The sequence below is a fragment of the Pholis gunnellus genome (assembly GCF_910591455.1).
Source record: "Pholis gunnellus genome assembly, chromosome: 14".
Taxonomy (NCBI): Eukaryota; Metazoa; Chordata; class Actinopteri; order Perciformes; family Pholidae; genus Pholis; species Pholis gunnellus.
The window spans coordinates 5,559,852-5,784,593 of NC_136541.1; the positions used below are offsets into that span (position 1 = coordinate 5,559,852).

Genomic DNA, 224,742 nt, shown 5'->3' on the forward strand with positions numbered 1-224,742 from the left:
GTAGAAAATCAAGCATCCTTATACTGCGCGTTCTCACATATTTCTCAGACATTTCATCACACATTTAATCTGCCCCTGTCTAAGATTTCCTTCTGAACCTGTAGTCAAGGCAGAGAGGAGACAATACCGGATGAGATTATGAAGCATGTCTGTTAAAGCATGTCTGTTTGATCATCATTCTGTTTAGGTGAAGTTCTCTTCTTGGTCTCTTCAGTCCCTGACAGCAGATATATAACCTAATCTCTTTCCATAACCCTTTTCTTAGGCATGAATAGGGTGGAAATGTGATGGCATTAAGTCGATTTACTCCTTGGTTTGCAGTTTCAGCCTTAATGCCTCTTGGCTCTTCTTCAACACACTCGTTCCATTTAGATTTCCAAAATATAAATGTTATGTTAAGGCTTTCCCATTTATTTTTCATTTATCCATCATTTGAAGTTCATGCATATATTTACCCCACAAATAATGCTTGTTTATTTGCAGCTCCGTCTATCTAGTATAGTGACAGAGATATTGGAAAATCAAATACAACTTGTGTATTATCTTCAAATACAGAGGATATCGGGGACAAAGGGCAAGATATGAGACTGTATGACACTCTTTGTGAGTTGTCCCTGACACCGTTTTTTGATATTTCACATTTACTCATCTAAACCTTAATTTAGTGCCTCCAGCATGTGTTGACAAGCGAAGAAAAGCCATTCTAATGTGTCTTTGGATTTCAGCTGATGGCATTTCAAAGCTGCATTCAGATACCTGTCCTTGTACACAATTATTGGAGTGATTTGTGATGATGAATTCATGCTTTTCTTTTTTTTTACATAAGAAAGTTCAGGTTACCTTTGAACTTTTTGCATGATAGTGATAAAAGAGATTCATTTGAATGAACTTGTGTGGGAAGATAAAGTCAGTATGAAGTTGTGTTAAATGTTAGCGGCTGAGAAGTAAAAACCTTTGAGTAAAAGAAACATTTTGTCTTACAGTCCTCAGTACTCTCAACTCTATAGGAGAAGTGCATTTATATAATGTGTAATTCAATACTGTCTTGTCCATTAGAACAGGTTTTAAAACTCTAATATTACGATGCTTCAACTCTTACTTACAGACTTACAAAATCAGTATACTCTATTAAACGCCTATTAAAACACATTTTTATCATTTAAGGCTTATTAAAATGTTATTTCGGTAACATGTTTCCATGTGTGTCTATGTGTATATGTACGAGTTAACCTAATGTAATACATATGTAACATATATTTATAATTATCTGAATTTCTGTGGCTTACTATTTTCAGTTTGTATTTATATTTTTTTTTTTGTATTTACTTGGAAAACACTTTAGGATCTAGCTTTTGGTGCTCCGTTAAAAAAAACAACATTAAACTTAAAACCAAAAATGAACAGAGGTTTTCACTATTTGTACTTTTCCTCTTAAATTAAATCTTAAAATCCTGTTTAAATAAATATCACAATGAGATTCAGACCTCATCGTAAGTTGTCATGCATGCAGTTTAACTACGGCTAGTTTTATGATACTGGAGATATGTAGTCAAGTGTGATAGAAATAAGTTTGTCAGCCAGTCAAAGGCAGTTTTATTGGTGGAGCTAGCGAGAGACTACACATGGCAATGTTAAATCCCATTCAGCCTGATGAGAGTGACTCCCAGCAGCACTGAGCTCAGTGGGGGGTTGTAAACATTTACACTAAGAGCCTGTCCAGTGCACATGGTTGGTGCTTGCCAGCCACCTCGGTATCGAATGTTGTGTTGCATATTTTGTCATTCAGGCCTGTCCCGAAATTGTAGGAATCACACCATCAATTTATGAAGGAGCCATCCAAATGTGACAACAGGCTTATGCTAAATGGAGAAAATAGAGCTAAACATTGTTAAAACACCCCTAGACCCACATGGTAGAGAGTGCTCGGCAGAGAGCTGCTATGCTCCCCGCTGTGAACTGGGAAAGTGATGTTGGTGGGCTTCCTTCTCCATGAGGGCCGCATCGTTCTTGGGCCCCGATTTGAAGCCTTTTTGAAGTCTGTTTCCTGCAGCAGCGTGCCAACATTAATGTTTCCACAAAAGCAAAAACGCTAAATCAAATGAATACACTATACTGTGCTATTCCACATTGACTCCTGAATCCCCCAGAACATTTTAGAAGCATCATTAAAAAGCTTTTTATCATATACGTACTAAAAGTCACAATGTTTATTTTGTTTCCTAATAATAATGTTTAGTAAAATGGTTTCTCATTAATTAATTCAGAAATCTCAGCAGGAGAGTGAATCTTGGTGAAAAATAGCAAATGTCTGCGAGCAGGAAATTAGTTTTTGTCCATGAAACGGGAAAACTTTTCACACCTTAATGATTAATTAACATGTTTTTAGCAATAGATACAATTCTCAAATATGGAACAACAATAATTGGCCAAAGATAAAAGCAGCAGAGTATGTTTGGGATCAATCCTTTATTGTTTCAAAACTCTATCTTTTACAATACAGTAATTTATTGTTACATGTGTGATTTAAATGTATAATGTACAATGTCTTCCAATAATGAAACACAGTCACAAAGTATTCCTTTCTACATATCAATATTCTATGATCGTGAGAAGTTTGTGCTGATATATTTACTTAGTTCTGACAGCTCGATTAACTTCCCTTTTCAAATCAACAAAAGCATTGTTTTTGAAAGTGCATTTCAAGGATTGCAAAGACGACTGGTTCCAGACGTCAGCCATAATGTACATGTCAGTATCGACAGAGGGCCACACTGCTTTGTGAGTAACGAACAGCATTAACTACGTTTCCAACTACAACATTTATCTGGATAAGTAAATCAAAGAAAATATATCAATATGCATGCCATGAACATTCCTCCATAAACATTTATAATAAATGTATATTTGTATTTAATTATGCTGATAATGACACCGTATTTTCCACAAAAGGACAAATGCTGATAATGAGAACTAATATTTAACATCCAAATTTTGTTCAATTTTACACACAGGTCGAATGGCGTAATGCCACAGTGTTTAGAGCTTTGCCCTAATAGAGTTAATAGCATTTGGTCCACTATAACATATCTGGGTTTAAAAGAAAACAAAAAGGTGGTAGCAGGTGGGATATTGAACTGAAACCAGAAATCTCATGATGACTATCGTAAATTCTTTAAATTTTTAAGGTCTTTTGATTTTCAAGTTATGAATTATGATGTGAAGTTTCCTGTTCAGAAATTAAGCAATATAAATATACATTTGTAGCTCATTTCTTGGCTATTATACTTTTCTGTTCCACGGAACAGCTTTCACTCTGTAGAACTTGGTTCCTAAAGGAACCTTGAACCTGTTCTGTGCCTAGTGAAGGAAAGGAGACAAGGAAAGAAGATGGTTCAAGTCGTGCATACAGTAGCTGATTAGAACAGCTATCAAAAGAATAAATCCAAACCATGTGTGGAAATGATTACAAAATAAAAAGACCACACTTCAGTTATGTAAGGATATTGGTTCTAATTCAAAAAAATCACTTCAGAACTTTTGGCAAATTCAGTACCTTTTTTGCCTGGCAATATTCCTTCTCCATCACCTTTCCAAGAACCCACGGCCGTCTTGAGGTCCCTGATGCTAAACAACAAACACAATCGACAAATACTGGTTCAACACTCAGTGTGTGTGTCACATAAAGCGTATGAAGAAAATTGTAGCAAAAATAATGCATTAACCCGTTTTCTGACAACACGTCTACATACAGTTTCTGTTGTAAATCCATTCCTGTCTGACGTATGAAATCAACTTTTACAGAATTATTTCATCAGTCAAATGTCCACACTACTACAGTAGCTGACCTGGTTTGAGGTCCAGTGCAGTGAGAGACTCTGAGTGGAGGAAGTAGAGGGTGGGACCGACTGTGAACAGCACGTAGTTGTCGTGCCTTTCATCCAGGATGATGAGAACCAAATCGCCTACCTGGAAACTGAATAACAAAAAGACACAAAAGAGAAGATTACAAAGACTTCTGCAAACTAATAACGTAAAAAAAAAAAAAAGACAACAAATTAGTGTAATTACACAATAATTTGTGTAATTGCACTTCATGTCAAGGTGGTCGGTTTTATCTAAAACAGAAAACAGCTGAACACAAATACAGCGAGGACATGTGTTGTTTCTTCATCCACTTACTCTCTGATGGCGATTTTGTCTGAATGCCGTGACGACACAGACGACATGCTCTGAGACATCTAAAGGAGAGCATTAGAGAAACGTTACACGTGTTACACTGAAGGGTTACCAACGCTGGACTTTGGTGACTTCTAACATTCGTCTTATTGGGCTTTTACAAGACATAGGCGTAGTAACTAGTATTAGCATTTATAACCTAGTTACTGCATTATACTCTCATATTAATTTGATCCCCTTTGTAAATCATAAATTCAGGCTTGATTAAGATATTTTTTTCAAAAACACAAAAGTATATTTGACACTTTTTTAATAGAATATACGTTTTTGTTTTAATCCCTCTCCTCGTTCTAATGACACTCTTCCTTAAAATGCTGTTCCTTCACTGAGCTCTTTGGCCTCCTGGGTCAGGATTGTACTCTTTGATGCTACTGCCACCCAGTGGAGCCGGCGTTACATAGCCCACAGAGATAATATTAAATAACTGACCAGTCTTTGACTGAGGCGCTTGTTTTCTTCTTCCTTCATGTGTAAAGTCTGAAACATATATCAGATTAAACAGATAAGAGACATCCAGAAACAGCATCTTGTTCTCTCAAATGCAATGTGATGAATACAGTGTTTCTATTTACCCTCTCGAGTAGGAGTATCCGCTGCTTCTCCTCCGACATCAGGATGTTTTCACTACAAGAGACAACATCACATTATTGATTAATATCCTCAGAAGAATGTCACCTGAACTGTATTGGTTCTCATTTTTAGTCTTCAATAGTTCTTGATCTTAATAGTGATAAATGAAACCGTACACCGTCTGATCCTAGCCTGCCTGCCTTCCTTCATTTTTTGGATATTTTACACAATGTCCTTTTAAATTCTTCTTCAATAATGCAAAGTCCCTTTCTGTCTGTGGCTGGCATCCAATTCCATGTCCTCGTAACAAAAGGCTCAATACTGTTGCAAGCTTGCTTTGGGTTTACTGTAAATAAATGAATTATTATAATCAACACAGTATTGTGCTTGAAGATAAAGAACTAGTAATAAGTAAAGTACAGGAATCTTTCTAAACTTGTTGAGGAAATAGTAAAACCCCATAGCTGTATATGTAAACGTATTACTTTGGTCTTAATAAACTCATTTCTTGTAAAAGCAACATTGTTATGATGCAGAACATACATTCTCAACCTCTGAATGGACAAAGTATGAATGGACAAAGTATGTCTGTAGTAATAGTTTCACAGTCGGTAGGTCAAACTAAATGAGCAGGCAGCACGGTGTGAGAAGAAAACTGCACTGAAGAAGAGGACTTGTTGTTGTGTTTCAGTGGCTCTGGTTAGAGCGGATGGGGGTTAAAGCCGTGTGTATTTGCATTGTGTGTATTTAAAACCAAAGTCCAAAGGTGATTCGTAAAAATTCCAACACACAACAAAGAAAGATTGTGCGCTTCTCGTCTACACAGATTTTCCTCTCTGAACTGTCGAAACTCTCTCTCACCAGTGTCACATATTCGTAAACAGATACTCAAGACTGTGCTAACCTTGGTTCAACAATAAGAAGAGTGGAGCAGGGACAAATACACTGGCTGGCAAAAGGCATGTAAATGAGTCCGCTTTCTTCTGTGTGTGTGTGTGTGTACACTTACATCAGGAGAGATCACAAACTATCAACACCATATTCATTGGAGAAAAGATGCTTACTGGACTGTCACCATGCTGGCTTCCACCGCTGAATCAACCAGTTCGTCATCTCCAATGGCCGCCACAGAGGCCAGTCTGTCGGTTTCAGCCATGGGCTCAGAGGAAAAGGGCCCGGCAACGTGCAGAGCTCGAGCTGAAGCTGAAGCTGAGGCTGAAGCGTCTGTGAGCTCCTGAGCTGAGGGGTGAGGAGCGAAGAAGGCAGACGAGACCAGCGCAGAGCTGCGCAGGCGGTTCAGCTCTTCTTCCAAGTGTTTCTTCTCCTGCATGACGATGGCTCGGTCCTCGGAGAGCGTCTCGATCAGAGCTGCAATGAGTCAAGATAAGAAACACAACACGTCGATCTGTAACATAAAACCTCACAGAGTGGCCGTTCTTAAAACATGGCAGTAGGTAGTAGAGCTCATGTTTTAAGCCCACAATCAACAAGATTACATTTTTTTTTTTTTTTAATATGAGCAGCTTGTTAAAAAACACAAATTTGTGTTGACTTTTATAATGTTTTTTGAACAGCCCTCACCTTTGTCCTTCTCCTGTTGCTGGGTAACTTTCCTCCACTTCTCCGTCAGCTCATTGATGATCTGTTCTTTCTTCAGCTTCTCTCGGGTTAGAACGGTGTTGAAATTCGTCTAGAGAAACCAAAAGAACAGCGAGGTTAACAACCATTTCGGTCACAACGGGGACTTCATACCAGAGCACAAATGATTGGGGAGGATGCCTTTTAATTTAATTAAAGTTCTAACAATGAAGATCAGCTTGCAGCCATGGTAGTTTAAATTGCTTTGTTGATTTTTAATGTTCCGTTTGATTTTTATGTCTGATCTCTTCATCATTTTAATACCCAGTAACAACAACATCAGTGACAGTTGAATGAATGAAAGATTGATCCTCATGTGTGAGGCTTAACTTGAAATGGAATGGAAGTTGCAGAGAGTGACGGTGTCAATATCCATTAAACATTTAAGGTTCCACAAAGCAAGTACTCACTTAGGTAAGCATCCACACGACGCGACATGATCTTATGTTCAAGCAGTCAACTGTTTCCCATTATTAGGAGTGATACATGGCGATCTTTAGTAAATAGACTTGCAGGGAAAGGTTTAGTTACCACCCTACTTTACAGCCCAAAAAACACAAACCTGCTGCTCTGCGATCAGTGACGTCTTGAGGTTCTGCATCTCCTCGTTCTTCCTTTTCTCCAGGAGGTCCATCTGGTTCTGCAGGCTGGCCCTCTCCTGCTGCAGGGCCGAGTCCAGAGACAGAGGTGCTCCGGCATCTGCTCGCTCCTCAGCATGCAGCGGCAACCCTTCATCACTGGGAGGCACACAATCGAGTTCAATTGTGACAAAAGAAATGCATTATGTGGACACACAAGCACACACAAAAACAAAATAGTTCTGCAATGGTGTCATTTAAATGTAAATGTGAGCAGATTCATTCAGGATCAGGCTCCAAAACACAAAACACAGATTTCTACATGTAATGCGTCTGCCAGTGTGATCAAACATTTACCTTTTGGAGGATTGTCTCCCATGAAGCTCGTCCTCAAGCTGCCTAATTTTGTCGAACAGTCTCTTCTCCATGTCCTCCTTCTGCTGCTCCAACTCTTTAAAAGCATCTGGGGATGCAACCTCCGAGGCCACTTCTTTTTCTAAATCTCTCTCGGTCGCTTGCCTGTCCTGCTCTATTTTTGTGGAGAGCAGGTCATTGTCTGCCTGCAAATTGCTGATAACAGTCCTCAATTCCTGCTCCACTTCCTGGAAACTCCTCAACTGCTTTTCCTTTTCCTTTCCTTCCTTTAGAGCAGCCGCTTGCTGCTCAAAAGCCTGCTCGAGTTTCTGCCGCTGCTCGCCGTGGTTCTTCTCGGCGTCCTGGGCTTGCCGCTGCAGGGAGGCGAGCTCGTTGCGCAACACAATAGCCTCCTCCTCGTGCGTGTCCACCAGCTCTGAGATGCAGTGGTCCTTCTCAATCCTCATGAGACTCCTCAGCTCTGCCAGGTCCACTTCGTACTCCTCGTTTTTCACATGAAGCCGTTTTTGTATATCTGCCAGCTCGTCGCTGAGGACTTTGGTCGCGGCCTCTACCTGGGTCTCCACCGCCTCGGCCTGCTGCATCTTCGCCTCCTCGAACAAGAGCCTCATCTCTTCTGCCTCCGACTCTTTGAGGGCTAACTCCACCTCTACTTTGCAGCGGAGTTCTGCGAGCTCAGCAATACGAGCCTCCGCGTCCTTCATTTGGTTTTCCTTCTCTTTGAGTGCAGCGGCGTGGTGTTCGGCTGCCTCACTTAACTTTGCACTATTTTCGGCAGCCAGATGTTCCAGAGCCTCCTGGTTGTCCTTGGTGTGGGTCTCCAGTTGTGCTGCATGTTCCTGCTTCATTTTCTCCTCCATCTCTTTTAAGTGAGACTGCTCAACAACTTCCAACTCCTGCCGGATCTTCTGCTCTCCACGTTCAATCTCAAAGTGCAGATTCTCCAGCTGGCTGGTCAGAGAGTCTCTTGAGGCCGAGAGCGTCTTGATCTCTTCGGTCTGATCGCTCATCATCTGCTCCATCTTTTGGATCCTTTCCGTCAGGTGACTCTCCGTTTGGGCCCATCGCTCTTTCTCGTTCTCCAGCTGAGAGAGTTCTTTCTCTTTGCGCCCCGTTCGCCCCTCCAGCTCCAGCATCGCGTGCTGGACGTCTCTGACAATACTCTGGTTTACTTGGTTTTCCTCCGTTAGTGTCTGAACCTGCTTCTCAAGCTCTTGCCGAAGGGAGAGGAGCTCACCTTGATGCTCCTCCTTTAGTTCCAGTTTCTGGGTTTGGCAAATGTTGTCCACAATGTTGCTCACCTCTGTGGTCAAATTTCTCAAAACAAAGCCAAAGTCATGTTGCTCTTTTAAAACCATCCCTCTCAAGTGATGGAGATCATCCTTCACACTCTTGAAGTTTGAATGGGACTCCTCTGCAGCAGTTCGGTACTTGTCAATCACTTGTTTTAGCACAGTGATCCTCGAGTTCTCCCTCTCTAGTATGGTGGTATCCTGCATGCGCTTGTTGTCAATAGCGTTAATGACTGAAGAGTACAGCGACTCCACCATCATTTCAGGGCTAATGGGGTCACTGATGGGGTTCGGAGAGGTCAAGTTCTCTTCAATCACAAACTCGTTGACAGCAGACATGAAGTCAGACTCGGGGCTCTCTGCTAGAGAGTCCAAGTCGAGGGAGCCCTGCTGCAGGACCGGATCCATGTTCGGGTGGCCAATGGTTTCAAAGTCAAATGTTTGTGCGTCTATGCTGTCTGGGGATAGGTCCTCCAGCGGGGCTGGGATGGGAACGTGGAGTGGCTGGCAGCTGGGGCTCTGCAGGTTGAGAGAGGACGGGGTTTTGGAGGACATCGGCGTCGTGGACCCGGGTACGCTTCCAGACTGTGGGGTGAACACGGTGGATCTCTGACTAAAGGATATCTGCAAAGACAGCACAGATGAAGGGAGAGAAGGGGAATACTTAGTACATAAACAAATGAGAAAAGAAAAATCATCTATAACCAGTAACCAGCGTATCTGCATTTGTACCGACTTAATAACACAAATGAAGGTTGTCAATCAAGCGGTCATTACCCTTTGTTCATTTAGCAGGTCAGTAATAGTTTGAGACATCTCATCCACACTCTGTGCAGCTTGGACCAGCCGGTGAAGCGTCTCTACGTGTCGATTTAAAGGCTCGAAGTCACACATTGTGGGAACCCTGCAGAAACAAAATAGAAACATTAGGAACAACGTTAAGGACAGAATTCAAAACTGCGTTGGGATCAAAACTACGTCAAGATCTATGGCAGAGGTCTGCAAGAGTCAGATCAATTTCCCCACCACAGGATCCAAAACAATCAATAACATTTCATAAATAATGACTTAATTTAGAGCTGTAACAACAACTTTAAAAAAAAGCAGCCTCCATATCCCCTGCATCTTGTAAGATGTAAGGTTTCCTCATCCAGCCAACCCAGTGCGATTGGTTACTTGTGAGACAAGTGATAACACAATCAAAAGTCTTACAAATTGCCGTCTGTTCTGTTAATTGTCTGTTAAATGTATGTTTTGATCAGATCATATAGGAGGATAGTTCCGGTCGCATTACATAAACTGAAGAGATTATCTCTGAAACATTTCAATAACTGAGGACAGTGACTTACATCAGGAAAGGCTGCACCTCTAAAGGACAACAGGATTTCAAGTACTGCAGGTCATCAAGTGAGATGTCTGGAAGTTCGTCGTCAAACCTTCTGGGCTTTCGTGTCTATTAACAATAAGAAAGAAAGCAAAAGAAGAGACCCTTTAAAATACAGTGGAAATAATATACACGTGAATACCAACTCGGTCAAAATGTTGTTAAATTGTAACTTACACAAAATGATGTTGGAGGCCATGAATCGAGTCCTCTAAACAAACGATTCCTGAGGAAAGACTTCCCTGGAAGGAAATAAGCAAATAGATCAAACCTGTGATCTTGGTTGTTATTTCAAAAGCACATTGTGCTCCACAGTGACAACTCCAATCAGCTGAGCTTTCAACAGACACTCACTGAAGAGTTTACCAAAGGATTCCCTTTTGAACTTCTCCGCCTCGTACAGTCGCTTCCCGTCCTTCACAAGTGCATAAGCCCACTGAAAAGAAAGATATTAAAAGATTTTACAACAAAGTAATAATCAATGTCCACTTTCGACGCAACAGGAGTGGCTTCCTGTTGCACCTCTTTGAATCCCTGTGTCTGACAGAATGAGCACTGACCTCTCTGTAGTGGCGCATAAACATTTTTCGCCGGACGACTTCGACCACGGCCAAGCAGTACATCTGGGGCACTGTGCTGAGGGCCTCCACCACCCTCACTCGTTCTATCAGCTCCATCAGGAGTCTGAGCAGAGCCTGAAGCTTCTCCCCATCCTGGTCTGCATGAAGCATCACGTAGCAGCACCATCTGATGCAAAAGCATTAGCACCGTTAGGAGTTGCAGACAGGATTCTCTTGACAGTAAGCCTAAATTCAATAGAACAAGCCAACAGCAGCACTGTGTGCAGAAAGCTGTGAGCTACAAAGAAATTGGGGAAGAAGTGGTTTTCAGTTTTTACTTAAGTCTGACTTGAAGGTTGTTTGCAAGTTCTTGTTTGGCAGTGGTGCACTTCTTCTTGATGTCTAGCAGCTTCCTGTGGTTGTTCAGCATGATCATCAGCTGGTTGGTGTGACTCAGACACAAATCAGGCAGAACAGATGTATCTTTCAGGTTTTCAGCCCGCTTCTGATTGGCCAGAAATCCCTGCAAGAGATAATACGTGAGCACATAACTAAATATAGAGACGGTCATTTTATAGTGTTCATCTCTTACGTTACGTACCTGAGCGAGTTCCTTCTGTTCATTCACCAACTTGTTACAGCTTGCAATCATTTGGTCGAGAGCATACAACCGGTCCTCAAGCCCCTTGATGGCTTTCATGTTTTGATTATCTAGCTTGGCAATTGTGTCGCGACAATCTGTCAGGAAGGGTTGAATAATCCGAGGGTCGAGCTGAAAGAAACAAGACTTCAGTAAAGACTTGTGATGCTTTGACATCGTCTATTCATACATCGTCCGTGACTCACCCTATTGATGGAGTCAAAGCATTTCCTCACAACCGATTCCACATCATTGGGTCGGTCTTGCACATTGATCCAGTCTAACAGTGTGACATTGAAGCAGGACGGGTTGGTGAACTCTGGACCATCATCATCGTCGTCATCATCATCATCGTCGTCATCGTCATCGTCGTCATCATCATCATCTAGCAGTGCAGCTCTCAGCCCGCCCCTGTCGGTCATTTCATTTGTTCCCTGGTTGCCGGGTGGCTCACACGTGGCCGTCCCCGAAGCAGGGCAGGACGCTGATGACTTGGAGGGCCTCTGTGCATCAGCGCAGAGCACAGAGTCAGTGGACTTTTCTCCTTCCGTCTCATCGGAATCCTTTCCTGGGGTTGAGCTGGACTTCTCCATGCTCTCTCTGTAACTGTGCCTTGTCAAACATTCCAGCAGAGGTATCCTCGCCATTACGGAAACCGATGTCCCTAACCTGTAATCATAAGACAATGGTCATTAAGACATCAAGTACATCGGGCTTGTTTCCTTTTAGCAAGAAATGCATTAGAACTAGGATTTATTTACTGTTATTTCAGTTTTTTAATTGACTGTGATTAAATAAGTCTGAATAGTTACGATGTCAACAAAGGCAATATGTAGTAATTACTTCAAAACTATTGGATAAGATTAGGAAAGTATGAAATAGCATGTTCTCTGTGCCAACACTTACTTTGAGAGTTTGACCTTAATTTCCTCCAAGTCGCGTTGATAGGTTGTGTATGAAGTGTCAAATTTCATGAGCAACTTTTGATAAGACAGAGTGCAGTCGTCCAGATTGGCCATAATGGCAGCCCAGCCTTGGTGTTGCAGGTGTTCATCATGAACCAATCGTTCACAGAAAGAGCAAAGTTTCTTGGCAACTTCAAACATTTCCTGCAGAGGAAAGAAATACAGTCACGACAAGTTAGGAGCTCTCCATAGTCAATGGATTGGATACAATGATTGTATGAGTTCATCTCATAAAGGTTGGTGCATATGACAGGCACACCTTTCAAAGCAATGAAAAGCAGCTTTAAAAACAAAATAATAAATAGATAACTACCAGAGCAAGTTGTGTTCGAGAGGCAACAGTGTGAAAGACAGCTGGCATCAGTAGAGACTCCTCTACTTTAACCTGAATCTCACTCTCAATCGAGAAGGTGGTTTTGGGGATCGTTGGATCCCGGTCACACAAGATCATCTCTTTGTTGAACAGGAATATGGGGTTGGTTTCCTAGAGATCAACAGGAAAACATTAGTAGTGTTTGTCACAAATGCAACCCTTAATACTATTAAGCCACTAAAACGCACAGTAATGGATTAGAACTTACAGTGCCAGCACTGTAGCTGCAGACACGCCTCTCTGCAGCCATACATTCCCCGCCATTGACAACAAGGACTTGATGTTGAATTGCAATCTTATATTTGGCTTGGATGGCATGTTTAAGCTCCAGTACACTGAAACAAAAGGAAGAATTTATTTAGACCACAACAACCAAGCTATTCTGTCCACTATCTCTCACTAATATTGGTATATAAGGCCAGTTTCTTACGTTTGGACAGCAAGATCAGTGTCAAATGTCAATGTGCTGCCATTGTTGACCTGGAACACATACAACTTCATGTTGAATCTCCCAGAGGTCTTCACGTTTGCCTATCTTCAAGGCCACCCTGTGAACAAACAAACAAACAAACATGAACATGAGATAGTTTATCATCTTTACATTTGTTTTATTACTATGATTAAATAAGTTCTGGTGAGAGGGGATGCTGCCATTTACTAAAACCACAACGCCACTTGATGAATACCTATGTTGTATTTATGTATATTCATATGTAATCGGTATTATTATGATAGTCTGTATCTTTAGATCATGAATATGATACACTTTCATAAAAGGTTTCATCCTCTTCCACTCCATCATGTGGGGCACTTGCAATGTCCTGTCTACTGTATAACTATCTTATTAGCTGAGTCACCTTGTATGTTGGTATGATGTAAGACAAAGGAAAACTTTCAAAAAGAACTGAAGAAATGGACAGTTCACCTTTGTGGACGTTTATCTGGAGAACGTCACACCAGAAGGCTACTCTGATAAAATACCAAGTTAAAGATGTAATAATCAAACAGAGTAGCGCTAATAAAACACTAATAACTGTTGATGTTTACCATCTAAGTGTCCATCACAGACTATGAGGATGCCGGTGGCTAGCTGATTGCCGTTAATAACGGTTTGTGGGCCTCGAATCCTAACGGGTTACCCGAGTAATCAAATTATGTTCAACGAACTGAGAACACTGGCATCCGACCGTTGCCATTAATCTCGAGGCCTCCCGTTAGTCATGGTTACAGTGGCTGTTGTTAACTGTTCAATAACAACCCCCTGACTGCGCTAACTGGCTATTAGCTAACACAGCTGTCTGGCTAGCGCAGGACAGCTATTTCTGAACGTCGATGAATTTGACAAACGTAATTAGATTATCAAAAAAAAGCCTACAGCAACTGTTTAGAGTTATATTGGGACAAGGACGAGATAACATATTGAATTAATTAAATAAACGATTTGATTGGCCTTACCTCACTTTGCTCGCATCTCCCTGTTCTTGGTCTCCACCTCGACTATAGGCGAGTTGGCTAGCTAACAAGCTAGCAACCAAGCTAGCTAGCTAACCAGTTTTAGCTTGGCATACATAGAGCTTAGCTTAGCAAAGCTACTTAGCTAACGTTAGCGAGACTATAATAACTGAGAACCGTGGCTGGTTACACAGATCAACCATATTGCTGTACAAAAAAGAAATGTCTAATTTGGCAAAACTCCAGCCGTGAAGGTGTAACACACGGACAAAAAACACCAGTTGTTTATCTCAGGTAACGTTAGCTAGCTACGCTAACACCCTCTCAGTCTGTTTTGTTGTTGTCATCTGCTGGTGGGCAGTTCGTAAACGATCCGTTCAACTGAGAGCCAACTGAAAGCTAATTTAGCAGTTGTTTTGCAAGCTAGGCTAACAGAGGCTACTGCTTTTATTAATTTATTTAAAGTTAAATACTGTACCTTTTAAACTGGACTCATATGCTAATGGTGAGTTAAATATTTCATTATTTTAGTAGGTTACATAAAAGATAAAAACTGTAGGTAACTCACTTAACTAAATGGTCTTGTCAACTAGCTAACGCTACATGTGTCTAATTTCTTCATTTTTAGATTTTAATGTAACATTAGCCATCATAAATAAATTGTTCATTTTAACTGTTCTGCTTCATTCAATGCCTTCGTTGAGGTTACGTGGAAACATTAGTCGATGTAGATTTTTAAGATATTCCTTTATTTATTCACTTATTCTTTTGGTTACAACATCCAGTCTTAAATCAAGTCCTTACTAACAGTCTCTCAATAGCATAACATTCAGAGATAGTATCAGATATAATCTATATTATGTTCCATGTTTTTATTTATTAAAATATATATATATATATTTTTTTTAATTTGTTGTTGCATGCATGCTCTATAAACCTACTGGGATCAATAAAGTAGATCAACAAATAAAAAAGTCCATCCCAGTGAATAGGTTCAAAAGATTCTGCTCCTAAAAAAGTATCGGATTTCCCATCAGTATATTCGTTCGTCACTGTACTTTTCCAGGTGTATTCTGGGAAAATAACAGAAAAAAACGACGTCGGGTGTTTTGCTGCAACATGAGAAGGGGTGTGGTTAATGTAAGTCTGCAGTGTGTGGAGGATCGTATTTTGCTGCAGAGAGGAGGTAGTTTAGGGGTTGTCGCTCGCTCTAGAGGTATTTTAGTAAACTAAAACATTTCATTGTCTCATATATTCTTTACCAGGCATTATGTTTGTGGGTTAAGACACAAAAGCTGAAGAAAGGGAATATTTTCTTAACTCTCAAAAAATACATATTTAAAAAAAAACACCCTTTCAAAGTTACAGCAACTAATTTTCATTTGCTTTTTTTAATCTAAAGAAAAAAAGAAAACACAGAGGAAGAGACATTAATGCAACCAGACATCTTTGACATCAAGCCAAACAAACAATCAATACAAACTATTATTTTTGATCTACAGGCTGCAATCCACAGACTGCTGTCATTCATCACAATGTTTACATCACAACATGAATGCTTTTAAGAAAGCCTAAATACCAATTAGATAAATAAGTCTCCAAATGTCTTGAAGTCATAAATTAATGAATCATTTATGTCATTACTCCCCGATGTCTTTGGTGCTGAATTTAATATGTACTTGTAGGGAATCTAATCTCTGTACATTATAAATATGTACATCATGTATTAAAATAAACAAATCTATTCCACACGAGTCGGATGAATAAAATGATGCCTAGCTCCGCGACCTGTACGTTATGTACAGTGTGAAGACTAACCTTTTATTGAGAGGGTAGGGTTCATGTTTGGCAAACTCTAAAATCCCAAATCTAACTGCACGATCATTTCTGTCACAATGTTGTCTATTTATTAATTGTTATTTAGATGAATTACCCTTTAATCATTGTAATATTCTGTAATACAAACTCCCCCTAGATGTCAGTGAAGCACAATCATCTAATAACCCAAACACATCAAATGGAATCAAATGGGTGTTTCCTTTTTCTTTCTCTTCTCATTACCTCTCACACAATCATCTTGCAACATAAAATCTCGTATTTGCTACCTACAGTGAACTCTTGTACAGTACACAAAGTCACCGTACAAGAGGTCACTAAAACCACCTAGAAAATAACCTGATGATGTAACATGAGCGGCAGTCCAACAGTGTAAATAGGAAACAGCTCTCTACGAGGATCAGGGTTCAAATCCCTGCCGTTGTGCTCTTCTCAAACACTCCTATTGAGAGGTGCAAATAAATAAATAACTTCCATAAAGGGTTGATTTAACCCTCACAAACTGAGCTTGCACATTTGCTGGAGGTGACTAAACACCAAATAAAGACACATTTAATATATCACATGGTAAATGGGCTTTGCAAATATGTATTCCTTCGGTTGCCAAAAAAAAGTCATTCTCAGACAAAGAAATGAACAGTTCGTTATCCTACATAATGATTTGTCAGTGCGATGCCATTAACGTCTGACCCTCTTTTAAACCTCTTTTAACTCTTATAAAAATCCAACAACAGAAATCAAAACCCCAAACCGAAGTAAGGCCTCCTATTCTGAAACAATGAGGCTTAAATTTACATTCTGGTTAAGTTCTCAGGATCTTCAAAGGTGACACCTTCAACACAGCTTTGCAACAAGCAATATGTCCAATAGTCCGTAGAATTTCCTCTCAGCTCATTGCTGATGTTTTAGATCCGGCTGTGAGCTGTGTTGAGTTTCATAACTTCTGTGTGAGCTTCTAGGGCGCGTTGACCAAACTTGTTCTTCCTACAAACAAAAGCGTGACGTTGTTGAGTCAGTATTCATTAGTTACTCGTTCCCAGGTTCGGCTATAATCAAACGCTGAATGGCCTGTACATCTTGGAATAATCCTGTAGACAAACACAGATGCAATCTGCAACCGGTTCTGAAAAGACTTATTTTCCTCGCTAAAAATAAACTCCATAAAAAGTAAGTGGTCAAGAGGGTGACCCTGTTTCATTTGTCCAGTGCGTTTGAAATGGTTTAATAGCTTGAACCTGAACAGTGGAAAAAGAGAGAGGAGCTCTTTAAAAACCAGCCAGCGAGGCCACTGGTCTGATCCAGACACAGCTATGTGAAACCTCAGAGGACGCCTGTGGCTTTCTGTTCTGCACCAGTGACATCCTTAGATGGTGGTTAAAGCGGAGGTGTCTGGATGGCACGCTGGAGGGCCTCAATATAAAAGAGAATGAATAGGGACTCATCTCTCTCTTCTGCAGTTACTTCAGTTTGCTCATGAGATGATGTCCCTTATGCAAGTTTGCTCTGAGAAATCAACACATTTTTGTCCTTTATTAAGCAGCCAAGGCCATCTTTGCTCTCATGAATGAATGTTTGACAGGGTTATGATGTTTGATATATGTCTATATGTCTGTAATTATGTATTTTAAACCCTGTGTGAAAGACCTACAGGAAGTAAGAGACACAGTGCATATTCAGGGTTTTGTTCATTCGGACTTTAATGACCACATTAAACAGAAGAAGAAACAGAACTTCCGTCTGTAAAACTGAGGTTTAATGAAAAGAAATTGAGCCACGGCTGTAATACACTGTATATACAAGTGCAAAAGTAAGTGGGGTGACAGTTTAGTTTGTTAATCCTGTGTTTTAAACTGGTCGTTTTGTATACAACGAGACATTCGTACAAGAAACGACACATACAGTGTAAAAGCAAAACCAATTCAAACACACAATTACAAAACACAACAGTCATTATTTTCACTTTAAAGAAAACCACAAGTGGCAACCAGAGAGTTTTAAAAACATCAAATGAGAGACGAGTGTCATCAGGAAAGATGGAAACTAACGCAGGCAGGAAATGAATGATGAGAAAGTCAGTCTGTGGTGTTTCCAACAGGGAGCATTGTTTGACTTATAATAATCAATAATAATAATCTATTGTCATTATGCAACAAATTCAGCTGCGTCATCCTCCAGCGGTGCATTGCATTAAAAGACTTCCCACATCTTTATAAGGAAAGAATAAGGCACAGACGAGAGGACAGATAATAGACGTATGATTACTGGGAGTGTTGGCATCACTTCATGACAATATAGAGGTCAAGTGACGGGATGAGAGGCACAGCTGCATATTTATTGTGATTCATTTGTGTTTTCTGGTCAGCTGGCAGGATATCACTGCCTCTTTTGTTCTAACTCATCACAAATACTTGAATTATTAGAATGACTAAGCTCCAGTTGGGAGGACGAAAAGTTTTAATGTCATTAGAGCTCTTCCTTTGATTCCATCGCTGCATTTTATGCAACTTTATTTTCTGATCAATAGCAACGCACCGTGACTTCCTTCAGCGTGTGCGGTACATAATGCCAGAGTATTGCTTCTCTGGGGTCATCTGTGGTTGATTGCACATTTACAATAATGACACTGGCTCCATCTTGTCTTCAGTAAAGCCGTGTGACCGGGCGTGTTGAACAGTGGGGCCTTTGTAAAGACTCACATGTGGGTTTTGGCCACAAGGGTTTGTAAAATGAGGGGAAAAAAACCAGCTAATAATTCAGGTTGAGTCCTCTGCAAGCTAAAATGAGAATCAATAATTCAGACAGGTTTCATAAATGTTGGCTCTCCCTCATTTTGTCTTGCTGGGTGTCAATGAAACTCGACTGCTTTGGTATTCATGGAGAATTCCAGTGTCCTGGGGCGGCTCTCACAAGCTCTCGCAGATCATTTGGAGAAAGGTACTTAAACGAGTCAGTTGGGAGATATAAAGCTCAAATAACTAAGGTCATTTTGGAGTTCAGTGAAACAGACTCAAACCTAAATGTAAGTCATTTCAGATAAAAAAAGATGAGATGGAGTGTTTGTCATTTCACACAGTCTTCACTCTCTTTTCTGTTCGTGTTTATTTGCCTCATTCAAACTCCACTCTCTTTGAATAAATGTTGGATATCCTACATTGTCTGATATGTGGGAGAAACGGCTTAGGTTGCATGTTGTTCTACGGTCTAGTTACTGTTATAACGTGCAAGGTCGGCCATTCGCCAAAAAAAGGGAGAGCCCTGCAGGCGCATCTTGTTTCACATCCCTCATTACATAATACGTAACGGCAGTGCCAGCATTATCATGTGCCAATAAATACTGAGAATTAACTGCATAATCCATGTAACTGCACAGAGCATGAAGCTCAGAGTAAAGACCAACAAGCTGCCAGATAATCCGATATGTCGAGTTATTTGCAAGTTATTTTGAGATCCACCAAATTCAACTTGTGGCTTCCTGCTGCTTTTTATTCATCAGCAGAGATCACCTACAGGCCATGATGGAGCTCAACAGGATGAGCGTGGTAATGTGTTTGCAAGGGGGGGGGGGAGTTCCAAATTTGGTCAACAGATGGAGGCAGAAGGCTGGAGATAATACACACAGCACGAGGTGTGCAGCATGTTGCGGAAGTGCTTCATTGTTACATAAAGAGAGGCATGTATGTCAGCTGTCTTCAGATGCTGACCATATTGTCGACAGTGACTTTTTTTTAAATAAAAAGATTTGTAACTGTGACCTCTGGAGATTGGAGTAGATCTCCCTCATCACACGCAGAAGCACATACAACATGAGTCGTTAAATTGTGGGGGAAAAACCCCACAAGTAATGATCATAATCCTCAAAACAGCAGGTTGTTCTTGCTGCTGAATGTATCATTTCTCAGACACGATGCCGCTGCACCCAAGAAAAAAATGTTAGGCGTCATATTGCAGCTGTTCAGAGATGTGCATTCTCATCTCCGCTGTCACAACAGGTTTGGTTACATAAGGAATTAGATAAAAGAAGGTAGATAGACACACAAAAGGAAAAAAAAAACTGACTTCCACAAGCATTTGAATTAAGTTAAAACCATGGTAACCATTCAAACTGCATTAGAAACCGTTGGCACTTTATAACGCCGTTTGAAAATACAGCACAGAAATGCTAAGATGAGTGTTTATTTAATTATCTACAAGTATGTGTCTTGGAAATCACACTTTAAAAAAAACACAACTACAACGTTAACCTCCAGATTAAAGCTGTGTTTCCAAATACTGAGAAGAAGAAGAAGAAGAAGAAGAAGAAGAAGAAGAAGAAGAAGAAGACAAAGAAAGAAGAAGAAGAAGAAGAAGAAGAAGAAGAAGACATGGTTATTGCACTCTGTATTATTAATGTGGGAGAACAGAGCTTCTGAGCCTCAGGCTGCCTGAAGGGTTCAGGAACTATAATACTTTTTCTCCCCTGAATTTGATTTCAGACACTTTTATTATATAAAAGTTTTTCATCTTGGCACAGTTTCTTTTTTTCTTTTTTTTTACTGCATCAAAGAGTCGAGACACTTTACCTGAGAGTATGCCGTCTTACAGACACACAATGATATGCTTTTTGTCTCCAGCTCCGTTTGGTCATGATCTGCATCAACACGCTGCTGCTCCAACAGCACAGCTCTGACTGATTGGGACAGTCTTCTGGCCTTAAAACAGCTGTTGTTGTAATGCGCATTCAAACCAGCAGGTGGCTCTGTGTCTTCCTTTTTTTATTGAAGGAATATCTATTATGATCCATATCACACCACTTACGAGATTCCTTAATGTAAGGCCTTTTTAAACATGCAGTGATATTTAATGATGCGCGTCGTGGAGAAAGGTGGTCTAATGTGACATCCAGGTATGTGGACGGTATCACTGCCTCCATGGTTTGCTGAATAGATAATGGTACTTATCATGACCGTTATTGAATAATACACACGTGTGTGTGTGTTTAAATAGATGGAACCACAGAAGCTCTCGCAAAAATATAAAGAGAATTGTTGTGCCAGCTGTGGTTTCAAATCTGACATCCACCCATGATAGTATACAGTTGCACATAAACACGGAGTATTTCAGAGTTTTAAGAGGACAAACATTCGTCATTATTGACACTGGTGCAAAGAAATCCCTCACAAGACAATATTCTGCGTCCACGTGCGCGCGCATGCACACGTGAAAGGGCCCAATTGTGGTAGAATTGCATGTGGCTTTTGTTTTAACTCGAGACAACAACAACTGCTGATACTTCAAATCAAATCGCTGTATCTACTTGTGTATCTTGCAGTAGCCAGTCTTTTTGTCTTTTTTTTTTAGCGGTTGCATAACTGTCAGGTAGGTTATTATAATGATGTGCACGTTGCGATCTCCCCCCCATTCCACCAAATCCAATCACACCCTCCCCCATCTCAAGTACATTTACGTGTTGGGTGACGTTTCAGCATGCGGAGGAGGGCGCTGGGCAGGGACCACTTGGACCAAAGAGGACTAAACGCGATTTCATTTCAGCAGCGCAGAAACAACGCATTGAAGGCAGCGGACCAGGGCGCCGTGCTGAAGCCCATTGTCTCCTGCAACACAGAGCGACGGAGGAAAACGGGTTAGACCGACAGCAGCGGGGCAGCCCATAAAGGAGTGTCCGAGTGGTAGGCATTGCGGGTTTGTAAGCCACAGAGAGAGAGAGCGAGAGAACAAGAAAGAAGGGCCCTGGACAGATCTGGCCAAATAACGGAAAATGAATCACAGTCAAGTTTTAATAATATGAACAAGAGCCGCGTTTCGTTGCATTTGGCGATCAACTATTGATGCTTCTGCGCCGATCGTTTTTCCACACCATCAGTTCGCGCGGACTTCTTTTGTTCGCATCGCTTCAATCCCAAATTGTAGTCTGCACATTTGTGTTGCAGTTGTAAAAAAAAAAAGAGTTAGTCGCTCCCCCCCCAAAAACCAAAAAAAAAAACCAAGATGAATTTCCAGTCGAGCGTCCCAGGGTCCGGTATCTCGCAGCAGTCTCAGCCAGCCATGCCCACTCCAGGCACGGTCCCGACGCCGGTTCCCGTCCCAGTGCCCCAGTCCATCCCGTCCCAGTTCGGATCCGGATCGTCCGCGAGCTCAGGGGCCGGCCAGTTCGGTTCGGGGACTGTTTCGGGCCAGGCTGCCCAACCCGGCTCGGCGGGCTCGCAGTTTGTTTTGTCCAACTCGGCGGCCATCCGGGCAGAGATCCACCGGTTCGAGTCTGTCCACCCGAACATTTACGCCATCTACGACCTGATCGAGCGCATCGACGACCTGGCCCTGCAGAACCAGATCCGAGAGCATGTAATCTCCATCGAAGGTGAGTAGGTCGGGGAATCATGCTGGAAGGGGGGGGGGGGGGTTCTCTGGCGTTTTGTGGCCGCTCATTCATTGAGGGTTGGGGGATGGATGTGTGTCTGTTTTGAAGAGGGGGGGTACTATTCCCTTCCTTTTATGTACACATTGTTATGGGCGCACAGCAGTGTCAACAATCACACTGTGAGGTCGAAGGTTGGGGGCGTAGCCCAGCTCATAGTCCTGCTCCTGGAGTGGATTGCCCCCCCAGACACTGCAGTGTTAATAAAAGGCACTCACAAGAGGCAGCACCCTGCGATTGTAATGAGCTCTAAAAACACATTTCTGCTGTTTTAATGCCGTTTCCTAAAGGGACCACTTGTTTTCACTCCCCATGCACACCAGTGTGACCTTATTTTCCTTCTGAACCTCAGTGTAGCAGAGCCACAAGTCACATGTTGCATGAAACTAGTGGTTGCTCTCTGGACAATGCAGAGGCACACATGCACAGCGTGCCACTATAGGAGACGGCATGATGGACATCACTGGGTGTGTTATGAGGCCACTCTGCGAGTTTATTCGTCACGCACGCAGGAAATCAAGTCCAAATGGTGTGAGCTGACCGGAGGAGGATGACAGTGGCTGTAAACCAGCTACCCACAGCTTGTCAAAATCTAAGTGCGGGCGATGCACATGTCAGATTTGAACGTCTTAAATGATGGTTTGCGGTTTCTTAAGTGTTTCTCTCTGCCTCTCACCCGCCCATGTATCCAGTCAGTGGCTGTGTGACACAGCAGTCAGCATACTGTCCATCAAAGTCAGCAGGGGGGGGGGGAGTGTTACAGCAACTGTCTGCATGTACACGCTTGCACCACAGCTTCCAAGACTGTCTTTGGTAGCGTTGCCCTCATTTAAAGGGTCAAAGAACAGGAATCAAGTGGCACTTTATGTTGAAAGCAGAAATCCTTCAGAATACACCAGCAGTTGTTTAATATTTCTAGAATCTGAGGAATTGTATTGGAGTTTAGGTGAAACCAGCGTTTTTGTGCAGAATATATGAGTTGGCAGTGAAAGAGTGAGATTCAAAATGTGGGGAAATCTTTTTAACAGTGTTATCGTTTAGTATTTCTGCACTGGGCAGTACTACTAGAGCATCTCTTTTGTAATTTCACACAAACATTTTAGTGCTATTTATCAATCTAGATGGTTTCGGTGTGAGTTGCTCAGTGTTGGAGGTCTGTCTTCTCTCCTGTATAATGGGACTAGATGGCACTCTATTATCTGTCTTACGCGAAACTATCACAACAAGGTCTGTGAATTATCTCAACTAACCGGGTCGTTATTTCTAGAAAGAGACATTGCTGTTTTTCAAAAGTATTTTTTCGGCACTTTTAGCAACATTATATTCGAGAGAAGGCCGACATCTCGACGTCCAATATCTCCAAAACAAGGCCACTCACACCAAAACAATGTGGACTGATAGATAGCACTACTGTCCCTTTGATGCAACTTTGACGATATTGACATGTTGTTTTTTTATGTAGATTGGTGACCTACCGACATTTCCAGCTTATCAACAGATTACTAGAGGTGATCTTTACAATATCTACCTGGGAAAAATCTAAATATGCAGTCAACACTGATGTATTAGGATAGTCCAGGATGCTATCTGTCAATGACACAGCAGACAGGGACATATTTTGTACTTTTTGTTTTGCATATTGATAAGTTATATTTTTCTACCTTGATTTAAATGTGTCTGGCGGTGTCCATAGATTTGGGACAGGTCAGATCAATGAAAAAGAAAGTCATCCCCGTGAAAATAAGCAATCAACTGGTCTTGGCCTGTGCTGTCTCAGTTTTTTTCTGACGCCTTTAGGATTCTTGCATAATCTTCAGGATGAAGGCACGTCTTTATTCTGTATCTCGATGAGGCAACACTGGAGCCTTTTATGAGTTATCTCTTAGATGCACTTAAAAACATAACGTTAATGGCTTGCACTATTCACAAGTCATTTTTAATACAAATATGTTTTAGGGTTAGAGTTAGGGGAAACACATTTAGTAAGCATTCTTGGATAAATGTTGTGGTGTTATAAACGTCTTTATTATTGTGGATTCATTCTCCTTCTAGCTTTTGTAGCGACTTCAGCTGCAGAATTTTCTTTTCCCAGCATGCCCTTCCACAAACTTCAGGAAAGATAGTTCGTATTTAGCTAGCTAGCTAGTTAGCTAGGGTCATGTCTGAAAGCTGCTGCACCTTTTTTTATTGTTCTCAAAACACGACATATGGTCTGCATTAATGTCGACTGCAGCTCCTGCTGGTGCAGAAACTGGTCCCTGTGGGACATTCCCCTCACAGTTCCCCCTCGTGTCATTGTGGAACGCCAACACAGAGATTAGAAACGAGCCCATGCTCTCTGATTCTGAAGCGCCGCATGCTAAACCTGATGTTTGAGATAATAAATCTCTCAATAGGATGTCACATTATCTGTATTTGGCCAGGTATCCTTGGGAATAAAAACTAAAACTGTTGCTGCTGTGGCACCGTGTACACACCTGCAGGCTTATACAAAATGTTGCATTGGGAAATGTTTAACCCCAAAAGCAAAGAATCCACCGCTGAACAACAAAACAGGAGCAGAGATGCCAAACACACTCCCTGTAGCTGTTTATTTATGAATCCGTAAAGCACATTGTTAACCTGTTTGGGGTAAAACTTCGACGATAAGGGTATGACGAATGGTGTTGAATTAATATTTCTAAGCATACACGGAGTGTCAGCGGCCTCAGCAGATTTTGGTGTCCTCACAGAAAAACCCATTAGCTTTGATGTACGTTCTGGTGCCTTTTTTTTCATGCTGTTAAATGAGATGCAGTTTCCTTAATAACTGTAACTCCAAGAGGCTTTGAAGAGCGGCAACAGGAGACGTTGGCCGACTTGTCTTCACCTGCACTCTGGAGCTGCAAGAGCTGTTCCTCTTCAATCTTGCATCATTGCAGAGTCTGTTGCTAAGGAACCAGTGGCTCATGCATTTAGCTGAAAATGCTGAAGAAAGAGTGAATGTAAATCACGGCCCTCACAAAATGAATTCCCATTATTACTAAGGTTTCCCTGTTGTTTTGTTGATTAATAAGACCTTGTGTATGATGATGACAAGCCATTCAGGCTCTTGTGTGCGTTTGTTTGGCCTCACATTCTTTGCTTTTGCACTGACTGGCATTCAAGGTGCTGCTTGGTTTCCGTGCCAATTCATATTGCACCTCCAAATAACATTTATTCTCTTGTCTTTTTTTAAAAACAGTGGTTTGTGAATACAGAACTGAAGCTGATCTAAATTAGACAGGCGTGTAGTTGACGATAACCTGTGAGTATGACAGGAAATGCAAATAATATAAAGAGGTGCAAAGTGGTTCTCAAGTGGATTTGCTGTTAAACTCTTGAAGACGATTCGTTAATAATCCCAGAGGCTTGGATAAGCTGCATCTGTTTCTGGGCCCCAGATGCTGTTTTTCCCCCATTGCCTTCAATTTCCCACCAGGTGCAGTTCACACAGCACACGAAAAGATGGCAGCTTCAGTATTTTTTGCACAGAGGCCCAGAAAGCAACCAGCTACTAGAATACTAAGTGGCCCCAAGTTGTCTTGTCGGCTTGTGATAATTTGATGGAACATTTCCCAAACAAAGTATTCAAATGACCGAAAAGGAACTGACACACGAGGAACCGGTGACTTTTAGAGGCCCAGGGCCAGTCGCCCACTTGGCCTCGCTGATAATCACAGATCACAAAACGTCTGTGATCTGTGACCTGAATGACTGAGGACCGTCATTGACATAATGCTAAAATTACTCTAAAATCCCCAGGATTAGATGGTGGGGTTGCCAGAGTGGTAAACCGTTGCTTCATCAATATCAGGCTGGACAACGATTTGGCCTAATCCATAAAATGCTTTTAATGGCCGTGTCAGTTAAACCTTTAGTCTGGGAATGATTCTAGGTCTGGGCTTCTTCTCCATGTGAGCAACCGGCTCTTAGACTCCGCTAGTAACTGCGTCCCGTGGTGAATCATATTCTGTCGTTTTTTTGGAACTTGTCGGACACACTGACCAACAGATCGACTTACACTAACGGCAGGATGCTGAAAAAATGTATAGTGTATAACAAATAGTATTATAGTCTATATGGAAACACGTCTAATGAGGAGTAGCTCCGCCAAATCTGATCATTCTCTTGATATTCCCGTGTCAATCATCTCCTTGCTGGTGGCCATCTTTAAGCCTCACCGTGAAGTGACATTGATGACGCTGCAGAAAGGTTGTTTCAGACCAAACTTTTTTTTTTTAGCTGTTAGCCAAGAATATATAAGAATTGAGGATTGCACCACAGCAGTGATCACCCGATATCAGGCTAACCTTCAACCAGTGTGCTGTTGAGTCACACGTTGTCATCGGGAGGAAAAAAAGGATATAAATAAGAAAAGCTGTTCGTGCACATTAGTGTTGCACAACCTGTACTGTGCATGACTGGACAAAAGCTGACCTCTAGTTAGTACAGATAGACGGGCTAATGAATACCCAGCAGTCATCTGGCAAGGCATTGGATATCATGTCCTTGCTGCATAATTAATTGTTAGAAATATCAGATATATTCAGATTTATTCAGAGGAACAAACTCATTTTTATTTATAAATGTGTTTTTTTACTGACTCTAATCCGTTGGAGGCAGGATTTGGTCAGGGATTTTATTTGAGGTGAATAAATACCCGAGCGTATGTAAATAGAAGAAAATCCAGATCACTGAGATATGGACACAGCTGCAGAGATGTTCTGTGATTCCAGTTATATTTTTAGCTGTTCGTGTCAATGTGGAGTGTTTCATTAACAAGACTATCTCCTGGGAATAGTTTTCTTTGGAGTGTATTTGCAATGGGAGTTCTGATTGCGTCCATCATTCACGTTCTTATCAAACTTGCGTAATGTTCTTTAGATGTACAAGGAAGCTGTGTAGGTAATTGAAAAGATATGTGGATGATTGCAGTTGTATAAAGTACGAAAGCACCTACAGTCTGTGATTATAGCAGAGGACAAGAACTACGCAGGTCGGTGATGGACAGGATGACGTAAATGTTTGACTCCTTCCTGCCTTTTTTTAGCCACTTTCTCAACAGCCGGTTGTGATTTCTGACCTGTGTGTATTCTCGAGGAGATTTCCTTTTTCGCCTGTTGTGAGTGTTATGATGTTACTCCGTAATGTAATCTTGCATCTTGAGCAATGACCCTGTTTCGGAAAACTGCAAAAAGCCCACGCTGCCTTCCATATTTCCAACAGAGAGTCCAATGTCAGAGCAAGGGCAGTCACCCAAATCCACTGCTACTCAAGAGGGGTGCTTGGGATTTGGAGAAAGCACAAATACGCCCGCACAATAGGACATTGTGCGCTCAGATAGCAATAGGGACGACACAGAGAGATACAAAAAGGGCACAGACTGAACCCTCGTATAGCTCTCTGTAGGCATTGTGTGGCACCACGCATCTCTCATGCAGCCAATTGCCAATGAGAGTGAAGCAGAGTGCTCGTCTGCTGATCACAAGCAGAGAGTGACGATAATGCATCTTTCCATCGCTGCTGAAGCGGGATTTATTTCCTCATGACCGCCGAGATGTAAAACCCTGAACTATCTCAATTAACATTTTCATTGACCGCATGTTGTCACGATGTAGCAGAAGTAAAATCCGCTTTTTTTTAGATTCATTCAAGACTCAAGATGGGAAATGTCGTCCTGATTAATAATCATCCATTAAACATTAAACACAGGCCGGGTTTACAGAGGTTTGTTAATGAGTTGTAACAGTTTAGAGGTGAGATGTGTGTGTGTGTGTGTGTGGTTTGAATTTGATTCGAGGAACTGGCCTTACAGTTGTCACTGTGGGCCATCTGTGTCGGGGAAATGCCGCCGCTACTTCTGGCGAGTGCCGTCTCTACAATGTGCTCATTATATTTCAGAACCGTATCTGTGAATATGGATTAGAAACTGTTGTAGAGTTAGAAATGTCAGTCAATACCACCAGCTGTGTCGCTTACACGGTGTGTCAATATAAATTGCTGTTAATGTGGAATGCTGGTGTTTATAGAGTAGCTCAGTAAGTATTTACTAGTTGTAGATCTTGTGCCTAAATAAAGCCTTGCATAAATACATCTGTGAGGCGTGGAAGAGGTCCATCTATGGCCTGTTCTTTTTTCTTCATACTGAGTTACAAAGAAAACATAGGTTCAACACTCAAATTGCCATCTTTAGAAATGTGTAGGCGCTAATCATTTTCCTATTATTCTGGAGATTGGTCTGCAAAACCTCACATTTCTTAAGGGATAATTAAACATCTTTATTCGCTTCCTTGCGCCCGGGCCACGCGGCCTGCGCGACAGCTGCCTCGCTGGACTGCTGAGTCGTGGTGTCCACACAGACGGCCCTTCATTCTAAAACGTTTCATTTTCATTATCAATGTCATTTGTATTTGTTTCAGACAGAAAGAAGGTAAAGATGTGTGTGCTCATTTGTAAATGACAATCCACACTGTCCCGCAAATATTTCAGAACAAAAGCCTTGTGTAAACACAGAAAGATGCTAGAGGGCTTTTATTTTGAAAGTGTGAGGGTTGCAACGGATTATAAAACTGACGGTTCTGATCGTATTACTGTTTTGCGTCTCGGATCGGATCAGCACAAAAGAAAAAAAAAGGAAGCAAATATAACTTTGAGAGATTCGTTAGATGAGGAGATCGATACCACGTACCAACATTGTTTAACTGTTCCTTTTAAATCAACTGTAGAAATGTAATTATGGTATATATTTCTTTTGCCTTTTCAAGATGGAATCAAGTGTTAGACGTACACAAGTGGAAGTGAACTTGGGATGTCTGTAAGTAAATGGGATGCATCTTAGACGGATGGACCTCTAGGATCTGTCATTTTGCTGCCGGTGAATATTTGTGAAAATGAAGACAAACACAGATTACCCAGAAGAAACGCGTTTCACTTCAGTTCCATCAATGTTGGAAGAAGAGAATAAACTTGTATCTGTCGGGGGAAGAAGCTCCTTGCTGTATCTAATGTCTTCGAGGTCTACAACAGCCCCGTCAAGCTCTCAGTTGAGCCTCTTTGACGTGATGCACCGTGGATTAATGTGAACACCTGAAATGTGCACGCAGCTCCCTTGTCAACTTGCTCAAGCGGCCATTGATAAAAGCATAAGCTTCTTTTTGATTTCCCATTCGCTTGTAGACCATCTGTAGCAAATGAAGCACCTCTGTGTTGAGCATGCCAAGTATCAGGCCCCAGTTTAATCTTTGAGAGTCAGCGTTGGAAAAAACCCCCACTTGACATCACGTTTTACGTCACAGGTTTATTCTTGGGAGCGCAGTAGTAGCAGACGTTTACCCCCGAACAGATGCTCACCAGATAACAGGGTCTGCACATGCCTCAGCGCTCAAAAGACTCCCCTGCTTTGTGATTAGCCCATAACATTTCTGTCATCTTGAGAACACTCATCCCGTCCCCATTGAAATGCATTTTAACACGGCGCCCCGACTTTTGACCGTGGGTCAGCGGAGATGAGCTGAAAATGAGAGCTGTAAACGGCCTCGGTCTGGGAGGTCCGCGGGGTCAGAGTGCCATTTCTGCCTGGGCCCTGCTGTCCTCTCTCTGCTGCAGCACCACAGCACTGGCTTATTGAATGTGACGCTATCCTCAACAGCAGAATGTCCTCCATTGTGCTGTTGAACAAAGGCTTGCTCTCTCCTATTGATGGACAACACATTTTTTTTCTTCTGTTCTGAATGTGGAGGGACGGGGTTGAGCTGGTTTGGTTTTTTATTTTAGAGTACCATAATCTCTTCTGTACAGAAAGTAGAGGGTTGTTATTCTGACATTGTTAATGGGTGGCGTGGAGTAGTTCTGATCTAATGTTTTATTAAAGGTAAGAGCCACTGAGTTTCTAAGCTCAGTTCATTTTGAATCACTGGGTTTTCAATTCAGAAAAAGAGATAAGTGCTTGTCCCAACCATACATGGATATGTGGTTGTTCATCCTTAAGAAGCTTTGTTAGCTTTAGATGAAAGAAAGAAGAAGAAAATCTGGGTTTTTGGGGTTACGTGGTGATGTAATATGGTCTATATTCTCTTTCTCACATTGTGAATTTAGCTATAACTAGAAGGCCAATTGAGAGGATGTGACATTTATAATTTAGATTGCTGTCTTAATGTACAATATGCAGTATGAATTCACCATAGTATGGACACCACCACTGTAGTCTTTTGATACAATCTAAGTACGACATTATTTAAACCCAAATTGAGCATAACAAGAGCCGCTGATTGTAAAAAACGTGGTAGTGTTGTTCGCCTCACTCAAAGGCCATCCATACCATAATAACACTATTCTAGGAGCAACAGAAGCCAGACGGCGGCTGACGGTACCACGGCGTTGCACTCTGCGCCTCACGTTACCGCAGTTTCACAAGCGTGCCGAGAAGGACGGTGGCCGCCAGGTAGCGTAAAAAAACCGCATTGATTGGTGATTGGTTTGTCCCTTCTGGGCTACTGTAGAAACATGAAGAGGACCCATCATGGATATATAAAGAGAACTGGATACAGCATTGGAGCTGGCGAATGAAATTTGCTCAGCGGCGCATGAAGCCACTTTGTAAAATTTGCTTTAAATCCCGGCGCTGGGACCATCTCCCTAAATGTAAGGCTCATTCTAAGCTCACTAAAACATGTTTTTAGTTCCAGGTGATTGTACTCTTAAAAACATAACGATGAATATTATGTTCCACGTCTGCTGATAGATCCCCCAAAGTGCGACACACTGTACCTTTTTAAAAAAAATGACTAGAATGATTATTCGGTTGCAGCCCTACATCTACGGTTGTATTGTTTTGTTATATTTATTATTCCCTATGTTAACGTTTAGCTTTTTACGACTGAGACAGCGGTCAATAAATTTGCCTTAGGCTCTTGTTTATTTTTTGCGTGCATCATCCATATCCTATGCTGGAAGTGCTCATGTTTCCTGCCAGTGGGGTAGGGCTGGAAGCAGATGGCTGCTGACAGAGGAAGGGGTTTGGAAAGCAGTGAGTGAGCAACAGATGGAAAGGCGCATATGCCTCCAAGTCCCCTCAGCCTGCCAGCAGTCCCGTGACTAACTGTGGGAAGATTCTGGCCTCATCCAGGTTGGGGATGGATAGAGGATCATGGTGAAGAATGAAGTGTCCTTCGAATGAAAATGGCTATCCGAGAGCAGTTTGTCTCTGGAATTTCAACTGGGGGAGGATTCAGATCTCTTCTAATTAGGGATGAATAGAGGCAACCTGGAGTGTTTTTTTTTTTTTTAATAAAACACAGTTTAGAAGAGCAAGCGGTGATCTTGAATTAGTTATCCAGTTATTTAGAAAAAGAAGCTCAGTTGCCTTTGAAAAGAAAGGGGCTTTTCTGGCCCTCAGGGAGCACATTTTCTCCGCTGAAGAGGAAAATGCCGGATACAGGAAGTGTGGCCTACAATATGCGAGGCCATAAGGCTGCCGAATATGGCAGCACACACGATGCAAGCGAGACAGTTACTCCTGCTCCTGGAGAGAAATAAAATTGAGAACACGGCGCCTATTTAAAGGGCTGCGGAAATTAAATGTAATTCCCTTAACAGCTCAGGGACATGTCACAGTTTTTCTGCGTCAGTCGGTCTTCAAGGACGTGCCTCGAGTTTGTTTGTTTTCCACGTGAGGGTTGCTGGAGTTATTCAAAGAAAAGTTGGTGTTCTACTGCGTGAATGAATCATGTCGAGCAAAAAGGTTGGAGGGCCGCGTTGTTCTTTATCTGATCGTATCGCTGCCACTTCACATCTATTTAAAAATGGCACACAAACCGGTTTGTGAGGACAAATGAGCTCCATTGTCTCTCGCTTAAGCGTGTAGTTAGATGTGTGTATGTGGCAATTTGACATTTGCTCTCACACTAGACTATCCTTACTGTATATATATATTTATATCTGTCACCAGAATAGTGTCAGCGTCGGTGCTACTTGGCTTCTTTTCTTTTACGCTAGCCCCGTTGTCAGTGCAGCTTGTTCAACATGTGCCAGCTGAGCGTTATCACCCAGGTCCTACATTCCTTTAGTAGATGTCATTGTTTTGATGGTGTTGTGGCATGTCCTCTGGCCTTGTGCTCGCTGCCTTCAAAGGACTCACTCAGGCAACATGCCAGGTGCTTGTTCTTTCCTGTTTTTTTTTTTTTTTTTTTTTGTCGCTGCTGTTGCTGATTGTGGGAAAGTAGATGTCATAGTTGGGACAATATTAAAACCAACTGTCGACTGCAATGTCGGTCTGTTGCTTTGTGAATCGGGACTAAACTCTAAGGAGGGTTTGTTGTGGAGCTTTCTGTGGGAATCACTTGAGAGGAAGAGTAATGTGACCCCTATTTACTGTTTACACCCCCGTTTCCTGCTCTCCCCTCCCGCCAACTGGAATAACCTAAAGTTGTTCCACTGCTGAATCCCCCCTGGCCATGACCCAGGAACATGTCATGTGGTGGGGTATGTGAACTGCATGTACAACAACCCCCTCGAGGAACACAATCGCGGTTCCCATTTTGGACCCGACATCTGAGCGCAGGACATCGGCTCCAAGCTGTAAAGACTTACTTCCTGTGGCACTGAATGTCGCCCAGTCTTTTCATGTCTGAGTTTGTATTCGTTTCCCCGATGTGATTCAGAGAGCTCCAACGCTCTAAATCAGACCAATTAATAATGTCCGTATTGTTCTGATAATTGTCTACTTCATGAAAGGCTAGTGCACATTCTGTTTGTTTTACCGACGAGAGGAAATGAAAAGAAAGAGATAGCCTGTCACCTCTGCCTTAATGCATTCATGTGGTCTCGTTTATAAAGTATTTACCATGTGGATATGTTGTATGTTTCACACATGCATAAAACGGAGTTTATCAAGTAGATATCTCTTCTTAATGGCTGTTTTAACTAGATAATGGTGGTGCATTGACCAGATGCTGCCCGTAACTGATAACTGTATTATTTACGAGATAATACTATACAACCGTGGAACATTTTAAAGTCTGAAGACATTTTGTTTTCCAGTTTGCAAGCTAGTAATGACCTGTGGTGAGCAAGAGATCATAACCCTATAATGCATTATGCTCTTGTGGTTTCAGGGGTCTGAGTTTATCATTGCACACAAAGCAATCATTTTCCTACTTCTCCAGAAGCAAAATGGTTAATATGTCTGTGTGTAGGGAGTTTAATGACTACATTGCTGCAGTAGTTGTATACATATGTATTAATCATGAATAAGAGAGCTAGGAGAGTTGCCCTATGTTTGGGGAAAAAAAGAAAGAAAAGTGGAGCCCTTGGCAACAAGACGGCACATTTAACTGAAGGTTCAGCCAAAAATAATAGCAGGCCACGAATTGCCAGGACACAAAAGGCCGAGCACACGGAAGGCAAAAGTGACTCAAATCTGAAGAAGTCATTCACACGACTTGTATTCTTAATACCCTGCCAGTTAGGAGCGATGTTACTATGGAGATTTGGAAGAAAAAAGGCGACCAGAATGCTGCATCGTTCGCCAAGCACCATTTGGTCCTTTTTTAATTTTTTTTCAAAGCAGTTTCTGATAAGAGACGGTGCTGTATCATCCTCTGTGTGGACGGACGCTCTGTACTGCCCGTTTTGATACGAGTCGCTATAAGTCTTGCTCAAGGCTGTGTCAGTGCAGCTTCTCTGCCGCTCTGGTTTGGATGATGAGATTTTCCTCATTGAGGAGTCTGGCGCGTAAAAAGTGCACCGTTCAGCAGCCCGACGCTGTTCTCCGAAGATGAGCTCTCCCTCGGTTTTGTGTTAGCGTACTGGAACGGACTGCTGGCCTGGAATGAAATACTGTACAGCTAAAAAGGAGGAATTATGACACTTGTGTTGCCACACAGTACATCTCAGGCCCCTGTTGTGCTCTTGGGCCCATTCTGTTGTAAAATTGGACCAACTGGTGTCTAGAGATGCACCCTGCTGCTGTGTTAAAACACAGTCAGCCATTTGTATCCATTCTTGCAAGTCATTTGCAGGACATTTATTACATCGGCAAATGGGTTTTTTCGCTGCACCGTGCTGATGACTTGCAGGGCTCTGTCCAGTTACAAGTACATCTGTTTTAAAGCGAGGGACAACTCACAATGCGAGTGTTTGTGTTGGGCCTCTCTGAGAATACTCACACTACTAAATTGTGGCTTTTCACGCATTTGGCTTCAAGAGACCCTCCGCTCCAAAAAAGATGTCTTTGGTTGTGTCCGAATCTGGCACGAAGTTTTAGCTTTTGCCTCAGAAAAAGAAAATTGGCAGCTAATGTGGGCCCTAGCTTATTCAAAGCTACATTTTGTCTGTTTACACAATAAAACAAACCTTCATCTGGTCTTTTCATGCCAATAGGGCTTTTAGTAAATAGGACCCTACGTTTAGTTGTGCTGGCGAAGCGAAAGCTTGGGCACGATTAGTGGTCCACTTTCAAAACGAATCCTTTGGCCACACTCTCAACCCTCACGGATCGTCAGATGTCACGTTCGGGGGAAAAGTCCATCCGACTGAAATCTCGGTTTTACACCGTGAAGACAAACACGGGTCATTCAGCACCAGCACCTGTCCTCGCGTCTGACACGAGTCTTCCCAGGCAGAGAAGTGCACCCTGATACTTTTGCAGCGTAAGAGCTCTTGGTGATGCATCTCCGTCGGTGGCTGAGCGTAGTGCAGATCTGGCGGTGGATGGGTAGGCAGCGCCATGTGTTATGTAACACAAGTAGGTGGCTGGAGTAGCTCTGTGTGCGTGTGTGTGTGTGTGTGTGTGTGTGTGTGTGTGTGTGTGTGTTTAATACTCTGGATGGGTGTCTGTTGGGTGCAGAACCCTGAGGAGGTGGATGTAATGAGAGTTTGGGTTTGTGGGGGCGGTTAGGGACATGGTATTAGAGCTGTGTCATGTTGTGACAAAGGGTCAGGAATTGGGGTTGTTGGCGGTGAGTTTGCAGTCCAGGAAGCCTCTTAACACCACTTGTATGGCAGGATCAATCTATGCCATTGTCTAGGATTGTAACCTACATTTTTTTTATTTTTTTTTTACTCTGTTCTCTCAATATCTCTATAGCCTCTGTGCAGATAATTGCCCCTGTATGGCACAGACTGCTGGCCCCGACCTCTTTGTTTGCAGCTGGTCTAGCACTACACATCCTTATTTCTGACAAAGAGGGGATCAGATAGAGTCCCCCGAGGCCAGGTTGACCTCAGGTTATCTGAGCCTGAGCTACTGGTCTGGTATTTTTTCCACAGATGGGATAATCCAGCCCAGTATTTGTTCTCTCAATCATCTACACAGGTCCGTTTACAGCAGTGCACTCTGTGAAATCAAATGTGAGAGCAATTTTTACCTTTCAGTCACACTTAAATTCATTCACTTACTATATCCGTTTTAGTTAGTGGAGCACATCCCAGCATGCACAGGGGGACAAACACACTCACACTGACTACAGGTAAATTCCACTCAACCTGACCTGCATGTTCTCTGACTTGGGAACAATAGAGCTCAAACAATTGGTCAATTAATTGATTAAAACAGCAACTATTTAATCACTTTTTCATGCAAAAATGCAAATGTATGCCTTTCAAAGGTGAACATTTGCTGCTTTTCTTTGTCCTATATAATAGTTAATTGAATATCTTCAGGATAATTCGGATATTCGGATAAAATTATGAATTTTCATTTGACATTTTTCATTTCAGTAATTGAGAAAGTAGTCGGCAGACCACCTCGTGTTTATTAGTTTTACTATACTACACGGCCTGTTGCTTTTAATTTTCTGGTACATGCGTCTTTGTTGGTCACAATGTCTCACAACTCGTCTTGACTGCAGGAAGAACTGAGCAAGCTATTATGTGATGCACGCTGGGATTTAACTGGTATGCTGATGAGTCATTGTAAATTCTTCTGGATGCATACGACCCGCGCTGAGCAATACAGCACCTCGGCCCCTGACTCAAGGACGGGGATAGCTACAGCACAGCCAAACATGGAGTGGCTCTCGATGACTATGAGTTATTGGACATCAGAGTCCCACCATGAAGAAGCACTACGCAGGTTAAAGATACAATATGTTACATTTTGTCACCACCGCACACTTCTAGTGGGTTATAAGTGATGATTAAGAGGGATTGTTTTTGTATGAGTCCATGCATTGTTTTTTTGTTTTAGTTCCTGCATATTCTACTTTTAATCCCTCTTCAACATGGAAGCAGTGAGGCTTATTTGGTTGTTTTCTACGGAGCCTTACTCGAATATCCTGGATAATTTGTCCTCTTGTGTCCATCTGGAGATAAAATAACACCCACTCTAACCAACTTTTTTGTGTGATCCCTCGCTTATGAAGATCTCTATGGAGGAGATTTCAAATGTTCTATGTTCAGAATGTTGTGACATGTTAAAAAAAACGTTTTTTATGATGTTACGCAATATGAATCGTGTTTGGCAAATTCATGCAGTTAGAGAAGCAAAGTTTACTTTTTAATGGGAAGCCGAGCTTGTGGCGCGATTGTTGTTTGCTTTTGAACTTGTGCTGGGTTTCAGTCCGTCACTGTACTATGCAGCGCAGTGGCAACAAATCAGGTCAGGTCAGATAGAAGCAGACAGGAGAAGGGGCTCGGAGAGATGGGGGTAGATGGAGAAGCAACTAACTCAATTAAGCATCTGGTCGTCAGCAGATTTTGTCGACTGGATATCGAACAGCTCTCGCCAAGATTATCTAAACTCAATAAGGAACATCTCTGATCAAATTGATGCAATGCCACCGAACAGGAATGTCATCAACGATGCTCTTCAAATCTGACACATAACCACCCAAAACCTTCTCTTCTGTCTGCAACAAAAAGGTTGAATCTATCGCTAAGCTTTGACGTCTGACGTCTTTGGCTTATCTTTGTTGTCTTACAAAAATGTGAAAATGCCAACCGCCCTATCACAACCTCCTCACGACTTGTGTTTCTTTGAGATGATCCCATGAATTATTCATGTCATATTTTATATTATTCAACTCCTTTTATTGAGTTAACCTGAGACAGCTTGCAGTGTTGCAAGCAGGTGTCAACAAACTGCCAACACACCAATCCGTCAACTGAACACAGTGATTATTATACTAACGAAGCAAAACTTATCCGGTGGTTGGTGGAGAATTCTTCCTGAAAGGTGTCAAACTTGGGACGGTAGTGGCTTGAATACAAAGAACACACCGGAATAATCAACGGCAAGCAAATTGATATTTGCTGACAGCACACCCTGAAGAAGTAACTCTCCAAGTTTGGCAGATTGTCGGCTCTGTCTACGGATGTTGTTTTTTTATCGTGACATGTTCACTGATGATTATACTGCAATGTAGTGCAAGAATTCTGTCGCACGTCTCCGTGTAACGAGGGGTCTTTCCCGTCCTTCTCTTGACTATCTGCGGTTCGTGACGACTCCGGTGAAACTCTTTAACGCGCTGATAGTAGTGACAGAAAACCGACTGTGCGTTGTGTGATGGTGGTGACAGTTAGTCTACACTCCAATGGAAGAAACGCAGACAACTCCGATGGCGATTCAAAGATGGTTTGATTGCTTAGAAGCACTTTAGGATGTAGTGGATACGAGTCAGATCCCAGTAAAACGATACACTATACAATTATAATCAAAGGAAACGATACCAATCAATGATTTCTTTAGCCAAACTCAATAACAGTTAATAGACAATTTACAGACCAACGGTCAAACTCTGACCCGGATCTAATCATTCATTACAAATTGCTCAAAGATATTATTGATACAGATGAATACGTACATATAGATCAACACTACGGATATCGTATTGGTTACTTTCTCTCTTAGATCAACTATACATTGATGTTCTTAGTCACAATCACCTGGGGATACAAGTCCGGTCTGACTTGTTATGTATCTAATGTAAAATGCAAGTTTGTACGTTTTAATTTGGATGTGATGGGTATTGTCCGTAAGTAGGCTCTGGGGTACTACTAGATTAGTGTATGCAATTTAGGTAAAGCAGTACGACAATGGAAGACACCGCCTTATCGAGTAACCCCTCAACTGATTTATTTTCAGCTTAACATCTATCGGACTTCTCATTGATTTTCTTTGTTTCCTCTCCCTCATGCTCTCGCTGCCTTCGGCCCACCTTGATGGACTCCCAACACCATGCGACTCTGCAGGTGAGCCTCAAAAGAAACAAGCCAATAGGAACTCGCACTCAAAACATATTTGTTAGATATCAGGGTGTCCAGTTGTAATGTGTGTTTCATGAGACACACCTGGATGGATGCGTACATAATTTGAGGGGTTAGCTAGCCTGCCATCCATACAGCGATATGTCTACGGATACAAAGCCGTGACTCCTTGCCCTCTCGCTCTCTAGTAGTTTTAAAAGCCAACGTGTAGGCAGCCAAACCAACCATAAGCCTCCTAATGTGTTGACTTGACTGATTTGGCTTTCTAATCTGCTGAAGAAGCGAGTGCAAAAGGGGGGGGGGGGGGTGACACATTACCCTTTGGTTTCTGTACGGCATAGATTTCTATGAAAGGAGAGGAGCATATAGCCCAGGGCAGGTTATAAGCAGGGCAGCTCTGATGATGTATTAAGAGGTCTTTTCTGGCTCTTCTTCTGGAGCATGCTGATTGCTCATGGTGATAACCTCCTGAGAGGATCCCAGATGGGGATGCCATCCTCTCAGCTGGCCCACTTCCACGTCACTCGTAACACGTAGCAATTTGTCCAATCCGCCTGCGCCTCTTCTCTTGCTAAGCCAGCCATGTAATTATTGGGTACATTTTTTTTTTTTCCCCGGCCCCGCTGCCGTGGAAGATACTCATCTTGTGCAGAGTTTCCCGTACGGTGAGCAATTGGGGTCAGAGCCTGGCACCGCAAAAAGTGACGGGGGGGATGGCTCGGTAAAATGTGATGCTGACAGTGATGATGTGGGATAAAAGTAAGGACGGGAGTCTACTTTACACTGGAGCAACAAAATGAACCGCGATAGATAAAGGTCTGTCTCAGTCACCTGCATGACGGCACGTGTTGGGACAATCGATTTAGCTCGATAGACTGTCACACGTATAGGATCACAACGTTGCAGGTCATCCTCCTGGTATCTCCTGCTGGGAGGATGCAGATGCAATGCATGTGATCGAAAGTGGCTTGGCGTGCGGTACGCAGTGAAAGTGAGGCAGCAGTCAGTAGTCGTCCCTTCACACATAATGTGACGCTAACTTGTGAGGGCTTCAGTCATCTGTCATACCGGATAACTTTAAACTCACCAGCACAAAGTCCATTCATGTTTCTCGGTCCATCCTTACTTCAAGAAATGATAATCGTAAAAGCTGAAGAAGGAATCCAAAGGGAATAAACTTTTCAATTTAATTGTGTTATTTTATGCTAACAGGGTTGTCATGTGTAATTATGTTGAGCGTTACAGAGTCCACACTTTGCTATTTATCATTCATTATTTGGACCCATCTCAGTGTTTTGTCATTTGACCTGTTCACTGACTCATGCGGTGTGTCAGTCAAAAAAAAAACAACAACACCGACCTCCATTTAAGCTTTGATTGTTGCCGACTGATGGAGATCCCTGTGGTCGCGCTGCAGTCGTGGGGGAGAGCCTGTGGTTTGGAGCTTGTTTGAAGCTCTGCTTGGCACCTGCAGAATGATTTGCGCTTTGTTTACATCTCTTGATTACTCGCTGTCATCGTATTGACACGGGCAGTGTGGACAATAGGTAGCCACACAAACAACCTGTAAAATGGTGTGTGCGATAAGAATCAAACGACATGACGCATGACGGACACAACATGTTACGTGATAGACAACGTATCATGGAAGTAGATTTGTGAATAATGACCAATGTGGTTTTTATTTTAAAATAAATCACAATAAAAGCGGGATTTTACAACCCAATTATAGCATTTGATAGATGTGTTTTTATTGGTATCTAACGCTACGTTTCTATGAATGTGGGATGAACGAAACAGGGTTTTTAATTATGATACTAACAATACAATTCAGAATTCATGAAACACCAGTCAAGCAATTAATGTGCTGTCGGAAATGATGATTATTAGTTTGTATTCTTATATTTCTGTGACGCTGACCCATAACAGTAAATGTGCATCATAGTAACGTTACGCCAAAATATGTTGCGTGTCTAAATTTGCTAAACTATTCATGCGAAACTAATGTTAACGTTCAAAATATTATCCAAAATGTTTATAAAAGAAAATTGGCAGCCATGCTAGCGGCTGCGTGAGGCGGCTAAACTTGCTTTGAGCTAAACGCTAATGTCGGAAAACGGAGACAACATATGGTCACTTCAGAAATGATGATATAGCAACAAGACCACAACTAAGGATCCGTACGTCCATAAATCTTCTCACAGACATTCGGTCTTGTCCTTGTGACGCGACTAAGCGTATTTTTGCTCCTTTTGATTCTAGGTTTGACAGAAACTTGTTTACGGTCACACCTCCACACCACAGTATAATCACATGCCATTTATAATTCTGTTTTAGCTCTTCAAGCAGTATTTGTGAAAATTGGCTCACTTATTTAAATACACATCACAATACAGTGCTTTGGCAGATCAAAGTAGAAAATGACTTTATAAGTATGCTTTTATGTGTGATGTCCTGAAAAACATCAGATGCTGTATGTGTTGTAATTGGCTTGAAGACCCGAGAGTCGACAAAAGCGTCTGCTGATGGGAGGCTTTTGTGATCCAGGTGGCTCCGGCGTTTTGTCTTTGCTCTTCCAGTCCCGACCATACTGTGAAATCATTGGGATGTAACAAAGGAACATGGGCACAGGTGGCGCAGGTATCTTTCATTGCCGTCCTGTGGATTGGCTCAGGGTTTCTTCGGTTGAATGGAGTTACGTAAGATCTGCAGCCTCGTACTTAAAACAGGACGGTCATAAATCAACCAGTGCCGCCACAACAGCACAGCAACTTTTGCCCGAGTTGTTGTGAGCGTTCCTCGTCTCCTCTTCCTCTTTGTTCACCCCTTTCCTCTCTTCTTACTCGTTCCTTTATGTAATCTGGAGAGGATAGAAAATGACCGGCATTTTGGATGATTCATAACCGTCCTGTTGTCGGGGCTCTCAGAGTGCACATATTGGTAATGATAGCAATTTGGCCGAAATTGACAAAAAGACATGTACGTCCTTTCCTTTGCCATGACACAATCCATCCTCTCATTTCTTCACTGCAGTGCGCTTTGAGGCCAGAAAATTGAAACGCTCATATTTTTTTGCCAGAGTTGCCACATTTCCTCGTCTCATCAACTTTTCCGAGCAAAGGGGGAAGTCTCCGATTCTTTCTCTGCTGCTTTTCTTTTTGCATTCTTCCAGCATCACATAGCAGCATTTCGGGCAGGAGCATCTCATGAAAGTCTTTTCCAAAAGTTTGAGAAAATAGAAGCTGATGCAACTCTTTCCACGCTCGCTGAAGAGGATCCGCTTTGCCAGTCTTGGGAGTGTGAAATTTGCTGTGACACGCGCTCTCTTCCTCTCTCTTATACTCTCTCCGTCTTTAAGCCGTGTCGCACTCATTCTGCTGCACATTCATATCCTCGTCCTCTCTGTCTCGTTCTCTCGCTCTCACACAAAGATTCGCTCGTGCTCAAGGCCTTAATTATTACAAACTTTTTGTCTCACAACACTTATCTACAATGAAGCTTAAGTCAAATTAGAATTTCAGCTTGTATGCTGTTTATGTAATGATGTGCATGCAGCCAGAGCAGTTAATCTGTTGCTTTTAATAGAATTTAATTTTAATTACAATCGTCTTTTCCTGTCTGGTTTTTTCACTTCAGTATTTGTCATTTATAAAAACCAAACAATGGCAGTGGAGAGCAGCTGCCTGCCCTGGACAAATCAATACGTGTACTTTTAATGGCTTTGTATTTCCCCTGTCGGTGTTTGCGTTGCATCAACAATACGGCTCTGCCACAGCATCTTGTCCTCTTACTAATAAGCAGCTTAAAAACCCCGCTGAAGCACAAAGACAGGGGAGCATCCGGCCTCCGCGGCCTCCATGCCTGGCACATGACGGGAAGGAGGAGAATGGGACTCAGCCACCGGATGTGTAGTCAGGAACCAGTCATCGCTCTCTCCCTAATCTGCCTCTTCGCCCCGCTGTTTCGCCACCATCTGGAAAGGATGCCAGGGACTGGCCTGGTGGCAGAATTATACTCGCGGGCTCGGAGCGCCGCCAGGCTCGTGAGGAAAATCCTGGAGGGAAGGGGCCTTTTTTTCTTTCTTTTTTTTGCAGCTCCCGCTTGTCTGTCCTGTGCCCTCGCTCCGCGGGGCTGGACAGCAGCCTGCAGTGCTGACGTAGGCCGCCCTGCCTCTCAACAAGACAGCATCTCGCTCATCTGGCAGCCAAAACATGCCCGTAAGAGCAAATCCCTGGACCGCGGATTAGTTAAAAGGCTGCAGAGAAGCATTACTTTCGGCCGTATTGCTATCAAGCTGCTCCCCCAGCAGTTATTCTGTAGTCTTTATATTCTTTGCTGTGAAGGTTTAATTTCAAAGTATTAAGAAAAAGGCTTTTCTTTCCCTCCTCCCTCTTTTGCGGGCAACCGCCTGAATAGAGCAGTTAAGGTCAAAATCGAGGCATCGGTGCCTCGTCTCTTTCTGTGCTCTATTCCCCCGGAGGCCACTGAACTGCAGAAAGCTATCTTTCTCCGAGTAATGAGTCTGCTTGCTGCCTAATACCTGCCTGCAAAAATAACGAGCCCAAATGGAAGATGCACCGAGCGTGTGTTCACACTGTATGCTGTACTTCTATATTGGCTGCCGTGTGCTGCACTCCTTATTAATAATGCTATTCCTGCAGCGGCTAATGGAGAGTGTATCAGATAGTGTCAGTCTGGACCCTCTTGTCATTTCATTCAATACAAGGTTGGCTAATTGGTGATGTTAGCAGAGAGGGAGAGTGCAGTAATCCCCTCTCTACCCAGGTTTAATGCTTTGTAGCGAGCTACAGGAAGGAACATTTTGTCTCTGACAGTGTGGTCGGTAAGCCAGATGGAATTCAGGCTGCATGGTGAAATGATTTTAGTTTGCTCAGCGGACCTCTGCTGCCAAAACCTGATTATCTCCGCTGCCGCTCCTGTCTTCCGCCATAACTACCAGTCAAACTAGTTCTGGTGGCCACCTTTCATTTCCTGTCAGCTCAGTGGCCTGCGGGGGAGAGGAGACGAGGACAGGAAGTCATAAAGGGCCGTGTTTGGGTGCCAGTGTTTGCTGTTTGCTCCCGAGCGAGCGGCCTTGAATATGAGCCACGAGTCTCGTCCCAGGAGATGAGCTCATCCTCACTGATGAACTGCCTCTGATAAATCCCCCCTCCTCCCCAGCAATATGGGTCATGGTCATGAGGGATCTTATAGTAACGTAGATCAGTCAAGTCCCTACATGATTCCCATTGGTTTGTTATTTTATTCTGCATTTCTTTTTGCGAATTTCTCTTCCTGGGAACTTAATTTCCCCAAATATGAAGGTCCACAGGGCACTTTAAAGCTCTCTCCACACTTAGTCCTTATTTATTTATTATTCTGTTGGTCAATAAGTAGTTAAATGTAAACGTATGTCTTCAAAAAGTAGTAATCAGCTTATAGAAGGCTTCTCTCAAGTTGCTAACACGATGGAGAGGACATGACCCCAGTGGTGTGGACTGGTAGCTGCAGTCCTCCACCTCTGCCATTTTAAGATCTTACAGGTTTTTCGGATGGAAATTTGTTGGTCTTACATAACATGACTGCTTTCTTTTTTTTTTCTGCTCCCTAATTATGAAAGCTGTGTTTCAGAAACGCAGCTTCCATAATGATGCTGCAGTATTCAGGATTTGAATCTTGTCTAGACAGAAAAGTCTTGTATTATCGGTGTGTTAGAGAAACGTAGAAGCACGAGTTTTTCTTTTACCACATAAAAATCAATGTTGCTCTGACCTGAGGGATAAACAGTAGACCCGGATCTTCAGAATCGGCGTCTCAAATACAAGGATTCTTTTTCTTCTTTTCATTAAGAATTAATTTGTCAGGAAATTGCTGAAGTTTAGGGAGGGTAAACATGTTTATATTGAGAACATAAACACGCGTAGATTTAGATTGCACTTCCTTTCGGCTCTATTCAGCCGTGCAACCAGGACTGCAGTAATCAAGGCCTGGCATGCCGCCTCGGATTTCTACAATATGTGCGCGTGTATTGTTTTGTCATGTAGTGGTTTGTAAGAATAAAACAGCATGGAGCAATATGGTTTGTCCTTCCATAATGTATCGCTGGTCTCTCACTTTGAAAGCAAGGTTTTCTCTTCTACCTCCCTCCCACTCTCTCTCTCTCTCTCTCTCCCCCCCTCTCTCTTTCCTTTCTCTCACACTCTGCGAGGGTGAACGTGGGCGGCTGTACAGAGCATGACAGCAGCGCTCTGTTGAATGTAGACTAGAAATGAGGAATTAAGAGATGCAACACCCATGGAAACACTGAGCCAGTCTTGATAATGGAGCTTGTTTGTTTGTGAGTCTGCGGATGTGCAACTCTTCAGCTTATAGTTCAGTTGCGCCACCATTTTGCGGTGTTTGTGTGTGTGTGTGTGTGAGACTCCCACTTTTGGAAAAAGCATCAATGGAAGTCTCGCAATCAACCTGATTCTGTGTGCTTATCTCCAGTTTTTGTTTTTACTGATTTCTCCTCTATCTTTAGTGTTTGTCTGTTTTCATGCCAGGGGTTGTTTGTTTGCATCCCGCAAGTCCTTTGTTCGTCTTTATGTAAGCATCCTCTTCCTTCCATCGCGTGCACCCCTGCTGTGATTTGTGCAGTGAGGGGCTCGGCGACAGTGACACTGATGAGCACAGCGTCGGCCTCCAGCCGTGTGTGTGTGTGTGTGTGTGTGCGTGTGTGCGTGTGTGCGTGTGCTTCATAGTGAGTTTGCCTGTGTGTGTCACGCCCCCCTTTGACAAAGCGTTGGCATTGATGAATGCAACAGCAGCTGAGTTGAACTGAATGTTGCTTGTTATTCTGTCTCTCTCTCTCTTTCTTCTTCTTCTCTCTGACACAAAGCCAGACAGCAGATAGACATTTTTTCCAATTTCCTAACTCATGTTGTTTTCTGATAGAGACAGGAAATGGTGTCGGTTCGTCGGATATCTGTGCATCAGTCAAAGGCGTGGAGTCGATGCTCGGGTGACAAAAATCACTCTGGACTGGACATTAGTGTGTGAATAGTTTCATGAAATACTAGAAATTGAATAAAGATAATGCAGCTCATTTCAGAATTGTGTCTGCAGGTCATATTTAAAAAGAAAACAACAACAAGCAGCGCTGTGACTTTGGATCGTGGTCGCCATGTAGCCTCACTTATCAAACCTGTAGGTCTGTGCAAACGTGTTAAACGCCAGCATGAGCTCGTGATTTCACTGTATTCATCACTGTTACTTAACAGGTAAGTTGCACCCGCTCCTGTTATGTAACTGAGACTCTTGCCATTTGCTAATATAATGTTTGTTTAGTTGCTTTTATTTGATCATTTATTTGTTTTATGGCTTTGGCTCCGTTTCATCCCGGCTTCATTTCTACATTGCTTTGGTGGAAACGACGCACAGTAATTGGGATTCAAATTACGCTCATCTATCGTAGCTATTTGAAGATGATCTCTATCCGGTTATTCTCTGCTCATCGTGGCCTACTTTGTGAAGCTGCGGCGGTTTCATATAGTTCTGTAAGACACAGACATTGATGGAGAACAGCGTCTGAGTGTATGTTTGCCAGATTTTTCGACGCCGCATTGCAATTTACATTTGGAGAGAGTCAGAGTTCAGATTTGAGCTCCAGAAACAGAGACGGGGCCAGATGTGGAAATAAGATTCATGAATGAAAACTGAACTGTTTGTGCAAGTATAAAATGTGAAATTTGTCTTGACACTTAAACAGGCGCGAGGGCTTTTGGGGTTGCCACGGCAACTGGTTGCCTGTTCAGCGGAGTGGCAAGTGGGCGTGGAGTCAGCGCGGGTTTGTGGGCCGGTGAGAGCGGAGGCAGGCGATTGGCACACAGCCTGCAGCACACGGGGGCTTGATTTGCCGCCTGTTTGACGGCGGTGGTGACCGTCGCGTCTCTCTGCTGGGAGATGAGGTGGGTGACGACAGCGTGACACGTTGGGGAGCGTTGGCGCGTTGGGAACCTCTGCCTCTGCGGCGTGCCTGCTGCTGGAGGCCCGACAGCGGGTTTGTGAAAACGTCACAATCGGCGACCACCTGGTGGAAGAGGACCTGTCCTTCCTCTGGCTGCTGTTTTAGACGGATCGAACGTGAAGGCCTCGCACCACGTGTTGTAGCTGCCGCACAGGTAGTGCTTAAAGGATTAGTTGATGAATTAATGACCGGGCCGACAGAAAAGGAGTCTGAAACTAGTTTCATAGTTGCCAAAATGCCAATTCTTTTGTATTTTTGACTATCTATTCATCTGCCTTTATATCCCGATTAATCGTTTGTCTAATAAAACAAACAAAATACCAAAGTAACCTCTTAAACTTGCTTTTTTGTCTGACCAACAGTCCAAATATTGAAGATTCCCCAAATGTAGGGCTGCAACTACCGATTATTCTCACGATTGATTAATCTGCCCAATATTTTCTCTGTTAATCATTTCAGCCCATAAAAATCCCAGTAGACCAACCTGAAGTATTGAAATTGCTCCAAAAACCCTCAAATATTCCGATCCGACAAAGAAAAGCATCAAAGCATCACATTTGAGAAGCTGTCAGCAGCTAACGTGTGGCATCTTTGCTTGAAAAACTGACTCAAATAATGAATTAATCATCAATTAACTGCTTAAATTACTCTTGAAATAATGTCTCCATGCTAATGCAGTCCGGTTCACTCCTCTCGTTGACACTCGGTAGGTGCAATGAGCTCAAACTCCTACAGAAACTGCTGCATAGAATAAAACCCGCAGCCTGGTATTAAAGGTCAAGGATTGTGTGGTTTTTACATTAGTACTCACTCTAACCGCGGTGAAGACCCCACTGACCACGCTCTGCTCTCTGCTGACAAAAGGAAGTGGATCCACATTGGAAACAACAGCAATCTCCATATTGCCATGCATAAATAATGTTTGTTATGCATTAATGGGCTAATTAGCATTCCCTTCCCTGAAGCATTTGATCATTTCTAACGCTGCCTTTTCTCCTGAATCATATGGGCGCCCGGTTCATTTGCACCGAGTAGCATCTCTTTAATGGCTAATTATTCACATCAATTTACAGCCTCTCTGCTGCATTCCCCCCCCCCCCCCCCCCAGCCTAGTCACCTCAGCCATTTTGTTCTTACTTTGAGTGAGAGGCCGATCAACAGCGAGAGATTCCACTGAGGATGCGGAGTGCGTGGGCCACTACCCCACTGATGAGCTTCTTATGTAATATCCATCTTCCAACCTCTCCGTGCATGCTGGTGCTGGATTGTCCACAGTGAGCACAAGCTGGCAGATTTGTACTCCTGTGTTGCTGTGGCTAACATTCAAGATCCATGGTTTTTGTATGCTGTAAGATTTAAATATCTGTGCTTAAAAGATATCTTAGATATCTGTTTAACAGGATTTTAGAAAATATGACAAATGGTTACCCTGCAAACATGCATGTAGTCTGTACTATCTGTTCCTCTTTGAGATTCCCTACGTTTCCTCGTGAAGTAGTAAAAAATCTGCTCTAGCTCCAGATGATTTTATGCTTTACTCCCTAAATATATTGAGTATTTTCCTACAGCAACAGCGACCCCCTGTGGTAACGCTCTGCCACCGCATACACGCCGGGAGAGTTTTTTCTTTTTGACCTCTGATGTGAAACTCTTTGTTTATACCTTTGCAGCTGACAGAGGTGCAAACTAGGTTTGCCACGTCAAATTGAAGCGGGACTACGGCAGCAGCCGCTGCAACACAAATGGCATTACCCATAAGCGCCGGGGGTTGCGGGAGAGTGTCTGTTGTGCTGTGCCCGTCTCTGCGCAGTAGCGTGGGCAGAGCTTATGTTGGGATTTAAATGAATCTCCTCCGTTTATTGTGTCAAAGCAGTGCTCGGTTGTTGGCTAAAGTCAGATAAGCTATTTGTTTACTGTCTGCAGCTGTCCCTTCTCCAGGGGCTGTGCACAGATGCTGTTGTGTTTTGGTTATTATCCGCAGATCTGGAAGTCTGTTTGGAGTATCTGAAAAAAGGCCCGTGTGCCATCGTTATGCTCCGTCCTTATCACTTGACTGACTGTATTTCTCATTTATTTTCTGGTCTCGGTTGAGCGGACAAGGACGGTCAAGGCACTTTCCCCAAGTGACCTGTATATTTAATTGCAGACGTCCTTTTCCCCCTCACATTTCGAGTCATTTCTGTCACAATTATCTGGAAAGGCAAGTTTATAATCTCAAGAGAAGTCTGAGCTTTAAAGGGCTGCAGTGTGACTTTTGCTTAAAGCTGCATATTCGATGGCACACACACCGTATCACGATAGCAGAGGACGGCGATCAAGTTGCTCCTCTGATGGTCTTTAAATCAGCCATATCAGCTTTTAAGAGATGCGATGGTTTCCTCCGCTCACAAGCCATAAAATAAGTAGCAATGTCTGTCTTCATGATGCTGAAATACATCAAGGCGAACGCGTGACATTACCCGTGAGTGAGTAAGCTTTAATACCATGATAGATGGATACAAGTTTCTCTGGGCCTTAAGATCTGTTGCAGAATGAGTCATTGCTGGACAATTAGGAGATATAGATGGAGACGCGTACAGGATTACAGCAGAACGCGGGCAGCTATTTACACGTGAAGAGGATAATTAGCAGTCCCCGCTCCCACATGTCTGTATTATTAGAATGAGCTTTAGAATAGTCGAGAGAGTTTATTCGCGGTCGGGGCCCCGCAGGATCCTGGCAAAGTATACGGCCTCGGTGTAAGTTATGCATTCTCCGCGGTGTTTGTTTCCTACCGAATGTGCATGTGTCATGACTTTTCCCAGTGTGTGTGCTTTCAAAGCAAAGTCAACGAAAGTGAAAGCCAGCGCAAATGAGACTGAATCCCGGAGAGCAGCTGCTTATCTGTAGAAGTAGTTCGCAGGCAAACATGCATTTACCTCCTTACACGGTTTACACAGGAAGTTAATTTGAACCGCTTTGAGGAGACTTGACGCTGCAAGTATATACACTCAAGTCACCTGTTTCCCCTAAATATTTGCTTCTTTTGCGCACTTGAAACTGCCGGGTGTTCATTTAAATCATCGCAGCAATGTAGTTTTGTACCCGACGCCCATAAAAATCCTTGAATCGAATAACTTTTATTCGCAAAACCCGCGGTGGACTGTGAACGAACATTCCCATTACTGACAGACTCTCCGGCTCCAGCGAGCCCAATAAGGAGCTTATATTCACATCAGCCTGTTTGGGAGCGCCGAGCCCACAGGATCATCACTCCTTTAATTTATGCATTAGAGTAAAAATCAATTTTTTATTTTTTTATCTGATCACCTCTCAACATGGCGTTCCTTAAAACAGTCACTCAACGTGACAGCAGGCTAATTTCCACAGGCTTCGTCTCCCAGCTCTCATTAGGTGAGAGATTATAACTCGACGTCGGTACACGATTAAAGCAGAGCAGTGATGTCACTGGAATATGTTCAGGTTGTGGTGTGATGATAATGAAGTAAGCCTCGTCTAATGGGAAGGCGGTGTCGTTCTTCTCCTTCTCTTGCAAGCAGTTGTTTAGAAACAGACCCCGTTTCAGCTGGTTTTCAATTTAAACTTGGGCAGTTTCATTTATTTTTTTAGCTTTCTGGGACATTAATCATCCGTTTGATCCTGTTTTTAATGGCACCTGGTACATTAAGGTAGACTAGTGCTTCTGACTGCGTACCAATACAGATGCATAACATCAAACAACATGGATGTGTTCATTACACAGTCCTTTGGAAAACCTTGTCTTTTGTTTATAATAAATTCAGTGGAGCCCGGTCAGTTTTCATTATTTCTATTTCCTGTTGCATGATTAATTTCCTAAAAAGCCCAAAACTGCATGCTTTTTATCTTGACCGTGCCTTGAACTGGGATTTAACAAAAAGGCGTATCTATTTAGAAATCTGAGATTATTTAACTGATGAATTTGAGTTTCTTGGCACAGGAAGTCATGCCCTAAAACAGTGGTTCCCATCCTGAGGATCAGAGTTTTCTACGAGCATTAGCTTTATTTCTTCTTGTTAATTATTGGATGGGCTCCCAGACCTCTAATAGCAAACCACTGCTTCTCTTAAGGGGCCATTTGCCAAAAATGTTGGCAACCACTGCCCTAAAACACAACATAACATCATTGTACTGTGTGTCAAATTCAGTTTCCTGCTTGACAAGCTACACACTTATTGAGTGCAGGACTTATGTGGCATTCGGAGAGCGAATAGCTGAGATACTGGACATGTTTCTTTGTCCAGCCAGATACACTAAAAGATGACTTTTGGTGTACATTATCACAAGACGTCTACTGAGACGCTGTCTCCGCCATCTGGCCTTTTTGCTATTGTCAGTCATAGAGTTCTTTATCAGCCCTTCTGAATGCACCAGTCCTGTTTCTTCACTAGATGGACATGGGCAAAGGGAGTCTTGATGTCGACATAATGCCGACCGTCCTGCAGCTGTCACTGTGATGAGGCGTAAAACTGACACTGCTGCTGTGCTGATCTCATTGGCATGCAGCAGCAGCAGCAGCAGCAGCAGCAGCAGCAGCAGCGGTGGCGGCGGCGGCCATGCAACCGGTTCCCGACTCAATCCAGACGATCTGTCAGAAACAACAGCAACCTACGCCAGCTTTTACCTTTCTGATCCCCAAACTCTGACCGTGTCTTGATTAAACTGCCTCCGTCACGCTAGAGGTAAAACATGGGGAGGGGGGGGGGGGGGGGGGGGGGGGGGGGGGGTTGGCGTACCAGTTATTTATTTTTGCACCATGCGGTATCTTTCCACCATCAGTCCTGAAGCAGCGGATTGCTGTAGCACCTTTCAGCAGGTTTCTACCCCCCCCCCCCCACAAGCGCTCACACCTGCCTCTTCCTGGAGCCCAGAAATAGTGCACTGCAGCAGTGTGCTTCTCCGAGGGGGGGGGGGGGGGGGGGGGGGGGGGGCAGCCATGTGACCTCAGAAACCACAGTACCAATGGAGATGCCAGAGTAAAAAATAGCAGAACTGGCATCTCCTAGTATTGTAGATCAGGCAGGGTTGGGGTGGGGGGGCTTCCCCTGGATTTCATAAATCTTGGAGAGTCTGCGGTTATTCATCACGCCGGGTTACGTAACGGAGAATCGCATTATAGAAGCGCATCTTCCCAGAAGGTGTGGGAACAGATAGAGCCGGGGCATCTTGGCGGCTTATTTGTAAGGGTCTAGTTAAAGAGCAGGTCTCCCTTCTCCTGGGGAGGCTGCTGATGCATTGTTCAGCAAGCGCAGGGGGGGGGGGGGGGGGTTGTGGGCGGATTATGATCGAGTTAAAGATGAAGAGACGGAGGAGGAGGAGGAGGAGGAGGAGGAGGAGAAGGAGGAGGAGAACCTGGAGGTGATCACGTTCATTTCACGTCATTTCTGCTGCTACGGTTTGTGTTTCACAGTCTCACGAACCAAAATCCTCAGCTCATTAGGCTGCAGACTTCACTTTGGATTACACAGGGAAAGATATGGGATGCCTGTGGAGAGTGTGTGTGTCTGTGTGCTTTTGTGCATCATATTCAAACACAATCAACCTCAGTGGCATGGGGGAAGAGTCAATTGCTGAAAAGTTTGCACGGATTGAAGGTGTAGGAGGTTATGACACTTCAAATCTCAACGAGTCAGTAATGCTGAATAATAATGCAGCCTGTACATGCTCTGCATTGAAGATACTTTCTATTAAGTGCATTCAAGAGTCCTCTGGTAGATGAAATATATAAACCGGGGGCACATCAGCATCTCAAGTGCAGCATATTTCGCTCATGCTCATTAAATGCCTGTTAATGGCAATTTAAATGTAATTTTCTTTGCTGCCAGTGATTGGTTTGAGGTGGAAATGTGCATATTGCGATGCTTAATAAAATGAGAAATATCAGAAATTGGACATTTCATCACTTTAAAGTGCAGATTTGACTGCTGCATCATGGGTGTTTGCCTAAAGTTCTTCACTGTGTGGCAGCTGCCTGCTCGGACACTCTCCACAGAGCTGCAGAAGTTATTAGATATATCTCTTTGGTGCAGATATGTGCCTCCATTAAACTGACTAGATTCTGACACTTCCCAAAGCGAGAACTCCCCCTCGTCTAATAAAGATGGCTTGTCAGCTTCTGGAAGAGTTCGATCTCCAGGCTGGATGCAAGTCGAGTTGATTTCTCGTGGTGTTTCGATGAATATCAGTTAATAGGATTTCAAAGCACATTTTATTTTTTCCCTGTTTGCTCTGCAGGTTGAATACGCAGCACTTATCTCAAACAGGCTTTTGACCCCCCCCTCCATGTTTTCCTCAATCCTACAAAATTGCCTTTTACAGTTTTTTCTACCTTTTCGTTTTTTTCTGATTTTGAGTGATTATGAAGGTGCTTTTTTCTTCTTCTTTTTTGGGGGGAAGGATTCGATGGCCAATAGTTCTTTGTAATGTTTCTAAATCTTTCACTTGTCAGTGTCAAAACCTGACAAAGACTCTGCAGTAAAGTTATCAGATGGAGTCACAGAAACTGTGGACTCAGCACGCTGTGGTGTCCCGCGGAGAATCAAATCTTCTGATCAGCACTTTTGATATCCTCACATTTAACGTTAAAGATGCCGAAAAAGAACAAAAAAAGAGACTAAAACAAGCTCTTGTTTCTGTGTTACTGTGACGTTTGTGAGTATGTGAGTATGTTTTTTTGTTTCTTAATATCCCAGCTAGTCCATCTCATTGCTGCCATTTCCAGACTTAGTTGACATTTTAACAAAAAGGCTTCAGGCGGACCTCATTTCTCGAAAGCCAAATTGCAGGAAATACTGGTCGGAGACCCATCACTCAGTGTCCCCACGTCTAATTCAATCACATTCTGCTTATTAAAGGTTTCCTCCTCCAGGACAGGACGCCGCGTCATTGTGTTAAGGGCGCCTAAATAAATGTAACCGCTCCATACTGACTTTGACAAATTGAGCCGTCGTGAAACTTCACCAATTAGGATGGAGATGTTTTTCGCGGCGACCTCTCCAGCCTCGCCGTCTGTGTCATTCAGACGGTGCGGGTCAGCGACTGAGCTGGAACTAAGCCGCCGTGTCTGGCTGTCGGACTTTTTTTGATGGAGCTTCACAACGTGGAGTATAAATGATTTCAAAGTTATTCAATTTCACGCCGAAGTCCCACTTTTGGAAGCCTCGGTAAGATTTCAGGTCAGTGCGAGCCACAGGGGGGGGAAAGAAATCAATTTGGTGTTTTTTGATATTGAGATATTATAAGTGAATAGATTTTTGTATGTTTACCTCTTCCATTTTGTGCCCATCAATCTCCCAGGTTACCACGGCGGCCGTCACACCGCGCGCCATTTAACTTGAACTGGCGGAGCGTGGCTTAATTGTTAATTGTCAGTCACCTGTGGAACTAAATCTCCCAGAGCTATTTCACAGGCCGAGCGTTTGAGATTTTCATCAGTCACAGATATGCTAGTTAAATGAACACAACAATTAATCCCACATTGAATACACAAACCCGGTGCCATTATCTGTATCTGCAAACTCATTACATAACTTTTTGCAGTACGCAAATGGCCTCAACAGAGGGACACTGGGTCTTTTATTTTGTAAACCTGAGGTTCATGGACTGCAGCAGCTTGATAGAAACCAATAGAGACTCCTGTGTTCGATCAGTCAGCAGCTGCTGCATAGGTTTGCGTGTTATTAGCGCGGGTGGTGGTGGTGGTGGTGGTGGTGGGGGGGGGGGGGGTCAGTAGGAACACCGGTCTTCCTCCTGACTTCTTCTTTGTAAAACGGTGTTGTCAGCTTCATAACGAAGCTCCCAGCTTATTGTCTCAGCATGCATGGGCGGCGCAGGAACGGAGACAAAAGGCGTGGGAAATTACATGGGAGCTTGTGCCCAAATGTGTCGCTATTCTTGGCCCGCTTCTTTGCAACGGCACGGAAAGAAAAGCCTTGAAAGGAGCGAAAAGGAGGAGACCGAACAGAATTGCATTATATGCTGTAGATGTTCTGCTTCTTCTAGAGCCACGCAATAGAAAGATATATGGCAGGATTGTGGCTTTTGCATGAAAACCGCAGAAAGAACCAATGATATTGTCTCATGTTATGATTTAGAATCTCAGCATCTTATGAAGAATGGCAACAAATGAAAATCGGAATTAAAGCAAAGTCGGTTTAATAGTTAAAGTGACTTTACAGCGTCATAGCAGGATGACGTCAGCTTGTGGCCGAGTAACGCTGTGATTGGCAGTTCCATCTGTTTGAACAACTGCAGTATTGTAACAGGATGGCGGCGAGGTACAAGAAGGCAGCAGAAGGCCAGGTGGTGCGTGACAACATGACACGTTGCTGTTGCAAGAAGGAAATTAGAGAAAGATGAGGATCCATGTAGCATGATCGTTTTGAAGGGTATGGATATTGATGAGCAAGCGGGTGACGTGTGAGAAGCTGCAACGCGACCTTTCACTACTCGAACGCTCTCTTCCTAAATGATGGCGGAGCCTGGTTGAAGGGATTTCTTTCACCTTAAAATGGCCTCCATCTCAACCTCCCTTAGTATTCTGGCGCTTCACGGATATGCCAACAAATTACTGCACATTATAGCTGTCATTAGTCATGGTTTCCAGTGAATTGATTCACTAAAATCGAGCATATCTCATCCCCTGCTCCCCGATGATCGTCTCTCTGTGTCGCTGTGCAATAATACCCAAACTAACACCGAAACTAACACCGATATTACTACTCCTACATTGTAATAAAGATTACAGAATGCATCAGAAGCTATTGCATAAAAGCCGAGTTTTACAAGGCGATTTTGAAAAGACGACACCAGAAGCGAGCGGGGGTTTGCAAACTAATGTGTAGAGGCGGAGGAGGACTGGGAGCCACCAGCCCACACAAACCTGCCAGTAGAATCGTTGCATCTCTCCGCAGCTTCCTCCTACGTTCTCTCACTGGTCATTTTGTCATCTCCTACAAACCGCTATATGCCTCCGTGTTTCCCCCTCAACCACACTGACCTTTTTTTTTTTCCGTGTTAAGTTGTTCCATTCTCTCCGGCCAAGTCTGCAAACCTCACCCACTGTTTTCTGCACCTCGAATTTCTTCATCTGACACTTCAAACGAATAGTAACATATTGGCTGCGGGCTGGTAGTGATGGTTGCGAGAAGCAATAGTCATGAAGTCAAGACTACCGCCTATTCATCCACCCATGCATGTTCAGTACATTTGCAGGGGCAAACGCACACACACACACACACACACACACACACACACACACACACACACACACACACACACACACACACACACGCACACAGCAAACAAACAAACACTGATCCTTGGCACTTCATGATTGGTGTGTTCTGTCAGTGGAAACGGGATAATTAGTGGAGAGCATCAATGTTGCTTTTACAGCTCAGGTTATGCAACGAATACACACTCTGTCACAGTCTCTCTCCCATTCAATCTAATACATTCTCCGTTTCTCTCTCGCACACCACACAAACGCTCAGGCTGTCTCTCTCTCTCTCTTAAAACCTGAATTTTTAGAGACAGAAGCGTCTGGAATTTTTTCTTTCACCACCTCCCACAGACGTCCTCGAACCTATCATTTTCTCTGCAGTGGAGCAATGGTGACGTATGCTCGTCGCTAGTGCAGCTGAATTTTAAAAAGCTCTACACCCACGCTCAATACCACTACTGCAAGCGTAATTATCATAAACTTTCCTTGCTGTCTGTAGCCCTTCAGTCTCCGTGTACGGTGCTTCCTGACTTATTCATTTGCAGATATTAATTCAGTGGCGATGCAGAAAGGGGGGAGGGTGAGAGGGGTCTGGTAAATGTCTTTCTTTTGAACATTGGTAGGTTATTGTGTAATCTCTGGTGCTGCACGTATTTTCACTGTATGTGTGTGTGTGTGTGTGTGTGTGTGTGTGTGTGTGTGTGTGTGTCCTGCATGCAGAGATGCACAGATTGGCTTACGTCACACCAAAACTGCAGTTTGTTTACATTACGTCTCCAAGCAGTTCTCATCGTGCCATTTGAAGATAACTAATGTACATTATTTTGGGGGAGAGAGGCTTGATTGCAGTGTTGGGCTTTTACATGCATTCCTGTGTGTGTGTGTGATTCTTTTTTTAAACTATGAAGCAGATCTATCAAGGGAATTTACAGTTTGACTGATGTGTTTGTGATTTTTTCGGGGGAGTCACGTCAAGTGTTAATTTGTGCCACAGAGGGCTGAATAGTCACACCCAGGAAAACATCAGTGCTCCAGAGGAACTCCCTTGTGACTGCCCACACTTCTAATTAACCGTGATAATTTATCCCCCCCCCCCCGCCTCCTTCTTTTTTTCTTTCCCTTAAAGATGTAGTGACAGATTTAGAATCTGAGTTATGTGCCACACAGCGGCTTGATCAGTCAGAGAACACATGGCTTATGAAACGTAAAAGTATGTAATAACAATAGCACCTGCACTATAATTAGAAATGACTATTTTTGCTATTGATTTGTCTGTCAATTATTTTACAGATGAATCGTTTGGTCTATGAAATGGCAGAAAACGGTGAAAGATGAATTCCCTGAGGTGAAGTCATCATTGCTTGTTTTCTTCTACCAACAGTCCCGCGCTTCAGTTTATCATCACAGAAAGAAAGGAAGCAGATTATAGTCGTAACAAATGAGGTGGAGCCAGACAATATTTGTCACTTTTGCTTAAAAATGTAGTTATTGTTACACAACACAACTGTATACGTAGTGCACTATATCGTAAATAGGCAGCGATTTTGGACACGCACTACTGGGCTTACTTCGATGTGCATCATCTTCTTAAGTCTCTGTGTTGAACGGTCACTTATTAGCAATGTAGCTAAACATGGCTGTATCGCTGTATCTGAGTATCTGCAAGCAGAGAAGTAATTAGGGAGGTAAGGACCTTAAATTGCATTACAAAAAAAAAAGAAGACTAATGGGGACATTCATGGAGACATGGACCAACCTAATTTCTCTCATCCTGGTATGTTTGGTTAAAGCTCTCTCTAAATGCTTTAATGAACTAGGAAACATAAACACAGGGAGCTCTGGTTGTAGTTTTTTTTTTTGCCTTTTGAGATGTAAAACTAACATGATATTGATTTTTGGATCAATGTCTAGTATTTAAAGAAATGCTCTGAGAATTGTTCTTTTCTTCTTCCTTGTATAGACTTGAACTAAGTCTCAACATTATCCCGTCTTTTGCACCCAAATGGAGCACAGCTATACTTGCATTTCTTTGCTCGCAACCAGCTAGAATTCATAATCCAGGCGATGGTATCGGGAGTCATTTGGTATGATTGAAGCCTCGGGCAGCAATGGCGTACAGGGCTGATTAGAAATCCAGAGCGCATGTGTTTGGCCTGTGATGACGCCCATCACTGTCTCTCAGGTCGGACGTCTCTCCAATCAAGGGCGCTTTCTGATAACTGAATAATTCCCACCTCGTGCGGTGCATTCACATGCTCACATTTGGCTATATTTAAAGTCATGACATCAATACCTGAAAAAAAAAGTTCTCACTAAACCATGTGAGTCACTTGCCGCGAGCTTTGGCACTGATTTTGTCATGCAGAGCTCTCACTGAACACCTCCGAATACCGCGGATGACACGTATGTTTGTGCTTTCAGAAAGTCACGCTTACGGATGCTGGAGGCTTGTCAGGTGTGAGTCGTGCTGCTGTTGAGTATGTGTGAATGAGATCACCAACACCTTATTGACAAAAAAAAAAAAGAAAGTATGCAGCGTAGGACTACAACCACCTACTAGCCTTATGCTGATCATCCTAAGTCAGGTCGCCGCCTTCATCGACTGTTCCTGTGGCCCCCCCTTTGCCAGACGAAAGCAAACTGTCTCCTTGAACGAGTGTACATATGTGCACAGCCGTCTTCCTCACGCTGACTCATGCTCCGATGCTGACGAGGGGTTAGTAAGCTTTACTCGTGGCTTGGATGCATCACGCAATATGCTAGACAACACCGGCGCGGCGTCTGTGTCCGTATATATATATATAAACACGCCAGAGCTGCCCGTCTGTCACGTCTGCTGTTGGAACGTATCTGTCCCGAGCTTCCTGCTAACAGGTATTCAGAAGGCATCACAGGCCCCTGGAATTGCCTAAGCCCTGAAGGTAATTGATGACACTGTGAAAACCTCTCCGCGTTATCTCCAGGCTTACGGTGGTCGGCGACTGCAGCGTGGGGACATCCGAAGTGAGGTCGTGTAATTTCAAAAGTTGAAGTTAGCTCAGAGTTTAAATCGAATTTTCAGTCCAGATGCCAACATCTGGGCTTTTGATCCAGTATTATTGTTTGATTAATGGGTCGTATTCCTCACTGTGTGGAAGAGACTTTAACAGTGCACTCCTAACTTTGTAAATCTAAATGTAACAAATAAATACATGGATACATATTTAGTTAATTGTTTCTTTTTTGTATAAAAATAATAAATGCGAAACCAGCAACTTGAGAATAAATCTTCAAAATGACCAGAAAATTACAATTTAGGTCCCGCGAGTTTTGTTTTTGAAAATATTGTAGAATGCAATCTTCAAATCAGTATGCATCACCTTAGTGATGTGATTATCTCCACTGAAAATGCAAATACTATTGATAAGCATAAGCCCTTATTGAATTAAATCAAGAAGAGGTGTTTTTCTATGAGGATACCTGCTTTTGTGTTATTTCCCATTAGATTAAATAAAAAGAAAATGGCCCCTGTTGTTTTCTGATTTACTTTATAAAAAAATGTACAATAACAACGTAATGTATTTGTAAAATGCCAGTAGAAAGCGGAAAAGGTCGTTTGGGATATTCAACAAAAAACATCTTTGTATCGTTCTGTTTATGACATTTACCGACAGCCTTGCTGATAGAGGTGACTCTTTTGTGTTGGTGGGGATTTTGAATGTAGTCAGATCAGAGACATGTTGTCAAAACAACAACAGCACACTCATGTTTGTAACAATGACACAAACACACACAGATAAATAGATAAATGGCCGACACACACACAGCACGACATCTGCTCACAGCGAGACTGATGTGTACACGGTGACACGGAGGCGGAGGGTAATTCAGGAACCTCAAAACACGCTAATCCAGTTTTTCTGAAAAACCCTCCCAGCTGCCATCAAGATACGGTTTCAAGAAGGAGAAACATTGAACTGTGGGACAGAGGAGGCGAGAGGGGCGCACAAGAGAAGCTCTGTTTCTGTCAGTACTTTGAAATCTCATGATTTACCACAGCCCGGGTTTCCTCTGGACCGAGAGACAACAGGATAGCGGATTAACTTTAATCCTATCAGTGTTTCTCATGTAGGACGTTGTTAGCCAACACCTGCATTAAGACTTACCAGTAGGAACCGGCTCCAAGAAAAGCCATGACACATGGGCCACTTCCTCAGACTGTCCGGTAAGCGGTCGGGCTTCTGCTGGTAACCACATTATCGGGTCTGCATGGAGGGCAAATCATGGCCACAACATGATGCAGCTGACACAAGAAGACTCTTTTTTTTTTTTGTGCTGGACAAAAGCGACAGAGGGCCTGGAGATTTTCACAGCAATGCCTGATGGAAGCAAAAGAAAAGACGCGTGAGGAGAGGGGAAGTAGAAGGATGACCAACGATTCTAACTGACACAGGATATTTCAGGCACCTGGATGTCTTCGTTTTGAGTCGTAGAGAAGTTCCTTTTGATGTAAACTATGTTGCTGTGCTTCGGGGGCCGTAGACGAACCCGACACCACCAGATCCAGTGGAGCGAAAAGGACTGTTTGCTCGTCGATGAGCCTCATATCGTTCCAAACCCCTGCTTCAAAGACTCAGGTAAAGGCCGCCACAGTGAGCTTTGACTGCTTAACGTGGGACCTAACTTCACTGTCGAGGCGTCTTGACATTTTACTGGTATTACTTAATAGTCTCTCATAAGTCAATGTCAACATATCCCTGATTATGTATGTGTGTCTACAGTGTGTGGTTTTAAGTAAAGCAACTGGGTGTCCTGGAACAATACCTTAAATAGTTTCAATTGTTTTCATTGTACTGCCACTCAGTCTGCTGATAGGAACACAGAAGGAAAGTAATGCAACAAGAAACACTTCAAATATTTGTACACGCACGTACTGTAAATAGTGTGAAATGGCACAGGCCTTGATGCAGATGAGCTTAAAGTAATGTCATTTTGACATTTTTCTGCCATTCAAGGGCTTTAAGAGTTCTTTTTTAATGAAAGAAATAAGTTTTTTAATCAAATGCTGCTGTGACGCTTGGCCTGCAGCTTCCAGCTTCATAGTTGGACTGGATTTCCCACAGTGACGCAGTCATGATTTCCCACAGTGACGCACTCTGAGAATTGGCAGTCATTTTGTTCTAGGTTTTCTCCCTCATAAGCAATACATGCTAAATCATCATGCACCTGTGTTATACTTAATATAGCAAATGCTCTAATGAGAGGTTTCAATATTATATCCCAATTGTAGAGAGTTGTAGTTCTGTTGTTGTGTCATAAAAAACAAATTGATATCAATGTAACCTCAGGCGAACATTTCCTCGCTTTCTGTGTCCTACATGTTTCTCTCTCTGACCACAAAGGGGCAGTGTTCCAGCCCAAACCTCGCCGTAACGAGAGTGCTGCACAGTCGAGCAAGCTGAAATCTGGCTTGATTCAGATGAAGCTCTTTATATAGTCCATGGCCCCGTATTTGATGTCCCCATTTCAGTTCACCAAAGCGTCAAAGAGCTCCACACCTGTGGGGAAAAAAAGAGGAAATGGGACAAGGGGAAAATTGTAACGGCTGTTTGGTCCATTAAACTTGAGCTCTCCCACTGTGTGTGGGCTGTGTAGTGGGAGCCACTGGAAGCGTGGTGTGTAGCAGTGTGGATACTTCATGTTACGAACACAGGTTAGGTTTGCACTTTTGTTTTTTTTTAGGCCCTGTAGTGAGAGGCAGGCATTTGTTCATGTTGTGTAAGTTTTCCTCTCTCAGAGATTTGACCAAACTGTGTACAAGTAGTGCAGCGATACTCGACCCCTTTTTATTTTAGTACGACGTGGCTGTCTCCAAAATGTGGATAAATTACCAAAGAACTTGGTTAGCTCTATTCTCTCTTCTTCCCCCTTCTCTGTGTTTTCAGAAGACACACACAGTGTCCATTCATGGTAGGTAGTCTTTGTTGATTACAGCGGCGTGTAGTCAGCTCTGTCTTCTCTCAATCTCGTGTTCACTTTTGTCTGTGTGTGTGTGTGTGTGTGTGTGTGTGTGTGTGTGTCTCCGGGGGCCCACTGGCAGCTGTGGAGAAATCAGGAGGGCGTGTTTAAAGCCTGTGGGATCCGTTCCTTGTTTTCCATGTGTCCCGGGGGTTGGAAGGCAGCTGAGAGTTCAAACAGAGACACACTCCCTCATGCTCTGCATGGCAAGAGCTCAGAGATTAAGGGGTTTGTCTGCACCGCCAACAACAAGGATTGCTCTCAGTTCGTAACTTGCCAAAGAGGAAGGGTGATTCATTTTCCCTAAGTTGCAACTTTTGCAACTATCACAGATTTCACTTTGTTGCAAAACAAGCGGTGGATAACCAGTTTTTCTTTTGTTCATCTGCCTGTGCAAGAAAAGTAGAACAAAGTGTGGGGAGAGAGCCGCTACCATCTAAATGCCTGTGTGAGTAAAGGAGCCAGAGGATGCAGGTGGCAGCGAGGCTTTGCTCGAACTTTGAAGTTTTTTTCCCCCGTGTCAAAGGTGAAGGATTATGCCTGGCACAGGAATTTGGTCTTCAAATGAAGGACTTTATGAGCTGAATCTCAGCAGCTCAGAATGTGAGCGCTGGCTACTGCGACACGCTTGTGAATGAGGATGTGTGAGTGAATCAGTTTTGAGTGAAGTGCCATGCTCTTCCTTAGCAGTGGGACTGTGGATGTGACCCCGAGGAGTACAGCTATTGGCCAACAGGGGAAAACCGTTTACCACATCTCTGTAATCCTGAACGAAACACAGGAATATGCGGCGGTGTCGGAGCTGGGAATGGGCCATGTCGCCCACAACCTGGTTGAGAATTGCCAGCCGGGAGGAGAGATAATTAGCATGGTGCCAATGGAGAACAGCCCCAGGCCGGGCAGGGCACGGCACGAGCTTGACAGGTGGCCCTCCCTGAGCTGCTCAGGTAGAGCTGGGAGTCAAAGAGAGGAGGTAGTTGTGGAGGAGAATGAGGAGGAGTTGGAGGAGGTGGAGGGAAAAATGAAGACGGACAGGTTTTTGAAACAGCCTTACAGGTACTCAGGTAACTCCTCGCAGCAAGGCAGAGACGTGGCAGAGTCAGCCAAGGAGCAACACATTCAGAGCTCAACACTACGACCTGTCACCGTCCACGCTAAAGGGCTCGTCTCGGGGGAACATGGCGCTGTTGTGGGACATAGCTCTCTGCCCCGGGCCGTGTTGCGAAGGTCGCGACAGGGTGAAGCCCCGCTGGGTAGGAGAACGGTGAGCATGTATGGCGACTCGGTCAAGCAGCAAAGAGATTGTCAACTTGAACAAGAAAGGCGTCTGCGGAGGCCCAGGAGCGTGTGCATGCTGGCAGGCCCAGGCCCAGTAGTGTCGGAGACCCGGACCCAGCAGCCCTTCCAGAGGGCAGGCATATTGGAAAACAACCAGCAGAACAGGACCAGGAAGGCTGAGTTGAGGGCTGTGGATGGCCTCAATACCGTTGTGGCTCAGCGAACTTCGGCCCCCGGAGAGGTGATCCCCAGGATCCGCCAGAGGAACAGGAAGCCCAGGCCCGTCAGTATGACGGTACTGGAGCTCAGAAAGAGGGGCTCTGATGATGAGATAGACAGCCAGAGGAGCTTCAGTCGCACAGGCAGCGAGGGAGGCTTTCTCAAAGGGGGCTTCCGTTGGAGGTTTTTTGGCAAAGCATCTCAAGAGAAGAGCAAGGAGTACGATAGTGACATAGATGAAAAATCGTCTCCCAAATCCAGTAAATCTGAAGCTCCAAAAAGTACACTGAGCTCCTTAAGAAGGAGCCTCAGCCTGCGAATCAGGAGGACTCGGCCCCGGGACAAAGTTGCTTTAGGACCTGAAAGGGAATTAAAGGAGAACTCTAGGACTAGTACTGCCGAGGAGACAACAATGCCTCAGCGGCCTTTCTCGTACCTCACGGGAAGAACGCTTCCAACTTCCAGTGAGCAGACTGAGGACGGGGCCGTGCAGTACATTCATTACCACAGCATGGGAAAGGTCAAGGTAATGGAGGTACCCCTCTGTCCAACAAAACTCTCCTCCAAACCGGTTCAAGAAGAACCAACCCTGTGGCAGCTCATAGCCAACCGTTTCAGGAGGAAAGAGCAGCCGTGCAGTGGCAAATGTGAAACCCAGCAGTCCCCGAGCAAAGAAACCGGCCAACATCCCCTGGAAGAGAATAATAAGTCACAGCCAGTCTCCATAGAGACTCCGGCAGGCATTGACTCCCACAAAGGTCAAGGTAAGACCTGCAAGATTGCTGAATTTCTTTCTCAGCTCAGTTCTCAATTTGCAGCCCCTCCTCCACTTTACAGAAAGTTTCAGCTCAAAAGAGAGAAGGAAGTGCACTTTTTTTTTTTAGAGGGGCAGGCAAATGAAAAACACATGGGGAATTCTGAGTTTGGATGGCATTCAAAAAAACGTCTGGTTGCAGAGAGAGTCCTTTTGGAATTTCTATTTCGGGTGCTTTATTTCTCCAGTGTTTTTCATTTGTGAACTGCCTCTGTGTGTGTGTGTGTGTGTGTGTGTGTGTGTGTGAGCACTTACGCAGCAACTAATTGGCCTCACATAAGATTGTTGAAGTTCAGTAAATGAGTAGGTAAGTACAGTAAACTCAAATCACCAGTGACTGATGAGAACACAGTGTAATGGCGTGTTTTGCAGCGGTGCAACTGTGGTGTAGCACAGCCCCAGTTCTGTCTCTGTGTAAGCCACACACAGGACATAATGCTGTCTCTTGGCCTCCCAGAGACGCAGCTTAAAACGGTAGCATTAAAGCAGTTAGTGGCTGTAATGGGGATTTGTTTGGCGGCCTAGCAGGGCTAAATTAAGAGGGCTTACATGCTATAATGATGGGGGGGGGGGGGGGGGAAGCGGCCCGTAAGCACTGTTCTAAAAGACAACTCTGAAAGTGGAGTACGTTTGTCCAGTTGACTGGAAGATCAGGCAGAGAGAGGGGCAACTATTTGCAACTACCTGCATTAATAGCTGTGATTTGCTACGTTTTGCGGGTCAAGATCCAATTTAACACCTTCACTCAAAGACCTAATTATTTCCTGACAACTTAATGACTTCTAATGCTGGGTTGCGCACATCCTGGATTTATTCTCATTAAGCCAACCTTTGAACCAGCAAAGCAGATATTTTTCGTTCTCATGCTAGCATAACACCCGTAATGTGTCCTGAGGTCAACCTTGTTGATCTCCCAGTGTGTTTGTATTCTCACATGACATGTTACCAAGAATACCTGTTCCCGTGGTGCAGCGTCAAGTGGTATTTGTCCGTTTTCCCCACAGCAGAGTAGCTGAAGTCAGGCATTAGGAATGTAGGTGTGCCGATCAGACTGAGTGAAGTTAGGTGCTCTGGGCGGGCCTCGCCGCCTGTTGCTACCTGCCTAAGTGTTTGCTCCTAAATTAAATCCAGAAAGCCGAAGCCCAGCACTCACAAAAACACACATGCGCGCACACACACGCTCCGTTCAAGTGCTTCCTGATGATGACTTCTCAATCTTGTGAGGTTTTGGGGGGGGAAGGGTGATTCAGGGTGATGGGTGTTGAGGTGTGCGCGCTGCGTCCCCACCCCCCACCTGTGGATGAACAAAGCCACTCTGTCGAGGCCGTGGAGGCATGAGTGATCAGTGAACCGTGTGCTGGGATGGGGGGGCTATCTGGGGGTCTTTGGGTTGGAGGAGGGGTGGCTGGCAATGCGGCGTAGGTGGTCAGCAATGCACCCATCTTGTTGGAGGTTGAAATACTGAAACTGTAGATGGAACTCTGTAATAAGTCTCTGCAGAAAAATGTGCTCACTGATGCATATTTATTTTGACTTGCCTTGACTTGCCATCACCTTATTGACAATTTCAAGAAAATCCCTCCGTGTTTGTCATCCATTCTTCTTTTATCTTGAATCAGACATGAAATGTATTAATGAGGATGGAATTCCCTTCGCGTCTCTGCCTCGCTCCGTCTCATTTACGTCCTGTGAATTCCTGCCAACAATGTTTCCTGTTACATCTTAACTTTGCGGTTGGAATTTGTCGACCTGCTTTTAAAATCTGCATATTGACAATTGATTTAAAAGATGCATCTGCTTTATACCGGCAGGGGTGGGTGAGCCAGACTCCCAGCAGGTGATTATGTTCGAGACAAATAGACACTTTCAAGGAAACTGGGACAAACGGTACCACTGGGACAATGCCCCCTCACCTGCTGCAGGAGAAATATGGAGAAAGCGAGATATTGAAAAAGCATGAGCGGAGGGAAATCTGTTAATAACTGAATATGGCTCGTATTTGAGCATCTGCCACCGCCAATCTCAGCCAGGGTACATTTTGTTCGTCGGGACCGTGGTTGAGTAGGTGAGCAGCATCCTGCTGTTCTAGAAACAGTTTTGCTTTTTCACCAACAAGTCTGCAAAAAGTTTGCTTGAGTTTGAGTTGCAATTTGTAGATCCTCCTTCACTTTGTGTGCAGTTTTTGTCTTTTAGTTCAGGGCCGACCAGTTTGTTCTGGGTAGCAGAAAAAGATAAATCTGACACATCCTTCTCTTAGTCGAGTCAGTCAACCCGGGCATTGTGCTGCAAGATGTCTCCAAACCCAATTTGCAAATCTCATGTTAAATGAGAATCCTGTTTGAACCAGGAGGTCCAATTTATTTTCAGGAAAGTGATCAATGCCTGTCGGCAGACAGCGCTCGGCTTAAAGAGCTTTAAGTAGGGCAGGCCATCCAGACTGACACGGCATAAAGATCTTTACCTTGTTCTCTGCTGATTGTGTTTGTCACTTACTTCCATTTGATACACTGAAGAGATTGGTGTTTGGGGAGCTCAGGAGGACCGAGATAAGAATTTCTGACCGGGGTTGTTTGCTGTGTAAACGGCCCCACAGGGCAGCACACAACAGGAAGACGATACAGGACAAATTCGTCAAGAGAGGTACGATGAAAAGTAGTCAGACGGGGAATGTCGGTTGGCCATGAGGTTGGCACATCAGCAAAGTAGAAAAGCTAATTGCTAGCTAAATTCTCACTCTGTAATTTATGATAGTGGGAAAGCGTGGTTGGAAAGTCGGTCAGAGTGGAAGTTTCGACCTCAAGGTTGTCCTCTCATTCCAAAAACCGCTTCGGATTCCCTGCACGTAGAAATGCCCGCGCGCATGCACACGCACACGCACACACACACTCACACAACCATACGCATGTGGTTTTTTTTGCTCGCGTTGCATTTTCTTTTCTCATGAAATGGGAGTAAGTGGGAGGGGTGGCGATTGTGCTTCGCTACACTCGGACAGAATGGTCATTTTTATCTGAGTAGACATGAGCGGTGAAGTGAAAAAAAACAAACAAGCTGGCAACGCAGTTTCCCCCCTCGCAGAGACAAAGACACCGGTGTCCTCTCTACGCATCACAAACGCAGGGGTTCTCTGTTTCCATAGGCATTCTGGGACACGGTAATGCAGGGATGCTCATTTTTGAATAATGACGTAACACCAGCACATGGATTCAATTAGGCCTTTTTTTCTTTCTTTTTTTTCTTAGCATGGGACCAAACTAGTTGTACTCTATCTGCTCCAAGGATGGAAAAAGTTGTGCGTTTTCTCCGTGTTACAGTTTATAAAGGGTGTGTTCTCCAGAGGGGGGGTTGTACCAGATGATTTCTTTTAAAAGAGTAATGCACAAGTGTCGGGTCCTGTGCAATTTTGTGTAAAAGCTCCTCATTTCCTCCTCCTTTCTTCTCGTTTTGTGCTTTTACGTCCCTGAGAGCATAAGTGGTGTTGTCACGATCGATAATAAGGTAGTGTGCTGCTTCAGAAACGCAGCGGCTTGTCAGTGGCCACCAACTCCATTTCTGCGTTGGCCTTTGATGACACTTAATTTCCCTACATGGTTATCAAAGGAATGGTCTTTATCTGAATGTGTCGCTCTGTGAAAGTTTTAGTACGTGAACCGGGCAAATGTAAGAAAAACCTCTGTGCATCCGGAGGCCTTTTTTTCCGTTTATTTTTTATTGTACTCTCTTTAGTGTCTATTTAATTCTCTATTCATTGACTGTTTGTCAATGTTGTGTTTTTCTTCAGTAAGTGCCAAAGACTGTAACTTTGATGCGTTTGTTAAATTGCTAGTTGTGACCTAAATTACGTGAAAAAAAACATGACATAAGTAAAAAAAAAAAACATCATAGTCAGTACAGTGAATACAGCTGGAAATAATTGGTCCCTACAGAATGAAAGGAAATACAGGAAAAATTAGCAACCTTATCTGATACAGTCGCAGACCTGAAACTGGATCCGATGGGTGTCTTCACTCGTGTTCAGACACGTCAAACCCACACTGAGAGAGAGGGCTTAGCAGGAGGCGTGCTGTCTAAAGACACACAATGCTCGGTGAAAGGCCCTTCTGTTGGAGAGGAACTTCTCTCCTCTCCCACAACAAGAGCAGCGTGACGCTCTTTGTAAGTGGATCATAGAAATAAGTAAACATTTGAGCAGGGGGGGGGTTTACACTAATTGTAGTAGGTAAAGGCATGTTTGGCTCAGGTCATTCGGGCTTTTAGCATCAATTATGGAGAGGAACTACAAAAATGCGTCTTATAGCGACAGTGGTTACCTTACTGTTTATGCTGTCATTCTTTTATCGCCCCGGGCATAGATGGAAACCATCATTTCTGCAACAAACAGGCTTGCTTTTGTGGTGGCTCCCCCATTTAGTGTGTGAACACTTTTAATTGTTATGGTTTCGACATGAGGAAGGGAGTGTGTGGGGTTCACCTGGTATTACACACCTTGTTGTCTGGAGACAGGGAGTCTACTCTCCCGTATCGGAGATGGCATGTTCTTCTTGGGGGGGGTTCAGATGGTGAGAAAGCCTTGATCCAAAACAGGAAGGTGGTCTTTGTTCTAATAGTTGTTATGACACACAGTTGTGTACTCCATCTCTGTGGGAAACAGGCACCGCTTGTGGAGCTGTCGTTTGTGTTTTCGGCTCTGAGGGTTTGCATTGTTCTTCACAGGGCTCTTTCCCACTGCTCGTGCGATTATCCAGTCGAAGTCGCCAAATGTCACTGGAACACCAAACAAGTTGACTCACGCCTGATAATGGCTGTCTTTTGAGATGGATTAGCTAAATCCCGTTCAGTGATCGCACTGTGTTGAAAGCTTTTATTGAACTGCATACATTGTACTTACTGGATTTTAGGCGTTTCACAATTCCTTCCTGGCAGTTGTGTGTTTTGATAGGTTGTAAGTACATAAAAAAGATCTCCAATTAGTTTTGTTCATGATTAATCTGCTCATTACTTTCTTGATTTATCATTGTATTGCTACAAAAAAAGAGAATGATGAAAGATGTTCAATATACTACCATAGAAAAAAGAAACAGTCAATACCCATTTGGTGAAACCAGTAAAAATATCTGTTGATCATTTGCTGCAGCTCTGTGTTAAATAATGTGTTGAATCTGATCCTATTGTTTGAATCCCTTTAGGAATAAAGTGCAGTAAAAAATATGAAGAGACAATTTGCTTGGCCTGGAGTGTATGACTCAAATAAAAGGTTGAAAGTTTGCCAGTTTGAAAAGCTATATCTTCATCTCACCATTTGACCCTTTTAACTTCGCTTAGCTTGGTGCGGCATGGCTCGATAGATCTTCAGTGAACTCCATGAAGGTTTGACACGATCCCACTGGTGAACTGTGGAGTTTCTGTGTGCAGGAAATAAAAGATGATGAGGAAAAGAATTAGTGAACAGGTCATTCGAAAAATCGCACAAAAATCGATCCCCCAGTACGTCAAAGTGTCCTAAATACCTGAGCAGACTGTAGATCGGATTATTTATATCCATACGACAGCTGAATCCATCATAAAAGTCGTTGCACACACTACAGACTATAAACTTTTAGCTGTAAAGCACTTCACCATCGCCCAATGGGAAATACTGGTAAAACCACATTATCTGTGGTTGGATTGCCTTTTCAATGCTGCTTGACTTCATTTCTTTTTCCTCTTATTTTTCCTTTTTTAGACTCTTTCGTCAACAGCCAGGAATGGACATTGAGTCGGTCAGTGCCGGAGCTGAAAGTGGTGAGTTAACTTTTTAATATTTCTAACAGCCCCCTCTGTCTGTTCGTCCTCCGGGGTTTCATCCTGCTGATCGTTTTTTAAATGTCAATGGGAAAGCATGTTCTGCCCATGTATTACTGGTTTAGCATTTCACACGAGCTGGAACAGATGAGAAGTTGGCTGGACTTTTTCCCTGGCACGTACTGGGTGATTTTTTTTTTTTAATGAGATGCGTTGGCATGGAGACGCCGGGTGGCTTGCAGCAGGACGCGAAATGAGTGACAGTTTTGGGCTAGACTGGTGACACATCCTGGGTCTGATCCCACCCGCCAGTGAAGCACACACACAGCCACTGCCAAATGAACAACTAACATCCTCACATGATTTAGTGCTTTCCACTCATGAAGACTAGCAGCCGTTAGAAACTGCACTCCACCGTTCTGACAGTTGATATAATATTTCCGTGGTCGGGGAATTCATTGTTTGCCCCTTTGCAAAAAGAGAAAACTTCAATGGAATGAAAGGAGGAGGGGGGGGGGGGGGGTTCACAAGCTCAAAGACGTACTGGCTCCTTTTTTGGGCTTCAAACGCTTCAAATGCGTCCCTGTTCCTTTAAGGTTTCTCGGGTGTTAATCAGGAGCTTCAGCACATTGGTTTTTGTTCAATAGACTTGGAAAGAGTGAATGAAGTGACTCAAAAAAAGTCATTCTGTTCAAAGAAATGCTGTTTAGCGACAAGGTCGTAATGAAAAGAAGTTGGTAATGAAAAGAAGTTGGGCTCAGGAGCTTTTTAATATGGTGGCGTGATCTGTTTCTTCTTTTTTGGTGCCATAATAATAATGATGGGAAGTGTCAAATGATGATAGGCTGAGATGAGCTCGAGAACATCTGCTCCAGCTGTGAGCCGGCATTGTAGTTTTTACGATGGCAACTTAAACTGTGGTCAAACCTTATTTTATTGCCCTCTTTTGATCATTAAATCCACACTCCACACAAATATTCCCAGATCAAACCCAACCGTTTCCAAAGAAGTTTTGTACTTGAATAGTGCTTTTATTTATTTTTTTAGAAAGGCTACATATCAGCAGGTCACAAAGCCGAACAGTTAAAACAGCAGGAACACTGGTTCGGTGGTACATTCAACGTCGATTGTTGTTGACTCATTGCTTTCACTGCACACAGCCTACAACTTTTGCTTAAAGCTTATTCATAGTTTATTCTGCTGGGGTACCACATGGTATATTTATACTTCAATTATACGGGGGGGGGGAAGGCTGGGAAAGGCCTTAAACCGATCTTTTCTCTTGAGCCTCAAACTTCCCTATAATTAGAACCATACCTGAGTAACACCCACTAATGATCTAAAGAAGAAGAGGGCGATGGTGGGTAGAGGAGGTAGAGGAGGTAGAGGAGGAGGAGGAGGAGGAGGAGGATGGAATGATGATGAGGCATGTTGCAGCCTTTGTTCTTCCTAGACACGCTGGCATCATCAGCCCACCCTCCGCCATGCATCACCCTGAAGGCGTTGTAGCTAGGTCTGGTCTAGACACCAGGGAGAGGAAGTAGGGGAAAGATTGCAACCACACCGTCGTATGTTAGAGGGCTATCCTAAAAATGTTTCAACCGCTTACAGCCCGCACGAAGAACCAAATGGTGGTTTTCAAGGTTTTGTTCCTTGACTGCAAAACCAAATGTACTTTCTGTTACTTCCCATTGTTTTCTTAGCCTACCATATAAACACGTTTTGTTTAAATCAGTTCATACCAGTATGGAATTAAAATCTACTTATAGAGAAGCGGTCCGTCCCGGTGGACATTGATTCACCTTTGGGTTTAGTGTTTGGTAATTATAGTCCAACCAATACTACATTTCTGAGGCCTCTGGACTCTGACATAAACTTCAACATAAATCTATTGGATACAAACCAATACAGGGCTGCGCAAAATATACGTTTTATATTGACATTGTGACATGAGACTAGATGTCGTATTGAATATTTGTTATTGTAAAATGGCATTAAGTGCGTTCTTTTCCTGGTTTTGAAGCCGGCATTACAGTAAACTTGTATCATTTTCTGAACTTGCTGATATTTGCCTTTATCCACTTAGTCTTCAAATCCACATTACTGAGAATTATTGATCAAAAATCTTATTGTCTCACAATATTATTGCAACATTGATATCGATGTATTTGGTCAAAAACATTGAGCTATTTCATTTTTCACTGAGCACTGAACTAATATGTCGACTTTACCAGTTGGGCCCTTATGGTGATGCTTCTGTTAACAGGAACTGTTGTAAAACACTCTTCTCACACACATGGTCCACTAACCTCGTATTTCCGGAGCTTTTAACAACATTTCATGGCCTTACTCAGCGGATAGAGTCGCTGAGCAAGGATGAAAGCTACGGAAACAACAAAGTGAGACGACCTTGTGCTGAGACTTTTTTTTTCTTTCTTTTTGCCAGGTCACCAAGTCTACATATGCTTCTGGTTTGTACCTGTCATGTTATGCCTGTCAGCGATAATCACAGTATTTTGCTCTTGGCCTTGCAGGGCATTGTGGGAAATCTGTCCAGTGGGAAGTCTGCTTTGGTCCACCGGTACTTGACGGGCACATATGTGCAGGAGGAGTCTCCCGAAGGTAAGAGTCTGCTGTTGGAGGTGCAGGTCAGGAGGTGATTGTGAACGTGTCAGGAAACCACAAAGATTCTGATTAATGCGCCGTGTTTACTGCGGCTTTCATGTTCTAATTTATCTTGTCCTATAAAATACGTGGTCGCTGACGAGTGAACACCTTTTTGTTTGCCTCTCATAAATTAAGAGAAGCCTTGTTATTAGATTGATGACAGTCTGATGTCTTCTAAAATCATTTGATTAATGAAATTATACAGAAACCCGCCAGCTGGTAAATTAGTTTTCTTTTGTTTTACACGGGAAGAAAGTGGAGCATGTTGGCACTGATTGCTACTCGGTGCAGACGGATAACCATATTAGGATGTGTGTATTAGGATATGTACATGGAGCACGGTGCCTTGTGAGAGTGTTTTTTCTAATTAGTTTGTATTCAAATGCTGTGCGTTGGATGAAATGAAGCTTCCGGATGCCAAAACTGATAGTTGGCTGGGTTCATTTTTATAAATTAGCTTTCTCCTCCTCCACCGAGATTGGTGAGATAATGACAAAGCATAACATCTCCAGTAAATTAGGGCTGTGAAGATTACTCATTGTTAAAACTCAACAGGTAAAACTAAACCCCATCATTTAGTCTGGGACTGTAAATCAAAGTTTTTGTATCAATCATCAACCGTTTGTGCTGATGGAGAATGGGTCAGTTTAGTTCAGGGAGGTCTGTTTTCAGAAAGGCGACCCTCTCCCTTTTAACTCCAAAAAATCAAATATTCTTCCAATTTATCAGCAGAATCATAATGAGAATGCCCCCTTCTGGCCTGAAAGGTAAGTCCTGCTCTCAGAAACCCTCAGAGATGTTGGTAAACCCGGAGTTAGCTGCTGATCTTTGAGGGGTTTTGCAGTGTTTCATTTTTGTGTAATTATAGTGAGGATGAGACGTGAAGTGCATAATTAGTTTCTGGCATTTTGCTGCACCAAGGGAGAAAAAAAAACAAAATCCTCATGGCTTAATTAGTCCTTGAGAAATCAATGGTGGTGAATGCAGCAGGAAAACCCAGAACGAGCGTTGCTGCGGTACTCGCGGGCTCAGATGTGTCTGTCCCTTTACGTTGCTGTGATACAACATACCTATCCCATAATTAGCTGCTGCTCAACCTCTCTTTGCGTTAACACTGGCTCAGCGGCGGCCGTTTCTTCAGTGTTTTGTTCCTGGGCTTTTGCTGTGATGATCAGAGAGAGAGAGAGAGAGAGAGAGAGGAAAAAAAAGAAAAGAGAAAGGTACTGGGGTGTGTTGCCATGGCAACACCGGATGGAGCTCCGTTGGATTGTGGCTCTGTGTCAAGGTCTAAGCCTCCGTGTAAAGCGGAGTATGCTTACTGCGTGCTAACCGTGCCTATACCAGCTCCTCACCGGCCCGCTGTAGGCTGGCTGCAAGGTTATTAGTCGCCTCTTTGTTTCTGTGTGAGATGGAGACACATTTGAAACCGCGCTGGAGAGAAGTGCGATGGTGAAAGAGGTCTGCTGCCTCAATTATTATTATTATTATTATTGTTATTATTGTTCACAGCACAGGCTTTCTGTATTGGCTCAGCTCTAAATAAAGACAACAGCACCCCGGAACGATTACACAACTGAAATGTTTACTTCAATCTCCGCCCGTGTTTCCACCTCAGCCGCATGCTTTCCGTACAGATACTGATTTCAGAGAGACTTTCCATAATCTGTTCTGGCGTATGCATGTGCGCCGCCAAGCTCCGTATTCTGATCCATCTTTTGGTTTGCTGTGTCGTTCTGATCCAGTCTTTCCCACTGTGTAATTAGATCCTCCTCATCTTTTTTTTTTTTTTTTTTTAAACGGGATTCAGAAGACACACAGACACGTAGTTTCTCAGTCCTTTGTCTGAATCTCCAAAGCTCTGTGACTTGAGTTTGAAAAAAAAGAGAAAGAGAAGAGCTGGCTGGTGGTACGTGACTCTCTCTCTCTCTCTCTCTCTCTGTTACACAACCAGCATCCAGCAGGGCTCGAGAGCCGGTGCAAAAGGCTGGGAGAATTCCCTGTTTGCCAAGCGGGCTAAAGTGGACTTAACAGGGTGGAAGTGTGGCTCAAGTGGATATGTATTGCTTGCTGAGATAGGAATACTCTCCGCCTATTAAAACATTACAGGGCCTGGCTACCGTGTGGCCCTCGCCGCTGCTCTGTGATGTAAGACCTGGAGTTCTTGATATGGAGGCTGCACAGCGTGAACTCCCGACACTCTTATTACCCATGAATATCTTAGCTCACGGGGCCGCTTATGAAACTCCGCGACAACGTGTAACAGGTGTACTTTTAGTCCGCACATCTGCTGTCTTCAGCACAATTTGTTCGATCTGTTTCATGATCATTCCTAGAACCTTTTTTTTTTAATTTGTGCAAATACATCTTCGTATTCATAAGGCACCGTGTTCCCACCCAGGGACATCTATAGCCTCACGGCTTTCTCATTTGAATGTTTTTTAATCTCTCTGCAGCATCGCAGACCATTTTAAATGATATGCGAAATCTAATTTAGTGCATAGTTCTCCCGTTGATCTCTTCTTTATCTGCAGCCGGCTTCGCTAGCAGCGAGGAATATGCATTTTTATTAGAGACGGAGACGAGGAGAGAGATAGTCAAGGCTACACGGGGGCGAAGTGTAAGCTCGCCGCCACTCTCCTGTGGACGTGGCGTGACCTGAGGCAAACCGGTTCATAATGTTTTCGCCTCTGTTTTTTTTTTTTATCTCCCATCACTTCCGTTCCTTCCTCTTTTAGTCTCTTTGCAATACGAGATTATTTCAAGCAAAGTGTAATGAGTTATGTTAATGCCGTGAAAACCAATCTTCTAAACCTCCTGTAGCTCACGCAGTGAAGTGACGGCCTGAACGCGCAGTCTGATAACGAAGTGGAGCGAAAAGTTGGGCTTTTCCGGGGACTTGTGGCTGTGCGGTGACGGTGACTGAACCTGTTCACTCAGCAGCTGTGCATTAGATGTGCTAAATGGCAATTTCTCGCCCACGTAATTGGCTCCAGACAGACCTGGCTTCCTGTCGGCATGTGATCCTCGCGGCAACACATCCAGGGGGTCTAAATTGAGAACTGCACTTCGACTCGCACACCATCTCGCCAAACTTTTATGGGCCATGTCACGCTGTGTTTTGATATTAACTTTGGTATCTGGAACATCCTCATTGTTTTTATGATTTATGAGATGTGTCTGCACGTCTTTTTTTTCTCTCCTCGGGGAAACCCTGGTGGTCAGTTATTACATCCTTTCCAGTGTTTTTCCAGTATCATCTCGTACCAGACTTACCCGCGTTACCAGAATCCTCTTGGAACAATAACACATATTTGATGAATGTCTCTTCCTCAGGTGGACGCTTCAAGAAAGAAATAGTGGTGGATGGACAGAGCTACCTGCTTCTGATCAGAGATGAAGGAGGGCCTCCAGAATTGCAGGTAAGAGTGTTGATTCTTGAGAAGAAGAGAAATCTCTTTATTCTAAAGCTGCAAGATGTGTCCGACAGGAACGGTCTGCAAACCTCGTAGTAGTTTAATCAACTAATCTGTGGTTTTTGGTCTTGGATTAAGATTAAGTACGATTTATTGTTGTTTATTATGCTTTTTTAATTCGTTTTTTACAAGAAATCGTATGAGTTTAAGTCGACTGAGAATGTCTTTGGTCTAAAACGGCCTTAATGAGTAGTGTTTTGAATTTAAGACTTTGACTTGAGAGAGTTTTTTACATCGTTGTATTGTCACTTGAGAAAAGGATCGGCGTACTTCTTCCACCGTCATTACGAGAAAGTTGTCGAAGGTGTTTATTTGACCTGAGAACGTCTTTGGTGGAGTACAGCGCTACTGCAAACTGTCATGCAGGCAGGAAGTGTTCAGAGACGGACCATTACTTCTCTGCTGGACTGTTTGGAGCAGCGGGGCAGCACAACAGATCAATGAGCAAGCCAAGCCCAAAATAATGTTTGTGGTCGAAGGGGCAGCGCAGCGTCTAATACATTATTATGTGCAATATGAAGAGTAATGGAGCTACAATTTCATCCACAGTGGGCCTCACTAAGTCTCAAAGCCATAAGAGATCATGCAATTGATATTTTCATACTGACGCTATTTCATTCTTTTCCAATGGAAATAAATTGCTTCCCGCTCAGCATTGTGTGGTGTCAGAGCAGGCGTCGGACTCTTATCCTCGTTTCACCAGAAAGTGTTGGGTTTCACCTCCCGTTTACAGATCTTACAGGACTTAAATGTACTTAACATAGGACGTCTATGTTTACTTCATCCATTCTAGGTTATCCTTTTTATTTAAGTTTTTGAAAAAATCGTATGTATTACATATACAAAGGAATGGTTCAAATTTAGAACAATGGATCATATTGTATTTTATTTAATCCCATGTTTTGCATCTTAAGTCTTAATCTGCAAGTAACTAGCATCTAAAGCTGTCTGAAAAGATTGTCAAATGAGTTACAAGTGCAATATTTTACTGTTTTGGTTCACTCGGCCTTCAGCTGCGTTTCCAGATGCAGCAGACAGCTGCTTGTCACCAAAAAGCTCTGATAAACCGACTACACGCCACCGATCCAGCGCCAAACGGCAGACAGACAAAGCTGCAGCTTCCTGATGAACACAGTGGAGCATTTAGCTGCTAAAGAGCCAGATTTCTCCCTCAGGATCTGGCAGAAAGCGCAAACAGAACTAAGAGAAAGTTGGACATTTGTCTGATGGTCAGAAACACGACTCCAAATGAATGCTAACGTGGCTCCGTGTCTACTGGAAGTGTAGATAGGCAGCTATCTGCTAACACTCACACGATGATGACATATTATTGGTGTGTTCTCAGCTTGACCGTAGTAAACCACATCGTTACTTATCACCTCTAGCAAAAACGAAACAGCTGTCTGTCTTTTTTTATTAACAAAGAGTCATACACAACACATTCATGTGGCAAAGTATTAGAATGTATTGAGTGCTTTTTGAATACCACTCTTGGAGTTTTAGTTCTTAAATACTAAGTCTTTTGGAACTTTTGTTGCTTGAAATGCTTGACAATCGAAAGATTTTGATTCGAAAGAAGATTTAATAAGCAGATTCAATGCTAAAATGCTAACAAACCCCCCCCAGAAATACAAAAACGACTTGCTTGTGGCTTCTCTCCCAAGATTCAATGTTTCTCGCCACACTCGCCGGTGTGCGTTTCCATCAGTATTGTCACCTGGCCTGGCAAAGCTTCGACTTTACGCTCGCATTGCGCTCCGTGAGATTAGGGAATAGAAATGAGTTTGGTTTAGTTGTCAGCTGCCTGTATAATTAGTGGCATAATTAAAGGCCTCCATTATGATCACAGGAAGCTGAGCGGAGTTGTGGCTCGGAGGCTTGATTTTTCCATTCATTCCCTATCGGGGGGTCTGAGTGAGGTGTGAAAGCTGAGGGCAGTACGGGGGGAATAGCTACCACTTGATTGTCACTGCTAGCACTACTCTGAGCTCTGCTTGGCCTCTTCCCCACAATGAATGGTGATTAGGATTGATTTCCTCCGCTCGAGGGAAACCTCTCTGCCCCGTCTGATCATAAACTACGCTGAGATTGTCGGCGTGTATGACGCAGATACAAAGATTCCTAAATGATGACAGCAGTGGGAATACAGATATGATGCGGTAGTAGTGTTAAATCATTCGCTTTCGTATCACCTAGTGACGGTCCTGGTGTTGCGGCTGCTGCTGCACTGCCCCCTTCTGTCTGCATGTGTGAACGTCAGTCAAAAGAAGGCCTGCGACACTGAACAGTAAAAATGTCTGTATTTAAGATACATCGCCTATTTCAGGCGCCCATTATAAGAACAAATTGTATTCATTAAAAAGAAGTTTAATAACCATAATAAAAAATCTTTAATGTTCATCTATTACTTCATAGTTCATGTTCATGCAACTTTTATATTTCTAAAGTTTAGTAACTACTTTGTTCCGTCACAGTAAATGCTGGAGCTTTCAAATGTCCACGTCACACTCGTGGCATATTTTATCACGATTGGCCTCCATACTAGTTGTGATGTCAAGTAGTTCACCTTTCTAAGTAGATGAATGTGAAAACAGCCTTCTAGTGTCAAACTGTGCACACGCATCAACTGCACAGTGAAGCTCAAACATCCAACAAGTGACAATAAGCAGTTCTGAGGCAAAAAAAACAAACAAACGTTATGTAAAAGTTCTAGTGCAACAATGTGGCCTCTTAGATTTCACCGTGCGTCAACATGTCACCTCTGCTCTGTCCTCAGTTTGCTGCCTGGGTGGATGCGGTGGTGTTCGTCTTCAGCCTGGAGGATGAGATCAGCTTCCAGACGGTCTACAATTACTTCTTGCGCCTCTCCAGCTACAGGAACACAGCCGAGGTCCCCATGGTCCTCGTTGGAACACAAGGTGCTTTTCCTACGTCTGATATACACGTTTTCTCTACTCCGTGTCCTTGCCCTCATCACAGTGAACATGGGCTCTGCAGTTTATATTTAGTCAATCCTACACACAGCATCCTGCTGCTGGAAATACTCACATGCACAGCAAATGTGTATTAATCCGCAGCTGAAAACAGTCCCCAACAAATGCACTATTTATACCTCTTGCCCAGTTGTTTTTTGTGAAATTAATTGACTTCAGAATATCACCAGCCTCATCGTTTAAGTAAAATGTTTGTGTCATATATTTTCTTACTCTCTTCTCTCAGACGCAATCAGTGCTGCCAACCCCAGAGTGATCGATGACTCGCGGGCCAGAAAGCTGTCGAATGACCTGAAGCGCTGCACGTACTACGAGACCTGCTCCACCTATGGCCTGAACGTGGAGAGAGTCTTCCAGGACGGTGAGAGGGGGGCCGAAAAAATGGAAACGTGTTAGACAGGAAGTAGAAGGTGTAAGCTTGTGACTAATTAGTGAATAATTAGTTGGTTGAAGCCCTAGTTTTACCTTATTGTCTTATTCACATGCTTCACTCAAAGCAAACACAAAGGCTTTGTTCATGCATTGAGATCCGAGTGATTCTAAACCATCACGGCCATCACTATTTCTTGAATCAACAACATAGCAGCGTTTTGTATGAACGATGTGAACGCCACTTGGATACCGGATGTTTTCACCGTATTCCCATTTCAAGGACAGTTAATTCAAATTATGTCCAACTCGTGCTGATAAATGATGAGTTAGTTTCTGTGGCAAAACATTATATCAACTGCTATAATCTTGGATCAACATTTTTCTTCCCGTGTGTCACGCTGTTGAACGTGACTAGAATTTGCTTTAAAATTCACAAATTATCACATGTTTATTTTTTCTCCACTACACTTGCTAATTGAAAGGGACGTCATGCTGTTGAGCATGTACGAGCATAACTGCCTGTGTGACTTGTGCAGAGCGGCGCTCCCACACATTGATATTCTTTATGCTGTGTGGTCAGCGGCTATGATTAGCAGTATACTTTGTGAACAGTAGAGGAGCAGGCTCATCTTAATTAATAACACAGCAGGCATTTTAAGTTGTCAAGCGCTTCAAGCTGAAATCGTGATGCAGGATTGCATACAAATGTGGAGCTGGAAGCTCAAAAACACCGGTTAACATTCAGCCGTGTATGACTGGTGCAATGCCCTCTTAATATCTCTTAAAAGAATCGGGGGAACTCTGCGCTTCTCTCTGAATCCGTAATTGAAGTCATGAAACCGTCGTGTGGAAACTCGGCGGCTTCAACTCCGGCACATTATCCCCTCAGGCTGCAGCTCCTCTGAAAGGCTGTCATCCCTCCACAAAACATCTGAATATGCAACACAACGTTCGCTTTGCATGCCGACGACTTGATGCACAGGCACGTTGTCTGCCGTAATTGCTTCCTGAAGCCCAATTTGAAATCATTAAAAGAGGAGAAGGAGTGCTGGCTGTTTTTTGGACATGTCGCTCCGTCTCACTCTTCTCTCCGTATTTGCCACGCTGCAGCAGGCAGCCGGGGCGTCGTGGTCCCAGCTGTCAGCGCAACTTCAAATCATCTCTCTTTTTTTTTCCCCTCGGTGCTAATTCACGTCACGCAGCCGCGAACATCCACCGCTCTCGCTCCACCCGGCCCCTTGCGCGAGTGTGCTGCGAATTAGATGACGGGGGTTGCACAAACTGGACGGCAAAATCAGGTTGTTCAGGTGGTGACGGCAGTCTCATTTGGCCATGTTCACTCTGGAGAGCTCCGTTGAATGACACAAAAAAAATTGCAAGCATCATTTTGTATGATTATTTGGCTTGGAAATAGAGGTACTTCCCCCCCCCCCCCCCCCCCTTTCCCCGCAGGAGATATGCATGAGACTCTTTGCAGCATGTTGCTTATTACCTGACTGGAAAACAAATGGCCCAAGGTGTTTTGTGATAATGTGCTCATATGCCTCTTCGTCTGGCTGGAATTAGCTTTGCTTACTTTGCTGAGCTTTATTTGATTATTATGCTGTTAGTGTTCTGTTTATGAGGAAACAAGAGGAAAATAGTGTGAAGGAAGAGGTCTGGTTACACGTTTCCACGTCATGCATCCTGCAGCAGCACAGCAGTAGAACAAACATGTCAGCTGTTTGGAATTGGACTCTTGAACTGCAATACTTGTTCATTTGAAGATCTTTTCACCAAGTCAACTTATTTAGTAAACGCCGGTAGCGGTTCTCGTTAAAGCCAAAGTATTGCTGTCTCAGGAGTGAAAAGGTTTGATCGATGCAGCTCTAATAAGGAGAGGTTTCAGATGTTCTCAGCATACTGACCTTATTAAAGAACATTTCAAAGCCGAAAGCATCTTTTGACTCTGATGTAGACGTTTGCCTCTCTGTTTATATGCAGACTTAATTGACATGTCCTAACACTAGTGGAACTGCTTTAACAAAGGATTTAATCATCTGTGTGTTCCAGACTCCGAACAAAATATTAAAGGGCCAGTTCACCTAATGCACTGTATCTGTAACTTCATAACCGTTGCAAAGAAAACAACTGAAAATATCTATCTGCACAGCTACTTACTAAAATTAAGGAAGAAAATATGTCTTTTGGGGGGAGGAACTGACTCTTTAAGTGAAGACAGGTGAGGAGATTGACCTTTTAATAAGACGTGCTGTTTCTTAACTTAAAATACAGAGATATCTTATAAAGACTCAATCTAAAACATGTTGGGACTGTTTCTCCAAGGTGCTTTGTACAGATTAGTTGGACTACCACCTGTTTCTCTATTGTGTTGTGATCTCTGGCTGCACGTTCACCAAATTCTTTTGTCACGAAAACAAAAGTCATGATCCAAATCATTAGGAAACCGAGAGACGGTACTGTACTTTTAAAGGTTTCTGCTGGTTAAAGATATTTTTATTTGATCAGTTTATGTTGAATAAATGTAGCCGATCTCTGATCCATGACTAACAGATGCTTTTTGTGTCTTACCATTATATGTATAATTATGTATCAAGTCACTCACTTCTATTAGTGGTGTAGTAGTCCCAGAAAGGAGCAATGTAGCGTAACTATCTACAGAGGCGCATGTATGGTTTCTATGTTCACTAAGCAGCCCCCCCCCACAAAGCTCTCTGAGTTCCTGTACTGACAAGTCATTTATGTGAGGAAGACGGGGTTAACGAACAATGTGTTGCTGTGTCTTTGCCACGCTCTTCTCCAGTTGCCCAGAAGGTTGTGGCCATGAGGAAAAAGCAGCAGCTCTCCATCGGCCCGTGCAAATCTCTCCCCAACTCTCCCAGCCACTCGTCAGTCCCCGCCGCATCCATCCCGTCTGTTCACATTAACCAGGTAAGATCGGAGACGGCACACTGTTTCACTCACTGATCACGCCGTGCAATTATTGCGTAGAAGAGCTTCACGCTGTTATTTAAGGAATATTCTCTGTTCATGTAATTCTTCTCATAATCGTGACTTCTTTTATCAGCGTGGGAAAATAGATAGAATGTCACTCAATATGAAGACTTTCAATCCCTCCATCTTTCTCTCTCTCTCTCTCTCTCTCTCTTCCCTCCTCCCTTCTTCTGATTCCGTCGGTTCCTCTTAATCTCTCTCGCTCCCCAGGCGGCCAATGGTGGGGGTGCATTCAGCGACTACTCCTCCTCCGTTCCCTCCACCCCCAGCATAAGTCAGCGGGAGATGCGCATTGAGACCATCGCTTCCTCCAACACGCCCACGCCCATCCGCAAGCAGTCGAAGCGCCGCTCCAACATTTTCACAGTAAGTATGCGACAGCTGATGCAAAGCAACACCCACTCACACTACTAGGAGGCATGTTGCCAAAAAAGCACACTTTGTCCACCAGAGGGAGACAGGTCGCTCGAAATGCATCTCAGCCACCTCTCCTGCCTCCTATGCAGGCAAAGAAAAAAAGCGTCTTGTTCACACAGCACAAAGGGCAAAGGAGAAAAAGACGAAGTAGAAATTAGATTAGATCCCCGACAATGCTCCAAAAGAATTAACCCTTCTTTCAAAGCAAATATCAAAGATAAGCACTGTGGAAAATAAAAACTCTTTTCATGTCCTTTTTCTTTTCTAATTGGATGTAGTAAGTGCACATGGAGTACGTTTCTCATCTCACCCATAACAAACTAGGCCCTCTGCACTGTCTAAATCTTTGACCTCCCTCCCCCCTCCCCCTCCCCCTCTTATTTTTACTAGATCCTTTCTTTGCAGTGACTTCCCTTTTGGGCAGAAACGGCAGCAACAAACCGCCACCTCTCCTGCCCGACCGAGCTTAAACTAAAAGTCCGAGCCAGCCAAATGCCCTGTTAACGCGCTGCTAGTAACGCATGCCCTTCACCCTCCGACGCCCCAGCTCCAGATAGAAATCCTCACCCGGCCCACGAACCGTCTCGCTGAGTCTAAACAACTCCCCCCCAAACCTCACCCCGCTTACTTCTACTCTGGCCCAAATCCGATCTCGACCAGCAGGAATTACCACACCAGTGTCCCGACCCCTGTCTGCCTGCTCTTTACCCCATGTCCTGTCGTATTCGCCCTTTGCTCTAACCAATAGCATATGTGTGCACTAACCACTCTAATTTCCTTAGCTGTCCTAAGCTTGTCTTTTACTTGTAGCCTCTGCCCTTCTTCTTCTATCCCAGCCTGCTCCCCTCTTTCCTCCTCTCTCTTCCCTCCTACACCAGCCTTCTTCTCTGCTGCTAAGCCTTTCCTAATCTCACGTAGTCCGCCTCTTTCGAGCTCAGGGGAGGTCTGCAGATTTTTTATTTTTTATTTTGTGGTTCCAGAAATAGCGTTGTTGTCCTTCAAATCAATGAAATAATTCTTCAGAGAGCCCATTTGTGCCTCCAAAAAAAAAAAAAGCCAACGAGTGTTTTCACAATGCCTGAGTCAGCTTTTCCAAAGGTTTGCTTATCGTAGTGTGTTTTTATTTCCTCCAGAACTCTGTGAGCTTTGTGAGACAGAGAGCAGGCTATGTGAGATGACTTCTTTCCTAACTCCTCCCTGGTACATCCACCCTTCCCCACCTTTAAAATAACTCTCCTCCTCCACCTGTCTTTCCTGTCCCTCAGCGCTTTCTTCTGTCGCCCTTCTGACCCCTGTCTCCTATCTCCTACCTCCTTCTCCCCCTGTCTCTAGCTCCCTCTCCAACCTCCCTATCTATCCCCCGACTCCTCTCTTTCCCCTACTGCCTTCACCCTGTTACCCCAGCTGCTGTGGGAGCCGCAGGCTTTTTTGTGGCCTCCGAGCAGTACAGGCTGTGTGCTAGCTCCCCTTGTTGTCTCCCTTCCCCCCCTGCTAGGTAGTGACTAACCATGTCCACCAGAGAAATGAGCCTCTCCCCATCCGCGTCATGGAGATACCGAAGCACGCCACCTACCCAGTGTGGGTGCCGGAGTGGCAAGCCGAGCGGGAGTTTCAGCTCATGACCTTCTGAGGAGCAGCGAGCCGAGGGTGGGAGAGGGGAGGGTGAGGGAGGAAAGAAGGAGGCGGAGGAGGAGAAGGAGGAGGAGGAGGAGGAGGAGGGGACGGAAAGTTTACGGGGCGATGTCGACATTTCTTCAGTGACACTTGAGGAGTGCAGTGGGCTAAGGAGAGGAAGACTTGCAGTGCCAACCTTTTTGCCATTACAAGAAACGTCAGAAAGAGAAAATATTCCATCAACACAACAATATCGAGGACGTCCCTTTCCTAGCTTTGTCCGTTCTAAAAAAAAAAAAAAAAAAAAAGTTGACATCTGTGTTAGAAAGTTCTCTAAAACGTCCTGCTGCTCGCTGATAGACGGCAGGCTGCCATTCATGTTTTCTAGCCACACTCTTGTAAGTAGTTCACTTTATGTTAGTTTGGGGAGTTTAAAGAGAAAGTGTTCAATGAATGAAAATATGCCTTAATCTCATCAGTAGACAAGCTTTGACAGATCAATATCAGACTCACTTTAGTCATTACATACAATGGTTTTGTTCTAATATAGCAGAGGAGAACATTGCTGCAAGTAATCAATCTTCACTTGTAATCAGATATAAAAGTAATAATTGTCACATTTGTGGCACTGGCATTGGGACTCTTGAAATTTAAAAAAAACATCCTTTTGCTATGTGCAGTGTATTGAGTGTTGGAGAGAATATAAGTATTACTTTTGGGTTCAGATTCTTTTTGGCCCAAGTTGAATCCGACAACAAAAACATCAGATGTGGTTTATTAGAAAAGCCCTTTTAATTAAAGTAGGTGAATCTTTTTATATTACACTCTGGCCGTTTTTTTTTAATTTAAGGAAACAAATGAAACTTAAAGCTTTACTACAGAAGATCTTATCACTCCGTCGTTTCACCGCCCTCACGATCAATTTCACCAACCACAATCATTTCAAGCCAGTCTTTGCCATAACTGTCCTCGGCCACTAGGTGTCAGCACAGTACACATTATTCTTTCCTAGCGCTTCCATGGTCAATAAGTCGAAACAATCGGTTTTGTAATCTGTCTGTGGTTTTCCTGACGTCTTCAGGCTGTCTGTCCCTTTTTGTGTTTGAAAAGCACACTGTTTAAGGAATTTAGATGAATACTACGGCATTTTTTATACTTAATTCTATCCCACTCATTCATCCATCTTCATTTAATCCATGTATTCATGTCTGCCATTGGACGTGTCCCATTTCATGTTTTTACTCCCTTGACCTTTTACCAGATCTCCACGTATGAAACAAAACATAACCAAAACAAACAAAGAACAAAAAAAACACACAAAAAAAAAACATGACACTGTTTTTCAATATTTGCAGATTTGTGCTTCTATTTCCAACCTTTCTTCAACAAAAAGGGCTTTCCAACTCCTTCCGAATTAGAAGAGCATGATGGTTAAAAAAAAAAAAAGAAAAAGAAAAGAGTCCCCCTGCTTTGCCAGACAGGATAGAGAGGAGATTATTTATTGAGGACTTACAGCTTGTCGCTGCTTTACCCTCGGTGCTTTATGGCATTTAGGGTAATGCATAGAACTTGCACTATACGGAAACCATGTGACTTTGCGTCGAACGCGGCCTAAAGTCGAGTCCATTTGGGTGTTTGAGCGCACTCGAAGTAGACTTTTCAGAGACTGACTCTAGGGACTCTTCTGGAAAAATGCCCCGTCCACTCCCCCCATCCCCCACCCCCCTCCCCCAAACTCCCATTCAGACATCCCATACAAACACACGCTGTACAGTCAAGTCACTCTTGGAACTGTTATCCAGCCACCCAAAGGACACAACCTTTCCTCACATGACATCACACTGCCTTTCGCCATAAACGAGGACTCAAGGACTAGACGTGCCACGTTGTTTTTTCTTTTGTTCTTCCTTCTCGACTTTTTCCGACATTCGTTTGGTCCGTTTTTATTTGATTCCTTCTTATTTTCCAGGGAGTATTGAATGGAATTGAAAAATGTGGTATAAATGTATTATCATGGAGGTGTTTGAGATCAGAGTAGTTTGGGGTTATTTTATGAAGGCCTTCATAAACAGCAGGGTAGAGTGTTGAGGTGTTACAGAGAGAGATCTTATTGGATGACACTGGGTTGCACCGACTTGTATGAATGTAGTTAAACTTAACATTTGTTTTCCCTTTTATTTATTTTAAGTTATTTATTTTCGCACATTCAATTGTCTTTTGATTCCTTTATTTATTTTCATTTGATCTCAGTTTAGGTTTGGTACAAAGATTATGAACTCTTGCATAATCGCTTTTCTATCATGAACGGATTGACGAAAATATAGACTGCTGTATATCTTGTATTGTATTTTATTTACGATGGTACTCTATAAAAAGTACATACATATAAGGAGTATATGAAATAATGCCTTTATTGTTCATCCTATATTTTGTGGGAACTGCAATGTTTGGCTCAATCTGTTGAATATTTTGAAGTGAATTTGTGACTTGCTTTGTATGGTGTCTGTATAGAAGCTAAACAAGTCATCATTAAAAAAAAATAAAATGTTGGAAAAAATATAAGCACCAGAGTTGGTTTACTTGAACTCAGACTCTACCTCTTCTCCATTGGTGACTGGACATTTCTCATGTTCTGAGTGAGCCCATACACACTCATGTCTGTCCCTACCTGTGTCACATCTCGTTGTTTTGGGGTGGGAAAGTTATTTTCTTTTTAATGATTTATTTTAATGTAAAGTTCTATTTACTGTCTAACCAACTAACCTTTTTCTCCCCCCCCCCCCCCCCCACACAGGCACGACCTGAAACTTGAAATGTTCATGTATTTCTAACTTGACATTTGAATTGTTTTGATATTTGCAAAGATCATTTTGTGTCCCACCAGGTTTTTGCAGGTTCGGAGGAAGCTACTTAACCTTAAGTTTCCTGTGAAATAACCAATTTTCCCTTCTCTCCCTTTTAACCTGTTGTGAACTGTAATGTAACTATGATGCATCAAAAGCCTGTATCAGTGCCACTGAGCACAGCCGAAGCTGCGCTGCTCTTTGCAGCAGTTGGTCTGCAGGTCCACTCAGGGCCTCACACAGAGGAACGGATCCCCCCCCTCCTCCCCCTAAAAGGGTTTCAGGGCTGAGTCATGACTCAATGTGTGGTCGTCCTTGGTCTCCTCTGTGTTGAGATGTGTCTATCGTGGTCTTGGTTTTTTTTGGTCTCTTTATTATTTTAATTTGAACTTGCACGTCGGTGTTACTGCTGTTTGTTCCGCTGGTCTGCTTGTCTTGTTGATTTCGAGCTTCTTTTTGAGACTTTTATTTTGCAATGTCGAGTTTCTCCACGAATACCGCAAAATGCTCAAAACACAAACCCCTCACCTCCCCTTCTCACCCCCAGTCTCTCTCTCTCTCTCTTTCTCTCTCTCTCTCCCTCACACACACCCACACACACAGACACCAACATACGCCCCCCCCCCCCCAAAACTCACCTCACACCCCACATCTCCCACTCTGCTTTGCCGTCAGTTTGTCGCTTCAGTTGCTGACTGACTTTCTTGTTTTCTTGCAGTCACGGAAAGCCAGTGAACAAGCAAAGAGCGTTGACAGTAAAACAGACAGCATAGGCAGTGGGAGGGCCATACCTATCAAACAGGTAAGCCGCCTTCTCTCATTCCTACCCTACCTTTCTCATAGATACCTCGGTAAGTGGGATCCCTTGTGGTGCTGTTGGATGTTGTTTCCTGTTTAATGTTGATGTGCTGTGTGTTAAGGATTTAATAACAGGAGGATATAGGCCGTGCAGCGGTCATGTGCTGTTGTAACCACTAGATGGACACATAATACAACTTATCAAACTACCTCAATGCCAAGTGTAGCCGAGTACAAGAGAGAAGAAGGCTGAGGGTTTAGATGTAGAGATTATTAGCGAAACATTCTCCCTATGTGTGTAAATCACACGCCTACCGAATAAAAAAGAAAAAGACACAATCAGCTCGTTTCTGACCTCACACATTGCAGGTAGATTGTGATATTGAAGAGTTCTCTTGATAAAAAATAAACATTTTGCGCGTTTCTTATTTAAACGTAACTGAAAATAACACTTTTTGATAGAGCCAGTTTATTGTGTAGCGTTAAGTCGTGTCCATCAGTTGGGGAGAGATGATTCTGTTCTGATAATCTTACATTTGGTGACACATTTTAATACAAAAACGTTTCGCCCGCGTGTAAATGTTATTGTTATTATTGCTCATAATTGTGCGTTGGTAGTAGTTTTGCATACAAGTTCATTCAGGCATATCCATATAATCAACTTCGACAGCTATGATTAGCTTCAAATTAGATATCCCAATAGACGTCATTTTCTTTAGACTGTTTTTTAGGTAGTTTCATAATCGGTTACGTTGTGCTGCATTAAATACAACAGACTCACTGACTGATTTCTATTTAAACATAGTTACAACCTTTCCCCCTTCTTGGAAGAATTGGAAGAAATAATGGCACTTGTGACACTTCCGAGCCCCCTCACTCACTCAACCAAATAAGGCTTTGAGGACATCAGATTCAACATCTACCGGCCTCATCAGTCCGTCACTTATAGTGCATGTTCATGTAATAGATACAAACATCTCATGGTGTTAAATTAAAATAAATAAATTAGTGTTCCATTTCTTTTACATCAAAACCATATTTATTAATGTGACAGATTTGTGCGCACCGCCCTGGATAAATGGCTGAAAATACCTTAAAAAAAAAAAAAAGACAAAGATATTCAAACTTCATGGTGGCCATTGTGCGAACGTGTCATCTCCGTAAAGCTCCTGGTTTTTAACTAGATTAGTGTAATTCTCTGCAGAAGCTGGCAAATCTGATGAGCGCAGGTGAGCAGGAGGTTGTTTTTCACACATAGGAAAGAATCTCTGAGCCATCTTTACTGTAAACTCCCCCCATTCTGATCCACTACATTACGGGGGGAAGTCCAGGGCCTGTTTCTCTGAGTATCATGGCAACTTTTGACAAGAGCCATCCCCCTCTTTATCTACAAAGGACTCTTCTTTTTTTTTTTTTATTCAGAGAGGGGGGGGGGGGGGGGGGGTATACAGATGTGAAGGGAGGGGGTTAGTGGTGTTACTATCTCATCTCCAGGCCAGTCAAATGCACAATCAAGGAGATCAAAGTGTCAATGTGAGCTTAATTACCCACCCCCCCCACCCCCCTCACAAGATCAGGCCAAACTCCCCTCCCCCCCCCCCCCCCCCCACCACCACCACCTCTCCCCTTCTGCTCCCACCCCCCTCCTATCTATAAAAAGAGTGAGTGAGGATAACAATGCCGTTACTGCTGAGGAGCCGCCAACAGCTCCTCGGCAGTGAGTGCATTCTTGCCCCATCACCGACCCCTCCCCTCCCAACCCAACACACATTAACACACACACACACACACACACACACACACACACACTCACACACACCCCTCCCATCACAAAGGGCCGGCCTATCAGTCAGGCACAGTGGCAGGATGCAGCTTTTCTCCTGGTCGTCTGACAAAAGACGGGAAAGACACTATCTCCTCTGTGTAGATATGACAATTGTGTGAGCAGAGAGCACGTCTGACGATCGGCCTGTTTCCTTATGTCGCACACGCTGAACACACTCATCTCTTTGTGTGTGTGTGTGTGTGTGTGTGTGTGTGTGTGTGTCAGTGTTGAAGGGAAGCACACATGTTACCATTTGACGCCAAACTATCCCTTAAAGAGCAGACTGCTCAATCCGAATGTGGCAGACAATTGAACAATTATGATGAATTATGTCAAATCGTTCTTGTCACTGAAACACATACCGCAGCAAAACTGTTCAAATACAACGACCGAAAAATAAGTCTGCACACGCAAAGATTTTCACATTATTGTCTCTGCATCTTTATTGATCTGCTTCCCAGCTCTGGTAAATATATGAAGCTGCGCACTGATTGCATGTATAGATTAATGTATGCTTCAGTAAGGCCATGAGATGAGCAACATATTTGCTTGTAAAACATGCATTATAAAGTCGCCAGAGGCCCTGTGACTGGATCATTTACTTTGTATGATTATAGAGTCATTTAAAAATGTGTTTACAGTTCTTTTATTGACTAAATTGAGAAGAGTCTGGGCAGTCAGCAAGTTATCGATTGAAGGACACAATATTTCTTCCTGAAAAATCACCAGAACCGAGGCTTACTGAAATGTAAAATCATATTTATGTCATTTACATGCACACATTTTACTTTTTTTACTACTTACTTTGAACAATAATTAAAAAGGATAAATGAAATAGTTATTCTTTTCCTTTTTTGAGAATTTTAGGATTTTTTATTTTATTACAAAGCCCAACAAGTTGTTTTGCAAATTGTTCAAAAGAATTTCAGCAACACACGGCCAAAGTTGATACTGGTCTTAAAAAAAATTTTAAATAACGTTTTCCCACCGTAAAATAAGATTTTAGGAGAAGATAGCATCAGAAAATATTCTTCTACACTCTGTAACTTATTTATTTTATTTGCAATATTTTAGCCATATTTGAAGTCCGGCTCCAGTGAGAAGCCGTAAACAGGCAGGTATATTCATGAGGTATTAAGAAGACCAAACTCTCCCAACATGCAGCCAACAGTCAGCACTTGCCCCCCTCAGATGAATCAGGGCTCGGATTAGGATGATTGTCGGCAAACAGCCTGGTGCCCAGGTCACCGAGGGTCAGCTCTCCCTGATGTGTTAATCAGGATTAAAGCCTGCAGGATGGGCCTGGCTAGCAAAATACTGCCCCCTTTAACCCCCCCTGTTCAGCTCTCACACACACACACACACACACAGGCCCTGGCCCTGGCTGTAAAAGCACAAACATCGCCCTGGCTTAATCCCCTAATTAAGCGTGCCCCTCCTCACTATTTAACCCCAGAGAGCCTCCTGGCCCTTGCACTCAGCAGCGTTTGGCCACCTCCAGCAGAGGAACTGCATTGTTTACCAGTGGATTTACTCAGCAGATAAGGAAACCATCTGATGCCCTAAAAGGCCCCAGAAGATAAAGTAAGAATAGAATAAGAGCTGAGTGGGCTTTGAAGAGGGGAGATCACACTCCCTAATCCCAGGATTGAGAGGTCTTCCAGAGTTCAGCATGTTATGTGTATGAATGCAGGGAGGAGGTCTGGCAAATTGGATTGTCTCTCTCTCTGAATGGTCTCTGTGCCAGAGGAACTTGGCCAACTTTGTAAGGTTCAAAAGATCACAATAGAAAAACTAACACGTCACTAAACCTGTCAGCCAGCAAATTATACAAAATAATGAAAGTTTAAGGGGATTTAATTTGTTTTAAATGTATAATCACTTCCATACTGTTTCATAATCGTCACTTATCTGTGTTTGTTTTACGACTTTATGACACAAAGGAAATGTAACTGCCATAACGAATGTGTAATAACAATAATAATGCTGTTTTGTGGTATTTACCATCCATAATGGCTCATATCATCCACCATGCTGCTATTTGAGAAGCGCACATGCTCACCGTGATGCCTTGTCTGTTACAGGGAATCCTTCTGAAGCGGAGTGGCAAATCCCTCAACAAGGAGTGGAAAAAGAAATATGTCACACTGTGTGATAATGGCGTCCTCACTTACCACCCCAGTTTACATGTGAGTCTGACCCCCCCCCCCCGCCCACACACACACACACACACACACGTCCTTCTTCTTTCCTCCCCATTCCTTTTCCAATCGGCTTTATGTGTTTGTTACACTACTGTTTGTACTCGAGGGTGCTGCTGGAGGTTTTAATGTGCGACTCTTTCAACCGCTGAGCGCGATTCCGTTGATGGGATTACATTCACCACCGCTGCCGGAGTGAGCTGGATTACAAGCATATAGGCTCACGGTTTCTACAGAGGCTTATCGCTGTATATTACAGCTGTATTAGCCAACCCTGTGACTTTAAGTGTAGTATTAAGAAACGGGGACTACCCAGTGGTCATCTCTGCCCCCCCCTGTGGTGTCTATCCCCGGTGCCGTCTAATGGAGACATGGCTGTGCCCGCCGCGCCCAGACTCCACGCTGGCTTGTATTTATAATGGTTCCCGCCACATGGCAGCAGAGCCTGACCAGCCTCCCACATCCATCTTTGTCAGAATCCCGCTGGGCCGCTAATACCTCTTAAACACTCGGCTGGCTGGCAGCAGACAGCTCACGAGCCCCGGTGCCACACTCAGAAAAACGCCCGCCCTTCTCGGCAAAAAAAAAAAAAAATCCTCCCGTCGCTCTCTGATCTTCCAGCCCCGCGTTTAAGATGTTCAGACAATTTGGCGAAGGTACAGTGAAAGATGGCCGCAACATCTCGTCTCTAATGAGACAGCGGCAAACTTTGAACACAAGCCCAACAGTTAGACGCGAACCTTGTGTGTGGCCTTGTTGCACTGACAGTGTGTTAGTGGTTTAATTTACAGGCAGTTATTAGCAGAGCAGAGCCGTGCTACAGTGATGTATGTAATTGACTGAACAGGCTATCTCTTGATCATTACAGCTATTACGGGTCATCAGGGCAATCTATGAATCTATGAATCTGTTGACTTACGGAGGGAGGTGAAATAAGGGAGACAGTTACATTAACGCGGTAACAGCTCCGGCTCATTTTGAGCGGCGGAGCGGAGAAGGAGTAAGAAAAGGGGGGAGAGAGATTGAGGGAGGCAGAAAGAGGGAGGGAGGCAGACTGAGAGTGGAAGAGGGGAACCTTTAATTTCGCAGTCAGCCAAGCCATCCACACAATCACCTTCTGTTAATTCTATCTGCTACATCAATTAAATTGTTTGTAGAAACTAATTGAATGTGGCTTAATCACACATCTTAATAGCTTTGCACGCTTCGATCTGGCTGTTAATTCCAGCAATAAAATGAAATGAGAGCGCTCACTGGGTAATTAGCGAGGAGGCTTGGGAAAGAAATGAGTGCTTTATGACACGGTAATAAAGCAGAGGAGCCGGTGGGGGGACGGCAAAGGCCGAGCTCGCCCCTATCTGGGTCTTTTTCTGCTGAGCCCAATGATTTTCACCTTGGCTTCCCACATTTGGGCAGTAGTCGCTTTAAACCAAATCAAATGCCCTAAATTGAAAGAGAATGAGACTTGTTTCCATTCATTAAGCCAACCATCTCGCTATCGGGAGAGACGGCGTGGGCACAGGTGATGTGTAATGGCTTTACAATCATTTTTTCCCGCTATCACACACCTTTTAGTGGAAGGTCTAAGATGGATTGTGACTAATGGGGATGGAAATTGAATAGTCTTTTAATTTGTTTTTCTTCCGTAATTCCTGGATCCTTGTTGGTCCGCTGTGTGTAATCAGATCCCTGAATTGAGGGACATGAATGGAAATATTGGGACTTTTTTTTTTTTTAGCGAGCAGGCCATTCACAACATTTGTCTTTTTTTTCCCCCACTTTGTGTAGGACTACATGCAGAATGTGCACGGGAAAGAGATAGACCTGCTGAGGACGACAGTCAAGGTTCCCGGGAAGCGACCCCCCAGAGCGGTGGCCACCGTCGCCCCCACTGCTAGTCCCAAAACCAACGGGCTGACCAAGGACCGCAGCGCCTTGCAGCTGGGCATCGGAAACACAGGTACCGCTTCCTGTCCTCATAGCACGGGCCATAGACGTAAATGGTCATAATTAAGAAACAGATGAATGTATAATTCAAGATATTTATTTTATGCATTATGGAAAACAATTAACTGAGTGATGATCAGTACATTTTTATGCTGTTTTAGCTTCAACCTCAGTCTAGCTCAACAAGTGTGACGTCACATGACATACTGTATATATAAGGATGTTCAAACTCTGATAAGAGAAACGTGATTGGCTCAGTGCCTCATCAGGCTCATGACAACATGCAATGGGCCAAAGACTTCAATATGTGAACAGTTTGACTTCAGGCTTTCAATCAGTGTCGTCAAAAACGATAAACAAATACCTTTCCGTGAGCCTCTCATCAGTGTTAATATAATATCATGGATTGTATATTTTTAAGGGCCAACACTTTTTTGACTAATTGTTCATCTTTAAAATTGTAGCACCTCCAGTTCAGAAGTACTCAAAGCTCTTATTTCTCTTTTTCCCTATTTGTTGTGGTATGGTAATTAATACGACATAATAATATTCACTTATTTTGGTAAATATGAAAGGATTGACATGGTAGGTAGAGAGTAATGTATCATAATTCACGTGCCACGCAAAAGGAAAAACAAATCACAGTTATAACGTGTAATGGTTTATCAAATGAGTCTTTTATTACTGTACTTATTTCCTACGTCCTCACGTTTGCGATTAATCATAAAAATGAGTCCCAACAGGTTAATTATCTGCTTTCCGTATGTTTCATTCATGCAAATTAGCTGCCTCGTAGTATGCACAATGATTACTTAACGAGCGCCTACGAGAAATCTATTAATTCTCAGAAATTATTAAACAGGGAATTGAAAATTGTGTTTAAACATAATGGCTGTGTTTAATGAAAAAATGGAGAGTTGTTTATTTAGGACTGCTACGCCACCATGACACTGACCTAGTTGTATTTCATCCTCTATGGTAGTAGTGGGGGTCACCGTAACAAAAACCCGCTTGGTCCTGAGCATCGTGCCAGGGTTCCCACCTTTCAAGTTTAAAAATAGAGCTCCTCTCCCAGCGAGCGGTGCCACCGGAGGCTGCGGAGAGAGTCTGGCAGGTTTACAGAGGGGAAGCCAGTGATTGGATTTAGGGGTTAGGATTAAGAGTAATTAATACTAATTAGCAAAGTGAGCCCCGAAGGGAGGCGGGGTCCTTCATCGGCTGTGAAATGGGCACAGTGTTTCCATCTCTCAGGCTAAAGCTAACTGGCTCAGAGTGGGTACGGTGCCAAAAGACGGGTCGGCAGGGACCATTAGCACTGTCCAGGCAGGTTACCGTTAAACCTGCAGTACGGGTTTATCAGTCAAAAAGCAGGAAGATGTAAGAGTTTACAGAGCGGAGGACGCTGGATCTGTTAACCTTGAGCGCTGGGTTGAGGGGAGTCGTTGGGGGCACACAAAGGGCCTTGATAAACAGGCCGGAGGAGCCGGGTTTTCTGGGAAAACGGCACCAACCGGTCTGTTTTCTTTGTTGTTCATTTCTTGGATCTCAATGACAAATTCCCAAGATTGTCAGTTGCCATCCATTTGTGCATCAGGGAACAATGTGTGGGAGATTTGCCTTAATCTCCACTTAGGAAAAGAAAGGTTACAAATCACATCAGGTCTCTCTCTGGGTGGAGGACCATCTTCTGATTATGCGATCGGGATTTTGATTTCATTAGACGTGCAATTGATGAAGGGAACAAAGGGGTAATTTTTCATTCACGGCGCCCAAATCACAAGCCTTGTCTGTGCCTTTGGTAATTCATTCATTCCTTAGATCTAAAGACCTTTATAATCACTGGGAGAAGAGGGATAGCGACGGAGAGAAGGAGGGGCGGAGTGGATGGGGGAGATGGGAAGATGAAGAGGAGAGGCTGAGAAGACAGAGAGTAAATGAGAGAACGCATGCGCCCACGAGTTTGCCAAGCGGCCAGGTTTAATTCCTTTGCTGGGTGCTGAGCGGAACCATTTTAAATATGATCCTCCCTGTTAACACGCATCCTGCCGTGTCACCGGCGACAGATACATTGTATCAAAGTATTAATGGGCCCAGTCACTTTGAATCAATCCTGCGGTGGAGAGAGATGCTTGTGGAAAAGGTGGAGATTTTTTAGGAAAGTGTTGAGCTCATCCACAGTTTGTCTCCAGCTCTAATCTTTAGCCCAGTAGAACCAGTGGCCACATACTCACCGAGCAGCAGACCCTGCACACACGAGACACTGCTGCAATCTGGCCTCTTGCAGGAGTCATCCAGCACTTTTATTTGTCCAATTTCTAATATTTAAATGTGTTTAAATCAGTTGAGCTTCTCCCCAGTCTTCACATGTAGCCCACGACGGCTGTGGAAGTACACCTGGCTGGGAAATCGCAGCAATAGTAATAGTTTGTATCAAGATCTTTTTTGTCTTCAATTACCTTTAAGGCAGATGCTCATAGCACCCAGGTGTAGCCAACACGTAGCCAACACTGCTATTCCGGGCACACAACATACTGTAAATGTATATATAGCCTCCTGTACACTCAACTAAGTGTATACAAAGGCTTCTCACAGGACTCAAACCCCAGTCTCCTGGGTAAAAGTCAACCTACTCGCTGCACTTTGTCGCTGTTTATACTACTACTACTATAACCATAACTACGACTACTATATCTAAATAATATATCTATGAAGTAGCATATTCAACTTGGCCGGGTGTAAATAATCCGAATAGCTGCTGTGTGACAGACACTCTCTTTTTATTTTATTTACTTACGTCAAAGTATCATCAAATTCATAGTAACAGTGCTGGAAATGTCTACAAGCATCCTCTTGACGATAAGAAACCATATCGTGAGGCCTGAATGATGAAAAAATACAATTTTAGATTTAAAAAGAGAGATATCTAAACAAGTAAAGAAAATGGGATGGTATTGTCGTACACAAGGGTTAAAGTAGAATCTTGAAGTTGGTTTAATGCATGCCGTTTTTGTATAAAGACAATATATGATGCACAGATATGAGTGACTCGTGTGGGGACTGGCAGCAGCAGTGTCGGGGTGGGGTGGGGTGGGGGTGGGTGGAGCGTCTGAGCGCTGGTCAGGATGATGGTGGTGGTGGATTACACACAGCCGCAGATGATGTGCTGCCCGGCCCACATTAGCATGAATGCTTCATTATCCCACTACTTGTACATAATGGCAACAACTCCACGGAGGGGTCAGGCCTCGTCACGGCTCATCAACCCACTGACGGCCCGGCCTAAAGAGAAATGAGAAGCAAGGCAGCGCTGCTCCCCGCTAATCCATCGCCTCTACTTAACACCGCGGCCCTGGATCGCCTGCAGAACACACTACATGGCTTCTGTATTACACGTGACGATACAGTCGGCAAGAAATATTCACAACGCTTTGTATTTAAGGAGTCGTTGTTTTTAACAAGAATTGTGCAGAAGTTAACTGTGAAATCTTATAGAAGAATCTGTGTCTTAACGTCTTTTGATTAGAAAAGGAAGATTTATTCAAACAGGAGACTTTCCTCTTTGCTGATGTTGTTTTTAATTACAATATCTAGATGCAGTGGTTGAAGGAGCATTCAGATACTAAAACATTAAAATACAAATTTTCATTAAAAGTTAAAGTCCGTCATCAAAATGTCGAGAAGTATAGAAGAAAGTACTTATGCAGCAGAATGGCGTCTGTCAGTGTTATATTATTAAATATGAGATTATTATTACTGATGCATAAACTTGTTTGAGCATTTTAATGTTGCAGTGAGCTGAGGCGGAGCAATGTTTTTCTACTTTATGTTGTTGGGTAGTTTAATCCATCAAATTGGATGTTATTAAAAAATATGCAAAATATGAATTCACAACGGACCTAAAGCTGTAAAATAAAGGTAAAGAACAAGTCTCTCAAGTAGAATGGAGTCAAAGTATTGAGTAAAAACTCAATGTACCCTTATATTTAAATTTACGTACATTAATTGTGTAAATGTACTTTATTTTCTGCCACTGTCTACGTGTGATGCAATTTCACACTAAATGTCTCGATCGCTGCTGAATTTTATTGCAAAAATAAATGCTGATACGTTTCATCAATAGAGACAAAACTAATGTTTTCAGTCTAAAAAACAGTCTTTACTTTTCTACCCCTCAAATGTTCTCTTGCTTCATAGTCTTTTTTTAAATTATTCGTTCGTATATTATGCTATTAGCTAGCAACCTTCAGAATGAAATTAATCCTTTTAGATGTTGGTTAGCAGTAGTCCGGTCCATCATCGCTGTCCGTCCACCAGCGAGCCTCCACTGGAGCTGCAGGTCTGGAGTCAGGCCTGGCTGGAGCTCAGAGTACAGTGCTCTTTTAATGCCACAAGCTGATTATTTCTCCACTGTAATTACATTATCCTCCCCTTTATGCAGGAGTGGTCTCTGGGGACTAATGGATACACCCATGTATAATTCATTAATCATTAGCATCCAATTTGACAATTAGACGTGATTGTTGAATTTTAAATATCAATGTAACTTGCCTTGTAGTTATCTAACAGGTTTTTTTAAATTATTATATTTTTTTACCTGTTTTCCGTTTTAAGGGGTCAAAGAGTCAAACGTCACGCTTTGGAAATAAAGAAATGTTGCTCTTTTAGTTGCAGGAAAACGAATTACGTCTAAACAATGATTAAACATTTATCTGTATAAACGAGGTTTTTGCTATAAATAACAGTACTGATGTGTTTTTTATGAATTTCTTTTTTTATTCAGTAATGATAAAAGCATCCAAAAGCCTGTTTTTCTAGAAGATATCAGCTGATTTAATGTGTCATTCATCCGTCACTTTTTAAAAAACAAAGTTTCACATTTTCTTTTCAGTACCCCTACTCCTCAGCTCTCTCTCCCTCCTCCCCCCCCCCCCCCCCCCCCTCCTCCTCCTCTCCCTCCCCCCTCCTCCTCCTCCTCCTCTGCTCTGATTTCAGCATGCTAATTTAGTCAGTGCTCCTCAGCATGATTCCCTCGCTCTCTCTCCCATTCTCGCTGCGATTCTGCTCCCTCCCCTCTGGGACCTGAAGATTAATATTCCTGGGCCCAACAAGATAATTACTGATACTAATTAGACATGATTATGTGAATTTGATACACTTATTACTCTAGATAATGAGTAGGACATATTATCCTAACAAGCACCCGTGCCGCTTAGTTTACTTTACACGCGACTTACACACTATATATTTTCTGTTATTGTCACCTCAATCAGAAACTGATATTTTCTAGTAATTATTTAATAAAAGGTCCCGATGTGTGATACCTGCAAGATGAGAACGCATCGTTGAGAAAATCAGAGATATGGCTTGTTTTCCAAAACAACACATTTGAACCTTTCAATGCCTATTTAATTGTATTTGTGACAACTTTCAGGGTACGATTACTTTGAAAATGTACACATTTTATTGATAAACAACCCACCAACCTTTTTCTTGTAGGCCATACAAAATATGTAATTAATTTCACAGAATAAAATCACGCTTTTTTTTGTAACAAATGATCGTATCACATGACGCAGTACTGCTCCGTTTGATGCATTGTAAATCTGAAGCAGTTAATCTGATTCCCCGCTCATGACTGGAAGTGTATCGATGACTTCTTCAGAGTAGTTAGGAGGTGTCGTAGCGACTGCTCGCGAACAGGAGGGAAGGACCCCACATGGCGCAGCCTAGCCCATGAATTAGTAAAGAGAGCCAGGCGTCCGTGGCTCGCCTGATTGGAAGTTAGGGAGAGAACGCCTGCTGACGCCAGTGGAGATCGATGTGGCAGTCAGAGGGATGAGGCGAGATAATTAGCGTTCAGAGTGTATCTTGTTAATTAAGGGCTAATTAGAGGCAGAGGCGGAGGGAGACGGGTTTCATGTGTGTGTGTGTGTGTGTGTGTGTGTGTGTGTGTGTGTGAGCGGGGTAGTTGACAGAGAGATGTGCACAAATATGGCGGCAGCAGCTTTGCATCGCTGTAGAAACTACCAAAAACTGTGAACTCGGTTGCATCATTATAACTTCTTTACAGACTTTTATTGGTTTAAAGAAGAAAACAAATTCATTTTTCTTCTCGTCTTATTTTCCAGGTGCTCCTCACTCCAACAGCAGCTCGTCCCTCCAGACGGGCGCGTCGTTGTTTAGCGGCAGTAAAGACGGCATGCACCAACGCTCCTTCTCCGTGTCCAGCGCCGACCAGTGGAATGAAGCCATCAACACCAGTACGAGCAGCGGAGCCCGTAAGACATCCACCTTCTACATTCACCCCCCCCCCCCCCCCGAATCTCCTCCAAAAGTCTTGCCATGCATTGTGCAACCGGAGTGTTCATATAACCCCCCCCCAATAAAAAATGAATGGATCTGGTCTCGAGGTGCGGTGTGACGTGGAGACGCCATTTTCCCCGAGCGTGTTAACACAGGTGGAGCGATCCTGTTTTTTTGTAATTAGGTGATCAGGGCTGTGATCGCTGTGACCTTTTTGTCTGCTGCTCTCTGATGGAGGCGGCGCGTTCAGAGGAGAGGAACAGTGAAGGTTAACTTCAATGCGTCTCCACTCGCTGCCTCTGCGTCACATTGCACCTTGTCACTGTACTTGAGTGAAGTGAGATAATATATTCACCATGCATGTCTACACCCACTCCCCCCCCATCCTGTCTTTACCTTCCATCTTACTCTTATGCCCCCCCCCACCCCCCCCCCACCCCCTTCTTCCTCTGTTTTCCTCTCTTTTCTTCCGAAGAGGAAAATGAATGCTTTTTGGGGGTACCATTCATCACCAGTTATTTCCCTCTCTTTGTGGTTGGCAGTAAAAAAGCACTTAAATGCACATCAACAGAATAACAGTCATTTCCATGCATGTTTGCACTCTGGTAGTTCTCATTAGCGCGGCGGCGGCTCCCCCCCTCCCCATGGGCTCCCAGGGGCCCCGGCAGTTTAAAGAGCGCACTTTACGAGCGCTGCTGGAGTCCAACTGCACGGCCCTCGTGGTTCCGCAGACAAGCCTGTCTCTCATTTGGAGCTGCCAAACGATCAATTCTGCCTGGACGCAGGCACTTCCATCACCCCCTACCCCCGTCTCCCATCAGCAGCATGCCCAAAGCAGAATTACTTAGATTCGTGGGGTCCTCAAATAAATGAGTGTGTGTTGTGTATGTGCGTGCGTGCGTTCTCGCTGATTTTTTTTATTTTTCTTGTGTGTGTGTGGGTTGCTGTTTGCATGTGAGATTTATTTCCACGGAGTGTGTGTGTGGGAGGAGAGAAAAAAAAAAGGCTTCATACTGGATGTTTGTGAATGTGCGTTCGGCGTTTGACGCTTCTGCAGAGGACAAATAATTCCTAAACGTTGTGTCGAGAAAATAAGGAGGCCTGGAATTTTCCCATTTTCACGTTTGGTAAACTGAGAAGCCCTCGATATTAACATAGCTCATTAACCAGCATCCAGTCTTCAACTAAATCAGATCCACACTTTGCTCCTTTATTCTGTTTTCTTCAATTATTTTCATGCTACTCTTAAGGTAACCACAAATGAGCTCGAATGAGGCAAATGAGCTGAAAATAATAGCAGAAACATTGCGTCAAATGATAGATATGTTGCTCGTCCTTGGGAAGGAGTGCCTCTGTAATCAGTGCATAGTCAGTGCAGACAGTTTAAGGCTCGTAATGTACTCCAGAAGCAACATCTCTGTGGCTGAAAAACTTTCTCGGAAAATATCTTGTTTTTGTGTCACAACTTGAGAATCCGAATTACGGCAGCAGGATGCGTCTGTAGTGTAAAGTGTGACTGGACTATCAGAAAACAAAAAACTTGATTGAAATGCGGCCCTCTTATCTTTCATCCTAATGTGCCTTCAATAATCAATAGAGGGTTGTTCCACAGTGAAGCGTGCTCATGTTTTGCCATTTGAATTGACTTGAACCTGGCCCAATCACTCCATTATCCTTGGTGAAGGTTGCAGGTTAACATAAAATGTGATTCTGAGATGCAAAAACAGCAGATTGATGATTCACTGGAGAATGAATGCGTCTTAGCCAGGTAACCATTTCCATATTATTTAAAGAATGTCCTCATTTGTAAACCTATTGAGCAAAGGCAGAAGCAGAGGCAGTAGCGTCTCTTGAATATTGAGCGCAGATTTTTGATTAAATCCCGGCCCAATTTTTTTCTATTGCTTGCATTCATAAAGACACCCATTCTTAATGCGCCGGGTGCTTGTTTAGATCCCGCTCTCCTTCGTACGCCTCAATCTTTGAGCCTGAATTAAAAGCAAGAGGCTCCAACAGTCGTCTGAGCGACGTGATGGGCTCGCTGATGACAACAACTTAAGTCATGGTCAAAGTGTGAGTAATGTCACGTCTCCAAAGGCAAGAGATTACCGTAGATCAGTGCTCGCCACGGGTTCAATAATTAATTCAATATGATCCTGTTGGTAGAAGAGAGATGTATTGGTTCACTGATCTCATGGCCAAAAAAATATAACAAGTGAAATTATGCTACAAATCTGTCCAAAATGGAATTCAAAATAAAGGAATATATTCAATTAAAACACAAACAATTGACTGAGTGGGGAGTTGACATTGATTTAAAAGATCAACGAAAAATAAATCAGTTACAATTTTGAAAATCGATGAATTCATTCAGTTTTCAGCTTCTCAAACATGAGGATTTTGTTGCGTTTCTTTGTCATATATGATCGTAAATTGAAAATCTTGTGTGTTTTAGATTGTCTGCCTGACAAAATCAGCAATTGGAAAAAAAAAATGCCATTTTAGGAACTAGGAAACCATAATTCTTTACTTTTTTACTGCGTTTTATAGAAAAATCACATTAATTGAGAAAATAATCAGGAGATTTGTCCTTGAAAATAATTGTTGGTCGCAGCCCAAATGAGAAGAGCAACATTTTAACTTTTCACCTCGTGAGCTTTAATACTAAGTTGCATGTTGATAATTCTGCACTAAGTATCTCATCGTCCATATTGCACAGCCCTCCATGAAAAGTTTTCACCGCTGCTTTTTTTTTTTTCTTCTTTCTTTTCGTCCTCCAAGACTTTAATGCTGCGATTACCTGCTCTGCTATGTGGTAATTTATATGTAAGTGCTATTTCTCCTCCAACTTTGCATATCAGGACACAGGTAGTTAATGCACGGATAGCCTTTTCCTGTGGCACTGTGTTTTATACCTTGGCCTCCCGATGTGAGGGTGATAGCATGTGGGGCGTTTGATTTCTACGCTAGGCCGTAATGAAGTTTGACATTTAGTTTGGAGAGAGCAGCAGAGCGCGATCAGGCCTTGATTAGTACGCTCTAATTGAGGATAATAAGGGGGAGGCGGTGATTGTTTCTAATTTTTGCCATTAATTGCAGCCGTTGGCTTTGATTGAGGACAGGCAGGGCTGCCATGTCAAGGGGCCTGGCGGAATCATAGTGCTCCTCACCCGGAGCCTCTTGAATAACAATGAAATGACTCCCCCCCCCCCCCCTCTCTCCTCTACATCCCCCTTCTCTGCCTCTCTCTCTCACCCTTTTTTCATTCTCATTCATTCTCAGTGTGGCATTGGTAAAGGCAGGAAGCTGTTAGCGGCCCCCTCTTTGTCTCACCCATAGTCTTCAACCTGGAGCGCGTTTAAACTGTCATCTCCATAGTGGGAGTGTAATACGCTGTAATCACAGGTTAGACTGATACCTATTCGGCTGCCCAGGTGATATTGGCTGAGTGGGAAAGAGACTCCTGATCCCCAGTGTGCTTCATTACCCAGCTTGGTCCTGATGGCCCTCATACACACTAACAGCTAGCTAATAATGCCACCGTGAATACTCTGCTTGTGGAATCAGTCCGGTTCTAACTTCATAATTCTCAATTTAAGAACTATAATCTACCAGTCATGCACAGTTTAGAGCTGAGAACCGCTTAAAGCCAGGAGCCTTTACATTATATAAAACCATTAGGTTTCAGGTGCTTTGATATTGTTGCTCAGTGAAGTGTACTGCGGTTTGATCCATTCTCTGCTCCTATACCTTTCTTGGTGCAGACTTCTTAAAGCCTTATTGGTGCAAACAAAGGGAGGTGCGTTACCCCGTGTATGTTTCAGGTGCAGGGGTTGCCGGATGAGCAGGGCCAGGGTCATTTTCCACAACATTAGGGGCAGAAATTGATAATTAGAGGTGTTTATGACACGGTTGGGGCCCCCGAGGGGCAGCCCTCCCCTTTAACCTCAAGCGACATTAAACAAATGCTGGCTGTCACGTCGGAGGCAGGTCGGAGCTCGAGTCTTCCACCCGCCATACGGAGCTGTGCTGGCGGGACAGACGCTGGGATGGAGAGGGAGGAGGAAGCAGAGGGTGGGAGGAGGAGGAGGAGGGGGGATGGGGGGGGGGGGGGGGGGGGGGGGGCACATGGAGGACCCCTGTGCCCCCAGCTGTCTGAGCCAGCTAATGACTCGTCTCAGGGGGGCTGTTGTAAGAGAGCAGGGAAATTGAAACAGACGCCTCGACGAGGAGCTGCTACATGTGTGGCTGCGTGCTGCCATTCAAAACACCAGAGAGCTTACTTAATGTATGTAGTCCAGCACAAGCACCAATGTTATGTTTATTAATGTGATGGCGCAAGAGACAATATTGTTATTTTCCAAGTAGCACTTCACTATTTATGCTTATTACTACTTCTAAGGATGGTCACTTATTTTATATCAAATTAAAGATACCAGTAGTTATGAACGTCCCCCCCCCCCCCCCCCCCCCCCCCCCTTGTAATGACATGGTTGTTTGTATACATCAGCTCTCATCTAGATGAATCTCTAAGTGGAGTGCAGACATAACATTGTGTGTCTCAGGTGCCTCCTATGTTTCGCCCGTGCTCAAACAATGCATCCCCCGGCCGAGAGCTCCCCCCCCCCCCCCCCCCCCCCCCCCACGTTAGCATCTTCAATCCCCCGCTGAGCCCATCTTACTCCTCCAAGACAGCCCCATCTCCCCAAAGGTAATGACCGAATTAGGCCTAATGTTGTACACTGGCTAATGGCACAGTGCCGCACATTATAGCATGTGCAACTGGCAACGACAACAGCAATAATCCCTGAGCCCCTTGTCCTCCTGCACTCCACCCCTGGGGCTGGGACGGTGCACAGGGAAATGAATGGAGTTTGCCACACTACAATGAGCTTTTGATGGGAGACAATGGAGGAGGCTGCCAGCACCACACAGGGTGGTAAAGGGGAGAGCAATATGGGGCCCATCTACCGGCCCTCCCTCCCTGCTTCCCCAAGGGCCCTGGCCCCCGCTCCCAGATTCATAATGGCATCCGGAGGGGGAAAGAAGGGAAAGTGATGTCAAATGTCAGGAAATCAGAAAGATGGCAAGCTGACAACCCCCTCCTCTCGGCCCATCCCTCCTATCCCTTTGCCCAACGGTAGCACAGGTTAATATCACATTTATAAAATCACTTACAAGAAACAAAGCCGGCTCTTAGCCCCCTGTCACTCTCAGACGGTCGTATAGAGAGCTTTGCCGCGGGCTAACTTAGGTAACCATTTGTTCACGGATAGCCCCTTACCTGTCCTTCACTCTATCTAAAGCCGGAGCCACCGCGGTTACTTTTGGAGCGATCACAGGCGCCTCTTAACTCTCACCGCTCGTGGACACATTTTGAGGATGTGACGAGCCTCTGCTTTGCATGATGCATTTCAATAAAGCTCCTAATGTCATTCATTATTCATAGCTCGGTGTCATTTCACAATGATTCATGCGTTCAAACATTCGATACATAATCGTACATTTTATGACTTGAATAAGTTAAATTGAAGCTGCCAGCTTAGTTTATTTTGAAAGGCATGGTTTCCCATTTTTCAAATCTGTCTCCATTTTATACTTGGTGTTGTTTTTTGTCTTACGTTTCCGTCTTCATACTGGTCTTTGCAGCTTCAGCTGAGAGCAATGAATACAATTAATAGTGGACTAATCAACGGTCCTCATTAAGCACAGAAAAGAGCCAGCGTGATGCTACAGCACTCTGCCAGAGCAATTTCGAGTTGATATTTCATCAAATCATTTTTATTTTTAAATTGGACTCTCTTGGATGCTCTTCATCCATCTTCTGCAGTTCATTATCTTTATATTATGGTTCATCATGGCAATAAATATTAATATTAATTTTCTTCATTTCATTGTTTCCCTTAATTTTAAGTTAGACAAAAGCTTTTGTCTACTGTATTTGTCAAATTCCATATAGTTTCTTAACTAGTTTCATAAACTCTGAGAAGTATAATAGTTGAATCCAAGATGTCATGTTTGTGACTGCTCGTTACGTCCATTATAAAATCTTCTTAAAGGTTTTTTTTAGCGTAGTTTTCTACATGCTGGTAAATCAGCCTTAATAAAGTGTTGAAAACTTCAAAAATGATTTGTCACGATGACCCAACAATGGAGCAGGTGCATTGAAAGAGTTTTCTATAACTACTTGACTTCATGAGAGAATCCTGCTGGATCACAGTTTGTTTGGTGTGTTTTGTGGAGTTAGTGTGGAACTGTATATAAGCTGAAGCTGTGACAGTGAAACTCAAACTTACCTACATGGGCAGTGATTATTAAACTGAAAGACAAAAATTTTAACATACAGAATAATAATTGTTTTTCCACCTCCTGTGTTTTTTTCAGCCAATGGGATGAGTGATCCTGCGAGTTCCTTTGTGGGCAGCGCCACGAGTCCTAAACTTGAGCCGCCTCCTTCGCCACACGCCAACCGCAAGAAACACAGACGGAAAAAGAGCACGGGCATCACAAAGCCAGACGGCTTATCTGCAGGCAATGAAGGTACGGCACGATCACAATGCTGCAGAGACTGAAAATATAAAAATGTCATCTTTCCATCACATTTTCTGTATTGTTTTCCACCGTTTGAGGTTTGACCACCGCTCTTTCATCTGGCTACGCGCTCTTCTTCTGCAATGGTTTAGTGGCACCTGAGTGAGAAATGAGAGCCACCAACTATTTATCTTGAAGAACCAACTCCTAATGCCCGCATAGCCGAGGTGGATGTAAACGTGCACTTCATTTGCATTTTCTGTTGCTGATTTTCTGGAAATTCAGTAAAAATTTGCACTAAATTTGGATGGAAACCTGCAGAGACCCGAGTTCACTTACCAGATAATTAATAATATAATAACTATAATTAATTTCGTTTCTATGTGCAGCACAAAGGAGTAAAACCCACAGATGTTTCAGCCACTTTGTCAGTGTGCAAAATTGGTGGTGCTTACCAACCAACACAATCGGCTCTTTTTTTGCTGTTGGGAAGCCAGAGAGGGATCACATCCTAAGAGACGCACGAGGGACTCCTATTGGTGGGACTGTGTGCTTACACAGAGGTGGGTGGGATTTGGTTGGGAAAAGCTCAAACCTGAGTGTTAACGTCCTCCCAGGGAAGCTCCTAACTGGCAGGTTAAAGGAAGTGGTAGACTGTCATAAGCAGGCAGAGAGTGTGTGTTTTCACTCTTCGGTGATAGTTTGATTGACAGACAGTTCATCCAATCACTTGCCAAGTTTTCTTCTTTTTTTTTTTTTAAAGTGCCTGCCCTTTTCCTAACAGTTTCCAATGGCAGCTTCTCAGATGGTTCTGTGTAACGAACCATCTGGCAGGTCAAGTTAATACAAAATTAGTACATATATGGAATTTAACCGAAACTTTGTTTGTTATTGATTTTAAAAGAGCTTCTATATTGTGATTGACTAGGCATATGAGGCACATAAAGGTGTGTAGTTTGGTATCTCTGTGTGCCCCCCCCTCCCCCCCCGCACGGTGCACACTCTCGGCCCCCATTTTTATTTTAGCGTAGTCTGAGCGGCCTGATCTCCAGAAGCCGTGGCCCTCCTCAGCAGGGGAGTGGCAGTCGGCTCTCCACCCAATTAATAATGATTCTCCGGACCAATGATGAATGGAGTACCCTAATTGGATGGCATTGTGAAAACACTGGGACGCATTTCAGAGGCCATAAAACCGATGTCACCGGAGCGGGATGATCAATCAACAAGATTGATACGCTGGATAACAACAACAATGGCATTGACGCCTCCTAAATGGGGCTTGGCATTTATAATCATTATACTTTTTTATCATGGTCTCTGACAGCTTCTCTTGAAACTCTGAATGGGTCTCTTGACCACATTGTTGTTCAGAGGGAACATCATCAGCATCTCGCAGATAAGTGCTGTGCGATAAGTGGTGCTGTTTTTGTTGTTGGAGTGCTATGTGGTCACGTGAATGATCAGAAGTGAAACTCGGATCTGATCATTTTTCTTTCATTTGGCAGTTGTATGCACAGAAGCATACAGCAGTTTCCAAGTGTAGAGTCCATTGCTTCTGTTTTATTTGACATTACTTGGCTCTTAATGGGACCTAGCTCCTTAATGGCTGGCATTATCAAACATCATCAAAATCTCCCCGATGAGCGCCCCACACAGGAATAGATGATGTCGGATGACTCCTGGACTTCCCGAGGAGGAAATCTAAGAGTAATCAGACAGGAGGAGGCAGATTCTGAATGTTTCTCACGTCATCAAACACGCACATTGTTTTCTATCTCATTCATTGTTCTCTGCGAGGTTTTCCATTAGCATCACCTTGTCTGTTCTGCTGAATGCTCTGGAATACAGACGTATCATCTTAAATATTGGATTCACCCAAGTCTGGGATGTGAGTTGTGTCTCCTGTTGAAAGAACAGAGGAGAGAGGAGAGGAGAGGAAAAGCAGAGGAGAGGTGGGATCCTTGAATAAATTGCTATCAGTTTATCTCATTTACGGGGCAATCAGAAGCGTGCAATGCAGGCTGAAATTGAATTTTAGTAGCTGTGAAGCGTCATAAATCAAAACAGCGCGCACGTCTTAAGGTGAGAAATCATTTTGGTCAACATTGGACGTGTAGGATGTAGGAGGGAGCCTGGAGAAACTGTTGCTGCACCATCATTTCCAAATATTGTACCACGGTACTCTTCTCCATGGCCGCTGAAGTGGGAGACAATCTTATACATCTTTTATAAACTCAAATAAATGACTGACAGTAATTGCACAGACATATATTTTCTGCAAACGTTCAAAGAGGCGTTAGGCGAGCCAAGAGCTTAAAAATCACATTTGAACCCTGTGCATTAGATTTAAAAATGCATTTATTTCAAATCAATGTAAAGCTGTTTTTTCTTTTTTTTTTCCTAATCAATTTAAAACCGTATTTGGTTTATGTTTGAATCCCCTGTTATGTCTACGGTGCTACACTTCCACCAAAGATATGCACAATGGACACAGTCTCTAATATCCTATGCACTGTCAGAGCTGTGTGGTGTAATGAACTTCTCATGTGCTTAAAGAATGATGCAGGATGCATGGCGAGACAACTGACAGCCCCGTAATGTGTTTCCCAGCAGCCGCCCAGCGACGAGCTCTCTCGGTGTGTCGCTCGCCATAAACCCACTGGAAAATCGATGGCCGATAAAGAGTTGTGTTCAGGGGGAGCCCCCTCTGATTAATGCAGACTGTCAGGGAGCATCATTAATGTATTTCTCTTTTAAAGAAAGTGTATCAAATGCTCATTGTTTTGGGGTTTTTTAGTTTGTCCAATGTGAGCAGAAAGGGAGGTGCAGGGATGGAGGGGAGTTGTGACGAGAGGCTCCCGATTCTTCCAGGTTTGCGGACGACGATATTTACTTTCGCTAAGGTCACAGAAATCAACGAGAGCTACGTGTTTTGCCTGAATGCTTTTAATGTAAAGAAGGCGTTAAAGTGCTTCTTTACATCCACGTCAAGCAATTTTCTAGACGGACAACGAATCAAACCAAACCGGTTCAAACTTTACTTTTAGCCTACAGTCCTAAAAGAGGATAACGGACTGAAGGAAGCATTACTGGCACTGCATGATGTGTCACTCTTAAGCTGTAATGTGCTGCAGAGCATTGTGTTTGCAACAGAGGGACTGGGGGCAATTTATTTTGGACAAACTACAATCTTAAATTGGTTAATAACCTCTTATTTAATGAAAGATTCAACAATGGATTTTAATTAAGTAGTTTTATTTTGCATTTTAAATTGATAGAATCTAAATTGATTGAAAGGACTCTTCCACTGGATGGTATTAGCGATTAGCACAGGATAGGAAGTTTATTTTTTTCACGTGTCAAGAAAGTGGACTCCTAAATTTCCAACAGAATCCTAAAGGGATGGATGCAACCTGCCCTCTGGAAATCAGTGGAAATGAAAAAGTAGAACTCTAGACTCTCTATTTGCTCAATCGGAACAAAATCTTGACTCAAATGCATTCGTGTAGTAAAGTGAACACTGGTGGAATGTTTGCTGACTATAGATTCATGCATATATTACATGTTTTAACTTAATAATGTGGGTAAACTGGGATCAATGGCATGGTCACTAGTAATTGGACAGTGAAGAATTAGCTGCAATAATCCCAACTGGCCATTCTGTGTTCTTTAAAGTAATAAGACTTCTTTCCAAAAACCAGTTTGCATTGACGTTGAACCGTCTGAACTAACAAGACTACAGGCTTAAAGGTGTAGAGATCATTTAGCTCCTCAAGGGTTCTCTTTGCCACATTCAGTGTTATTAATAAAGCATCAAACAGCTTATTAGCTATGTAAAGATAGCTATGTATATAGTAGAGTAATGTCTACCTGAGCAGAGAATGAAGCTCTCCCTCTGTGGGCCTTAATCACAGCTTCTCTTTGCTTCGTTGACATAGCCGGGCTGGATGAAAGTAGATTGGGTTATGTTTGTATGATGTATTTAAGAAATACTTCCAATATTTGCTTAGATTATGACCGATTCTTTTACTCCACAGTCAGTGTTCACGTTCACGTCTCCCATTTGAGCTAATAGACTCAGGACCCTAAGGGGGCGGGGCAGTGGTATGACCCATGTGACACATCTCATGTCTCTCTCTTCCCCCCCCAAGGTAAACACTGTCGGTACTGTTGACGTTGTTTGCACTGTTAGCACTGTTAGCACTGTTAGCTTCCAGCTGCCAGCTGAGCCGCCATGAGAGCCGTGTAGAGGCAATCGATATGCTCTGAAAATGAATCTAGCACCTTTAACAATGATGCTAATGTAACCAGTTATCAGGTTTCCTTTCATCTTTAATTTGTTATTAATGACTTTTATTAATCTTTTCCTGCTCTTGGTTTTCTTTATTGACTGTTGGCTGTCTTACACTCCATAAATACTGCAGGTTTAGAGAAGACAAGTCTTGTTGTTCTGGGCTCATCTAACAGATTGACTGGAACAAGCGGTCGTGGTCTTTCTGCGGCCAAACTACAAATTAAAACGCATCGATAGTTGATCAAAAAAACTGCGTTAAGTAATATATTGTCAGTCCAACTTAATCCACTCTGCTATTGTCCTGCACCTTGGGAAACTAAGGGTTAATATCCTCTGGAGTCCAGCTGAGGATTAGGAAATGGAGGTTTAACTGCCTGTGCTAATGGTGGGTGTTTATCTCAATACTTTGTTTTGTCACTCCCCGACTCGCTCTCATTTCCGAAAGCTGTCCCTGGAGCCTCCACTCTTGTAATGGCTTAGCTTTCTGAGCGCCACAGTATGGAGGGAAAGGAATAACAAGATTCTCATTTGGGCTCCGTACACACTGCCCACAGATACATGTATAATTGGCCCTGTTTTCATTCTGCTCTGTTGTTAAATGCACTAGCTATTAGCGTGGTAGTGGTATTGGTGCTGATTTCATGTGTTTGTTTATTGTTGGAAGGTGTGCTCCTTGTTTGTTTGAGAGTGTGCACGTAGAAGTATGTGTGTACACACGAGCGTGAGTGCATGTGTGTGTGTGTGTCAGATAGATAAAGCGTGTGCTCTATCTCTCTCGCTCCCTCCCCGTCCTCCTCTTTCTGAGTTTGGTCGTGGTTCCCCTGGGGCCCCTGTCGCAGTAATGGCCTGCTCCTGATTGCTCTGATACAGGTTAGGAATATTGGCTTTAATGATGTGTAAAATGAGCAAGCAGTGCCTGTGACATTTACAGATGGCACCGCCTTGGCCTGTTCTTCCCAACTGCTCGTTAATTCACGGGAACGGCAAGCACTTCTTTAAGTGACTGCCTGGTGCACGCATACGACACAACGCGTCCCGCACACCAAAACAATAGCTCACCTTGTGCACCTCGTCGTCATTTCAGCCAAAGTGTTCACACAAATGGATGGAGAGGGGGGAAAAAAAGGGAGTCCTCAAGGCTGAGGAGTGTTGGCTAAGTCCTCTCTAAGGGTTCGTCACACCGGTCTCCAGAGGTCTTAGAGAGGCTTAGACAGAATAGATGCCGCGTTGCTCTGTGCCGCACAGAAAGCACAGCTGGGCTCAGAGCACCAAAACCCCCCGAGGTGCTAATCTGGTCCACAGGTTCCTCGGCGGTGCATCTGCTGCACGTACACACAGCAGTAGAGGAATCATCGTCCTCGGGTCACTCCCTTTTCTTTCAGGTCCCACTTTTGATTTTCAGGTCAGACGAACACCTTTTTAGAGGTTTTTAAATTTGATGAACAACTTTTGCTTTCAATGGCAGCCAGTCAGTGGTGGAAGAAGTAAGCCGATCCCTTACTCAAGTATGAATAAAACAATTTAAAAATACTCCATCGCGTAAAAGACCGAAAATCAAAACCCTACTTATTAAGGCCATTCTCAACAAAATAAATTCTTAGTTGAACAACGATTTTGTCGACAGATCTGTAAAACTGAGTTTCAAACAAAAGCACCACTTTTAATCTTGTGTTTGCCAGAGATGTGCTAAAACATTTCTTGAAAATGCGTCATTCAGCATGAAAAAGCATTAAAAAATCACTAAAGAGATCTTAGTCAACTAAGACCAAAGCAACTGATTAGTCGACTAATCGACTAAGAGGGTGCAGCCCCACCACTTACTTAACTGCACAGAAGTATCATCAAATCAATATCTTAAATCAATATTTCTAGATATATATATATATATATATAACATTATGTAATTTTATTGTTGAGGTGGTACTTAATACATTTAGTCCTGAGGGTAGGGCCCCCTCCAGTGTGTCACATGACACATCTGATAGTATTTTGATAAGTTGACCTCTTTGAGTCCTTATTTTTAACAGTTTATATTTCAATTAAACCATCTGAGAAGTTTTAGGATGAAATCACTCTTGAAACAGCTCATAGCTCATAGACATCTGTAAAGTGATGACCTCAATCAGACACAGCTGTTGTTGGGAATCATTAACAATTAATGTTTTTTTTCTATTAGCTTATTGTACATGTTTTGTTTATTGAAAAATCTTAATCTGAAAAGTAATTATAGCTGTCAGGTAATTATAGTGGTGTAAAAAGAGCAATATTTTCTTCTGCAGTATAGCTGAAGTACAAAGTAGCATGAAATGTACATCAGAACTGTACTTAAGTTCAGTACTTGAGTACATTTCTGTATCTTGAAGCAATAATGTATTTTTAGTATCTGATGAACAACATCTGAGGCTCCTGAACAGTTTTTATGATCCACGTAAAAGGTGGACGGAGATGTGCATCTTTTTATCTGTTCCTTCCTCTTTGCAGCTCTATGGCCATTACGCTCTTAATTTCCTTTTTATTATGCCACGTTAATTAAGGAAAGTCATATTTCGCTCATTCTTCACAGTTGGCTCCTCCGTTGGCTTTAAATTGTGTTCCTCCTCGTCCGCCCACTGGCAGAGCTGCGTTCATTTATTTCTAATTGGCGAGAACTTGTTGATTGTGGGCTCACAGATAGATCTGGTCAGGAGGTTAATGCTCACGCTAATGTGACAAGGTGAACGCTCCTCTGCTAGCCATGTGCTAACTGCACCCATTGAGTGATAACAGAAAGCGCTAATGGCCCTTTTACAAGCTCATCATGTCAGGTTGCCTGCAAGACGGCAGTGATACCTTTGACACGTTGTACATGCTCAGATTTACCGTCTCTGAGAAAGACCACTTTGACCTCGGCATCGTGCTTACATGGAGCAGAATCACTTTGGCTTATGGTGCTGAATTGCCACACTGTTGGACGGCATTAAAAAGTAATATCGGTGTGCTGGAGCCGCACGTAATGACAATACCGGTGTCAAACATAAAGCCTCCTGCTGCACATTGTCCTCTGTCTCTTTAGTGGCTACAGTATGTCTCGCGTGTGCATTACTATGCATGGAGAGTTGGATTTGTTTTCCCTTGTATACTCATCAGTTTAAGAAACCAGCCATCCGTTGCTTTTTTAATCTCCATAATGAAAGTGTTTTAATGCCTCCAATTTATTGCCTGGGCAGCCAACAGAATAATTAGCTTTGTTCAGGTTGTTGTTTTTTTTAAAGATGAAAACACAAGTATAACAACATTTGAGTCTGGGAGCCACAAATTATAATCAAATGCATTAGTTATTGTACCTCAAGTTATATTGGACAAGAAAATTGATTTTTACTGTATGTATTCCAATTAATCACGCTGGTTTTTTAATTTAACATTCCTTCCTTGTTTTGTTTTTTTGCTTTTATTCTCTGTCACTTTAAGGCTCCTTTTTAAGTTGACCATTTTGGTTTCATCAAATGGACATTTTTCTTTTTTAATCCCCACCAGTGCTTTGAAATGTCACACCCACATAAACACTTTGTCACTGTGAGTCTAAATAAAGAGACTTCCAGGGCTTTATTGATTCTTCGTGACCCGTAGTCGATTCCACAAACTAAATCAGATAATTGAAGTCGGTGTCGAGCTAATTGGATTATTGCTTTCCCCCTGAAGAGATGGCCCTCCGCCGCAGCTCAGGGATTGCTACATCAGTGGCGTCCGTCAGACATCTGTCATTTAACGGCACCGGGCTGCGTCTCGCACCAAGGAGGCTGAATTGATTATAAATACAAAGTGTTGTAATTTCTTTGATTAGATGATTTGTCTGACGATCTTATCATCATCATCAGATTGCCATCATTTCATAACTACAGACATGCAGTTAAGAATTAAACACATTAATGCACAATGCATTAGTACATCAGAAGTATAAATATATTTTGTTCATTTAACACATTTGAATGTAACCTCTATTAATGATTAATGATAAAGCTGCACAGGAGAAAAAAAGAATCCCCTCGTGTCTACTTGCCTCCAGTCCTCCAAACATGGTTTATGCAAATGAGATGACTATTTGCATAGACATAATTAGGTAATTACAAATCATTTGGCTATGAGCTGAAGCATGTGCACAGACCAGAGATGTTACACGAGTCACATTGTACAGTACGGAGTTAATGAATTGCCGCTGAACAGCAGAGGCATTACAGCATGTGTTGGAACATATGTCGTGTCAGACCTCTTGTTTGAAAACGACAGGTGACATTTTCATAAATCTTAGTTAAACACAAAGAGGGAAAAAAAAAAGACAATGCCGATTCACAATTTTCAAAGCCAGTTTGAAGCAAAATGAGGTTTCATTATATCAACAAACAACAAATGCATTTAAGAAAAAGACATTATAAAACATGATTGGACTCATTGTAACAGACACTAATGTACTATACTTTGCATTTAACTAAGATGTTAGAAGAAGTTCCTGTCAATACTCAAACTTTTTCTTTCAAAATCTAGTTTGGGACGATAACCTTTGGATCTAAGCTGGAATGACCAGATTGTATGAAAATAAAAATAGGTGGTTCTTTGATAATAAGTCAAAAGTATCAGCCTGTGTACATAAAAACTGTTGGGTAGAAGTTAACTACGACTCCCAAGGTGCATTTCTACAAAAAACGTCCAAATACCAAGCTTCAAATTCTGTCACGTTCATCAATAACAGCTGGTGAAGGATAAAGAAGACAGTATTGTATTGTAATTTTCTTTCGCTCTGATTCCCTTCTTCTCTATGGCAATGATGACCAAGTCTCTTGGGCATTGTAGCATTTACTGGCGTCCTTCATGCCAAAACATTGCGGACAAAACATAATTTCTCAGAAAATAAGTTGAAATAATGAACTAAACTTTCAGTAATTTAAAAAAAAAAACCTTTCCTATCGATTCTGGACATTTATATATTAGGTAGAGTTATATAATTTTGGGAGAACTGCAAATGAAATGCTTAAAAGCCCAGTCTGCTCTGATTGGTCAGCGTTTTCGGTCTTTTCGCATTTGCGTCCTTGCAGTTTCATTTCAGCTGAGGGACCAGCTGTGTGTCAACTCCACAGAGTTTAGCAGCACTTCTACTCGTGACTGTACACAGTAGTGGACATCACAACATTACCGAAGTCCCTACGGCTCGTTTAAAGGCGCAGTGTCTGAATATAGGCCGTGTGCACTTCTCCGTGGATTGAGAGTTTTGAATTTATACTTTCACAGTATTTTTATAGCACCTAGAGCTACTTTATGAGAAAAATACAAGACACTTTCTACAATATTGGACCTTTTAAGAAAAGATAATATTGTGTGTTGCTGCTGATTGGTCTTAAAAGTGATTACAAATGTATCCTAGTCTTTTTTGTTTGAGATTTTGAAGCTTTGTCGAACAAAGCAGCAGTGCACGGGAGAACGGGACGTGCCGAGAAATCCTCTGAACGTTGCCGAGCTCAACAGAAGCCCATTTCATCGTGCAGCCGTGCATGGATGGGCCTCGACCGCCGAGCTGTGTCGCTGCCTTGCACAGTCGGATTGCACAACCGGCAAGCGTGTTGCTCAAGTACTAATTCTTTATTTATTTGTGTTTTCCAGAGCAAGAGGATTCCTTTGAGTTCATCATTGTGTCGTTGACGGGTCAGACGTGGAACTTCGAAGCCTCTACATACGAGGAGAGGGAACTGTGGGTCCAAGCAATTGAGAGCCAGATCTTCGCCAGCCTGCAGTCTTGTGAGAGCATAAAGAACAAGGTACGTACGAGAGAGGAAACGCATCATGTAGACAATCATCTAATCACAGCATCGTCGTCATCCTACGATTCTGTTGCTTCATTTACACTTCCTCTTTTCTCCTTCTTTCCAACCGTTATTGCGCCCTCACCCCCCCCCCGCCCCTCCTCACCCGCTTCAAGCTGTCACATGTGGGAGGTTGTCAGACAGGTGCACCGCAGTGTGGGGGATCTCTTATTAGAACTGACAGACATCAGAGAGAGAACACGGCTTGTGTCAGCATGCTGGGGAGACACAGCCTAATTTTCATATTCATATTTTCCCTTTGAGAAACCTCGTCCCTCCCTCTCCTCGCTGGTTGTCTGATGATTTGAGTCCAGCTATAATTGTTTGCCTTCTCCTTCTCGTGCCATCATTAGTTCCTCCTGACTTGTTGTCTCCCTCGTGTCTTACAGTCTCGGTTAGGCAGCCAAAGTGATGCAATGGCCATTCAGTCCACGCGAAACGTGAGGGGGAACAGCTTCTGTGTGGACTGTGATGCACCCAGTGAGTATGACTCTTCATCGCAACAGCTCATTTCTCCTCGATGAAGGCCTTCTAGAGCAGGAAACAAAGAGTTTCTGTATTTGATCAACGATTTCATATAAAAACATTCATAAATATTTGATTTTGAGTGGTTTTATAGAGTCATTGCAGGAAAGATCAGTTATAGACTCTCTAGCCAACACAACACAACTTGATTGCTTGCTCTCACAAATAAATACTGATTCAATTCTTCTTTGACCTACAGTTACATAAGCACATTTATTTGCTAAATAGGAATACAAAAGTGTATTGGGTTTGGATTTACCATTAGCTCGCTCACTGCAATTGCAAGATTGGGAGATTGGATGGTTGCATCTCTTACTCTAGTGTTGAAATGATTGCTTGTCCTTTTGTCACGCAGACCCAGACTGGGCCAGTCTGAACCTGGGCGCCTTGATGTGCATCGAGTGCTCCGGGATCCACAGAAACCTGGGCACCCACCTGTCTCGCGTCCGCTCCCTGGACCTGGACGACTGGCCGGTGGAGCTCAGCATGGTGATGACGGCCATCGGCAACTCCATGGCCAACAGTGTGTGGGAGGGCGCGTTGGAGGGCTACACCAAGCCAGGGAACGACAGCACCAGGTTAGCATGCGTCTGCAAATAAAGGTGCTGCTTAATGAAGCGTGCGGAGATTATAGAACGTTGGAGGCAGCGCCGTCTTCCCTACATTACCTGCCGTTTATTAGCCACCCACATTTCAGCACAGGCAGTTCACGCCGCAAAATGCTCCATAAGAAGCACCAGGGGTCCATAAATGTCAGTCTGCTGAGCCAAGAACACAGTATTTTATGTTTCAGTCCACCGTGTTCGCATTTATCACAATGCCTCTGAGTCAGTACCTTGTTCGCGTCTCTATCCCTCTATCGCTGCATTTAAGGATGTAATATGTTTTGTTTCCACCAGAGTGTCTGTTGTCTTGTACGTCCGTCCTTGCACTTACCTTATAAAAGCCCTGATTAGCTCCAAATCCACGAGCACTAATCAGGAAAAGATCTTTAAATCTTAAACCACATCTGAATCCAGCCTTAGTCCTTTGTTCGTGCCTGTTATCAGTGCGAGTTTAAAGAGTATAAATGTGGAATCTTTCCAAACTTCTACAACTTACGTAACCAAAGCTTTTACTTTTGGAACCAAACATGTAGCTCTTCGCTCTTCCCCCGCACTGCCCTGCCCTGACTTACCCCAATGACTATCTGATCCCGCTCCTGTGAGGTACCCAGATCCGGTAGGAGGATTGTTTATCTCTCGGTGACAGGTGAGACCTAACGTCCCAGTCTGACTAATGACCTGCTGTGTGGCTGTGCAGGTAATTAAGCACACCATTATGGCTAAACTCCACCCCGAGAGCCAGACCCTCGGGGCCCAAGTTGCCGTGTCACATATCCATCACACAGGGCCGGGTCATCACTCAGTCTGTCACAGCAAAGACTGTCTGTAGGGTCTCCCTGATGGCATTAGAGGGTTTTAACATCACAGCTTTGTAACTTTGTTACTAAAAGTGACATATCAACAGAGAGACATCGCTGCTTTCTTTTTATTTTGTACTGCTTCTGTCCTGCTGCTCTAGCTGTATATGGCTATAAAAACATACAAATGTAATATAATAATATTGTTATTTCTGTCCACCATGTACAACATGTAAAGTAACATTTATGTATTACTGATAAACTTGTAGTATCAGTTGATACAAGTGCCCCAAAAAAACGATGATTCAATAGTCATTTAAGTTAAACTAAAAAGCAAATTGAATGCTGGTTATAGCATTTAAATTGTGATTATTTAATGTTTTCCCTTATTAATTGAATTGCATTGTATTTAGTTGTAAGTCATAACATAATTAGTTATAGGAGGATGTCACTTTGGGCTCTAGGACCTAGAGATGGGTGTTTATTCTGTAACAATTTCTGAATAAACATTTAATCGTTTAAAAAAATTCAATAAGAAGAAACTGATGAATTAATAAGAAACTATCATCAATGTCGGGGCTAATTTCAGCCTTTACAGAGGTATTGCACTGAAGCAGCTAATATTTTCATCAGTTATTCGTTTCCTTGCAAAAATAAATTGCAAGTTTACAATTATTCTTATTAGATTAAAAAAATAAATAATAATACAACAACTGTAAAACAATAAGACAATGATGTGACAGGAGAACTGCCCCTTGAATGTCATACTAATGAAATTTAATAGGGTTTGTATCTCTTTAAGGCAGGACCTCTGCTGCTTACACACCATAACGATCAGCTGGCAGAGACAGATTACTGAAGTCAATGTGTTGTAATTTCATGAAGAAAATAAAATGGCAGGTTTATATTGCATCTATATGGTCAGAGAAGAGCATCATGTCAGCCTAACATTTGTTCAAACATAACCCCAATAATGACACCAATTCATATCCCATAATTAGTTTTACTCACATCACCTACAACCAGAAACATGAGGGACGAGTTCAACCTTTACCCAAATCTGTGTTTAGATCACACTAATGCATTTCTCATGTCGTGACAGTATTTTCTTAAGAAATGAGTTCAGTTTTGACCTTCTGGCTTTACGATACATAAGGATCACTTCACTGAGGAAAAGTTAAAGTAGCGTAAGTGAGTACTTTAAATTACACTTCCCTATTTATTTTTTTGTCGATGGAGCAGTTTCAGGATGCACTTCAGCACATAATCACGACATACAGAACTAACACTTCCACACTACATACTGGGACCATATGAAAAGTTTTCTAATGAACAGTTTTTCATAGTTTTTTTGTTTTGTTTTTTTTCCACTCTTACCGGTCGTCTCAGGCCTTTTTCCTCTCGAATCCATCCTGCGCTCTCCGGCCAGTTCAGAACTGAATGATGGCCTACAGTTATTTATTGAATGGTATCTGTGCCAAAGTGCTCCACTGTGGACTTGATGAAAGATTATTGATGTTGATTCCTCTCCCTACCACTGTCAGTCCCACGTCGCCTCGAGCGGGAAGGTTCTTCATTGTCTAAAAAATCCGATCCCTATCCCGCAGCAGCATCTCCATTAGTTTTCCCTGTCAAACAATAAATCTCATTTGCAGCATAACTAATCTCCAGACAAAACACAGCAGTTGTAAATATCATATATGGCCACTGGTCATTGAGATGCTGATGATTTTGTTGCTGATAGAACAATGTACCCTTGTGGGGGAAACTTTGGTATCAAATTATTTAGCTCACAGATGATGAATTGTAACCAACTTAATGGGATGGAGATTTTTTCTGTCTTTTAACACCATAAATCCTGACTCTCTTTCTGCGTATGCTCCTCTTAACCTGAACACATATGAGAGGATTTTAATTGTGTCACATGGGTGACATGCAGCAGCTTTGTGATGGCACCCAGGCAGGCAGTGTGTGGCTCCCGAGTCCCACTAAACATTAGTGACACCTAATCTAAACGATTCAGTAACTACCTGAATATCAACTCGGTGTCTGATTGAATGTCTCCTGCAAGACTAGTTTTACCCCCTTGCATTTTTTAGATTTAACTTAAAAGCATTCATCCACAAGATTGGTTTAGCTTATGATATTCTGGATCGGAAGAACACAATATATAGATTTGTCGTACACAGATCCGCACAGCAGCATCAGACTGATTACAGGCATCGTAATGGGCGCAGATGTGCATGTATATATGTGGCACCTGTTTTTAGACGTTGTAGAAGAATGCATTCTGCAGCTTTCTAATAAGGCAGCCTTCATAAAGTTGAAACTAATGGCTTTTTAAATCAGTTATAAGCCATTAATAGGAGAACATTTTGGATTGCCAGGTATAAAATCCCTTTGGCTGGTGTCAATCCTTTCTATTTTTTGCGGGGTTGTTAATCCGTCAATAAATCCTCGAGTGTTTATCACTTTCTAATAAGTTTTTTTTAAAGTAATTAATAAAGTCTGCAGTTGTAAGTGCTAATATTTTCCACAAAAAATTTTCCTTACCCAGAAGGTAAGGAGTCAGACGTGTGACACAGCCAAAGTAATTTTTCCCAAAAAGTTGTTCTTATTCATGGATTATAACTGATCTATAAGAAATACATTATATACCAACCATTAATAACGCCATTAGCTACAATTATGACCCATATATAAAGGATGCCTCGTTAAAAAGCATTACCTGGCTGTTTTACAGTTGAATCCGTGATGATGAATTTGTGTGAGCGCCTACATTGAGGCTGATCTCTGCAGTCAGCATGTTGGAGGGGAGTACTTCTTTTAATTAGCACCTTGGAGTCGCTGTGTTTTGCACGTCACCTCTAATTGCTTGGCGTGTTCGCGATAGAAAACACCACAGACTATTTTGACAGATACTGTGGGGGAGGTCCAACAGCTAACTTTACCCTTATCGTCTACTGGCACACACACACTCGCACAAACACACTCACACACATACACAGACGCCGGTTCTCATTTGGGGGAGATGTCCCGGAGCGTGGACGGATGTGGACGGCTATCCCTCACCGGCGCGGGCCTCTCACTGTCACCCTCTGTGGGCTCCGCGCCGCCCTCGGCCACAGGCAGGTAATAGCTCTGATGAGAGCCCTCCACTTTGTTTCAGAAATAATTTGCCACTCCTGCCGCCTGCAGGGGCTGCGTGGTAATAAAAATGAATCACACCGCTAACCTCTCCAAACCTGGCCCCGCTGCCTCTTTTAACCCCTTCCGCTCCGGCGGTGGCACCTTTTTTTGCTCGTCCTCCCAAAGCTGTCTGACCGCGTTTACAACAACATTCGGCGCTGTGGCCAATAGATTTCTAGTTTCTAGGATTTAGTCCACAGTGGACTCCGTCCTCTAAGTTATTCCAACTAAATAAGCGGGGAAAGCTTCGGGGCTACTCACAGGTCAGGAGAGCTGGAACGCCAACTCTCAGAAGAGCTTTTAGAATAGCCGGCCTTGCCAGGAGCCCTGGTGGAGGAAGAGTAATTAATTAGGACAAATGAATGGCCGGGTCTTCCCATGTCCTCCCGCTCTCCCTCTTTCCCCCTCTCTAAATGAAACCCACAGGTCAGTAATTAGCCCTGTGTGGGAGAAACGGGAACCACAGTCACTAATTGCCCACATGCCACCGGGTTTCAGACCCAGGTAGACGTGGAGGAAGGTCTGAGTCATCCTGGCGAAGTCTGCTTAACCCGTAAATGTAGTTTTGATATTGTTAGCATTATAAAACCATAACAGAAGTTCTTCTCTGATGATGTGAAGAAAGAGGAAAAAAAAGAGACGGTCCCTTTATGTGACCGAGAATTTGCAATGTGTTCGTGCAGCAGGCCGCATGCATAAGCAGGGCATGTGTTATCGTCCCCTCTGCTTTGTATGTGAGGCGAGGGTTCAGCAGGGGTTAACAGCATGAGCATTTAAGGGTGTTAGTCTTGCCGGCACAAAAACACAGCCACTCCATCACGAGGAGTCTGACAACCTCATTAATGTCACAATATATTCAACTCATCCCTCTGCCTGCCTACGGCACCCAGATGCTCTCCTGTTGGCCCCTCTATAGAGCTCAGCACAACAACCTTTTGAATTCTGGTCATCTGTTTCGGGGCCGCGCCGTGGAAGCGAGAAAAGCGGCTAGCGATTCCACTTGTGAAAATATTTGTCTTAATTCTTTCGCAGCTGTTGTTCTCGGAGCGTAGCGTGTCTACACTGTACCCACTGGCCCACGGGAGGCCTTATTTAGCACTTTTGCGGCGGCGTTTACTGTGCTGCTCCTTCATTTCTGGCCCTTAGCAACCTTTGATGCTTTGGGGCCCAGCTTTCTGTCCCTGTTGTGTGTGTTTTTCTTTTTTTTTCATCTCAGTCGTTTTCCCTCCGAGCCCCCTCTCTGTCTTTCTGCTGCTGTCCCTCTTCCTCACTCTTCTGTCTCTTCCCTCCCCTCTGCTTGTGGAAGTGAAGCCGCTGGCTGCATGGGAATCGGTCCCATACAAGTTGCCCACCCCCACTGTGAGGTCTGTTCAGGCTGGTCAAACCCCAAGTCCCCCCCCCCCCCCTCTCCAACCAACCACCACCACCATTTCTCCCCTTCACTGCGTCTATTTGATGTGTCCGCAGTGAATTCGGATCCTCGGGGAAGAGTAGGAGGAGCTCCAGAGGCTTTGATTGTTTAGGAGGACTCGGTATGTGTTTGAAAGATGGGCGAGTGGTGGGACGGACATCCTCCTCTTCCTATGGACCAATGCACCTTTATTGCAGGCAGTCAGATTGGTCATTCGGTGGCTCCACCCCCACCGTCTCAGTTTCCCTTCCCGTTCGCCTTTTGTCTTTCAGGCTTGACTAATTATCCTTGTTTGTCCCTCTTTATTTGAATTCAGTCATGTGTTCTTGACTCCGTGGGCTGGGTTTAGGAGAATCATTCCGCCATTTGCCACTTAATTAAGTCAGGGTCAGGATCCATTGCTCAACGGAGAGCTGAAAGGACAGAGCTCTAATAGAATTATAAAAGAGGCCTTTCTCTACTGTTAAGGCTGCCTTTATCGAGGTGGCTTCTACGTAGTCAAATGAAAGGGGACACCAGCTCTGGACAGGAGCCCATTTCCACTTTAAACCCTGCGAGCATTTTGATGTTTGTCCCAAGATTTCTTTCACATGATGTAAAAGTGAAAACGATCATTATCGGCTTCGCGATAACTCTGAATGACGGGAGGAAGATTGGGGCGACGCAAACGGCAGCTTGTTTTTACATGAAAGAGACACAGGCATTTTTATTGGGAACTTTAAGCTCCCCTCTGTCCCCTCAGCAACAGAGAGATTTCCAACAAGCATGTGCTCAAACCAGGGCGGTGTCTGTTGGTGCCCATGCCTGTGTGTGTGTGTGTGTGTGTATATAAGAGTAACCATCAGTTCAATTTCCTAAATATCCCCCCATGCTGTGAAAATTCCCTCTCCACCTCCCCTCCTACTCTGTCCTGGCGCTTTGACATGCTAAATCTGCTGATTTTATTTTTCTTCCTCCTGCGGTGAGGAAGTGTCCTTTTCAAGGGTCTCAGTTTTCCCCCTGACCGTCTAAACCCGACCTCTGTTTGGATTGTTTTTTCTATTGCAAACAAAAGACAGAGGCAGGATTACCATTTCACTTCCTTTCACGCTCTGGCTTTCAAGTGGCGGAGGTTTAGGAATTTTCCACCCAAAAAACTAAAAAAAAAGCCACTGTCCGGCTGGTTTCGCTTTTTTGTAAAAGTAGACGACGTAAAAATAACTGTGGTTGAATTGAGAGCTCAGCGTCAGCAGTGAGTGAGGCCTTTTTTTTCCCCTGCAGGTCTTGGGGGCTGATTTTCGTAGCGGAGGCTAACAAAGTGTCCTCAGGGCTCCTTTCTGAGATGTTGACGTCTTCTTAATGGCTCTCCTCAGCCTTTTTGTTTCACATCTCGGTGCTAACTTTCTGCCTCATTTAGCTCATATCAATTCACTGGGCTCTCCAGATTCAGCATCTCATTCGTGGTCCAGCTTTCTGAAACAAACTTTGGACAACAGCTTTAAGTGATTGATTTTAACCATGCTCACGTTTGTGTTAAAGGTTGTAGATTTTTTTTTTTTTATTCCAGTTAGTTAGAGAGTTTTTTAAACATACTTTATCTTCTTTGGCAGTAAAAAAACCCCCACTTGTTTTCAAAGAGTTCACCGGAAATAAGAGGGGAGGGCAGGACGGCCCCTTCCTGTTCTGAGCAGTCCTCTGGTTCTAAGGCCAATTGATTTGCTAACAGGCTTGTCCACACATAATGACTGAGTGGGGATTGATGGAGGTCTTACACCATAAAACTCTGAGCCACTGCAATTGCCTGCCATTAGGGTTGTATTGTTGCTCACATAATACCCCGTATACCCTTAAGAAAAGATTGTCTGATGGGTAAATGGGTAAAGGACTTTCCCCTCCACATTTTCCTCGAGGTCATAATAAAAAAGCACCCGTATGCTTATAAACGCAATAGAGTCAGGACCATTTTAAAGATGTGGGTTAAGTTGCTTTACGAGCTTCCGGTGGCGTTTCGCAGTTAATCAATCCGTGCCGTAGCGCTGATAAAGACCTGCACCTCTTCCATCATATCCTTAACTCCTGCAGTTAGGGCCGGTGCCAGGCTCCTCTGTGCAAGACAGACTGCTCTGTGAAGTGAGCCTGGCAGCTGACATATGAGTCTGAAAATGGTTGCTGTCTGTGGTAAGTTGGCAGCCCTGACACCTAGCTGCTATAAGGTCGTAATAGAGGAGAGTGACTAATGTTGAACCGGCTACTATTGTTAAAGCTGCTGCTGTAATTGTAAATGTGCTATTTGGGGACGTGCTCGCAGGTCAGTTCACACAAATGACGAGATTACCTATTTATCTCCTTTATTTTCTAGTGGTTCTAGTTTTGGGTTTTTACTCAAGCAGGTTTTTGAGATATCACCCTGACATTATCCTAATTGCACTTTTTCAGCAGGCACTATATCATCATTAGAAAGTCTGTCCGGTGAGGTCTGTGGGTTATCTAGAGTAACTATAGGGCATTGTTTCAGGAAGGAGATACTGTTGTTTATTTATTTTTTAAAAGGATACGGCTGGAAATATTCTTGATTTTTCAAATTTTCTACAAATCCTATGAAAAGTTCAGACCTAACAATAAGTTGGTTTTACTAAACAGTATCGTCTGTGTAGCCAAACCCCGATACAGCTTATTACTCAGTGCCATAGACTGTCACTGTTGTTCAACAACTCTTAAGAAACTTCAGTGAGCCTCACTGTTGCACCGTGTGACACGACGAACATGGACACTCTCCTTTATTTTAGGTTGATCCCACATACACCGTCCTGCTGCTGTTAACTCACTAGAGCAACAAATGTGTGTTCATCCACAGCTAAAAATAGTCCCCAACAAATGCACTATTTACTCCTGTTTGAGTAACATTTAGTAAAAACTGCAGTGCTCTGCCGTTTTTAAGAAATTACTGAGCCTTTTAAAAAAGTTAAGCCAAAACTTTGTGGACTGGTTTTAGGACTTATGTTTTCAGTCGATGTGAGCGCGGGGCTGAGAGCCAAAGACAGAGTACAGGGAAGATAAAAAATATTGAGAAAAGGACAAACATATTGTTGCTTCGAGGGTGAAACAGAAATCCCCGAAAATAATATCTCAAGTAAAACCAAATGTGTGTGTGTGTGTGTGGCTAAATAGGGCTTTTGTAAATTGGGGGGAACCAACCCTTTAATATATGATGATAAATATATAATTGAATGTGTAGATGGGATGTTTCGGGTTGATTTTGGTAATTAAGTTGTACCGTTGGAGTTTGTTGTCACTGTGATTATGATGAAACGGAATTGAAGTGAGCTTGATTGTCAGCTTGCACTTGGCTGCAAAGCCTCGGCCCGTTGATAGAGAGTCCCATGAGAGCCTTGTCGCTCTCGCCAGCTTCGCCGCTTCAACTTATCCGTGCAAACCTTCTCCTTTCTGTCACTCACCCACGAATCCAAACAACAGCCTCTTTCTGCTCCCCTTATCACGCCGGCTGACAGGGTCGCGGGGTTAGTGCCACACTGGGCATGCTCAGTCATTCACATATTGATATTGTTTTTTTTTTTTTTTTTTTCCCTCTTTCTGATTTGGACAGTTTGTATGTGGGCAGAGAAAGAAATGGGGGGGGTCAAGATGGAGAGCAATAGATATAATTCTGCCCGGCGATAGAGGACGGAGCCTTCCCTCTGCCTCTATTCTCTGCTGCATGCTGGACTGGAGGAGCCCCGCATCCCGCCGTCCCTCTCTGGCTGCCATTCAGCCCCATCGATCTGACTCAGGGCCCAGCCGCCCCGAGGGAGACCGGGGCTTTGGAGACGCACACTGCCTCTTTTGTGGAGGGGATCCACCGGTTCAGACTGACAGCCGACAGCGCTGATAAAAAAATACGTCCCCCTCCTTCCTGTATTGTCAGCAGCAGACACGCTGTTCGAGATGTGTAACCTTTAGAAAGCCGGCCAGGCTCTAACCGTCTTGCTGTCGACCTTAATCACTAGAAAAGTGGAATATTGCCCAAAGCGTCGCAGCCTTTGGCATTCTCTCATCTCTGCAGCCAATCTCGCTGTATCGTTTCCCGCTTTGATAGAGGAGGCGAATGGCTTTCCTGTGCTCTAATAATTTAGAAACATCACTTAAGTGAGTCTCTAAGACCAATTACTTCAACACTTCCCGTATGTGTCTACATTCTACCTTTTCCACATGGCTTTGTCTTTAGATCACTGCCTCTGGCTTATGAGATGTGTGTTTAAAAGGTCTTTAACTCGTGCTAAGTTGCTCATAGTCGTGCGCATATGTTTCGCCATGATTTACCCTGCCATGACCTGCAGCGTCCCTGTCATTCACTTCTCTCCAGGGAGGAGAAGGAGCGCTGGATCCGAGCCAAGTACGAGCAGAAGCTGTTCCTGGTGGGGCTGCCCCAGTCCGACATGCCCCTGGGGCAGCAGCTGCTTCGGGCGGTGGTGGAGGACGACCTGAGGTTGGTGGTGGTGCTGCTGGCCCACGGCACCAAGGAGGAGGTTAACGAGACCTACGGGGACGGAGACGGACGCACCGCTCTGCACCTCTCCTGCGCAATGGCCAACGTGGTGATCACGCAGCTGCTCATCTGGGTGAGTTGGCCTCTCCGGCTTTGAGGGTGAACGGTCAGAGGTGGATGAACGTTGTTATTGGAGGCATTTAGTGTTTTAGGAGTTTAAGTGTGAAGAGAAAGATTTCCCAACAACCTGCAAACCTCTGTAGCATTACCAGATGTGCCAGTTTCTCATTCCAAGTTTGTCCCCCACACACCAAGTGTCTAAAAATGTTAAATTATTGGGATTTTCATTGTTCATAGTTAGCTGTTCAATTATATTTTCTGCAAGTTTAATTTAAAAGGAGCAGTTCCTTAAAGGAAGCAACTGCCTATAAAACTTAACATAACTAACTAAACACTAACTAAAATAAATGTCTCAGCTACAGTTGGTGTTAGATTGCACACTTCTTTCCAAGAAACACCCGAGGAAAGTGCTGAGAATCTGCAGACTCGTAAAATAAAGCGTTACCTTTTATTTCCCAACCTGACCGTTTCAATGCTGTTTTAAGGCTCGCTCCACACTGTTAGGAATAAATGAGAAATGCTGAATCATCTATTTATTTTGTTGGCTGTGACAGCAGTCCATTTTAAGTCTAAAAATATAGCTTTTTAAATGTTCCGTGTCAATTCCCAGGAGGATGCTAAAACCCAATTTTTTAACAGAAAATACATCTAGCTCAGTGGTAACTTCAGCTGCGAATAACATGTTGTTTGGTTGGTACGAATTGTTCAAAATCGCAAAAATGTTCAATTCAATAGATCCAAGACTTCCCAAGAAGGTTTGAATAATTTAATACATAGTTTTTATTAAGTGAAGTGATGAGCAGACACAAAATATACTATATATTTGATATTGTCAAATAATGTCAAACAACTTTCAAGAAGTTGAAGTTTGCATAAGGCTCATTGCCCCAATGTTGACTTTTTACATGTTAAATTCAGTTCATTCCACATCTCTTTTGTTATGCTTAATTGTTTTCCCTCTATAAGAGCTGTAAACTGACAAAGTTCAGGAGAGCCACATAGTTCTGTTTGAAGTAAAACAGAAACCAAAACCCAGGCATGCTCTGATATTAGATGGAAATAGCCACATACTCATTATGACTCACCCAAATGTTTTTCTGCTACCTGTTCGAGGACGATCACTGCAGGTTGCAGTAAACAAAGGCGTCTTGCGATAGACGCAGCTCTGATTGTAGACAGTGAAGAGAAAAATGGAGGAAGAGAGGGCGGGAACTAAAATGAGCTTCTGATTAGAATCCGAAAGAATAGTTCAACACAGTGCTTGCATTGGATTTTGTATTCAATCAAATAAAGCATATTAAATGGAATTCTCATACTGTTTGTATGACCATTTATTAAATCTTGTCTGTAAATTCCTTGGAATTTCCCCCAAATATATACAAATCTTATATCTGACCTGCCTTTCCTACCCGTCATCTTCTCCCACAGTACGGTGTGGACGTGAAGAGTCGTGACGCTCGTGGCCAGACCACGCTGTCCTGCGCCCGGCGAGCCGGCAGCCAGGAGTGCGCCGACATCTTACTTCAGCACGGCTGCCCCAACGACACGAGCAGCCTGACGCCCAACATGAGCCGCCGCAACCCCAACCCCAACATCAACAACAACAACGCCCAGTGTGAGCTCAACCGCAGCATCAGCATCATGTAGGAGCCGACGAGCAGCCGCGGACAAACGCACGAAAGAACCCGAAACCCGCTCGCCCCTTCCCCAGCATTTCCTCCTCTGTGTGACCCAGAATCAGTACCAACGGAGAGAAATCCGGAGCGACGGACTCATTGTTTATATTCCACTATGCCGAAAGAAGTGGCTGTTCAGACATTGTACATTGTTTGTTTTATATTATTATTTTGTATTCGTTAAATTCGTTCAATCTTGGTCTGAAATGATCACGATCAGCTTTAAGCTCTTTGTTTTTTAAGCGCCAACCAAACAAATGACTTACTTTTGCATTCGTACCTTCCCTACGAAAAGCATTTCCCTAATGCTTGAACATTTCCTCTTTATGTCTTCCCCTTCCGCGACGCAAACTGGTTTTATAATGAGCTTGAAATAAGAAACTTCCTTCAAATTTTCCAAGGCTAAGCATAATAACATAAAACTGTGAGGACTAGTTGTACAAGTGACAAAACACTGATGTGGGAAAGAAACTAAACCTTCCATGATCTCAATGGCTGTTGCAGCTTTAGTAATGATGCATGTCTTCAACACGGCGATCAAACTCGTGACACACTTTTCATATACAAAGGCAAAGCAATTATAATTGAAGAGTCCAAATGATTTAGACACTTAATTCACAGGAAAATGGGTTTGGATCATCATAAAGGAGTTGATTGCAGAATTCCTATCGGGGGAGAAAGTGAGTCATCTCCTTCGCCTCCCTTGTCGTGATCCACCAGTGAAAGTGTCCGTGACTATAACGGAATTAAGGGGCACAATGTTTTATGACCATCGAGCCACGTGGCTCCGTAAAGCGTGCCTCTTCAATCAAAATTCATTCAAACTCCAAACGTTTGATTGAAACAGTGAAAATCGTACCATTAACAACGTCTTTGTTGGAGTAATTTTTCCCCGATTGACTAGATTGTGCTGTTGATTGTTTGACATAGATAGATACTGGAATATCCATTCTCCTCCTGTGGCCAAAAAGGCTGTAGAAGCGGTAATCTCGAGAGCGTTTCATCTTTTGTTGCTGTGAAATACACATATGGTACTGTGTGTGGGTGTGCGTGGGTGTGCGTGGGTGTGCGTGTGTGTGCGTGCGTGTGCGTGCGTGTGTGTGCGTGTGTGTGTGTGTGTGTGTGTGTGTGTGTGTGCGTGCGTCCGTGCGTCCGTTACTGTTACTACTGTTATTACTGTTCGACACGCGCGGGCATTTCTGTTCATAAACCTCGAGGAGACACCTGCAGTGCAAGATGAACATACCTGTGTTTTAATGTCTGTAGAAAAAGTAGTTCTTGTTCATTCACCTTACTCCTTATAAGAAACAGTCTCTGACTTTCCTTTTTTCCTTAAACCTGTGTGTTAGCCTAAGAAGCGGGGAGTTAACAAAAATGCATTTAAGTGACTGAAGTGAGACATTTAGGGATTAAAAATGAGCAAAAGGAGATTCGTAGGGGGACGTTACATTAGTTTGCCTCTCTTTGCGTTAATACAAATGTACAGTATTCCTACTGACACGATAAGCAGAATAATTTATAGTAACGGCAAGAAGTTGCAGTTTCCTTTTCGTTCAACTGCCATTTTTAAGGTTTTTAACCATCTTGATTTTATGGGTTTACAAAGGCAGGATGTGTGTTTACAGAGCAAGTTTTTGTACCTTATGTTCAGGATTCTGTTTCATGTTTTTGAAGATGTGGGCAAAAGAGGATGTTTGTAAATCAATGAGATAACGATATAGTAAAAGAATAGTTTGACATTTTCTGGAAATGTGCTTTCTTGATCAGAAGATCGATGGCACTCTCAGGTCTGTGTGTTTCATTCGGAGCTGGTGCCAAAAGGCGATTAGCTTAGCCCAGCATACAGTTAGCCCAGCTTAGCATAAAGTTGAACCACGTTACTCACTCTAAAACCACAAATTGTAATTTTTACATTTCAGTGTTTGTTCAAATTAAACGAACAAGAAAGAACATGTTTATTTTTAAGCACCAGAGGTGTTTTTAGGCGGATTTTCAAACACATTAACTGTATCTCCCTGCTCACGGTCTTTATGCTAGCTAGGCTAAGCTAACAGCCTCCTGGCGCTAGCTCCAAACTCAACGCGCAGGCAGGCCAGTGGCATTGACCTTCTCATCTAACTCTCAGCAAGAAAGCAAATAAGCACATTTCCCAAAATGTCTATCTATTTCTTTGAGACATCCCAAAACCGACCACACATTCAACCACATAGCTTCAGATGGATGTGTACTGTGCAGAGGTACCGGCCTTATTTCTGATTTCTACTTGACCAACTTATTTCAATGAGTACATTTCCGTGTCCGAGGGGATTACTGAGAGGAGTTTAAAGTGTATAGTGATTACCTGAACCCTTATTTACATAATGTAGATGATGAAGAAAACACTAGAGACCTGCCTGTTTCCCCCCCCCCAGACACATCATGGACGGGTAAATATTAGCTTCATGCTTTTATCTGAAGACGAGCTCCTCCTAGAGAAACAAGCTAAACTGGTTTTAGGTCAACGGTCCCTTTTGACCCACGAACCATATTTTGATATGTTGTTTTTTTTTTCTGTTTCTCCTTAGGCATATTTTTAAGGTACTTCTGTTTGGTCTCGACATGAACCGACCATCTTTGGTACTTGTGTATAATGATGTACATTTGACATATTTATAATGCAGTTTGTAAATATCTTTTTTTTTGTTTTTTGTTTTGTTCAAGTTAATTTTCCTATTGTAATTCCTTTTACGTTGAGAACGTGAAACGAAGCAAAAGCTAAAGAGTAACTTGTTGTACGCTTGGATGCTCGGCTGACTGTTGACCTATTAATAAACACTCAAATAAAAACGATGTAGCCTTCCCTGCATTTAGGGGAAAATCGACACATCTGTCTAGTGTGTGTGTGTTCATCCGTCATCCATCCGTGCATGACTTTTTGATGAGGTGAGACTCTCTTTCAAATTAAAAGCATCACTATCCCTTCATCCAGCACTACCATTTCATGTTCTTCCCCTTTTGCATGTTCCTTCATCAAACTTCCTGGAGAAATCCAACGTCACCGGAAGGAGTTCCCGTGAATGTGTCCGAGGCAAATCATTCGAGCCTGTCTGGAGGTAAGTAAAGCAGCCTCTCTCCGCTTCCTGCTTGCGGGACCCCCAACAGTTCGCTGAAAGAGGATTAAGATAAAGAAGCCGGGCTTAGTGTCAGGCAGCACAACGCCGTGGGGAAAAGTGAAAGGTCTCAGTGTCGAGAGGAGTCGAGCCCTCACTAATCTACTTCTTATTTCCTGCTAATCTGGTCTCAGCATATCTTCATCCCCTTCCTCTCTCTGTTGGCCGGCTTTGTCTGAGCCTCATCACCTGGTTTCTCTTCAGTGTTTCCTCTTCCTTCCTCTGCGCTGGCTCGACATGGAGCCACAATCCTCAGGGTCACGCTTTAAGGCCCCACAAAAAAACTTTTTTTTTTATCAATCAGCTTCCTTTCTAGCACTAATGGGACCCTGCCTAAATAAACATAGTGGATATTTCACATGAAAGATTTCTGTGTTTCTCTGATCTCTTCTCACTGGTTTGAAGTGGGCGTGGCTCATTTAGAAAAAGGGTGACATTAAATATCCCTGCACCAATCAGGATTAAGCAATATTTGAATCAGAATCTGATGAAAGTTGTTTGGTTACTGCACAGACCTATTGCAGCACATTAGCTGTTTTTTTTTTACTGTACAATAAATGATGTATTTATAAACTATAACTTATCTTTATTTAACTTAGATTGTTGTACATTTGGCCTGAATATTCAGTGTTATTGAGAACAACTTTTAACATCCGTCGAGTGATTTCGGGCCACTTTGGAGCAGTAAAGCTGTAAACACAACATTGACGTATCTTCGCCTTTTAAGATATTAGCAAATATTTGTCTATTTACACATCCAGCAGATATGGAGCAACCTCAGGTTTCAGTTTGCTTATGTTCCCCTGACAAATGGAACCTCAATATTATTTTTTGTCTCTACCAACTCATGAGGGAAATATCTGTCTCTTTAGGGGCTAAATTCTCCGCTATGTTCACCAGCTAGTCTCTGCTTGAAAACGCTGAGAGTGAACCAAGAAAAGTAAAGTGAGGGCCAAAAAAAACCAACGAGATAAAAGATGCTAAAACTACTCTCGAAGTTCAGGTCTGACGGGTGATAGTCTCTTTCACATAAACCCATTAAAGTGATCCATTGTTAGTATAAAAAAGATATTTATTATGACTTTTAAAGTCTTCATGGGCTTTGAACGTCAACATGTTAAGGCCTCGCTTAAATGATCCTAATCACATTCCTTCCACATCTCTTGAGAAATGTCACTGAAAGTGCGTGTCCTGTAATTTATTACGCCCTGGCAGACCCGGGCCACTTGTGTTTGTTGTGGTGAGACTGGAGCGCTCGCTTGCACCGCTGTGTGTTTTGATATTTCATCAGGGCCTGCTAAACAGTGAGGAGGGCTCTCTGCCGCCCACCTCTTCTCAGACAAATTGCCTCCAAGATTGCAGAGGTGGGTCTGAGGCTGATGGATGGGTACACAAAGACCTGACGAGACCATATTTGCAAACATTAAATCCATATTTCCATAACATGTAGGGGGCTGCTTGGCCACGGGCCACTTGAACAGCCTGTTTAGCGAGCGGTCGGTCATGGTCGTAACGTAAATGTTGCTTTAAGGTGCCGTTTGTCTCACATGTTTGTGTCAAGCTTGTCTTCATTTGGACATGTCGCTCCCTGTTTTCTCCTCCTTCCCTTCACCCTTTCAACCTCTTTAACCAATAATTATATCCACTCTGCTCCTTCTAGCCGAACCATCTCTGCCCTCCCGAATCCCCCCCAGACCTGAACATCCATTTATCAATTTCAGCTCCATCATGTCTGACCAGTGCGTCCATGTTGCTCCTCTCCATCTGACCCAAAGCTCATGTCTTCATTTCCATATCCTTGAACCCTCTCGCTAATCAGCGGATTTTAGCGCATCCCTGCCTCTCCGCCCCTCTTCTCCTGCTGTTTCATCCGCACCGTCTTCCTCTTCATCCTCCCCTCTTTCTCTCCCTCTCTCCTTTGTCTTACATAAACGCTCCGTTCCCATCCCTCTCTCCCCCTTCTCTCCCCTCTCCTTCCCCGTTGGCTTTTGCCTGCATTTCTCTGTTAATTTGCCTGAGAATGCATTAGCTGTAATGAAGGCTGAGGGCCGAGGGAATCCTCCAGGGTTCCATTAATCATCCCCCCTCAGACAGGCAACCTTGATTACAAGTGGCAAGAAATTCATTAGAGCTGGGCCTCTGACAACTCTTATCTCCGCCACTAGATCTGACTCATTAGGCAGCCAAATTAAAGCTATGATGGCCCTGATGAAACTCATCGCTTGTTTATCTTGTGCGATTTGATGCATCTGCCCATACATCACTGTAGCCACGACCGTCCGGACCCTCCCAAGAAGTCAGGCCTGCAGTCGACGCTGAGCAGCCTGCACTCACACGAGCAGCAAGTAATGAGCTCCCTCGCTTCCCTCTCTCTCTCTCTCTCGCTCTCTCTCTCTCTCGCTCTCTCTCTCTCTCTCTCTCTCTCTCTCTCTCTCTCTCTCTCTCTCTCTCTCTCTCTCTCTCTCTCTCTCTCTCTGTCTCTCTGTCTCCAGGTGGGAACGTGGAAATGGTTTAATGTCTTCGCTGGAGAGAACTTCTGATATTTCAATTTGTGATTCAAGTAGCAGAATGGTAAAAGGATACAGATGCTGTCTTGAGACTGAGGTGTTCACTTACAGAGTAGCTGTAATGGAAGAGGAATTATTAAAACTCCTAAAACGATTAACAATATACCAATATACAGTAACGTGATATTGTTTATCGATTTGAATAAGCAAGTCCTATAAGATGTCAGCTGTTTAGTTCATGATTCTGCTCACTTTGGAGTAATAAAATAGTCCCACTCACAGGATCCTGATGACAACCACCACCATGACCTTTGCCTCTGAGCTGTGTCATGGCTCCTCGTCGTCACCTCACTGGAGCCGAAATAGCCGCTGCACTCTGGCACAATGTCGTGGAATTGACCGTCTGCATTAGTCAGCTCTTGGACCATAATAAAAACTTCCACCGCTCCTTCACATGACCAAACGCTCCTTCAATCCCCATCCAAGTGGCACAGTCTTGACGTATGAGGTGGACGGTGGAATAAACTTTACTACTCATGGGTGCCCTGGTCACAGAGTGTCTGTTTGAGTGCTGAGGTCAAATTGAGATAGAGATCATGTTGAGTGTGTGTGTGTGTGTGTGTGTTCCATGAGAGACTTCAGGGAAATATAATGTTGGATTTTATTTTTTCCACAAACCCTCCATATTTATATTTTATACAAGAATACTACTAAAATATGTGAGGAATCTTGCCCTATCATCATAATTCAACAGGTGCTGCTGCAGTAGCTTTAACATGAGTCTATTTTGGAAACGGGAAACCAATCAGTGTCTCTCATCTGAGCGGAAGTGAAATTATTCCAACATGAGACGTTCCTGGAAACACTTCAGAGAAACCATGTAAACCACAAAAAGAATGCACATGAACGTTTGCATGAAACGTTGAGCCCTGTTTCCCCCTTCCTGTAAATGGATAGCTATGTGGCTAAACACTGTTTTAGTTACAGATGATTTGAATATTGCAGCTCTATGATTTTACATTGCCATGTAAGTTTCCGTATTGGCCTATGTCACCATCTTTGCAGATGAGGTCTGTAAGTGTAAATAGTCATTGGTTCTAATTTTATTTATTAGCTATGGGAGTCTATATAGTTATTTAAAAAACGACATTTTTAAAAGTGTTTCTTTATCTGTAATAATAATAATCTCTTTTTTTTTATTCTGGGGCATTCAAACTTAAATCTACACTTTTATTTTGTAAGAATTATCTACAGGTGTCAGTGTTTTAAGTAAATATAAAACTACATTTTACCAGAAATCTATATCTATAAAGAGGTTTTTAAAATGTATTTTATGCCTCTTAAAGCATTTTAGGATTTACATTTTTGCAGAGTCCATTATTATTATTTCCCCAAAAATAAAGTGTGTAGCTCACAGATTAATAATGGCTGCTGTCGGTTTGGTTCTGTCTGTAGTGACTGATAGATAAGTTCATTATGTGTGTTGAATGTTCTCAGTCTCATGAGGATCCATCAGTCCACTTGAGACAACATGGCCTCCTGAAGAGAAATCACTTTAGGCTGCTGTATTATATATTCAGGAAAAAAACTATTTATAAAATGAAGTGATTAAAACCACCACGAGTGTAAACGAAGCTACGATACTGCATCAAATAACACCTTCAAATGTGTGTGAACTTTTCAGTTGCAACGCTGAATCTTTCATTTTTTTTCAGTAAAAGCCTTCATAAATGTTGAAATTATATGGAAATATTCTCATTATATAATCTTGAATAATTTCTTTAGGATTTTCTTTTATTTAAAATGTATTGATAATATCAAAATAGCCGCCTGACTGCAGTTTGTACTACATTCGTCGCTACATATCTTTTTCATTTTAGCCGGATAAAATAACATTTTTCGCGAACATAAAAACATTTTGACTCTGCCCTCTAAACAATAATAATTCAATCTGGATTCCAACTTTCGTATAAAGCGATTTATTAGGTCAATATACTTTACAGTTGTCCCTTGTTTGGTCATTATTTCCTTCACATCTTTTCTTTTTTTTTGTCCACAAATAGCTGTCAAAGGTGGTTCCTTCAGTTGCCAAACTAAATGTAAAACGTCTTACATGCAAATGTGGTCAACAAATTGTACGAAACACAAAACAAAAATTCAGCTTCACCAAATGAGGACATGCACATAACCAACTGAACAATTTGGCCCAACATATAAATACTTAAAAAAAATCTTTACAGTCTCATCTCATAGTGCCCATTTGTACCAATTTTTATCCATTTATATTTACATATTCACAGCAATAAATAAAAAAATTACAGCATATTGCCAAATAACTGATCTGTCTGCGAGCAAACCTCTGCTCAGCCTCACCTCTCATACAAAAAGAATCTAATCCTCCATGTTTGTGCTTCATGCGTTCAACGAATCAGTGGAAGATAGAGTCATTGTAAGTGTTTTTTTTAATTATTATTAATAATAATATTTTAGATCTTCATCTGAGTTCATGGCCTGCTCCCTTGTTCTATTTGTTGGTGCTGACTCCTCACAGCGAACCTGTTGACGTGCACGGGGATGGGGACCACGATTTTGGGATTCCTCACCGGCTCTCCCGACCGGTTGTTGACGTTGCCGGCTTTGATCCGTTTCCATTTGGCCCTGCGGTTCTGAAACCAGATCTTCACCTGCACCTCGCTCAGTTTGAGCGCGTGTGCGATCTGCGAGCGCTCAGTCAGAGAAAGGTACTTTTTACAGTGAAACTCCTTTTCGAGTTCGAGCAGCTGCTCGCTGGTGAAAGCTGTTCGTCTCCTCCGGCTCTTCCCCGCCGAGCTGCCGGTCGGCAGCGCCTCCTGCGAGCCGGCTTTTAGTTTGCTCTTCTGGGACAGCGAGCCGCAGTTGTTGCCGTCCGAGAAACTTTCGTTCTCACTGTCCACGGAGCTGTCCTCTCGGTCGCTGCACGCGGTGTCCGCGGACGATTTGAGGTCCAGCTTCTCGTCGTCAGAGCTGTACAGTTTGGTCTCACCTTAAAATAAAATAAGAACAAACACATCCACGTTGAGTCACTTGAGTCTGCGAGCCCCCCCCCCCCCCCCCCCAAAAAAAACCGTCTCACAAACGATAGACATCAATCATGGTGTTTTTTTAGTATGCTGGGAGAGTAGCAACATAAACTCAACTCCTTTTGGGCCTATTTGTCTTTACAGCTGTCCTGTGTTTTAACAGTGTTGCTCTGTAAGTTTTCACTGCAACTGTTTCTGGCAACTAAAGAGGTTTCATTTCATTCCCCTGCAAAGAAAATCACTCCACTGAAGTTGCCTAAAAACGTTATTAAACATGCCCTGCAATTTGTTATAATAGTGTGAAGAACAATTCAGAATTCATGTCAATAACAAATAATAAATGTATCTGGAACGACAGATTTTAGGGTTTAACTGTCACCAGGCTGCATCCCCATGAATGTGTGCTCTAATACATGCATCATTACTATTTCTGTCACTCTGCCACGGTGGCAAAACTCATGTAAGATGGCTTTTACTTTTCGTTGTAAATTTTTCCGGCATCTCTTAGACCAAACACTTTCTCCATGGGCCAACAACCTCTGATTTAACGCGTTTTACGCACAACGGGCACTCTTTTACGCGACAGCCTTGAGGCTTTGCGTCTGATAAAAATACCATAAATAAGTAATGAGGCCGAGCTTACCTGATATTGTTTGAAAAGTTTCCGAGAAGTTCAGCAGCTCGGAGCCCTTGTCCCGGCTGCGCAGCTCATCGGCGTGCGGACTCGCCTGCCGTCTCGCTCCGGGGTCCGCGGCGCTTAAACGGGGACCTGGGAGTTCTTGCGGTGGGTAGAAACTGTCCGGAGGATCCGAGAAGCTTGGCATCGTCGTGGTGAGCGCCACCATGGACGGCACCCCCTGTCCCAAACTGGCACAGAACGTGTTGGTGAGCCGTCCCGCAAAAGAAGCCAAAGGCGTGAGTGGAGGTATACCGGACGTTAAAGACGAGTGGGATAAAGCTTGTGGAATAACCAAAGGTCTGTACGGCATGAACATAGGGTAGCCCGTGTAGAGCAGGTGTCCCGGTCTGGGATGTGGAGTCCCTATCAGGGAATCGATTGAAAACGCCGTCCCTTGGCCTGGTCTCTGCATTTTTGCAGGCAAATCACTTTTGTTATATTGTGGAAACTTAAAGGCAGGTGTCCTTTTTCCTCGGCGACGCGCAAAACTTTCAGTGCAAAGACGGAGTGGATGGAAAGTAGATCCTCTGCCGTGCTGTCATCCCCGGTTAGTGGACTGCTGCTCCGGATCTCCGCGCTCTATATGCGTCAGGCGGTCGGGCGCTTTGTTGTGAGCCCCACCGCTACCTTTTCCCTCTTATTTGTCACACACTCAGACATAAACACACGCTCTCTCTATCTATCTATCCAACTTCCCCCCGCCCCTCTACGATGTGTGCGTATGTGCGCGCGCGCGCGGAAGAGCGAGAGAGAGAGAGAGAAAGAGAGGGCGAGAGCGCATTGGTTATCATCTGCAATACAAGAGGAATGAAAAGGGGGTGTTTCCCTGGGGGCTCATCCATCTTCCTCAAATTACGCTTCATTTCCTTATTCAGCCTCTGACTCTTTGGCCGTCCTGAGAGGCGGTAGTTTCCCAGTGGAGACCAAATAGACGGGTCGCACCCCCCAACCACCCCTCTCCAAGCCCTCCTCCCCTTTTGCCAGGTTCACCATTGACTGCAAAACGGTGTGAGAGACTGCTCCAGCCCTTCCCCTTCTATAATCGTTGACCACACCAACCCAATCAGCTATTATTAATTTTGATTGATGATAAGTAATTACTCTGGATTCAAGGGACAGCGTAAAACAACGGTGGCTTTTGTTGCGATATTGGGGCCGATGGGCATCAAGAGTCGGGAGGGAGGAGAGGCAGATGTTTCTCCGCTCTCTGTCCCATTCTCCGCGGCTAAAAACAATGCGTTCGGCTTCAGAGAGAGAAAAAAAGAATAGAGAGAAGTGCCGCAACAATTGTTCCCTGGAGAGAGATGCTCCAGTGCGAAATTAGATTCAGATAAAAGGCGTTTATGCGAGGTCAACTGCAGTGTGGACACGGACACATAGTGGCCAAAGTCAAATTTGAGTGATTCCACGTTGTTTGAACTGGGGGGGGATTTAAAAAGCTGTGAATGATAAACTTTTAACGTCTCTCGCCGATCAGCTGTCAGCTAAATCATCCCTTAACTTTTTATTTTTACATATATAAATTAAATAATGCACACATTTTTTTCTGGGAGTTTTAATGCATTCCTGATCCAAAGAGATAAAAAAAAATATTTTCTTTTCTTTAAGCAGTGGTTTAATCGCAGATCATTTCACCTTTTAAATGGCAATGGGAGCTGATGATGATTAGCCCTATTGAGTCCTGCCTGGGCTCTCCAACTGGTCGCCTGATTGCACGAGGACATAAACATATCACACCGACTCTGATTAGCAGTGGAGGGCCCGGCCAGGCTAATTCTTATAATTGCGAGTGACTCCAGCAGCACCTCTCTCTGATCTATTGAAACCATTTGCTCAGCTCCTCTTCCTTTTCTTCTTTGAGGGGAACTCTGATGTTACTCAGCTCCTCTTTACACTTTTTATTAACCGTTATTTATTTTTTTGTTTTTACGTATTGTATTTACGTTTTTTATGACCAAATACAATTTAGATTCATAGAATATTTATAATTTTAATCTATTTCTGGTCTTAAGTAGGCCTCACAGAAATTGACTGTTATAAAAAAATATATGTTTTTATTGTCATAAATGCTCAAAATCTTTTTTTTTTCATTATAAAATTAATTAAATTAAGTCAGCAGATAATTAACATGTGACCATAATAATTCCTCCAACTTAACGTTTTCTTCGAAGATGTCTGATGTGAGAGACTGACAGACAGGTGCAACTTCCTGAATCATGTCGTTTTTTAATTTCTGAATCATGTGACCAGGTCAATCACTTTATCACAACCTCTTGATAAAAAGCACATTTCAATCGTTATTCCGCACGATTTAATGTTGTTTCAGCTTGTTTTTAAAGTTCAACTTCCAACGTGTCTCTTTATATTTAAAGTTGAGTTTGATAACATACAATCTGGTTTAAAAATAAATTTCTTTCATTAATATAGAAACCTATAGAGTATATAAAAAAACGACAGACAGCAGCAGACGACAGAAACATGACAGAAAAAAAGAGAGAGAAATGTAAGACAACAGGAAATAAAAGAAGAGCAGTGACTAGATTACATGGCCATGGTGGAGTATTTTATTTGACATCAAGACTATTTTTGACAGAAAAAGCCTAATTACAATAATACCTTTGGGAATAATTATTTATGCAAATATTTTAAGGCAATCCTCAATGTACAACGCATGATTATTATGCCCATTAACATCAAACTACTGCAATAATTATTATGTATAAAAACAAATACGTCTGAGCCTCTTTACTATCAAGTGAAGAAGTGAAAAAGAGAAGAAAAGTTATATATATTAAAATTTAAAACACATTGTATACCTGATGTATTTGATCAAGTCTAGTCTATAGCTCCCTCTTGTGGTGCAAAATCAAATGTGTAGCTCGAACTGGAATAAAAGTGATATGAGAACAAGCAGCTGCTTCTCTTTTTGAAATGTGTATTTAAACATATTAATAAGTGTATTGCTGCTACAGTTGGTGCCACTACTTTAATTATGATGTTGACTTATTAGCGCCTTCCTCACATGTGGCAGCACTCGGTCTTCATCGGGACTCACACCAACACTTTCAGTGGACATAGTCTCTGTACTCCAGGAGCAAGTAGTTCTGAATGAAGGTGGGCAGATCCAGTTTAGGGACCACCTTGTGCACCCGGCCCTCCAGGAAGATCCTGATCTTGAAGCGAGCCAAGTGCTGCAGGGAGCGAGGGGTCCGCGACAACGAGAAGACGGACTCATAGAACTCTTTGTGCTCCTGGTGAGACAAAATCACAGATGAGATCAGTTGATATTAATTGTCCACGTAAATACCATAAAGAAATTGAAGAAGAGAGATGAACGACACTATCTAAATATATAACATGATTTTTTTTTTTCAAATCTAAAAAGATGTATCTTGTCTTAAAACACCCACAGGTCTAACTTCATGAATTAATTATTTAACAAACTTGCCTTAAAGGCCTCCGATGACACTGACTCCACCCAGGTGTCTGTGACTTTCAGGTGACTGTAGGCGTTCAGCAGGACCTCGATGGTGCGTGGAGATCCACAGCAGTGCTTCAAAACCTGCCAAGAAACACCACAACACAGAGCACAGATTCATATAATCATCATTTAAGTTCATGAGCGAGCTTGTGACTCCATAGAACTGAAGAAATAAAGTAATTAAACACTTGTGAAATGAACAGATTGGTCTTCCCTCCAGGGGTTTAACTGGAAATTATGCAATTAGTGCTAATTAATCTCCTATTAACACTTGCCTAATTAGGAACCAGGCATTTTGTCTAGTGCACGTGGGTTCACTGATGGTTGTAGTCTGTTTCCCGCAGAGTGCAACACTTCATGTTGTGTCATGAAATGGGAATGATTTGAATGTGAAGTTGTGAAGGCTGGAATATTGCAAGGAACAATTTAGTGTTTCAAGACTCTTTCTCAAGGTGTTACATGTGCAGTATGCTAATTATGCAAAATGAGACACCTTGATGAATAATTGGTGCATGCTCAAAATACAATATACTAGTTCAAACCAGTGTGGAATGCTGTGGCTGATATAGAATGCATCCTTTATTTATTTTTTAGAATAACATGTCACTTTCGATTTCCTACCACGGGCAGAGCTCCAGGCCACACCCGGATAGAACCGTGGTTGAGCAGAGCACGGACGATCCTCTCGGGTTGATGGGAGAGCTTGTAGGACACCACCTTCAGGATGTTGTGCATGGGCGCCTCGCCGCCGTACTCCCTGTCGTTAACGCAGGCTCCGTTGGCCAGCAGCAGGTCCACTATGTCTGGATTTGCATTCTTACAGGCCATGTGCAAAGGCGTGTGTTTGTCCTGGTCCACGGTGTGCACGTCGGCCCCGGCCCCCAGCAGCATCTGGCACACCTTGAAGTACCGTTCGAGCTCCTGCACCTCCTGGGGTTGTGAACATGCAGCGATCAGGGGCGTGAGACCCTCGTTGTTCCGTTTGTCCACGGCGGCTCCGTAGCGGAGGTAGAGCTCGGTAAGGTCTGGGAGGCCGTTGCTGGCTGCCACATGTAATGGAGTGTCACTCTCATCTAGAGTGCGACCGTTGATCGCTGCTCCATATTGCAGGAGATTCTTGGCACATCTGCAGAAAGAATTAGCAAGTTGTATTCCCACATAAACATGAGATCAGTTGTCCCCACCATTCTTACCAGATGAAGTACCCCTTCATCAACACCACACGCCACGTTGCAAATGTTTTCATTTAACTTGGATATGGATACTGTTACAGTTACTTTCTTACAAGGCATTATCCTGAACCACTTTCTTCTCTGTTGGCCTGCTAGCTAGTTTTGATGCATCCTCAACAGGAGCCGGTGGTGTTACAGTGAGACTACGTATCTCTTAGAAAAGTTGAATTGATCTGCAATAAATGCACTCTTGCTCATTTCAATCCACTCGGAGGTTTTGCTGCTACGGCCTGTCTTGGTCTGTTATGACCAGTAACTTAGCTGATAGTGGCTAATGCTAGCAAACTCTGGTTAGATATTGTGTTTCACTGATTATATATAACACAGCCGTCTTCTTATTAAAGTTGAATTGTACTCAATAAATGCACCCTTGCTTGAGTCTGGTATGAGCAGTAGCTTATGACAGCTAATTCATTAGCTAATGTTAGAAAAATGCTCAGTATAACTGACATTACAGAGTAAATTCACTGATTCATTAACTCTCATCTTGTGCTTGTTACTTTTTCTACTTGTGTTCTACTTTACTCACTCAAGGGATTCGGGGATTGTGCAAAAGTGCAGCGGCATGAAGCCTTCTTCGGTGACCGCGTTGGCGTTGGCGCCATGGATCAGCAGCAGCTTGGTGCACTCTGTCTGGCAGCTTTCACAGGACTCGTGCAGGGCGGTGGAGCCCCCCGGTGCCAGGTCTACATCGGCCCCGCGCTGCAGCAGGAGTCTCAGGCAGTCGGTGAAGCCTCGGCTAGCTGTGATGTGAAGCGGCGTGGTCAGCTCCTGCTCATAACTCAGTGACCAAAGTCCTGCCAGCAGCAGAGAGTAAAATATAAAGTCAACTTTGGCCTCAACCCAGCAGCAATTAGCAATTAGAACATACTTTATAACATTTTCAAAGTAGCAATGCTTTAATGACTCTTCCCAACACTCAAAATACTCAACAGAGTGCAGGAATGAGTCAGCATTTTTGCACTTCCTGTTCCCTTGACTCGAAATCAATGGGTTTTTGAATAGGTTTTTGATTGGATGCCAAAAATAAAGTCTGCGGTTAACACAAGCTTAAGAGATTTTAAAGTTTTGTTCTACGACATAAAATACGTCCGTAAATGTCTCACGCCTGAATTTTGAAGCTTTATCGTCTCTTGAAAAGGGCGGTTGCTAACAAGTGGCTAAATGAGACAACAAAATGTCACCACACCGACTAGTCCGCCTTCACAGCCTCATTGTGTTTACTCGTGCTCAATCGGCCGTGGTCTAGTTTATTTAAAGCCCAACGTTTCACATTCACATTCCACTGGCTCTTTGACATCGAGGGAACCAGTGTTGCGCTACCTTCCGGGGTTGGCCTGAAAAAAATACATCATCCCTGCAGCACCCTATAACGCGCAATAAAAAAGAAAGACCACAAACTTTTTTGCATAACTTCAGCCAGTTTGATTTAACAATCAAAGCTCAGATAAACCTACTCAGGCCTCCGTAGTTAAATCTGAAGTTCTTCCATTCCTCGATGTTGCTGGTGTCATAAATGGCATCGACAAGGTACTCGTACTCGTTCACGATGCTGAGAACCGTCAGCTCATCGCCCACATTCAGAGAGTTCCAGAACTGCAGCTCACAACCCGAGGCCTTGGCCGTGGCGATCACGTCGTTGCGGTACTTCTTTGGTTTGTGCCACTTAAACGTCGGAGCTGCGTAAGCCATACTGGCTGCTGACTAGATTGTTGGGTTTTTTTTACGTTTTAGTAGGCTGGTTTATCCTGAAGGTAATAAGCGCTTATGATGGTTGTTTGTGCAGATGGGGCTATTTTAGGGTGGTGTTATTTGATATTTTGCTTGGCCAGTGCAGTGGCCTGGAGGCCAATGACTGGTGTGTTATATGTCACCTGCGCACTGATTCAGCTAATTCACTGAGCTCACCGGACAATGCTCTCTTGCACTCAAGAAGTTCGGGGGAAATACAATGTTTTTCAAATGATTTTTAGCAACATCCAGTTTTGCAAGGGCCCATTATTGTTTAACTTGGAGTCTTGATCATTAATTTCCAGGGACTCAATCAGCCAAAACTGCCTTAAAATGTTAGTCTGTCTTCAGTGATAGGCCTCAACTGAGTCCACCTCTTGAGTTTGTTTATGTGGTGGACACATGGTGGTTTCTTTAAATATTGCCTCGTGTTCTTTTCTATAAATATCACATCACTGTTTCTTTAAATACTGGCTCAGGGTGACACATGGCTTGCAGTTGCTTTTTAAAGTTTTAAAAGCAGTAAATTCACTTTTTTCCACAACAACCTATTAGTAATGTCTCTCACTTTTGTTCATTTTGGATGCTGATCTCCAGGAAATAAAATAAAGCCACATAGCTGTGCAAACCATATAAATTCCTGAATTAATACATCTAATGAATGACAAATGTTGTCTCTTACCGTCCCCTGCGGGGACCCAGCGCATGTCCCCTCCCTGTGGCTCGATGATGAGGTTCACTGTGGACCCTCGAGGAAAGAGGTGCTGCATGGCCTCCAGGTCTCCCGTGTACAGAGCGTTCTGGACGACCGCATCTTGGCAGACAGCTGGTGGCACGAAAGTGCTGGACCTCAGTGGTGCCCTGTCCCTGAGCTCCTTCTTCAGCATATAGCGATTGAAGTGATGGCTGGCCAGCTGCTTCTTGTACTTTTGTCTCTCCAGCATGTTGTCTTTATCAAGTTCGAGAGAGCGCAAGGCCGTGGACGTGAAGACAAAGCTACCTCCCGCCATGCTGAAGGTTTTACCTCTTACAGAGAGAAGAGTTTGTGTGAGATGCGTGTGATTAGATGAGGGAGGCCGTCTTAAAAAGGGCCTGTCTCTCTGCTTCTGTTGTTGTTTCTTTCTCCCTGGCTAATGTCCACTGTGTGCCTGCCGGCTGTTCGCAGGTTTGGTTCACAGAGTTGTTTTGTTATTCGGTATGAGACCCTCCCTGGAGTGTGACAAGTAATGCTATTTTTATGTCTCACATGCAGCCACTTGAGCCTCTCCTATTTGCCTCCAGCAAAGTTACAGCCATGAAGTGTCTCTGTCAGGCTGCAAGTATGAAGTGAGTTGAATAAACTCATGTTTTGTAACTACGCTGTTTTTTAGGGGGCGATAGAACATATATTGATGGTATTACATAGTATCTTATTAAAATAAGCAAACAAATGTGAGACTTGCTTCCTTAAAAAAATATGGTAGCATGGCATTTTAAAGTTCATCCCATACTGCTTATTGTTTCTACCTATTGTACTCTGAATGTTCAGAGCAACAATAGTTTAAAGGGTCAAGACATTGTATTATGAATATTTCCCACTCCCAGCCAGGCTTTAAACTTTACTCAAAAAGTAATATCTGGCTTTTGGACATCTGGGCAACTTTTAAGGTCAAATGTTGTCCTAAAATGTTTCTTGCAAATGGCAATGCCCTTATTGTAAACCCCTGTGAGTATGTGTTAGCAAAATGTATTTTTCTGCCTTTATTTTATTTATTTATTTCAAGAGCCTTAATGGATTTTATGTATCCACATGGCTCCCTGCATTAGAACATTAGGCTGAATGACTGGCAACCGCTGTGTCACTCTGCCCCACGTGTAGCGTTGTGATGGCGGAGGGACGGCGCATAATTAAGCCTCTTAAGCCTACTCGCTTGGCATCTGACAAACATCTCTTTTGACTGATGGACCATCATTTTCAAACGCTGGTAGAAATGATATCCAGTGGCAAAACTGGTCCCCTCCTTTAACTCTCGAGACACCAATGACAGATTTTCCGAGACTGATTAACTTTTCTATTAAAGATTTGCTGTGTTGAACACACAATGTATAAATATCGCTCATATTTTAATGTCTGTTTATCCACCTCTGTGCAGGAGTCCATCAAAATGCATGTAAGCTCTGTGGAAAACAAGGTCGGCACCACAGGTGAAGAAATACGGGATATTTGTGCAGAGGTGTTACCTTCTTTCCCATTTGAAAACGCCGAAGCATCGCTGCATCTCATCTATACCTTAACGACTGTTCTGGTATGGAAATCAAGGTCATTTATTTTATGTTACAGTTTGGTAATAGATGCCACATTAAACTGAAGGCGAGTAAGAGTTTCAACTTTGAAAACACACATTACCAGAGAGAGACTAGGAATATTGTTTTTGCGGCTGGAGTACATCCTTTTAAATGATATACATAATGAGTTTATAATATGCATCTGGGCTACCTCCTCTCTACTTTGATGTCTTCCAAATGGCCCGGGTGTCATCAGCAAAACATGTAGGCACTTTCCCGCCTCATTGACTCCCAAATGTATTTTAAATATCATTCCTGGTAACGCAATTATTTAAAACGCTGAACTAAACACTTACTAATGGGGAAAAAGACAGCGACTTCGATAAATTCATTTCTCAAATGGTAGGCATTCATGTTTCTTTTTTTTTTTTTTCCTTCCTTCCTCTGTGAAGCGGAGGCAACTCTGATGACAACAAAAAAACATCAGCAGTAGTAACACCCCCTGGCCTCGCAGCCCCCCGTGGACATATTAAATCTTTGGTTTCCTCACATTACCCACCAGAAGCCCTCTCTCCGAGGTTTTCTACATTGTGGTCAACCTTCCTCTCCCGAGGCGGTGAGAGGCCGGACATCAGCAACAGGCCTGATGAGAGTGAGGCACTTCATTTATGCAATCATAGGCAATTAGTTCCCTCTGATTATGTGCCTCTTAATGCTGTTTTGAGTACTGTGGCACACAGTAATACAGAAAGAGATTAAACTATAGCCCTCCCTCCACACTGAGCACTCATTTAATATACTGAGAACATAATGAAATGTACACAGTAATTACAGTAATATTAAATGCTAATGGATTTGCAATTGGATCTGAAACAGAGTGCACCCAAAGAATTCTAAGTTTAGAGAGTGCCACCATGACATCAGAGCAATCAATTATCCATCAGGTGTTTCTTTTATTAATGAGCTGTGTGTTACTTATTGTTATTCCTGTCAGAGGAGGCCAGAACCTGTCTGGCATATGTGCAAGTCTGTGCCTGGTAAGAGAGCAATTAAGATGCAATTTACACATTTTATTCACACCGAGGGAGTTAAAGAGGGTCTGAAGTTTGAATTCACTCTGGTGGTCACTATGGAAACATGATGAGAGATGATGAGCATGCTTAATTGGCTAACGACATTATCTGAAGGAAAAGTGGTTGGTGCAGTTCTGCCTTTGTCTGCTGATTCTGATTTACATCTTGGCTTGTTCTAATTTTTCCTAATAACGTATTGACTTTGGTAGTCCATACAGACACATTGAAGTAAACACACACACACACACACTCATACACTTAATGCCATTAAAGCGCCTTTGATAGCCAATCACTGGTTTCCTTCCATATATATGGCTCATCAGAGTCCACAACGGGGCTTTGACAATATGCCCTGTTTGCAAATCTTCCCCAGGTCTCATCACGATGCTTGAGATGTTGTTGGAGAAACCTAAATGAATTTATAGAGCTTTGAATTGAACAGTAGCTCCGAACTATTCCGTGGAAGCGTGATTACTTTTTCTGTACTCTTTCAGCTCTGAGCCCACTACCTATACTGTATTGAATCGGTCTTTGCAGATTGCAATTGTCTCTCAACGCACTGATCACCACGCAAATAGCCCTTTGTTTCATCATGACAATTGAGAGGTTCATATTTCAACCTAATAGTCCTGTATAACTTTAACCATCTATCACAACCTCATTTCATTGCGGTTGCAGTTAATACGCGCTTCCCTGCCAAGTGGAACATTTTCTAATGATGCACTCTCACACGACAACAAGGCAAGCCAGCCCGGGCTCTGCATCACTCACTAATGCATCCATCCATAATGTGTTCATAGCAGTCTGCCTAAAGGAGTCAGCGATGACTACCACCAGGCATGGGCACGAGAGGGGATATGGGGAAGGGTGCAAGATACAAAACCTAAATGGGCATGATAATCATGAACAAAGTTAGTGCCATCAGAGACCGTATCACCCTCATAATAACATGTGTAGATTTTACATCATTACAAAGAATACGGGGAAACATCTAAAATGGTTATCTCAACAATAACAGTCAGCGGTGGGAGTCACATCCAAGTGCATTATCACAGTGAGCCTGGCTTTGTAGGATGTTGGCAAGGGTAGCCTAATAGGTTTATGTAAAGCCTGATGTAAACACCGTCCTAATTAGAAAGACCTTTATCACTTCCTCCATTTTATGCAGATTGGACTGGTGCAAACGCAAGTGCCATTATCCTGTAATCAAGTACTATTCAGTTGACAGTGTCGTCTTTTAAAACGCTGATTAGAATGCATAACAAGGATACAATGTTGCATTATTGTTTATAAATATGTACATTTTTTAAAGCGATCTGAATAATGGATCTTGTCTTGGATTGGAGAAAGACATCGGAGGTGAAAAATATATATGACAGACCATTGCTTTATTTTCAAATAAATATTACCTCATGTATTCATTGTCTTTATTGATGAGGATTACAATTGAGTCAGAGCAATGCAAGTTTTTTTTTTTCTGAAAAACAAAAAGTAAGTTGAAACACGTTACCTATTTTGAAGAGATTTCTAGATCCCTCAAAGACTTCAAATCTAGCTAACGGTAGTACGAAGATATGCTGTGGATGTGATTTTTGTCCAGTTTGTTGTCGCTAGATACTCTCCTTTCTCAGCTTAATATGACATGGTGAACAGTTGCCTATAACACATCAACACATGTTCATGTTTCTGACCACTGGATGAATGTAAACCCAATATTTAGTCTTCCTTTAGGCCTGTTTTTAGTCCCTACCAACTCCTGATGGAAAGTCTGCCTTTTTAGAAGCTAAATGCTCCACAATGTTCACCAGCTAGTTGTCAACTTTGACAGCGTGTTAATCTGAGTCATCAGTTAAGTTGCAGTCTGGGAAACTAAAACGGTGTACACGTCGGACTGAACAAACTATTTTGCAGTATACATTTTATTTTCCCCCTAATATTTATTTCACTTTCTTACCTCCGCCATGTTTGCAATCCTGCAGGGTCACGTCAGGGGTCGCGGCGGTTCCCGGATGTAGAGCCCCGCCCACCTGCAGTATCCAGAGCATAATGCTCCCAAAGCACGGACGATGCAGTTATCATTATGTACGTTATGTAATGTGTAGTGGTTAATGCAACTGTCTCTTCTGGGAATCACTGATTAATGCTCATGATAGTGGGCACACAATTCACTATGTTGCTATGTAGAGAGCCATCGTCTCAGTTTGTTGCAGGATGGATATGTCAAGTGATCCATTAAGCCAAACACTTAGCCAAACCCATGGCTATAAAAACCCTGCAGTTCGGACATAAAAGAGCAATTCTTTCTCTTAAACATTCAATGAGTCAATCAGATCATCACAGTGGCCTAGATTCCCACACAAATCCTGAATGACCAGACTGACATCCGCTGCTAAAAGCCAGATGGTTATCAAAGATAATACACACCTATTGACACGGGTATTACCGTCTTGGGGAAAGTCTGTGACATCACTGGAGACTCCACATAAAAGGGTTTGCCAGGACCACACACTGTATAACATGGTCAGGACAGATGTTTCCTTGAGAACAAACAACATGAGATCCCAACTCCTGCTTGCGATGCTGCTGTGCATGCTGTGTGTAGCGCAGGTTCAGACAGAGGATAACACAAACACACTGAGGCTGTGTGGCCGGGCGTTCCTGCGAGCTGTGGTGTACACCTGCGGAGGATCCAGGTGGAGAAGACTGATGGGAGAAGAGGAGGCTTTGCCAGCCGGTGAGTACACGGACACTTGAAATGGTCTTTGTAGCTTCCGAGGTATAATTTCACAACTGATATATGAATAACCGATGTCTCTACGCAGGTAGCAGGGAGCCAAAACTGAAGACGACAGATGAGCCAGCAATAGAGCGTCATTTGCGGGACCAGAACCAGGCGCTAATATCAGTGTGCTGTCAACTAGGCTGTCGAAGGAGTGACCTCTCCATGCTCTGCTAGAGGAGGACATACCAAGAGGGTCATCATCAATCTGCTATTATTTTGAAATAAAATATTCAGAACATTGTTAGGATAATGTGATTTAATTTTCCATGCTACCAAAAATGAAATAAAACACCATGAATTTTGCTTTAAAAAAAAAAAAAGAATCTTGCTTTATCACTTCTTACGTGGCAAAATATACAACGTAGATACAGAACTCTTCAACAGCGGCAATCTTTTTGTATCGAGAAATGCACAACCAACGTGAGTCTATTCAGTGTCTACTTCGGTCACTCATAGTAAACAGCGTAGAGACAGTTGCCAGACCAAACAGAGAGCTGTTCTTGAAGGAGTAGGAGGCAAAGGTGTCATTAGATGCATCCCACAGACAGCGGCTGCTGACTTGCATGCTCTGCCCGGTGAGCTGGCCGATGTGGACCAGGACGACAATCTTATATCGGGGAATCATGAGGTCCTTCACACGGGATCTTATCACCTGAGGAGGGTAAATCCAAAAGACTGAAACTCATAGAACAGATATTAAAGGTATTCAGAAGGTGTTTTTTAAAGTTGTATTTACCTCAGATATTGTTTTTGTCATTTTTTGAGACCATTCTACTTCATATTTCGCCTCCTGAAGATAATTGGTGAGTACATCCTTCAGTATGTCTGTGACAGCAGCAATGGGCATGTGTTTGTAAGGTCCTGTTCTCCAAAAAAACCCAAAACAACAATAACATGACAAATGAGTTTTACTTGCTGTATGGGAAATGTACATGACATGTTTGCATATTCTGTGTCAATGCAGTGAAAGGAATACAGCCAACAAGTTGTAGAAAAAAGAAACGTACAGAAACCCTCCCATATGAGAGAATGCTCAAAAATAAGGCAAAGAAAATAAACATAAACATCATTTACAGAAACACTGAGAACTGTTGTTCTCAATTGACTGAAATAACCATATTATAATTTATATTTAAAATTCTTCTCAAAACTAAAATAAATATTACACCTAGGCCCAAACTGTGAGTCAACACATTAAAACATTCTATAAAATGTGATGTTCAAACACATATCAACATATGTGACATAAGTCCATGAACTGTTTTATTAATGAAATTTAAAGTGTGTTTCGTGTGCAAGTCAAACACAGGAGAATGTCAAACACCTATATCAGATGCATGGAATGGGAATATCAATGAATACATGCCAAATTTATTGACAATGAGTTTCTGAAGGTGCAACAACAGCAAAACAGAGAGTGGAGGTTTAAGTGAAGGCAAAAAGTCTCCTCCCATAGCACGATTATACAATAACACACGTGTCAGGACCGTATTGAAATGGATGTATTGGTATTGCGTTGATAAGACTGGACTGGACGAATGCAGATCTCATGCGGCACCGTTTGAGGTTATTCTTCAACAGCAACACTTTGTTTGGTACAAGAAACCCACATGTCAAACAATAGATGAAGAGTGGTGGTGTTGTTACACAGGACCTAATTCATCATGAGTGCTGACATCAATAAATCAAGAGACAATCACAGACACATCCATATGCCCAGAGAAATATTTAAAACATACCTTTTTTTTATGTACACTTTTTACACTTAAATATTGCTATTAGAAAACGATAAAACATTTATTATTTAACATGGTGGAAAAGGAAGAAAGGGACATGAATAGCGCTGTCATTTCTTTCTTCTGTGACGTCCCCAATAATCTTTTTCGAGACTTCTATCATAGATCACGGTCAAAGGAATTGGCCAAGTTTTTAAGCAGCATCAGAGGGAACTCCTACAATCGTCAGCCCTCTGTATTCATCCTGAATCTTAAAGCTCGTTCTCACCACCATATGGCACTCACGTCTGGCTCTGTATGCGTCTTACATCTCAAGGCCCTTTCAAACACAACTTCTGTAACATTAACAGAACAAATTAACTGAATCCAGTGAAAGTAGCAGCTTCTGTTATTCACACAAGTATCGCCTTGTTGTTACAAAATTTGACCACTCGCACACCACCGCAAATACGACTAGTCTCGCGTCTAGTCCTTTGACGTGGGAAAGTTTATGTATCTCAGCATTGCACGTGCTCGTAGTGGTAAAGTAATGCTTTTGTTCTTCAGGAGGTCAAACCTCTGGAACTGATTTACTTACAGTTTGAACTCTCTGCTCTCGTGACCCGTTAATGGCAAAAAGCCATTGAAGTAGTGGTAAAAGCTGCATGTGCAAACATATTGCATTACATGTGCTTCTATCCTGATCGCAGGACAGGACAAGATGTGGGTTTTATTTTGCAAGCACATGAATGATATTTTGGGGAGCAATTATCATCACTAAAAAAATGATTTAATCTGAGCAAAAGAAAAATCATAAACACACACCCTAAACCTGCAATTTGATGATTTATTGTCTACTTGTTGGCAGTGAACACAACACATCTTTTAAAAAACACAATATCCTCATTTAATGCATTAGTGCTATTTTACTTATTATAAAAATATATATATATCCTATACTGTTGATATTTTTCATATATTCTATAGTGATGATATTTTTCGAAAAACATTCACTTCCGGTAGCCATCTTTGTTTGGACCGTCGCCGCTTCAGAAACAAGTTTTAATAGCAAAAGGGCCTTTTGGTTTTTGTCGCAGGCGGGATATTTGTTTTGTAGCAGCTGGATAGAAACATGGAGAAGTCTACAGTATTTTAAACATTGGTTAACATCGGCAAACAACACTTATAGGTTTTGTTGTTGTTGAGGTTTGGCCTGTGTTAACGTTAGCCCTTCCTATGACATAACCATTGCTAGCTAGCTAACGTTACATGGGGCAGCTACAACATAACGTTACCCAAACATAAGCTATATTACGGATTCAGTTAACATAGGTAACTGCTCACACGCTAGCTAGCTAACGTTAGCCACTTATTTGTCTCAGAGCTTCTTTCCCATCACATTTAAACAACAGCTTCATAGCTAACGTTAATGGCCTCTCAATCATTGCAAAAGTATGGAAGCCCATTTTCGTCATTTATTTTTTTTGAATTTTTTTAAAGAGAAATTAAGAGATACTTTAATTAACACAACAGTCATAGAAGGAGCTCTTCATAGGTTACCCTACATTTGGCATATACATGTATTGTTTAAAGACGACTTTAAACGTAGCGTTACAACACATGGAATACTTCACATTATGGGATTGTACTGAGCAAACACACCCTTCAAAGGATTTTAAGCAAGAAGCAGCTCTGGCGTAGAAAGAATGAAACCAATGTGTCTGAGGGGGCAACCTTCATTGAACAGCAACTGGAAACATCTGGTTAGTGTCATGGTTACAGATGGATGCAGCAACGTGTTGGTTGCTGTTTGTACTTTTATTATTTTTTTGCTGCAGAAATGGGCTTCCATACAGTCCCACACTGTCTTCTGCTATGCTGACAGTTGTACTTTATTGTAAAACCATTAGTTGAAATTGTTTGTGTCAGATTGTGAAAAATACTTGGAGGGAATATTTTTTATTACCTTTATAATAAATGTAAAATGCTTTCATTTTCAGACTGTCAAAAAGCCCAATTGCTAGATATTATCTATTTAGAGCACTGAGCAGATACATAGGTGTTAATATGAATAGATGCTGTATCATACGGATTCATGTGGGTTATTGTAACATTGCACAGTTGATTTCACCAAATAATAGTTTGTAATGGGAACATTTATAGCTGTAATGTACAGAATGAGGTACGTTAACAAAGACAGTGAGTCAAGATGTGCAATTGCTCCATCTAGTGGTTAAAACGCAGTACTGCTAAACATGTTTTTAAAGAAAACTCCCGGGTTTTTTTGTGCTTATGTTTATTGGAAACAAACCAGGTCACAACATTTGAAACCCTTGTAACAACAACTTCCAGTCGCGTTGAAGTCCTCATTTGGAGCTGGTGTACTTGGTGACCGCTTTGGTTCCCTCGGACACGGCGTGTTTAGCCAGCTCCCCGGGCAGCAGCAGCCTCACTGCGGTCTGCACCTCTCTGCTGGTGATGGTGGAGCGTTTATTGTACTGGGCCAGCCGGGACGCCTCTGTGGCGATCCTCTCAAACAGGTCATTCACGAAGGAGTTCATGATGCTCATGGCTCGGCTCGAAATCCCCGTGTCCGGATGAACCTTTTTGGAAGGGCAGAGATTTTAAGGTAAGAAAACCGAAACATAAAAAGCACGGTGCCTTTTTTTTTTTTGTGTTGGTCCACCCACCTGTTTCAAAACTTTATAGATGTACATCGCGTACGTTTCTCTTCTTTTGGCCTTTCTCTTGCCCTTTTTCTCACCTGTACTCTTCCCCTTCTTTTTAGATATATCATTAGTCATTCTTTAGTTGGCGTCAAATACTAACTTAGACAATATTAAAGTACGTCAAACCGCTGTGTCGAGTACTTTAGGAATAATTATCCCAGTTTTGTGATTAATGGGCAGCTGTGTATGTAGCGTGCGTTAATTGGTGACTGATTTAGCTCACCTGGTGTGCTTTTTTTGTAACGGGATACGGTCGCGCGCCATATAGCCATACAAATTAACGACTACGAGAAGGAATAAATCTGTAGCTAAGAGGCCTTTCAAGCATGTTAGTTTTTATTTAGGCAGGAAAAGTTTTCGTACAGCAGCGTTGCACAGTAGTCATAAGAAAAATTGAGTGTTTTCATTGCACATACTAGTCGTGTCCACTGGGTGGCGCACTTACACCATTCTTTAAGGCTGCTTGAATCTGTCATTGGAGTTGTTTACCTGTCGTAGATTCCACTGTAATCCACTATGTAGGTGGTAGCTAACGGGGAGCGTATTTGGATGACATACTACTGGCAGGAAAAACACGTTTGAGCTGCATTTTGTAGTAGCATTCAGTGTTAAGATTACTCCTGATCCACATGTAGACCTGCTCTGTTTCCAGACAGATTAATGAGGCTGTACGGTTTAAAATACAATGTAAAGTATTATGAGCGAGGCTGAATTAAAGCAGGCACGTGCTCCCCATGTTCATTGTGTCTGATTAAGTGTGTGTGCACATGTTGTGGGAATTTGCACTATAAATGTCTATTGTTGTTGCTTTCTAATCTAGTGGAGGAGTGCTGTGTTAAGTCCCTATCATTTTAATTTAGCATGTATTTACTTGGTACATTAACTATTCTAAACTAGTCTAAACAAACTGCTAATTGGGACTAATTGCAAAGGCCATTCAACCTTGTCCTGGTGAATGTTTTTTTGGTTTCCTTCGCAAATTATAATTAAGACATATTCTAAACATATTCTTATCATATATGTATGATATATGTATATATACAATAATCAATGTCTTTGGTGAGCCCTCTCTGGGTCCGTTATGCTCTGGGGCCCCCTAGTGGGTCTGTCCGTCCTCTTAAAGTACTCCGAATGTTTTTCCAGTTTTAGTTGGTGCTTCTGTGGCGTCCTGTCTGTGATGATGGGGGTGTTTGTTTTTGTTTAGTAATGCTGTGTTCACATCCCTAAGCCTGTGTTTGATCCTGGACGCTGTTATGCGCAGAACATCTCGGCAAATCTCTGATTTTCATGCTGATAATTGGGATAAAAATATGTCTTCCTCCAGGCATGTGTTTTCTTTATCAGATCCTTGTTGTGTTGTTCAGGATGAATAGTTTAACATCTATATTGTCCCTCAGTGTTTGATTGTTCTAGTCACGCAGTGTAACATATTTTAGGCAGCAGTAGTGTATTTGAGGACTAATTATATCGAGATTTAATTTTAAAACCTGTCAGCTTCTACTGACTTTAATTAAACACAAATACTGTGTTTGCCTTAAAGCATTTTACTCCCCATATCCCACAATGTTATTGTATTTTTCAGAATTCAGTTGATCATCCTTCCTATTTTAATAGGTAGATATTTCCTAATACAGACACAACAGTTGAAGTAGGAGCCAATAACACACATCACACATCTTGTCTGCTGTGTGTGTGTGTCTGTGTGTGTGTACTATATGATCTAGCTCTTGTATCACAGATGTTTTATCTTTTTGATTGATGAGACCCAAGGTACCTAAAGGAACTGAACACCAATAATTCCCTTTGTCGTTCAAACACGTCTCTCTAAATGGTAAAGCACTTCATCGTGCTCTTTCTCTACTATCAAACCAGAGCTTGGGACAGTCGTATTGGCTTTAGTCGAGCTCCTGAGGTTCCACTACATTTTTGAGATGCATCCATGATTAATCTCAGATAAGCAGGTAATAGAAAGCTGCTGCAACCCCACTCTCCATCAAGTAGGCTATTTAGTTCTGTATAGTGTGAAGTAAATTAACAGCAGTGTTTAGAGAGTTTTAGGCAGTTGGAGCTTTGCAGTAACAGCTTCATCATGGAGACGTTTTGGGGTTTTAAATAGGTCCGGATTCAATACTGAAAACCTTCAGCAAGTCACAGTTATTTACTTTCATTTTCACAAAACACGATGTGAAGAGAGGCGTTTGTATCTGCCAAGTAGTAGCACACACAGAAACACAACTGTGCTCACAAAAAGACAAACTTCTAGGCAGCTGTGGTTTAAGCAGTAATGTGTGTTCAGCCTCAGCAATATGGCATTTTGAATCGAGACGAATCCTTATTTTTTGTCTTCAACATGAAATACTTTTGCTGTAAAACTTCACCGACCCTAGACTAAATGAGTAAAATATCTGCTTTTGTTTCTCTTTTTTTGTCAGAACGTGGGACGTTTGGGTCGCTGAATGACACATTGGTGTTACAATTTGAGTTTCTATTTCTGCCAAATCACTTCATAGTACATTGCCATTCTTGTATCTCGGGTCTTGGACTGTTTCTCCTCCTCTCAGTTTTATCCTCCACATCACACAGCAGATATCGAGCAGTAGATTACATACGAATAGGCCTCTTTATCTCACACGGGCATTTATGCAAGGTCATTTGCAGCAATAACATTGAATAGCAGCCATTGGTTTACTGTATTGTGAAGGCTGTCCTTTTCTCTTTTGTCTGGCAGATATCTGCGGTTTGTTCGTTCATCTGTGAAGAGAAGATGGAGGGGGGGGGGGGGGGTGAGTGAGTGTGTGTGTGTGCACGTCTGACAGTCACAGAAAAAGAAAAGCGTTGGGCCGTTTATCAACATAACATATTGCCAAAGGTTACGATTTTATCTGCAGGGTTTGTAGCTTAATAAAACAAAGCTTAGCTTGATACCTGCAGTGATTACTCTGTAGTGGCCAAATGCACATGTTGTTTCACAATCTTTTATTCAAATATACCGGTTTTGTGTTTCTGTGAACATACCCGAGCAAATGTTAGAGCTTTATAATTTGTCCAGTTGGACGAGCGATTGGAACCCTTGAGAACAACGCAGCGTTCAGTTTATCTTAGCAATAAAGGAAACGTCTGTGACACAGGTACAGATGGAACAAAGGTCAGCAACATTATTTCCCAATGCAACTAGTCTACCATTACAAACAAAACATATTCCTACTATGGGCTGTACACATCTAAACTACTGTAGAGGCTGGGACAGTGTTAAAGGATCACACTTCAGTCTAATGTGTACTTCAGGTAATGTTTTGGCTCCTCAGTGCCGGCTCTGCTCTGTTGGGTGCAGTGTTGCATCTCTGCTGCTCCTTCCTTAACTTCTTGATGTATGCGCTCTTAAACGCCGACTGCTTTACTGCAGAGTTCACATCCTAACAGGGTAATCTGTCCTCCGAGCTGCTTGCCAAATCTGCATAACTTGGGCATCACAAAGAATGACCGACTGAAATTGATCCTTTTAGCTTTACATCGTGTCAGGGAGGGTTTGCTTGTTTTAGGATTTCCTGCTGAACTGTAGTAATTAGAATAACACGGAATCTGGTCAATTCTCAGATATCCTGGTCTCAGTTAGCGTTCCACACAGTAGCGTTTGATTCCATTTGATCGTTTCTGGCAGTGCTAAACATTTTAATGTGCATTATCCCAGATAAAGCTGTTGTGGATTAATGTATGAATCACATTTCTTGGAAATCTGACCAAAGCTAAACATGGAACTGTAAATGAAAAGTTGTAGTATGATCAAATATATAGGGCATAGATTATAGTTAAGAGCCACATTGTGTTTAGTGCTGTATCAGGAGTGGCTGTATAGCGTCTTTTTCAGTTTTTCCCAATAAAAAGAGAGCTTAATGCGGCTGCATGGTTCCCCCCTAAGGAAAAAGTGCTGCACCCAGTGCCTTTTTTTTTCACAGCGCTTCGACTTTTTTTTTTGTGCGACCGCTCCGAGCACTTCCAGTGTAAATCTTTGAACTTTTCAGTCCCCAGCGCCCTGCTATCTCTGCCAGAGAAAAACACTGTGGACGCTCAGCTTTAGGTCGGCACACATATCAGACATTGCTGTGAATTACTCCTCGCTCTGCATGAGGGGGTCAACGAGTCTATAAATAGTGTTGCATCTTAATATTTAGCTGCTTTTACAAACATACCTGGACTAGTTAACATGCAGTTTTGACGACTTTGTGTCCGTTATGAAGAAACAGACCAGCCTTTATAAGCCGGAGGTGTTTTAGGTCTGGACATTTTCAGAACATTAGTTGATAGTTTAAAGTCAAATTCAAAGGCAAAAAAAAAGAGAGTGCAGCACTGAGCAGCGCCATAAATATTTCCCCTCCTTATTAATATTCCCTGCATTATGCTGTGCCTTCTACCATCCACTTGAAAGCCAATTACTGTTGAAAAGTCCACCACTTTCATCCTGCAATCTGCAACAACAGGCATGCCTGCGAGTATGAATTTGGGATTAAAGTTTGCTAATCTGTACACAGGACAACGTCACCCAAATGTTATTAAAATAAATAAATACAGTCTGCCGTGAAGAGTGTTTGCCTTCTATCTCCGCATATGGTAAAATGCAGATTTATGCTACGATGACAACAATCATCATATTTATCAATATATGAGGAAATGTTAACAAGACAGTTTTAGTTATTAATCACAATGTAAATATATATATTTTTAGATCATAGTTCAGATGCTATGAAACCATGTATGTAATATTACTTTAGTCTCCGGGTGACAGAGGTTCGCTCTGACAGGACACTTGGTAACATGGACACAACAGTACTTGGTGCTGGTCCCTTAGACACTGTCACTGCTGTTAGCTTGCTGACCGTTTGAGCTTGTGTTTTCAGCAAACACCACTACAGTATACAGCCCTCCCTACATGCTCACTACTATATATATGTGTGTGTGTTTATAATTCTCATTGTGGAGCTCGGTAAGTATCTGTAAAGTACCGCAACCATTCACCTAATTCCATACTTAATCTGTGTTTCAGGCAGTGATTCAGTATTTTTTAGTCTGTCATTGTTTTTGTCAACCTTGACTTACGTTGCTCTGTTTGAGAATGAAGAGATATTAACACTCAGTCAAGGTCTCACATGTTAAGTAGACACAGCATCATCCATCAAGGTTTTTCAGCACATTAATCGTTATCGGTAATGACTGTGAATACAAAGGAGTGCTGCTTAGGAGGGAATTATAGCCTTAAGTCGAGCATCAACCACTTGTAAATTCAAACATCTTAATACAGACGATGGCATTTTGACAATAGACAGTATTGATTATTGAGGTGTCATCAATCCTGTTTTGATGTTAGCTTGCACTGATTTTAGGGGGGAAGAAGCAAACAAAAGGCTTCCGTCTTGTAGTTGTGAAATTGCAATATGTCCGACGTTGTTTTGGTGGACTTATTCTAAGTCATAGCGTTCTCTGTCCTGAGATGAGAACCACAACAGTCCATCACTTCAGGCTCCGTGTCGCATTTCCTTCTGGAGCATTTCCTTTAAAAAAATTGCATCTGGACTGTGACGATGTAGGGTTGACGTTGCATTTCTCAAAAGTTTCCAGATGAAATGTTTTTTTTTTCGCAGCTTTATCTGAATTGCATCACTCTGTAGTGTTGTGGGTAACGGTTGCTATGGTCACTGTGCGTTGTTACTAGGGCAGAATATTGATTTAATCCTGGAGGGCTGCGGTCATATCCTCAGCAGCTCACCTTTTGTTATGATAATAAGACATCCCCGGGTGGCCAGTGAATGATAATCGTGTTTGGTCCGAGGAGAAATGAAAGGGTTTCTTTAGAACGGTGTGGTGAAATAAATATCAACCAAAGTCAGAATCCCCAACTTCATTACTGGTCAACCTTTAAACTCTCGTGTCGTCGCACACGGCGAACCTTATCGCTGGACTGCTACAGCCTGACTGTGAAATGCTTTTGGTGTGAGTCCACCGCTTGGAACTACAAAGAAAAATGGAAGTATTTAACCCACGCTGTCACAAGAGAAGACAATACAGAATGGTCTTTTCATCTGATTTTAAATGAATTATATGTAATAATGAAGAAAACATTGAACCAGCATCTTTCGGCCGTATATTTGCCTGCTTTACTTGTATATGAAAAGGTTGAAATGTGGACGTTTTACGTGTATATCAATGCAATAAACGTGCAACCTGTGGCATTGTTGTATTGCGAGCAAGCATGTTGGAGCAGATTAGAGAATACTAACAACACGGTGAAGGTGCCGTCCGGATTGAGAGACTTCCCCTGTGAGCACAGACACGCAGGCAAAGCAGCCATTCAGCAGTGGGATGGATCCTGACTACTAAAGAGGATGAGGGAGAGAGAGGAAGACTGAGAGAGAGAGAGAGCGGGAGAGAGAGAGAGAGAGAGAGAGAGAGCAAGAAATGGGGGAGTGGTGGGAGAGAGAGGAAGCGAAAAAGAGAGTGAAAGGCTCCACACGGCAGAATATAAATCTGTATGTTAGCAGGACTAAAGCTGGAGGTGTCGGAGCGCCTTTAGTGGTAATGCCGGTGGGGGGGTGGCTATAAAGCATCAAGAGGTGTTTTTTTTCCCCTTGTTAACTGAGGATCTTTTGCAAATAAGGAAGTGGAACCTGCAGGAGCTGCGAACGCCGGTTGTCAAGCACATTGGCGTGCTGGTCGGAAGGTCTCTGACCCCCCCTTTGTTTTTTTTATTTTTGAGGGGAGAGAAAAGAGGAGCAAAAAAAAAAAAAGCCACGAGAGAAAGAGGAAGGTGGCAGCGAAGGGGACCAGTGAGCCATTTCTCTCTTTATTACTTCCATTCACAAAACCATCGCATCCCATTATCACAGCGATGTAGAGGCATTCTCTCCGGTTAGAGGAGGAAGGGTCCCATTGACTGCCGAGGCTTATTAGCACCTCTCTCCAAAACGCTAGACCTTTTCATCGCAGCCCCTCATCTCCCGCCTCTACCCTTCTAACGTCTCCTATGTTCTTCTCTTTCTCCTCGTCCTTTTGTGTTCTTGTCCCTTTTCACACCACTCAGGAATCAGGAGGCTTTGCGTTTTTTGGTAGAAGTGGGTGTTTTTTCTGGTGCTGTCATTGAATTTGGTGCCGCTACAAAGGACAGCTGAGTGGGGAGTGAGAGAGAGAGAGACAGCTTTTGGAGATAATAAAATAGCAGCCAGAAAGGGAGAGAGAGGAGGGGGGGGGAGACCTGGAACTACAGGAACAGCTGACAACCACCGGGGGCTGAATTGTGATGAGAAGAAAACTGTTACAGAGACTGACAAACCATTTTAAGGTGGCTATTTATTGGGACAATTACCACTTCTTGAGGGAATAAAAGGAGCAGTGTGCCAAAACCAAACACTGCTGGTTGGATTCTGCTACTGTCTGTTGCTAAGCAAAGTCTTTTAACCTGAAGTTCTTGGGCAGACAGTGTTGAGCATCACTCTACAGCCATGAAAGGGAGCTCAGAGGAAAGCATTGGAAGCACCAGGCCCTCCAACCTGCAAGCGTTCGCTAACATATCCACCCTACATGGCATGAGTCACATATTCGCCTATGGGCACATGACATTCCGTCGGTTTCTTTGGAGCCTCTCCTTCCTCGGTTCGCTGAGCTTGTTGATGCTGGTCTGCATGGATCGCGTGTCGTATTACCTGGAGTATCCCCACGTCACCAAGCTGGACGAGGTGGCGGCGACCAACCTCACCTTCCCAGCGGTTACCTTCTGTAACCTCAACGAGTTCCGCTTCTCCCAAATCACCAGAGATGACCTGTATCATGTGGGCGAGCTTCTGGCCCTCCTTAACAATAACCACCAAATAGCCAACCCACACTTGGCTGAGCCCGAGGTTCTCGCTGCCCTAAAGGATAAGGCAAACTTCCAGAACTTCAAGCCAAAGCTGTTCAACATGACTGATTTCTATAACCGCACAGGTCATGACATCGGTGAGATGCTACTGCAGTGCACCTTTCGAGGAGAGGATTGCTACCCGGTGAACTTCACCACAGTAAGTGCTCTATTATCTTAACATGTTGTAATTCTGCACAGTGTGCTGTATTTTCCTGCCAGACGTGACAGCCTGTCCCTTTCTTTTATGGTCAGATGAAGCTCGGAGTTTTATTGTTGCTGTAGAGCAATTTATTTGAAACGCATGCCTGGCTTTAATGCATATGGTACTCTGATATATTGTTATTGTTGTGGTTGTTATTTGGTAAGTGTTGTCAGTACAGATGATGTTGTTGTTGGTGTTGCATTGTGTGCTGTGGTTGATGCGTGTGCTCTGCTGAGAGCAAATTGTGCATTAAACTTGTGTTAAGGGAAAGGAGCTAAGGTGTAATGCTGCAAAGATTTCCTTTTTTTCCTTTACTGGCTTTCTTTTTGATGTCTTAAGACAGCTGGGCTTCCGTGAAGAGATGAATCATTTTAGTTAGGTGTTGTGCCTCCCTATATTTGGAGGGGAGATTGTTTCCATGAGGGGTTGTACTGAGGTCAAACTGATGGTTTAAGCACACACACACACACACACACACACACACACACACACACACACACACACACACACACACACACACACACACACACACACACACACACACACACACACACACACACACACACACACACACACACAAGCATTTCTCTTTGCAAATCTGACAGACGCTTTAATAACGAATCGAAGTTCTTAACTGATTATTGCTTTGTTATGAGGCTGGAGTCACCGTGCTGTCTGTCGTCATTATTCATCCCACCTCGTTTATTCTGCTCATTCAAATATTCATTAGTGCTGCTCCAAGTGATCTGTTTCAGTTATTTCTCAGTAGTCGGTGGAAACAATTTATTTGTTGTGCGTCTCAAATGTCTAAATAAAACCGATTCTTCTTCTACAAAGATTGTTTTTTTTTTTTAGAGATCATTCAGAAAAGGTGCCGCGCTATCACCAAGCAGTCCCCACTGTGTGCTTTGATTCATTCATCAACACTCCAGTTGGCCACACATCCAATCAAGCACAACTCTTCATTCACCATTCAGTGTGAATGAAGTTCACTAAACTCCTAAATGCTCATTTAAAAGCGTATGCAGTAACAAAGATGAGTTTTTAAGTCATGGACTATGTTAGTTAAAGCAGAGACCTGGATCTCAGTGACATCAGACTATATATCCTCATGACGATCCGAGCACACCCAAGCACTGCAGCTGCATTATAATGTACACTGTGAGATGTAATATCTTTAAAAAGTGACACTTACACAGGGAGTATAAGTGGGCTTTTAATGGAAAGGATGACCTTATAGCACTTATTCTAAAGGAGAGGAGCTATGTATTTCCAGAGCTACTTAAATTAGTGCTCCAATTTAATCAGCATCAGGAAACCTATCGAATGAGAAAGTGATTAAAGAAATCACTGCATGTGTGTTGTGTTATTGCTCCAAACATTTTCCTCGTCAAGCAATCCGTGATCTCCACTCGTACTCCAATCAAATGCAGGAATACAAGTTTGAGTTTAATCAGACTGTTTAATTACTTTTAGAAGTTTTTACGAGTGAAATAGAGACCTAAAGCTCTCCTTGGCTCAGTCTGGATTGCCCATTATTTCATTTAAACAAGAATACACTGGCCAAAAAGAGAGAGAGAATAATACAGATGCAGCCTGGGGACAGGCAGCGCTGCAAAATCACTTGTTTGTTTCACTTCCCACTCTTATTTTAAGACGTTTTATTATTCTCACTGTGTCTGTGTCCTATATCCCGTATCTTCAGGTGCAAGGAGTAACACCTAACTTACTTATCGCTCAATTGAGTCTATCCACTCCCCGAAATACGATTTCTAATCTGCGCTGTATCTTTAATCAAGCCTGAAAGAAATCACCACAGATGGCTAGTTTTTAAGGAAGCTGGCTATAATCTTCAGAGTTTATCAAAACTCTTCTCGGCTGTGTGAGCAGATGAAGCACTAATGTAATATTGATTTTCTTTTTTTTTTTTGTTTCAATTTGTATCGCGGATACTGCGAATTGGAAAAAGTCCCCATTTACATGTGTGTTTCCAAGCGGCACTCAACAGTGTCTTGAGAAACAAATCATTCATGGGAAGCTAATTGCCGTTGTGTTGCTTAAATCAAAATGCATTCAGCGTCACACGGTAGAAACGGTTAATAAATTTGGATTTGCTGCGTGTTTACTTGCTGTTGTAGGGACAAATGTGTTGGTCCAACATAACTGTGACCTTTCACCTGGCATGAGATTTGAACAGTCTTGTTGATCCCCATCAATCATTGTGTGTGTGTGTTTGGATGCAGCGGTAAAGCACTGCCACGCCACACAGCATTGTGCTCTCAATGGACATAAATGTGTTTGTCAGGCCTTGGATGAATGCCAGTATACCGTTACCCGTCATGCTGATGTGTTTGGTGCTGTATCTGATAATAATCTCACATAACTAACTGCGAACACTGAGGCTCGCTCACTAATAGAGTAACTTGAGTTCATAACCTGCTTCAGTGGGGAAAAAAAGACATCTCAGCTGCAGTTTATTAGACATTTTCAGCAGAAAAAAACGAAATGTTTCTAATATACCAGGTTGTATTTTGTTGACTTTATCCAGGTTAGCTGTTTTTCTTTTCCAAACACAGACTCACTATTCACTGACGGTATACCGATATTTAGATGACTATACTACAGGACATTTTCAACTATTTAAATTCCCCCACAGAGACGTTGAGAAGACGCTTTACAATGCAAAGGACTTGTGGAAGTGATGAGCTTTGACCTTGAATGGATGAAGGAAGAATTCCATTAAGTCTGGTTCATGATGCATTTGGTAAACAAAGCATTCAAAAATGTTTTGCATTGTAATGAGCGGGCGGGCGAGGGGAGAATGTCACTCTGTGTTTCCAATGCAATTAACAACCTTAACCCCCCCCCTGCTAATTCTATTGGACACGTGTTAATCAATGTCATGAAACATTTACATTGTTCTTTAAGACCATGGCCAAATTTAAGAATACTTTGTACCACCAGTTGAAAATCAAAATACCCACTGGAAATTAAACTTATCAAAGAAGTTATCTGTCAGTTCTGAGGTCAGGGCAAGCTGTTTCAATATTTAAAATCAGATTTTTCCTCGGCATAGCTCTCTCTCTTTTTTTGGTCTTTTTAGAATATCATAATCTTCAGATGAGTATATTCTCTAACCCTCAGATTCTTGCTTGAATTTCTCTCAGAGTGAGCTTAATCTCCAGAAAGATGAAAGACATTTAAAACAACCTTTTCTGTGAGATATAGAAATCTACCTTCCAGTCTTGACGGTGAACCAGAGTTCAAATCTTCTCCTGAAATCTCCCAAAAAGCTGCTTTCCATCCCGGCTACAGCAGCAATCCTGCAACCACGACTAAGGCTTGTTCTATTGAAAGATCATAGTAGGATTAACTAGATTTCAATTTCGACATTTTTTTTCCACCATATCAACAATAGTTTAATTGAATTTACTGGGGATTATACAGATTTCAATTTTAAAGATGGTATTTGGTCCGAAATGGCTGTGTTCCTGTCAAGAAAATGACCTTTCTCAATATGTATTAATTGACTCTGAAAGACGGCACGAGTCACGCCTGTGACTCACACTGTATGTAAACGGACCTTCAGTAGATGATAGACTGCGGCTAGTGAACAAGAGCTCGATTATCATAATCTGATGGTGTGGATGTGGCGCCACATTCTTTAGTCTTGACGGGTCATGACAGGTCCCTCTCGGCTACATTTCAGTCCGTTTCCTACGGAGTGTGTAAAATCAGTATTCATCATCGCATTTGGCTGAGGCTCAGTCTTTTAAGATGCGAGTTGTCTTTCATCTTATCACCCGGATGACAGCAGGTGCCAAAGGGGAGGAAACACGGCCACAGTTGAGACGAGGCTTGACTGACGCAATGTGACTTGTGGATCTACACGTTGGATGTTTAGGTTTTTTTCAGACAGAGGTCCTCAACATTTCCCCTCTGAACAGATTGACACAAGAGCCCGAGGATGCATCTCTCTATAGCTCTGATGTCATCACAGCTTTACTTCAGCGGTGCTGTATATGTCGGCTGCTTTGCACAAATGGAGTGCAATAAAAGGCACGTCAAAGAGAGAAATTTAAAAACACGATTGTAGGATTTCATTGTTTGCAGAGCAGGTTCTTTTGTTGACAACACGCTGAGTTGGCAGAGTAAAATATCACAGTTTAGCAGATGGTGATGCAGATTGTGTTAATATTGACTATAATGATTAACTGTAAAAAACAACAACACAAACCCCCCCCTGTAAAATACGTTTGTCTCAACTCTTTGATAACCACATTTAGAATTCCTATCAATGACGTGTCGGTTTGTGAATATCTTTCTCACAGAGGACATGTGGACTTGTCAAACACAGGTGTAGCTCATAACATTAATAACAGCTGCATTGTGTGAGTGTCGCAGTGCCAGGACCCTGGAACCCACACAGAATGGAGCAATCATTAAAGCACCATTTATTGATTTTTTTTTTTACTTGGGGGTCAGGGCATCAAATTGAAAACACAATACACGGAGCAACATTAGCATTTATTTGGAGTCTTGTTTCTAACCATCTGATGCACGTTAGTCGGACATTCCCTCTCCTGTTAGCTCTGCTTTTTGGTTTCCATAAGAAGAAAATGATCTGGTTCTTAAGCTGCTTCATGCTCAACAATGTTCGACAGCTAGTCGCTAACTTCGTCTGCCTGCTGTTAATTGCTGGCCAGGTAGTGTGCAGAGTGTTTATCACAGCTTTGCTAACAGCTGCTTTAAACTGCGGAGTCAGTCATTGATAATTAGCTGTTGGGTCATCGTATGTGGGGCCTGCTATCAGGAAGGTCCATGTAGTGTTGTTGGGAAATTAGCAGGATTTAATCGATGCGCATGCTAAAACTTTTGTTTACATCCCGGTATCTTCTTACCAAGTGTAACCAGACATAGGCAGACACAACACACAGAGGCCTGCCTGTCGTCAGGAACACGGCAGCTGACACTAACACGTGAAGCCCAATGTAGACATACACGGATACACACAGTGAGAGCATGTAACAACACCTCACAAAGCTACTTCCCATGAAATGGTGTTTGCAGCAGTAAGACACCAAATCCGCAAACTGCTCCAGCAGCCACTGTATGAACCCACTGTAGTCGAGTCGCTGCCGTTATGGAACGAAGCTATCCTCTGAATTCAGCTGGTGGGGACAAGAAGTCTTTAAATCTGCATCATTAAGCTGATCGGTTTCAGTAAGAAAAAAAAAAGAATATATCTAGCTGCACTAACAGCTGCTCTGCAAGAGCAGCCGGAACTTCATGTGCACAGGGTCAAAGGGAGGCGACATTGGAGATAAGGAAGGAAGCAAAACAAGATGCTCCGCTGAATAATGTTTCATGTCTTTGGTGTTGTGAGAACTTAGCAGAGTGTGGCAGACGTACTCTGTAAACTCAGGAACATAGGGAGATGGGAAAACAGGAGAGCATATCTGGAAAGTAAGGTAACTTGTAAATACAAACAACAAACGGAGCTACGGTGTGATGCTTTTTTTAAATGAAAAGTGTCGTTTTCTATATTTTTCATGGCTGGCAAAAGTAAATGATCTAGTTCGTACGGTGGTTTAAGGGATTTGAGCCATACGCTGGGTTATGTTTGACATACTGTCGGCCTTTTTTCGGCTGAATTTCATATTGAGTTTACTATTACCAGTGCTGAATTAAAGTTGCCTTGGCAACATAGGAATAGAATATTTCTGTGTGGCAAATTCTGATCACACAGCTTTGTCTTGACTTCAGGTCGTACCAAACGTCTTCTTCTTTGGTATGAAGATTTGTCATGTTTTATGACATGTTCACCCTAAAAAAGAAAAGATTTGTGTTATCGTGGTTGTATAAATGTAACTTATAGTGCTGGTACATTGACCGCCCTGTTAATACTGGTGCTCACCTGACGTGTGCATGCAAGCACCAAGGCTAAAACCCAACAAATATGGACTGAAGCAGAATATTTCATTAGATATAAAAATGTTGTGAATTTTGGAAATGATTACACCTCTCCTTTTTTTTCAACACAATTTTGACTTTTGGACTTTGGAATTGACTGCTCCGGAGTTATTGGAAATGTTTGGATCACACAAGACAGAAACAATCCACGCAGCTGAGCCACTAAAGTAATCTAATGCTACAAGTAGTATAATGATAATAATATCAGTTTAGCATGATCTTTATCTGCAACTGTGCAGAGCGAAAAATTCAAATTACAAATTGGTCTATTCAGCCCTAGATTTTGTCCTGTATTGATGATTTTCATATTCTGTTTTCTGAATAGGAAGGCGCTCGATTTACAATTTGTGGCTATTTGAATATTGTGAAGGGCCTCCAACACGTCCGTAGCCTCGAGAAATATGAAAGTGCTTCTGCACGAGTCTCCTGCTAATGTTTGCAACCCCACCTGTAACACTGGGGTCTCCATTACTTAGAGCAGGGCATGACAAAGACACACAGAGAGAAATAAGAGCTGTGAGTGTGTGTTTGTGCTAAACAACAGCATCCATAAGAGGGAGAAGAGTGGTTACAGAAAGAGATATGGCTCTGTTTTTCTCTGCCATGGTTTTCAGTATCAAACCAGATCTAAAAATAAATGTTCGTTGGCAAAAGGCGGGCTGTAAAGTGAAAAAAGAAAAAAGCATCATTGCATTCGAAGCAGTTACTTTGGAGTTTAGCGGCGTAGTTTGAGTGAGACACCTTCTGAATTACTGAAGTATTCAACGTAGACCCTCCTCTGGGTCGAGAGATTTACTGATTATCTACTTGAAAATAGCTCGAGAATTGCTTCATTGTCCATCTCACAGAGCAAAGCTGCAGCCAGTCCCGTTACAGTCTTTCATGAGTGGCATTAATTGCTAACCGGAGACCTTTGTTCCTGACAAGGCAATGCCTCCAGCCAGGTACATTAGTATACCCCACGTCTTATAGGATGAACTCAAGGAACAAAAGTTGCTTTCCATGCTGTTTCCTAACCCGCAAGCTATAACATGTATGCATAAAAGTGAAACACTACTACAGGCACAACTACATCTACCAAGACGAACAAGCTGGTGACCTAACAAGCTAATTCACATGGTTTATTTAATGGGGACTAATTATTACAACATAGGCTGAAAAGCTGTTTGATGGTGAAATTCATATGAGCAAGACACTTTTGTTATAACCATACCCAACATCAGCAGGAACATTTTTCGCAATATGACGAATATTTGACTTTCAGTGTCATCTCAGGAAGGTCCAACTTGACTGCAGTTTTTATCACTTCCTCCAGCCTAAGCCTGCGACTCTCGTCTGCATTCCAGTCAGGGTGTCTCCAATGAGCCTAATCTCTGCCCAAGATTGCCTTACTGTAAGTCACCGCTCGCATTTGACAGCAGATAACAACATTCGGTCTTACAGCCCACTGCTGCTGCAGCCAAACAACAAGTAGGCTGTTATATCCTTCAAATATAAAACGGGACTGATGCTGTCCTAAAGGTTAGTTCATAGTGACTTAAAAAGCAGGACAGGCTGTCATAAGTCTGGTGATGATCACCACATAGTGCATCTTTTGCATTTTTTCTCGTCTTTATAAAAAGATTAATTATGTAGAGAAAACAAGGTTATATCTCTGTGATCATCAGTACACAAATAAATCAAATAATCACAGCCATGGCCTTCTGCGTTCTTGTACTCTTCTTGTTGTTGCTGTGACAGGTGTTACTTTGGTGGTACTTGCTTCAGACCTTGGTTTGAAATAAAGGTGGGCGGTGTGGGCAAAGTGAGTATTGGCTAATTACCACTGCTGTGATAATGAATGCAGTAGCAGCCGTCTCACTGTCTGTGTTAATTATTAACATTAATAACTACATAAAACACTAATAACAAGAAGTATTGTGCTGCTTTAACGACATACGTCTGTACTGCCTGCTAACCTAAAGGTGAACCGGTCTGTTCAGACAAACACAAAGTAAATATTAGAGGTAGTGCGGTTGCATACTAAGTTCATGAAAATGCGTGATTAGACTCGAATTCGACAGAAAACTAAAATGTTTCATTGACCGTAATGACAGACTTTTAAACATGGAGAGGGCATTTATGAATGTAATACGGCTAAAATGAAAGTAAAATGTGTTTCTCAAGTATCAGGACCTCACATAAGGAAGTTCACATCGCCAGTACTGCAGATTGAAACTAGACGGATGCGTTGGTGCGTTGCTTAACTGATATTAGCAAATGGAAAAGAGCACTTGACTCATTCAATTCACTCGAGACTGTTATTGTTATACATATCTGATCAGTGCGACCTCAAGTTAATGTGAGTACGTTAAGTAATATCCCTTGATTCAATTATTTTAGACCCCTGTGTTGCCATTGTGGGAAACACAATCAAGCCATTCATGCTGTAAACAAAGGTTAATGTAGTTTAACTTGCGTTCACGACTCGCAAGCATAGAACAACAGATAAACTGAAGATGATGTCGCCTTTGCAAAACAAGCACTTCTATATTTGTTGGTGTTTTCTGGTCACGGCGAGCCTTTTGCACCTTCTATTTGCATGAGTGCTCTTTCCATTAACGTACAACAACACAAAGAGGAAAGCACAAATTAATACGTCTCGGAGTAAATCGATTCTGCCTCCTACATGTTCAGAATATTTATGAATTCCTTCCAGATTTTGCCCAGAGCTTGGAAACAGGCGGCTCCTTTTGCTTCCTTACATTTCGCCTCGTGGAACCACTAATCACACGGACAGTATTGCGCTGGAAATCATTTCACCTGCCATTACCTTGATTGTGACCCGCGTCGCACCATCATAAACAGGGCTGCAGTGCTAAACTCATTTACATTCATGGGCCGTGGTGGTTTATTAATCTTCGCCGAGACTGGATTACTGATGTGAAGGCCAAATTGTCAATATGTCCCTCTGTATTGTACAAGCTCAGTTTGTGATGCAACACCGCTCCGGTTTGTTTATGGGTAACACAATGCTTCCCCTCGCACGTCTGCTGTAGGAATAATAAATATGTAGTTAGAACAGCATTTCTTTACCTTTACCAAAAAAAGATTTTGAGGATATTTTACCCGAAATGGCAAAAAAAAGTTGTTTGTCTGCTTTTATTTTGCTTTGATATGACATAGCTTGCAGTCTTGAATTACTATTCGTAATGAAATTAATCTGACAGAGATTGGTGTGTGCCTCTGAGCTTAACACGGTCTCCTTTTTTTTTATCTTCCATCATTAAACCCACTTAGTTTGCTCTTGGTTCATAATGTGCTCTGTCATGTTTTTTTCCCTTTCATTTGTGCTTTAACCACCGTGGCCAATACAATTAGGTCTCAAAATCCTTTAATTTACGGTTAACGCTAAATCCAGAATATCCCTTTACTTAACACAAGGGTTTTATAGGGCTGGCAGTGTTATATGCTTTTATTCTCATTTTTACAGCTTGTGTGTAACATTTTGTACAGAATCATCGATACTGACTCACACAGTGTCGGCTGAAATATGTTGAGAATCAGAATACGGTTTATTGTAGTAGGTTTTCACTTACAAGGAATTTGCCTTGGTGTTTGATGCATACAATGAAACACATTAAGAGGAAATAAAAGCACAGTCAAAGTACTGCAAAAGGTAAGAACATAAATATTGGACGGGAAAACCACAATATAAAGTACTATAAAAAATCCATAGTGGGTCAATTACCCTCAAACACTTTAGTACTTGCGAACATCCAATCTTACAGTGATGTGGCTAGAAATAGAGATACCATCACAAATAGGCTTTGCAAAAGGTTTATTCTTACACACTGTTGTGGTCTGCAGTTGCAGAACATGCTGCGCTGACGGATACGGAGCAGGGAGATGAAGTGATAGCCTGCAGTCAATGACAGCATCACACCTTTGCTATGAGAGGAACAGACCACTCGGCATTCCTCAGCTCCTCCTCTGTGTCGAGCGGTCATTTCAATGTTTATTCTGTACATCGGTCAATGCAACAATTAATGCTTATAGAGTTATTATAGGGGAATGTTTGACCTGTATTTATTTATTTATTTTCAGCAGCTTGCTGTTTTCCAGCAACATGTGAAACAACGTGTGTGTGAAGTTTCACATTTAAAGATTGGATTCCACCAGTAGCTTCATGTTTATGCTCCTTGTGTTACTCGCACCAGTTGAGTTGCACTGAGCTGTATTCACTGTGGGGCAAGCCACATGTCAGCTGGTTACACTGGAATGAGCCCCAAATATACAGATTTGCTGTGATTTGATAGGAATAAAGGGATAAAAAAAGGATGCCAAAAAAACCCACATAATGATGCCGAATACAAAAGTTTAAATTCATGCTCTGTCTGGTCTGTCCGCAGGCAAAAAACACTTTTAAAATGCTTGCTTTGTGAATGAAGTTTGGATCGATGGGTGCTAGGCTGTGCTAACATTCTAGCTGCTTCGTCAATACTTAAAATAGCGCCATCTAGGCATAAATATGGTAGCGGTGTTATTGTTTGTACTATAGACCGTCTACGGTTTATTATAGTTCCGTTTGCGTCTGTACATTTACTTTTTATGTAAATAAACAGCATGAAAAAGTTCACTTTGTGTTTGTGCAACAACACCGTTAGTGTTGTTGGTCTCTTCTTAAACCTTAAAAACTAAATAATTTCATTATTAACTCATTTAATAACTTAATTAAAATAATGCATTTTAATGTCAAAGAAAACCAGCAAATATTCACATTTAAGAAGCTGGTGGTTGAAGATGTTTCGTTGTTCTTTAAAAATGACTTAAAAGATGAATTGACGATCAAAATGTCAGCAGATTAATGTTGTTTTATTTCTAAAGAGATCTTGAATAAACATGGCAGCATGTAAACTGTTAATTGTTATTCCAGCTTTCAGTGAGATTTAAATATAGTATATTATCTCATGATTTAATAACCACCTGGTTTTTTTTATATCGCTCTTCATCCTGTTAACTCCAAGATTCAAAGGATGTAGCCAAAGGGAATGACAAGGGAGCACAGTGTCTGCCCTTTGAAAACTCATTGGATCATAATTAATTTTGTCACCCTGTACTGGGTCCGTCTGTGATCTTACTGCACAGCAGTTAAACAACTGATTTTCCACACCATCAAATATACCATCGTATCTACTGCAGTGCATGAAACGTCTGAGCGTCTGAAATTTAAATAGTTAATAGAATTACACAGGACTGCTGATGATCAAGCAGGGAATATTTGTGACCGCTAGCTACAAATTAATAAATAAAATAAAATAAAATCCATATTTCCCATGCTCTGCAATAGCTAAAGTGCCACTAGCGACCCTGTATCAATCCAGTCACACGGATACAAGCTAAATATTTAAAGCCTTGGATTTCTTCAGATCTAAACACATGAGTACCTGCTTTTGTTAAGCCTTAAGTGTTTAATCATTAGCAGGTTAAATAGACCAAAGCCTGATGAATTAGTTCTCTAATTTCAGTGTGAACTGAAATAAAAAATCCAGCCCGCTCGCTACCTTAGGCCATTCTGTTGCCATGGCAGTCGCCTGCGAGGCATGCTCCTATGTGCTGTGATCACAAATGGCATTACTCCACGTTCGGCACAATTACCCGACTCATCTAACCAGCTGTTGAGGTGCAACAGCGCTCCTCCTGCAGTTAACATGGGGTGCAATTCAAACTTCAACCCCGAAATCCTATCACTTATTTTCCCCCCTTTTTAGTATTTGTTCCAAACTATTTCTATGCGCCCACCCTCAGTGGATCACCGACAACATTTGAGCATATTGACGTCAAAATGACATCTCATTACCCCGCTGGTCAATATATTGAGTCAGTGAACACTGGGACATACTGAAGGAGGCACTTCCAAGTGAATCAATATGTGAGCACAATGAGAGAAAAGACTTAAAGGGGACATAGTATGCTCACTTTGGGTTTCTACTAACTAGAACATGTTTGCTTTGCTCTAATGTATTCATACTGTCCCTGTATTCGCCCTCCGTCTGAAACACTCTGTTTTAGTGCCCGTTTCTTTCAACCCCGCTCCTCAAAAAGCCCATTCTGCTCTGATTGGCATCTTTGCAGAGGTAGTTCTCAGTCAGAGGTTAATAATGCTTAAATAGTTGTATATATTCTAATGAGCCTGTATGTGGCGTAGGACGGTTCAGAAACCCAAATTTATGCGCACTAAAAAAAAAGAGTTTCTCATAATCTGTCCCCTTTTAGTTTGAACTCATGAAGAGGTATTTCTCCCGTCATTGGTATGTTAACATCATAAAGTCTGATGGTCATCTTAAATGGTCATTCCATTCAAAGAATAGGTTTTGACGAATGTGTAATGTTTATCTATTGAGTATTTAATCTATTATATGTGTTGATATTTAATTCAGTCATTTTACTTTGTGGAAAGAAAGGCCACAGATAGCACTTCTGTTTGTGTAAGTAGATTTATCTCATTTTGCCTCACTCAAGGATGATGAGCACATTTCTGTTGCACGTCCTTTTTTATTTGCAGAGAATAATCGGATGACGATACCGAACTAGAACACTTTTACATTTCCATTTAATGTGCAGCGTCCAATCGGCTGGTTTTCTGCTCTTCATTCTTCACATTTGCACAAACTCTTTGCTCTTGCGCGTCTTTTGTAAATTTGCTTTGTTGGCTGATCAAACTCATTAAATCACATGTTTGCTCTCACTTGTTTGAACCTGAACTCTTTAACAGCGACGGCCCTCTGTAGTGACCTCACGTTTATATTTCTTACAGCTGGTAGTAAAACAAAACCAGACTGTTGCTGGAGGTTTCCTGTGTACACTTGTTTGGCGATTGATCCACAGTCTTGACAACTGTAACATGTTCCAGTTTATCGCTCTTTCCTGTCTTCCTTTGTGTTTTCAGGGAGACGTTTGTTATAACTATGCACTCCTCTGAGACTCATTATGGCGGTGGAACTGGAGGAAATAAAGTAATGGTTTCATTGGGGACACGATTCTCGCCAGAAGCACATTTTTTTGGAATGTAAAGCCTCGTCCCGTGTGTGTTTGCTTGTTTAGGTTGCTTCGGGTTGTTGCAATGTGGACACCAAAACTGAAACTGTGTATTCCCACTCACGCCCTTCAAAAGTGCTAAATTGACTGTTGTCATGGATATCCAAATCTGACTCGGGCTGAGTTCAGAGTTTGGCGTATTTCAAATTTACAATGCCTCTCGATTATTAATGGCTTTGATTTGAAGCCTACGTGCCACCTGTGGAATTTAATGGAGGGCAGTCAAAAGTGGCCATTGTGTGTTCTTTTGGAGTGCACTGTAGGTGTTTGTGAATGTGCTCCCTCAGCTTGCACTCACTGTAATCAGACAGTGTCTGTATCACCACCATATCTTTAGCGTTGCAGCGGTTTCAACAATAGCACAGTAAATGAGGGCCAAAGCTCCCACTAAGTGAGCCGGCGGGGTTATGAGGAGGACATTGACAGAACTGCAAAAAAGGAGATAGTGAAGCACAATCTCACCGTTTGTACAGCGGTGGATTCTGCCACTGTATTGTTATCTGTAATTGTAATGACCTTACCTGGAAAGTGTTGTTCTGTTACGTGCGAGGAGGAGTGGTGACTCATCTAGTTTTGCATTTTTCTGTAACTGTGCTTATCTCAAAGTGTCTCTATTCTGCAGCACAGTTCGTACCTTCCTGTCTCCTCTCTCTGCCTCCGTATCCGCAGATTAGGAAACCTTTGCTGCTGCTGATTCACACTTTGCCCAATACAACACAATCCAAAGCTCAGACTATTTTGATGAGAAAAAGTTTTTTTGGTAGGATGACTGTTGGTACGAGTCACCTGAAATTAAATGTCTAAGTGTTTCCTCATTGCCCCCGTGTTAAAAGTAATTTCGGCGCCGCTGCTCTTATGGTGACCTAATGTTACACCATGCGTCATGTGACGTGGCTATTCAGACGTTTTATATTTTCCTTTCAGTTAAATGTCCATGTATGAGTGTTCTCACTGAGTAACTTTAACGTTACAGACTGTTTGATTCTCTTAAGTTACTCCAGTGGTGAAGTACATCCATGTCATAACCATTTTAAGTTTTGATTTCAGTACTTGGTAAAGAAAATACATACAGTGATTGAATGAATCTATGTGTCACAGCGATCCTTTTTGAATTCATAGGTCCAGTCATTTTCGGATCAGGCATCTAAAAAAATAGGGTCTATGATCATGTTACATATTTTTGTTTTTGATAGAAGATGATTGAATAAAATGCGGAGTAATTCTCTGCTCAGAATACAGCAATTACTAAAAAATTAATAATTAAAAAAAATGTAAAAAAAGCACTGCACTTAACAATGTCCTCTTTGCAGTTAACCAATGCAGCAGTCCGATAATTGATGTTCCCCTGAAAGCCACGGGTGTCTCTTTCTCTCTCTCTTTCTCTCTCTCTCATCCCTACTTTGTTTCACATCCATCTTCCTCTCTGTCTCCCCCTCCCTCTCTTATATCTGCCGATAAAGTCTCTCAGGAGTCTCTATGCATGAGAGCCACGGGGGAACATTCCTTCTTAAAGACACTCCTCACTGAACACCTAAAACAGTCATTGTTGTAAGGAAACTGCAGCTTTGGTAGCTGAACTATAGCTCTTCTTAACGGCTGCTTTTTGGCTCCTCGTTCCCCAGATGTAGTCGCTTGATAATGCTGCGACACGCTAATGTCACATGTGAGATCCAGTCAAGATCATGTTCCTGCATGGACGTTAGAGTCTCCATACGTCAGTGTGGCGCCGCTGTCCAGAGCTGAAGGAGATGTGTTCTCTCCTCAGTGGGTCGTGGGAAGGCTCTCTGCAGACGAGTCCGTGTCTCACTCACTCTGCTTAGTCAGGCCTAACACGCCCTAGGCGGATGACTCTCTGCCTGCATATAAATTAAAGCAGATAGCCTTGTCCGTGCTTTATTATCTGCTGTGCCGCCGAGTGCTGTTTTTCAAACTTCTCACAGGGAGGTGGTGCTTACTTCACTGAGGCTAATGACGGTAGCGTCGACCTCCTTCGCATGCTTCAAGCTGAGGATGAGTAACGACCACCGTCATGGACTTATAGGAATCGCTGCAAATGAGTGATCGGTGATTCATTGCCATCCTGCTTTTGGCGTGCTTTAATTACAGTTCCAAAGTAACACCGTTGTTTACAGTCGCTCCATAAGGCACACTGTACATGAGTGTGTGTGTGTGTGTGTGTGTGTGTGTGTGTGTGTGTCACATTTTCAAAAGATTGAACTAAATGTGACTCACACCAATGGACGTGGCCATGATCACTGGCTTAGTCATATTGTAATTAGCAGTTACACACCAGCATCCTGTGTACAATGTGGGCCATAGATATTGGGATGGTGACACATTTTCAGTTGTTTTCTTTACCCCAGCATATTGGATTTTAAATAACGCAACAACAGCAACAACTCTGGGGTAAAAGTGCTAGCTTTCACCTTATGTGATTAAGGGGTATTTAATTGGTTGAAGGCCAGACTGAAGACAAATCCCCTAAAATAAGTAAGAAGTGAATCTAGCGGCTTAAGAGCATCGCCACAAGGCTTCAGACTAACTTCTCCCACTTGAAGCACTGGTGCGCTCTACTGAAAGCACATCGCTATCGACAGATAATCCTTAACACAGATTCTCCAAATGTTATAATGTTCAGATTTCTTACAGACATATGGCCCATAATAATTTGTACATGCACATGTTTGTCTGAATTAGCTAAAAGTCATCACTTAAACCTCAGAGTCACTCACGATAGTTTACTTAGTCGAGCAAAAACAACTGACAACGTCCTCACTGCTTTATATTTCCAACCTGTTACTGCGGTCTTTGAAAGCTCTTTATTTAATGTATCGATCTTGGTCACAACTCTTAATATCTGAGTGTTTATGTATCGTTGTGTTAAAAATAAGACTGTTGGCTGTCAGGCTTTTTAAAACTCTCAAATATTGATATAAGTGTTAACCTCAACAATACAGTTCCTCTAAACTCTCAACAGAAGTCATGTAGGATGCAAGTGTTTTGTAACCTCTGTGTGTTCTGCAACAGCAATGTCTTATCTGCTCAATGCATTTCTTGAGTCTGTGTTTGGGTTTGCTAATCTAAATTGCTAGTGGAGAAGCTAATACAAGGGTTTAAGATGCAGAATAGAAAATCAGCCGTGGCTCTTTCATTATCTTAATGAACTCATTATGGGTCTGATAATTGTCCTCTGTTGGCACAACTGATTGGAAGCTGTTGGCGAGTGATATTTCACCACAAGTTTATTTTTCTTTATTTCAGTATATGAGAAACTACATTCTGTAACCACACAGGCATATTTAGTGCCACAGTAATTCCTATTTTCCAGGCAATCCAATTGCCATGTTGGCATTGTGGTTGCTGCTGTAATTACAGTTTCATCAGGGCTGATCTCATCTGTTAGATCATCTTCCCATCTCTTACACATGCATTATTAAAACAGTAAGAAAAAGAAAGAAAGAAATCAGTCAAACAATAGAAATGGAACATGTGAAAGGATTAGCTGGATTTATGGGAATCTGTCCACATGAAGTTTGGGAACAACCATTGCGCGAGGGATTTTCAGCATCTACCACACATGGAAGGGTTACGATTGCTTCACATTGGTTTGGACAGACGACTGACTGCTGAACACATTCTCAAAGGAAATAAGAAATCTCCACTAGCTGTGAAATGGGAGCGAAATAAGTCTGTTGAATGGGGAAAGGGGAGAACAAAAAGAGTAGCGGGCGGACAGTGCTTGGATGCAGATTGTTGTGCAGTATTACTCATTGGTATGCATCTCATTTGAGACCTTTGTTGTTGTTTTTTACTTTATATCAGCAGCAGGGCAGCGCTCACTTAGACGGCTGTTCCTCCTAATTTGTCAGCTTAGGTCCGTCCTCACTCAGGCTTGTCACAGGCTTGTTTGTCTTCCAGTCCTTTTTTTTTTTTTTTTAAAGAGGATTTCACTCATGCCTTCTTCCTCCTTCACTCACAGCCCACACCCAACCTCATTTATCAGCCCAATTTCCTCTCTCGTCTGCAAACCAAGAGCCAATGTGAGAAATGCCACGTTCTTCTCATGGTGTGAATGCGAGGTCCCATCCTCTGACATGTTTGGCACATGAAGGCAGCGCCTGACCTGACACCGAAAACATCTCTGTGAACACGGCGTGTGATATTGGTACAAGAATATGAATTCCGGCTTCATTCTAGACACAAACTGTACATTTAGTCGGTAAAATGCTTTATTGTGGTCACATCTTTGATACTCCAATGTCCCTGCTGTGTTGGTTCTGCACTGCATTTTTTTAGTCTGAGTACCATCATTAATGTGATGTGTTTTTGTCTGCTCTGTTTAGACATGGTGGCTATTGCTGTTCATGGTGAAATGCTGAGTACTTATTATTATGTACTCCAAACAATTGCTGCCAGTAGTGTAGCATCTGTCACGTGCTGTGCAGCAGAGGATTTTTCCCTGTAATACCTACATGCTTAGAAGTGTGTAGATCGACGCTTCCACTCTTATGCAGCGACATTAACAGAGGTATATTCATGAAAAATGATCAATAAAAGCATGGGCATCTAAAATAGAGTTTTAGTTAGACTTTGTGATGTGATCTTTCAAAAATCACAGTACAAAAACTTCATAATTCTGAAGTTCAGCTTCTCCCTTCCAGACTTGGTGAAAGTCCCACACGCCACAGGCATGTTCTGGCAGAAGGGTGCTTGACTTGCACCAGGGGGTGAGAAACAGCTCCCTCAGCCAGCAGGATAACATCCCCCCTCCCTCCTCCTCCAGTCTGACAAAACCACCTCCTGCCAAGAGCCTCCTACTGCACTGCCACCTGGTCTTCTGTTGTAAGTCTAGTCCCAGCCAGAGACCCATCCATAAGGCAGCCAGGTTTCCTTATGAAGCTGTAGTTCCCCCATCAGACCTCAGCAAGGACGCTGGCAACGACTTGTATGAATAAGTGCGAGTCGGTGCCAAGTGTTTAGCTAATCGGCTTTGTTTAGGTGTGATTGAATTACTGGATTAAATAGGCAGAAAATGAATTGTTGACTTTTTAATGCCGTCCCCACAAATGTGTTGTTGGAGAGCATCGCTGTTATCAATGAGACAACTTTTCCAATCAAAAGGTCCGTTTCATAATTCTAAAATGGTAGATCCAGGAGTTAAAAGGAGGGACATTTGTGTTGAAACAACAGCTTTCTGTGGCGTTTAGGTCAATAGCATGCTTTTGATATAGAAGGCCAGAGCCACACAGGGACCCAGACATTCAGTTATTCAGTATGAGGAGGGTTGAGGCTGACCTTTTTAAATGGAATTTTCTCTAAGAGCAGTCGCCAGTGACCAAATTTAAGTCTTCAATCTTGTAGATGTAAACTCTGACATTCAGAGCCCTTCTGTTTATCTCATTGATTCAGAGAACGTCAAGGACCGAGACGTCGCAAGCAAATTCCCTGCTTTCGTCCCCTGCTCTCGTCCCCTCCGCCCACCGGTTCTTTTGCCTCCCTTTTTAGAGTCGGACGACTGGTGAATACTAATGATATGTGATATTTAAACAGCCTTAACATTTGCCCAAATCAAACAGACATTGCCCAAAGCAGGTTGCTTTCATCTGCAGCGTGCTTCTGATGAGTGTAATTTGCCCTGCTATCTTTACTGAGAATACAGCACATTAGCTGTACGCTTAGAGGGGACAAGGCTGCTGTCGGAGGCTCCATCACAAACTCCTGTCCCGCCAACTGTTGCTGATGATTCACAATAATCAATTCAATTATAAAATGATTCACAGAGAACCTCATTTTAACTTAGTGAAATAACTTATTAATCAACGTTTTTATCAATTATTATAATGAAATTGCACATCCACAGTCATTAAGTCATGCCAGAGTAAAGACCACATTTCAGAATCAATTATCAATTTAACAAACAGAGGAGGACGACATGTGATAACGGCTTGAAATCACACACAAGGACATGTTTAATTACTTAGTTTGTAGTGTCTGCGGGTGTAAATGGAGAACTTACAAAAGTACTTAAGCGTAAAGTGCACCTGCCGGTTGGACTCGGCTTACAGTAGCACATGTTGACAGTGTTTTTGTAATTACAGGGCTGCACAGAGAGTTGCAATTCATAAATATAAGTTAATGTAAAGAGGGAATTAAACCAACCTGTATGTCTGCTAACTAGCTACTAGCTAGCAGACATTGTTTAGATTATGCTCATATGTCATCAATGACGGCTAATTGGTGTAGTCCAGTAAAACCATCCGATCGCTGTGGTGTAGCTGCAGAATGTTCTCAAATATCATTGGTTGATTATAACCCTGCAAGCGCTAAACAGAAGAACAAACACAATTTGATTCATGGTTTTACAGTACCACATACCATTTTTTTGGCACGTAAAGGAAGATAAAGAAGATTACCAAATGACGCAATGGGGAAGCGTAAGGTCAATATTAACTGTCTTTTAGCTCTTTTCTGGTCTCTACCAACTGCTGAGCTGTTAAAAGCTCAACTAAGTGTGTTTGTCTGCTGCTTTGTGTGAGCAGGTAGTGTACAGAATTTATTTTTTAATTTCTTGTTTTTAGAGGTTTTAGGCTAAAATAAGGTGCCTGCTGTGACCCCAAAAAGACACAATTAGGATTAAACCAAGAGTGAAATTGCGGGCCGGACACTAAACAATGAGCTGGAACTTCTAATAAAGCTCCGTGAGACTGAGGCTGTAGAGTCAAGTGATACTTTTCTGTAGGTTCATCACTACAAGCTCAGCTAGAATTTCACCGTGTCACCTTAAAGCATTGTTATTATAATAAAATATAGCAATTTAGAGAATACATTCCCCCCCACACCCTTATTTCAAATATTGTATCTGTAAATAGATAAGTTGCAGGTTACGGTGTGTATTTTCTCTCAGGCAGCAGCATGATGAGGACAAGCTACTAGCATACTGCCGTAGTTAAAACTACTTCTTTACACGCTTCTCCTCCCAGCCCGGACTGGGTGATATGTCGACCGGAGTGGATCTGCAGATTCGTGTCAGGGCAGAGAAAAATGTTGGGCACACTCAGCTAATTTTCTCACGGCTGAGCGCCGCTGGGGTTTACCCGGGCCAGGGAGCACCGCCTCCTGCTCGGGGAACACCGTATACACGCAATCCATCACAGGGCCACCGCGACCAGCTATCCAGCCAGCAACGGAAGCATACCTCCTTGATTAATGGAGTAGCAGGGGGCCTAATAAAGGTCTTTATGTACCTCACATCGTCTATAAGGATGGACATTTATTTTTTGCTGGCTTTATGTCATGACACGATCGCTGTTTTAACACGTGGTGTATTTATAGAATCATCTTCTTCTACCTTTGCCAAGCCTACTAATCTATTATGAATGGTTCTATTTTTACTCCCAATGTAAAACACACCTCCAAACACACCTGCATTGTCACATAAATCAATATCCAGCTAAATCCACTGTGCCCCCAGGCCTGTGTCACGAATTCAGAAATGAAAGATCAGCCATAGGAATCACGTCATTGGATCTGCCTGCCGCCATTGTCCTCGGACATCGTCAGACAGAAAACAACATAAAGCGAGCAAATGATGAGGCAGCTGCGTTGTCCCTTTGTTCCATAGGGAAGCAACAAACAGACGCTGGAGCTTTTTTTTCCCCCTCCAAGTCTCCTGCTATATTGCAGTGGGGACCTGGGTTGAACATATGTAATTACACGGGCCTCTGTAGGTGGGATTAGGAACAAAATTAAAAAAGTGTGGATGGCAAATGGGAATATAAGAGCGGGGACAAAACCGAGCTTTCGTGATTACATTGGGAACAAAAGAAAGTGCACCACCACCACTACGCCTGAGCCCATTGGCCATCTGATGGTGTATCGACGATTGGCCATCAGAGCTAAAATGCTGTAAAAATAAACACTTAAAATGTTCTCGAATTCTTCTGGGGCGGAATTTCCGCCAGCTGAGCCCTGTTAATCAGCACGAGTGACCATTCAATTTGAAATCCTTAATTACAAACCAGTTTGCCGTCTCTTCTCCGTGGATCGGACACCGTTCATCTATGTTCTCCATATGCCTGCTCTCCACAAGTCCATAAGAGCAGTTAACGTGGATATGATTTGAATTGCGATATCAAAGGCCTGTGATAATGCTGTGATATAGTCGCACCGAACACAGACACAGACACACAGAATAGAGTAATGAACCAGCATGTGTGCAAATACACGAATGGTCTGCATGTCCTTCACTGGCACACGTCTTTGACATAGCTTGGGCTCACCTTTGGCATCTGGGTAAAACCACGATATCCCCAAATATGAATTACTACGTCCGATTGGAACGCCTATCGGCAATCTTGAGCAGCAACGATTGGACGTCGTGAAAGTGCAAACGATCTCCCAGCCCTAAGCACCACTGTGTGTGTGTGTGTTGCGGATGAGTAATTGCACCAGTAAAGAGAAATCAAAAACAGTCAAATCTGAGTGTTGCTTGCGGTTAATGTGTATCTGTATACAGCTCCCATCTGGCCGTGGTGCAGTGGAGATATTTATGTGACGTTGTGAGACGCCCAGACACAGTAATGGTTGCATCTGTTCGGTCAGCCTGACCCGAGACATACTTTGAGTCGGTGACCCGGCTGTGTCGGGAGTCTTTTTGTTTTGATTTCAGGATTGTTCCTCCGGTCCTTCACAGTTCACGCTGTGCTTCACCGGTGACGAGCTTTCACGGTCAAGTGGTCGTGTTTCATGGGCATTTGCTGGCTGCCGGACCAGCTGAACCTTTGGTGATTGAACTGTGGAAAAGTTGCTTGAATAACATGTGAATCTGGCGTTGTGTGTACACACATTGACACCGGGTAAAAGCCGAAAGCTTGCCAGTGTAGAGCTGAGTGTTACTGACCTTCAGTCTGGTTTATTTCCCTGCATACAATAATCATATGACTGTTGTCAATTCAAGTTGCACTGAATTGAAAGGAGCAGAGTTGCTGCCTCGGTTGCTGATGGATGAGCAAAGGTATTAAGCTTCCCATAAGCCTTTTTTATCAATTTAACATGTACCTTGTAGAGGTATGTAGATTTACACTGGGTTAAGGAGTAAAGTCAATTGCATATTAACTCACCGAATTGCCTTCTTCACAGTCAAACACTGAGACTCCAGTACATGGGAGGGAGGAGTGGACTTCTCCCGTGGGGCCAATTCCTCATCAGTACAGCTTTGCCCGCTGCTTTGTGAGTTCAAGGTTCCAGAGATTCTCGAGGTGTTTTGCTAGATTTTATTCTGCTAAAAGCTTTTCCCTTTTTGTACAGTATGTTTGAATCCACCCGATGTGACCTGGGTGTACGTCTATTTTTGAAGACCATGTCCGTCTGTTGTTGATAGTTGTTGTTGTAGCCCTCAGGTTAAACTCTGAACATTTGCAAATCACTCAGATGTGCTATTATATCACAATATCTTCTGTTGGCCACTCAGCCAGTTGTGTTTCTGAGTGTATTACTTAAGATACAATGCAGCTTTTTTTTTGGGCTTCCTTCCACTGCTGGATTTTTGGCAGGAAACTGTACCGACCGCTTCACCGTTTGTAATTCATTTACATCACTGTTTGCTTTACGCTGGCTGAAAGACTTTAGTGCGGACCGAGGATGATTGAGTGCTACACTTCAGAGCTACACGTTTGTTAAAATGATTTATATTTTTGTAACTATCGTAGAAATTTTGTAGCTTCTGCAAAGCACACATATTGCACAACACAGCAATTGTTTAAGTTAATGGTTTTCACGCGGCGAAATGTTTTGTCAGCAGTCTTTAAGTGTGTAGTTGTAGACTTGTGGAGCAGTTCGCCCGGCGGGGGGCTCAACTAATTGCTGTGAGAGAAAATAGTGCTCGAGATCAAAGTTGTTACACTTTTTGCTGATGTGCTAGATGGAATTGTAACGCATGATCACACAGTAGTGCGATGGTTTACTGCTACTGTCAGAACTTTGATGTAGATGGATGGAGGAAGAGAGACACAGAAAACAGAGACAGACAGGCAGATGTACAGATACTGTCTGTCCTCCAAAAGGAAGTTAGTTCACTGTCTATCGATGGAAAAACATTGATAATTCAAAAACCCACACGGGATGCACCTGTACAGTGTTGTAACGGGTCGGTCTAGCAGCAATCTAACAGCACCATAAGTTACATTTATACAACCGCAACCTATACACAACATTATATGTTCCCAAATTTTACGGTGCTTGCATCATAAAATATGTATGTACGTACTCTTTTGAATAACGCATCTCTTGAGCTTTTATGGAGCGAATGCCTTCATAGAAGAAGATAATTGTTGACACATACTGTAAATGAATAAACCGTTACAGATGTCTTTATATCTGCTTAACATTGCTAAATGGGGGGTTAAATTATAGTGTTGCCAATGTAGATTGTTCAACAATGTAAAATTGTGAAAAGACAAGCTTGCAAGTATTGCATCTATTTGAATGTGGACAGTTCATTTATGACAGAACTTGAACTAACAATTGTGAAATGATAAGAAACATTGTATGAGTTCAGGTAGTATCACAGTTAAAGATTCATACAGGAACAGCCAGGCATTCTCTGAGTTTCTCATAATACCAAACAAAATGTTCTCATGTTATCTCCAGTGCTCTTTACATCTTGTCTACATCTGTTAAATTCCCCGAATTATAGAGAGCTTTCTTGCTACTACCAATGTCTCTAACCTAAAAGCTGCGTCTGTCTTTTATTCAGTGACATTTCGCAATAAAACCAAAATAGATTATACTTTCTAAGCCGGATGGGAGTGAGAGCCATACTTGTGCAATTGTGTGTCTCAAAAACAAAAAAAACATGTTGTTTTTTTTTAAAAGATGAAAGGAGTGCGCGAGTATGCCAGTCTTTACAAGAAGCCTTTCTCGAGCTCAGTCTCTCAGATGCCGCCATGATATCACTGTGTTTATTCTGCTGGTGGTTTGAAACACATCAAGAAATCGGCGTCTCGTGTGGCAGCCAATTTTGTTTGCCACTTGTACCGTCTTACTATATTCCACTTCAGGACAGGGCTGTCTCCTGCTATCAGAGACAAACCTGCTGAGGAGGCGGCTTTACATTTAGGTTGAAAATGTTACTGTGAAGTCATCAGCTGCAGCCTAGCAGAGCGTGGAAATCGACTTTTGTTGTTATTCTGTTGGCCTGCTGCAAGGAAATTAAATTTCAATAAGTAATACATTTCATTATGCGTTCGTAATACTTTGTGCCCGTCGGACCAGATTGACAGCTGAGAGAGATTTGTCTGCATGTGCACGGGGATCTATTAGGCTGGTTGTGATAAGTGCGTGAGGGATTATTTCACCTACCGACAGCTGTTCCTTGTGCACAGAATTTAGAGAGGTGACTCTGAATCTGTTGTCCTTTTGTTTCTTGTTGCCTCACCGTCCTTAACTCCAGATTTTGTGCAAGTTTGTGGTGGCTTGAAATGCTTTGAGTAGATGAAATGGGACCATCGATCAGCCCGAGGCATAAAGCAGCTTCAGATAAAAACCAAGTGGAATATTGACTGAGCCTCTGCAAACAACATAGGTTTTGCAACACTTGTGTAGAATCTAATTGTGTCTCCCCTCGCTGAAGGTTTGCTGGTGCCTGAAAATATCACCAAAGTGTTCGATGAGACAGAATGACGACACAAAGCTGAAGTTTAAAAGGTCACGTGTGTTGTCTTGACTGAGTTTTGTTTATCCTCTCTCACTAAATGAGCTCATTATTAATACAAACAGGTTTCACAGGGGCATTACTAACATCCACACACACTAACACTGCTGTGAAGACACTTTATATTGTATTTTATTTTCTGCTTAATGAATAATGTCTTAGCAGTGATGATTTGATGGGGATACTTAATAGCATTTACAGTCTGTTTATCTTGGTTTGAAGCCAAATGCTAAGTAAGTAAGTCAGTAAGTAAGTAAGTAAGGGTGGGCTGGATTCTCTTATTTTGGCTGGTTTTCAGCTGATCAGCTATGACTGGTGACCGGCTGGTCAGGCTCATATTTCTGACACAGCGACACAGACGGTAACGCCACAGCAACACACATATACACACACACACACACACACACACACACGCACACGCACACGCACACGCACACGCACGCACACACACGCACACACACACACAATGTTGTTGGTGTGGAAGTCCTAAAGCGTGAGTGAAGAAGTCATATTGTCCAAAATAAGCCATGGAGTAATTCACCTAATCAGACTCTTATTACATTGTAATTATTGTATTATTGTATATTGTAGTCAAAGGTAAATCATAACACTATCATGACGTGTTCAAATGTAATTCTGTAAAATTTTGGTTTTGGTGAGAAGCTTGAATAAATACAGTTTTTGAAGGACTATATGAAATAGATGTTTGAGGGAATTATGACCCATTTAACTGTCTTAGTGCTAAGTAGCGTATAATACATGTTTAAAACTACTAATTAATCAAAGTTTTTAAATCAAAATACAATCACGTATATCATAATCATTGGAATTGTGTGTAACTTAAAAAAACTATAAAAATCTGAATCGCTCAAGACAGTTAGAGACATAACAGTTGATATTCTTTTTCTGGACGCTATTATTGTCAAAGTGCTGTATCGGTAATGCTTTAGGTGATGTAGCAATCGTAAAGCTTTTGTTAGCCAAGCAAGCGTGATAATCAATTATTAATTATTGACAAATCTGGAAACGACTTTCTTGATTGATTAATTAATAAATCTTGCGGTCCATAAACTGTCAGGAAATAGTAAAATATTCTCATCACAGTTTCCCACAAACAACCCAAGGTGATGTCTTCAAATACCTTCTTTTGAAATCAACCAGCAGTATGCTCTTCTACAAGAGTTAAGAAAACTATCATATCTTAGAAAGTAGAGCTTGTACGTTTCGGCATTTTTGCTTTAAGATTGATTTATTCATTGATTTCTCAAAATAGTTGTTAATTGACACTGAATTGCAAATGTTATTGTCACCCCATTATTGAGTCTTAGAGTTGTCTCATTAGTCGCTGTGTCTGCATAAACTGCTCAGTAACGACGTAACGGGTCAGGCGATGTAGCTTTCAGTCAACTCAGGAGCTGCAGTAGCAGTTTCTATGACCACTAACATTTAAAATTTCTCATGTCAAATTGTATTTTTAATTTAAATTTAAATATTGTTAAAAACTGTGTAATTTCATGTTTTTGCCATTTTTCCGTTGCTACTTCTCTTAAACCTGTCCACACATGACGAAACAATCACAACAATCAGTCAGCAACCAATTACTTAATAAATCAAATCTGACACCAACTTGCATTAATGTAAGAACACGGAGACAAAATGCAGTTCAAAATTGTTTGCTATATCTACAAACCGAATATCTGCAGGAGACAATGACATTAAAGCTCCTTTTGAAATAAAACATACATGTAGTAGTTTGCTCCTCATATTCCTTATGAATAACCCGAGGACTAGATGACGTTCTGGCGTAGGAGTGTCAGAACGTGGAGGGTTGCAGAAGTCTTCCTCTTGTGCACATACTGTTTTTCTCTGGACACGAGCACTGAGGCATGGCTTCCTATTACAGATACAGATATGAGTATTATCTACTCAGCTGAGGCTTAACACAGGAGGGACTGCATCAATTAATTATCAGTCACTTCATTATGATTTTGACGGTGGGGTAAAGTTTTCAGCGGAGAAGTTTCACGGTGCAGGAGGTCAATTAATTCAGTTTTGGGCCAAAGAGAAAGGAGCAGAAAACCCGGGGGAGCATGACGGGGGAAATGAGAGAATTGATCTCTGTCACAGTGTTCATGATCTTTTGCCTGTTTGGAGCTTTGGACGACGTTGAAAGGTCAAATTCAGCCGGTGTACATTCAAGACGAGACCTGGAAGAGCAAATAAACGTTTGTGTATATACACTGACGCACAGAAACACATTCCCATGCATGCACTTATCCACCCACTCGTTTGTACACACACGAATACACAACGCAACCTCCCACACACATATGCATGCGGCATAGAAATCATATCACACACACACACACACACACACCATGAAACATGTCACCTCCTGAGCATTTATATTTAAATCCAACCTGTGTTTTAAGTCTGCATCAGAGAGTGTTTTGAACCTTCACATTCATTTCTACCAGGGAGTTAAAAGGAAGCTCGGCTGGTCTTAGAAAAATCAAAAGCGTGAAGTAATTTAGCATTCCGGCCTGTACGGTCATTATCTCCTTTAATTATTTTTACGACGCCGTGGTGGCGTTCATGTGTGTGTGTGCATGAATGACAGAGGTTAAGGGATGTATGCCATAAATCCTTTTTATGTTTGAAGGTGGTTCAATTTGAGCCCAGTTCAGTCGTGTGAACTAAGACCTGCTGTATCTCGTAAGAAGGAAAAGGATTTTCTTTGGAAATTGTAGCAAACTACATTTTCCCACGGCTATATTTAATGCTTATAACAAAGATACACAGATGACAAAAACATAATTTGTCCTAATCTGTCAAATGGTCTACTCATGCAGCGATGGGTCCACATGAAGCACTTTGCCGCTCGTCCCGTGTGTTGACCGAAGATGCGACCTGATGAATCACAGAGATCACCATTTTCTGCTTCTTGTTCGCAGTGTTTAATATCTTTATTATCATATATTAAATATTCTAGCCACAGCCACAACTGGACCGATGAAAGGAAGCTTGCCTGATCCCTCGCTTTGTAAAATGTGGAAGTGTGCAGCAAATCAGCGCTACCATTAGTAAGCTAGGCTAACTAACTTCTACTTTATGGGTGGAAAACAACAGCACATTTGATCTTCCCAAATATTAAGTAAATACGTAACAGTATAGGAAAGCAGCTTACATTAACTTTTGTAGTCCATACATTACGAGGAGCTACAGTCAGTAGCGCACCACGGGTGTTGACGCCGTGTTTCCTAGCAACTCCGACCCTCAGTTGTCAGTCAACGGCCACCGAGGGAAATGCCTCAGAGGCCTGGGGCTCAGACAGTCTTTCCACAAAAAAAACACATTTTTATCCTCTTTTTGAAAACTACAAAAAACATGCTGCTGTATCATTGTACTTTATATGTCCTTACACAAAAAGGGGAGGCAACGAATAACAAATAAACAATGTCAAAATAACACCTGAAGAGAGGCAGTCTGATCTACTTTGTGAGCCCCCCCCCCCCCCCAGACATTTTGAGATTTTGTCAACACAAAACCCACGATGCTCTTGCACCGAGAGACGACACTAGAAAGGAGAACGGTGGGCAGCAATCGGGAGTGAATGTTTCTCTGCAGTAGGCGAGGGTGGAGCCTGCTGCTTTGATTGGACTTAATTCTTTTTGGCTTTATGATTTACCTCCAGCTCCCTGCAGAACAAACAACACATGCAGCTCACGTCTCCTCTGCCATTCTTTGCCCTGAAAATCTTCTCTAATGGGCCTTTTTTTCTTCTTCTCAAAATCAGAGCACATACAGTTGCTGTTGGCAGCTGCTTTCTTCTCGAGCTGCATGCATTTTAGCAACGCATGTCGAAAAACAGTCACATTTTCTATTTATTTTCACAAGAGTGGTGTGCGGTGTATCAAGTTCCTTCACAGCTAGATACTGATTGCAAACACAATCATATTTGTGAATTCTGTGACGCTGCAGATGCATTTATGTTTTGTACTTTTAGCTTAATTTGACTCTGTCTTCAAATGTTAAATATTACACACATTCTGTTGCATCCACTGACCCGACCCTGGGATTCTTAGTGCTGAAAGAGCAGACAGCCCGATCTGTTGTTCTTCCTCCTGAGCCATTTGTTGCTGCGGATCATCCTCACAAATACTCTTTATTCAGTGCACTGAATCCTCTCAGAAATAAACCAGGGCCTGTTTGTGCGATGTTTGTGCGATGTTTCCCCCCCCCCCCCACACACACACACCCACACACCCACACACCCACACACACACACACACACACACACACACACACACACACACACACACCCACCCTCTCTGGATAATTCGTCTTTCTACTTCAGAATGTACCTAGTTGTTTAAGAATGATTTGAACATGGGACGGAAGTGCACCCATCGGTATCAGCAGGGAGTCTGTAGATTTATTTCTTGGTTTTATACTCACAATGTGCTCCAACCCAAGGCTCATTTGTTGATATTTTTCTTGGATTTTGACACTGCCTCCAAAGTTTCCCCCGAGGGGCTGAAAGCTTGAGTTTCCCGTGGTGTGGTGTTTGATGGATGCAGCCTCTCTCCTTCTGTGTGATGTGTTCACTGATGCGGCGGTGATGGAGTGAGATACCCCTGCTGAAGCTGATCTAGTGAGCAGCTGGCCCGTGTTCCCCGCTCACACAGTGGCTTTGCAGTCGTTTCCCCATCACATTTTTCCTCCTCATTATGACTTGAGGGGGTTGTTTTGGTGCCTTGGCTTTAGGGAAATGGCAGGATTTACTGAGCCGTTCTCCACCCCAGGTTTGTCTTTTTGATGATACAGTTCCCCACTAGAATTTAGATTCTCGTTTAGGAAAGTTAAAGTGAGACGGTGCAAAGAATGAATACGTCTGTTTCCTCCGCAGGCGACGTCTTCACAGCAAATCCAGACTTGACCTGTTTGATGAATGCAAAAATCTGAGTGTATGGGTTTGGACAGCAGGCTGTATTTTGAGTTTAAGTTTATTGTGGCTTATTCTTCTGTCAGGAATGCATAGAATATAAAAATAGTTCAACCTGTCATCCTGTATATACTATAGATTCGACCCCACAAAAGTGTACAAGATATGAATGAATCAGAATGCATGAAACAGTTGTATGTTGTACAATATAAATGTCAACATATCTTATTGTGCAAAACTGCAATATGCCATCAATTTTAATTGTCTGTTGTAGAAAACTGAGTGATCGTATCACGGATCAGAGTCACAGTTCGGATCAGCACAAAAGAAAAAAGGGAGCAAACATAACTTTTAGAGATCCCTGATCACGGTTTGCCTCCGATACTAATTGCGGATGCAGATCCCGTTGTTGTTTGATTATAGCAGCTGGTCTACAAAGCTCTAGACTTTTTTTTTTTGCTGCCATCGTCCCAAACATCCTTTCAACCGCTGTGAAGTCAGTAAACCATGAACAATTCTAACTGTTATCCTTTTATTTTGTTATAGTCACCTACAGAGTTGTAATGATGTATTGTAAGCTGCTTAGAGCTTGTGTGAACAGCTCATAATTCATTTCTAATATCTACTTGTGTTGTTGTGAAAACATCTCCAAAAAACTGAAAACGTATTAAAGTTTCTCACCACCACTACATTTTACGAGATTACATTTGAACACATCATGATAACAATATAAGTTACCTTCGCCTAATACTCATTGTCACTGGGTCTCGAGCCTGAACGCATCATAATGTAACTGACCTGAACCTTCGTTCTCCTCGTGTATTTAAACAGCTGGTTGGTTTGGTTACAATGTAACATTTACAGAGATCAGCAACTAACAGCATGAATGCAGATGTTCTGATCGCATATTTGACTGAATATTGGCGGATAACAATAGTCAGTAAAACTTTATTTCACACCGTGATGGTTAACTTTAAACTGTGTAATTAATCTGCTGTTCACATGCGTGCCGTACGGTGCGGGGGACCGATCACGGATGGACAGTGGTCTGTTACACCACTAATGTCTTTGCATAGGTGGATTGTTATTGCGTTCATAATGTCGCTCCACCAGCTTGTTTTTCCTGTCGGTTGCCTCTTCAAGCGATGTCTGACCCTTTGGCTTCACTGTGTCTGGTTGGCGGTCTTGAATCTGACGACCGTAATCTCACTCTTGGTATTCCGACACACGTTTTCTGCTGACCAATCTCCTATTGAACCTTTTGTCTCTCCCTGCTTGAAAACTTTTAGGCAGCAGGCTTCTTACTTTAGCCAGCACTGCCCGTTGCATTCAAATGATAAAATCACTGATTGTGGATTATTATGGATTGTTAAATTCAATAACCTCAACAGCTAAAATGAAACTTTTGGCAGCTGTGTGATTTATAGTGCTCTCTGGAAGCCAGTGCCTGTGCTCAGCCAAGGTCTATTTTGGAAAGAAAACAAGCATTACTAACTCTACAACCACGAGTGAACTGGGTTTCTGTAGTCAACCGAACCCACAGAGTGACAACGCATACATTTCAGGAGAACCTCACAGTTAACCTGCTATTTCAATTTGTCTTATCTCGTGCTTTTCATCTCATTTTCAGGAGCTGTTGCACTTGCAGGTGTTGAAAAGCTAAGAAAAGTCGAATTTCCAAAAGTGATTCCTTAAGTGCATCCAATAATGGATTTAGAATTATAAAATGCTATTGAACACCAACCCCTAGGGATGATTGTTTTTAATTGTTTGTATGTGTTTGTTAGTGTGCAGACCGGCTGCATAGTCTCTATGGAGCTGCTGTGAGCAGGCTTGTGTTGTGCAGTGAGAAATGGAGGTATCTGCTGTACACTGCGGTGGAGACGCCTCCGTAGGGATGGCTCATTTCGTGCCTTACTGCCGGCTGCCTACACTATATTCTCATTTTAAGCAGAAACAGTCACTCTGTACCTGCTACCATAACCTGCGCCTCTGTATCATGTACAGTGTGCCGTTCACTGAGGGGTCATCTCTTACAGGACGGCAACTCTAAAGCAAGCAGTATGTTGTTTCCTTTTGGCTGAAGAGTTGATGTGTTTAAGGTCAAAGTGTGGTAGTAAAGTGCGATTTCTAGCTTCTAGTCGCATATGATCACAAACATATGTTTTGCTACCAGTAATACTGGAAAATAGAGATTACAAAATGTGTTTTCAAAATGAATGCTTTGGTTCAGTGAGCATTTAATGCTTGAAAACGCATCGACTTTTATTAGATTTCAGTTGAACCCCATGGACAGACACACCGGGTATTTCACACTCCGAGCTGCACATCAATCGGACATTGTAAACTCTTCTTATTGCTTGCTATGGCATTCAGCAGTGAATGTTAGCATTATTAATACAAACTAACTTCTGTTAAGGAAGGAGGATCAGCACTCTTCTTCAGGGCGCTACTAATGAGCTTTAGACACGGCTGTATGTGTAATCACACTCACGGTTCATAAAACTGGAACTGTGATTTGCAAGGTAAAGTTTTAAAGGTGTGAACTTTGATTTGAAAGTTTCAAATTAAGACTAATGTCTGTGTGACTGCTCTCTCCTCCTGATTTGTGCAGTATATATGTTGGATCTAACGTGGATCTGCCTCGTGGAGATTCAGCACACTGCTCTGAGAGATTCAAATGTGCCCTTTCAGCTGGGATTTCTGACACTGTTTTAATTGGGGTAAGATCTGAAACTCTGAAAAAAGCAGCTCAAAAGAGCTGAAATCAGATGGAAGGGAACTGCTGAGCTAGTTTTCTTTAGAAAAAACCCAAAGTGATCATTTGTATATCAATTACTCCGCCTGTGTTACCTTGAACTCTTGAGGAAAACTTTTTCTCGCATGCCTCCACGGTGAACGAAGCATCCAAGTAAAGTCTTGATGAATTGAAGTAAATGGGGGCCGCATTTACCAACATCAAAACATCCGTTTACAGACTCCAGTCGTATGCTCACTAATCGGGTCTGTGCGAATACTGTTTATGAGGTTAAGTGTTTAAAATAATAAGGTTGGAGCCAAGATGCATGTGTTTGGGAAGAAGTAAGCATGGATAAAGGAGACTTGGAATACTCTGCACGAGTTGTGTGCGAGTTTTGAAAACGGATGTTTCGATATAGTTTTGATGTTGTTCAATGATGTCCCAATTTACTTTAATTCATCAAGAATTTTCTAAAATCTTCTAATTTTGATCCTTCACTAAGTCCTGGCCATCTAATCGTAGCGTAGCTTCATCCAGCTCTGAACAAGGTCCGACAACTATCCCACTCTGCTCCACAGACAGAATTTCTTCATTTTCAGGCTGGTTTTGTGGATTTGGAGTTAGTCATGGTGTAATATTGTGTAATGGTGATACTTGTTACCTGTGGAGGTTGGAAGGAGATATACAAAAGTATACAAAAATAGATATATTAATATTAATAGATATACTTAAATGTTATGTTTCTACGTAAAAACCTGTGGAGCTAACATTAAGAGACGATTAGCACATCATTAACTAGCATTAGCACTTGTATGCTATGCCAGCTGAAGGTATACAGAATGTGTACACATGCTGCTTTTGCTTTTGAATGACTGCAAAAGTGAATTAAGACCTACCTGGCTTTTCAGGAACAGTGTTGTTTCCTTCATTTCCCTGTCTTCTGTCTCCATCGCCAGGTGACGTGGTGGATCTGTAGCTTTAGCTTCTATCTTTTATCTTTTTAACCTGTTTTCATTGCTAAATCAGTTTGACATTGTAAATATATCCTTGAAACGCATATTGTAGACCCTTCTGTCTTGTTCTCTCTGAAATCAAAAATGTGATATTATTCATTCAGGAGTGCAGTTAGTGACAGTGTGGGCTCCATGTTACCTCTGACAGCTTGGCGGTGTAGCAGGGGAGGGCGGGGCTTAGCGAAGGGTCAATGAATTTAGGTTAGTTTGTTATCAAGTCAGCTTTCATATATCAATATCATTGGTACCGGCCTCCAGTATCGGTCGGGCCTTTCTAATACAAGACATCAAGTTAACTGAATATATGATAAAGGACTTTGTTTAACCACAGTCTGTCAATTTAATTTGATTGCACGTGACAGCGCAGTGCAGGAATGAAGATGGAGCTTCAGGCCGGATTGTCTGGCAGTGGAGTGAGGAAGATATTTAGTTTGAAAAATGGAAGAAATGTGGAGAATCCATGACGGCACTGTGAAAAATGCCAATTTATAATGGTACAGAATGTCCATGATCATCTTCATTTCCATGTCAAGACCTGTATTTTTGCATTGGCTTCGTTACCCTGGAAGGTGCACTGAGTCATCCTCCTCCTCACTGATATTTTTTACCCTCTGCATAATCTAACTGGAACACCTGATCAACAGCTTTAGAGACTACCCTATACACAGCATATGATTCAGCACGCATCTGCCCCGGAAAATAGGTAGATTGACTGTGAATTCTGCTCACCGTGGACAGCCTCACAAAAGAGCTGGTTAGTCACACGTTTGTTATGGTTTGACAAGTGATTTCTTTCATGCTGGTCACCTGTAAATCTCCACTCTGCGCTGTCCATTGCTGCTCATGTGTGTCACGCAGGCTGATTGTCTCCTGGGTAAACCGAGGCCCCATTACGTGATTGCTGTCTTTTGTGAATTGTTTCACACCTGATGTGTTAACGCTTTTTTTTTTTTTTTTAATTGTCAACTCAGGACCATTCAGAACAGCTGGCCATTAAGAATTCATTATGAATGGTAGCTTCCCTGTTCCTCTCTCTTCAGAGTTGATTTCACATGGTGGCTACAGTATGTCTACCTCTCAGGTATTCACTGTTGGGGAATATATAAAACGTTTCTTACGAGACATAACAGTAGCAATAAACTACTTTTATCACAGGGAGACACCCTGTCCATCTAGCATGAATGTGCCCTTAAGGATCATGAAACCTGTGGTACAGAACCAAGCTGTCGCTTATTTAACTGTTTTTTTATTGATTGATCTGAATCATTAAGTAATTGGAAAATAACCAACATTTAGTCTGTGAAATGACAAAAGAATATTGATAGCATTGCAGTCATTGCAGTTTCCTTCAGCCCAATGGCATTTTTTAAGCTTTGTTTTGGTTTTACTGCCCGCATCTTTGCTGTAGTTCATTTTACTTTCACTGCTTTTAATGCTCACTAACCCCTAACCGCAGCAGGCAGCTGTTCACTTCCCACTCTATGCTACCTGCCCAGAAACAGACGACAGACAGGCAACGGTAGAACTAGCTGGCAAGCATTTAGCTGCTTAAGAGCCCAATATTTCTCTTAGGAAATGATGGAAAACAAAATAGAGCAAAAAGAGTGAATGTTGGATATCCGAATTCTAATGCTGATGCGTGTCCACAGGATGTGCACGTTTGCCAAATAAACTTCATAAGGTAGTAATATGTCATTGTTTCACAGATTATCTAAATTGTTTTTTCATTTCCATTCAACTCAATAATCATGTATGGACTAATTAATTCAGTATGTCCTCTTCACCCATTTAGTTTATTAAAAATAATTGAAACAAAATTCAAATCTGTTACATTTAGATTTCTCTGATCACATACTGAAAATAAAAGCCAAAAGCAAATGACCTTTTAGCCCCACAGACATTATCTCCACATGAATAGACGTCTGGTATGGACATGATAGCAATCACTGTTTTCTAATTCCCATATAACTGTAATGAAGTTGTCATTTTACATTTAAAGACTTGTTTCGGAGATTTGAATTTAAATCAGAGTGTTTGGCGCAGTGGAAAATTCCAGAAACGTACGTCTGCAGCACAGATTGCAGGCAAAGGAACCTCCTGGCTTAAGGTTTCTCCTCCACTGAAGCAAGACCGTTGCTTTCCTGTACACACACCTCAAAACCTCGTCTTGTTCTGTACCCAAAAGAAGAAAAACTAAACAAGTGAAATTCTCTTTTTCTTCTTTTTCTTGCATGCCTCTAAATGTTATATTCCAACATTTAATTACGCCAGACCTGATTAAACTCCTGCTCTCACATAATACAAGGGAACAACTGCACCATATTAGGTTGTATCAGAAAATGTGCTCCCATTCTTTGCTGAACCTTCAATCATGAATGCTGAGGGAGTCGACGAGACACAACGAGACCGGCCTCATAATTAGGAAGCGCTCACAAAACAATTTCACTGGTGCTGCTGAAATAATGACCCTAATGAGGTTTAAATAACAGCAATGCCTTCCTTGGTATTTTCCTGAATATATATATATATATATATATATATATATATATATATATATAGGTATTTACTGTCAATTGTTGTGTGTTTATTAAGGGATAGGCTAAATTATTGCAGTTGTACTAAGATGAAACCTCAGAATACAGAAGCTGATTTTGGGGCTCATGATTAAGTGAAAGCTCAAGGATGGTTTTGCTGAAGACAGATAATACACTTTTTTTGTTTCAGCCCCGATAATGCCTGATTTTAATAATTCTTCTTCTCATTTTGTTTATTTGTGACAAGAAGAGTCTGTCTTAATGCTTATGTGAAATTACAATTACAAATGGCAGCTACAGCGCTCTGCAAGGGGATTTATTACAGATTATCAACTGTTTATTGTTGATTTACATCAAATGTAGTCTCCTCTATCAAGTGGATTTGCATCAGATCTTTACATCCCCCCTGTACTGAATGAGTATTTGAGTCATTCTCACACTAATCCGTTATTGTTGTTTTTTGTCGTGACCTTTTTGCCCGTGGCAGCACTGACTGTAATGAGAATGATCACTGTACCTCTGAGAAACACACGGACAGATAAAGCCAGACAGAGGAAACGGTAGAAAGAAAGATACTTTACTCAACTCCCATCAAGCTAAATGAGGTATATTGCAAGAGTCTGCAGGATATGGTGGCAATATCACATTCTTCTAAAACACATAAACACCACCCCCATAAAAAAAGAACATGAAGAGATCTAATGATCAGAGGAGGGAAAGAGAAAGCAGCCAAATGTCCCTGCAACAGGTGCCAGAGAGACGGAGGTCCTCTGATGAAGCCTTTCAGAGAGGCGGCCGTTATCCAGATACACAGACACAGAGCGGCACACTGTACTGCACACGACGCAGGCTTAACTGGACAACTATTCTTAATGCACGCTATCCAACCCGATATTACATTTGTGAAAGAATAAAAAAACACACAAGATTGCTCTTCATTTTTAAAGCATATAGATCATATATGTGATGCTGTAATGAAATGTCTGGATACTCAAACGTGTAGTTATTATTTTCAGTGGAATGAATGAATGAGTAGAGTTCAGGAATGATTTGTTGTGAATATGAAAAAAAAAACCTGTTAACATACACAAATGCCATAATGCATAAACATAAACCCCACCACTGCCGGCATTAATACAGTGTCTAAAACTGCTTTTTATTTGCAGAAATGTTACAACTATTATGTGGAACTACATTTCTCGGGAAATAACAAAATAAAAGAGAGAGAGAAATGGCTCAAATAACGAAGCACAAATTCTACAAGTAGCCTGCAGTACATTGCAAACAATTTATTGCAACGTTCTTTTGATTCACCTAACTGCAACACTGTTGTGTGTGTGTGTGTGTGTGTGTGTGTGTGTGTGTGTGTGTGTGATGTTGCTGTTATTATGATTTAATAGACTTCTTTTGCAACCAGGACAGGTGCAACCTTGAAGCCCTACAAACTGACAAATAATGTATTTTGTAAGATTTGCCATCAGTACTGAACCACTCTGCCGGTTTGATGATACTCCACACCATTCATTCTATCGACTGGGTCTTCGGTAGTTCATTGAAAGGGCATTTCTTTGCAGTCCAGGTATTAAATGTTGTAATGTCTTCACTTGTAAGGGGTTGTAATTTGAATTTGAGTGTGCAGCAGACAGTATTTGGCTGCAGTAGGGGGCGCTCTACAGATCATGAGTTTTGTACAGTTAACCAGAGGGATGGTTAACTGTGCAGTAATCCTCTGACATGCTGTCATCTCTCTCTATAAATATGCAAATGAACCGCAGCGGCCACCATACAGTGAAATATTACCCGGATGAAACACAGCAGAAGTTCAGAGAGACGAAAACCTCCTGTTGGGTATTTAATCAACAACCAGAAGTTAATTGTTGGTCCTGCGAGACTTCGTACCGTTCGAGTCATTCAATTAGACAATTGTGACTTCCAACATGATACAATCCATCCGTTTCCAGGTAGGCACGATCGTACTGTTAATTGTAATTAAGCTAATGATGACGAGATTAGATTCTCATTAAACGGATGCCTGGAGAAATGGAAGATAACGACATAAACTTGACAAGTTAAGAGATGAAAAGCAGAGATGTGGCAGTTTATGGCAAAGACAAAGAGCAGTACAAATTCTCGTGTCAATTTAATGAATCATGAATTTTGCATAATCACTTAGTGATAGAAGTGTTGCCGACGAGGGGGAACATTGCTCCTCGTAAACATCTCATTTACTTTGTTGTTGAAGGGATGAATAGGTCATAGACTTAAAACTTTTAAATTGTTGATTGTTTATATCTGCAGTACAAAGCTTTTTAGTTTGTTGCAGTGTTGAAAGAAGGCATATTTAATAGATTATGAGTCAGATTCTCTAACCCGCTGAGATTGTCACTTTGCCACCAGCTACAAATATATTGTGCTTTTATTAATAACCTTTGACTGGTGTTTGCAGAGAAAAACAATATAATGTACTTACATTAAATTCTATCTCATTTAAAGTCTCCATGCCGCCACATCTTGTCTTTAAAGCTTAATTACCTCTCATTATAAGGAGCCTATGCCAAATTTAAAAAGTGGTCATGAATAATTCTACTCCCTCTTACATCTTTACTGAAGTACCTTTATTTCTCACCATCATATTTTCAATTCACACATATTTTTACTCGCACAGCAAAAACCCCGCCCCATCACCTTTTCCAGAGAAAATCCTTAGAATCAGCCGTAGTAAATCTCCTCTAAGGGTCCGTGCACTATGCTGCTTTAAATCACCAACCCGCCCATCAACATGTTTCTATAAATAGCCTGCAGGGTTTTTATAACGGAGCCTTTACACTGATGGCAGGATGCCATAACTCCATGACACGTCCGCACACCTCCCTTGCAATAAGTTACAAGAAATGCCTCTTGCTAATTCCTTCACTGCCTCCGGCCTTTTTCCTTTGGAAGCTGTTGTTTTCATGCAACATATTTATCAGTCTGGTTGGATGACATTTCCACCACTTTAAGAATATAACACCTTCTCTAGTAAAATAATGTCTTTCTAGAATATATACTTGTACATTACAAGTGATATAGATAATTGAAGACGTTTGTTTTTAAAACCAAATGCTATTGGTGTCATATTTTGTATATTCGTATGCTAATTTGTGAACAACAGGTATCTTTATTTTTCTGAGAGAGATTTACACTTGAAAGATTTTATTGCTTTTCATGTATTCCTTTTCAGAGTGCCGTGAAAAAAAGAAAGCAAAAGAAAACAGTTGGGTGTGCTATGATTATACTCAATCTCCTGGAGCAATCATGATGTAGACACGTGTTCAATAGAATGAGTGGTTTGCCTCGGGCACCATTTGATTGTATTGTTTCTTTTCAATTGATTGAGGGGGGTGGATCAAAAGGCATCATATATATGAGTAGGCTCAAATAAAAAGAAAACATATCCACTGCAGCAGAGTGTTTATTCTTTAAAACGCAGGAGGCATGAAGAACCCGCTTATTTAACACCTACTTAATCATAAAAAAACGCACATTGGGGTGTGAGAACTGTATGAAAATTATAGTATTTGTGCTTAAGTGTGGGGTTTTCTCTGAGACGGACAAAGGATTGCTCACGGAAAATAAACTGAACATTATCATTCGCCCTAATATTTGATAAGATTTTTTCATTTATCGTGTTTTTCTTGTGGAGCCAAATGGGCTACAACTGCCTTCACTAGTCCAACCCTGTGTTGCATAATGTCAACAAAATATCCTTGAATCCTGGAATATCTGGTACTGTAGTCGTGTTAGTGGTGGAAAAGTAGTTCTAAACATCTATTTTTACCCTGTAAGCAAATCTGAATCAGTTGTGTCTGCTGTGTTTGCTGTATGAATCTACTTTACATAGTGACTGCGGCAAAAAGTAAGACCCCAGCCTGACACTCCATGCCCACACACATTGCTGCTGTGTAGGAGGGGGAATGTATGACAAGTCCAGCATGTATAGTGCTCGACTCAAGCTGACTTGGTACTCCTGTGTTTTTCAAAAGCCACATAATTCCCACAGAAAGGTAGTTTTCAAGCTCAAGACCCGCCACGCGCAGCTCACAGTCAACGGTGGCGTTTCCCGTTGCATTGTAGTGCGTGAATAACATCCTCTTCTTACCGACTGCGATAGCTACAACAGCAACTAGATGGATGAAGAGGTGCCTCTTTGTGCTGCGTCTATTTGACTCCCCAGAGCTACGAGCAGGAGCCTTCTCCAGCTAATGATCCTTCACAAATTAAAAAGCTGCAGCCCTGAAACCGAAGTCATCCCCTCTCATCCATCACAAGAACTAATCCTGTTTTTCTCTCCTCACACCCTAATAACACCCAAACAGCATGAGTGTGATTGGTGTGAGGGGGCAAATAGATCGAAAGACCAATTGATCACTAAAACGAACAGCCTTTCTAGAAGTTTCGGACTGATTGAGCATCTGGTTTGTGTACAAAGAAGTCTATATACTGTATAGATACCAGGGATTATGTGCATAATTGTCTCTTTAACGGCCCTGGTAACACCCGTAAATCCATGTCGATTTGAAGTGGTGTCGCTAACGTACCTCATCAAGACCTCGCGCCCTCACAGTGTCAGAGGAAAATTATTTTGACCTCAAATTAGAGACCGTGTTCAGACGGACAAATGGCAGCACATGACTTTGGCTTCTGCTGTCGCCCACAGATTTGGCCCTAAGAGCATTTATCACGGGTGGACGGACTCGTTTCAGCCTTCCTGTATGCTATTGGTCATGGAGGCTTGGGAGTAATAGGTGGAAAGTCCTCTTCCACTGCCATGTACCAGCGCCTCTCACTGGCACCCAGACCCACTGTAATCTCTCACACGAGTGAACTTAAATTAAACTGAAAGACTCAGGTGTCAGAAATGTATGAGCTCGCCTTCTGCAACCACTAGTCGGAACTACTTAGAGACACTCGATGTGTTTTTTCGCCCTTTGGCACAAATATTACATTATACACGGGGATAACGTTTGCTTCACATTAGATAAATCAGCTTTCTCAGACGCCACGGAAACAAGAAGAAAATGACAGCCATCGTTTATTGATGTTCAATCTGCTGTGCAATCTGATGAATATATTTTGGTTGAATGTGGTGGCTTGAGTCATCTTAAAACGAAAGCGACTGAATGTGACATCCATGAGAATGGGGGGGAAGAAAAGAAAAATCAAATTTCACAGAACACAGACTTCACAAGTCTCCGTCGAGACCTAATCTGGAGGCTTGCCTCTGCTGACAGGGGCAGATCTGGACTAGGATAGATAAATAGCTTGTTTGTCTACACTAACAGAATGATTTGTGGCTCAGTAGTTGCTCTATGATGAAATAAACGCTGTGTGTGTGTGTGTGTGTGTGCTCTTCCATGTTCACGCACTGTCATTAGGATTTACCAGCAGCGCTATATTCATTACCTCACTAGTCTCATGTATCCCAGGTCTAGGTTGAGTCATACGCTGTCAGTATGCTCCACAGCTCGGTCAGGGGATTATTCTGCAGCCTTGGTGTGTGTGGAGAGTTGCTGTTGTGAAACAAAAAGTAAATTATTATCCAATCTTAGTCGCATGTTTTTTTAAATGTAAATATTTCACACACCTAAACAATCTCAATGCCTTTTTTTTTTCGTGCGATTAATTCGGACGTCAATGTATTTTTTCAAAGTGATGTTTTTGCCACGAGTACTTTCACTTAGAAAAAGTGTCGTATAGCTTTTGTTTGGAGCAAGGCGGCTTTTTCTGAGCTTTCGCACCGCGAATATAGGCAATCAACCAATCACATTGTGTCTATATACTATATTGTACAACAGGGAGGGCCATCGGTCCAAAACCAAGACTGCAAATGTTGCTTACTCCTTCCTACTTTGACAAACGGCGCAGACCAGATCCGCTCCTTCCTTTCACAATAAAAGCCCTTAGACAGCGTAACCGTTAAGCAGAGGGAACTCAAATTCACTGATAGCATTTCACTTAAAGGAAGCTCAATAAAATAGCTTACAGTAGCTTATAGGCTATACAATAATTTACCTCAGACCCCTGACGCTGCTCTGGGTCAATAGGGCTTTTGCACATCTATTCAAAACCTTTATTGAAAATAGTGTTACTGCTGCAAATTCACATCGCTGCTGGTATGAATAGTTTTGATGTGAAGTATTTCACATTTTCTTGTCATACTTTCATCACGTCCCCTGTGTGTAAAGGCCGTTATCCAATCCAGTACAACAGCTCTTCCTCTAACAGACAGCAGGTTTTGTTGCGGTGGATAAGGGATGAAGACGAGGGGTGTTCATTCAACTACATTTAACACTGAGGTTGTAGATAGTGGGGGTGTTAAAGTGGACTGCATGAGGTTGAAATGTGTTTCTAAAGTAAATGGGGTGAGCAAATCAATACAAAGCAGTCCAATTCAACACCACTGCAAACACAGCTTCAATAATAAACATATGGTTAAATGAATACCTATCTGACAGTGTCAATTACAGAAAAATAATGATCATAATAACAAGTGCACTTTTCAAGTAATAACAATGTACACACACATATAAAGAGTATTAATGATAAAGGACAAAAAGTATACATAACTGAACATTATAATCTTTGTAAAAGTAGAATTTGCATTAGATTTCACAGGTGTGAAGAATCTCCTCTATCCACTAACACTGTTTCTGTCACAATAGCACATTTCCACAGTACTGTATATCTGGACAAATAAACATTGCCACCTGCTGCCAGCCTCCAATAATTGAATCAGGGCACAAAAAAGCATTCTTTGAAATGCCTTTTTTTCACTGTGTCACTGCATTCACTGGCATTTTATTTTTCCATCATAAACAAATAGATCACAAATTGGCTGTGAGAAAATGTCAAACGTAGAGCCTTCCGGAGCACGAATCCTCTTTAATGCGCGTCTTTTAGATATATCATCATGCGTTTAGCATCATAGCTTAAGGATCTATCATTTCACAGCTATGCAAAGGCAATGCAGCGGTTTGAATTATAAAAGTCTCTCCTTTTTTGTTGAAGAAGTTCTTGAAGACCGTACTACCTGAGGGGTGAAGGCTGTGTCGGCAGCGAACGCTTGGTGAATGAACGGTGGAGGTGCGTTGCAGATAGCTCTGAGGCACACAGGAGAGCTTGTTAAGGAGGCAGCTGTAGAGAATGACGGAAGCTTCTCACTTCACTGTCTGCTAATGACAGAAAAACAAAGCACATGCACTCAACCCAATGGGCCCTGGTACAAGTGTGTAAGCCTCTCCTCCCAAAAGCTGCTGAAATGAAAAGTTGGTCCTCACAGTTTCAGTTCAAATAGCCTAACAGATCAGTTCTGTACACATTGCCCGGAGACTTGAAATCCAGAAAAGGCCGTAAAGAAGTCGAGGTAATTACTGAGCAACAGTAAGAAAGGTCAGAACATTGTTGTTTATCTCTCCAGAACAATGGTTGCTTCTGTGGTGCGTCATTTATATCTCCAAAACAAGTTACAGAAACTCTTCAATTAAAAGAAATCTGTACCGTATAACATGTTCCACATGTATAAGCCTTGCTTCTGTCCTGCTTGGTTAACCATCACAACGACTGATGGATTTAATCCCGGGGGAATAAGGGAAGTAGGGCTCAGCAGGGTGTTTCTGTGGATTAATGTCACGGGTTGTAGCTGAGTGAATGTTTACTTGCCCAATTTAATTGAATTCCTCATGCTCCATACACAGCCATTACAGGCCGAAGATAGCCCGAACATGTGAACTCAAGCCTGCAGCCCTGTGACACTTCGTTGCCACACCAAACGATCAGATGGAAGAGGGAAATTTTCTGGCAATCAGCAAAAATACAGACCGTAATGCCATTGATTCCCGAGCCGACTCTGGTGAGCATTTATTTTGTCTCTCAGGCTTTGCCTGTCAGATATTTAGAAGGAAGGTAATTGGTTTCAGTGTGTTGTTGACACGTCCCCGCCACAGCACACACACATTAGCTTTAAAAGATTTATTGAACCAAAATAGAAAGATAATATAAAATATATGGAAAAGTATCAGGAGTGTGTGCAAATTATATTGTGTAGCAGTTTTAAAAGCATAGAAGAAGAGCATTTGAAAAGACAATGAAAAGGGAAATATAATATATGGGAATATAACAAAACAAGATTGTATGGAATAAAAACAGACAGGAAATTATGAACAGTAATAAAAGTTATGCTAGAGTTTCAGTGCAGTAATAAAAAGAACAAATGTAGTGCAGGAAGTTTTAATCAAAGGAGTTTGTCATTTAAATTAGGGCTAGGCCATCTGGCCAAAGCCTTCTGTCACGATAAAAGTCATAAATATCTCTAACGATCAAGATTTTAATGTATTATAATAATTCAATAAATCAATAGTCTATATGAAATAACCACGCGGTTTTGCATACTCTTGTGTGAATGAACTACTATAAATGAAAGATAGAGTATTTTACTTGAGAACCAGTAGAATTCTGATTGTATTACAGTTCAATGGACAATGAGGAGATAATAACTCATAGTCTTTGAGATTAAAATGGCAAATGTACAAGAATAATCCACAAATTTGCAAGGATATAGTCATAAAAGTAGTTTGGCTCTGTCATTCTTTTGACCTACAATGGCTCTAATACGCCGTTGTACCTTGCACTCTGTATTCGAGGAGAGCATTAACTTAACTCAGGCTTTCTCCGTCTTGTCTTTATTTAACTGAAGGAAACTTAGTCTCGTCTAGTTGTTTACTTGAACACCGACGCAGTGGGAAAGTTTTTGCAATTTGCAAAAGAAGTAAGCACGAGTCTAACCCGCTCAAAACAACAAACCAAATACCAGGGGAGGGAGAGAGTGACTGACTGCCTCCGCCGGCTTATAAAGCCGAGGAAGCAGCCAGCACAGGTGTCAGCCATCCCTCTGATGGACTTCCTGCTAATCTCCCCGAGGGAGAAGACTGCAGACAGGAGCCGGCAGCACGACAGGGCCTCCTCCTCCTCCTCCTCCTCCTCTGTTTTTAATTTTCCAGACGTCTACCCGAAAGCGATCTAAACAATCAAGATCCATCTAGTAGTATATTAATTGGCCCGGAAGCAATTTATAGCCGCTGTAATTAATGGCCGTGGGAGTGAGTCGGAGGCAAGCTTGTGGTCTCAATGCAAACTTTACGCTCAGGCATAAATGAGCAGAGGGAGTAATTCTTTATTGATGAGAGCTGTCCGGGGCCTCCATTCAACTGTCATTGCTAATCCAGTTAGCTTACTCTGTACTGCGGTGCAAAGTCAGGGCAAGCAGGGAGGACATTATACTGTAGAGCTGCCTAAACACCCTTGTCTATTTAACAATATCAGGATTCCTCTAGAACCTCTCATCTTGACTATAGGGATCATCGGACTACTTATCTGAGATGATGAGTAGTGATGAAAGATCTAATGGATTCCATCAATCAACATCACAACAAACACTTGGATACAGTTGCTTAGATTTATAGGTGGGAAGAGCTTTTTACAGATGAAGAATTGAAGAGTAAAGGACTCCTCTTCTTTTGAATCAAGGTTCACGTCGTGTCTTTTTCTGCAGCTTTCAACAACGTCTCACTTGGCTCAGGTGTCATGACAGGAGCTTCGTCCTCTTTGGTCCAGTTTTGTGGGCCAATTATTGCAGTTTCCAAATTGTGTTGCTTTCTAACGCTACTGCCTTTATGTCTGAGGTTTGTTAATTATTGTAAGCATCATATTGTAAGCAGTGGGTTAACGTGTAGTGGGCCATGTTGGAGTGTGGTTTCATCTCGATACCTGTAATCATGTAGGAGAGCTGGTCATCATTGTAAAAGCCCTGACGGGTTGAGTGAAGCGTCGGGGCCTTGATTGTGTCTGCCTGGGTGCTGGTTGTCAGTAGACATGAACTTTTATCATTCACAAGGCAAAAAATATACAACACTTGGGTTTCAATTTTATATTCCAGCCCGGCCACTATGGAATTCTGGACTGTCCTCAGACGGACAACACAGAAACTCTTATCTGTGATGTCATTGAGTGGGCCTTCCTTAAATTCTTCTGTTAAGTGAGCAGAAGAACTTGTGGACCCTATGGTTGTACTACATTGGTCACTGACGTTGTCATTTCCTGCTGGCGGCAGGCTTTGGTTCAGAGCTACCGATGCTAAATGGAAACGGTATCGATTTGGGAAGACCATTTACTAAAAATTCCATGTCAGCAAATTCAGACTGGAGCCATTATTATCTGGAGAAAAAGTGTTCATTGTCACAAGTCAAAGACCGTCCAAGGCACAAGTAACAGTAACCCTTAACTCAATTTTAAGTTGGAGGTTTCATTTAAGTTCCTTCCTCAGTGATCAGAGAGCTGAAGTACTTCCTAGCAAATAACCAGGGTTGGTTTCTTTTACAGCATCTTCAAGCTGGAGTAGTGGGTCATTCCTCAGACTTCAAGGTTTGTCTCCCAATGACATCGCAGATTAGACTTTCTCTATTTTCGGGACAGATCATATTTGACATTGACAAATCTGGATTGAGTTGTCCAAAACCATATAAAATATGTTCCTCCAAGGTGCTTCAGCAATATTCCCTGACACCAAGACAAATCAAAAGTTCCCTGTTTAAAGAGTCAAGGGCTCTGCAGTCTGCGAGGGCACGGACGTTGTGTGAAAGCCATTTTAGATAATATTTTCATCTCACGAGTGTTGTTTTCAAACTGCTGGATGGGAGAGAAGTCACCTTTCATTCCCCTTAACTGTACTTACAGCTAATTGCTGTCTTAGATGGACAAAAATTAATTTTTGAAAGGTCCTTTGAAGTACCCAGTGAAGCTTTTCTGCCTTTTATGCTCTGTGTGATTACTTTGGCAGCTGTATGAAGTCCTCTGCTGGTGCCTGATGAATAACTTTCAGCATGGAATTAGACAGTAAATCACACAAGGGAGGGGTTCTGACATACAAAATTCATAAACCATGCTTTTTGTGAAGCAAATCCAGAGAAAAATTGTGAAACAATCAGCTATAGCATCTGCCCTTTGCTTTTATGATACCCAATTTATCAAGGATTCTCATGTGTTAGGGGGTCAATACTGAAATATTGAACTTCCTTATTATTCGTTGCCCAATTTCCCACTTGCCACAAGAGAAACCAGCTGCAATCTACATTCGGTGAAGTCCCAGATTCTGATTAATGGCATTTAAAAATCTGCTTTCATGAAGTTAAAGTGGAGAAGTCGATGAATAGCAGCAGATACTGAGCTGGTATTCAAATGTGTTATGGTTTGAATGGATCTTGCTTTTTTATTTCAGAAATCTAAATGACTAAAACGGTCAGTTAATAGTATCAATCAATTGAAGGTTTTTAAGCAAAACGTTTCCTGTTTCCAGCCTCATATACTACATATTTGGACACAGTAGACATAAAGTTTGCTCAGTTTGAAGTGACTGAAAGCGGTTAAAAGCACTGGAAAGAAGCCAATAAGTGGACCTTGAGTTAAGAGTTTTTGTTTTTGTCAAAATAGGTCCAAAGTACATTGAAGAATGAACTTCAATGCTCACAGTCTTTATTTAGCATTTGTCACCTTTTGATTTTAGATGAATACTTGGATGAACCTTGAAGCTTAACATTGAGGCATTTGGGGTCCAGGGTTTAAAACATTTTGAAATGAATCCCAGCACTGCTCTGTCCCTTCATTTTAATGACTTTATTTGTGTACTTGTTCATCATTATCTCAGTCGGGCCTATTGATGTGAAATGTGTCGCTACAATAATGTCAGCTCAGCACTTTAAATCTTGGCTCCTTCCCCGCTGTTTTGATTTTGGAGCTACATGAAAGGCCCTCTCTACATGAGGTGAGACAAGCTAGGAACGACTGCGAGTTGGGAGACAGTTGGATAACGTCTTTGTAACTTGACGTGTGCTTTGCGCAGGACAGACTCTATCAGATGCAGGGGCGACTGTTCTGCTCTTGAACTCTGACAATCCTGTGGAGGAGGCCAAGCAAGAACTCGGAAAATAGTCATCAACACTCAACATTTGGATGTCTGAGTGGTTGCTGGGTTGCACTCGACCAAACAAGAATTTGAGGAGCAGAGGGGCGGTTTGAAACCTTCATTCCTCCAGACTCCGCATTTAAATGACCTTTCAGCGTTATGAAAATGACATTCTTCTAGCCACCCGTAACATGTCCGCCGTCACATCCAGCAGACTAACTCTGACATTCTCCACACAGTCCGAATACAAAGCCGCTGATGAGAAAGAGCACTTAGTCTCTGAAGATATTAGTAATCTTGACACGTGTGAATGCAGCTTCGGCTTCTTCTCACTGTAGAGTGAAAGAAAGTGTTTTCGGGCACACAGAGAAGCCATGATGTACTGAATTGCTGATTTCTTACAGCCGCACATTACCCCCAGTACACCAAACTTAAAGCATCTGGAAAACCTCCACAGTGTATTGATTGAGTATTGGAGCTTGCACTTGGTTCAGAGTGTTTGACCACTTTCTGATTTGCTGTAGTTGATGTAGAAAGATTACTTATTTTGACCCATAGGCAGCAGAGACCAGCAAATATGTAGGCTACTCAGTGCTCAACTTAATGTGCTCAGCATAGTGAAACGCTTGTGAATGAATTTACTTCCACTTAAACATACGAGAACTACTCAATGACTCGGCAGACTTTGCCTGAAAGGAGCTTGTTTGAAGCTGCATATTCTTTGAGCCGCTCCGTGTCTGAACCTCTGTAGTTTTGATGTGTCTTCGCTAAACCCGACATTGTCTAAATGACTTTTCTCTCTTTTACATATTTGCTTAGGGAGAGGTCGCTGTAGTTCCTTTAAAACATAATTCTTTTTTCTTCATTTTGTCAACTCAAACATCAGCTTTTACATTTGGTTGCCTTTGTGTGTGTTGCATAGCAGTGGCTAAATGCCCAGCGGAAGGAAGCATACTGCAGCTTTGGCATACGGTTTGTGTTTTCTGAGCTCGTGCTTGAAGTTAGACGACTGCCAAGAAGAAGTTAGTGTGTGTTTTCTGTCCTGTGTGTCTCTCTGTGTGCTTGTTTCTTAAATAGCAAACACATTTTAATGACATTAGGTGGAAAATTACAGTAGGACATCAGCCGAGGAGCAAGTGATACGTTGTTGTTGCATATCCAGGTGGTCAGATATTGCATTTCTTTTTAACATTTTCATTACTTCCTTATAAACCACTGGCCTTACTTTTTTAATGAAAAATATGTTGCGTGTATCCCTTGATTGTTACGTTGTACACAAAGACAGAACGTTGTGCGGCCTTGGCAGTGCAGTGCTGTAAGGCATTTATTAAATAAATGCGTGTAAAGCCTGTCAAAAAAAACAAAGTGGCAAGTGTAAACAAATATATGCATTTGTAAGTATGCCGTTATTATAAGGTACGACCTGTGCTTTTCTCGCTAGCATGAATTAAGTGAGGGTGTGAGGGCTGTGTCAGCATTTAGTCCAGACACACAATGACAAGCCCATTGGTAATGTTAGACCTGTTCAAGCTGCTCCAATCAATACTTTTACATTAACAATGGATGAAAACACTATGTGTAATACATGTGAAAGGGGTTGTTTGTGAGGCTCGACCCGCATTCCTCTCAGCTCTGGAGGGCTTTAGAGTCTCTCAGCGCAATGTTTTTGGTTGTGTGGACAGCAACACTAATGTTTTCATTCACCCTCGCCGCTCTTATCCACCTGGCAGCCGTCTTTCGAGGGAAAAAGCTCCAGAAACCTCAGTGTACGTTGCCCGCCCAGCATCAAAACAGCAGGCAGACAAAATGAGTGACCAGCTGCTGAACACAGAGCAGCATTTAGTCTCCGAGCCATCAGTTTGTGTTTCCCTAAGGAGTTGGTGAAGACCAGAACAAAGCTTAAACGAGAGTCAATATTGGACAGAAACACGACTCCATAGGAATGCTAATGTTGCCTCATGGCCACACTGGATATGTCAATGGGAACTTAGGGCTGCGCCATTAATCAATTTCAATTACGATTTGGGCTTTCAAGGATTATGAAATTAAGATAATTGACATAAAACGAGTATTGTGCCATATTCCGTTTTGCATTGATGCTCTCGTTTTATCTTGTGTTGTAAATCCAGCGCACCTATTCCGCCCCGCTCGGCTCGGACCCCTTCGTGGGAACGCTGTCCGTCCCTCGCAGGGTGTATTTCCTCCGCGGTAGTGCACCCCGACTGTCTCCAGATTGGCTTGAAAGGGCCCAGGGTATAGGTTTACACCACCTACCGGACCACCCGCTGTGGTGGTTTACATACATAATATATCCACGTTTGGATTGCAATGCAGTGCACATCAATAACTCCGAAAGCTCACTGTGTTTATAAACTTTATTGAGACCTCGTGGGGCTTAAACCCTGCAATTGTTTTGTCCACTTGGGGGCAGCAGAAACAAGTTGGGAACACAACACTGACATATCATCAACTTTTACGTTGACTTGCCAAACTTTATAGCAAACAGTTGCTTATTTACAAATCTAGCAGCTACAGAGCAACATAATCATTCATTTGGAGTCAAGTCTGTGTCCAACTGATACATGTAACTCAAATATTCACCCTCCCTCTGTCTGTTTTATTTTGCTTCTATATAGTTGATTTATTAAGGGAGAGGGAAAGGTGTGCGGAAGCTTAGCTCAGGTGATGTATGTAAGAGGGTAGAGATGTGGATGATGAAGAGAGATTAGTGGGTAAAGAAAGCTGACAAACAGGAGGTTAAACAGATATATTTATAATAGTCCTGACAGGGGATAAAAGATGTTGCTGAGATCTTTGCTTGGCTAATTTAAAACGTATTTACTTCATTTTAAATGAATGCCGCACTGAGCGAATCAATTTCGGTCGAGACAGATACTTATCAGGATGCACTGAAATAACCTCAAGTCTGCATTCTGCGAATATACTCCTCTGCCCATGAGTTGAAATGTATGCAGGAGAAGGCATTAATTATTGATGCTGTTACAAAACACATGATAGGGGGGCTGCAGCAAGATAGAAGATGATGTGTGCTGCAACCTTAAGGGAACAGCTATGGTTGTATTGACGAGAAGTTGAGGTGTTTTTATTTCATCCCTTTCAATGGTTTTAAAGAGGTTATTGAGAATATGTACAGTAGATGGATGCCTGCTTTGACTCCCGAGAGGGACTTGTATAATTGTATTATGTGTAATCGTCAAAGGAAGTTCAAGAGGGATGATGTTAGCCTAAAGATTATAAATGTTTGGCTCCAAGGAGATTGCCAGGTTTGAAACCTGTCAAGTGCAATAAGCTTAATGGGAAGCATGAATGAGTAATACTCAACAACGTCCAATAAGGTTTCATTTAGAAAAGCAGTGAGCTATTCCCCCTGTGTGGCTTCTCACTGGCTAATAGATTAGTGCGGTTCTTCATGCCAGCTCAAGCTTTTTGTATGCAGCTGTAACTAAATGTGATGCTGAGTGGGAATTGCTGACATTTTGTGTCTGCGAAATGTCAGATTTTCAGGACCTTCAAAGAACAGCCTAGTTTTTAGCTTGCAGACCACACGTGTGGTCTCCAATGGGTTGTGATTGGGGAACAATGTTTTTTGACCCATTAAAGAGCATTACATTTAAAGAATAGCCCTCAAGTTAGAAGTGGAGACTCACAACAACGTTGATGTGTTCCCAGAAAGATTCCCTGGATAAATAATAGTTGCACAAGCCAAAAGAATTTGTGTGTGTTAGCGGTCGCTCAATTAAATATGCTTCAGTTTGCATCTTTGCCTCTCTGCTGTATCTCTGTCCGTTCCACCCCTCACAACCCGCAGTGGGATCAGGTCTTACTTCCCAAATGAAACCGGATCTCTTGAATTCAATGTGCCCTCTAAGATCTCAATCAGGATTGGTTGATCTAGTCCATCGCTACTTCCCAGATCCAGACAGCCAACCCCTTACCCTCCCTCGGGTGCCCAGAAGAAACTATACTCCGTCTCCTCCACCCTCCCTTGTACATTTGGTTTAAGTGAACCTCCCTGTTAGCACCAGTATTCAGTGGGTCATCGCTGCAGCAAGACCACATCCAGCAATCCCTAACTTTATAAACTCTTGGTGATAATGGGAGCCCCAGAGGAGGAAGCGCCACGTCCGCCGTCGGACATTACAGTGTTCGGGGCCAACTGCACCCTCCACGGCCTCAGCCACATCTTCCTGCCCGGTGGGGTGACTATTCGACGGCTGCTTTGGGCCGCCGCATTCAGCTCCTCCCTTTCCATCTTCCTCTACCAAGTGGCCGACCGTGTGATAGAGTACTACCAGTACCCCCATGTCACCATCCTGGATGAGATGGACAGCCCCGTCATGTACTTCCCGGCCATCACCATGTGCAACTACAACAGCTATCGAAAGTCCCAGATCCGTAGGAACGACATCTTCTGGATGGCCGGGCTCTTGGGTGTGGAGCAAGGGGACTTTGACGACTTCTTGGCCGCGTTGGGCCAGCCCACGGACGACAGCAAGTTTTTCCCCAGCAAGACCTTCAACATGCTGGAGTTTGTGCAGAGGACGAGCCACAACATAGATGAGATGTTGCTTGACTGCAAGTACCGAGGCAAGGACTGCGGTCCAGAGAACTTCACTACTGTAAGTATGGCTCCCTCTGTGGGTCCGGCCTCGGGTGAAAGCGGTGGAGGCTGCGTCAGAATTATTATGGGATACACTCATCCATAGGTGGTGAGCTGTGAGAGAGTGAAGAAGTACAACCTTCAATAATTCAGAATTTGTTAATGGGATAAATGCAGATTTGTTCAATATTTAGACAAAAATATTTATCAGGAAATTGAAAAAAATGTTATCACTCGGTACAAAAGCTGGAAAGCAAGAATTGAACATATGCAGAAGCCTTTGGCAACAATGCCAACTGTGAGCTGTTCATTATAATGCAACAATTTGAATGCTTCATTCTGCCCACGGTGAAATGAAATATGAGTCAGTTTATGTTTATGAACACCAGAAGACATTAAAGCAGAGCTCTGCCGCAAGAAGGCTGTTTTTATCAAATGAGCGTCGTCACGATGAGACACGTACACATCAGATATCATTAGGGGAAGAGACTTCACTTCATTCAAATTATGTTGTCATTTCTTAATTGTTTCTTCAGTAATGGTCCCATAATCCTTTTTTTTTTTTAAATAATTAACACCATGTTTGTAGAGAGATTAAGTAGCTCTAGGGGGAACAACAGGTATGGGGGATGTTTGACAGGTCTAAATCTAAGGAATAATAAGAACGCAATGCTTTGTCTCCGTGTTCAGGAGCTGCCACCAAAAGCAGAAATGTATTTCTTGGGCTTTCATGGTGATGGCAATATTTATACTGTATCCAATCCTTCATTTTGTGACTACTATTAATAGTAATTTTTCTTGAAGGAGAAATGAGAGTTACTTCCTCAAGAATTGTCCTCAGAAAGATGTAAAGCACTGAGGTGCCATATGGTTCAACAAATCTCTGGTGACATCACGCGTCATGCATTATGAAGTGAACATATGGCGTTTTCAAGACCACTAGAGTTTCTACATACATTAATGTTTTGTTTTTTTGTAAATACCTCAGAAGAAGGATCCTCACGGTAGTAATGGCACCACATGTTCTAGTTTATCTGTCTCGTCACACACAACAGAACAGTGGCTCCTCTGTAACAAAAGGGTGATTTCTTTATAACTTTTGTGCCTTCATTCTTGTTAAATCCCATTTTTTTTTTTTTATTCCTCATTTTTCAGGCCTCAACCGAAGAGATAACATCATGTCAGCAGGATTTGAACGTAACTTAATCGTGCTGCTGCAGAGACAGGGGAAGGATTGTATTTCAATGAAATAGGCCATTGATTTGAGTGATGAAAGCCGAGCACCAATATGAGCTTGTCATGCTGCACGCTTTCTTTGAGAACCGGCATCAGTGGAAGTGAGGCAAATGATTTAAACTAATTACTTCGTAGGTCTACATTCTGTTATTTTGTGGGAGAGACAGTGATGTATGTTAAACCCACATCAAACCTGACATCAACTTTAAGCAGAGCTTCAGACTCACGCGACAATAGCGCACCAGACTCCTTTTGTGTTCCAAAATCAAAACAGCACATAAAGGCAGATTTTCGACACCGACGTGGTCATTCAGGTGACCTTGGCTCTTTCACATCCACATGCACAAAGGGCAAATTTCAGCTAAATGTCAGAAACTGGAGACGCTCTGAGGGACTAAGTATAGAGGGGACTAATTAAATATTCATGGCGCTGCCTGAATTCCCCCTCCTCAGCCTGCTGATCTTACTGTGGGAGGCTCAGAGGCAAGTCCTCTCACAGGAGATGAGATGTGATGGAATTGAGATTACCCATTATATACTTCAGGAACATCAGCGCGAGATGACTCACGCATTGGTCTAGACAACATCGGATAATTAGCTCTCTGCATGTGGAAAAATCGGCGGAAATATGCATAAGATCACTCAAATGCCTCTGCTGATGTATTTTACTTTTGAGTGTTTTGCATTTTGATATGTACGAGTTAAAAAAACATTAAAATAGCCTTTTTCCTATTGGAAAACACTTAAAGTACTATTATGTCTGCTGTCTTTTGACATAGTGCGTTGTATGATACTTCAATCTTCGCAGTATTTAGTATAAGTCTGTGTATGAGTACGTGTTTGTGTGCTATGCCTGAATAGGGCGTTTTTGTGGCGTAGTCAAGACAAAGAAACGGTGGCTGAAGAAACTACAGCGTGCCTACAGTGACAGGAAAGGCCAGATGTTTCTGCTAATGACTTGGATGTGGGTGCAGTAGCATTGAGGAATCTTGGAGAAGAAATACCCCCAAGTGCAATTATTCCCTCTGCAGAAAGTAATGAAATATTTTTTTGGGGGGTTGGAGGATGCTGTAATTCGATGGAGGAGAACAAGTCTCGGATATTAAAAGGCTGGCAGATGGTAGATGCTAGATGCTGGAATTTTCTACCCAGTGCTATAAATATACACGGGACCATATAGCCTTGAATGTGCCTGTATCAATCTGTGAGCGAACTGTGGTAATAAGCTTTATTCAGACTGCACCGAAGGACTTTTGTGCCTCTGCAAGACTTCGTGTGAACGAAATGTATCATTTTTATCATGTTTATCACTCAACGTTATATTAAAGAAAACATTATCAGATTTTAACACAGCTGATAAACAACTTTCTTAGCGGAGGCTTTGTTTCATTACCAAAATGAATCTCATGCCTCCATCTTGTTGCCGTACACATCTCCGTGAACCGGTGTGTGATTGATTGCCTCATTAATAGTCAAAAACGTAAAGCACGCCCAAGTCACCGCTCTGGATTAAACCTGCGAGATTGGCTCTGACCAAATAAATTATCTGTCAGTGTGTGTGTGTGTGTGTGTGGGAAGTTGGTCGTGATATCATTTCAATCGATCACCAGCTCAGAGGATCAGCTGACTTGCGCTAATGCGAATAGTTGATTCTAATACATTTACTGTGTTACCGTTGATGCTGTGGTGGTGTGATTATACTTCCTGTGAAGGTATCGGGTCGTGTTGACACTAACCGTTTTATTATTGCATCGTGCTCTGTCTGTTGTGGCTGGGGATTTATTCGGTGTCTGCCAAACCAAAGGCAGGATGTGATGTTTCACTTCATCCACTGCAGCATAGTCTGGAGGCTGATGTTGGCTTTAGAGGTCAAAGACAGGAAGTAAAGAAAGCAGAAGTCGGGACTGAGTGTGTTAGACCTGTTCTGAAATAGGCAGAATGGGAGATAGGAAAAGAGACTGAAGAGTAGCAGCTTATACAATAGAGATAGATAAAAGGGGGGGGGGAATAGAGTTGAAGGAGAAAGCTAAGACAAAGAGGAAACAAAAGACAAAGGAGAGAGAGGAAGAAGGGGGCTGTGCTGAGCTTAGATTGAGGTGGGACTGGGACTCGGGCTGAGGAGACCGGCACCATCATTGTGATTCAGCCCGGCTTTGGAGTCGAGCCCACAACTGGAAGCATATTAGGGGAGATGAAGGGAAGAGGTGTGCGGAGGAGCACAAAATTACAGCGCTGCTTGGAGCGTGAAAAAGGGAGGGGAGAGATAAAAATACAGCTCCACAGTACAAACACTGGAATAAACAAATCTAAAGGCAGCGAGTGTGGATGACAGGCCAGATAGCAAATACCTAAAGTGTTTGTTCCATTACTCAGTGTCAGTGAAGGCCAGTGCGGGGAGCCACTGTTACTGTACTGTAAGTGCAGTATTGGCAGGCCAATCAATGGCGCTGAAGAGGAACAGTGAGGAATTCATAGCGGGGGGACGCTGCACGTCGATGCTTTTTTTGCTGACTTGCACATCAGGGAGCAGATATTACCAGAGGCAGACGTCGGAGGTGCCAGTTGACGGAACCTCTTAAGTTTATTAGCTTGTTAGGTGGAGACATTGGACACAAGCGTGGCTCTGTCCAAAACCAATAGTGCCATTATGTTGTGTTCTAGATTATCCGCCTTCTGGCATCGAGTGATATACAAACAAAAGCACCATGTTTGGCCTGTTAATATCCAGATTTTCACATAGTTTACCATATGAAATATCTTTTATTTACTAATCAACGATGGGGCAAAGAATTGACTCATGGTTTCCTATCGCATATCATTTTGATCTTAGATTACCTGCCGTGCGCATATTTAGCTTCTGTTTCCACTAATGGCCTCTGGGATCTATACGCTGCTAAGACGATACAAGCGATGCCTTACACCTCCTAGAGTGATGTATCGCTATCTTCTTTCACGTAAACTGAGACATCGCGAGTCACTGTACAGGGGAAGCCAGACGTGACAAATTGTTGGAAACTGCAAATCATTTTTTTTTGGGGGAAGTATGAGTGATGATGTCATGCACTTTCAAGTGTTAACAGAACCCTTTACATTTGGATTATGTAATGATGTTTGTTTGAATGCTGGAGAGTGAGAGAGAGAGAGCGAGAGAGAGAGTCTGTGCAGCTCTGCGGATGTTTAAGAATATGATGTGAATTTGTAATATGTTCACCTGACAGAGGAGATGGAATGCTGTTGCTCTCTGGTGCTTTTAGGCAGCTGGCATGTGCTTACAATGCTTAATTTCTGGGCAAGCGGGCGAAAGAGATTCAGGAACGGATACCAAAAGCCTCCAGCTGAGCAAACAAGATGAGACCATGCTAAAAAAAAAAAAAAGAGAGAGAGAGAGAGAGATTGTATTTGTAAATGAAAGTACCGGTGAGGAAATATGATGAGTGAGTTTATCAAAGTGTGACTGCGGGGCTGCAGACTGAAAGCTTGAGTGACGGCGCACAGCGTTTTCTGCCCGGAATGGAACAAGATGGCAGGTGTAGCCGGCAGCATCTGTTTTTTATTGATACAGACTACATCTGCTCTCCACCTGGTCTGCCGGGGGGGGTAATAATGTACATGTGCTGTGTCAGAGATGTTTACAATTACCGTGCTTAGCCCAGCATTTTCTTTTTTTAGGAAAATCTAGTTTTATGACCTATAAGATTTACAGCGAACGTCCTCTAAAGCAGCTTTAGGGTTTGTTTAATTATTTTTTCTTACAAAGTACATGTCAGTATTTCTGGCTTTTTGATGTATTTTGTATGAGGTATTTCTAAGCCCCTCTTAGCTTAAAAATCCATTCTTGCTTTCCTTGCATTACTCATCCAGCATACAGAGTGGCTGTGTTGTATTTCAAGGAGGTTAGCTCATTTAGAGGCAGGCCACAAGATGTCTCCCTCTGCTAAAGAAGCTGCCCGTCCACCGGAGTGACATCCCTGATTGCAAATGTTTTGCCTCTAACCGCCGGCCTTCTGTTCCTGATTCACGTTTGTTTGGTCCTCTTAAATCACAGCACAGAATAAGACGTCTCTGCCTTTCTCAGGTCATATGAATCTGGGTTTGACGTGCTGCATATCGAATAACTCCATGGGGAAATCTGTGCTCAAGGTTGAACAGACTCTATATTTCTTTAATATTCAACAAATTAGTTTTATTCATTCAAGCTTTACAAATGTTTTTTTTATCCAAAGGTTCAAGGCGAAAAGTGAATACTGTCTGACAAAGATCTTAAATTCATTGAGTGAATTAATCAAATGTAATTCAGTCACATTGCTGTCAATATGAAATACAGTAAATCTATTTATGTGGAGCTGGAATGATAATTCAATTACTTGATTTGGTGATTGACAGATAATAATGATAAACTATAGATTATAGTAATAATACTAATAAGTATTGTTATATTATAATATGTATTTATTCGTCATGTAAGGAATATTAATGTATGATATTAATATATTTATTTTTTTACTCTTTTCTCTCAATTTTATAGAAGAAATGATGAATTGCTTTATCTAGAAAATAATATACATATTTATTGATAATAATAATTATCATTAGTTGCTGCCCTATTTCTTATTATGTTTACTTAAGGTTGCAATTATTTTCATTGCTGATTAATTGTTATCCTAATATTCTAATCATTTTTAGCCGATTAAATGTCAGAAAGTGTGAAAAATGCCCTTCACAATTGCCCCGACTCAAATTGCTCGTTTTCTCTGCACTAAAGTCCAAAACACCCCAAATATAGTGTTTACCATCATAGAAGATTAAGAAACGCACCAAATATTCCCGATTAAGAAGCTAGAGACAACTGATTTTGGGCATTTTTACTTGACTTGAATGATTAATCAGTAATCAAAACGGAGGACATGGTAACTAATGAACTGATCCGTTCAGCTCGACATTAACTGGACGGTAATGTTGGATACTTTTATTCTTCCTCATCTTCGTCGATGCTGTGTGCATTTCTGATACGCTACCAGCATTTCATTCTCACTGGCCCTTGAAGGAGCTCTTCCCTTTCTTTACTCAGTCAAAACTCTGCTCCTCCTCTAATGAGACCTCTGGGGTGCGGTTCAACTGGGCTTTGACATAAAAGAGGATGGTTAGTGTCATTCGCTGACAGCCTCCAGGATCACTGAGCTGGTCTGAAAGCCGGCCAATAAATGGACAAATCTGAAAAGTGCTTCTTTCAAATAGTTCTACTTTGCCATCAAACGGCAATTGGGCTGCTCGTTCTCAATTTGGCAAATTGTATTACGCCATGATTCACTAATTACATGCTTGAATACGGAGACAGAGATGAAAAGTCTTTGCATCCTCAGGAAGATAACAATAGAAGTGTGGGAGCAGCAGAATGTGTTTGCATAAGGAGGATAGCAAAGACGAAGAAAATCATTCATCATCATTAACTGCATTCTGCCCGGAGCGCTTTATAGTCTTGAGTGATTGCAGCGATGTGTTGGAGGGGATATTTTAATTAAATTAATGATTTTGCAAAATTATTTTTCAAATAAACGCAGCTTTAAGAAGTTAGTCACACTAAAACTGTGGACTTCGGTGCAGAAACATTATTGCAGAGTGTTGCACCAGATCGGAAAGCTTTGTTGTTTCATTGAGTAGATTGGAAGTGATCGGAACCTTCGGCCATGTTGTATTTCCAATAACACAAGAGAGGAGGAAACACAGACTTCCTGTTCATAAAGCTACACAGTCCACGGCCTTGTTCTTCAATAACCCGGCACATCATTGATTCTGCTAAAAACAACAAAAAACATACACTGGCAAGACTTCATTCAAGTAGTCCAATATTTGGACATCATGCACTAATCAATATTTATATATGAACAAGTAGTAACACGTTCTCTACACCAACTTTATGAACTAACATGTCAGTGCTGTGTCTAAAGATTGTTTCACTTCCCCAAACATATATATTAATGGAGCTTTAAGGTTTACCTGATATCTCCACTTTTGGGATGCAAAGCAGTTCACATCAATGACTCTGAATGATGATTACCAGACACGTCATCTGTTTCTGCTGGATGTCCATCCATGCATCCATTTTCCTCTGCTTATCTGGGGTCAGGTCGCTGTTCTGCTGGATGTGTAAATAAGAAATTACTTGCTAACAAGTTTGTTGGCAGCTTGTTTCTGCTGCCCCCAAGTGGCCAAGAATGGCTAAAGCAGGTTTAAGACAGAAAAGAAGGAAATCCTCACAATCGAGAGGCTGAAACTCAAGAATGTTTGGTGTTTTTACTGGAAATATGACTTCCAAGGTTAATTGATCAACAACATTGACATTTTCTGTCAATTGATTAATCAAAAGATGACTTATTGTTTCATCTTTAACAGTAACCTTTATGTAATCAAGTTATCTCGGTGAGATTAAGATCTTTTTGACAAGACAGATTAAATACAGAATAAGGAATAAGAGAGAAGGCAGAACACAGAGATACACAACCAATCATTCCTGAAAAGGTCCAAGGTTAAATGTTTAAAAAGCAAAAGCAAAGAAATTAAGTAACGGGTCTAATTTATATTGCATTGGGTGCTTGAAACCAGACTTGTGCTCTAGTCCGTCGGTGGACAAAACGACGATTGTCATGCATCGCCGTC

The 224,742-nt window shown here is 42.5% G+C and overlaps 5 protein-coding genes across 7 annotated transcripts; 1 reads left to right on the top strand and 4 right to left on the bottom strand.

The window, feature by feature from the left end:
* Positions 1-2,459: 2,459 nt before the first annotated feature.
* rb1cc1 (RB1-inducible coiled-coil 1) lies at positions 2,460-14,399 on the bottom strand. Its single transcript, XM_079173166.1, has 23 exons — positions 14,067-14,399; positions 13,042-13,159; positions 12,820-12,946; positions 12,552-12,722; positions 12,180-12,382; positions 11,480-11,942; positions 11,235-11,405; positions 10,972-11,156; positions 10,634-10,820; positions 10,428-10,509; positions 10,251-10,315; positions 10,039-10,142; positions 9,467-9,593; positions 7,380-9,313; positions 7,007-7,181; positions 6,388-6,496; positions 5,871-6,174; positions 4,809-4,860; positions 4,666-4,713; positions 4,180-4,238; positions 3,846-3,973; positions 3,554-3,624; positions 2,460-3,357 (listed from the first exon to the last, which is right to left on the bottom strand). Exons 2-23 carry the CDS (start codon positions 13,110-13,112, stop codon positions 3,280-3,282), a joined length of 4,914 nt encoding a protein of 1,637 aa, XP_079029292.1. The 5' UTR covers positions 13,113-13,159; positions 14,067-14,399; the 3' UTR covers positions 2,460-3,279.
* Positions 14,400-21,474: 7,075 nt separating this feature from the next.
* agap3 (ArfGAP with GTPase domain, ankyrin repeat and PH domain 3) lies at positions 21,475-132,619 on the top strand (the record flags this gene model as incomplete). 3 transcript variants are annotated; one of them, XM_079172847.1, is made up of 18 exons in its annotated part: positions 21,475-22,254; positions 69,815-69,873; positions 72,408-72,495; positions 75,874-75,959; positions 78,790-78,931; positions 79,233-79,367; positions 82,182-82,309; positions 82,583-82,738; positions 87,965-88,048; positions 91,954-92,058; positions 93,859-94,030; positions 100,146-100,295; positions 106,705-106,860; positions 116,774-116,928; positions 117,363-117,453; positions 117,854-118,076; positions 127,840-128,095; positions 129,511-132,619. In XM_079172847.1, the coding sequence occupies 18 exons, from the start codon at positions 21,885-21,887 to the stop codon at positions 129,727-129,729; spliced, it is 2,775 nt and encodes a 924-aa protein (XP_079028973.1). The 3 variants fall into 3 exon arrangements, with proteins under 3 accessions (XP_079028973.1, XP_079028974.1, XP_079028972.1); XM_079172846.1 differs by lacking the exon at positions 21,475-22,254 and adding an exon at positions 62,455-64,042; XM_079172848.1 differs by lacking the exons at positions 87,965-88,048; positions 91,954-92,058; positions 93,859-94,030; ... (5 more) ...; positions 127,840-128,095; positions 129,511-132,619 and adding an exon at positions 85,759-85,821.
* A 5,299-nt stretch (positions 132,620-137,918) lies between these two features.
* gbx1 (gastrulation brain homeobox 1) lies at positions 137,919-139,564 on the bottom strand (the record flags this gene model as incomplete). The annotated part of the gene is made up of 2 exons (XM_079173072.1): positions 137,919-138,436; positions 139,117-139,564. The coding sequence occupies 2 exons, from the start codon at positions 139,562-139,564 to the stop codon at positions 137,919-137,921; spliced, it is 966 nt and encodes a 321-aa protein (XP_079029198.1).
* A 2,138-nt stretch (positions 139,565-141,702) lies between these two features.
* On the bottom strand, positions 141,703-146,741 carry asb10 (ankyrin repeat and SOCS box containing 10). Its single transcript, XM_079172551.1, has 5 exons — positions 146,279-146,741; positions 144,395-144,662; positions 143,255-143,759; positions 142,601-142,714; positions 141,703-142,403 (listed from the first exon to the last, which is right to left on the bottom strand). Exons 1-5 carry the CDS (start codon positions 146,604-146,606, stop codon positions 142,218-142,220), a joined length of 1,401 nt encoding a protein of 466 aa, XP_079028677.1. The 5' UTR covers positions 146,607-146,741; the 3' UTR covers positions 141,703-142,217.
* A 9,056-nt stretch (positions 146,742-155,797) lies between these two features.
* On the bottom strand, positions 155,798-156,235 carry h2bk1 (H2B.K variant histone 1; the record flags this gene model as incomplete). Its single annotated transcript, XM_079173332.1, has 2 exons — positions 155,798-156,034; positions 156,122-156,235. 2 exons carry the CDS (start codon positions 156,233-156,235, stop codon positions 155,798-155,800), a joined length of 351 nt encoding a protein of 116 aa, XP_079029458.1.
* Between the last annotated feature and the right edge of the window lie 68,507 nt (positions 156,236-224,742).

Coding starts and splice junctions, on each gene's coding strand:
- rb1cc1 (XM_079173166.1), bottom strand. CDS start 13,112: ATGAAGTTGTATGTGTTCCAGGTCAACAATGGCAGCACATTGACATTT. Junction 9,594..10,038: donor GAGGTGCAGCCTTTCCTGAT/GTAAGTCACTGT, acceptor TTGTTTCTGCAG/GGTTCCCACAATGTGTGACT. Junction 3,358..3,553: donor AATATTGCCAGGCAAAAAAG/GTACTGAATTTG, acceptor TTCCTTCACTAG/GCACAGAACAGGTTCAAGGT.
- asb10 (XM_079172551.1), bottom strand. CDS start 146,606: ATGGCGGGAGGTAGCTTTGTCTTCACGTCCACGGCCTTGCGCTCTCTC. Junction 143,760..144,394: donor ACAATCCCCGAATCCCTTGA/GTGAGTAAAGTA, acceptor TTCTTTCTGCAG/ATGTGCCAAGAATCTCCTGC. Junction 142,404..142,600: donor TGTCATCGGAGGCCTTTAAG/GCAAGTTTGTTA, acceptor TTGTCTCACCAG/GAGCACAAAGAGTTCTATGA.